We start from the raw sequence: 288,358 nt of genomic DNA, 5'->3' as shown, positions 1-288,358 counted from the left end.
TGATCACCGTCTGTTCCTGTCAGTTCCCAGACTACATTTCCCACAATCTGCCCTGCACATGTTCACTCCACACCAATCACCTGTTGCCACATACAGCTTAGCATACTACCTGGACTATAAATGACTCACACACACACCACCTGTTGGCGAAGTCTTGTTTTCCCTGTGATACAATTCTGAGCGTTCTAATATCCTGTCTGCCTGTCTGTTACCGTTCCTGCCTGTTACCTGTTTACGATCCTGTGCTACCTACCCCTGACCTGTGATTTGTATACCGACCTGTGAGTGATATCTGCCTGTTCTGATCTTTCCCAGTATCCTGACTACGATTCTGCCTGTTCCCTGCTGTTCCTGTTTGCTCCTGTTTGACCCTGCCTGTACGACCACGCTCGCCTTTAATAAAAGCTTTGCATTTGGATCCCTGCCTGAGTCCCGTCGCTTTGTTACAGTAGTAGTGCACCTTCATATCTCCAAAATGTCTTTAGTTTAATCATATTTATAAAAGATACATACGCCATACCGAGTATTTCCAAAAACAGCCGAGTGTCTGGAGGCGTGTCGTTGTGAGCAGAGATAGAGTGACGAGCTGTCACAAGCACACGCAGCTTTTGTGTAGAGATCGGCTGCAAGCTATCAATGGTCAGCTAAACAAGCTGTATTTAAACACAATACACATCGCATTATCCATGGATAACTTTTGAATCACTATAAAGAATATATGAATGATACGTATGAATGATGAATAATGAATTTATTAATTCACCACGTTCGTGTTGTTTACACTATATGCACTCGGGTGCCTATTACCAACAAAACAGACATTTGAAGCAGTTTTACTCACCACCTGCGGCTCTGACTCATGTCATCTTTCCCTCACAACCAGAACACACTTCTTTGGTGGCATTGTTGATTTCGTGAAGTCCTGTGACCTGTACAGCGCTGCCGACGACTTACGTAACCCGACCACGCATTGATAGGCATGCCCTTGCTCTCTCGTTCTGGTCAACGTGTGTGCGCTCGCCCTTCCGGGAGAAGTGCCCGTACAAGGAATTCCGCCCCTGTTTACGTCACTCAGACCGATGCTCGAAAAAAAAAATCCGAAAGCTGTGGTGATTTGGAAGAGAATTTTTGGAACATAAATACTCCGTCATATGTCCAACTCATGTTTTGAAACTTTGGCCATGTTTAGCATGATAATCCAACTCTTTAACAGTGTAAATAAGTCAGAATACATGCATTATACACATGATTTTTGACCAAGTCATCCAAGCTAACAAGTGTCATTTCCAATTAATTGTAAAAATATATGAAATAAACTGTGCTTAAGTAAAATGTATTATTGGCATTTGCCTGTTGTGTCAGAGTGAAATATTAATGTTTCATGCGTTTGTTATGCTGAATCAATAAACCAGATCCAGATTTATGAATGAAGGATTCAGACATTCCTAAAATGAACAGAGCAATACTCCACTCTCTGAGTTCCCATAACAGTGAAGTGTTGCCCTCTACATGATCAAGGTGATGAAGAAGAGAAACCAAATCTCTTCAAACTGATCCAGTGTTAACTAAGACAAACTCTTTCTGTGTTCTTCCACAACTGTATTAGTTTCTTCACAATAATAAGCCTGCAGGACAACAAGAAGAGTCCAGATCAGGCTCATATTCAACATGTAACATTTCTGACAGAATTTGGAAAATATATTCTGCTGACAGAAGAGATTCAATAAGACACAACAAACCTATAATGATCATTAGAGAAATAAAAGAGAAATAGGTGTAGAAATAGAAATAAATCATGAGTGGGAGGAACCAGCGCCAGGCAGTGGGAGGAGCCAAAGGAGATCAAGAGACACAAAACAACAACAAAAGAAAGAAATCATACCACAGTACACCATGCAGTTATCACAAAATGTACGTCTTTGGACATAACATAAGTGATATTATTTGAAAATGTAAAGACTTATGTAAAGAATTGTGTGTGTGAGTGTGTGTGTGTGTGTGTGTGTGTGTGTGTGTGTGTGTGTGTGTGTGTGTGTGTGTGTAACGGTTGAATTATGGTTTAAGTCTGTGGAGTGTCAGATGTTTTTTCTCCACTCTTAAAGGTTGTGAGAGAGTGTGGATGTTTCGTCATTCAAAAAAACTAAACAAAATGCAAACAACGTAAAACGTTTTTTGTTCTTGTTTAATGTACGGAACAAGTCATGAAATGAATGTCAGAGAAGGCTTGTTCATCAGAAACCTGTTCAACCAGTTCAGAAGAGCAGAGATCTCAGAGATTCAGTAAATTCACTTCTCTTCAGCTCATCAAGGTGATTAAACATTTCATCTTTAATGGCTCATAAAAAGATTTATTTAAATAACACTGATTACACTGATGTCTTTATTAAACTGAAACTTAAATGTAAACCTGTATTGCACAATAATAATTACCAAATTGTAAAATTTTCTAAATTTGTTTGCAACATACATTCTATGAAGAGAGAATTTAAGAGAAATATTGTGTGGCATGTAGACCAATCTAAAGAAGAAGGACAAAGAAAAAGAGGAAAATGGTGAGTTAAATCCTGAAACAGAAGAGGAGGAAAAGAGCGTGAGACTAGTTTGATGGAACAGCTTTAATAACGACAGACCAAACTGTGAGCATTTATGATGTTTATGATAAAACACGCTTTCATCTTCTCCTGTCTCTGAACAGGTCCTAAATGCTTCATTCTCTTGAAATAAACTATATATAAAAATAATCATTTATACATTTGAGAGGCATGTTTATTCAAAGCAACTTATATTGAATTCAAATTCTTACCAATTCATGAATCATTTCAACCATTCCTTGAGAATAAAGTTCATGAACTACAATCACATTTTTTTTTTTTTTAGATTTCTAGACTCTTGTGATCCAGACAGTCATACGGCGATGTCATGTCATATGGAAATGAGGTGAGATTCATATACAGCAGATCTGTACCTTCCCTAAAATCAGTTCCTGGAGAAAAACTATCTGATCCTTGTGTGTTTGTGTAGAGCTGGAAGTGACTAGATTAGTTATTAACTAACATGAACAATACAGTTATTGATCTCAGGTAATGTTCATTTCAAATCATGACCTGAGCGTTCATAACAATTTTTCTGTGTGTGTGTGCAGCGTGAGCAGCATATTTAATGAAAGCAGCATATTTCATTTTTTTTATGCAATCACTATAGATCACTTTTTTTTTAAGCTCTTCACACAGTGATCAAACAAGCAGTTTATGCAGTGGATCATTTATTATTGGCACAAAATGCATTGAATGACGACATATTTAAATTTACATAAATTATTTTATCACTTTGACACAAACTCCAGCAAAACTTTATGTTCAATACAGACAAATTTGAACATGTTTACATTCTTTTCAAAATTGTTAAACTCAAATTCAAAACCTAATTTAACACAAAACTGAATAAGAAATTTGCAGTATTTAATATTGAAAAATATTCAGAATCTAAAAAATCAAATACTGTCAAAAAAATTAGATGAAGCTGAACACCTACACAGATATTCATTCATTCAAGTTTCATTATCATCTATACAAAAGAGGACACTTAGGAATAGTTTTTTTTACTGTAAACATGGTTCATGTGACAAACTGAAGTGACTTTTGTACTTTTATAAGAAATTGTCTTTCTTGTTTTGTTAACAAATTTTGGTTGCACTTTATTTCACAGGACTGACATGTACTTACAGTGTACTTACCTCAGAAAGTACTGTAATACAAGTTAACTGCATAGGTTAAGGTGAGGTTTAGGAGTAGGTTCAGGGTTATTGTGATTATTATAATAAATACATTTGCTCCTGTCATTAGTGTTTTCAGCTCATTGTATGAGTGATGAAGTGTGTTTGTTGGTGAAACCTCTAGTGATCTGGAAGAATGATTTGATTCATGAATGAAGTGTTTTGGTAGTTTTAATGCATTTTAAATGTGAAATTAACTGCTGTGAAGCTGAAAGTTGGTCAGAAGAACTGTGTGAAGAGTTGAAAAGGTGACCTACGTATTGAGAAATGTGTCCTAGCAGATGTAAAAATCTGTAATATAGGACGGCAATTTACCTGACTGGAAATCTCTGTGCATTAAACAGTTTTAATGCACACCTTCCAGCCAATCAGAGTTGAGTATTCAGACAGACTGTGGTATAATGTTAGCTAATGGGACCTTATTTTAAAGGTGCCCTTGTCAGGTTGGGTGGGTGGTGGAAGGGAAGGAGCAAGGACTCAATTGCAGGTAGAAGGGCTTTTTATTAACAATAAAAAATAAAACAAAACAAGACAACAAAAACTTAGTGATGGCCGATTTCGAAACACTGCTTCACGAAGCTCCGAAGCTTCATGAATCTTTTTGTTTCGAATCAGTGATTCGGAGCATGTATCAAACTACCAAAGTCACGTGATTTTAGTAAACGAGGCTTCATCACGTCATCACTGTTTCGAAACAGTTCGAAATTTCAATGGTTCACCAACAGAGGGCGATGATAAAGTGAGCCCATGAATCATGCAGATTCACTGAGAACTATTGAACAAGTGTCTAGGGCTTTACCCTATGGTTTTACCTGATCTCCGATCAGTTTTATAAAGTTGTACATGTTTTAATTATACATTAGAATAATTAAAATGAATAATGGTAGTTATTAATCTCTTATTGGCCTGTTTAGCTTGAGCCATGGAACAGAGATACAAGCTTTTAAAATTGATAAAAGAACACAAATTATACAGACGCTCTATATTTAATCTTATTAGATGATTAGTTAATTCCATTTAATTGATTTTATTTTAAATAAAACTTTTGCAATAAATTTGTTAAAGTGTATTTTTAATGCATGTTTGGCCTGAGTTTTGTTGCATTTGCACTGCTCTGACCACTAGGGGTCACCGTGGAGACGGGTGTCAGATTGTTTCGAAGCCTCGAATCATTACGGCACATTTGATTTAGCTGCTTCGGTGTTTCATGAAGCCTCGATCTGCCCATCACTACAAAAACTACCCCGTGGGGGAAAACCGACTTGACTCGACTTGACCAAAGGAAACACACACGGGAACATACGACAGGAAATTACGACATTCAGTGACAACGAACCAGCACAGGACACAAACACAACATGAAAGAACACGGCAGGTGGAAATAACCGTGTGCTACACAACATGACAATACGAGAGACAAAACATGAGACAAGAACGCACGGCAAGTGAAAGAACACTCGACCGTGCGCTCACAAGGGTGAGGACTGGGAGCGCGAGTGTCCGAATCCTGACACGAAACCGAAACCAAACTAGACACGAGTGCCGGGATCCGAACGCCACGCTCCCAACATGAAACAGGGCACGCAGACAAGAGAGCGCACAGCCCCGAGAACCCTCGAGACCATACGCTCACACAAAAACACGACAAGAACGGGAGTGTCAGAGCTCTGTCACAAAACCAAGAAATAAACTAGACCGAATTGACAGAACCCTGACAGCCCTAGAATGCTTTTTCACAAGATGTAATATAAGTCTAAGGTGTCCCCAGAATGTGTCTGTGAAGTTTCAGCTGATATTTTGGGGTGTAATTAAATATGCACCGATTCAGTGCATGTCCTCTTTAAATGCTCGCGCTCTCCGCCCCCGAGCTGGCAAGAGTCGCAACTCCATAATACATTCTACAAATAATAGAATAAGTTCACAAAATTCTCTCAAAATGGATCTTTACAAAGTGTTTGTGATGCTGCATATCGGATCACGCAAGTATGGTAATTATTTTTATAGATGTTTACATTTGATTCTGAATGAGTTTGAAAGTAGGCTATGCTGCTATCAGATTCATTATGAAAACAATGTTAAAGAGAAAAGTGTACATTGCGCAGTCCAATGAGAAGAACTAGTTTGTAAATAAACCTTAAGAAGAGACCACTAAAAAAAAAGGTCTCTCACGAAACTGGTCATGCCCAGGTCTGAGAAGAAAACATTTTTTTTTTTTTTTTATGTTAGTAAATATAGCACATGACAAAAGAGTTGTGGCTGTTGTGTTTTTTCTATTAAACTTTTATCCCATTTTTGAAACTGTAATATTGGTCCCCAAATTCTGCTCCTACAGTAGAATTGTTTTAATGACTGCATATAATCTGATCAATGTTTACTAATGTATTAATTTACTAATGCTCGGACACATTCGGTCTCTCTCGAGCACACATTCGATCTCTCTCGCGAAGTGTCGCTCGCTCTCGGACAACTCGATCTCTCTCGCGCGCACATTTGATCTCTCTCGCGCAGGTTCACTCGATCTCAGGCACACTCGATCTCTCTTGCGTGCACATTCGGTCTCTCTCGAGCACACATTCGATCTCTCTTGCGAAGTGTCGCTCGCTCTCGGACAACTCGATCTCTCTCGTGCGCACATTCGATCTCTCTCGCGCAGGTTCGCTTGCTCTCAGACACACTCAATCTCTCTCACGTGCACATTCGATCTCTCTTGCGCAGGTTCATTCGCTCTCAGACCATAGACTGTAAAAAAATATGGACGTAGCGTCCGTGACGTCACCCATAGATTTCTGAACAGCAGTTTTGACGCATAAATGAGGCCGCGGCCATCTTAGCTGCGCGTCACCGCATGTCACTCCCAGATAACTGAAAATGGGCAAAGAGGCGGGGAGGTGGTTTGAGCTGATGTGATTGGTTGCTGAAACCACGCCCGCCTAGCTCGACGTGACCATGTTAGCAAGCAAAGGAGCTATCTATCTAGATACTATCTAAATTATTAATAAAGATAAGTTTTATCATCAGATAGTTCTAAAGGTTTAGTGTCAATTTACGGTGTTTTTTTAAGATATAGATGCTCCAACACCAGTAGTGTTGGGTGTGCAAATAACAACATGGAACATCAAATGGGACTTCATACCTTTATAATAGAGATCGCGAGATGAATCCAATCTGTGGCACTTGGGTAAAATATAAATGTCCATTGCAAAACAAAAAAAAACATTTCACATTTCTTCTGAATGATCTGCTCTCTGTCATCGTTCTTCAAGAAAGGATGCAATCTGAGCAGCCTTTATGTTGTAAAACTGTATACGATCGTATCTAACAAACAAATGAGCCTGTGTCCAAAGTATATTTTTTTTCAAAATAGTGCAGCAGTTTTAGTTATAATATCCAAGCAGTGCTGTCAGAGTTGTATATCCCCCTGGTATTGTCATTGTAGTAAATCTTGCAATTAAACTTTCAGCCAATGCCACGATCCAACAACGTGTGTTCTGTGTCTCTTCCACATGCACGCACACAGACACACTTCAGTCTCGAATATTATGCAGCAAGCCATATTTTATAATTGTATAAAATAATCGAGAAAAAAAAGCACAAAAACGGCTGAGATGCCAAATTCAGCAGCAGCTGAGGTAACATGACGGCTCACAGACAGCGGCGCAATCTACCTGTCACTCAAGTGACCACGCCCTTAATTATGCAGAACTTTAAGGCTTAATATAATTTAAACGGATAAGTTATAAAAATTCACCCCCCTCAGAGTTGTCATGAAGGGCAAAAATAGCAGTATAGACCAAAACCACAATTTGAACCAACTTGTAAACATGTTTTTTTTCTGCTATAAACTTGGCTAATTTAACATGGGACTCTATGAGATTCTGCTCTCTTTTGGAGCCTGTCCCTAGCGGCCAGTCGATGAATCGCAGTTTAAGTTACTTCCGTATTGGCTTCACGAGAGAAAGGGGGAGGTTGCCGCTTGTCTCAGGTTCACTCGCTCTCAGACACACTCGATCTCTTTCGCGCACACATCCGGTCTCTCTCGCGCAGGTTCACTCGCTCTCAGACACACTCGATCTCTTTCGCGCACACATTCGTATGGGAAGCCAAACACACCAAAAGTGGTACGAGGCAGCGGGGTGTTACAAAGCTCGCGCCGCGCTGACATGTCATCTGCGCGGATCAATGGACCGAGCGCGCGACCGACTCGTCAGCGCAGCGCGGACGTGTTTTCTAGCGCCACCCAATGGGCAGCGCGGCGCGAGCTAATCTCATCCAATAGTATCCAGCTGCAGACCCGCAGCACCAGTTTCAGAACCGCAGTTTCATGATGTCTACAGTATTTAACAACAATACTTTTAAATAAAGCCATTTTTCTGTTCATATGCCTAATATGCATAAGATATCATGATGTACAAAGAGGAGTTTTAATTACCAAGTTAATCGATAATGCAAACTATGTTTTGTTAAGGCATGAACTAATTTGTATAAACTGTGAACAAATACTTTTAACCATATAATTTTGAAAATATATTAATAAATGTGTAACCATATAGAAAAATGTCTCCCTTGACTGTATGTGATATTATTTCCTTATGTGAACTTCTGACAAATAGTATAAAGACACAGAGGCATTTAAGGGCATTTAATGTCAAAATATAAGCCTACATGTATTTAATCATTCCAAATCCTTGAACAAGTGAAGCATGCATTTAAGCCAATGAGACATCAGAAGGTGTATATGGTGAGTGTATGATATTTCTGTCATGATGTGGTGAACGAATTTATATTTATATATTTATATTACTAAGTATTTGTATTACTAAGTGTCTGCTAGGCTATTGAATCATTTACATTTTATCATTAAAGATTTTTTTGCATTTGTCAAAGATATGTATCGTGTTAATATTAAACAAATATTAACAAAACTTATTCATTTTGTTTTCAGGGATGAAAAGACAGGGTTTTCTGCAGAAATGCCATGATATGGGCTTATAATCTTTAAGTGTTTTAAGATGATTATTTGTTTTTTGCTTGTTTTTATTTTATTATGAGCAGATTAAATATGTTTCAATCCTATTATTTTAGAAATGTTTTATATCCTATTTGTTTTCAACACACGCTTTACTTGTTCAATGGTTTAATGGTTATTTTTATTTGACATTAAATAGACTACGTTACATAATGTAAGTATTATGTGTAACAATATGAAGGAAATAATACGATCAAATATACAGTCAAATGTTACACATGTATTAATATGTTTGAATTAATAAAAAATAAATAAATAAATAAATCTTCTCAAACTCTGTCATTGTATTAGCCTATTTAAAACGTGGAGAAAATAATTTAAAAATAAAAACGGCGTAGTTGTAGCCTATTCTCGCAGTAGCCTATACACGACTGTGTTTGTATCCATTCATTGACATAAGCATAGGCCTATAGGCTGTTTTAAAATTTTGCTCTTTGTACATCATGATATCTTATGTATATTAGGCCTATATGAACAGAAAAATGACTTTATTTAAAAGTATTGTTGTTAAATACTGTTGACATCATGAAACTGCGGTTCTGAAACTGGTGCTGCGGGTCTGCAGCTCGCGCCGCGCTGCCCATTGGGTGGGGCTAGAAAACACGTCCGCGCTGCGCTGACGAGTCGGTCGCGCGGCTCGGTCCATTGATCCGCGCAGATGACATGTCAGCGCGGCGCGAGCTTTGTAACACCCCGCTGCCTCGTACCACTTTTGGTGTGTCTGGCTTCCCATAATCGCGCCCGCGATTCTCGACCACGCCCTGCTTTATACAGTCATGTAAAATAAATAAATAAACATGCATTCACTCATCCATAAACATTATTTCCCCATACTAGATCCATAGGAATGACAAGTTCCATGAGTCTACGCCTTTGTTATTGTTTTGTAGTTTAGCGACCCCTAGCAGCGAAAAAACATATGTTGTATGTTGGTGAAATAAGGACGCTACACAAACTGTGTATTAAGATCTGTGTATTGCTCTGATTCAGAACTGACAAGCACACAGTAGAACAACACTGCTGACTTCCTGTTATAAGAGCAATACTCAATTTCCCCACAAGGTGGAGCTGCTGCCTAAGCAACAACAGGACCCCCTGTAACATCTCCCTTCCTGTAGTGAGATATCCAAACAACAAATGGCATTATCAACAAACCTGAACTTAATTATAACTCTACCTGTTAACTCTGCAGCGAACACCCCGACTTGATAACAGGCTATTACAATGGACTGAAAATAAACCCCAATTTACCTAACAGATCTGCTTGAACCCAAATACTGCTATAACAGCTGCTAACAGCATTCTTGTTTTCAAGTGTTCACTTCTCTTGTTTAGTTTGCCCCACTTAAAGGTTCAATCTATCCCGAGGCTTAATTAGCCTGCCACTCCGGGAGTATGTCTGGCCCTGCTCCTCTCGGTGGGGCGTGCAAATGATTTGTGATGAATGGGGTGCCTCTCCATGACTGGTGCCTGTCTCTCCACTGCTGTCCTCACTCGCAGAACCCCCTTCTGTTGCATGTGTGTCCCCGGGATACTCCGGTGAACATTCTAGATGCCCTGATGACAGAGAGGGGACTTTCTCCGCTACTCTAAGATCGACCCTGTTGCGACGGTATGTTGTCCCCTCCACATTAACAACATAGGACCTGGGTCCTGCCTGCTGCAAGCACACCCCTTTTCTCCACCGGCCCGTCCTGTCCCCAGGGAGTGGTTTCATCCTGATAGGCTGGCCGACGTTCAGCTCAGGTAAATCTTTGGCTGATCTGTCATAGTTCAGTTTCGCAATCTGCCGCTTCACACACAGCTTTTCAGGTATCTCAGTGATGACCCGGGGCATCAAGAGCTGGTCCGCCACAGGGAGGTGTGTTCTCAGTCTCCGCGACATCAGCCGCTGTGCAGGACTGCAGTGCAGCCCTTCCGTGGGTGTGTTTCTCCAATGGAGAATAGCTTTCCATGGGTCCTCGCCAGCAAACGCAGCTCTTTTGCACAGGCTTTTTACAATCTTCACTGCTGATTCTGCTTTGCCATTGGCTTTCGGGTGTCTTGGTGATGAGGTCACATGCTCAAAGCACCACTCTTTCGCAAATGCCCTAAAAGCTCCACATGCAAACTGACATCCGCAGTCAGAAATTACCCGGTCTGGTATGCCATGGTGTGCAAACTGAGCCTTGCACCTCAGGATTGTAGTTTCAGCTGAGAGGTCAGGAAGCAGATCGACCTCCCAGAAGTCAGAGTAGTGGTCCACCACGAGCAGGAAATCCTTTCCGGCATGGTTGAACAAGTCCATGCTCACTATCTGCCAGGGACGTGTGGGTAGTGGGTGTGACATCATGGTCTCCTTTTGTTGTTCATGTGCATACTCATTGCACACAGAGCATTGATGCACAAAGTCTTTGATTTCCCCCTGCATGTTGGGCCAGAATAGGGTGTCACGGGCTTGCCTGTAGCAAGCTTCTCCCCCTATGTGGCTGTAGTGAATCCGTCTCAGCATTTCCGGTCGCAACGTTTTAGGAATGATAACACGCTGGCTTCTGAAGAGTATGCCGTTTTGCACACTAATCTCATCTCTGATGGCCCAGTACCCTCTAATCACTATGGGCGTCTCCTCTCTGCAGTCTGGCCATCCTTCAAGCACAACAGTTTTGAGCATCTGAAGGCACTCATCCTTCTCGGTGTGTTGTCGGATTTGTGCGAGACGTTGGCTGGTGACATTCAGATAGTCTGTCTGCTGAATTGCCGCGGTGTCACACTGTTCCTGCTGCAGGCTACAGACCATTTCCCGCCTTTACTGTGTGTCTGTGCTCTGTGGTGGGGTAGCAGCTCTGCTGAGCGTGTCACTGATATACATTTCCGGGCCTGGCTTGTACACCACATTGAGGCAGTAGTTCTGGAGAGTAAGGAGCATGCTCTGGAGGCGCTTTGGTGCACTGAGGAGAGGCTTACTGAAGATGGACACTAACGGGTGGTGATCTGTCTCTGCTGTAACATCACCCCTCCCATACAGGTAGTAATGGAATCGCTGGCAGGAAAACACAATGCTCAGGCACTCTTTCTCTATTTGTGCATAATTTTGCTCTGTTTGTGACAATGCACGGGATGCAAACGCAACTGGCTGTCCTTCCTGCAGCAAGCAGCAGCCCAGGCCTGTCTGGCTGGAGTCGCTCTGTATGGTGACCGGCCTGTTAATGTCATAGTACCTCAAAACAGGTACAGCTGTGATCAGTGCCTTGATCTCCTTCATGGCTGTGTCATGCTTTGGCAGCCAGTGCCACTGTACATCCTTATCTAACAGCCTCCTCAGTGGTTCGCAGACCTCTGACAAGCGTGGCATGAACTTGGATAGGTAGTTCACAAACCCCACAAAACGCTGCACGCCTTTAGTGTCTGTGGGGTTGGGCATGTCCAGAACTGCTCTGACCTTGTCAGGGTCAGCTTTGAGGCCCTCGGCCGAGAGGACGTGGCCATGAAAGCGGACTTCCTTAACTTGAAATTGCAGCTTCTTCAGACTCAGCCTCAATTTCACTTTCCTGCACCTGTCCATCAGTGCAATGAGGTTAGCGTCATGGTCTCGGATGGCTTCCTCCTCAGTGTCGCCACAGCCCACTATTAGGATGTCGTCAGCTATAGGCTCAATTCCTTTCAAGCCCACCAGAAGCTCGTGCTGCTTTCTCTGATACAGCTCTGGTGCTACCGACACGCCAAAAGGGAGTTTCAACCAGCGTTTTCTGCCCCATGGCGTCCAAAATGTAGTCATCAGGCTGCTCTCCTCATCCAGGCGGCACTGTAGAAATGCGTCCCATGCGTCCACCAGCGTGAAGATACGTGCTTTTGGCAGTTTGTACAACACATCATCCAAGGTGGGCATAAGGTAATGGGACCGCTTGAGAGCTCGGTTCAGGGGTCTGGGGTCAATACAGAGCCTAAGTTTCTCTGGCTTCTTTACTATGACTAGGTTACTTATCCAGTCAGTGGGTTGTGTGACTGTGACTAAGTGTCCATCCCTTTCATACTGATCCAACTGTGCTTTAACGGCTGCTTTGAGGGCCACTGGTACGTTCCTGGGAGCACACTGCACAGGGGCCACAGTGCTGTCCAGCTCAAAGTGTAGGTCGCCAGGTAGAGAGTCAATGAGTCCGTTGAAGACATCATGGTACATGCTGATTAAGCTCTCTTTAGTCAGCATGCTCAACTTGCTGTGTTCTACATTATTCAGCTCCTCAGGAATAGTGAAACGAATCAGACCGAGGTCCTCGCATGTGGAACCCGAAAGTAGTGGCCTCTGGCCGGATTTCACAATTTCAAAGTCAAGTTTGTGTCTCTTGCCTCTAATGACGCACTGAGTGCTGAACAGGCCCATTGAGTTCATCCAAGCACTGTTGTAAAGTTTCAGTCTGGTAAAACTAGGCTGAAGAGGTGTCCTAGGTGATAGTCTCATTTTATCCTTGATGCTCATCACGTTGCAGGTTGCTCCAGAGTCGAGCTGGCATCTCTGGGGCCCGTTCTGCAGTGGGAGGTTGACAAACCACTTCTTCCCCTGTGTGTTCACTGCTCCTATGCTCATTGCCATGTATATCTGGCCCAGATTGCCACCACCATCATCATCTTGGTCCTCTTCAGAGGGGGCGTCCATAGTGTGCAACTGGCATGTGTTCTGGCCTCTTTTCATGCATATTTTAGCAAAGTGATTGGGGGTGCCGCACGAGCGGCATGATTTCCCAAATGCGGGGCACTGGTCCCGCCCACGTCTGTGTTGAGTGCCACAGTACCTGCACTCGCCTGTCCCTCTCATGCTCTGTGCAGGTTTGGCGAATGGCTCAAATGGCCTGCTGGTAGGCCGCCGTCGCTGTCCCTCTGCCACATTAAGGCTTTCCCCAGGCCTAGAGTGGTCCAGCACCATAGTTTTCAGCTTATTGTCCATAATCTCTGCAGCACGGCAAATATCAACCGCCATTGCCAATGTGAGGTCTTTTTCTCTAAGCAGACGGCGTCTCGCGCTCTCATCAGTTATTCCAAGAACAAGCCTGTCTCTTATAAGCTGGTCTCTTAGGGTTCCATATTCACATGTTGCCGCTTTTTCTCTCAGTCTCGTAACAAACGCATCAATAGTCTCACCCTCCTCTTGTCTAAGATTTCCAAAAACGTACCTCTCGAAGATGACATTTTTTGTGGGTGTGAAGTAGGCTTCAAGTGCTTCCAGTATGGCTTTTACATCTTTCTGCTGGTCTTGTGTGAGACCCAGGTTGTGCTTGTATATGTGTCGGCACTCACTGCCCATCAGCCTTCTTAGTGTTGCCGCTTGCACGTCCGCATCTTTCTCACATAGTCCAGTCGCCAGCAAGTAATCATCAAACTCTGCTCGAAAACTTGTCCAATTGTTGCTCAAGTCACCGGACATCTTCATTGGCTCAGGCGGTGGAATGGACGATGCCATCTTCCAGTCGCAATGTTAGCTGGTTTGCCGCGAACGGACAGAAAAACGACTTATCTTTCCAGTAAATAAACCAAACGTGTCGCGTCAGCGACTGGCTACATAAGCTCACTTTTGGGTCCTAGCCTATCTGACACCATGTTGTATGTTGGTGAAATAAGGACGCTACACAAACTGTGTATTAAGATCTGTGTATTGCTCTGATTCAGAACTGACAAGCACACAGTAGAACAACACTGCTGACTTCCTGTTATAAGAGCAATACTCAATTTCCCCACAAGGTGGAGCTGCTGCCTAAGCAACAACAGGACCCCCTGTAACAACATACCGTGCCTTTAACAGCCTCTCTAAAGTATGTATAAAAAATAAAATAAAAATAAAACCCTTTTTATTATTATTTATGACCAATATTGCAAAATCATCAATCACATTTAATAAAATAAAAATCATTCTCTTTTTATAAAAGTGTTTCTTTATGGAATTAATTAAATATTCAATGTTAAGATTTACATTTAGGTTTAAGTTTCTATCCACAAGTTTCCTACGCCCCATGAGGCCTTGTGTCAAACGTGGGAGCGTCTTCCGGTTCGAAGTAAACAAGCTGGACGTGACACTCATTCATTCAACAGTTGACAGTGATTCAAGATTTAACGATCCAAACTTGCGAACGTTTGTTTTTTACTTAAAGATTTAAGATTCCGGCATCAATATTTGAACAATGTTTTACAATAAAAAAAATGTTACAGTAATAGTAATGTATTAATTTATGTCAGGAGTGCACATCAATCATGCTAAATCTAACTGATATTTATATTGACATAAAAAGAAAACAGACCTATTCAGTTAGGCCTGCTTCCATTTATTTGCGATCACAAGAATGCAAAAAACAATTCCATTAAGGCTTTTAAATCTAAAGGCTTACACATTTAGAAATATATTGATAACATACCCTATGTTTACGTCACTTTTCTGAGACTTTCTATTGATTTTCCTCTATGCGATGATTGATATCCGAGGATGTTTGCGCGATCTCTCCATCTATCTATCCTGATCCTTTCAGCCAGAGCAACAGTGGGAGCTCATGAGAAGACAACAAGAGTTATGAGTTATACGAGTTAACCGGAGTGTGGATCTGTGAAATATGCATTTGTCAGGAATCAACAGGCACAGGGAAGAGCGAGATAAAACATTAAACCAAATAAATACACGATTATAATCACATAAGAACTGTCTTCATTCCTCAAGCAGTCTCTGATATTTTCCATAAGTGTATTATCGCAGTGGTTAACATACAGTTGTGGCCAGAGTTATTAGACCCCTTCATAAATATGATCAAAGATGACTCAAAAATAAACCTGCATTGTTTATCCTTTTGATCTTTAATTTATAAAATTAGCAAATTTTTCTCCAAAACACGTTGCCCACAATTATTAGCACCCTTTTATTCAATTCTTTTTGCAACCTCCTTTTGCCAAGATAACAGCTCTGAGTCTTCTTCTATAATGCCTGATGAGTTTGGAGAACACCTGAGAAGAGATCAGAGACAATTCCTCCATACAGTATCTCTCCAGATCCTTCAGATTCTAGCTCCATGATGGTGCTTCTCTTCAGTTCACTCCACTCATTTTCTTTAGGGTTCAGGTCAGGGGACTGGGATGGTCATGGCAGAAGCTTCATTTTGTGCTCAGTGACCCATTTTTGTGCTGGTTTTGATGACTTCTAACAGGGACAGTCAGATATATCTGAACAAGTTGTCCAGGACCTCCAGCACAAAAATAGGCCCACAACATTAAAGATCCAGCAGTATATTTAACCGTGGGCATGGGGCACTTTTTATCCATGTGTCCACTAAAACCATCTGGTGGGTTTGCTGCCAAGAAGCTCTTGTTTTAGTTTCATCTGACCACAGAAGCCATTCCCGTTTGAAGTTCCAGTCTTGTCTGACAACTGAATATGAACTGAATATGCTGGAGATTGTTTCTGGATGAGAGCAGAGGATTTTTCTTGAAACCCTCCCGAACAACTTGTGGGGATGTAGGTGCTTTTGATAATTTTTTTTTGGCTTTCTGAGATTCAAGACTCAACTAATCTCTGCAATTCTCCAGCTGTGATCCTTGGAGAGTCTTTGGCCACTCACCGCACATTAGGACGATTTAGACACATGTCCTCTTCCAGGCAGATTTGTAACATCTTTAGTTGATTGGAACTCCTCAATTATTGCCCTGATGGTGAAAATGGGGATTTTCAATGCTTCAGCTATTTTCTTACAGCCACTTTCTATTTTGTGAAGCTCGACAATCATTTGCTACACATCAGAACTATATTCTTTGGTTTTACTCATTGTGATGAATGATTAAGGGAATTTGGCCTTTGTGTTTCCTCATGTTTATACTCCTGTGGAACAGGAAGTCATGGCTGGTCAATTTCATGTTCATGATCACCCCGGTGAGCTAAAAAAATGTAAATATGAATGGGAATATACTTCAGAGATATTTTACTCATAAAAAATTCTAGGGGTGTTAATAATTGTGGGCAACGTGTCTTGGAGAAAAACATTTATTTCTTAATGTTATTTCCCCCCCACTTTAAATTTTTTTCCTTCGATGAAAGGTTAGATTTTTGCTAATTTTATGAATTAAAGATCAAAAGGATAAACAATGCAGATTTATTTTTAGAGTCATCTTTGATCATATTTATGAAGGGGTCTAATAATTCTGGCCACAACTGTAAGTAGCCTTTAGCATCGCATACAGTGGAAACGCGACTGGCTCTGGCATGCACGACACGTTAGGAGTCAATAACATCATAAGGCTTTGGTGCTCGCATCAGTGACGGGAAGTACAGACAGCGGGTTGTTCATGTATTGCAGGGTCAGGATGCTCTAGTCATGCAGCAGCACTTTTGTGGAAGGTCAGTAAAGAGCAATTAAGGGCATGAAAACTGTTTATTGTATTGTGATATTAATGTAGTAAACTGAGATGTTGTCCCTGAGCACCGTAACGACATCTCTCATAAAGATTTGAAACTTTAAAAAGTAAACAATGATCCAAAAAACACTTAGCCTCTTCGCTAATTAGAACACAAAATACCATTGGTATGCTACTTCCGCCGCCTCACCGGAAGTTGTACCCACGTTCTCTTTTACAGTAGCGCCCCGCGGAAACAGGTGGATAGAGTGCCCCAGGGATGACGCGTTTTTGTAGGCAAAACCCGGAAGCAAGTTAGCATTTTAGGACTTCCGGTTCCAACGCCGTAAAGTCTATGGGTTTTTTGAATGGGTTTTTGCTAAATCGCCTGAAATAAGGTCTGTGGTTAACAAAGCCTCTAAATACTTTCACGTTTTGATCTATGACATAAAACACACCAGTTATAACCCACTTGTGATTTTTAAAACTTTTACTCTGTCTTAAAATCGGCGGTTGCTAACAAATTGCTAAAAGGGACTACTTCCTTTGGCGGGGACTTTAGACGTCATCATGACAAACAGGACATTTGGACAGCATTTCTCATGAAAAAGTGGATAAGTATTCATACACAGCGCAGATCATAATCAGTGAGCATGTTTTTAAACAGTTGTTTTCTAAACAGTTGTATCTTGTAAATTTGTATACTATCTTGTAAATTTGTATATTTATCTTGTAAATTTGTATATTATTATTTTATTCTTTTTATTATGTGTCTTGTCTTGTCGCTGTCACTCTGTTGCACTGTGGAGCTTCTGTCACTAAAACAAATTCCTAGTATGTATAAACAACATACCTGGCAATAAAGCTCTTTCTGATTCTGATAAAGCTCTTTCTAAATAAAGTTTGAGGACGCTTGATGGTGACGACATTGATCCGCGACCATGGTGTGCTGTAGTACGTTTATAGCTGTTAGCCTTTTATATCTGACGATTTATTTAGGCTTCAAAATCTATAAATGTTGTGTTAACTTGTAAAGATTATCTTGATAGACAAAACGTGTAAGTGTCATAACCCTTTGTTAAACACAGAGCTTATTTTCTGCGATTTTCTAAAAGTCTATGGGAAAAATGAATAGGCTTTGTCGAGGGAACCCGTGCGCCGCTAACTTCCGGGTTGGCCTACAAAAACGCGTCATCCCTGGGGCACTCTATTGAAGGAGTGCAATATGTCAATTTTCATTTATCAATTATGATTAATCCATGTACTGTAAAACCATGTCTTTTATTGTTTTGAATATCAAGTATAAAATATACAGTTTTACACAAGTTGAAGACACTGTATGGTAACATGTCTGTTAATTTTTTTTTTTTTGGACTCAACAGTAGATCTCTGAAGGCTCTGACAGCAACCTCTGCAGCTGTTCAGATGAACTACACTCAAAATATTTACAAAAGTACAATTACTTATTTTCACATCCTTCAGAAATCAATATTGCCAGATGCTAATGTTGCTGCTTCAAGCCAAGATGCAAGAGGCTAAAGCGGATGGATGGAGACGCCAATGGATTCAGACACACAGATGAACAGATGACACTTCTGAAGTGACCGCTCTTACACCTGGAACAAATAAAACAGAAATGAGCTTCACAAAACTACAGTTCAATATTCTCATAAAATGTTTGTCATTTACCATCGGTATTTCTGGATGTTTCCATCTCAGTACTTTGGTCCTTCATCTCATCCTGAGCTCTTGTTTTAAGTGGATTTTTTCATCAAACAGAAGGAGATTTTCTGAACCGATGACACTTCTGGAGTTGCTGTGACCGGTCTTACACCTAGAACAAAAAACAGAAATGAGTTTTATTGCCAAAATTCATTACAATTCGAACAGGTGAGATGTTCAAAATACATCTTAAATAGTTTCTAGCTCATGGCTCAGTACCTAAAACCATTCGTGGTAAGCAATCCTTTCCAGAGCAGGCCGACGCTCAGGCTTCTGCTGCAGAAGAGAGCAGATCAAATGGCAGCAACCTGTGCAGAAAGATGGAGAGACGTCTGGTTATTACCGTAAACTTTACATCCGCTCTACTGAATCCTTATTCTAAGATCTTCAGGTCAGAAAGCCGACAAATACCTGCATTATCAATACGGCCATCTCCTATAAAGCCTATAAAGTTTAGCATTAGAATTGTACTTGAAGTAATAAACAAATCACCTTCTGTCAAGCCCGGTTTGTACCAGGTGTTCATATTGATCCTGTACAGGTCAAAAGTATCTGGAAAGTATCCGCACAGCATTCTGAACAAGAGGATCCCCAGAGTCCAGACCGTCGCCGGCTTTCCATGAAACTCGCCCTTCATCCTGTACTCGGGAGGGCAGTACATGATTGTGCCTGGAGGAAAGAGTTTGTCCCATGAGTCTCTACCGCAGCATGAGTTCACATGAGTTTGGAGAACTAATACACACCACAGAATCTCGTGTAGGCAGATTCTGTCAGGAGATCGCCGCATCCAAAGTCAATGAGTTTGACTTCGAGGTTCTTCAAGTCTATCAGGAGGTTCTCTAATTTGATGTCCCCATGGTAAACCCCGCGGCGACAGCACGCCTCAGCGGCTAGTGTTGCCCCCCACATGATGAGCCGAGCAAAGTTCTCGTCGATGCTGCCGCCGTTGCTTTCCACCAAGCGAGACACATCCATGCTGTGCGAAAGATGCTCGAGGACCATGACGTAGAAGTCCTGCTGGTCTTGCCAGTCCAGCAGCTTGATGATGTCCTTCACTGGATCTTTATTGGCCAGGATTGTCAGAGCGACTTCTTTGGGAAGGGGCTCGGGATGATCAGGCTGGAAGAAACAAACATTATATGATGTCAGATGGTTTTAAACAGGGATTTAACTTGAGTTTGTCTATTGAAAAATCACTTATACTCACAATACTGATACATTCCGTGTGTTTTGTCTTTTTGACAAATTTCACTGCCACCTGATGGACAAAACAAAAAGCAATTAATGTGTGTAGAGGTCGTATCATAAATTTCAAGTGAGAGTTTAAGTTCTAACAGATCAAGAGCCCTAAAGAGTGAATATATGATACAGGTAGATGGCTTACATTGGATAAAGTGAGATAATTCAGATCAAAAACTATTTGCTAAGTAAAAAAGACGTCAAACCTGATGGCCATCTGCCAAACGAGTGCCTTCATAGACAGCACCAAATCCACCTTGCCCCAGCTTACGGCCAATTGCATATCGGCAGCAGATGTTGTCTATTAAAAGATGAACAGAAGAAGACGATGTTTAGTGGTGCTGATCTGCAGATATTGTGAGATTATTGTTGGGGATTGTGTTAGGAAACTCACCCTCAGGTCTCATGTTCACTTCATTACGGTCCAGCGGTTTCGTCAGAGGAGACGTTTCACTTGCTGGAGCGTCGTGAACATGAGTTTGGAGCTCTTCAAACTCCAGAGGCTCAGCAGCGGGAAGGACTCTGATAACACCGACAGGAGGTTCCTCGAGATCAGTGACCTCTACAGATCTGGAGATGGACTGTAGAGACTTTTGATCTGAAGAGGAGAATATCAGCACAAGAAGTTAGCTAGCAGTCAATTAACTGGTAAAATACTGATTTAATGGGAACAGCGACGCTTTGATATTAAAGTAAATTACTAATTGTTCACCTATTTATTTTTAAAGTGCAAAAAAGTAGAATTTTATTGATTTTACACATAATTATTATAGAGGGTTTGTTTAAAATGATCCTATAGGGGGCAGAAACGTTCCTGTCACTCATTTAGGTGTAAATTATGAACTATATAACTTTATAACATAGCTGTGTCATTTACCGTCGGTACTTCTCCTGGGTGTTTCCGTCTCAGTATCTTGGTCCTTCATTTCGCCCTGATCTGAGCTCTTGTTTTTGGTGGATTTTTTCTTCCCACTGAAAGAGAGCCACTTAAAGAAGTTGCCCACTTTCTTTTTCTTCTTTTTCGGACGCGAGTTGGGAAGCACGGCTCCCTCTCCCTCAGCAACATCAACAGGCCGATGAGGATGTTGTTCCTCCGCCGTGCTGCTGCTGGGGTTTGGGTCGTGAACCTGCTCGCTATCCGCAAAAGATCGTACTCGTGAACTTCTCTGTCCCATGATGAACCACTAAAGGTAACAATCAATCAGACTAGAGCCGCTACAAACCGAGTGAGTGAATAAAGTGTGAAGAGTGTCTGCTTTTACCCGCGCGACATTCTAAACTCACTTTGACGACATCGTGGATAATAGACACAGTCTTTAATTTGAAAAACAACATCAGAGCAATGTGTAAGATAATAGAATTACATCTGAATCTAATGACTGCGCAATAACTTCAAAAAGATGAACAACTGAACTGTGCACGATTACTAATATTTTAAATATTGTACATGTTGGAAATAAACGTATTAAATATATTATCTGTTAAATACATTTTGTTGAAACAACATTTCAAGTGAGCATTTTTAGAAAATCAGTCTACATGTGTTTTATGTTATGTTATATGTTATGTTATGTTATGTTTATGTGGAATCCAACCATTACACATATTACCTATTGGCTTTCACTTGTCAGTATAATTTCTTTGCTCCACATCAGCTACATAAATTCATCAAATAACCGTTCAGAAGCGTCCTGTTGCATTCGACATGTTGTCACTTCTTTTTGAGTCTCTCCATCATTGTCCAACTTTAGATTGAACAGAAAAGGCTGAACAGTTTCTGACATTTTCAGTGAGTCATCCCTTAATCCTATCCAGTACCTAAACTTAAAGGTGCCCTAGAATCAGAATTTGAATTTTCCTCGGCATAGTTGAATAACAAGAGTTCAGTACATGGAAAAGACATACATTGAGTTTCAAACCCCATTGTTTCCTCCTTCTTATGTAAATCTCATTTGTTTAAAAGACTTCCGGAAAACACTCGGATCTCAACATAACACCGACTGTTACATAACAAAGCAAGAACAAAAGTTTTGAACGAAAAATGGCAGATGGAGCAATAATAACTGACATGCGGTACGTACTGAACCATGATGTCTACCATTACATCCCTTCCCTACCAATTATATAAACAAATTTAAACTATCATATGTAAAATGGTGGGTAAATGTGTACTTACTCTTTTTGATTTTGAATTGGGGTGCTGCATGCCCTCCTGCAAATTAAAAAAAAAGTGAAAATTGCAGATGAATGCAAAAGTATAATACCAGTAAAAGTATAAAACTCCTTACTATTTTCACAAGTAAGGTGTACATTTACAAAACTCTTAGTACAAAACTCCAAACTGATCACACTTGTGACACCTAGTCATTCTTTCAAAACCTGATCTCATGCTTTCATTCTAGCTGTACATATTTTTATTTTACATAATCACTGTTTCAAAACACAAGATCATTGTGATATGTAAAGAGAACATTTGGTTTAATCACATAAACACAACAGTATGATCTTCTTTCAGTTTAGTACTTTTAACTTTCAGTTAATTCAATAGCAAACAATGCAAGATACATGTTTCAAATCACCCTTGAATTCAACTTTCACCAATTCAGCTTTGAATCACAGGAATAAATTACATTTTACTATATATTCACATAGAAAACAGTTATTTTAAATTGTAATAATATTTCATAATGTTACTGTTTTTAATGTATTTTGGATCAAATAAATAAAGCCATGGGTGAGCAGAAGAGACTTCTTTAAAAAACATTAAAAATCTTACAGTTCAAAAACTTTTGACTTTACTGATTGCACACGTTCAATTCTGCGTGTCTTGATTGTCTGTTTGTCTTGCGCACATATTGTTTTTCACATGGACAAGATAACAAATAGATTACATTGGTAGAAGCACATGTCACAAATTGTTTAATCTTAAAGGAACACTCCACTTTTTAATATAGGCTCATTTTCCAGCTCCCCTAGAGTTAAACAGTTGAGTTTTACAGTTTTCAAATCCATTCAGCCGATCTCCGGTTCTGGCGGTACCACTTTTAGCATAGCTTAGCATAGTTCATTGAATCTGATTAGACCGTTAGCATCTCGCTCAAAAATGACAAAAGGTTTCAATATTTTTCTATTTAAAACTTAACTCTTCTGTAGTTACATCGTGTACCAAGACTGACGGCAAATGAAAACTTGTGATTTTCTAGGCCGATATGGCTAGTAACTATACTCTCATTCTGGCGTAATAATCAAGGAACTTTGCTGCCGTAACATGGGTGCAGCGGGTGCAATGATATTACGCAGTGCCCGTGAGCCCCTGCTTGCACAGGGAGTGTGCCTTGCAACCATGGAGACATTTGTGAGAGACGCTGCGTAATATCATTGCGCCTGCTGCAGCCATGATACTCCAGCAAAGTTCCTCGATTATTACGCCGGAATGAGAGTATAGTCCCTAGCCATATCAGCCTAGAAAATCGCAACTTTTCATTTTCCATCGGTTTTTGATTTCCCTTTCACACGTGTTTAGTTCAGTTGCTTGTTCTCTTGTATACGGGCCTATGTTTCATTTATTAGTTTGTCGGTTGTTGTCTTTGTTCAACAAAGCTGTCACATTTGTGTTTATCTTCATCGTTTGATTGTTTGTTTCCGAATGCCCTAAGTAAAGATATGCTATTTAGATTAAGATATTTTTTACAAAAACATTTGTAAACCCAGCTGAGCTTCTGTCACGGAATGAGGGGAGGATGCAAATGCAAGTTAAATCTCTTTAATAGAGCTTCACACCGAAGGTATTCAGATACAACATGCACAAAAAACATATAACAGTCAGCAGGAGAGTGGTAACACAGGGACGTCGATGGGCGGTGAAGATCCGTGATGAGTGGTGGCCGAAGAGAAGTGTCCGTGTAGTAATCCGTGAGTGAAGTCCAGAGAGTAATCCAAAGAACACAAAAACCAGGAAGCAACGAATCAAAGTCCAGTCCAGGGAAACACACAACAAGCAACACGGGAAACAACACGCGGACACCACACAATGATCTGACAAACAAGAGACGAAAGACAAGGCATTATATAGGCAGATGGTAATAGCTCACAGCTGCCGCTGATCAACAATCAGCGGCGACGCCCACACAAAACAATCAGGTGACACACCATCACACAGACACCAGAATGAGACAGCGGATTCATGAACCGTGACAGTACCCCCTCTCCTAGGAACGCCTCATGGCGTTCCCAGAACTCCTTACCTGTCGATTGTAATCATCGATAAGGGAGTGATCCAGAATGTCTCTAGCAGGAACCCAACTTCTCTCCTCCGGACCGTAACCTTCCCAGTCCACCAAGTACTGGAATTCGCGTCCCCTCCGCCTCGAGTCCAGAATGCAATTAACCGAATAGGTTGGTTCCCCGTCTACGAGCCGCGGCGGTGGGGGAACCGGAGTAGGCGGATTAAGATGTGAGTGAAAAACAGGCTTAATTTTGGAAACATGGAAGGTGGGATGAATCCTCCTGTACGCCGGAGGCAATTTGAGTCGGACTGCCACTGGGCTAATAATTTTACTGACAGGAAACGGGCCAATGAATTTGGGAGCCAACTTATTGGCGACGGAACGGAGCGGAATGTTCTTGGTAGAAAGCCACACTTTTTGACCCACGACGTATACGGGAGGCTTTGACCGGTGGCGATCAGTCTTAGCCTTGGTGCGCGCCCTCACTTGCAACAGAGTCTCACGTGCTCTGTTCCAAGTGCGGTGGCACCTCTGGACAAAGGCGTGAGCAGAGGGGACCGCGACTTCGGATTCCAGATTGGGAAACACAGGTGGCTGGTAACCTAAACTGCATTCGAACGGAGAGAGGCCCGTAGAAGACACCGGTAACGAATTGTGTGCGTACTCAATCATAGAGAGTTGTTGGCTCCAGGAGGAAGGATTCTTGGACGCCAAACATCGCAACATACGCTCTAAATCTTGGTTGGCTCTCTCGGTCTGTCCATTGGTCTGGGGATGGAACCCAGAGGAAAGACTAGCTGTCGCGCCCAGCAGTCTACAAAACTCCTGCAAAAATTTGGACACAAACTGGGGACCCCTGTCGGACACCACATCTACCGGGAGGCCATGTAACCGAAAGATGTGGTCTACGACAGTAACCGCTGTCTCCTTGGCAGAGGGCAATTTGGTCAAGGGAATGAAATGGGTCGCCTTCGAGAACCGGTCCACTACGGACCGTGTACCCCTGGGAGGGTGGGAGGGCGGTGACAAAATCTAGAGCGATGTGGGACCAGGGTCTCGAAGGGACCGACAGCAGTTGGAGTAACCCATCTGGAGGGCGGTTGGACGTCTTACCAGTGGCACAAACCGAGCAAGCCAAAACAAAACTGCGGATGTCCCTAGCCATAGCAGGCCACCAGAATCGTTGCTTAACCAAAAATCTGGTTCGATTAACCCCTGGATGACAAACCACGTTGGAACAATGACCCCACTTGATGACGCAGGACCTTAACCCCTCCGGCACAAACAAACGGTTCGGTGGGCACACGGGCGGAGGCGTTACCCCTTCTAAGGCCACCAGGACCTTCGATTCGACTTCCCATGTAAGAGAGGAGACTACTAATGTCTCAGGAAGAATACACTCGGGAGTAGACGGGCGCTCGGATGGATCAAAAATACGAGATAAAGAATCGGGCTTGATGTTTTTGGAGCCCGGGCGGTACGATAGAGCAAAATCAAAACGTCCGAAAAAAAATGCCCACCGAGCCTGCCTGGAGTTGAGTCTTTTAGCCGATCGAATATATTCTAGGTTCTTGTGATCAGTTCAAACGATGAAGGGTACCCCAAACCCCTCCAACCAATGACGCCATTCTTCCAACGCTAATTTGACTGCCAACAACTCTCGGTTACCAATGTCATAATTGCGTTCAGCGGGAGACAAATGAGAAAAGTACGCGCAGGGATGCATCTTATCGTCTGAGGGCGCCCGCTGGGATAGAACTGCGCCTACCCCCACCTCTGATGCATCGACCTCCACCACGAACTGACGCAAAGGATCAGGGGCAATGAGAATGGGTGCCGAAACGAAGCGGCCCTTCAGTTTGGCAAATGCAGCCTCAGCTGCATCTGACCACCTGAAGGTCGTTCTGGGGGAGGTCAAGGCGGTCAGAGGTGCGGCTAGTTGGCTGAAATTGCGAATAAAACGCCGGTAAAAATTGGCGAATCCCAGAAACCGCTGTAGGGCCTTACGGGAATCTGGACTTGGCCAATCCACCACAGCCTTAACCTTGTCAGGATCCATGCGAATTCCCTGAGACGAAACAATGTACCCTAGGAAGGAAACAGACTGTGCATGAACTTCGCATTTCTCCGCCTTGACAAAAAGCCCATTCTCTAACAGACGATGGAGCACTCGTCTGACGTGTTGAACATGTTCCTGGAGAGACGACGAAAATATCAATATGTCATCCAGGTAGACATATATGAACTGATCAACCATGTCTCTCAACACGTCATTAACGAGTGCCTGGAAGACCGCAGGCGAGTTGGACAGCCCGAAAGGCATGACCAAGTATTCAAAGTGCCCTCTGGGGGTGTTAAAAGCGGTCTTCCATTCATCCCCCTTCCTAATGCGGACCAAATGATAAGCGTTCCTCAAGTCCAATTTAGTGAAAACGGATGCTCCCTGCAACCTCTCAAAGGCTGAAGACATCAACGGCAAAGGATAAGTATTCTTTACCGTGATGTTGTTCAGCCCTCGGTAATCAATACAAGGTCGCAGAGATCCGTCCTTCTTCCCCACAAAAAAGAACCCCGCCCCCGCTGGAGAAGAGGAAGGGCGGATGAACTTCGCTGCTAGAGAATCAGAAATGTATTTCTCCATGGCCTCCCTCTCGGGAACAGATAGAGAGTATAATTTGCCCTTAGGCGGAGACTTACCCGGAACTAAGTCTATGGCACAGTCATAGGGACGGTGTGGAGGGAGAGAAGCAGCGCGAGACTTACTGAACAACTCCTTCAGATCCAGATACTCCTCGGGCACGTTAGACAAATCCGCTGCCTTCTCCTGTAACACAGAAACAGACACCGTGGGACAAGCAGACAAAAGACAAGACCTGTGACACAAAGTGCTCCATTCAGTGATGGTGTTGAGCTGCCAGTCGATCCGGGGATTGTACTTAGTGAGCCAGGGATGTCCAAGAACTACAGGTGCGTGTGGTGAGTCCATGAGCATGAATTGAATCCTTTCATTGTGGTTACCGGAGGTGATGAGGGTGACGTAATCCGTAGTCTGAGAGATGTTAGGGAGACGTTGACCATTGAGTGCGTTGACTGTAATCAGGTGAGGGAGTGAAGAGATGGGTAGTTCGTGCTGGCGTGCAAAGATGGTATCCATAAAGTTCCCCTCAGCCCCGGAATCAATAAGTGCCTCGCAGGTGACGTTTTGAGTCGCCCATCTCAGTCTTACCGGGAGAAGGGTGGATGGTGAGGACTTCTCAGCGGAGATCCCGTCCGATAGTAGCCTCAAGTTTACTATAAGGCTTGGTCTTTTACAGGGCAAGACCTGAGGAAGTGTCCCGATGCACCGCAGTAAAGGCATAAGCCCAGGGATCTCCACCTTTCTCTCTCCTCCCGGGAAAGCCGAGCTCTCCCTACCTGCATGGGCTCAGGATCTGACGTGGGACCGACCGTATCAGCAACACTGGCCGTACGGCCCTCCGCTCCCAGCGCTCTAGTGCTGGGAGCTTCCAAGGACTTTAGTCTCTGGAGACGGGAATCCACCCGTAAAGCGAGGTCGACTAGCCCGTTGAAGGTTTGAGGAAGATCTAGGGCGTAAATCTTGCGATGGATACGGTAGGCCAGCCCATGCAGGAACACATCCCACTGCGCCTCCTCGTTCCATCGGCACTCTGCCACGAGGGTGCGGAACTGGATGGCGTAGTCCCATAGCTGCCCTGCTTGAGTTCGGTGAGCTGACGAGCGGCCTCCTTGCCCGCAACCGCACGGTCGAACACCCTCTTCATCTCCGTGGAGAGTGCTAGGAACGAGGTGCAGCACGGGTCTTGATTCTCCCACACCGCCGTTCCCCATAAGGCCGCCTTCCCGGTCAGGAGGGTAAGGACGAACGCCACCTTGGATTCCTCATGTTCGAAGGTGCGAGGCTGCAGTGAAAAATGCAAGGAACATTTATTCAAAAAGGCTCTGCAAAACTCAGGCTCACCGGCGTAACTCTGGGGCACAGGAATGCGGGGCTCCGGCAGATCGCGTTGCTCCAGCGACGCGGGGGGAACAGGCAGTGTGGGTGGCGCAGTGGGAGCGCGAAGTAGTTGAAGTTCTCGGGAGAGCTCGGACACCTGTGTTACCAGCGCTTGGACAGCGCGTCCGGTGGAAGTGATGCTCTCCTGCTGCTGGTCCATGCGGGAGATGCTGTGGTTGATGAACTCCGTTAAAGCTGCTGAACTCACTGCATCCATGATGGTCAGATCGTTCTGTCACGGAATGAGGGGAGGATGCAGATGCAAGTTAAATCTCTTTAATAGAGCTTCACACCGAAGGTAGTCAGATACAACATGCACAAAAACATATAACTGTCAGCAGGAGAGTGGTAACACAGGGACGTCGATGGGCGGTGAAGATCCGTGATGAGTGGTGGCCGAAGAGAAGTGTCCGTGTAGTAATCCGTGAGTGAAGTCCAGAGAGTAATCCAAAGAACACGAAAACCAGGAAGCAACGAATCAAAGTCCAGTCCAGGGAAACACACAACAAGCAACACGGGAAACAACACGCGGACACCACACAACGATCTGACAAACAAGAGACGAAAGACAAGGCATTATATAGGCAGATGGTAATAGCTCACAGCTGCCGCTGATCAACAATCAGCGGCGACGCCCACACAAAACAATCAGGTGACACACCCACACCATCACACAGACACCAGAATGAGACAGCGGATTCATGAACCGTGACAGCTTCATGCTTGTACTATGAATTGTGGGACTTACAGCAGACCGGAGAAAGTGTTGAGAGTGGTTGAGAGCATCAAGAGTCTTGGTAAAATAAGAAAATGTATCTTTAAAGAGAAAATTCTTTATAACTATACAATAATTTCACATTTTATTTACAAGTGTAAAAACTCCATAAAAATGCATACATTCACACCACATTTTGCACGTTTTGCAGTTATTTAACTGATTATGTGTGTTACCCAAAAAAATGGATTTTTGTCATTTAAATAAAGCTAATTTTGATGTGAAAAAATATAGGGCCCTATCATACACCTGGCGCAGTGCGACACAACTGTTTTTTGCTAGTTTCAGCCCGACACAGTTTTCATTTTCACGTCCTGGGCCACATTGTTTAAATAGCAAATGCATTTGTGCCCATTTGTGTGCTCATGGGCATGCTTGTCTGAAAATGAGGTGTGTTCAGGCACATTGTTGGCATGTTACTATTTTGAGGCAACTGAAAACAACTGCGCCATTGACCAACTGAAACCTGGTCTAAAGTCAATGGCGCAATATTTGTTTTGTTATTTAAAGAGTGCGTTAGTGATATGTGTCTATATCTGCTTACACACACAGGAAAGCGCAGCAGCACAGAAACATGCCAAATATTAAAGGGGTGATGAACTGAGAAATAAAATTTTCCTTGAGCTTTTGACATATAAGAGGTCATCATACTTTAAGAATATCCTGTAAGTTTTAGAGCTGAAACGTTCCTTATTAGTCCAATAAAAGCTTTAATTGTCACCATACCCAGCAAACAACAGGATTTAAAAAGGGTCAAAGGGCAGCAAACACCACCTCTGCAGAAGAAGATCAACGCCTACTTCATCACTGCCTGTTTAGCCCCGCCCACCGATTCGCACATGACATGCAATAGAATAGGTAGCCTAAGTAACATGGGCCTACATGGTGCTAAACCAGATCGAGCTACCAAGCAATAAACATGCCGTTGATGATTAGAAAATATAGTGCAGTGCCTGGACTCGACAGTAATGCAACAACATGTCAGTAACTGTGTTAATTCTAATGCCTGATCTCATAGGCGCCGATTTCTGTTCCTGCCGGTGGGTGCCCGGCACGCACACACGCACCCCCCCATTTCTGTTAATTTAGCCAATAAAACGTGCTCCATTTCACGTGCAAGTAATCGCACCTGCGCTTCCATGTCATGATTATATTTTCTGTTATATTTGCTTCTTATTTATTAAATCCAGGCAATTGGTTAATTAAACATTGATTGAAATTAAGATATAATTTTTACAAAACGAAATTCACTTTAAAGAAAGGCTTTCGACAAAACAAAACTTAATGAAGTGGTCAAAATCATGTCTGACCCACTCTGTGTCTCCAGATATATTGCGCATCGTATGATGTATCCTCTTATCTTACTCATGCTGTTCACTTTTCATTATCTAATAGATGAAATTAAAAATAACATTATAATAGTCATATTTAAACATAAACATTAAATTAATACCTTTTCTTTAATGGCTACCAACACGTACAGTACAGTGTAATTTCATGCGAGCAAGAGCAGATATAGGATATATTTCCTTCAGTTTCTCAGCGACTGTTTGTATTAGAAAGACAAAAAATACATATATTAAACCCATATATGTCACCTACCTGCCCATACTGTTGCAACAAAGTAATTTGTAGTTAAATGGACCCTGAAAAATGTTGCAACTGTCCCTGTCACGATCACCATCAGTTCCTGTCACTTCCTGGACTACATTCCCCATAATCCTCTCTGCCAATCACCTGCACTCACTCCACCAATCACTACACTAATCACCACACCCAGCTGCCATGCATTACCTGGACTATAAAAGACTCACACACTCATCACCTGATCGCGAAGTCTTGTTGTCACTTGTGTCACATTTCTGAGCGTTTCCTTGTATCCTGTTTGCCTGTCTGTGATTGATTTTGCCTGAAAATGGCGGTCACGACAACATCACATCACGTCTTCACCGATCCCCTAGAACCACGTCCTGTCTTCGCTGATCACCCAGAGTCAAGTCACGTCTCCGCTGATCGCCCAGAGCAACGTCACGCCTTCGCTGATCGCCCAGAGCAACGTCACGCCTTCGCTGATCGCCCAGAGCAACGTCACGCCTTCGCTGATCGCCCAGAGCAACGTCACGCCTTCGCTGATCGCCCAGAGCAACGTCACGCCTTCGCTGATCGCCCAGAGCAACGTCACGCCTTCGCTGATCGCCCAGAGCAACGTCACGCCTTCGCTGATCGCCCAGAGCAACGTCACGCCGCCGCTGATCGCCCAGAGCAACGTCACGCCGCCGCTGATCGCCCAGAGCAACGTCACGCCGCCGCTGATCGCCCAGAGCAACGTCACGCCGCCGCTGATCGCCCAGAGCAACGTCACGCCGCCGCTGATCGCCCAGAGCAACGTCACGCCGCCGCTGATCGCCCAGAGCAACGTCACGCCGCCGCTGATCGCCCAGAGCAACGTCACGCCGCCGCTGATCGCCCAGAGCAACGTCACGCCGCCGCTGATCGCCCAGAGCAACGTCACGCCGCCGCTGATCGCCCAGAGCAACGTCACGTCGCCGCTGATCGCCCAGAGCAACGTCACGTCGCCGCTGATCGCCCAGAGCAACGTCACGTCGCCGCTGATCGCCCAGAGTCACGTCACGTCTCTAGATCAGTCAGGGAGTGGAGAGGGTTACGTTCCAGTGTGGCTGATCCACCGCTGACTTCAGCACGAGCGGCTTGCATTCCAAAGCATTCACCGGCCGTCTCGCTCTCAAGCCCGGTGGCCGCTTCGCTCTCAAGCCCGGTGGCCGCGTCGCTCTCAGGTTCGTCTGTTTCAGCGCTCTCAAGTTCGTCTATTGCAACGCTCTCAAGTTCGTCTATTGCAACGCTCTCAAGTTCGTCTATTGCAACGCTCTCAAGTTCGTCTATTGCAACGCTCTCAAGTTCGCCGGTTGCAGCGCTCTCAAGTTCGCCGGTTGCAACGGATTCAAGCGCCTTGGACGCGATGGACAAGATGGCTGCGTTGCCAGTGCCCACGGGCAAGATGGCCGCTCCAGCCAGTGAGTCCGCTCCAGAGCCCGATCCAGCCAGTGAGTCTGCTCCAGCCAGTGAGTCTGCTCCAGCCAGTGAGTCTGCTCCAGCCAGTGAGTCTGCTCCAGCCAGTGAGTCTGCGCCAGTGCAGCCTGCTCTCCTGGTCAGTCCTGTCTTGGCCCAGAGGGCTGTGCTCACTTTTTATGTTTTGGCTGTCCTGCGTGCGTTGAGGATAAACTCGAGCTCTATGGACTTTGGAGCAGTCTGCCAGCCCGAGCAGCCCGCTGTCGTCCCCGAGCAGCCCGCTGTCGTCCCCGAGCAGCCCGCTGTCGTCCCAGAGCAGCCCGAGCCTGCTGCCGTCACAGAGCGGTTCGCTGCCGATCTAGAACAGCCTGAGCCCATCCCAGAGCTGCTAGCTCTCCCTGACACGGCCACGGAGGCCGTCACCGAGCTGCCCGCTCTCCCTGACACGGCCACGGAGGCCGTCACCGAGCTGCCCGCTCTCCCTGACACGGCCACGGAGGCCGTCACCGAGCTGCCCGCTCTCACTGACACGGCCACGGAGCACCCTTGGTCGGCCCTGCCACCACCGCTCAGGCCATCTGCCCTGCAGGCACCACCCGAGCTCCTTGCCCATGAACCCGCCAATGACTCCGTTGATTTCCCCAAGAACTTTTTGGGGGGGGGCAGTATACCTAGGGGTGGGGAGCTTGTGGGAGGGGACCCTGCTCGGCCACTGCCGTCATCGGCCTTTGAACTAGTCTGGCCATTTATGGACCCTGACCCGCCGTGGTTACTCAAACCACCTGACCTGCCGTGGTTACCCAAGCCGCCTGACCTGCCGTGGTTACCCAAGCCGCCTGACCTGCCGTGGTTACCCAAGCCGCCTGACCTGCCGTGGTTACCCAAGCCGCCTGACCTGCCGTGGTTACCCAAGCCGCCTGACCTGCCGTGGCTACCCAGGCCGCCTTACCTGCCGTGGCCGCTCGAGCCACCTGACCCGCCGTGGCTTTCCGACACTCCGGACTCGCCATGGTTACCAGAGTTCCTGGACCTGCATTGGGGACCCCGTTCCTGTCTGCATGCAGGTCTCCAATGCACCCACCCTCCCTCCCTAGCTGTTCCTTTTACGCCGCGAGGACGCGCCTTCCGGGAGGGGGGCGTTATGTCACGATCACCGTCAGTTCCTGTCACTTCCTGGACTACATTCCCCATAATCCTCTCTGCCAATCACCTGCACTCACTCCACCAATCACTACACTAATCACCACACCCAGCTGCCATGCATTACCTGGACTATAAAAGACTCACACACTCATCACCTGATCGCGAAGTCTTGTTGTCACTTGTGTCACATTTCTGAGCGTTTCCTTGTATCCTGTTTGCCTGTCTGTGATTGATTTTGCCTGATTCCTGTTTTACGACCCATTGCTGCCTGCCTCGATCCTTGCCTGTACCCTGACTACGACTCTGCCTGTTCCTTATTGCTCCTGTTTGTTCCTGTTTGACCCTGCCTGAACGACCACGCTCACTTCTAATAAAACGCTGCAGTTGGATCTTACTCTGAGTCCTGCCTTCGTTACAGTCCCCATATATGGGGACAGTTGCAACAATACCGAGGGCCAGTTGCAACAGTCATTTAGATGTAATAAAACTCATATTTCTGCATCATTTTTCAAATCTTTTTTTTTAGATTATTTTAGACCAGAGTTCATTGAGTTAATTTTTTAAAGTAAAAAATGTAGCGATGTACAGTTATTAATCAATTTATGGATGAAATATGAATATCATAATTCAGAAAGCTTTATGACGTTCATATATCGACCCAACGGGGAATTAAACATATATGGTGAATTAACTACAACGAATTATAATCAATCACATATATGATTAGTTCTGGTTGAATAATTATGTGGAAAACTATCAGTTCGTCCACCGAAACGGACAATTATCCACAGATTATCATGACAGAAATGTTATTCTCGGGCCGGGAGACTAACTTTCTATCATAGCCTTCAAATATAGAGCAAGGATATTAGAATCAGAACGTTAAAGTGACTCGGTTGTTGCTAAAATGAGCAAGTGAACAAAAAGCATGGATAAAATGAGTTTAATATACGAAACGGGTAATACACAGGTTATACGGCTAAATGGACACAAGTAAATACAAATACATACAAAGTAGAGGGAAAGGCAGAAACGAAAGAGATGATCAAAGCAGGTCAAATTGCAACAGTTCACCTTTAAGAGCCAGCAAGGAAACTCAGTATTTAAGATCGTAAAGACGTTATACTTGCATAGGTTAGTCAGGGTGCTTGGAGTTTCGGAGCGCTCGGTTTGATAGTTGCTTCTTCTTCCGGAGGTTGTTTCGGCGAAGTTTCAAACGAAGGTTTAACTGTTGTAATATGACCGGAAAATAAAGAAGAGAGTCCGTCTTGACGGCAGGAACTCGTGCAGAAAACTTGTGCCACCAAAAGACGCGTGTCATGGTGTTTTAAAGACAACAGACCAGAACGCCTTCTTGATAACGTCCTCCAATGCTAGCGTTGCGATTTGGCGGGTTTCCACATTCCTTTGTCCTGTCTCCCGAATAAATTTATGGTATGTTGAATCAGTGCATTTCCTTCATAGTATTATTAAACATTGAACGATGCATTTGGCAGAAATGTAACGTACATGAGTGAATAGCTCGGATTCACAGCTTTACGGAGAGATCAAACTCGACAGGTGTCTCTCGTCATATAAAGAAGATACACTTTACACTCTATTACTATCGTTTAACATGAAAACTAACCTACTACAGTCAATTCTACGATTCTACACTAGTAACACATACATGCAGCGAGCACTACAATGGCAGGTACATTCATATTTGCAGGTATAATATTTGTGTATACAGTCTTTGTATGTGAGTGTGTGTCTGTGGGTGCGTGCGTGTATTTTCTCTTTTTATGACCGTTTGGAATTCGGGCCTGTCTTTCGAAACCCGATCCGTGGCGTTCACATCTCCTTTGAAGTCACAGAGGAGAGGTTTGGGACTTATCGAAATAGTCATAAAAAGAAGGTCTCGTGATCCATTAGTGTCTGCCGGGCCGGAATCGATGTAAGATTTACAAACCAAAGTTCCGTGAATTGAGGCTTAAACACAGTTTATGGTGGGACCTGCTCATCCTTGAGACTGTGCAGACCCTACAAAAACAAGTACACAACCATGTAACACCTTTGTCAAAATCCCACAAACTGATTTATGTAGGCCCAACTGTAGTAACAAGCAGTAACAATTTCATAACAAAACCAAAAGCACACAAACGGATTATTTCATAGCATCAAGTATTCACAATTCCCCATCTGACTCACAATTGTGGCAAATGTAAATGGAACCACCATCAGTGCAGGCTTCATGAGCCCATGCCTTGCACTGGCAACATTGAAGCCACACCTCTCCCGGTCTGGAGTAGCTCTCCAAACAGACAATGCAAAAATCTTCTTCTTTCTCAGAGTCACTGTCCATCTCTGTATGCTTTTTCTCCTTGGTTTTGGTTTGTTGGCTTGTTTCCAGTATGTTTTTTGTCAGTTTTCTCTTAACTTTTGTTGGCTCTCTCTTAACTTTTGCTTTCTCCCTCTCCAAAGCTTCCTTTTCGGGGGTGTCTGTCAAGATGGCTGATTTGCATTTATTCCTACCGTTTCCTTTCGTTATCTTCCATGGTCCTGCTCTGGGGTGAGGTCTAACAGTCTCAGGTGAGAACTCAGCTTGCACTGGAGGAACTGCAGAAGAAGCAGAACTCCCAGCGTGCACTGGAGGAACTTACAAAGGAGCAGATGTCCCAGCTTGCTCTGGAAGAACTGGTGGTGGCGGCCGGTCTGTCACCAAAGATGGTGCAAAGTCACTGTCTTTGAAATTATCACGGTTATAAGGCCAAATTCCAGTGCTGCTAAAGCCATTCTGCACATTGCTTGGTGTTCCAGCCAATGGGAGGGCCAACCTAACAATTCCAGGTGTGTCGTAGTTGGACATCGTCAGGCCTGGGTGACTCGCTCTCAGACACACTCGATCTATCTCGCAAAGTGTCGCTCGCTCTCGGACAACTCGATTTCTCTCGCGCACACACTCGATCTCTCTCGCGCACACATTCGGTCTCTCTCGCGCAGGTTCACTCGCTCTCAGACACACTCGATCTCTCTCGCGCAGTGTCGCTCGCTCTCGCGCGCACATTCGGTCTCTCTCGCGCAGGTTCGCTCGCTCTCAGACACACTCGATCTATCTCGCAAAGTGTCGCTCGCTCTAGGACAACTGGATTTCTCTCGCGCAGGTTCGCGAGAGAGATTGAATGTGCACGCGAGCCTCAAAAGTTGGAGACTGTATAATGCCAGACTCCATCCAGAACTTAAATTCGATGAAAGTCTTGTGCATTGGTAGACAAAGTACTATACTCAGGGGCGTAGCAACCGGGGGGACGTCTCTTGTGCGCGTCTGCTATGAGCTTCAGATTCGTTCATTCATTTAGCTATAGACCTTTTTCACAAAAAACGGAAATACGTCATGGACGTGTAAACGTTTTTCCGCTTCGCGCTACTCTGCAAAATGTATAACGGCAGAGTGTTTTGTCTGAGCCTTTTAAACTTGCCAAAGCTCATCTTTGCAGATGTGGTAAAAATAGTGGACGCAAATTCCTCCACCAAGACCACTAAACTAGACAAAGTCTACAAATTCTTTCATGAAGAATTTATCCACGATTACCAAGGTAGATAAAGCCGCTAGCATTATAGCGATTTAGCGTTAGCATTTAGCAAACTACCGCAAATACCATGTTATGCTGGACATTAGTGTTCTTCATTATGTCTGAAAATGAATTGTATCACAGCGACATACATTTGTAGTTTCTATAATGATAATGCTATAAAAGTATAGCTGTTTGTTTCACAATTAGATACATACATTTAATGGTGCAATGTGTAGCATATTTTTTTACTGGCAGCACAAGTTAAGGCAGCATAAGTGAAGTTTTGTAAAACAGACTATTTTGTTTTCCTTTTGGCATTCATAGTATCAAATGTAATCGAGGAACAGGTTGTAGTGAGAGGTAGATGCTTCAGGTCAATGAGGAAGAACGAGGAGCCTCACAAACTGGAGGTTTGATAGTAAACAGAATGCCAGTTGGCAGAAGTTCTGAAGTTGCTGCTTTGGCCTGGTGTTTAATATTCTTCTTGCTGCGGTTGCAGCCCTTTCATTTTTTTCAGTAAGTTCAGAGTAAGCGATCATGTCAACAGATGTAATGATATAATATAAGTATTGTAATCTAACACATTTGTTATTTCTTATGATTGTGTAGATCTCACTGGGAACAGAAAGGGCAAACTTAACATCCTTTAGATGTAGTTGTGTGGCTGGAAAAGGGTTTTGCAACCATGTAGTTGCACTCTTGTAACAGACTGCACATTTTCCACAGCTCTGCCTGCCTGTTGTTCCACCTCCTCTGGCCTGCACTAGTGAGTTACAGAGATGGCACCGACCAAGAACACAGGTGAGTTTGTGATAAAATTAAGCTACCTTGTTTCTTTTTCTATTTGTGTATCAGCATGACCATCGAACATTTGATTACTTGCAATACAATTTTTTTCTAATAATTGTGTCTGTTGTTATAGTCTAACTTAACTGTTTGTTTACCTTTTAAGGGGATCCATCCTGAAGCTGCCAGTGAGCTTGTTGTGCGAAAGCCAAAAACAGTGGGCAAGAGTGGTCTGAGGTCTACACTGTACAGAGCATATTCAGGTGCCAATTCTCCCTGTATGGTTTTTATGGTTAGTAGTATTCATTTTTTGCTTGACCAATAATTGATTGTTATTATTTATCTATTTCTAAAGGACCACTTCCAGATCCTGACATTATGGCATCAGGAGCCAAACTCCACCAGCTGCACCCCCAGTGTCTCATGGCTCTTGTTTTAGATGGCTCAGAGGAGCTGGAGCTGACACCATCGAAATTTGGGCCTGTGCCACGTGGATCACCAATGTCCTATCATTGTCCACCTGAAAAACCACTGGCTTCATATTGCACCACATGGCTCGAGAATTCCCAACTCTTCCTTTAATGCAGCATAGTTTGTCTAGCCTGCAATTTGTGCCAACAATACATCAGCTAATGCATCTCCAATCTTTGCAAGTGTCAGCTGAAATGTCTTCTGAGTGTGAGAAGGGAACAAGAGAGCAGTCCAAATGTCCTGCATGGGCACAGATTCAACGTTCAAGGCTGACAGCCAGTCGTTTTCAGGGTGCATGTTGCTACAAGAAGGGAAGTGTGGAGCAGGAGTCAGCAGCCAGGGCATTAGCTGCTCAAATGATCAGAGGCTCAGCGAGACAAACAACAGCAATGAAGCGTGGTTTGCTGATGGAGTCTGAGGTGCTGGCAAACTATGCTGAACTTGTGCATGTGAATGTGCTGCCTGTAGGATTCATCATTCATCCTAACTCACCACATCTTGGAGCCAGCCCAGACGGGAGGGTGTATGATCCCTCAGAATCACCCCCATTTGGTCTTGTTGAGGTAAAATGCAGCACAAAGAATGATGTGTCTCAGGTTGCTCACCTCAAGATGCAGGATGGTAATGCCACTTTGAGGCATTCTCACACCTATTACTGGCAGGTTCAGGGCCAATTGGCAGTGTCTGGACTGGAATGGTGCGACTTTGTCACTGACACACTGACAACATTAACTGTAGAGAGAGTATGGCGCGATAATCACTTTATTACAGAAATGAAGGAGAAACTAGATTTGTTTTATTACAACACCTTTATGGATGTGTACATTGAATCAAATTAAATAATTTGTATGTTTATGTATTTTTATGTTAACTTTTTAAAAAGGCCATTGTCTGTAGCACTTAGAGGAGATAAGGTATTTAAATCATATGGATTCAGTTACCTTTTTCTAGTGTTTTTTTTTTTGTATTTGTACCTTTTAAAAACCTGTTCCAGTTGTATTTATTCAACTCAAATTGTAAATAAGTTATGAAAAAATACTTTCAAAAAGCTTCAAAAAAGTAGCTACTCTATGAAATAAAAGGATTCACCATTTTGATCAAAGTTGTTTTAATTACTGATCAGTTTTTACTTTTCAATAACTATTGACAAATTGTAAATATGAAGTACAAAATCCAGAGAACCTATTGACTATTTACATATTTACATAACATTACAACATCATTTGATTAATTTATTCCTCAAGACAAAAAGGTCCCTGATAATTGGACAGGACACAACAGTTGAGCCACATCTGATTGGGTTTTTGCTGTTTCTTCCTTGCTGAATTGTGCTGAATGCTTAAAAGGTGGAATTATCAGCTTTGCTCCAACTTCAGCAAGAAGGTCTTCAATAAGGAAGCCCTTATCTGCCATAACATCGTCCCCTGGCTCCAGTATGGGAAGGATTCCACAAATTTTGGTGATCTCCTTGTCTGAAATGCAGCCAGTGTAAAGAGGTGAGATGAATGTAATCAAACCACAGGGAGCTACTCCGATGAGGCCTTTCAGTGTTGTTCTGTTCTTGTAGTTGGAAAAGTGACTGCAAGGTCAAGGATGAGGCGTTCTCCAGAGCAATTTCTGTGCAATCCAGAATGACCCTGACATTAGGACAGTATTTCTGGAATTTCGGTGGCATACTTAATTTGACCTTTTCCCTTTTGATCCAGATTTTGACTGAGGACAGCACGATAAAAAGATAATTAGCCCAGGTGATGGTAACCCTGCTGACAGTGGCAATGCTCACATTAAACATGTCAGCAATTAGCTGCTCTTTCATGCCCACAGCAACCCGGAAAGAGTACATCAAAAACTCATCAATTAAGGCATGATACGAGGTGGGCTGGGTTCAGGACAGGCTTCATCCCCGATCCTCTTTGCCTTGGTCCAGTACACCAGTCGAGAGGCAGATGGTGCGATAGACTCCCAAAAGATTCTAAATAAACCCTCAGATGGAAATTTAGTGTAGAATCTGATTTGGTCATCTGATGCACAATATCTGCTGAAGAGGGTGGGAGATGGCAGGTCTACTCTCTTCAGTCTGGCTTCCAAATCTTCAATGTAACCCAGGGCCTCATCCAGTGCTCCTGTAAAAACAAATCAATTATATTAGTTAATAAAACTATAAATTGGTTAATACTATTAAAAAATATGCATTTATGATAATATTTTGTATTAATTAAAAAACCTAAATATAGCTTGCTTCACGTTTACACACCTCTGTGGTACATAAAGTATTATGCCCCAACTAAAATTTTCTCAGACACCATGAATACAACTAAAGGATGCTGATGCATCACATTTTAAACCACTTAAAACATACTTGCAATGATGTGTACATTTTTATATTTATAACACAACTGTAATGTTTAGACGTTATTTAAACCTTACCTGCGGGTGGGTGTGTCACATAGTCGTGATCCATTTTAATAGCCTTAGAAGCTGCACTGTTGTCATCCGCCTGGGAGGGGACCAGCTGACGTTTGTTCACCCTTTCAAATACAGACTCCCTTTTGAGTGGTGCTGTAAAATTGTTCCAAGGGAACAGGCTTGGGACAACACCACTTTTAAGGCGACTGATGGTTGTTCCACCGAAGTAATCCTCCTTGGCAAAGTGTCTGCTACAGACGTAAGTGTTGCCTTTCCTCACAGAGAAATTCGGCCCTTCTTCTCTTCTTACAGCACGAATCCACAAATTTCGTGTTGCTTGGTCAGATGGAAATGAGTGAAATGAGAGGTATGGTTGTTTTTGGTTACAACACGAACAACCCGGGACACAACAAAAACTTCTGTTTTTGGACTCTGCCATTTTTGCATTTCCCACTATCTACTACTAAGGTAACAGGAAGTGTCTTTGCACGTTCTCAACTAACTTCCGGTTAAAAATGCGGAAGTGTGAAAAAGGTCTATTAGGCCGTCTGGGAAAAAATGCACCCCAGAAAAAAGCAAAGGACGATTACATCCTTTTTTCAAACACACACTGTAAGTATGTTACAGTATGTCGCGATGACACGAATCACGCGATAAAGTTTTCATGTTATGATTTAAACTACTGTAACGTCAAAAGACAACAGAACCCGTATGGACCTCGTCACGTTGCGCCGGATTCAGTGTGTTAAATGCTCTCCTACTTGTCGCTTTGTATAAAAGCGCCTGCTAAATGAGACGTAACAAATTATTGGTTTCTGCTGTCTTTTGTTGCCTACATGCTGCTCGCGGAATAGAATTATCCTTTCACAATAAATCAAATTGGTTTTGCACCGAATATCTTAAAATACTTTATCAAATTTAAAATATATATTTTTTTATTCTTTATGTATATATTTTACTTTATGTCCTAACTGGTCTGTAGGAAAGGCAGGCTGTGACGTCACTGACAGAGAAAGGGGACAGTTGCTCAACCTCTCCAGAATGTGTACAGGTGAGATTTGTATAAAAAAAGCAGATTGACTATTTTTAAGGCAGTGTTTTCTTAATTGGAACTGCTTGCCAATATTTTAAGGAATTACACATCAATTTAATTCCTTAAAACAAAAGATCAACCATCAATCACCTTTATTTATATAGTGCTTTTAATAATACAGATAGTGTCAAAGCACTGAATGGTATCAAATAGGATAATAGAGTAATTTATAAAGACAAGATTAAACACTGAATTTCCAGTTTATGACATTTTATTATTGAATGCAGAGACGTCATTCAGGTCAGCTAGGTCAGCTCAGTTTAAATAGGATCTGTGTAATCAAATCAACGATAATCGCTAGAAAAAAAAAGATAACATTTTCTATTTTATGTTCAAACTGTTAAATAAAATTAGTTTTATGTATAAAGGCTGTGTGTTCCAATAGTGTTAACTACTGTATTGTAAGCTATTTATGGGTTGCCAAATACATCTAATGAAAAACTATGGAACTGGTAAATGAGTCAATAAATGAGTGATCCCTGCCCCCTATATGCTATTTATATCTGTTGTTTTTAGGATGTTTGTGAGGAAGTGCCAGTCATGTGTGAGGAAGGGAGGGTAAAAGAGGAAGAGAGAGGGAGATGAGGGAAAAAGTGAGGATGCTTGTGAGAACCGAAGAGAAGAGAGAACTGATTTGATGAACAGGGAAGAATCTGCAGACTCTGATCAACATTTCTTGGCAACAAAACCAAACCACCCCGATCCCAAATGTATCATAAAGCAGACACTGTCAGACCGTACCCTTTCATTTCAGACACAGTGGTACAGCAAATTTAAATGGCTCCATTTCGATCCAAATGTTGAAGGTGTTTTGTGTTTTTATTGTAGTAAAGCTTTTAAAACACAAGTATCTTCCCTTGCGAAAAATACAGAACCAGCATTTGTTTCATCTGGTTTCAAGAATTGGAAGAAAGCTCTTGAAAGATTCGGTTCACATGAAAAATCAGATTGTCACAAGACAGCAGTAACAACATATGTATATGAAGACAGATCAGTTAAGGCACAGCTGTGTAGTGTTCAGGCATCACAACAAGAGGAAGCGAGAGCAAATCTGTTAAAAATCATTGGTGCTGTGCAGCTGTTGGCAAGGCAGGGTTTGGCCCTAAGAGGGCATGATGACAGTGAGGGAAATCTTCATCAGGTGCTGAAATACAAGGCAGAAGAAGATCTATGTCTCAGTAAGTGGTTGTCAGGTAGAAAGGACTACACTTCTGCTCAAATTCAGAATGAGCTCCTTAGTTTGTTGAGCAATTCTATCATCAGCGATATCGCAGACAATATAAGATCACTCCCTCAGTTGCAGTTTTCTGTAATGATGGACAGAACGCAAGATGTTTCAGGCAAAGAGCAAGAAGCAATTTGTCTCCGATATGTAGATAATGATTTGATGATTCATGAAGAGTTTATTGGCCTTTATGAGGTATCTGAGTACAGGAGAGAATCTTGCAAAGGTGGTGAAAGATGTGTTGGTTCGTTTAAATTTGCCCATTTCTGGATTACGAGGGCAGGCATATGATGGTGCAGCAAATATGGCTGGCAGGTATTTTGGAGCACAGGCCATCATCAAAAAAGGAACAACCTCTTGCCCCATACATCCAATGTGGTGCCCACTGTGTAAATCTCATTACACAGCATGCTTGTACTGCCTCACGTGTTATCCACAGTGCTTTACAGTGGGTTCATGAGTTAAGTATTTTGTTTGGACAGTCAGGTAAATTTAAATCTTTGTTCAAGGAGGTTGCAAAATCTGTTCAAGGGTCCTTTCAAACTATAAGGCCCCTTTGTCCCACAAGATGGACAGTTCGCTCCAGTGCTATCCATGCTGTGCTGAATCAGTATGAGTCTGTACTGCTTGCTCTCAGTGAAATGGCAGCTGGCAGCACAGACACGGCTAACAGGGCAAATGGACTACATGACAGATTCCAGCAGGGTAATGTAGTTCTTGGTCTTCTGCTTGCCTTAGAGGCTATAGAAGAATTGGAGAATCTCAACACATCTCTCCAAAGTCAACACAGACCATCAATGGTATGCTTTCTGCTGTTGCCTATGTGAAGGATGCTGTTGCAAATAAAAGAAATTCAGAGAGGTTTCAAATTGACACCAAAGCATCAGAAATGTGCCAAACCCTTGATCTCTCTCCAATTGCACTGCCCCGTACTCGTAATCCTCCTAAACGTCTAACTGGTCAGGCTTGTGCACATGTGCATTTATCTCCATCTGAACATTACAAAATGGAGTTTTACAAAGTGCTTGATGTTGTGGATATGCAGTTCAGAGAACGTTTTGAGCAGGAAGGGTTGCTGATGCTAAGGGATCTGGAAAACATCCTCTTAACAGGGGTGTTCGATAATGTGGTACAAATGTACCCAGAACTGGACAAAATATCCCTTAACACACAACTGGCAATGTTCAGATCAAAGCATAATATGCAGTCCAGCAGTGAAGCAGCTAGCATCCTTCAGGGGATGTGTCCAGAAGTCCGAAGTCTTTTTGATCAGGTGGAAACACTTGTCCGACTGCTTCTTGTCACTCCCGTGTCCTCAGCAGAAGCTGAGAGAAGTTTCAGTGGTCTCAGAAGGCTAAAAACATGGCTTCGTAGTACCATGACACAAACAAGGCTGAATAGTGTTGCTGTGTGTCATTTACATAAAGAAAAACTTGATCAATTAGAGAGAAAACAAAATGCTCAACAATTTGTGGCCTGCAAGGAAAGCCGAATAATTCAGTTTGGAAGTTTTGATTAAAAATCTCACTTCAATCTTGAAAATATTAAAAACTATATATATTTTCATAAAATGTATGTTGTATAAAATTACTGTAGATGTAATCTGTATACTCATTTAACACTTGTTTTTGTCCAACTATTAAGAAGAAAAGTTATTGTTCAAATGTAGTGTAACTGAAATATTTTAAATATCATAAAATATCTTTATCTAAATAAAGTATAGATGGTCTCACATTGGTCTCAAAGTCCTGCAGTATTTTTAAATTTTGAGGATGATTTCACAAAAATAGGTTCCTGTAAGCTATCACGGCATGTTCCCAAAAATGCCACTAGGGTGCTGTAAAATGCCAATTGGTATTCTATTTAGAATTTATTATTATGAACATCAGCTTTGGGTCACATCACCATAGAGCTGTCCCCCCCACTTTTAAAATGGCTGCTATGCCCCTGACTATACTGCATGTATTCGCCTCTGGTAGAGGCTTGGTTTTATTGCTCAGAAGGTAAAAAACACCAGACCTGGCTGGACTGGAAATCCAAGGGGAGGATTCCTGGAAAGTCCAGAAGCAAAAATCTAAATGTCCTCCAGCTGAAGTTCTGCACATTCTCCCCCTAGGAAAAAAACATCCACTTTTACAATTATTAAGCAAATGCATTTAGCCAAAGTGACCTACGAATGAGCAAAAATAGCAATTTTTCACAAGTGGACATAGAGTTTTATTTTTAAGTCAGTTATTCTCCTTAGGTTTTTTATCAGATATGGAACAGTTTTATGGCTTCCAAATAAACTCCTAACAGCAAAAATACATGAAAGCCTATGGATATGAACATGCAGGGCTATTTTAAAGCACCTTAATTATACAACTACTGTAAAAAATACTACTGCTAAAAATAATAATTACCCACACTGATAAAAAGGATGTGACCGTCACCAGAGAATTCATCATCAATAGGCTGCAGTTGAACAAACCTTCAGTTACCAAAGGAGATGGATAACAAGCAAATCCCCAACTGTTGCTGAAATCTTCAAGGAATATCCCAGATTTCTTGACATGCCCACCTTTGTAGACATTCTCGACTAAAAGAGCACTTTACACAAACTTATATTTCATAATTGTAATATTAATATATCTTTCTTTCTTTTTTTTTTGCATTGAAGATGGACATTGAATTTTCCAAACTCACGGATGAGTTTCCAGACTTTTTTATCCGGAAATGGGAAGGGAGCATAATTCTAAAGCTCAAGGAAATAGCATCCTCGGAGAAGAAAAATGACATACAACACTTGCTGGAAAAAGCCAACAATCATCAAGATGGTATGATTTTCTGCCTCAATGTCTGTTGCATGTGCACACATTTCTAAGTGAAGTTCCTAAGCGTAATTTAGGGAGGAGAGAGCCCATCTAATCTTCCAATCAACAGCCAGAGTATATAAGCAGCTGCTTACCTCTCTTCAGTCTCAGCTGTTTCAGCATCCCTCCACCTCCCCAAACTCCACCTTCATTTCAGGTACCTTGCCCTATGTAATCACATCCTATATTTATTCACTGGGGGGTGTATCAGAGCTCGAGTTGAAGATGCTTCATCGAGCCCCTCAGTGGACAGCAAGCCAAATTAGCTAACCTAATACCCTAAAGATTATATGGGCAAACGAACTCATTAAACCTAGTTTAAATGAGGAAACAAAATTTGAATTTTAAAGTTCAGTTCATGATGAAATAAATTTTGTTTTAAATTCTTCTTTTGCATGTGACCTGCATCTTCACTTCATCAAGATGAGCTGTGCTACACTATGTTGAAGATCCTCATTCATCTTCTTCCACCCACGGCATCTGGGAGAAGTGTTGCTGGCAGTAAATGCTTTGTGATCTCTGCAGTCTCATACCTGTTGGAGCAAGTGCCGGTATGCTTTTTTTACTGTGTTAGCTTGTGATTAACTACATTGTTTCTCATGCAGCAACATTTTCTGATGCTTTTTATTGTTTCATTTCTGTAGGCCAGTACCAACGTGACCTCCTTGCTCAGTGAATCCATGAAAGGGTCCCTGAAGTCAGCTCAGCCCCAGTTGGTTTCCATCGGTTCTCTACAACATGGAGCCCAGTATGTAATTGTGGCAAAGAATGATTCTTTTGCCCTTCCACTTGACGTTGAAAGCCTGACCTGTGCTGTAGACAGACTTCAAATTCTTCTGGCTGTGCAAATTTTCAGTATCCATGCCAACTGTCCTCTGTTTTTTTCATTTTTTGAGTATATATATGACCTACCTTTGACCCATTCCTCTTGCAAACGTTCAAAGGTCATGGAATTGATTGCAAAATTGCAGTCTCGTACACACAGCACCCCATATTGACAGAAAAACACAGAATTGTTGACATTTTTGCAGATTTATTAAAAAAGAAAAACTGAAATATCACATGGTCCCAAGTATTCAGACCCTTTGCTGTGACCGACGGAAGCCTCTCCTCAGTGCAAGACACATGAAAGCCCGCATGGAGTTTGCCAAGATGGTGAGAAATAAGATTCTCTGGTCTGATGAGACCAAGATAGAACTTTTTGGCCTTAATTCTAAGCGGTATGTGTGGAGAAAACCAGGCACTGCTCATCACCTGTCCAGTACAGTCCCAACAGTGAAGCATGGTGGTTGCAGCATCATGCTGTGGGGGTGTTTCTTCTCCAGAGTGCTCAGGACCTCAGACTGGGCCGAAGGTTTACCTTCCAATAAGACAATGACCCTAAGCACACAGCTGAAATAACGAAGGAGTGGCTTCACAACAACTCCGTGACTGTTCTTGAATGGCCCAGCCAGAGCCCTGACTTAAACCCAATTGAGCATCTCTGGAGAGACCTAAAAATGGCTGTCCACCAACGTTTACCATCCAACCTGACAGAACTGGAGAGGATCTGCAAGGAGGAATGGCAGAGGATCCCCAAATCCAGGTGTGAAAACTTGTTGCATCTTTCCCAAAAAGACTCATGGCTGTATTAGATCAAAAGGGTGCTTTACTGAGCAAAGGGCCTGAATACCATGTGATATTTCAGTTTTCTAATAAATCTGCAAAAATGTCAACAAATCTGTGTTTTTCTGTCAATATGGGGTGCTGTGTGTATATTAATGAGGAAAAAAAATGAACTTAAATGATTTTAGCAAATGGCTGCAATATAACAAAGAGTGAAAAATTTAAGGGGGTCTGAATACTTTCCGTACCCACTGTACCTGTCCAAAGTGTCTTGAAAAAGTTTCTGTTGAAATAAAGCAGTTAATTTGGCATTTAAGGGAGGTACATGCACTCTCCAACAGTCACAACCTAACTTTAATTTGTAGTCAAAATTGTTGCCCCAGAACGTATCATACTGTAATTTCAATTCATTTTTAAAATCATTGTAACATGAATACATGCCCTTCAGTAGAGTCAGGATGCACTGAAAAAAAACATAGATAAAGCAAATCAAATTGATGAAAGCAGAATAAGTAATTTTGAAGATGATGTCCAAATGTCTGAAACAGAACCAGTTCCTCAGAGCAGTTTAAGCCTAACAGATTGAGCTGCTGTTTTTGCTGTCCGCATGTATGCCTCTGCTAACGTAACTTATACTGATGTTCAAAAAAGTATAACCAGCACAAAATAAGTCCTTGATCGTGCCTTAGGTCATTTTCAAGAAAAGACTAATACTTTACTAAAGAACTTGGCAGTTCCGCTAGATAGTACTGAAGTTCAAACTCTTATGAAAGATTTTGAGAGTACTAGAAACATGTTTAGTGACATAGATACACCATTTAAACTAAGTACTTTTCTGACAATTTTTCCTTTGAGAAACCAACAGAAGTGTTTCTTGATCACAGATTAGATTGTGTTAAAAAGAATGAGGGAAAAAAGCCAGGTGTTAGTGCCTGTCACATGTCAGTACATCTCAATAATTAACACAATTAAATTTCTATTTAGCTGTGACAAAATGCTAAATATGTATATGCAGTCTTGTGGTGGACAGGGAAAAATGCATGATTATTGTGATGGTGTTCATTATTCTAAACATCCTCTTTACCGAAACCATTCCAATGCATTACAAATTCAGTTATACCTAACCTCGATGATTTGGAAACAACAAATTCTCTTGGATCAAAAACAAAGATTCATATAATGGGGGCCGTTTACTTTGAATTAAGAAATGTGCCTTCAGAGTACAGTTCTGTACTTTCCAATATTCATTTATGTCTTTTATTTAATTCTGTTGATAAAGACATTTATGGTTTTGACAGAATTCTGGAACCGGTTTTAACAGACTTAAAAGAGATTGAGCAAAAGAGGCCAAAATACATGATAAATATCAATTACTTTATGGTACGCTTTGTTTGTTTACAGCAGACAATCTTGCCTGTCACTCACTCTGTGGCTATGTGGAAAGTTTCTCTGCAAACAGATTTTGTCAGTTTTGTTTAATTGACAAATCAAGTTCTCAGTATATTTTTGATGAGAATAACACAGAGAGACGTACAAAGGAAAACTATGCATACCATGTACAACTCGATGCAAGTGCAACCGGTGTCAAGCATAACTCAAGTCCAAATAGCCTACAGTATTTTCATGTCACTGAGAATATTGGTGTGGACATCATGCATGATGTGCTTTAAGGAGTCGCACCTCTTGAGGTGAAATTGATGCTGCAGCATTTCATTTATGAGGAGAAATGTTTTTCTCTGGAACTATTAAATGAAAGAATAGCAGCGTTTGACTATGGCTATGAAAATAAAAAAAATAAACCTAGTGCAATTATCAGTCTTAGGACATCTGAAAATGCTATTAAGCAGACTGTGTCACAGATTACTACTAGTCTTGCCTTTTCTGTTGGGTGATTTAATTGATCCAAAGAGCCCACACTGGCATCTTTTCCTGTTGTTGCGTGAAATATATGACATCATTTTTGCACCTGTTGTGTCAAAAGGGCTTGCAGCTTATCTTAAACAACTAATAATAGATCACCAGACACAATTCAAGCTGCTTTATCTAATTCCTAAACATCATTATATGACACATTATTCGAGTATTATGACTGTATTTGGACCTCTTTCCAAGTTGTGGTGTATGAGGTTTGAAGGCAAACATCACCCTCTTAAGCGACATGCCCAAGTAGTATGCAACTTTTGAAATATTTCAAAAACGCTGGCTCATAAACATCAGATTCAGCAAATGTACCACTGGAAATTGAGCTCACCACTCAATTTTGAAATGACTGTGCCAAATGCTTTCCCACTTGTGACTGCATCTTTGCTTGACAAATGTAAGACAGACTCTCATTCTGAGACTTTCACTTACCAGTTCAGTTCATGTGGCTAATACTATCAGTTTTTTGTGGACAACATACAGGACAGGATGTGTTCTGACTTTAAAAGCAGATGAGAGGGGAGAACCATTATTTGGTGAAGTTATACACATTATTCCCCAAAGTGAAAGGGAATGTGCACTTATGTTCCTGAGAGTTTTAAGAGTTAAATATTTTGATGAACACCTTTTTTCCTTCAATGTCATCAGAACCAAAGATTTTGACATGGCAAAGCTGCCTGGTGACTTAATAGATTACAGACGTCTAAATATTGTATTATTTTGTGATCAGCAATATGTAACTCCTAAATACAAAATTTTGTTTTAAACATGTTGGTGGTTGAAACTGTTGAACACATTGTGTTTTGACCAGATTTGACGATGAATTGTTTTGTTAACATGATCACCTATAGGTGAATGCATAATCAGTGAGTGTGAAATGGTTATTTCTTTGAATACAGTTTTTAGGTTAATTAAAAGTATTTTTTTCTGTATGAAAATGAAATGTTAGTACACTTGAGAGTAAGTTCAGAAAATGTGGTACTTTATATGTTGGAAACTGTTTCGTACATATTTGACGTTTTATTTGACTGCTTAACAGATATGAGTTATAATATTTGATGAATGGTTTTTATAATGTATTATGTGTTGAAATGCTTATTTCACAAGTTTATAGTCAGTATACTGTAGTAAAAACATTTGAACGCATTAATTCCATCTTAAAAAGAAAAACAAATAAACAGTATGTGAGCAGTGTCTAACATTCAATACTTTGAATGTTGTGATCCTATCGGACTTATGATAGCTACCTGAAATGTAACAAAGCACTGTTTGCCAGAGGAGGACTGGCCCCCCGACTAAGCCTGGTTTCTCCCAAGGTTTTTTTCCTACTCCATTTTAACACCTGTTTGCCACCTGATGTCACCTGTCACAGTTTGGGTTCCTTGCCGCTAGTTAGGACACTTGACATTTGATATTCAGCAGTGCTTTGCATCTGCCTGCATTGACACCATATTCTTTAAAGGATTAGTTCACTTTTAAATAAACGTTTGCTGATAATTTACTCACCCCCATCTCATCCAAGATGTCCATGTCTTTCTTTCTTCAGTCAAAAAGAAATTAAGGTTTTTGATGAAAACATTCCAGGACTTTTCTCCATATAGTGGACTTCAATGGGCACCAAACAGTTCAAGGTCCAAATGCTTCAAAGGGCTTTAAACGATACCAGACGAGGAATAAGAGTCTTATCTAGCAAAATGATCGGTCATTTAAAAAAAATAAAAAAAAGTTTAAGTTTTATAAGCACAAATGCTCGCCTTGCTCTGTTCTGCGATGCGCGTTTGTGACGTCACATAATACGCGATTATGTTGAAAAGGTCACGCTTGACGTAGGCAGAAGTACCGAGTCGGTGTTTACAAGTTGAACGTGCAAATACTAAGTCAAACACCGTTTACAAAAAAAGGTAAAAACAACAATGTCAGACGATTTTGAACTTCGAGGAGAAGATGAAACTTTTCAAACTTTTTTTTTAAATGACTGATTGTTTCGCTAGATAAGACCCTTATTCATCATCTGGTATCGTTTAAAGCCCTTTGAAGCTGCACTGCAACTGTCATTTGGACCTTGAACCGTTTGGTGCCCATTGAAGTCCATTATATGGAAAAAAATCCTGGAATGTTTTCATCAAAAACCTTAATTTCTTTTCGACTGAAGAAAGAAAGACATGGACATCTTGGATGAGATGGGGGTGAGTAAATTATCAGGAAAAGTTTATTTAAAAGTGAACTAATCCTTGAAGAGCTGCTGTGCAGCCAAAATGATATACCAGTTATCACTGTAAAGCTGCTTTGACACAAGCTGCATTGTAAAAAGCGCTATATAAATAAAGGTGACTTGACTTGATAATACATGCTGTAGTGTAAATAATATTTTAAATAGTACAAACACATAATATGTACATATTTATTCAAACTCTTATTCTAATTTGTAATGAAAAATATATTTCTGTAAATCCAAAAAGAACTCACTGTATATTCTGTATTGAATGTGAATGTGATTTTATACACAAATATGGCACCTAAAATGGAGTGTGATGTTTTCCAGATGATGCACTTTCACAGATGTATTACTAGGAGCTAACAACACGGCACATTTTGAATGTCTCCTTTGGCCTTGTCCCAAAAATGACACAGTTCATGTGCACATGACAAGACCATAGGGTGACCCATTTGTCATTGTAGTTTTCAGAACAGTGCTCACAAGTGCCCTTATACTTCTGCTGAACCCCCACTGAAGTGAGCGCCGCTGCAGACTTCTAGCCGACAGTCAAAAGACGCATTACTTCACGAAAGTGTGGACCACGAGAGCTTTGCTTTTCATTTTGGACAGAGCCTTTGTCTGACACCCATTTCAGGTCTTGGAGTCTCTACTAATGAGCTGATGACCAGAATCAAGTGTGTTTGATTAGGGAAACATACTAAATGTGCAATGCTGGAGAAGCTTCAGAAACAAAACACTTTTATGAAACATATTCATCTTCTCTATTAAGCATAGGAGCAGATATTAGTTAAAGGCACAATATGTACGATTTTTATATAAAAATATCCAAAAACCACTTGCACAGTGTTATATATTTCGTTCAGCTGTAGTGTGTACTTACATTATCCTAAATTTTTCGAAGAATTTGTAAATTGAGAGAAATTCACAATTTTAAATAGCGCCCGTCCCTCCCTCGTCACTTGTCGCCTGTCAATGACGCGTTATCCCTGGTTTCTTTGTGCTGCACAGTAACCATGGCAACAGACGCAGACACCTGTGTAACGTCTAGCGACACGCTGTTGTTGTTTCGTTCAAACATTATGGACCATGGTAAGCAAACTATGGGACAAAAAGAGAAATAAAACGAGGATCAATATCGGCGTGGCGTTTCCGAGATTGTGAGAGTTTTGCAACAACTTTGACTTGACAGAGCTCGACGCCGTTGCACGTTATTAGACAAGGTAAGCAAATGTAGGCTATGTTATATAAAATTAGCTCAACACGATGAAATGTTAGAATATCAAGTATTATATTCTAATGTCTAAGTTAGCATTACAGCTTTCAACAAACTCAAATGCAGTTTAGTATGATAGTGTAACGTGAGACTAAGTTAAACAACGCTGCATTGCCTCACAATTTTAATGTGTAAAATAAGCTGTATGATTAGTATTTCAGCTTTGCGAGTAGTTCGGTAGAATGAAATGTCCTCATTCCTTTATATCCTCTATCTCTCATTAGCAATCGCGCCCGCGATTCTCGACCACGCCCTGCTTTATACAGTCATGTAAAATAAATAAATAAATAAACATGCATTCGCTCATCCATAAACATTATTTCCCCATAAACATTACTAGATCCATAGGAATGACAAGTTCCATGAGTCTACGCCTTTGTTATTGTTTTGTAGTTTAGCGACCCCTAGCGGCGAAAAAACATACCGTTCCTTTAACAGCCTCTCTAAAGTATGTAAAAAAATAAAAATAAAAATAAAACCCTTTTTATTATTATTTATGACCAATATTGCAAAATCATCAATCACATTTAATAAAATAAAAATCATTCTCTTTTTATAAAAGTGTTTCTTTATGGAATTAATTAAATATTCAATGTTAAGATTTACATTTAGGTTTAAGTTTCTATAGAGTGCCCCAGGGATGACGCGTTTTTGTAGGCAAAACCCGGAAGCAAGTTAGCATTTTAGGACTTCCGGTTCCAACGCCGTAGTCTATGGGTTTTTTGAATGGGTTTTTGCTAAATCGCCTGAAATAAGGTCTGTGGTTAACAAAGCCTCTAAATACTTTCACGTTTTGATCTATGACATAAAACACACCAGTTATAACCCACTTGTGATTTTTAAAACTTTTACTCTGTCTTAAAATCGGCGGTTGCTAACAAATTGCTAAAAGGGACTACTTCCTTTGGCGGGGACTTTAGACGTCATCATGACAAACAGGACATTTGGACAGCATTTCTCATGAAAAAGTGGATAAGTATTCATACACAGCGCAGATCATAATCAGTGAGCATGATTTTAAATAGAGTTGTTTTCTAAATAAAGTTTGAGGAAGCTTGGTGGTGACGACGTTGATCCGCGACCATGGTGTGCTGTAGTCCGTTTATAGCCTACTGTTAGCCTTTTATATCTGAAAAAAGATTCAAAATCTATAAATGTTATGTTAACTTGTAAAGATTATCTTGATAGACAAAACTTGTAAGTGTCATAACCCTCTGTTAAACACAGAGCTTATTTTCTGCGATTTTCTAAAACAGGGTATCTGCAGATATGAACAAGTTAAATTTAAGACTTTTTAAGACCTTTTTAATACCACCTTACATGAAATTTAAGACCTAACCTACGATGGAAACACACACATTATTTTATATGTGTGTGTATATAATTGTTATTATTAAAGTACCTGCGAAATGTACTGTAAAATGTAATTTATTCCTGTGATCATTTTCAGCATCATTACTCCAGTCTGCAGTGTCACATGATCCTTCAGAACAATTACAATTTGATTTCATACTCAAGAAACATTTATGATTATTATCAATGCTGAAAACAGTTGTGCTGCTTCATATTTTTGTGGAAACGGTGATATTTGTTCGTTTTCTTTGAAAAACAGGAAGTTCAATAAAAGCATTTATTTGAAATTATATTACATGTATTTATCAAATATATTATTTATTAAAATATATTCTGTAACATTTTAAATGTCTTCACTCTTCACTCACTTTATCACTTTAAAGTATGACCGATTAAAGTATTAATTTTTGTATTTTTTAAATCTTACCAGAAATGTTTAAATTGGATTTCCACAATTTTAAGCAGCGAAAACTGCATTTTAACCTTAATATAAATAGTGAATGTTTCTTGAGCAGCTAATCAACATTTCTGAAGAATCATGTGATAGCTACTGAAACTTCTTTGTAAACAACAGAATTAAAAATCATTCTAAATGCAAATTTAAACATCACAAGCAAAGTAGCATTTACAGTTAATCGAAAATGAAAACACACACCTGCTACAGCAAGCATGCTATATAATTAAATCACAGCCGTTGCAAATTATATATTTAATTCCCAACACATTCATAAAAATAAAAAAAAGTTACCGAACACGTTTCAGCGCTGATTCTACTCGCATTTGGTGCGTTGAGCCATTTGAACTCTTTTAGGGACCGTTCATATGTCGCGTCTAAAAACGCATGGAAAACGCGTCGGCGCCGCTTTCTTCTTTCCAAAGCGCTCGGGCGCTGCGGTGGCGTCTGTCGTTACTACGCAACCATGAGACGCGCTCTCCATGACGAGTTTGTTTCAGCAAATGATATATGGATTACCAGCACCGAAAATCACTTTCAGTAGCTTTGCCACGGCAGATTTATTTAAAAATGTGTATCCGTGTACAACTCTGATCAGATATTCCTACATCTTTGCTGAGCTTTGTCCTACAGATGGCGCCGCGCAGCGCTGGACCATTCCGTCGGTGACGTATTAGAAAACATAAAACATACATAAAACATTTTCGCAGTAATTTTACGAACGCACCCACAATAGCCTAGTTTATGTACCTGTTCGTTTTTTTAATAAAAATGACTAAATTAAAAAATTAAGACTTTATAAAGCAGTGATAAGACTTTTTAATACTTTTTAATGGTCTTAATTTTCCCAAAATTGATTTATCACCTTTTAATACTTTTCAAGACCCCGCGGATACCCTGTAAAAGTCTATGGGAAAAATGAATAGGCTTTGTCGAGGGAACCCGTGCGCCGCTAACTTCCGGGTTGGCCTACAAAAACGCGTCATCCCTGGGACGCTCTATTGAAGGAGTGCAATATGTCAATTTTCATTTATCAATTATGATTAATCCATGTACTGTAAAACCATGTCTTTTATTGTTTTGAATATCAAGTATAAAATATACAGTTTTACACAAGTTGAAGGCACTGTATGGTAACATGTCTGTTAATTTTTTTTTTTTTTTGACTCAACAGTAGATCTCTGAAGGCTCTGACAGCAACCTCTGCAGCTGTTCAGATGAACTACAGTCAAAATATTTACAAAAGTACAATTACTTATTTTCACATCCTTCAGAAATCAATATTGCCAGATGCTAATGTTGCTGCTTCAAGCCAAGATGCAAGAGGCTAAAGCGGATGGATGGAGACGCCACTGGATTCAGACACACAGATGAACAGATGACACTTCTGAAATGACCGCTCTTACACCTGGAACAAATAAAACAGAAATGAGCTTCACAAAACTACAGTTCAATATTCTCATTAAAATGTTTGTCATTTACCATCGGTATTTCTGGATGTTTCCATCTCAGTACTTTGGTCCTTCATCTCATCCTGAGCTCTTGTTTTAAGTGGATTTTTTCATCAAACAGAAGGAGATTTTCTGAACCGATGACACTTCTGGAGTGGCTGTGACCGGTCTTACACCTGGAACAAAAAACAGAAATGAGTTTTATTGCCTAAATTCATTACAATTCGAACAGGTGAGATGTTCAAAATACATCTTAAATAGTTTCTAGCTCATGGCTCAGTACCTAAAACCATTCGTGGTAAGCAATCCTTTCCAGAGCAGGCCGACGCTCAGGCTTCTGCTGCAGAAGAGAGCAGATCAAATGGCAGCAACCTGTGCAGAAAGATGGAGAGACGTCTGATTATTACCGTAAACTTTACATCCGCTCTACTGAATCCTTATTCTAAGATCTTCAGGTCAGAAAGCCGACAAATTCCAATACGGCCATCTCCTATGAAGTTTAGCATTAGAATTTAACTTGAAGTAATAAACAAATCACCTTCTGTCAAGCCCGGTTTGTACCAGGTGTTCATATTGATCCTGTACAGGTCAAAAGTATCTGGAAAGTATCCGCACAGCATTCTGAACAAGAGGATCCCCAGAGTCCAGACCGTCGCCGGCTTTCCATGAAACTCGCCCTTCATCCTGTACTCGGGAGGGCAGTACATGATTGTGCCTGGAGGAAAAAGAGTTTGTCCCATGAGTCTCTACCGCAGCATGAGTTCACATGAGTTTGGAGAACTAATACACACCACAGAATCTCGTGTAGGCAGATTCTGTCAGGAGATCGCCGCATCCAAAGTCAATGAGTTTGACTTCGAGGTTCTTCAAGTCTATCAGGAGGTTCTCTAATTTGATGTCCCCATGGTAAACCCCGCGGCGACAGCACGCCTCAGCGGCTAGTGTTGCCCCCCACATGATGAGCCGAGCAAAGTTCTCGTCGATGCTGCCGCCGTTGCTTTCCACCAAGCGAGACACATCCATGCTGTGCGAGAGATGCTCGAGGACCATGACGTAGAAGTCCTGCTGGTCCTGCCAGTCCAGCAGCTTGATGATGTCCTTCACTGGATCTTTATTGGCCAGGATTGTCAGAGCGACTTCTTTGGGAAGGGGCTCGGGATGATCAGGCTGGAAGAAACAAACATTATATGATGTCAGATGGTTTTAAACAGGGATTTAACTTGAGTTTGTCTATTGAAAAATCACTTATACTCACAATACTGATACATTCCGTGTGTTTTGTCTTTTTGACAAATTTCACTGCCACCTGATGGACAAAACAAAAAGCAATTAATGTGTGTAGAGGTCGTATCATAAATTTCAAGTGAGAGTTTAAGTTCTAACAGATCAAGAGCCCTAAAGAGTGAATATATGATACAGGTAGATGGCTTACATTGGATAAAGTGAGATAATTCAGATCAAAAACCATTTGCTAAGTAAAAAAGACGTCAAACCTGATGGCCATCTGCCAAACGAGTGCCTTCATAGACAGCACCAAATCCACCTTGCCCCAGCTTACGGCCAATTGCATATCGGCAGCAGATGTTGTCTATTAAAAGATGAACAGAAGAAGACGATGTTTAGTGGTGCTGATCTGCAGATATTGTGAGATTATTGTTGGGGACTGTGTTAGGAAACTCACCCTCAGGTCTCATGTTCACTTCGTTACGGTCCAGCGGTTTCGTCAGAGGAGACGTTTCACCTGCTGGAGCGTCGTGAACATGAGTTTGGAGCTCTTCAAACTCCAGAGGCTCAGCAGCGGGAAGGACTCGGATAACACCGACAGGAGGTTCCTCGAGATCAGTGACCTCTACAGATCTGGAGATGGACTGTAGAGACTTTTGATCTGAAGAGGAGAATATCAGCACAAGAAGTTAGCTAGCAGTCAATTAACTGGTAAAATACTGATTTAATGGGAACAACGACGCTTTGATATTAAAGTAAATTACTAATTGTTCACCTATTTATTTTTAAAGTGCAAAAAAGTAGAATTTTATTGATTTTACACATAATTATTATAGAGGGTTTGTTTAAAATGATCCTATAGGGGGCAGAAACGTTCCTGTCACTCATTTAGGTGTAAATTATGAACTATATAACTATAACATAGCTGTGTCATTTACCGTCGGTACTTCTCCTGGGTGTTTCCGTCTCAGTATCTTGGTCCTTCATTTCGCCCTGATCTGAGCTCTTGTTTTTGGTGGATTTTTTCTTCCCACTGAAAGAGAGCCACTTAAAGAAGTTGCCCACTTTCTTTTTCTTCTTTTTCGGACGCGAGTTGGGAAGCACGGCTCCCTCTCCCTCAGCAACATCAACAGGCCGATGAGGATGTTGTTCCTCCGCCGTGCTGCTGCTGCTGCTGCTGCTGGGGTTTGGGTCGTGAACCTGCTCGCTATCCGCAAAAGATCGTACTCGTGAACTTCTCTGTCCCATGATGAACCACTAAAGGTATCAATCAATCAGACTAGAGCCGCTACAAACCGAGTGAGTGAATAAAGTGTGAAGAGTGTCTGCTTTTACCCGCGCGACATTCTAAACTCACTTTGACGACATCGTGGATAATAGACACAGTCTTTAATTTGAAAAACAACATCAGAGCAATGTGTAAGATAATAGAATTACATCTGAATCTAATGACTGCGCAATAACTTCAAAAAGATGAACAACTTAACTGTGCACGATTACTAATATTTTAAATATTGTACATGTTGGAAATAAACGTATTAAATATATTATCTGTTAAATACATTTTGTTGAAACAACATTTGAAGTGAGCATTTTTAGAAAATCAGTCTACATGTGTTTTATGTTATGTTATATGTTATGTTATGATATGTTTATGTGGAATCCAACCATTACACATATTACCTATTGGCTTTCACTTGTCAGTATAATTTCTTTGCTCCACATCAGCTACATAAATTCATCAACTAACCGTTCAGAAGCGTCCTGTTGCATTCGACATGTTGTCACTTCTTCTTGAGTCTCTCCATCATTGTCCAACTTTAGATTGATCAGAAAAGGCTGAACAGTTTCTGCCATTTTCAGTGAGTCTGAGGCAGAGCCGTTAAATATGATTAATATATGTTTTTCAATGGCTCTGGTCTGAGGTAATCAGAGCTCCTGAAACTCCGCCCTCTTCTTGAGAGCAGCAGCTCAGTTGCATATAAAGGGACACACACAAAAACAGCATTTTTTGCTCACCCTCAAAAAGTGACAAATTTAACATGCTATAAAATATGATCTGGGGGGTATTTTGAGCTAAAACGTAACATACACACTCTGGGAACACCAGAGACTTATTTTACATCTTGTAAAAGTGGCATTATATGACCCCTTTAATGAACAAGTTTTATTTTCATCATTTTATTTATTTTGTACTTTAATAACACAAGATGCTTTTCAGTTTTATAGCTGATTGTGACCAAATATATTTTGTTTGTTTTTGACCCATGCAAGAGTGTATTATGTTTACTGCTTAGTGCTTACTTACTACACCAAAGGAGGCTGTACTGTACCAACCAGGGGACTAAATGCGGCTAGGTGGAAAAAACTGTAATTTGCACTACTGTCTGTTCAAAATAAATGAAAAGTAATCTAGAATTGTGGATTTATTTTTTTTCCGGTTGCACTTTAGTTTAGGGTCCAATTATCACTATGAAGTAGTTACTTATTAGCATGAATATGACTAGGATATTGGCTGTTTATTAGTACTTATAAAGCACATATTAATGCCTTATTCTGCATGATCATATTCTACATCCCTTAATCCTATCCAGTACCTAAACTTAAAGGTGCCCTAGAATCAGAATTTGAATTTTCCTCGGCATAGTTGAATAACAAGAGTTCAGTACATGGAAAAGACATACATTGAGTTTCAAACCCCATTGTTTCCTCCTTCTTATGTAAATCTCATTTGTTTAAAAGACTTCCGGAAAACACTCGGATCTCAACATAACACCGACTGTTACATAACAAAGCAAGAACAAAAGCGAAAAATGGCAGATGGAGCAATAATAACTGACATGATCCATAATATCATGATATTTTTAGTCATATTTGTAAATTGTCTTTCTAAATGTTTCGTTAGCATGTTGCTAATGTACTGTTAAATGAGGTTAAAGTTATCATCGTTTCTTACTGTATTCACGGAGACGAGAGCCGTCGCTGTTTTCATTTTTAAACACTTGCAGTCTGTATAATTCATAAACACAACTTCATTCTTTATAAATCTCTCCAACAGTGTGTAATGTTAGCTTTAGCCCGTTAGCCACAGAGCATAGCCTCAAACTAACACAGAATCAAACGTAACCATCTAAATAAATACTTTACACACATAATTCGAAGCATGCATGACGAACATCTTGTAAACATCCATTTGAGGGTTATATTAGCTGTGTGAACTGTGTTTATGCGATGTATATATAGTTGAGAGCTCGTGTGGCAGAGGAAGCGCATCTCTTAAAGGGGCCGTGCTGAAAAAATCAGTGCATAGTTAATGATGCCCCAAAATAGGCAGTTAAAAAAATTAATAAAAAAAAAATCTATGGGGTATTTTGAAACTTCACAGACACATTCAGGGGACACCTAGGACTTATATTACATCTTGTAAAAAAAACAATCTAGGGCACCTTTAAAGCTGCAGTCTGCGATTTTTCCTCTTTGTTGCCATCTCTTATTTGAAACCTGCAATTGCAGTCATATGCGGAACAGTTATCTGTACGTGCGTTGTGCCTCGGCACAGCTTGTCAGCGCGGATGAATCTAATGTTTGCTGTCAGTCACTGCACCGGTGTGGATACTGCACTTCAGAATCACAGATTCTACGTCTTGAAAGTATGACCAATATAAGAATTTTCACTGGAAAATATCTTCTGAACAAGTAAGTAACATGTCTGCCACTTTTGTTCTGACCAACTAAGGAAAAAAGCATTAGGCCTACAATAAATCGCACTGCCAACGATGATTAAATCTAACAATCGCTTAGCTCAGATCACGTCAAACCATGCAAATTATTATTACTGTTAAATTGTTCTCAAATTGTTAGCCTAATGTTAACAACATCAGCATTGTGTAGGGCTGGGTAGCGAACTCGATACTTTTTAGGTACCGATCGAACTGCCTCGATACTATCGAGTATCGAAAAGTGTCTTGTCATTCGGTACCAAATTTCGGTACCTCAGAATGGAACCGAGTAGAGGGGCGGAGAAATGCTTTCGCTGTCTCGTTGAGGAGCAAGTAACGTTGCGCTACATTATTATTTATATCTAAATATATAAAACTATACGCGTGAGAGAGACCCTATGTGCGAGAGGGCGAGTGAATCAACGGTTTCGTTTTCAGTTTATCTCCGAATGGACGGGTGAGAAACGGCTGTTTATGTGAGCAGCCGGTTCACTACAGATAATACTGTTAACATAAAACAAAAGTGTCGCACTGCCTGCAGAAACAGCGGAACGCGCAATGTTTTTTAGACTAGTTATGGAACGGTACAACACACAGCAGCTTTAAATCAGCGTTCGTCCCTCAAGTCTATGGAAACACGCGACCGGTTCGTGACAGGCTCGTTCGCCTGCACGAGCACAGGCTCTGCCTCTGGCTCCAGAACGCGAACAATTCTGCTGAAAAAGGGGTATCAGCGTCCTCCTGATACTGCGGATAATCTGCGGGTCGGGCCAAGTAATAAAAAAATAACATTCAAATTAATTGCGGGTGGATGAGAGATGAATCATTAATGTGTCGATTTTAATAAAGACACAGAACTCTTATTTCAACGAACTTGCGTCACTCTTACTTCCGCTTTGATCTTGTTAATAATAATTAATTTTTTGAAGAAGAACAATTGCTGAGTGATTTAAAAAGAGCCTCACATACTGAATTTTTGCATTGAAAACTAAACTTTATTAAAACTATTTGCACTGATTTATTGTGTTGGGTAAATTTAGATAATTTGTGCTTTTTTTATTCCCCGCAGTGGCTCAGGAGATGAGTCTTTGAGTCTGAAAAAAAGTCAACAAAATTAAAATATAAAACCAAATATTTTTTTTTGAGGTTATGTAATCTTGTTTAAACAGATTTTATAAAATTGGTATCGAAAAAGGTATCGTTTAGGTATCGGTATCGAAGTCAAGGTATCGGTATTGTCTCGGTATCGACAATTTTTGAACGATACCCAGCCCTAACATTGTGTGACTGTGTATTTAGTGTATATTAGTGTTACCTGTAGATTTCAATTTCTGTAGCCACTCAACAGTCCAAAGTCTTTTGCTTTTTGACTACAGGTGAATCTCCAGTTGTCACTGATGATTGTCATTTGGACTTTTCTGGATTACAATCCACCATCAAAATGATAAGTTTAATTATTTCAGCTGCTGTGAGAACAGGCTATAAATGATCCGCTACCAGCAGCGTCCTCACGTGATAAAACCGACTAGCCTGGATTCCTTCCTTTCTGTTTACGGACGTGACGTAATGACGCACAGAGGAACTGTTGCATGCTCGAATTTCCCGCGGAAATCCACCATGTCGCTATTATTACAAGCTTACTGTTGTGAATCGAGCTAAGATAATGAGATAGTTTTGAACACTGGCTGGTTATGTACTTGCTCAAAAATTGATTTTGGATCATTTTTAACCAAAAAAAGTTAAGGACTGCAGCTTTAACAATGACCTTACTAACTATTAATAACCAGTAATTAGGGGTTTATTGAGGCAAAAGTTGTAGTTAATAGTTAGTTAATAGTGAGAATTGGACCTTAAAGTATGATTTTTTTTCTACTGTACCGAACTCATATTGAACCATGACCCCAAAACCAATACGATGGATAGCGGTACGTACTGAACCATGACGTCTACCATTACATCCCTTCCCTACCAATTATATAAACAAATTTAAACTATCATATGTAAAATGGTGGGTAAATGTGTACTTACTCTTTTTGATTTTGAATTGGGGTGCTGCATGCCCTCCTGCAAATAAATTGCAGATGAATGCAAAAGTATAATACCAGTAAAAGTATAAAACTCCTTACTATTTTCACAAGTAAGGTGTACATTTACAAAACTCTTAGTACAAAACTCCAAACTGATCACACTTGTGACACCTAGTCATTCTTTCAAAACCTGATCTCATGCTTTCATTCTAGTTGTACATATTTTTATTTTACATAATCACTGTTTCAAAACACAAGATCATTGTGATATGTAAAGAGAACATTTGGTTTAATCAAATAAACACAACAGTATGATCTTCTTTCAGTTTAGCACTTTTAACTTTCAGTTAATTCAATAGCAAACAATGCAAGATACATGTTTCAAATCACCCTTGAATTCAACTTTCACCAATTCAGCTTTGAATCACAGGAATAAATTACATTTCCCTTTCGAAGGGAACTCCACTCTGCGTTGAACAGAACGCATTGGGGGAACCGTCACGTGACCCAGGTGTCGAAAGCACTATACAACAACTCCAATTGCTATTGGCCGGCGACAGCCTATGACGTCATACGGCGCGACCCGGATGTATAAAGGGAGCACCTGGAGAGACAGTCACTATCTTTTTCGTCTTTCGGTCCTGTTCTGTCTGATTGCATCTATAACCCACTCCGGTAGGGTTTTTAATATATGCCTTACAAACGTTCATGAAATGTGTTTATCTGTGTCCCAGGGAAAAATTTGACACTTGATATACATATTTTTCTGGGCGTTTTCTGTCTGGAGAGGAGCACGCATACACAGTACTTGAGGGCACTGCTGTATGTTTGTCTGTTGTTTACGCTGTTCTCGTTTGTCACTCTTCCCGAGGGAAGAGCTGTCTGCATCATTGCCTGTTGGTTCTGGCCTCTGTTTGTGCTGAGGCTTAACGGTGGCTGCAATCATAGGGCTCGCAGATGAGCTCGTTGGGAAGTTTGAGAAAGTTTTATTCTCTCTAACTTCCCCGGGGCGGGCGAGAACGAGTGGATGACGATGACGTTCGTGTTTGACGTCATCGCGTCCGGCGGAGAGCGCTCCTCTGGCGGATGTATGCGAGCTGCTGTGTGTTTGGGACGCGCTTCTCGGCGGGCTGCAGCTGCCGGGAGAGCGCGTTAGAAAGGGGCCGCGTGCGGACGGCTCGACGAGCGGTTCCTTTCTGTCTATTAATACGGCAGCTTCCATACTTTCCATTCCTTCGTTTGATCTCCGTGTTTGAGATCGGGAAGGCATGGAAAAACCCCTAGCCATTCAGTTTTGTATCTGAACCCAGACAGACGGGAGGGGGAGGAAGAGAGAGTGAGACCGGGTGATCGATTGTAAACACTGTTGCATTTGTAATCGATCCCCCAGCTATAGGGTGATTTATATCTACCCTCTCCTCTTCTTCTTCCACCTCCTGTGTGTGTGTGTGTGTGTGTGTGTGTGTATATATGTGTATATGTATGCTTGTGGTCAAGAAAATTAGGGGATGGGCAGACTGAAGTTGATAGCACTTGTCACTTCAGTTAATATGTGAATGTTTAGGTCGGTCTTAATCGGCCGCCTGACATTGTTTGCTTGTGAGCTTCACTTTCTTTCTCTTATCCATGAGATTTGGTGGTGAAGCCCGGGCTTCACTAGGCTTGTGGCCCTGTAAGAAGGCCCGTAGCTTAGCGGCTAGGCTAGAGCTAGGTTAGGTGTGTTATTTACATAACCTTATGTATACTATCCCTTATTAGGGTTTTATAGTTCCTAGTTCTGGCCTCCTCCCGAGGGAGTTGTTAGGCCATATGCCCATTATCCCCTATCTAAAATCTGTGCATGTTCAGGATAACACCTTTGAACAGTCAGGCCGGTGGCCGGCCCATGATGAAGCTTTTTCTGTAGGCCCACCTTCTGGCTTAATAGTGAAAAGGTTCGTGAGGCTTTTGGAACCGGGGATATCATTCTTCTCTTTTGAAAGAACGAGGAAGGAATCTCTGGTCTTCGAGCCGCGGGAAGGTAAGACAAGGTCTGATTTAATCGCTTAAATGTTCGACCTTGTTTTTATTCCTGTGTTATTTCCTGGGTGTGTAACAGTAATAATAATGGGTTTTTTGGGCAAAAAAAAAAAAAAAACTGGAGTGTTGAGACTGACTGAGCGAGCCACAGAATGGCTGCTGTTCAGTTTTCTCTCTGTATATTTTGCCGTTCGACTAATTTCAGTGTAGTTCGAACTGGCACTCATCACTTCAGTTTATGCGTTTGTGGCGGTCCTTTCCTGCCGCCCAGCATGATAGCTGTGATCTTTGGTGTTTTTCTTATTTGAAATTTCGAGGTAGAGATCAGGCTTATTATAGCGCCTGTTCTTTTGAATAGGCCTGTATGTTTTTGGCCAGGCTAGAACTAAGTGTATGTATGGTGTATGTATAATACCCATATGTATTTTAGTTTTTGGCCTTCTCCTGAGGGACTGGCTGAATTTTTTGCCCAGATTATCCCATTGCTTATGTAGGTGCAACGGTGAGTATAACAGCTAGGTTTTTAGACTGCTTTGTTAGAGACCTGATGCTGTTTCTCAGGTGGTAGGCCCTTATCTTTGCGTAGATAAGTTTATGCTATTAATGTTGCTAGGCCCCACTCACTAGAACATTCATGCTGAGGGGAAAAAATATTTTCTTCCGAGCCACTTGATATTTTCAAGTTTGAGTTGACTATGCCAGCGTTTTAGCTCTGTCCTCTAAGGCTTGGAACAGATTTGAGAATCTGTAGCAATGATTTTATTTTTTCTCTCTGTCAAATGGCATGTATTTCAAAGTTTCCTTTGAGTTCTAGACGTTTGCCCTACATTTGGTATGTGAGCTTGATATGCTGCCACAGGTTGGCACCCGCTTATGATAGTAGGCCTTCTAAAAAGCAGCCTCTATGTAAGTGTTTGGTGAATCCTTTCCCCAGTGTTACTGAGTGCATTACCTGTTGGATTTCATACTCAGGGTAGCTAGATCACTTTTTGAGAAAAGTTAGTATCTGTCAGCTCCCTTTCAGTTATCTGTTTATCAGCTATATTGCATATAACGGTGATTGTAGGCTAGACTGTTCAGCCTCCTTCTAGTTAACAATAGTTTTATACTGCTGTGTAATAGATTTCAGTCTGCTCACATACTGTTTTTTGGTTTTACACTGCTTCAGGCCCTGCAGCATGTTGTTTGAGGTAGCAGGCTCAACTAGCCTCCCTTAAGCCATGTTGGTTGTGTATGGTTCCCTTTAGTCAGAACTTAGGGTACTTTGCCTGTTTGGAAAGTGTAGCCTAGCACAGGTAGCAGTTAGCTTCCCATAGTTTATTGGGTTAGAGCTGGTTCCCTGTAGCTTGGTTCCCTGGAAATTCACGAACTGAAGCCACGTGTCATTGAATCGGCAGGCCCCTTCAGGCCTCCTTTTTAGTTTACGTGTTGGCACAGATTGTGTTTTTCTGTGCGGCTCTGGATGAGATGTCAGTAGTGAAACCTTACTGAGGTTTGGTTTAACCTATTGTTGCCTCTGAGTCGATGATTCTAGTTGAGCTAAGAGCCACCTAGCGCTTAGGTTGGATCTTTGTGCTCCTGGAAACGGCCACGAGACTTACGCCATGTGTCCTGAAGGATGCTAAGCCTGCGGGCCGCCTTTATTGGACATACTGGTGTTTGTTTTGGGTGTATTTCTCCCTGAGAACTAGTCATATACACTTTCACTGGCCAGGGGCCCAAGTGGTAGATTCAACCCCCTCTTTTGCGGGTTGTTTACCTGGCTTGGGACCTAAACACTACCACGAGCTGATGCCACATGTTTGTTGAGGTTATAGGCCTTCCAGGCCTTCCTTAATACGTGTTGGCGTACGCTGTACTCCTCTTGTTTAAAGAGTAAAAAGTGTTTTTTTTTTTACTGAGTACACTGCTTGTCGGTTTGTGTTGGGTGGATTATTTAGGAGCACTGTGCAGCTTTCCCACGGCTGCCATGGAAGTTATCTGTCTCTGTACGTTAGACAGGTTCTCAGAAAGGCGTTTTACTAAAACGGGTCGTTTCTGGAGTATACTTCTGTTGTCATGTTGTAAGTCCCTCCCGGGCCCCCATGATTATGTGCTCTTGGCATAGTCTACCTGTTAGGTGAGCTCTGCGCTTCTCCCTTGGGGTTGAATTTGGTAATATTGCTTAGCTCCCTAAGCTGTTTATGATGGTTAGGCCTTCATCAGGCCCCATCTTTAGAATCAGCCCTAGGCTGGTTTGTGCTCCCCTTTTTCAGGGTTTTCAGCGCACAGCCTCCTCAGTGCGTTAATTAAGCACTGGGTAGATCCTAGGTGAGCGGATTATCTCCCCTCGATATGAGGGTTCATAGCATTCAGCTGAGTTCTGCTCTCCAGGATGCCCGTCTCTACGCGTGGGTCTGAGCTGGTTTCTGCCTTTTTGCAGTCACTCTTACCTATTTTCTTCTTCAAGAATGCATTCTAGAGGCTCTGTATTCAGACAGGGTTGGCCTTGACTGAGTCTGTTCCCATATAAGGCCAGCCTCCCAGGTGGCAATGAGGGTGACCCCGTTCCCCTCAAGAGTGGCTGGCCGAGATTCCCTTTGGTTCCTTGGCCACATTCCCTTAAAGGGACCACTTTTTCCTTCGGGAAAGTGGGTCCCAGATGCCTTAGCGATTTCTTTAGGCTCTATTTTTTGAGAGAAAAAGGTAGTAGCCTTTTGGAATTTCAGCTTGGGCTGTTGGCCAAAGGGAATGCTGTCACTGACAGCCTGGTGTGACCCGAGGGGGAGTTGCTGGGCAGTTTGAGAACTGCCTTGAGGTCTTTGCCTCAGCCATATTTTTTGGCAGGCACTCCCCTCCAGCATGGCGGCGTGGGTATATCGTTCCCCAATGCGTTCTGTTCAACGCAGAGTGGAGTTCCCTTCGAAAGGGAACATCTCAGGTTACGTATGTAACCATAGTTCCCTGAGAACAGGGAACGAGACTCTGCGTTCCTTTGCCATGCTTCAGGTTGCCTGCCTTCAGAACAGTCCCTCAAGACGATAAGATAGTGACTGTCTCTCCAGGTGCTCCCTTTATACATCCGGGTCGCGCCGTATGACGTCATAGGCTGTCGCCGGCCAATAGCAATTGGAGTTGTTGGATAGTGCTTTCGACACCTGGGTCACGTGACGGTTCCCCCAATGCGTTCTGTTCAACGCAGAGTCTCGTTCCCTGTTCTCAGGGAACTATGGTTACATACGTAACCTGAGACGTTTACTATATAATCACATAGAAAATAGTTATTTTAAATTGTAATAATATTTCATAATGTTACTGTTTTTACTGTATTTTGGATCAAATAAATAAAGCCATGGGTGAGCAGAAGAGACTTCTTTAATAAAAAGCACATGTCACAAATTGTTTAATCTTAAAGGAACACTCCACTTTTTAATATAGGCTCATTTTCCAACTCCGCTAGAGTTAAACAGTTGAGTTTTACAGTTTTCAAATCCATTCAGCCGATCTCCAAGTCTGGCGGTACCACTTTTAGCATAGCTTAGCATAGTTCATTGAATCTGATTAGACCGTTAGCATCTCGCTCAAAAATGACCAAAGAGTTTCAATATTTTTCTATTTAAAACTTAACTCTTCTGTAGTTACATCGTGTACTAAGACCGACGGAAAATGAAAACTTGTGATTTTCTAGGCCGATATGGCTAGTAACTATACTCTCATTCTGGCGTAATAATCAAGGAACTTTGCTGCCGTACCATGAGTGCAGCAGTGCAATGATATTACGCAGCGCCTGTGACCCCCTGCTTGCACAGGGAGTGTGCCTTGCAACCATGGAGATGTATGTGAGAGACGCTGCGTAATATCATTGCGCCTGCTCTACCCATGGTACTCCAGCAAAGTTCCTTTAATATTACGCCAGAATGAGAGTATAGTTCCTAGCCATATCGGCCTAGAAAATCGCAACTTTTCATTTTCCATCGGTTTTTGATTTCCCTTTCACACGTGTTTAGTTCAGTTGCTTGTTCTCTTGTATATGGGCCTATGTTTCATTTATTAGTTTGTCGGTTGTTGTCTTTGTTCAACAAAGCTGTCACATTTGTGTTTATCTTCATGCTTTGGATTGTTTGTTTCCGAATGCCCTAAGTAAAGATATGCTATTTAGATAAAGATATTTTTTACAAAAACATTTGTAAACCCAGCTGAGCTTCATGCTTGTACTATGAATTGTGGGACTTACAGCAGACCGGAGAAAGCGTTGAGAGTGGTTGAGAGCATCAAAAGTCTTGGTAAAATAAGAAAATGTATCTTTAAAGAGAAAATTCTGTATAACTATACAATAATTTCACATTTTATTTACAAGTGTAAAAACTCCATAAAAATGCATACATTCACACAACATTGTTTTGCAGTTATTTAACTGATTATGTGTGTTACCCAAAAAACTGGATTTTTGTCATTTAAATAAAGCTAATTTTGATGTAAAAAAATATAGGGCCCTATCATACACCTGGCGCAGTGTGACACAACTGTTTTTTGCTAGTTTCAGCCCGACACAGTTTTCATTTTCACGTCCTGGGCCACATTGTTTAAATAACAAATGCATTTGTGCCCATTTGTGTGCTCATGGGCATGCTTGTCTGAAAATGAGGTGTGTTGGCATGTTACTATTTTGAGGCAACTGAAAACAACTGCGCCATTGACCAACTGAAACCTGGTCTAAAGTCTATGGCGCAATATTTGTTTTGTTATTTAAAGAGTGCGTTAGTTATATGTGTCTATATCTGCTTACACACAGGAAAGTGCAGCAGCACAGAAACATGCCAAATATTAAAGGGGTGATGAACTGAGAAATCAAATTTTCCTTGAGCCTTTGACATATAAGAGGTCATCATACTTTAAGAATATCCTGTAAGTTTTAGAGCTGAAACGTTCCTTATTAGTCCAATAAAAGCTTTAATTGTCACCATACCCAGCAAACAACAGGATTTACAAAGGGTCAAAGGGCAGCAAACACCACCTCTGCAGAAGAAGATCAACGCCTACTTCATCACTGCCTGTTTAGCCCCGCCCACCGATTCGCACATGACATGCAATAGAATAGGTAGCCTAAGTAACATAGGCCTACATGGTGCTAAACCAGATCGAGCTACCAAGCAATAAACATGCCGTTGATGATTAGAAAATATAGTGCAGTGCCTGGACTCAACAGTAATGCAACAACATGTCAGTAACTGTTAATTCTAATGCCTGATCTCATAGGCGCTGATTTCTGTTCCTGCCGGTGGGTGCCCGGCACGCACACACGCACCCCCAAATTAGTTGACTAATTACATTTATATTCATTTAATTTATTACACACACACACTGGAGAGAATAAACTATCATAATGTAGGCTATATAGCACTCATGTGCATGCATAAAGCTTACCATAAAGAGACGGCAAAGAATGTGACAAACACAGCAAGGAGACATTTTGTTTATTAATAAACTAATGTTTTCTGAATCCGTGTCGGCTGGAAAGATGAAGCTGACATTACTGACTCTCATCATCTCCGCATGTGGACCCGCCTAGAGAATGCACATTTCACTTGGATTACATAATCAGAGTAGTTTTCTTTTCGTTTTAAATTATTTCGTTTAAAAGTAGACATTTAAAGTTTTCTATAGATATATATTCTCATGTCTATGAGGCAAGCAGCCTATGCACTGTTTCTGTTCATTTAGCCAATAAGACACGCTCCAGTTCACGTGCAAGTGATCGCTCCCGCGCTTCCATGTCATGATTATATTTTCTGCTATATTTGCTTCTAATTTATTAAATCCAGACAATTGGTTGATTAAACATTGATTGAAATTAAGATAGAATTTTTACAAAACGAAATTCACTTTAAAGAAAGGCTTTCGACAAAACAAAACTTAATGAAGTGGTCAAAATCATGTCTGACCCACTACGTGTCTCCAGATATATTGCGCATCGTATGATGTATCCTCTTATCTTACTCATGCTGTTCACTTTTCATTATCTAATAGATGAAATTAAAAATAACATTATAGTCATATTTAAACATAAACATTAAACTAAATACCTTTTCTTTAATGGCTACCAACACGTATAGTACAGTGAAATTTCATGCGAGCAAGAGCGGATATATATAGAGAATACGAACCAACGTCACGCCTCGTTGCATGCCGGGCCTGTCACCTTTGACAGGATCGCCCTCTATTACTCGTACTGAAATAAATACGGATTCTTGCTTACCTTTTGTTTTGTTTCTGCCATTAAGTGGAACGTTAACAATTTTAATGGTATTGTTTGCAGGGAATAGAAGCTATTTTATCGCATCGCATGATCATTTTATTTATTTATTTATTTTTCACTGAAGTTTTGTAGAATTTCGTTAACAATGTTGATCTGTTTACCGTGTCGCACGCTGGACGCTCACCGCTGCTTCAGCCATCATATGAATATCCAAATAAATCTATGTGATCAACACACTGAGAAAAGTCGATTCATTTATTTTTTGGAAACATTTAAATGATGCTTAAACAAGCATATTGAGTAGGCCTACAACTTGTCATTGTAATTCCCCTTTTCCATGATCACGAGATTATGGGTCAAATTCAGCTGACAGACGGACACGAACACACTGTATTTTTATATTTATTTTAACAAATGACAACCACACTAAGCAATTTCCTACCTTTATAAAACTGTTATGAAGAAAATGTATAAAATGCTTGCATTTTAAGTGATACTGAAAGTTTTTGAAAATTTTGGTCTCATCCGTTTTTCTGCATGTGCTTTATTTGTAAATAGAATTTGGTCTCTTTAATATCAAAGTGCATTAAGCGTTTTCTTGAGAGGACATGAGAGGAAACCGTTTAAGATATAAACATGTTGCGTTCATATTTTTGGCTCATCTCCACACAGTATGCATAGAGCTGGACAATAATTCAATATCAATATATATCGCGATATAATTTTTCTCGATAACGGTGATATGATTTTTAAACACATTTCCGGTATTTCGATATATACATTACAACATTTCTCACTTCCTTGAGGCGCAGCCGTTAGAAAGAGCAGAACGCGATTGGCCATTGGCGTGATGACGTGCACCACAGAGACACGCAGCCATCAGCCAGTTCTCAGCATTAATATGGTTTGTTTAAAATAGCAACATGGAAAACAGACAGACAGAGTTCAGATAATGTATGTTTCAGTCGATGGATGCGCAAAACGTTACAACAACGATAATCAAAAAGCGTGGACAAAACAGTCACTCTTTGTAAACTGTTAACAGCTAGTGCCGTATGCTCTAATGTCCAGTCATTTACGCCGTTATCATACGGGTGTTGATAGCGCGCGAGCGCAGGTGAGACCTGAACAGCACACGATGCTATCTGTTTAAACTAAACTCATTTAAGCTTTGCTGATTTAAACCTTCAAGAACAAGACGCGAAAGAGAGAGAACTCGCACGCGCTGTGAGAAGATTTGTGTGCGCTCATGCGACGCGCGCACACGCTTATTTCAGTCAGCGCGCAAATACTGACTTGTCTTTCAAGTCTTGCGCTTCGGCGGACAAATTCATACAAAAAATAAGTCAACATGCCCGTCTTGGCGAGTATCCTAGCAAATATAGTCGGTTATGTCTTAAGTGAACGTATAACAGTCGAGAAAGACATCGCATGTGTAACAGTATATATGTAGCTGGGTGATTCTTAGACTATGGGCACTTTTATGTCCTTTGATCATATTTTAAAAAATACATATATTTTTTGACAAATTCTTTTTTCTTTGTCAAACTATCAACAAAACCACCTTTAAAAAAATTTACTACCTTTCTATTATGATTTTTTCATACTTTCCAACCTCCTTATAGGTGTCAAAATCACTGTTTTCTCCTTGTCCCACACCCAGACTTTTAAACTTCAACAATGAAAATACAGTTTAAAAATATGATTTATCTGGTAACTATTAATGTACCTGAATTAAGCACTAGTAAAATAATTAAAATACATTATAGTATTTAATGTGAGACTACTATCAATATTACTTTTTACACAAAATATAGCTGTCACACAGTATCGGTGTCATTTCCACCACAATGCTGTAATGTCCCTTTAAAAAGTTTGTGTGAAAGATTGTTTAGGTGGTTTCTGTGGAAATGTTCAGTGACATCAGAGCACATGTTGGACATGGAGGAAATTTTAAATTTTCATCAACAACAAATGAAGAAAAATCAAGGTAAATATTGCTAGATCAGTAAATATATTTATTCTACGTCATTTCCAAACATGCTGTACCTTCAAGGGTGTTTTTAAAAAGCTAAACATTTTAAGTTAAATAAGAGTATTTTGCGTACATGAAATGCTAAGTAGTAATTCAAAGTGAATCAGTGAAGCTATCTTCCATTTTTTCACAAAAAACTACAGAAATGTAATTTCCACCACAGTCATTTCCACCACACTGCCCTCTGTGGTGGAAAAGACAGCATGTGGTGGAAATGACATTTATGGTTAAGAAGTACAATTGATATGGATAGTGGGAGTATAGTTGTGTAATACTTTTTATAACAATACACTTTATTGCCAAAAGTATTAGGACACCCCTCCAAATCATTGAATTCAGAAGTTCCAGTCACTTTCACTTTCACAGGTGTGGGTCACTTTTAGGAGCTCAGTGAACTCGAGCGTGGTACCGTGATTGTGCAATAAGCGCATTTGTGAAAATTCCTCACTAGTAAATATTTCACGGTCAACTGTTAGTTGTATCATAACAAAATGAAAGCAATTGGGAACAACAGCAACTCAGCCACGAAGTGGTACAGTAGGCCACGTAAAATAACAGAGTGGGTCAGCGCGTGCTGAGGTGCACAGTGCACAGAAGTCGCCATCTTTCTGCAGACTCAATAGCTACAGACCTCCAAACTTCATGTGTCCTTCAGATGAGCTCAGGAACAGTGTAGAGAGCTTCATGGAATTGGTTTCCATGGCCGAGCAGTTCCATCCAAGTCTTACATTACCAATGCAATGCAAAGAATCGGATGCAGTGGTGTAAAACACGCCGCTGCTGGACTCTAGAGCAGTGGAGACGTGTTCTCTGAAGTGAGGAGTCACAATTCCCTGTCTGGCAATCTGATGGACGAGTCTGGGTTTGGTGGTGGCCAGGAGAATGGTACTTGCCTGACTGCATTGTGCCAAGTGTAAAGTTTGGTGGAGGGGGATTATGGTGGGGGGTTGTTTTTCAGGGGTTGGGCTTGAACCCTTAGTTCCAGTGAAAGGAACTCTTAAAGCTTCAGCATACCAAGACAATTTGGACAATTTCATGCTCCCAACTTTGTGGGAAGTTTGGGTATGACCCCTTCCTGTTCCAACATGACTGCGCACCAGTGCACAAAGTAAGACCATAAAGACATTGATGAGTGAGTTTGGTGTGGAGGAACTTGGCTGGCCTGCAAAGAGTCCCGACCACAACATGATAGAACACCTTTGGAATGAATTAGAGCGGAGACTGTGAGCCAGACCTTCTTGCCAACATCACTGCCTGACCTCACAAATGTGCTTCTAGAAGAATGGTCAAAAATTTCCATAAACACACTCCTAAACCTTGCTGAACAGCTCCATATTAAACCCTACGGATTAAGAATGGGATGTCATTAAAGTTCATAAGCACTTAAGGCAGGCGTCCCAAAACTTTTGGCAATATAGTGTATGTTACAATACTTTTTATATTTATAATTATATTATGATTTTTTATTTCTAAATTATATTACGTTTATATTAATTGATTTCATTTTTTTTCTATTTTTAAGATGCCACCTAAGACAACAAAAGAAAGGTCACAGGCCTATAGGGACAAAATAAAAGCTGACCCTATAAAATATGAAGGAGAGACTTAAAAGAGACAGATCTGTCAAACGCTCTCTCTCACACACATGCAAACATACTCACGCATTCAAGGTGCTCAAAATTTTCCACATTCCACACCTCCATTTAAATGATACAGTTTCAGGTGTTCTTTACAATTACTCTTTACAGAAAATAAGTATTCATTCAAGAGACCAATAAGAACATTTCAGTATCAAACTCTCACAATTATATAGCCTCATAATTATCTCACAATGTTGAAATTTTGATGCATCATTTATTGCTTATATTTTTGCCTTGCCATCATTTGTGTGGGTTATTTACAGTATGCACTGTAACTTTCATCTGTGAGACAAATCTTGTTTTATACATCAAACTCAGCACTACGCTAAAACAGGTGTGGTTATGTTTAGTGATTCTGTGAATTGAGTTTAATGAGTGTGAAGACTTTTAAGTTTTTTCTAATAAATATTTCTACTGTTTCTCTACATTCACATTAACTCATTGTCATTTCCACCACACCCTGTCATTTCCACCACCGCCCGTCATTTCCATCACCACACACATTTTTAAAAACTATTAAAAAAGTTCTCATCACACATTAAAAATGTATCCACAATTTATGAGATCATGCTCTACTTAATATAAAAATTATAGTTATTTATTTTCTAATAAACTCTTACCCAAACCAATATTAAATTTCAGAGTGTGACAGGTGTACAGTTCAGCATTTGGTCCTTAGGGCAGTTGATTTTATCTCATTGGCAAATGTATAATTAATGTACATTGTGGAAAAACTGGTAAAAGTTACAAAAATGATCTTAGATAATTCTTAAGTGGCATAAGTTATTCTATTTTTAAATAATAGCTATATATTGAGATGTGGTGGAAATGACATTTGTTCATTGCAGGTCGGAAAAAATGTAAAATATTAACAATTTCTCTTGTAATCTAAGTTTGTCCTCTTACAGACCTTAAAACTAGAGAAATTATTTAAACTTAAGAGAATGTGTTACATGACTTTTGAACAAGTTTATTTTATTCAACTTCACAAGGCTAAAAGTGCCCCTAGTTGAAGAAACGCCCAGCTACTGGATCGTGCATGTCTTAAATGGAAAAAAATATTCCTGCTGCCTGTTTTTAATGTTAAATCAAACAACAAATAACAAAGAAATCACTCACTGCTCTTGACTGAATAGTTTTTGTAACTTCAATAATGATTGATATTATTTATTTTATACAGTAAAGATAATATGCAGTGTTATTTTATCCATAAGTTTCCTACGCCCCATGAGGCCTTGCGTCAAACGTGGGAGCGTCTTCCGGTTCGAAGTAAACAAGCTGGACGTGACACTCATTCATTCAACAGTTGACAGTCATTCAAGATTTAACGATCCAAACTTGCGAACTTTTGTTTTTGTACTTAAAGATTTAAGATTCCGGTATCAATATTTCAACAATGTTTTACAATAAAAAAAGTTACAGTAATAGTAATGTATTAATTTATGTCAGGAGTGCACATCAATCATGCTAAATCTAACTGATATTTATATTGACATAAAAAGAAAACACAGACCTATTCAGTTGCGCATGCTTCCATTTATTTGCGATCACAAGAACGCAAAAAACAACTCCACTGAGGCTTTTAAATCCAAAGGCTTACACATTTAGAAATATATTGATAACATGCCCTTTGTTTACGTCACTTTTCTGAGCATTTCTATTTATTTTCCTCTAAATTATGCGATGATTGCTATCCGAGGATGTTTGCGGGATCTCTCTATCCTGATCCTGATCCTTTCAGCCAGAGCAACAGAGGGAGCTCATGAGAAGACAACGGGAGTTATGAGTTATACGAGTTAACCGGAGTGTGTGAAAGATATGCATTTGTCAGGAATCAACAGGCATGGAAGAGACAGATAAAACATTAAACCAAATAAATACACGATTATAATAACATACGAATTGTCTTCATTCCTCAAGCAGTCTCTGATATTTTCCATAAACGTGTGTATTTATTATCGCAGTGGTTAACATAAGAAGCCTTTAGCATCGCATATATGACAGTGGAAACGTGACTGACTCTGGCACGCACGACACATTAGGAGTAAAATATCACATCGCTTTGGTGCATCAGTGACGGGTGAAGTACAGACAGCGGGTTGTTCATGTATTGCAGGGTCAGGATGCTCTAGTCATGCAGCAGCACTTTTGTGGAAGGTCAGTAAAGTAAAGAGCAATTAAGGACACGAAAACTGTTTATTGTATTGTGATATTATTAACTAAGAATGTAGTAAACTGAGATGTTGTCCCTGAACACCGTAACGACATCTCTCATAAAGATTTACTTTACAAAGTAAACAATGATCCAAAAAACACTTAGCCTCTTCGCTAATTAGCACACAAAATACCATTGGTATGCTACTTCCGCCGCTTTACCGGAAGTTGTACCCACGTTCTATTTTACAGTAGCGCCCCGCGGAAACAGGTGGATATGTGATTACTCTATCCATTCTGTACCTAAAAACTGCTGTTAGATACCTGAGAACCTGAAAAGCACTGTTTATTTTATTTGAATATTTGCTTTATTGTACTTATTTGTGATGTACTTATTTGCTTGTAGTTTGATTGTTTGTTCTTATTTTCTTTATTTTTATTTGACAGTAGTCTTATTTTTAGGGTCACGGTTTCGGTACGTGCTAATAGCACTGTTTTCTGTTTTTACTGTTCACAATTTTTATCTTGGCTGAAGCACTTTTGTTTTAATCTATATTAAGGATAATAAAATCAGCCTACGTTATTGTTTAATGTTAAAGATATTAATATTACAAAAGTGAGTGAGTCTTATGTTTATTTATGTTTGTATGAAGGCTAAATACAAATAAAAGCTGAACATAAATGTATTTGTACTGTTTTTATTTCTTAAATATTATATAGTTTTATAGGAAGAGATTTCATAGATTTGGCAAATTCATTTTTCAGACGTTGTGGCCGTTCTTGGCAGTTTTTCTGAGGCCATTATATAGTTCATATCGATATCGGAATTATATCGTATCGACCGAAATTAAGAATTATATCGTGATATAAATTTTGGCCATATCGTCCAGCCCTAAGTATGCATTAATAAATATGTACAGAATTGTTTGTTTGTCACATGAAGCGTTTTTCTTGCTAAGCATATTAATGTCCACATCAAGTTTTGCTAATTCACGAGCGCAGTGAGAGTCAGACTTGAAAAGGTAATGTTAATTATTAAACCAAACGAAATCATAACTTTCAGAAACACTTAGCAATGTGATTCTTTTATTGAGTGATAAGCAGTGGGTTTAATCAGTGCCATTATTAAGAGATTTGCCATCCAGCGTCTTCTCGTCATCTCCTCGACCTGCTTCCCTTGGTGTTTTTTCACGTAGAAAAGGCGAAAAAACGTTTTTCACCGTCTTGTTTTCTCTCGGAATGATGATCTGAGTTACTATCACAATTATCGATGTAGCATTAATGACATACAATGGTGACATTTTTCACAACCATGACAGAAAACAAATTACTGCACTAAACTCACTAACGGAAAGGCTGCGCGATCCTGTCAAGATGGCGGATAAACAAAGAACTTACCCAGAACTAAATGCGGCGTGACGTCAGATTCGTATTCTCTATTTATATCCGGATATATATTTTATTATTATTCCGTTTGCCTTCAGCAAATTATAACGCAAAACATTTTAACAAATACACAACGAATAATTCATCCAGCTTCAGATCTTATGTTACAAAAACGTTAAGAAAAACCGTGTTCACTTAAGATCAGAGTTAGAAACAAACTTACGCGCCTTTAATTTTTTAAAATGCAGCAAACTACATTAAAACAGTTAACATGCTCACTCAACAATTATTTAAAATCCAATGAACAATTCGTCTTGCTCCAGAACTAATCGGAGTTATAGACACAATAAATTCACATAAAACTTATTGACAGCTTCTAGGCCAAATAAAAATATATGCACGCTCAGCGTGTTCACTTAGGCTACTATAGAAATACATACAGATACACCATTCTTTTCTTTTTTTTTTCAATTCAGCATTTCAATTCATACATTAATAAATAAAATAAAAAAATAAACATTTTAACATTCTCAATTAACAATTAGCTAAAATCCAACGAATAATTGATATTGCTTCAGATCTTACAAAAGTTACAAAAACGGAGCAACAAGAAATTCACATAAATCACATTTACAACTTCATATTCACATATGTGCGTGTTCACTTATAATACGCCTTTCGGTTTAAAAACAAAACAAAAAACAATCAGCTCTCCATGAGCAAAGTGTAACTTAAAAGCATTTTAACATTCTCATTAATTAAATATTTACACGTAGGCTATTGTTTTTTTTTTTTTCAGTTGTACAGTCTTTTCATCCGTGCCACTGCCACAGCTGCACCTGACCAATTCGTTAAAAAAAAATCATTCAGCAGTTGTAATGTACAGTCCACTGATTAATTCATCTGGCTCCACCAACCTTCCAGCGATGTCCAGTTGCAGAAACCAAACCTGGACGCAGGGAATTCACAATCAACATATTGACAGATACTATATAATATTTTTATTATTATTATCGTTTTTACTTACGATTGGATTTAGTTCTTCAGGAAGAATGTGTTTCTCCTTGCGGCTGTACGCTTGATGAAATCATCTGCTATGACATCCAGATTTTCATTCCTAGACATATTCTTGTGACAGTTTAATACAGCAACATGGTTCAGTCGTCCTTGACCCATTCTGGAACGCAGATATGTCTTTAAGACGTCGAAGTCCTGAAAATGACCTCTCTGAAGTGCAAGACGTGACAGGGACTGTGAGTGCCAGTTTCACAAGTTTGGTGAGTTCTGGTAACATGGTTCTCAAACTGTCTCCCTTATCCCCTTTTAGGAAGTCCACTACCTCTTGAAAGGTATTTAATTGGACACCCCTCTGTTTTGCTGTCTATGCACATATCACGATGGAGTCTGCTTTCATCCAAGTCATGCCCATAGACTGTGAGATGGTCTTACAGTCCCCCTTTCCTGTCATGAAATTCTCAATATCTTGCATGTGCTTAACAACAGTCCATTTGCCTTTCCTCCAGCATCACCTTTGTCACATAGACACAGATCCTCGAGAAACTCCATTATTGCGCTGTAGTTTGAAGCAATAGACTGTAACAAAGCAGCTTTCAGTGTCCAGTGCGTTGGGCACAGTGGCCTCAAAGACTGTGCGTCTTGGCATTGAAATTGCTGAAACCAAGCGATTCTCTTTGGAGAATTTATGATTAGAGTGATCAGTTCACGGATAAGTACCAGGAAGTTTCGGCAAGCTGGAATGTTTTGGGCAACATCCTGTACCATCAGATTAACAAGGTGGGCCATGCAGTGGATGTACAGGGCTCGGGGCTCCATTTCTTGTAGACCTCTTCAGATGCCAGAAACGTTTGCTGCGCTGTCATAACACTGTCCTCTACATTTTTCGATCGGCAGTGAGAATCTCTTTAAAGCATCTTTCAAGAGTTCAACAAGAGCATTTGCAGTTGTGTTAGATGTCTCGTAAAATCCAACGTATAATTCCTCCAACTCCAAATGTTCTGTTACAAAACGGAAACATACTGACACCTGCTCTTTAACTGTAATGTCAGTCGTCTCATCTAAAATCACAGAGAAAAACTCAGCACTTTGTATTTCTTTGATTATCACTCGCAGTACATTATGGGCCATAATTTCCAGCATCTCGTTGAGGATATCATGAGAAAGCCACTTGCTCTCCTTGTGAGCCAACCATGACTTCAGCACTGGCACATCTTGAGCTCGCAGCTTTAAAAGTTGAATCAAACTGGAATCCTCATCTGTGTGCCCTCGAATTGCCAATCCCTGGCACGCAAGAAATTGGAGGGATGATAAACACGCAATAAAGCAATTCTTGCGTCTTCCATCTGCTTTTGTTTTCCTGAATTTAGAGCAGTTGCCACATTAGTACCAGCACTGGCGGCACTAGCAATACTAACCGCAGCTCGGTGTAGATTTGATCTCTCATGACACCTAAATCTTTCCAGTGCTTTTGACCAGCTAGAAAAGCCATCTTTTACAAACGCCTTAAAAGATTCTTGCTCATGTGTGGTAGATGGGAGCGGGGCGTGCATGTCTTTTGCTTTAGAGCAGAGATCACAAAATACCTTGGTTTTGGTAGCATCGTATGCTATCCAGTGGAATGTTTTTTCCAGTGATCTCGATATGTTCTTGACGCGTTCTTTTGACTCCCGGCTTCACAGCTGCTGTTGTTGTTACACAATGTCAACTGGACATATGAAGTAGCAGCATCACTGCTAATTGAAAAAGGGCTAGTGTCAATTGATTTGTTCGTTTTAATTACAAACCTATCCATTTGAAAGCTAAATTCAAAGACGAATTGACCTTCCGTTACAATAACAGTTTAATAACAACGCCCACCACCGCTTTGAAAAGGCGGGCACTCTATCTATATCCATATAAGCATATGGTAGATATTAAGACCTGCGATATCCACCAATCAAAGAGGTCCCCGAATTTAAATATATTTTTTGATTGGTTAAAATTAATGGAGAATATCTCGGGATTTTCCACGGGATCGGCGCCTATGCCTGATCTGATATGTAATGATTCATGTACAGTCAGATGTTCTTTGTTTGTGTGTCAGTAAATCAAAACTGTGACTAAACGTCAACTTGTATTGTTTCTCTTAGTGGGATGAAAATAATCTGTTATTTAACTGTGATTAAATTATATAAAGAAAGCCATCAAAGAAAGCTCACTTTGCAATCGTTGGAGCAGCGCGTGCTGAAGCTGTCAATCAAACAGCGCGAGTTTATCGTGGCTGACGCGCAAAACTCCCGTTTTATTCAACAAATCTCTTAGTTATATCACGTTTGCACTGTTAGTGAAGATGAAAGCATTTGTTAGTGTACAGAAATTGAGTTGCAATGATGAGATCACTGCTTTCATGCGCTCAACAACATGTCTGTGATCGAATACAATGTTCACCTCTGCAACCTTTCAATACACAATCTAAATATAATGCCATAGATCTAAATGTAATGCAACACTTTTCACGATTAGTTAACCTTGAGAGCTTTAATAGTAAAAACGCGCTAAAAGAGAGAATTAAGCTGCATTCACGTCACCTCGTATTTATCGGAATCTTGAAATGACAACACGTGACGTTATATTCGGAGCTGTTCACGTAGTTTTGGTCCTTGGACTGGGAATTATGTGTTTCCATGGCACCACTATCAACGCCCAAGCGGCAACCTCCCCCGTTTCTCGTGAAGCCAATACGGAAGTGACTTAAACTGCAATTTATCGACTGCCCGCTAGGGACAGGCTGCAGAAGTGAGCAGAATCTCATTGACCATCATGTTAAATTAGCCAAGTTTACAGCAGAAAAAAACATGTTTACACTCTGGTTCAAATTGTGGTTTTGGTCTATGCTGCGAATTTTGCCCTTCATGACAACTCTGAGGGGGTGAATTTTTTTATAGCTCATCTGTTTAAATTATATTAAGCCTTAAAGTTCTGCATAATTAAGGGCGTGGTCACTTGAGTGACAGGTATGCCGCTGCTGTCTGTGAGCCGTCATGTTACCTCAGCAGCTCATTTCAGCCGCTGAATTTGGCATCTCAGCCGTATTTGTGTTTTTTTCTGGATTATTTTATACAATATATGGCTTGCTGCATACTCGGGACTGATGTGCGTCTGTGTAGATGTGCTCGCATGCGGAAGATTATAAACAGAACACAAGTTGTTGGATCGGCGTGGCATTGGCTAAAAGTTTTGTTCCTGAGATTTACTACAATGACAATACGAGGAGGATATACAACTCCGACAGCACTGTTTGGATAACTAAAACTGCTGCACTATTTTGAAAAATTATACTTTGGATAAGTGCTCATTAGTTTGAGGGAACATTTGAGAGATATACATCTGATACATATTTATATTTTTCCCAAGTGACACGGCTTGGATACATCTCGCGATCTCTATTTCATTATAAAGGTATGAAATCCCATTTGATTTGTGTTATTTGCACACCCCACACAAATTAATTAGCCTACTGGTGTTAGAGCATCAATAACGTTATCGTAAAAAAAGCACCGTAGATTGACAGTAAACCTTTAGTAATGATATTGTCATCTTTATTAATATTTTTAGATAGTATCTAAGATAGATAGCTAGGGCGGGCGTGGTGTCAGCAACAAGTCGCATGGGCTCCAACTTCATCCCGCCTCTTTGCCCCTTTTCAGTTATCCGTGAGTGACGTGCGGTGATGCGCAGCTAAGATGGCAGCGGCCTCATTTTCACGTCAAAACTGCTGTTCAGAACTCTATGGGTGACGTCACGGACACTACGTCCATATTTTTTTACAGCCTATGTCAACGCCTAATAAATCAATCTACAGCGGCCACGTGGTACATCTGGGAGCTTTCAGAAAACTCCCAGCTTACAAGCTGTAATTACAGGCTCTACTAGGACGTAAACGCTTTTTACAAGCTAGGCTACGAGGTCGCGTGAACGCACCATAATACTTGGCTATTTCAAATGGAAAGATGTTAGCCAATCACAGTAGTGGGCGTTTACACTGAAGTCTCACAGCAGACACGCCCCTTAAAACAGAGCTTTCAAAGCAGAGGGCTAAAATCAGGGTAGGAAAAATGCCTTTTATTTATAAATTATGACAATTTTGGATGTAAAAAGCATACTAACATTATAAGTGCACCCCAGGAAACATTATAAAACAATAAAACAACACAGTTCATGACCTTGATTCATGAAAGTTCATGATTTTTTTTTTTTAAATAAAAGGATTACAATGTAAAAGATTATTATTGTGTGCATAAAGATAATGCTTTGGTGGAATCTAGCTTCTCCCTGTAGATGGTCTGATCGAGCGCTTTAACATCGTGCACGAGCAGATGCGTTTCCAAAATATAGAAGCCTTCCGATTTTTTCCAAGTGGATCCGGACACGCCCTACGTGCACCTATGCCGTGCGCTTTAGACCATGCGCTTTTATTAAAATAGGGCCCATAATGTTAATGTGAGATGTCCATAAAAAAAAGAAAATAATAATCATTTTAAAAATCTGTAATTTTTTTCTCAGAATTGGGAAATAAACGTCTTTTCACAGGGAAAATGCTGTAAAAATTTAAAAATTATTTCAAAATTTTTTTTATTTATAAAACTACTAGATTTTTCTTAAATGAAGGTAAATATCATGAAGTTTAATATATACATAAATATAGCTGAGTGATGATTAAGCATTATTGAACACAGCTGATGATAATAAGCAGAATCAGTGAAGAGAAACAAGAACAGACAAAAGAGAAACATTATCTACATCATACAAAACCACAGCCTGAAATAAACTGAAACACAGCCACATCAACTGAAATAAAAGACATCAAATCTCTCAGGATCTCAGCAGAGGATTAAACAACTCCACAAACACCATTACCAGCTTCACTTATTACTTTAACTTTAATTCTGTCACACAAAAGTTCTTCAGGTCTAGATGTCAATGTTTTAATGAAAATTATATTTGTCACCATTATTGCATTAAGTGTTTACTTTAGTTGGACAGTTTGCATTTAATATTTTAAAATTAGATTTTCTCTAGGTGTTATAACTGTGTTTGTTATGGCAAAACACTCAAGAGAAACTGTGATCAGGTTAGAATGATAAACATAAAATCATCATGTAATGGTTTGCATTACTGATCTCATTTAGACCCTAATAGCTGATGATATTGTTCTGATATTCTGATCTGATGTGATCAATTTCACATTACTGATTATAGTGAACATGCGAGTGTACATCTTAACATTCAGCTGTGATAGTCTGAAGAAAATTTAAAATATTTACACACACACACACAAAAAAAAAACTCTTTAATCTCCAGCATCATGTAAACACTCAGTATGCATTGCAGCATGAATCATTGTTACTGTTGTTGAGATTCATGTGCTGAGTCTTGATGTCTGTGTGTGTCAAAAGTGATTCAGGAGTTGTGGGTCATATTGGTAAATGTTTGGCACCCTGTGCTGCCATGCATTTCACTTTTATTTTATTTTCTTTTTTTGACTGTGTAGGATATATATATATATATATTATAATATTTAATTATTATAATATATAAAAATTGCAACAAATGCTAATAAACCTACAACAACTGATACCAAACCTACTGCCTGAGTCACGTTGAATCTTTCTTCCATCTTCATGTTTTCCTCTTTCAACCTCTCATTTTCCTCTCTCTGCCTCTCCAGAGCTTCCTTGTATATCTTTTTCTCTTTTTCCAACATCAGTCTCTCATTTTCCTCTCTCTGCCTCTCCAGAGCTTCCTTGTATATCTTTTTCTCTTTTTCCAACCTCTGTCTCTCATCTTCCCCTCTCTGCCTCTTCAGAGCTTCCTTGTACATTTCATTTGTATAATATTCTCCTCCGTTCTCCATCACCATTCTTACTATCTTATCCATCAGTTCATTAACCTGTGATGGATTTTTATCTTTGTTATTGAAAACATGATATCTGGATTTACACTGTCTAACAAGCTCTTGAATCTGCCTGTTTTCAGTCAGAAACTCATCTATAGGTTTATCTATCTGATCTCCTCTAGTGAACAGAATGATGGAGTAATCAGCAGCTTTTTCTCCAAAGTTCTTCTGAATCCATTTCACAGTTTTCTTCTCCTCGTCTGTGAATCTCACGTCCAGTCTGATGACCAGCAGAAACACATGAGGACCAGGAACAGACATGTTAACACATTTCTCAATCTCATCCTTCAGTTGATTTTCACTGATTTTTGTATCAAACAGTCCTGGAGTGTCGATCACTGAGATGCTTCCACCTTTCACCTTCTGCTGATGTTTCTGGCATGTCTTAGTCACAGATTCAGAAGAAAAGTTTTCTTCAAACACATTTTCTCTCAGGATGGTGTTTCCTGTTGCACTCTTCCCAGCTCCAGTTTTACCAACCACCATTATCCTGAGATCTGACATGACTGTAGAGGATAAAAAGAAAATTGGTCCTGGTATTAACATGTGTTTCAAATGCATGTCCTGTGACTGCTTGTGTTTGGATTTTGTTGAGACTCTCCCCTCTTATTTCATTACACCCTGTCAGTTTCATTTAATGCCCTCCACTTTAAGTCATGATTCAATTTTGAAAGATATTGATACAAAAATGTATTTTTGACTATACATCTGATATCAAAGATATCTACAATGCAATTTTATCTAGTCATATTTCTATGGATTTATGAAGTATAATTCTTAGTATTTCTATGGATTAGTAATTCTTAATATTTCTATGGATGTACTAAGTTTAATTCTAATTAACTTCCTAGTGAAATTGTAATTCAAGATACCTCTAGCAAGTTAAAAAATATATAATTAGTGATATTACTGCTTTAAAATGGGATGTATATTCAATCATTATTAAAAATATCCAAAATTAATTTTCTTATCTGAAATTAGGATATTATTAGTCAATCAAGCATTTAGCTCGATAAGAATTTTCCTATTGTCACTGTAAAGCTGCTTTAAAACAATATGTATTGTGAAAAGCGATATATATAAATGAAGATGACTTGACTTGTAGAATTAATTATATAGATTTATGACTGGTAAAAACTTTCATTTTTACTGCTGCCTGCCCACGACTGTCCACCCCTCTAAGCCACGCAGGGCCACATCTGCCTTAATGGCCAGAGCCTATTCTGCAGCCTGTCATGCTGTATCCGCTCTCCACACGATGGTGGTCCTTCGAGTGTTCCAAGCCAAACTCCTCCATGCTATGGATGAGTCCAGCCCATACCCTGCTACTTTCAAGTAGCATAATGACCTTTGTCACCCGGAGGGCGAGGTCGGTAGCAGTGCACACCTTTTGCATAAGTCAGGGGTCAGCACTGCCCTCGTGCGGCTCTTTGAGCACCTTGGCCTGGTGGGACCTGGAGGATGGTCATGGCATGCAAAGCTGAAGCGGCCTGACCCACAGTGCTTAGGATCACCACACCAGGTGGAGCTGCTCTGAGGACACAGCTGCATCGCTACAGAGCAGGGGGGTGCTGGCGATCAGCGCATGCAGCCCCCAGCCTTGGGCGCTCGGGACATGATGGAGGGTTCCACCCAGGAAAGCATGGCCATCAGCTCAGGTTCAGACTCAGCAATGTTGGCAACCCAAAAGGAGGCAACACAGCCAAGTCCTCATCTCCCGAGGACTCAAGCCCACCTTGTGATGCAACGATCGAAATTTGATCATCTGCTGGAGCCCTGGCGAGAGGGACCAGCAAACTCAACTAGAAGCACCACAGCTTGCGGTGTTTGTGAGGGGGTTGTGGCCTGAAGAGGCTGTCTCGTCAGGGAAGCCCACATCATCACCCTCAGATCACCCTGGCCACCAGCTAGATTGGAACTAGATTAAGGTGTGGCCGAGGGGACTCTATACCATTTCATGTAGTCAAGTCTCGATCTCAAGACCGAGATGGTCATGTTCTCGCAGTGGGAACATGAACCATCCATGAATTCAGCCTTAGCGTGCTGAAAGCCCAGACATGTGACACAGCGATCATGGCTGTCAGATGGAGTCATATACTGACCGCACCCACAAACACACGGGCGGAATGACATCTTGAAAAAGACGCAAAATCAACCTGTGTATACTCTTTTGCTCAAAGAGAGAGAGAGAGATAAAAAGGTCTTACAACAGTGCTGAAGCACCCAGGGGAGAGAGAGACAGGAACAGCAGGAATATCTAGACAATCTCTGCTGGAATGTTAGTCTGGGTAAACCCAGCCTGATCTGCCGGCGATTTGATTTCGCTCGGCAACTCAGTCTGGAAACCCATGCATTCATTTCTGCTGCGCTGTTACACTTTTGCGGGAACCAATCACAGACTGGCTTATCCACCTTGCTCGCTATTGGCGGGTATAACACGATGACGATAGAGAAGCGACGGCAAGCAGCTTTCAAACTCTATCTGATCTACCCGTCACTTCAATATAACAATGCACAATCACAGTGACGCCGATTGTGTTAAACATTTACCTTATCTGCGAGAAATGTAGCAGAGCGTTGATCCGACAGTCTTTTCATAGGAAGATTACAAATAACGATTAATGACACACAATGATTCTCTGCTGTTATTTTGGTGGTTTGCTTCACGATGTGAGTACAGGACTCTTTTACTTCAATGCCCCTTGATTTTTTTTGGTTGTCATGACAATGACGTAGTTTAGGGCGGCTATATTCCGCGTTCATTTACACTGAACCAGAACAGTATCAGAGTCGCCTTTTAAACTCTCGATGATGCTGAATGACTTCTTTAGTTAGCAAAGAAATTGCTCGAGTGGGTGTAAATACCGATCACTTTCATGTTTTTTTTCTGCAAAAATCGATCGATGCCATTGCTGCTTCTGCAAACCGCGGATCAATGCTACAAACCAATACAAACTAAACCTGCGTCTCAATCAGCTCCCTAGTTCCCTAGGTCATGAATCAGTATATCATGAAAGTGAATGTGGCTGATTCCCTGATCAGTGCCCTGACTACTGAACTAGGGAGCTGATTGAGACACACGGTAAGCCTGTCTGGAGTTTTCTCATTGCTCTGCAAAGTACGTCACCCAGATCGTTGATCTGATTGGTTGAAGGACTATCCAATTGCGTGACTAATGCTCGTTGATCACGCCTCTTGTGCAGTAGGAAATACATAGCAAATTCCCCAGACCAATGTTCAATTTTAAATTGAGCTTGTACTGGTGATAGCCAGACTACTGGAATGTGCCATCACACCAACACAAACTGAAGGCTCGTAGAACACACTCCTGTGAAAGGAAAAGCAACTATGAAGTGTTCGGCTCCGAAGTGAAAGCTTGAATGAGAGTATGTTTGCACTGCTCCTTATACATCCACAGAGTGGGGTGGAGTTCGCAATGCAAATTTCGCAGACCAAGGTACTTGGCGTACTATTGCCTCGTTTTGTTACCACTCAAAGGTGAATGGGTTCTCGGGCAAGACCCCACTCGTCAGTTCCGTTCTGATGCAACTGAAAGGGAACCAAGGTTACATTAGTAACCGAGTATTCTTTTACAAATGTGAACAATCTTTGAAGGATAAACAAAAAATGTTTTGGCCATCACATTAAAAATTAACATTTAAATTGGATAATATTCAGTGTTAATTACTTGAGAGTCCTTGAAAAGTCCTTCATTCTTAAAAGCCTAACAGTGTCAAAGCTAAAGCTATATGATTTATCTTTGGCTGTTTTTCCTCTCTTCTGTCATTATACCTTTGCAGATATTTCAATTTAATGCATTTCAATTGGTCAAAAGGCTTCAATATATGTAAATGTGCTTGTGATATTTGAGAATGGCTGCAGCAGCAGCATGTTTAGGGTCAGGAATTAATGAAAATATGATGGACTGTCACATCGAGGGAGCAAGATTTGATGATGTCATAAGAGTTTGCCATACCTAGGATTTTTGAGAAATAATGCCACTGGTCTTTTTCAGTTGTTAGATCCTTGTAATTGTCCCTTTCGCTGTTGATATTTTGATTTAACTCTTCAACTGTGTTCTTGCAACTATTTAACAGGTCTCTCTGTTCTGTGATGGTGCTGCGCTGCAGCATGATGGCGATTAGCAGAAGAACACATATGAACCCGAGACTCACTGTCGTCAAAACCAAACACCTACTTCCTGCTAACAAACAGGAAGAAAACACACAAATCAATTAAGAACAATTCCATATTGTTACATATAACACCTAAAATCAACCTTTGTAAGTAAGTGATTGGGCTTTTTAAAGAGTGTTCCTTTTGAAAGCACTTATATAATAAAAATCATTGGAAATTAATGTACGGTAAAATATGCAAACAAGAACATGCTGAAAAAAGAAAAAGAAAAAAATCTCTGGTAACTTAATACATTAACACTGAAGCATTGTTCTTAGAGAACAATGACTGAAATTTGATGTAATATTTCTCAGTATGTAATAGTCCTCAAAAATTAACACCATCTCTGCTACAGAATAATCTTTCTGCTTACTAAACTTTTCCTTCAGATTTTCCTTCATCTTGGTGGCTCTGTGATAGAGGTCCAGTAGCAGTGCCACAGGAAGTAGGGGTGTTAAGGGTGCTGCAGCAACCCCTAGCGTGGAGCCAAGAAAAACATTTTAAAAAATAAAAAAAAATGTTTTAACAAAATTAATTAAATAAATAAATATAATTTTATTAATTTGTCAATTCATTAAAATTAATTTGAAACATTAATAACTGAAAAAAAAAATTCAAACTGTAACATGTCTACAGCCAACATCATTGCAATGAAAGGGAGAGCGAGAGAGTCTATTTGTCCCTTGGCAGCAAATAATCACACATTCTAGTTATTTATTAGCATTTTACTTAAGCGGATATAGGGATGTGCCAATTTTCCAATGATAAATAAACTTGTGACAACACCAGTGTTAACGATCACACCCCATGTTTTACAAGATATGACTGTCAATGACGCTCACGATCTGCAGCTCTTATTTTGAGCTTTAGCGTTAGATCTTTCCTCTTGGAACAAAACAAATGCTAATATTGATTCAATATTACTCTTAATGAAAAAAAACCAACAATAAAATAGTACAATTACAAAACGAACAAAGTCTGATAATATGGTATACCCACATTGTTACAAATAAATGAAAGGTCTTGCTTTAAAGGGGTGATGACTTGAGAAACCAAATTTGCCTGGATCTTTTGGCATATAAGAGGTCTTTGTATCATTAAAAATTCCTGCAAGTTTCATAGCTTAAAGCCGGGTGCACACTGTGTGATTTATAGTAGTCCTTAATGACTGTTGCTTGTTAGACTGTACAAACATGATCCTCATGTCACACTGTGGGATCAGTCAGACGAATGAGTTTGAGACTGTGATCCGTGGCTAACAGCTAATGCTAAACTGTTGGAGAGATTTATAAAGAATGAAGTTGTGTTTATGAATTATACAGACTGCAAGTGTTTAAAAAATGAAAATAATGACAGCTCTTGTCTCCGTGAATACAGTAAGAAACGATGGTAACTTTAACCACATTTAACAGTACATTAGCAACATGCTAATGAAACATTTAGAAAGACAATTTACAAATATCACAAAAAATATCATGATATCATGGATCATGTCTCCATCTGCCATTTTTCGCTATTGTCCTTGCTTGCTTACCTAGTCTGATGATTCAGCTGTGCACAGATCCAGACATTAATACTGCCTGCCGTTGTCTAATGCCTTTCATAATGTTGGGAACATGGGCTGGCATATGCAAATATTGGGGGCGTCCACCCCGACTGTTACGTAACAGTCTGTGTTATGTTGAGATTCGCCTGTTCTTCGGAGGTCTTTTAAACAAACAAATGAGATTTATATAAGAAGGAGGAAACTTATATAAGAAGGAGTGGAGTTTGAGACTCACTGTATGTCATTTCCATGTACTGAACTCTGGTTATTCAACTATGCCAAGGTAAATTCAATTTTTAATTCTAGGGCACCTTTAAAACACGCAGCTTTACAATATTAAACATGAAGTTCAAGGTGTTTACAAGCCAAAGCAGTTTGCCATCTCAGTCAGTCCTTAGAAACATTTTAAACAACTTAAAACGTTAGTTGAGAAAGGCATATAGCTCTTCATAACATTGTAATATACATAATTCACTCACTATATTGCTAAAAGTATTAAAAACAACACAGACGTATAAACAACATTAAAAAGATCTCACCTGCTTGAGTTGGATGTTTTTCCCCTGTTGTCTGTTGTTTCTCCTGGCTTAATTTCCCGCATTTATCCTGTTTTTGTTTCTTCTGGCTTGAGAATGTCAGAGGTCTGTCTAATGAATTCATTCCTTGTATATTTATTTCTTCACCAGTTGTTTTCTTTCTTTGTCTGATTTCTGGTTCAAACACAGCATTTGTTGCTCCTTCTTCCATTGCACTGTTCGTTTCAAAAGTTTCCTGCAATACTTCATCTTGTCTCTCTTTCTCTTGCTCTTTTTTTCCATACTTCTTTTCTTTTGTGCACCTATTATTGTAATGTTGGCCATCATTCTGTTCGATAAATTCATCAATCTTCTTTAGAAGTTTTTTGACGTGATTTTGATTTATCTCATTTCTATTGTTGATCTCATGATATTGTTCTCTGAATTTTCTGACTAGGACCTTAATTTTTTCACTGAGTATAAACTCTTTCCATTCTTTACTTGACATTTGTTCTCTTCCAATAAACAGCACCATTGTGAACTTCAAAGCTTGAGCTCCAAAGATCTTCTCAATTTCCTCCGCAATGTTCCTCTCGTTCTCCTCAAAGTTCTCCAGGTTAACGACGAGCAGGAACATGTGAGGACCAGGATCAGAGAGGTCCAGACTCTTCATCATCTGCTTCTGCAGCTCTTCAGTCAGTTGAGTGTTGAAGAATCCAGGAGTGTCAATGATGGAGATGTTTCTGTCTTCTACTCTTTCTCGCTGTATCTCACTCTCTCTGGTTCTGCTCTCTTTAAACGCCTCTCTACCCAGTATTGCATTTCCCATTGAACTCTTTCCAGCTTCAGAGACTCCAAGCAGCACAATCCTCAGATCATGTGCATCACCTGTCAAACACTTCATATCATTAAGTGCAGCCTTTCATTATCATGTTAAGTTCAAATTCAGTTTATTTATATAGCACTTATAAAACAGCCACACGCCTGACCAAATTGCTGTACAAAGGTTTAGAAGGAAGAAGTAAAGGAAAAGATACAATCAACACAACTAAAACACAGTTAAAACAGTGTCTGACAATTTATACAAAACTAAATGAATGTTAAAAAACCCTCAAAACAAAACAAGGTATAAACACTTAAAAACATAAAAACACAGCAAGAACCATTAAAGAAGATTAATTATAAGACACAGAAAACAATTATGTTTTAGTAGAGACTTTAAAGTGGTCAGGGAAGGGGATAATCTGGTCTCTAAAGGCCGATTATTATACAACCGTGGCCCAACCACAAAAAACACTCATTGCCCTCTACGTTTGAGTCTGGAATGTGGGACTAAGAGAAGGTTCTGGTCATTGGATCTCAAACTACTGGAAGGAGTAGCCTATATGGTTGCAACACTACAGATAAATAGTTGTGGGCTATAGATCACTTAGAGATTAATAGACAAACAAGAGTCAATGAAGGGTCATCAAAATTGGAGTGATATGAGCTCTTTTACAGCTATTATGGAGGAATCTTACAGCAGAATTTGAACTAGTTAAATATTTATAATCTAGTTAATATTTATAATTCTAGTTAAATTTATAATCAGAATATAGTCACTTAAATAGTCAGGCATAGCATTAAATTATTCAAACATAAAACAGCATAAAAAATAAATAAAGACATAGGCTACCTCATGTTCCTCCTCGGCTGAATTCAATTCGACCATCAGTTTCACACTTTCGCGTGAAAAAAAAAGCTTAAAAAATTATTGATTGAATAAAATGTGTGTTTTCACAAGTGTGCTGAAATAATTTTCTCTTGCACTGACAGCTGCTGTGATTACAAAGGGAAAGTGCGGTGCTCGTTTTCTGTGTAATTAATTCATAAGAAAAGTTATTGTTTTTCTTAAGATTTTTTGAGTACTTCATATTCCACATTGACAAAATGTATTTTTAAACCTAGTTATTTTATAATGTTTCCTATTTAGTCAAAAACGAAGTAGATTATAGGAAATGGCTGATATTTGCGCAAAAAAATGCTACTTTGCCGCCACCTGCTGGTTAAAGTGGTAATTATTGTCTTTTTTATTTTTAAATAAGTGTTTTCTATCAAATTTTGAATTTCCTACATTTTAAAACATTCGGTTTTACAATGGGGACAATCTCAGAAGGATGAACAAATAATGTTTGTGGTCATCACATCAAAAATAACATTTGAAGTGCTTTGAAATGCCCGAGCTGGCTTACGGACAACCAGGAAGTAACCATGAATATAGCTTTTTTCTAGAGTTTTATGATTTAGGAAAGGTTTGATTTTAGACAACAGATGAAGCTGATAAAAACTAGAGCCTAGTTTGTTGAGCTTTACAAGGCCCAGGGTCCGTACGTGTGAAGATCTAAACACAGATAGTCTACCCAGATCTAAGCTGGTTGCCTGAGAATTATCAGTGGGCCCAAAAACAATCACCTCATTCAAAGTGATCTCATGAGAATATGTGTGTATTTTTAAGTAAATTGTTACTTACGTTTTCATACACACAAAAATGTACAATATTGACGGAAATGTACGTATCCAAGTGTGAATGTGTATGAATTCCCATGTATTAAAGGTGCAAAATGTAATATTTTTGCAGTAAAATATCCAAAAACCACTAGGCCAGTGTTATATATTTTGTTCACTTGAGTACTTACAATATCCCAAATGTTTCCAACTATTTGTAAATCGTGAGAAAAAGCATTTAATATGAAATCGATCTATCTTACTGCAGTGTGTAACAGTGTCTCACAGCAGCCAGCGAGTGAACACACAGAGTAACGTTATAACATAATTTAACACTCTCAAATGTATCTAATATGATAAACAGAGCTGTGTTACCTCATACTCATGACTGGAAAAGCGGAAGCGGCGCCGGCGACTGTGACATAATAAAAATTCCGCTGCTCGTGAGGGGTGTGTTGTGCAATTGCTCCAGCTCATCGTTCAGCTCCACAACACTCGCTCCTGCTCTGCTTCATACTACAGTAATGTTAATAATCTCATCCATGAACATGATTTCTTCCCGAGTCCTATCCTGATTCTTTTGCACCGGCTGTTGAGGTGAAGACCACATGTCCCAAGATTCCGCACTCAAACTTGGCGTCATCAAGCTATGTCTTTGTTTTGAATAGGCCTCTAGCGACCTAGCGGACGAAATTATTACATAGTGCACCTTTAAGTGAAGAAATGGCATTTAAGACATCCAGCCAGGAAGAGTTTAATAGACAAAGATGTTGGTCGGCATGCAGATCCGATAGCGGTGAATCCAAGAGCAAATGAGCAGGATTCCATAAAGTACTGATTAAAATTTTAGCCAAACTGAGGAGAATAGGACTGAGACAATGTTATAGTGAATGAGAAAAGCTAGGAAGAGACATAAAATCAGCTTATGGTCCAAAAGCATAAAATCAGATATACAATATCACTGATTGAGACTGAATGTCTTATTTGATATGGTAAATGTTTCTAATATTCAAATTGTATCCTAGTTTAATCTCCAGTTAATACCATAGTTTCCTGCTACTGCGTATCATGCACAATTTCATGCTATCATTTGGCATGCTCTTTTTATACCAAAACATATCATATCATATATCATATCATATATCATATCATATCATATATCATATCAGGTCATTTAATTTACACTAACCTTCATTTTCTGATGCCATTATGTCTCAGTTTGTTTTTTTGCCGTGACTCTCTGTCTTTGTCTGAACGTCTTTGTCAATATGAACTACAGAAAGAGAAACTACAAGTGTACGTGTGTGGCAGGTCTAGTAGACTTTTTTTTTTTTTAGGGTTGTCCCTGGTAAGAGTCCAGGGTGGCGTAGTCGATATTTTTTAATCTTCAATCCCTCTGTGTCCTGCCACACGTGCATAACTGCTTGTGCGTTCTACTTATTACAGCTCGAGTTTCCAGCACACCTACATGCATGACTATGGCAAGCCATTTTGTTATTTATTTTCAGAATATGAATTCTTGATAACAACAAATGCCCCCCCCCCTGATTGGCCAATCAAAGATCAAGCTGTCATCATTTCTTACTCAGCTCCACGCAACAGAATAATCTATTCTAGTCTGATACATTTTTCTACGAAATTATTACAGTGTTTATTGCAACTACATTTAATCTCTTTCTCATCAAACAGCCTTCAAACATGCATTCTTGCCGTACATTTACGTGTTTAAGGGTAGACTATGAAATAACACTTTGAACAAAGCCAGAGATTAAATTTAAAAAAAAAAATTTTTAATATATATTGCCATCTATCACCGTCATAAATAGACAGAGGTCCGTAAATGCATTCACACAGCAAATGCATAATGCATTGACATTTTATGTTTTAAACAATGCTTTGAATACAGAAATATTAGATAAATTACAAGATTAAACAAAATATTGCCAGTAGGTTGCAGCAAGTCACTGTGTTAATGAGTCATTTTATTCAATTGATTCACTCGAAACGCTGATTCATTCAGTAATAAAAAGGCTGTATGGCTGGTGAATCACTCAACCGAAGGAACGAACCACTACTCTGTGCGCCTATGCTGCGAGTCGCACAATGATCTGTGACTTTGCTTTAGAAGTTTAGCTGTCCGAAAAAAATAATAAAAATAAAACGTTGTTTTGAGTGACATCAATTAATAGCCTACTAATTGGTAATGAAATGAACTCAGTTTATTGATCAAAACAACAGTCAGGACTGCTGCTTTACACTTCACTACAATGTAGCCTACATTCTCTCAAATACGTTCTCTCTGCGCTGTCCAGTTTTGGCTCACAGATTTCAAGAGTTGATCAGCTAAATAAAACAGCGGTGTACCAAATAGCCTACGCAGGTAAAATACTGTAGATAGCCTAGGGGTAGTTGTGACAGCAGATGCAACGTAAATTAATATTAAATATGATAAACCAGTTCCTTGGCACGCAAATTTATGTGTAGGCACAAGAAAGCTCTGTGCCCCATAGGGTTTGTGTCGAGCCATTCATTAATCTGGTTGTTTCATGAGAAATATGCCTAGAATGAAATGTCAGAGTTAAGAATCTGTACAACTATAGCAGGAACTGAGAAAGAACTGATAACAGCAGCTTGATCTTCACTTAAATTCTCTCTGCGATGTCCAGTGCGTTGATCAGCGTCTGCAAAGATTTTGAGAGTTGATCAGCTAAATAAAACAATGGTGTGCCAAATACATAGGCTAGGAGTAGCTGTGAGAGCAGATTCCACGTAATGTCTCAGACACGCCAGGCTCCAACACCCACCAATCACAAAGCACTCCATCTCCGGAGTACTGATCATGCACACCTGCACCTCATCAACTCACCCATCAGCACCACTACTAAAGGCACTCACACACATCCTCACATTGTCCGGTCTCGTTCACATCAAAGGACTTAACTCTATGCTTACTTCAAGGACTCCCTTTGCTACTTACCTGTCTCCATCGTCTCCGAATTACCTCCTGTGTTTCCAGTCCGTGTGTGAGTGTCGTCTGTCTCCATCGTCTCCTCTCAGTTACCAGCATCTTCCCTGCAATTCACAAAAGGACAGTATCATTGCTTATCCACTCATCATCCACCTCTACAACATCCACGTACTCACCTGTACCTCTGCTTGTGTCAAATAAACAACTTTATATATGATCCTCTTTCTCAGCCCCGTCTGTATTGTAACACATAAATGAATATTTAATGCAATAAATTAGTATTTCACAGAAGAAAGCTCTGTCTAGGCTCTCCCCTGATACGGGTTGTGTCAAGCCATTTATTAGTCTGGCTGTTTGATAATAAGATTAAATGTAGTTGCAATAAACTCTGTAATAATTCAGGCTACAAACAAATGTATCAGATAGTGGTGGTCAGAATTATTGGCACCCTTGGTAAATCTGATCAAAGATGACTGTAAAAATAAATCTGCATTGCAGTGCTGCAGTGTAACAAAAGATTGCTGAGCTTCACAAAATAGAAAGTGGATGTAAGAAAATAGCTAAAGCATTGAAAATCCTAATTTCCACTATCAGGGCAATAATTAAGAAGTTCCAATCAACTAAAGATGTTACAAATCTGCCTGGAAGAAGACGTGTGTCTAAATCATCCTACTGCGCTGCGAGGAGGAGAGTTTGAGTGGAAAAAGACTCTCCAAGGATCACAGGTGGAGAATTGCAGAGATTAAAGCAGAAAGCATAAAAAAAAAATAAAAAAAAAACATCAAACAGCACCTACATCCCCACAAGGTTTTCAAGAAAAATCCTCTGCTCTCATCCAGAAACAATCTCAGTTGTCAGACAAGACTGGAACTTCAAACAGGACTGGCTTCTATGGTCAGATGAAACTAAAAAAAGAGCTTTTTGGCAGCAAACCCACCAGATGGGTTTGGTGCACACATGGATAAAAAGTACCCCATGTCCACGGTTAAATCTACTGCTGGATCTTTAATGTTGTAGGCCTATTTTTCTGCTGGAAGTCCTGGACATCTTGTTCAGATACATGGAAAAAAAAAATCAAAACCTGACCGCTTCTGCTAGAAATCCAATAATGGGCTGTGGTTGGATCTTCCATCAGGACAATGATCCAAAACAAACATCAAAACCAACACAAAAATGTGTCACTGGGCACAAAATGAAGCTTCTGCCATGGTCTTCCCAGTCCCCTGACCTGAACCCTAAAGAAAATGAGTGAGGTGAACTGAAGAGAAGAAGCACCAACAAGGAGCTGGAATCTGAAGGATCTGGAGAGATACTGTATGGAGGAATGGCCTCTGATCTCTTGTCAGGTGTTCTCCAAACTCATCAGGCATTATAGGTGAAGACTCAGAGCTGTTATCTTTGCAAAAAGGAGTTGTAAAAACTATTGAACAAAAGCGTGCCAATAATTGTAGCCAATGTGTTTGGATAGAAACATTTATTTTATAATGTGACTTTCCCCCCACTCTCAATTCTTTTTCTTCAATGAAAGGTTAGATTTTTGCTAATTTTATGAATTAAAGATCAAAAGGATAAACAATGCAAATTTATTTTTACAGCCATCTTTGATCATATTTACCAAGGATGTCAATAATTCTGACCACCACTGTAGATTATTCTGTTGCACTGAGCTGAGTAAGAGCTGATGACAGCTTGATCTTTGATTGGCCAATCAGGGGAAAGGGCATTTTATTCCCACCCATGTTATTCAAGCTGTTTATTCATTTTGGTTTTATTGTTTTTCCATTTAGCGGATTAGAACAAATTGTGATAAACAAAAGTAAAAATATGAAAAAAGACTCAAGATTTGTTTATTTATGTTTATGTGATAAATGAACGGTTTATTCGTTTTTCCATTTAGAAGACAAAAACGAGAAATCAAATTATCTGAAGGTACATGGACCATAGGCTAATACATAACTTGATTTTAAAACTGAAACGGGCATTGCAGAACACAAATAAAGAATAAAGGCAGATCAGGCCGAATATGAAGGCAACACTCTTAAATGTTCAGCGTTTGCCACTTATAGAAAACCATTAGAAACACTTAGCATAAAAATATTGTCCTTCCACTTTGTTTACGTTGCTGTTGTTTAGCAGTAGATACTGTTGATGACAAGAAAATGTGTGAGAAAAGGGCATGGGAATTTTGTCTTAATAAAAAAATTACATATTGTGGTATAATTTTGTCAGGCTATAGCCTACAAAGCGTCTTCTAATCCTCAACAATTTCTTGATATAAAATAACATAAATAACCTAACAGCCAGACAAAAAAACTCACAGTAATTTAGATGCTGTTTTGGCCTTTATTCATATAAAACAGAGTAAAAAGCAAAAGGATGGGATCAAGACCACAAGCGGGAACGTTAGGTTACTTACATAACCCCAGTTCTCTGATAACATGAGAGCTAGGTATCTCACTAAGGGAAAGTCATGACAGATCCTGGCTGGAAGCGCCAATTACGCCATGTCTGTCAGTAGACAGACCAATCACAACAGTGATATGGGAGTCCCACCTCCCTAATGTATACCAGTGGTCCCTACTTAATTCATAGCATATGTAAGTGTGTTTGGAATAGTCATAAGTGTGGTGAGATGTCTCACTCATGTTATCTGTAGGGTTGGGTATCGTAATTTTAACGATTCCGATTCCGGTTCTGCTTATCGAATCTAGTTCTTATTGATTCTCGATTCTGATTCCAATATTTTTCTTTATGGAGAGAAAAAAAAGAGCAAATACTTTAAGAATAATGTTTTTACCTTTATTCTTGCCACAATTAGGCTATAACCAGTAGGCTGTAACTGCTTTTGTACCCGAGAGTGAGACGGTGCTATTGCTAAGCTGTATCTGGTGCTTTAGGACTTGCGGCTGGGTTAGAGTTCACAGTTTGTCATTTCAAATGTAGGCGCATTATTTCAAATGTTACATAAGTAACCTAATGTTCTCTTTCATATGTTCACCCAGTATCTCACTAAGGGATATAGACAACTCCCATATTGCAGATATGCTGTCCGAAGCAGGCATGTCAACCAACTCAGTGATGTATGTAACAAACACAACACCCGCAACTATTCTATGAATAGAACAGGAATATATGTGAACAAATATCAAAGAACACCTCAAAAACAAGTGCTTTTTTTTTTTTTACACACTTAGGATGGAATGAGCCAACGATGGCTCAGTGACATCCAGTCTATAAAATTGGACAAATGTCTGAGGAGCTTCGTGAGATATACGAGACCGGTGCAACACGTGGCTGACGCTCATTATCACTCATGTCACTAGCCTCACACTGTTCCCTCACGGCCCTCACCCCGCCCTGCTTGTCACAATGCTAATGTGAAAATATGCGTCCTTCAGATCGACTGACGTAATATTTTGATGACACCTTTAAGGTCAACATATTTAACTTGTATTTTATGAGGTGTTTGTTGAGGTTCCGTAAATCCAGAATGGGATGTAGATCCCCTCTTTTGGGAATGACGAAGTACCGTGAGTAGAAGCTGTGGTGGCTGTCCTCTGGCGGCACAAATCGAATTGCTCTTTATCTCAATAAAGAGGTTATTTCTTCCTCTAAAATCTGAGTGTGACTCCCCTTCTGCTGCTGACATTAACACACTGTTGAAAAGTGGAGGTTATGCAGCAAATGCAGATGATAACCCCGGCTTATTGTGGAGAAAACCCAGGGGTGTATTGCGCATGCGTGCCAGCTTTCTGCGTGAGCAACGAGCAGACTGAAACAGCTCTCCTTATCACTAGTGACGTGGTGGCGTCGGAGCTGGAGACTGCAGCTCTGATCTGGACAATTAGGTTTTTGCCTGTTTTTCTTTTCAAACATTGCTGTGCCCTCGGCCCACTCCATGGATGCACAGGAAATGTGTTTATTATTTTCACACCACACATGTCTTTTTGAAAACAGCCCTCTGTTGAAACCCCGTGGGTGGAGGGAGGGGAAATTCTCTGTGGTGCACTGGTGCCAACTTCACAACTGAACTGGTCACTAGATAACTTTTCCTGTGAACAATTCCCATGTCTGACGCTTTCTCTTGGCAGGACAGGGCTCTTTGATGGAGGATAACAACAGATACTCAGCGAGTGCTGTTGATCATCCTTTTGTGCTGAACATAATGAAGGATTAGGTCACTCTCCATTTCTTCCTTCCCTGGGGGTTTTCTGGCCAGTGTCTTTGCTGCTGCAAAGGAAGGTTTCCCCTCGGCTGAGCTGGTTTAGATTGTGGCTCAGCCTGCTGAGGCTGAGAAGGTCTATGACCTCTGAAGGTTGACTGACCACTCCTCTGGGGGGCTTCAAACCCAGAGCATGGTGGCTGAGAAGTCCTAGCAGAGGGTCTGCGAGGAAGGCAAGTTTGGAGCGCCTCACTTTCCGGTTTTCTCAGATTGCATCGTTGTCGCATAGTAGTGACAGATGCTTCGAAAAGGGCTTTAGGCTCAACCGGAGCATCCAAGAAGTCCACTTTCTCTCTGTCTGACAGCCCAGACAGTCCCAGCCAGCCAGAGAGCTCGCTTGCCCACCACTGCCAGGCCCATGCTGCGACCACAGCTCTGGACCGTGCCCCTGGAAGTTCTCAGGTTGAGATCTGCATCCCAGCATCCATCTACCACCTCCATAAGCTCTGCTTGATAAGCAGTGAGGAGAGAGGTGGCATTAAAGAGCCCTCACTGTCAGTGCAGAAGAACGATAAATCTTCTGAAAAACTGAAGCTGCTAGGTGCTCAGTGCGTCCTGGCAGTGAAGCTGAAGCAGAGGAAAAGGCTGCTCTGCGGTTAGGGCTGAGATGATGTGCCACTGACAGAGACTTCATCCATAAAATCACCCCAGCTGCATGACGCAGGGGGCTGTTTAGTCTCCTCCGCTGTTTAGTCTAGCAGTTGCCATAACCAAAAATAGTATCCAAGCTAGATATATCTAAAATAATTTGCTGTAACACGTTAGTTTTCTTAGTACACCCGAAGCAAATACATTACCACTACAGTAAAACAGACCCACTAGCAAAACAGCTGTGTTCGGTGACGTACCTTCACGGCTCGTCTCAGAACAGTTAAACAACTATTTTGAAGACAGGTCCTGCTGAAGGATAGAGCTTCCAATTTGATCTTCACGTGGAAGAGATCGAGAATGAAGTAGGGACCACTGGCAGCCTATAGTAGGGAGGCGGCAGGGGCGTAAATTTCATCGGACAGTAGGGGGGGACAATAAACATAAAATTTCTCAAGAGCAATTTTTGAAGGGGACACAAATAATACAGCCACAATTTTACTTATAAAGGATATATGCAGGGGTTAAATTGAGCCGGGGCCGTCTGGGGCTGAGCCCCGGGACATAGGCTTATCAGGGCTCGACATTAACGATTAATTTTTTGAAGGAGCAAGAGAAAGAGAGCTTTACTTGTCCTGATTAAAACATCAATAACAAAAAGTTAGGGAATCACCAAAATGCAAGCATGATTCTATTACATTTAGTGTAAGTGGCGATTGATAATGGATAATATAAATATTAATAAATATTTTATTAATGAATGATTCAGCGTTTTGAACGAATCGGTTGAGTCAAAGATTCAGTAATAGCCTATTCCAAAACACCTGCCTCATTCTTGAATGAATCAGCCATTTGAACAAATCGTTTGAATGAATGACTAGGACAGTCACTTGCCGCAACCTACTACCAGTTCAGTTTCATGTTTAAATTTTCCCAACATTTCTTATTTGTATATTCAAAAATATTTAAAGAATATCATAACATTATTTAATGCAGTTGTAATTTTTCAGTGTAAATTATTTAATTTGATTCATAACAGTCCTGCTTTATTTTTCTTATTGAATTTATTGATCAAATGTAAAAAAAAAAAATGAAATAAGATTAGGGGAAAAAATGCCCTTGGGGTAAATATCACAAATATGCAGATATAAATATGCAAAAGCTGACGGAACACTGTTGAGTATATAGCTTCAGAATAAATTATATTTACACCAAAAAAAAATCCAATTTTTTCCAGACAACTTTTTTGGTCGGACAAGTGACCAATTTACTTGTCCAAAGGACAATACCCTGTATTTTGTATTGATATGCTCTCCTTTAGGCCTACAGAAAGATTTTGTTATCAGATGTAGCTTTGCACACTGCCAATATCTAGAATGATTTTGATCTGCATTTTAGTGTTCATAGCAGAGGGCTCTGTCGACTTATTTTTGGTTTGTCAATTGATAAGATTTTGTAGGCTTTGCATACTCGTGCACTCCTCGAAAGCCTGAAATTTAACCACTGGATATATGTAACGTAATGTTACACAGAAGAAAACCTTACTACTATTATTAGTGTAGCATGTAGACTGCCATTATGCTCAATGTTTCTCTTTGGTTCAATAAAAAAAACTTACTAAATTGACCAAAATATTCAAAATCATTTATTTATTGGAATATTTTTGAAATTTTTTACAACCAAGTCACCAAAATATGAATATACTTTGAGCAAAACCCAACACACGACAGTAAATCTTCTAGCCTTATTACAGTATCACACTGTTAATTGTTGTTGGTGTGGGTGACATAGTATCCAACAAGCTATTGTAAACAAGCTACCAAACACGCTAGGTAACATTATAATTGCTAAAATAGCGGACTCACGGGAAAAAAAAAACATGTTATCATCTTGCTTTTTTTGTTATGACTAATTACTCAGCGTCGTCAGCATTAAAGCAAAAATAACCACTTCATCCGATGTTTTTGAATAAAATAGCCTTAACAGCCGACTTACCAGAGCTCCTCTCAACTACCGTCTGTCTTCTCTCCCGCCGGCGCCGCCGGATTTCTACACGCACGAGTGTGACGTGCGCGGTGGACCAAACCACTGTGAGGCAAGGGAGGGGTGACTCAAAATGTTTCTAAACTTAAAACGCCTGTTTGCGTTTGTATTGCTTTACTTCTTACACAATTATTTTAAATATATATAATTTATTTACAATACTTAGAGTGGTATTTAATTATATTTTTTTGGGGGGACAGCACTCAGATAGGGGGGGTCATGTCCCCCCCGTCCCCCCCGCGATTTACGCCCCTGGGAGGCGGGACTAAATTAAATGGATAATTTTTACATGTAATTTATTTTTTACATTAAAATAATGTTGCTTAAGGAAAAATTGCTTGTATCTGCCAATTCTATTCATCAGTGTTCAAATTAAAATGAAAGAAACCACATTTTCCATATTTAATTTATTAAATATTTAATTTTTTCTGTAATTTTGATCAACCAAACATTAAAACGTGCCGTCATCAGTTCTTCCGCAGTTCAGCACAGCAGAATAATAGTCCTCCGCTGCTATTGTTCTATTATAATTTTTATTCATACAACAGTTTACACAGATATCATAATGCTGTTGACTTGAAATATGAATTTGACGTCATGATTTTAAAGTGAACTTGAGTTATAACAAAACCCTGATATAAGACTCAGATATCAACAATTGAATTTGAATGGAGGCCTATGGTGACATTTCAATAGTGAAAATATAATTACAGATATGAAGAATTCTAGTTTTTACTAATGGAAATGTAATTCTTAATATCAAAAATGAGCTTTTTAACTAGTGAAAACTAGTCAATTGTTGATATCAAGAATTAACATTGTTACTAGTGGAAATGTAATTCCTGATATCAAAAGCTGAATTGTTGATGTCAAGAATTCATATCCTGAGAATGAATAAAAGTCAAAATGGCTTGCCATACATAATGCAGATTTTTACTGTTTTATGGCTGTCAGTTAAACTCAACTAACCTGCTGTCACGACCTGCTGGAGTAGATAAACACAATGAAGGCAAACTCAGACTTCACTTGATAATCCACAAAGTATTTAACAAAGGCAGAAGAATGTACACCACACCTATCCACTAATGTTAAACAATACAGGACAAAGACAAGATCGAAACTGGGGGTTATATACAAGGCATAAATGTACACTTTTTATGTTTTATGTACACTTGCATGTGTACATTTATATATACCATTTATATATATTTATATACATTTATGGTCTGTGTAATGCTTTGCAGTTCTATGTTCAATTCGCACCATCAAAATGAACCAAATGAAAAGTTGTCCTCAAACTTTCATTTTCTATTTCTTTAGAATAATTCACAAATGGATAATTGTATTTTGGATCTGGGCATAAGTTCATAAAGTGACAGCAGGCCAATATTCCTGCTGCTGTCTGCCATGATAATAATAAAAAAATTCCAAATCAAAATCAATCCGTTTCTTGAATTAATAAAATTTGTAACTAATTGTAAGCATAATGTGTATTTAATTTTTACATTGAAAACTATCCGGTTCTTTTTTAAATGTGATTACTTTAATTTCTGTAGTATTTCTTACCTGAATATACTGTATACCCAGCTGAAAAAAAAAAAACTTAAAGCCGTATTTCATATCTCTCTATATTGTATTGTATATTTGTGGTGTTGTTTGCGAGCCTCGATCACCCAATGAGACATTCTCTGTTTGGTGACGGCAGCTCCTTTGTTTTTACTAAAACACTCAAACAATTGTTCCAATCTACACTACTGGGATGTACGGTTGACATAGATCTTCAATGCCCTCACAGGACAGAGCCGCAAATCACTCCCAGCCTCCGAGTCAGGGGAAGAAAAAGCCTCCAAGACCACTTGCTGGGAACGAAAAGGTGTTGAAGCAACCTTAGGAACATATCCTGGCCTAGGTTGTGACAAGACTTTAACCAACCCCGGGGCCAAGACCATACAAGAGGGGCTAATAGAAAGAGCCTGCAGATCTCCTAAGAGAGGATAGAGCCATCAGAAAAACCGTCTTGAGGGTCAAAAACTTTTCTGATACCAGCTCCAATGGCTCAAACAAGTCAACCGTTAGTCCCTCTGGGATGACAGAAAGATCCCATGAGGGAATTTGTGCAGGGCGGAAAGGCAGAGGCAGAAAATGACCAGAGGGTGACGTCCAACTGAAACACCCTGAAACATCTGAACATGCTCGGAAGATATAGCTGCCACATAAACCTTAAGATTGGCTGGAGTTGCTCCTGCTTAAAAATGACTATTCCAAATCTCCAGTATCGAACCGACAGGGCAATGAACTGGGTCTAGGTCACGTTGCATGCACCAAGAAGCAAATAACCTCCACTTAAAAGCATACAAGCGTCTTGTGCAGGGAGCGTTATTGATAGTATCTGTAATCTCAGCTGAGAGACCAGAATACATTAACGTGTCCCACTCAGGGGCCTTCCATAAGTGTGGACGAGGGTGACAAATTGTACCTTGAGCCAATAGGTCTGGTCTCAGGGGACCCTCCCACAGAGGGCCGACTAACAGACTGATCAGGTCTGAGAACCAAATCTGAGTGGGCCAGAGGGGGGCCACCAGCAACAGATGTCTCACTTTGTCCATTCGTACCCTAAGCAACACTGGATCCAGCCTCCATCCTCCAGGATCTAAGCCCTGTCTCGAGAGTAGGTCCGCTCCTAGGTTCAAATGACCCAGAATGTGAACCGCTCTGATCAACAGAAACCTAGTCTACGCCCAAAGAAGCACATGCTCCGCCAGCCAGAGAGTCTCTTTGATGATCGGCATTGCCACATAACTGCGATCCGTCATTTTAGAAATAGTAGTGAAGTCCGTGGCTGCGGAATTAGTGATGCACGCTGAAAATGGCTACTTCCAAGACTTGATGGAGGTCTTGGAAGAAGAGAAGAGGCCTACGGGGCTGGGTTGGTGCGCGACCCGTGAGAAATTGATTGTCCAGCTTCAACTGGGCCTAATATTGCGCGGGCTCGCTGTCCCATTCCAACACCAGGTTATCTACAGTGCAAGTGACCACTTATATATAACAGCTCGTTATATGACAGGGATGTGCTCTTCTCCTGACTGCTTATTCAATAAACCCTGATAATTTTCTTTATCATAACTTAGTCTCTGGTTTCCTGCTATTTGCCTCATCTGTAAACCTGAAGTTTTGGGTACCAGACAAAACAAATGTCTTCTGATGGGATCTGGTAGAGAGACTGGATCCAATATTCCTGCCGTGGAGATTCGAACATTTTTGTCAACTGGATATAGACACAATCTAACACTCTTGTACGCACCTTGTCAACCCTGGACCTGAAGAGTGAAGTGAGGGTTAATTCTGAAGCCACTAAAAACAAAATATGCCACAAATTGTTTTTTTTTTTCCTTCAATTTAATACAATATTATCAACCAAACAAAAAACATGGTTTCAACTGTTTAAACTAAACCACTGTGAGTCCATGTGTATAAACTGTACCATTACAGTTATGAATAGTCACTTATTCTGTGACTGTGATGACAGTTCATGTAAACAACCTCCTGGAAACATGGTTGATCTCAAATGATCTTGACTATGGGGAAGTATTTGTGCGCAGAGAAGTCAAATTCAGGAAGGGCCTACAAAGAAGAAACACAAAGATGCAATAAATTTCACAGTATCTCATTTCATCCATATGCATTTTTTTGGAAGGAATTCCAGAACTGAACCCAACCAAGAAGAAATTCCAAACATTGAAAAAATTGTAATCCTTTTTTGGAAAAAGCAAACTATCTACAGTTCTGAAAAAACTCAAAGTAATTATTCAGTGGAAAAATGTTCTATTGAATTGTAAAATTATAATTGTCCCACTGCTGAATATTACAACTGTAATAATTGTTTCAGCAGTGGGACAACAGGAGCTTTCTGGAGGAACGTTTTCATAGTTCCTATAACTAATGGCAGAAGTACCTGCTTTTTGGCATGTTCGCTCTACATGAATTGGGAATGATTTTAGTTCTAGGGATGCCCTAATGAGCACTAATGGCTCTAGGCAGATGAACTTCTGATCATGGTCAAGGCAGGAGTTGAAATATTGGATATAATGTTCAAATTAATGTTTAGTGTAACATTTATTCTGTTATTCTCTTCCAATGGATGTCTCTTTTACTTTAATTACTGAAAACAAGATATTATTTTTTACAAATTGAGAGACAAGTTCAAATGTTTTGTCCCTGGTAACAGAGCTTAAGTTGTACTGAACACAAAATCTCCATATAAACATTTTGTACCTTGGTTTCCTTCTTGTGTCCTCCAGCCAGCAGTTTCATTACAACAATATTGGGCTTGGCCACTTTAAGGATGCGATTAACCTACAACAAGAAGCAACATATCCGTCACTTCCTTATACAATATATTAACAATGTGAGCACTATATGATTTCACAATTTGAAATCTTCATTGTAATCATGTTAAGAATAATCTGATATATTTGTTTTCATCCATCTAAAAGAAAATATTAGCCCTTTTTTTTTTTATATTTAAGTCAATATATTATTTTAAAATAAGCAATACTACCAAGTTATGCAGGCTGAATTTCCTACAAAAATAGCTACACTGTGATATATACACTACCATTCAAAAATTTGAGGTCTGTAAGATTTTTTTTTTTATTAATTTTTATTCAGCAAGAATCCAATAAACTGATCATAAATTACAGTAAAGACTTTTACATTATTGTAAAAAAACATTCTTATAAATTGCATATAAATGCTGTTCTTTTGAATTTTCGAATTCTTAGAAATATCACGATTTACACAAAAAGCAGCACAACTGTTTTCAACGTATAGACTAATAATACACGTTTCTTGAGCAGCAAATCAGCATATTAGAACGATTTCTAAAGGATCATGTGACACTGAAGACTGGAGTAGATACTGAAAATTCAGATTTGCAAAGGAAAGAAAAATACATTTTATGTATTAAAATTGAAAACCAAATACCAATCCCTACAAAGTACATTTCTGTTAATAAGAGTGGTCTGGCTCACAGAGCATTAAAAGGACTGTTTGAAATGTACCTCTGTGTCAGGGCTGGTGACGTTTTCAAGTATGAGTTTAGCCTGCTGGAAATGTTTACTGGCTGCCATGTAGAGATCCGCTGAGCGAGGAGGAGGGTTATACTTCTTCAAATCTGACATTTCCTACATTTACACACACACACATTTTACTGTAATCTTGCACAGGATAATTGCAGTAAACATCATTTTGAAGTGAATAAATGCAGTGCTACCTTAAACTGGATGTAGTGTACTGGTGGTGGTGTGACAACACTGTTGAAAGGGGCGAATCGATGCTCATAGCGAACCTGCTCGCTGTCCAGTTCAAACTGAGGTTTGCGCACCTTTCTGTCCATATCCAACGCTATCATGGTCTGCAGAAATAAAGACAGTCAGTACTATGGTTAACTCTTTTACTCCATGGACTCTTATACGGGTCCGAAAATATGTCATAATTCACGTTATAATGATTACACATCCATTTTAAAAGGCTTCCCTATAGACCCCTTAATCGCCTATGTCACTGTGACGTCACCGCTCTAGCTGGAGACAAAACATGAATAAGAACTAAGAGCGGTCGCGCTAAAAGTTTGAGGTTTTGACTTTAAAATGTCGTCGTCTTGTGTTTTTGGCTGCCAGAATAAAAGGAACAGCACTTTTGGTTCAAAACTAAAGTTTTACCAGACATTCCTTCACAGAAATCAAAAAGATAATCGTGGTTGAATGCAATACGGCATACAGACTGGACGGAGACGAACATAAATAATGCTCGTGTTTGCAGTGCACACTTCATATCAGGTAAAATAATCGATGCATATGTAATGGTGTGTTGGTTTTATCTAGTACAAATCAGCAAGTTTCTGTTTTATAGGTGAAAAGTCGCCAACTTTCAGTGCACTAGCTAGCTTAAATGTTAAACAAACATACAGTGATAGATGTGTGTGCCATCAATGATTGGTCTCTTAAAATAATCCACAATGCTAGCCATAATCATAGTTAGCCCAGCGTTAGGTTACAATAGACAATAAGCCTTGACAAAATTCCCCGAACCACCCGAAAGTAATTCATATGTTGTCTAGGAAATATCCAAAACTTAAGTTAATTTACAAAAATAGCTGTCACGGTCCCGCAGAGTCAGTGACTGTACATATTTGTACAGTTCTAAACCTTCTTCTGCTTCTATGTTTAATAAATCCCTCCTAAAACATGCTAACTTACGCTTGTCAACATTGAGTCCAGCATCTCTTTTTGCCTCCAGCTAAGCCCCGCCCACCAGGAAATGTTGCAATGTTTACAAACTTCTAAGGGGTCTATATGGTATCACCCCATATTTGGTATCAGTTGAAAGCTTAGAATCAATAGAAACTTAACAGAGAATACAATAACTTATGTTTTTATGATAGATAAAGCAGTAAAATTGAGCTTACATATGCATTGGTTCCAGACACAAATTTCTGTGATGATTGCAAATAAAATTTTCTACAAATATGTATTTTTTATATTTTTCACAAAACAGTCAAGTCATATATCACAAGAAAGCTCTCATTCTAAGGAATTTGCTCATGTAGTATAGTGACAATCATAGATCGAATGATCTTTCAATCGCACAGTGATTGACAAAGACAAGCGTCACATTCCAACTCCGATGACTGCTTCAACCAGTCACAAACAGCTACAAATAAACAACATATACCATAATTTTTATCACTTTCAACAGTGTTTATGTAATTTCTAAGTATTTTCTGTAAAATGACACTGGGATATTGCATTTATACCACAGTATATGGGTTTGGCAGAAATTAGGGTAGGCAGAAATTACATTAAAAAAAATGTATATTCTTCCCTTCTGGTGCATTTTGAATAACTCTTGCATACAACTTGATAGAGACAAAATTATTTTTTCCAGTGTTTGCTGAAATCTAGAGGAAACAAACAAAATGCAGGTACTAGAGCACTCAGGGCCTAAGTTATACACTTTCAAAAATTTCAAAAAGTGTCTCTTTTTTGGGGGGTTTATTACAGCACAGACAACTTAAACGGGTTTCCTGTAAAATTACACCAAAATTTTGAAAGCGTCTCTAAAGCCACACCTCCTTCGTTGCGACGGCATTAAATTACCTCTTGTTTCAAAGCACATTGCATAACATTAATAACATTTAAACCACACAGAGCTCTGACTTTTACCACCTGACTGCTATAGATTAATTTCGCCATTGATAGTGTTGATAAATCCGAGTCTGAAGACGTTAACTGCCCTGAGTAAAACATCACGGGTTGCCACCTCTTAATTATGGTAGTTACGACATGCCATGAACGCAGCATAAGCTTGTTGTATTTTCAGTTGTTTTGTTGTTTTCTAACAATAATTTGACCCTTCTGAAACATCTTTTCCACAACCACAGAATGTGTCTTCCGACATGTTTGGTTAAAAAAGAAGCTACTCACTGCATCAGTTAAGGTTAAATAACTTGTTGCCAGCTGAAAATATATTAATCACTGCAGTAATTATCCAATCGAAGGCTCTTACCTATTCGCTTAGTTAAATTCAGGTGGTGACTTTTTTCTGGCCAGGCAGTGTAGTTGAATTTGAATTTGTCTCATATTTAATGATGTTTGCATCATTGATCATTATTTTCCAGTGTATTACTGTGAAGTAAATATTTTACTGTTTGTATCTATTTAGGATCTGTACAGGCACATGTATTCATCAACGTTTCATGAAAATGATATAAAAGTTTTTCAAAATCATATGAAACTAACATTAATACAAAGATTGCATTTTTAAGAACTTGGCACATCTAGATTTTTCCTCCATCATGCGCTCTTATTTGTCTCTGACCCACCAATCAAATACTGATGATCATGATTTATTTCTGTTATTTCCATCTGAATATTTTCTCTCACTCCGAAATATGTTACACTACAAAAGTTGCAAATGCAATGTTGACAGCTTTGTGTATTCTAGTATGTGTATCAGGAGACATTACCTTGTACATGCCAGCACACATGTTCTGGTAAGCTTGGCTCATGGTGATCTCTTTACTCAGAGGACGAGCTGAGGAGACAACAGAAACACAATGAGTGAGTCAGACTCAAACATCACAATCCTACATAGCAACTGTAATTGTTAAATGTCGGCCAGGGAGAACCTTTCTTCTTCTTCTTGCTCTTCTTGCTGCTTCGTACTTTCAGCTGCTCCTCCAGGATTCTCTCCTCAGCCATCTGAGAGCTGTCCGCTCGACTCAACGTGGACATGAGCCACGCATACAGGAACTCCGACAGATACCTGAACATACATGGAGAGAAAGATATATCATTACTTTTTAACCTTAATCTGACTCTCAGAATTTAACAGGCTGTTTTGCTACTGTCCCTTAAAAGGGAAGTCAATGGGGCCCATCAACTGTTTGGTTACCCATATTCTTCAAAATATCTCTTTTTGTGTTCAGCAGAAGAAAAATTAATTCAGGTTTGGAACAACTTGAAGGTGAGTAAATGATGACAGAATTTTCATTTTTGTGTGAACTATCCCTTTAAGACTATTTAATGACCTATGTTAGGCTAACTTCTTCACATATGTAATACTAAATCCAACATTAAAGGTGCCCTAGAATCAAAATTTGAATTTACCTCGGCATAGTTAAATAACAAGAGTTCGGTACATGGAAAAGTCATACATTGAGTTTCAAACCCCATTGCTTCCTCCTTCTTATATAAATCTCATTTGTTTTGGAAAACACACGGATCTCAACATAACACCGACTGTTACGTAACAGTCTGGATCATTAATATGCATGACCCCAATATTTGCATATATGTCAGCCCATGCTAATGTACTGTTAAATGTGGTTAAAGTTACCATCGTTTCTTACTGTATTCACAGAGCCAAGAGCCGTCGCTATTTTCATTTTTAAACACTTGCAGTCTGTATAATTCATAAACACAACTTCATTCTTTATAAATCTCTCCAACAGTATAGCATTAGCCGTTAGCCACGGAGCACAGCCTCAGACTCATTCAGAATCAAAAGTAAACATCAAAATAAATACTTTACTCACATAATTTGAAGCATGCATACAGCATGCATGACGAACATCTTGTAAAGATCCATTTGAGGGTTATATTAGCTGTGTGAACTTTGTAAATGCACTGTAATATAGTCAAGAGCTTGTGTGGCAGGGAGCAGGCGAATTAAAGGGGCGGCGCGCTGCCAAAATCAGTGTATAGTTAATGTTGCCCCAAAATAGGCAGTTAAAAAAATTAATTTAAAAAAATCTGTGGGGTATTTTGAGTTGAAACATCACAGACACATTCAGGAGACACCTTAGACTTATATTACATCTTGTGAAAAAGCATTCTTGGGCACCTTTAAGGTGCTAGAACTTTGGACTTCATTTAGGGAATCTTTCAGGTATGGGAATCTTTCCAATATTAAACTGTGGCTGATACAGATAAGCAGATATTAACTATATAAAATTTTTCACATATATAAAATGTATAATTTTAACATATTATATACAAAACATATTTTTAGCATATTATATTATAATTATTAAACTACTATGCTACTTTAAAGGTTCCTAATTTTGTAACAGAGGTCTCCTACAATAGGTTTATTGCATCCCAGGTCAAAACACATTAATTTTCTCATAATATACATTGCAGCATCACCTCTTTTCTCACAGTATTTGAAACAATTTCATTAAAGGGCTCAGTCTCTCAAAACTCCTCCTTTCTGAGAGCCTGCTCTGCTGTGATTGGTCAGATGGTCCAGTCGTGTTGTGATTGGTCTACCGCTTACAGAATGTCTTCTTCAGCGCTTGATACACTGTGATATGAACTGTGTTGGTTTTACCGCATCAATTCAAGCTCAAATTCCTATCCTTTGGAAGTTTAGGCAATATAGATTTGCTTTCACAGCTCAGAAAATAGGATCTTCTTGACAAAATCTTCCAGGCCTCAGCTACAACTACAGTGTTTGAGGCCGGGGCAAAGTAAATGTTGTTCACGGGCAGCTAATGAAGACCATAAACTAGAATTATGCAAATTTGTTAAGCAAGTATGGCTGGAATTAGACGACTCATTTCAGGCAGTTCAAAATGTATTCTTTCTTTTACAAGACAATAACTTAACATTTATCTGTACTTTGATCTTTGAAACTTTGCAGACCTTTTACATTCACAAACAGTTACATACTCACTAAATGAAATGTGATTTGCATTTTTTTGATATGCTATTAAATTTTAGGCATAATAGATCACTGGTCACTATCCCTTTAAATTAGTGCTAGATGATGATTTAAATTTGAAAATAGGTAGAAATAATTAAACATCAAACATTGGCTGATGGATATCCGATAACAGTCAATATTGAAAAAACATGCTGATAATAACCAATAGTATGTTCTGTTTGTGACTGTGCATTCTGATCAGTTCACAGCATTAAAAGCATGTTGGTTTAGCTGTCGTACCAGTAGATGTAATAATACTCATGCATGCTGTAGAGCTCCAGCTCAAAGCCGCTGAGCAGGTACTGGATCATGATACGCAGGTTGTGATAGAGGATCCAGGTTCCCAGACAGGCTAAATGCTGCCTTTGAGGCTCCAGCTTCATCAGAAGACCGTGAAGAGCAGCGTCCACCTTTTCAGCCTAAAAAACAACAAATACACTTTTAATGATGCTGTACAACTGACATGATGGCAACCATGAAAATGTTGGTTGAGTGGACTTTCAATGGATGGACAAAAATGATTTAAAATACGTTCATTGGTGTTTTGAAGCTGGGTTTGGAATGACATAGTGAACACTTTTGAGTGAACTAACCCTTACATTTATGCATTTAGCCAATGCTTCAAAAGAGGAACCAAATCAATTAATCAAATTCATCAAACCCTTTAAGTTCATTGTAATAACTTATGGATCGTGAGGAATAAGATCAGAGACATTTTTTAAGAAATTTAAGAATTTTTAATTCACGTTGACTTTAACCAAACTAAAAACATCTACGCACCTCATCCTGAAGTGTGGCAAACTCCTCCAGAATGTGACCCAGTTTGTCCCGCTGGCGTGCTCTGTTGTGTCCGTGAATCTGGATAAGGCTGCAGAATGGCTGTGATGCAAAATAACATTGTTCTGATCAGGGGCGTCACTAGGCCCAGCCCCCCTAAAAAAAATATTTGATTAATAAATTTTAATTAAAAACATTTTTCAATCTGCAGGGGCGCCGAGCAGAGCGAACATCAGAGAGCACAAGGTGTGTGTCGTGTGTGCGTGTATTTATTGATAGATTGCTAATGCTATGATATTACATCTGCATCGGTGCAGTTCTTTGTCATAAATGCATTGCAGTTTACATAATGTAATGTTACTGGAGCATTGGGAGCACACGGGACGGCTCGGTTTCACATCCAATACCAATACGTTTCGCTGCGTTCACCTTTAGCCCTTGTGTGATAGTTGTTTTTTATCCCTACAAAAATGAAGTGATTAACACCCATGAAAACATACTTTAGATTCAGAAAACGATCATGATTTATTTTAATTTACTTTTTACAATTACAGACATATTATAATGTATTTTGACATTACATTATGCAGCCATGCACAGAAATGACACATCATTGTCTGAAAGCACTAGATGGCCCAGAGAGAGAATGTGGAGTTATTTTGTTTTGTATTATTAAATATAGTTTTGTATTAAGTAATAATGAATCAGGAGGAGTGTCATGATACATAAATTAGAGTAAGCGTAGAGAAAAGGGATTTTTGATTTTCTTGATTTATACTATTTATACTAGATTTGTACTTGATTTATAGAAGTGGCAAATTGATAATTCATGTTGTTATTTTTAATAAAAAGAAATAAATATAGAACAGATGAATCATATTGCCAATAGACAATTACATTAATACATGGTTTGTCTATATTCTTAATGAATATTAGCTGGTTAGTTAAAATGACATCAATTTTCATGGGGTGACTTTATGAATATCCAACCGTATTGTTGATTATAAAGGCTAAAAAGCTAAAAAACTAAAATAATTTATATTTCATTGTAGATGGATATACAACATTTTTTCTTGTCGTGCGGGAGTAGGTCTGCAAATGAGCAACAGTCAGTCAAATAATATTTTTTTAATCATACCCTTATTGGGGGCTGAGCCCCCCTAAAATCAAAATCCTAGAATCGCCCCTGGTTCTGATCAAAAACACTAGTTCACCTGTTACAATAACATGTCAAACAAAATGAATCACAAACCCGTGTGCAGTGTGTGACAAAGGAGTCGATGTAGTCTTTAGCCTGGTGGTTATTGTTCAAACTGCATCTGTGAAAAAACAAAAGAGCATTAAAACAGTGTGGGAATATAATGTCATCTTAAAAGAGTCATGAAATGAGAATTTAGTAAGATGATAAGGACAGGCAGGGGAAATACTAAAACATAAGACTATCAGAAGACTAAAAATAACATTAGTTAATCTCAGGAGCTGTAATAGAAAAAAAAATAACGCAGTAATTTTTTTCAAAAGAGTTCAATGTATAATACTTATTTCGGTAACACTTTACATTAAGGTTCCTTTTGTAAAGGGTTTATAAAGGTGTTTGTTTTCAAAATGCATTATAAATCATTAATAATGCAGTTATAACTGCATGAATAAAAAGGGTGACTTTAATGCAATACCTGCCAAATAGTGAGCCGTTTTTAACTCACGTGTTATAAATGCTTAATAAATGTATTTATTAACACTTATTTAACTCAAAACCAGATTCCTGGTTTATTTCATGATGCAGCAAAAAATTGACTATCATAATTAGACTGAAGGGTGTTGTATGTGTGGTTTTCTTCTTAATATCTCATGACTGACACTTTTTTTACTATGTTGCTCACCAGAAGTTTCTGTCTTACCCATAAATGGTTCACAGGTTTCCACTTTACATTAAGGTTCACTTTCACAGGTTATTAATGTTTATAACTCATTAATAAATGGTTCACAGGTTTTCACTTTACATTAAGGTTAATTTTCATTGGTTATTAATGCTTATAACTCATGAATAAATAGTTCACAAGTGTCCATCCTACATTAACTAATAATGGAATTATTTTTTTCATTATTAATCTCTCACAAGTTATGGTTATTATCTTATGTTTCATTTTCAAAATAAAGTTGGAATTTCATCTTAAAAAAAAAAAAAAAGAAATCAGTTTTTATACACTGCTGTGGATAGGCATCATGAACTTTTTGGAGAGTATCATGGGCAAGACAGAAACTTCTGGTAAGCAACATAGTAAGAAAAGTGGCAGTCACGAGATATTAATAAGATATTAATAAGAAAAACACATACAACACCCTTCAGTCTAATAGTCTGATTGTCAATTTTTGCTGCATCATGAAATAAACCAGGAACCTGGTTTTGGGTTAAATAAGTGTTAATAAATACATTTATTAAGCATTTATAACATGTTTGTTAAAAACGGCTCACTATTTGGCAGGTATTGCATTAAAGTCGCCTTTATTAGTGATTTATAATGCATTTGTAAATGACTTATTACTCATTAAACAACACCTTTATAAACCCTTTACAAAGGGAACCTTAATGTAAAGTGTTACCCTTATTTCATATGCAAAAATGTTACCCAATCATAGCAGTGGACATTTACATCGAATTCTTAAAGGAGACATGCCCCTTTAAAAGAAGTGTTTAAATCAGAGGGCTAAAATCATGGTGGAAAATGAGGTAAAACTTTGTTTTATAGTGTTACATTTAGTTACTATAGTAATAACTATAAATTATGCATTATCACATGCAAATAATTCTAAACAACATCCCAATCCTTACCTTAGTACATGTACTTAATATACTCAGTACTTAAATGTACACTTAACACTGTATAACTAAAATGGTCTTTTATTTCTAAATTATGACTGATTTTGATGTATAAATCTTTCTAACATTACAAATGCACCTCAGAAAACAAATAAAAATAAAAAAATACAGCAACTTAATGACCCCTTTATAGAGATGTGAAATTTATAAGAAACAAATGAATTAATGTGTAAATAATATAGTGTAAAGAATAATCACTCACTTTGGAGAGAGGACAGGTGGGCTGACAAAATAGCGCAATGCATCTTTAATCATATCCTGCATCAGATGAGTCCCAAACACCTTCTTATTGTCAATCAGAAATGTGGTCTGGATCACAAAGACAGACAGAGAGACAGCAGTCAGGTGAGTGTTCAGATTATCTACATGCCAAGACCAACCATCATATCATTCTGTTGCTATGTGTAACAATTGATCCGAGACCAATTTATATGTGATATATTATGTGTTATTCGTTGATAATTAAGCATTTAAAAATACATTTCTTGACCAGAGAAGTTAATTTTTTTTATTTTTAAGTCATGGCAGCAGCAAGGCTATCTTCATGTTGAGAAAAAAAAGTGAAGTCATACAATTAAAAAAGGATATATAAAACATTTAAAGTCACCATGAAATCAAAATGGACAATTCTTGTTTTTCATGGAAGGCAGCAGTGTCTTCTTTTATAAATTATTTATCCATGCACATCATTATTTTTTAAAAATTCATGCGCCCTCATAATCTTTAATCAAAATAACTTCCCCTCTTGCAGCTCTTATATATCTTCTCTTGACATGTTTTCCTGACACGAGGGCAGGACAACCCGGTTCTACACCTTTCAATAAATAACCATGTGTGAAATCTTGAATGGTCTAAACTGCAACAAGTAAAAACAACTTGATCATATCTAGAAATTCCTAAAAAAACCTACTAGGATTAATTTAATATAACTTATTTCCATGGCATTCATCCCATTCCACTCGCCACTTGTTTATTAATATTTGAGTTTATTACAGGTCTAAGATCAGAGTAAGGTTGTCACGGTTCCAATTGCGGTTCCAATTTTGTTACCAGAGCAAAATCTGTTGAAAAACTTTGCAGTGTGCTTAGCAGCATGAAAAACTAAACCTGTATTCAGATTGGGAATGGGTAATAAACAGAAAACAAGAGAGATCCTCCCTTTATAATCACTAAGGCTGTCAGTCTGAAAAGCGAAAGCTCACTGAATTCTGCACTCTCCCCAAAACTCCCGTTATAATAAATTAATCATACAATGAATCTCTTATTGACATCCAGTTTACACGTTGGTTATAATGAAAAGATTCACAAGCATTAGATGTTGAACAAAAAAAAAAAAACATCAGTCAAGTTAAGCAGATTCTGACATACTGATTAAAACCTGATTGGCCACTGCGATCAACAGATATGATTCTGATTGGCTACGATGCTCAATGCTTGTAATAACACGCTGTAAATAGAAACCTTTTATTCAGAAAGCTCTCAAACAAATACGAACAAAAGTTTTTGAAAGGAGCGTCTATCAGCGGGTACAGAATATGCCCGGTACTCTGTACTACTGATACTGCAGAAATGATGGTACTGTCAACTCTTTATTTTTAGTGCCAACTGGCACCGATAGTTCTGGTATGTTTGACGACCCAAGTCCAGAGGGTGGAATATGACACTCTAAACTATCCATGTTGAGAGCCTCCTTTCCAGCAAAAGCTGTAAAAGTTCTACTTTAGCTAACATATTTATAATCTTTATAGTCAGTCTTTACAGATACAAGTGCTTGAAGGCACTTTTTTTTTTGAGTTTGTCATTTTCTATATATTCCAGATCTATGAGTAAAGCACAAGCTTCATATGTAAAGATCTGTAAAGAGAACCAGAGAAGAGATTTATAATGTCAGATGAAGTTGGTCTTACCTGCAGCAGAGATCTAGACAGCACACATGGAGACTGCTCACTGAATTCACAGAAGAAATCCTGAAACCGCAAACACACTCAGCAGGATTAGTTATATTTCTCTCTAATACTACCATAGAATGCATATGTGTTAATACTGAGAGTAATTTACCAAGATGCTGTGCAGGTTGGTTATGTTGATGACCTCACAGACATTTTTAATGCGCTCAATGAGTTTGCTGAAGTAGTTGACCATCTCTTCTCTCTTAATGATCTTGGCGTAGCGTGGGAAAGTGGGCGGGAGCAAGCGCTGGTTAACCAGAGGCTCGAAACCCATCATGATTGGGTGATCTGGAAAAAGCATGGTGTGTACATTTGTGGAATTACAAATGTCTACAGGGCTATTGCTCTGACAAATAAAATGAAAAATTAAATACATTTAAAATAAACATTACATTTTTTGTTTAACTTTTTCCACATATAAACCGTTACCTCCTTTGGTTGTGTCATTCTGTGACTGTATTCCATACTGTATGGTGGAGTGTATCGCGGGCAGTAAGTCAGCAGCCTGAGTCATCAGCTTCTGCGCTTCGCTGACAGCACTTGTCTTAAATGTCAAATCAACCAATCAAAGATCATAATGAACTGATGAACCTTATTGTGAAGCAATATGCTTGAGTAAATTTAATAGTGTCATACCTCCTTTTTAGTGAAGGAGATGAGCGCGCTAAGCAGCAGGCGAGTGAATTTAACACGACTGAACAGAGCCAAGCACTGCTGATGCTGAAGGCAAAAGAGAAGGATGATAATCAAAATCTTCAGAATTTCTGTACAGTGCTACTGTCTGGCTGATACCACACAACAATTTCATCCAAACCATTCACACATCTCTTTATCTGAAGTCTTCTATTCAGAGAAATGATTATATATCAGTCTTACATCCAGTTCCACTTCAGGATCTCGTTGTTCACCCTGTCGACTGCGTGTACTCTGTAAAAAAAAAAAAAAAGAAAAGAAAAGAAAAAGGAAGAAAAACATATTTAACAAGTCAGGTAAAAACATTTTTAAAAAAATGAGAAGAATCATGCCAAGTTTTGAGATGGAGTCACCATACCTTCACTTTCCTCTGAAGTTCATCCTCAACATCTTTAAGCATTCCTACAGAAATTTTAAATGAAGAAATGAAAATGTAAATATATAGCACCGCTGCATTATTTTAATGATAATTAAGAACATTTACCCTCAATTTTTTTTTACTGTAGTTCAACTAGATGTTTTACGTTTTGTTTGTTGTATACTATCTTTCAAAAGTTTTTTTTTTTTTTTTAAAGAAGTCTCTTTTGCTCACCAAGGCTGCATTTGATCAAAAATACAGTAAAAACAGTAATACTGTGAAATATTATTACAATTTAATATATATAAACTCTTTTCTATTTTGATATATTTAAAAATGTAATTTATTAAAGCTACATTTCCATTACTCAAGTCTTCAGTGTCACATGAGCCATCAGAAATCATTCTGATCAATTTAATGCATTCCTGCTAATGCTAATGATTTTTTTTTTGCATTGCAGTAATATGAATTGGTGAGAAAATATGCTTAATTGTCATGACTATGAAAAATAAATAAACAAAAAGTAAATAATAAATTTAAAGGTGCCCTTGAATGAAAAATGTAATTCACCTTGGCATAATTAAATAACAAGAGTTCAGTACATGGAAATGACATACAGTGAGTCTCAAACTCCATTGTTTCCTCCTCCTTATATAAATCTAATTTGTTTAAAAGACCTCCGAAGAACAGGGAAATCTAAGCCAGTAACATCTGGATCTGCACAGGTGAATCAACAGACTATGTAAGCAAACAGGAACAACAGCGAAAAATGGCAGATGGAGCAATAATAACTGACATGATATCATGATATTTTTAGTGATATTTGTAAATTGTCTTTCTAAATGTTTCGTTAGCATGTTGCTAATGTACTGTTAAATGTGGTTAAAGTTACCATCGTTTCTTACTGTATTCATGGAGACAAGAGCCGTCGCTATTTTCATTATTAAACACTTGCAGTCTGTATAATTCATAAACACAACTATATTCTTTATAAATCTCTCCAACAGTGTAGCATTAGCCGTTAGCCATGGAGCACAGCCTCAAATTCATTCAGAATCAAATGTAAACAATATAACAGTATACAATACTCACATAATCTGCTGCATGCATGACGAACACTTTGTAAAGATCCATTTGAAGGTTACATTAGCTGTGTAAACTTTGTTTATGCACTGTTCAAGGCAAGCGTGAGCTCCGTGGGCGTGGAGCATGAGAATTAAAGGGCCAGTAGCCCTGAATCGGCTCATTTATAATGATGCTCCAAAATAGGCAGTTAAAAAAATTAAAATCTATGGGGTATTTTGAGCTGAAACTTCACGGACACATTCAGGGGACACATTAGACTTATATTACATCTTTTTTAAAAAAGTTCTAGGGCACCTTTAAGATTTTCACTCACCTGTCACTCTCAGATCTGTTACATTATTTGCCATTTTAAAGCCGTAAGTCATGGCCTGAAAATCTTCCTGTGATTGAAACAAAAGAAGAAAAATTAATTCACTGAATAAACCAACAGCAAAAATGGTGACTAATGGCCACACAGTAACTAAATATTTCCAATGGTCTTCCAATTGGTCATTGATATATTACATATCGTCAGTAATCACACCAGACATTGTCATAATTTAAAGTGCCCCATTATGCTTTTCATATATTACCTTTCATTTAGTGTGTATATAGATGTTTGTAAATGTAAAAGATCAAAGTGCACAACAAATGGAGTTATTGTCTCCCAAAAGAAAGAACCACCTGAAATGAGTCATCAGTAATTCCAGTCTTCTTCCTGAAGACGTGAACGTTACTTTAACCCACCCTCAAACAGTTATAGCGGAGACCTGGAAGAGTTTGGTTCTGTGAATCAAACACTAAATGAAGCTTAAATTCAGTATGGTATTTAGTAATGGGCATTTTTTTCCGACACGTGCTGTAAAGCCGTGCACACACTTAACGATTGTAAGGCCGATTATGAATGTAAATTGATACCTATGACTGATCGCGCTCAAACGCGTCCAGTCAGAGCCAGTTGCGTTCAGTCGGCGATTACAGTCGGTGTTCAAATTCCATGTGTGAGTATATAAATCGGCTTCAGTCGCAGGAAACAATCGCTGTATGTTAAGCACAGTCTTGTGCTTAACGTGTGTTTAACGGCTTAAGCGGTAGACCAATCAGACTGGACCATCTGACCAATCAGAGCAGAGTAGGCTCTCAGAAAGGAGGGGTTTAGAGAGACTGGATCCTTAATCTAACTGTTTCAGATGCTGTGACAGAAGAGGTGATGCTGGAATGTATATTATGATCTTTGGCACATGTAAACCTATTGTAGGAGAACTTCAAAGCAAAATGAGAAACCTTTAAAATAGCATAATGGGGGCACTTTAAAAAAAACAACACTATTGGGACGAGAGTCAAATAGAATGTAAATGTGTCTTGCCTCCTCAAACACAGCGGCTTTGTTGACTTTCTCACGGGCGATGTCACAGATCTTGAGGATACCCAGAGCGAAGGCTTTAAGAGCTGGGTCTTGAATAAGATCCGGATTATGAACATATAGACACGTAAACACAGTCTGAGCCAGAGAATGCCCCTCCAGCCATGTGATCTGAGACAGATGAAGACAACAGTGAGTGAATATTCAATACAGCAAATACACTGGATATTCAACAGTCAGTAAGCTCAAATGCAGCTTTTTCTGGTGGAGAGCAGTCAGCAAAACTATGAAGAACACTCAACCAGACAATGCTTTCTTCAGTATACACTACCATCAACATGTTAGATGTCTAACATCATTTTCTATTTAAATATATTAAAATTCATGTATTTATTATATATAATTTATTCCTGAATTTTCAGCATCATTACTCCAGTTTTCAGTGTCACATGATCCTTCAGAAATCATTCTGATACGCTGATTTGATTTAAAGCTGCAGTCTGTAATTTTGCCTCTCTGTCGCCATGTCGCCATCTCTGTTTGAAACCTGCAATTGCAGATGTTTGCGGAATTATCTTTACGTGGGATGTACATCGACGTGGCTCCTCAGCACGGATGAATCAAATGTTTGCTTTCAGTCACCACTTAGGTGTGGATACTGTACTTCGGAATCACAGATTGTAGTCTTGAAGTATGACCAAAATAAGAATTTTCACCGGAAAATGTCATCTGAACAAGAAAGTGACATGTCTGCCACTTTTGTTCTGACCAACTGAGAAAAAAAAACATTACAATAAATAGACAATAAATACATTACAATAAATAGAGTTACCTGTAGATTTCAATTTCTGTACTGTCTAATCTCTAACGTTAATTTGTCATAGCATACAATCTGCCATCAAAATGATAAATTTAATTATTATAGCCTTTTCTCACAGCAGCTGCAAATGATCCACCACCTGCAGCATCCTCACACGATATATCCTACTAGCTGGGACTCATTAAGACGAACGGCTGCATGCTTGAATTTCCCACGGAAACCCACCAGTAGCACTCGAATTATAAAACATTATTACAAGCTTACCGTTGTGAATCGGGTTAAGGTAAGGAGATGGTTGGTTATGTACTTGCTCAAAAATTGATGTTGGATCATTTTTAACCAAAAAGTTACGGACAGCAGCTTTAAAGAAACATTTCTTCTTATTATCATCAATGTTAAAAACATTTGTGCTGCTTAATATTTTTGTGGAAGCATGGTCATTTTTTTTCATGATTCTTTGATGAATAGAAAGTTCAAAAGAACAGCATTTATTTGAAATAGAAATATTTTGTAACATTATAAATGCCTTTACTGTCACTTTTGATTAATTTAATGCATCCTTACTGAATAAAAGTATTAATTTCTTTCCAAAAAAAATGTTGAATGTTTATTTTACTTTAATTATTATTATCATCATTATAATTACAGACACTTTATTATTATCATTATTTTTTTTTTAAAATCAGTTGCTTTTTAACTTTCCAATTGATACACAGCTTCATGAAACGCAATTTCTGTGTTTGGTGACATCATACTGACCAGACAGCAGAAACATGTGTCCATGATCCCGATGAGCTCAGGAATACTCAGATCCTTCACTCGTATGGCTTCATCCTTCAGAAAGAGAGAAAGACAGAAGGAATAAAAAATAGGGGAAAAAAATTTACATAGAGAGAGAAAAAGAGAAGAGTACACTTTCCGTACAGTGAAGTTAATTATACAAAGATGAGCTAAAACATTATGACCTGACTAGTATGCTGTTGGTCCTCCACGTGCTGCCAAAACAGTGAAGACCCGCCGAACTATGGACTCTACAAGAGCCCTGAAGGTGTCCTGTGGTATCTGGCACCAAGATGTTAACAGCAGATCATTCAATTCTTGTAGGTTGTGAGGTGGAGCCGTCATGGATCAAACCTGTTGGTCCAGCACATCCTACAGGTGCTCAATCAGATTGAGATCTGAGAAATTTGGAGGCCAGAGCAACACCTTGAACTCTTCATCATGTTCCTCAAACCATTCCTGAACAATGTGTGCAGTGTGCTTTTTCCTGTGGAAAGAGGCCACTTCCACAAATGAACACCACTGTGTCATGATAAAGGGTTGTACCTGGTCTGCAACAATGTTTAGGTCAGTGACACATGTCAAATTTACATCCACATGAATGGCTGGATCTAGGGTTTGCCAGCAGACCACTGCCCAGGTCATCACACTCCCTAAGCCGGCTTGTCATCGTCCCACAGTGATCTTGGTGCCATCACTTCTCCAGGTTAACAGTGCACAGCCATCCATGTCAAGTAAAAGTAAACGGGACTCATCGGACTAGACAACCTTCTTCCATTATGCTCTGATTGGACTGCTATGAAGCCCCATACACAGCAGAGTGTGATGCACTGTGCTGTTGTGACACGTTTCTCCCATGACCATCATTCAAATTTTGTATGACTTGTGCCACAGTAGACCTTCTGTTGAATCAGACCAGACCGGATAGTCTTCGTTGCCCTCAGGCATCGATGACCCTTGGGCGCCCAACACCCTGTTGCCGGTTTGTGGTTTATCCCTCCTCAGACACACTGTTGGTAAATTCTCACCACTGCTGAACAGGAGCAACACACAGCTTTGCTGTTTCAGAGATACTCTGACCCAGTCGCCTTGCCATAACAATTTGGCTCTTGTCAATGTTGCTCAGATCTTTATTTCTGCCCATTTTTCCTGCATCCAACATGTCGATTACAAGAACTGATTGTTGGCTTAGCGTCTAATCTACCCTTGTTAGGAGATGATTATCGCTTCAGCGGTGACTGGTCATAATGTTTTGGCTCATCAGTGTATATATTTATACATAAACTCACTATATTCAGGTTCATTATTACCAATACATCACTTCATGAGATTAAATAAAATATCAGGATTGAGGATAATGTGAAACCAGCTCTTTAGGGTGCTACCTTAACAGCCTGTTCAAAGTTGAGGATTTTACGGTTGACTTGGTTTCCGATCATCCCAGCATCCATCTTCGGATCCATCATCTCGATGGCTGACATCGCCTCAAACAGACCAAACCTACAGGAACATGAGCATTATTTATACTGAATGAATGCGATAAATGTTGAATTACATGTAAAAAAAAAAATTAATATTCTTACAGTTTGTCATGGAGCAACTCGCCAAGTTTGAGTTCTGCAAACAGAAACACATTTAATCAGCAAATTCAGTTTTTGTACAGCATTTCACTACAATATTTATCTACACGTGACTTCAATAAAACATGGCTGATGGCACCAGAACTGCCCGAAAATCCCGTTCGCTATAACACAAATGTATTCAGGTGGCGCAGTGCTGGAGCTGAATCATGATGCGGTCGAGCTCACATGGAAAAGGAAGCTAATTTTAGAACTCTTAGTGACCATAAATGGCAAAACTGACAACATCAGGAGAATATATTTCTGTAGCCATTGCCTCATTGAGCTTATCCTACATGCAATTAACATCTCACCAGAGCATTTGGGGGGGGGGGGGGGGGGGGGGGAATGCAAGACGCAATATCCTTGTGAATCACAAATCACTGATCAAAAGCATTGGCTGTAATGGGATATAAAGTTTATAGTGATAAAATGACTATAAAAATAACTGCCATTGTAAGGATACATGGACTTTTTTGGCTCGTTACATAATGCATGTCTTTCTCAGGGCTTTGTGGAAAATGGCTATTCTGAGAAAGGACCGTTTTGATCACTGCCAGTGACATCGACTGTAGAGTTCAGCCAATAAAAACTCACAGCTATGTCATGCCCATGATTCTCTTATAATAAGCCATTAATATGAAAAGCAATTGCTGTCTCAGAAAAACATCAAAGCAGAATTAAGTTTTTGGCAGAATATGGGAAGATGTGTGTGGAGTGATGAATCACAATGAATCCAGTGCAGTCTTTGAAAATCTGCTGAGAAATAAAGTTATAAATGCATCTCTACCACAGTGAAGCATGAAGGAAGAGTGTTATTGTGTAGAGAGCCTTTTCAGCTGCTGGTATTGGTGAGCTGCTTCACTGCGAAAAGACATTCATAATGGTTTGCTTCCCACAATTGAAAAGTTGTTATCTAAAGATGGTAATTTTTAAAGGGGTCCTTGATTTATTATGATTTCACTTTTTTACTTTAGTTAGTGTGTAATGTTGCTGTTTGAGCATAAACAACATCTGCGAAGTTACGACGCTCAAAGTTCAATGAAAACGGAGATATTTTCTTCTAAATAATTCTCTGTTTAAGGACTACAATGAGCTTCTTCCTGGGGTAGTGACATCACTAGCCCTAAAATTTACATAAACCCCACCCCCGAGAACATGCAACAAAGGGGGTGTGGCCATGTTGGGCTGCTTTAGAGAAGAGGAAGAGTTGTTGTAGTAGAGTGTTGTTATCATGCCGTCATTTTACTCCGGACTGCTTCACAAACGAGGGTCAATTCAACACAAAATATTAACATGACGGCACATGCTAGTGGATGAGTTGAATCAACTCCACAGCAACTACATACATTTATCCACTAACCATTCAGAAAAGTCCAGTTTCATTCTAAAAGTTGTAACTTCTTCCTGAGTCTCTCCATCAGTGTCGACTCCGGTTTGAACAATGTAAGGCTGAACACCGTTACTGACAATCCTCATTTTGGCTGCGTGAGATTCTCCAGCTTTGTTGTTGTTGAGCTGTTAAAGCTCCGCCCTCTTCTGGAAAGTGGGCTGGGAGCAGCAGCTCATTTGCATTTAAAGGGACACACACAAAAACAGCATGTTTTTGTTCACACCCAAATTGGGGCAAATTTGACAAGCGATAATAAATGATCTGTGAGGTATTTTGAGATTAAATTTCACAGACACATTCTGGGGACACCAGAGACTTATATTACATCTTGTGAAGAGGGGCATTATAGGTCCACTTTAAACAAGACAATGCTTCAGCCCAAATTGCACAGAAAGACAACCAAGAAGTGGCGTGAGAACAAGTAAATCAGGCTCATGGCCTGTCAGAGTCCAGATTTGAAACCTATAGTGAATATTTGGTCTCACATTGAACTCAAACGAACTGGGAGACATTGTTCAACTAATCATGAACTGTTTAAAGCCATTAACATGAGTGGAACAACTTGCAAGTTGTAGAAGGCTATTCCCTGCTATTGTGCAATTCTTGCTAATTTCCCGATCAGTGGTTTGTGATTAAAATGGTTAAGACTAGGGATGGGCATGATTAATCGACGATCGATAATTGATCGTTAAGAATTTTGTCGATCACGTTAATTTGTTATCGATTAATGCATTTTTTGCATTGCGTAGTGTGAGTCTTGAAGCAATTAAATGAATTTCACTGTGTGGCAGCAATTAAACATTTTACACCATTCTCGGTTATCTGTGATCTTCCGTTTTGATTCTGAGGGAGAATCCCCCACCCCTGAATTGCACACCTACAGACTGGAAAGTGAACGGAATAAGGTTCCCCGGGCTGGCCAAGTTAGCGCGCAGGTACCTGTGCATCCCGGCAACGTCAGTCCCCTCAGAGCGGGTGTTTTCCGCGGCTGGACTGACGGTCACCAGGTTGCGGTCGCGTCTGACCCCAGATCATGTCAACATGCTTATATTTCTCAACAAAAATCAGTAGACTGGTGCAGAAGTTGTATGCGAGTTACTAAAGTTAGTTATTTTTCACGAGGCTTTAAGTAGCCTAATTTGTTAAGTTAGCCTAATTGTTAGGAAGGCTAATATCTAGCTCTTTCTTCTGGCTTGGATAGTTTTGAGTTACATTTTGACAAAACCTGTCAGATCTAAGTATTATTATGTTTTTTAAGTTATTGTTTAACATGATTCTTTTTTATTATTATTATTTTGGAACAAATGAGGTCTCTGTTTAGAAACGCCGGCTCGCAGCTGCAGGTTCCACTGCTTTAGAGCACCGCATATGCACGCGCATATATGTTTGGTTTGCCTAACTGAATATAGTTTAACTGTCTGCCACAAGTTGATCTTGTAATAAAGGTCTCAACGAGGAAAAACACGCTGTGTTTTTATATTCATTGCATTTTGTATTCATTGTATTCATTGCATTATAATTACACATGAATTATAAAAGTTAAATAATTAATTGTATTATAAAAATATTAATGATTAATCGATAGTTGATCATTAATTCTTCCGACGATCGACTAAGAAAATTTAATCGAATGCCCATCCCTAGTTAAGACCATTAAAAAGAACACTAAATAATAATTATTTTGCCATTTTTAGCTTGGCCCATTTGTTTTGCCCAGGATTGTACGTGGCTATAGACACACACCTTTACAGGCTCCTTTGAACTCTTGGGTGACGTCCACCCAGTTGGCATTGTTTCTCATCTTCTCTGGGATCCCAAGACCCCAACCTCCCTCCTCCTCCTCTACCGATGACTTCATCACCATAGAGACAGCTATGAACACAAAAATATACATGCATTAGATTAGAGCAATCTTTATTAAGAGATGCCAGGAACATCACGTACAAGCACATATTAATATGACAAATTAGGGAATATAAAATAAACAAAGAGATCAGGGAAAGACAGAATACTAAATTAATAATACACATGATTAAGTAAACAATTTAACAATATCAAGATAGACTTCAGACTGAGCATGAGGGCCACTTCAACAGTTTGCATGATTAAAATGAAGTGTTTTTAAATAACTGGGCTTCAGCACAGTAGATGAGTGAGTTACCAACCTAGGCACATTTTGGGGCAATATGTGTACCACATAATGCTGTCTCAGTAGGCAGTTCACTAGTTTTTAAGTGCAAATCAGGCATGACAGACCATATTCAAACAAACTAGGTTGGTTATTAGCACACTTGTGCAGAAGAAGTCTTTCACAATATGACTGATGGCCACTGACTGCAACCTCCTTTTGTTGTTACTGGTCGACGACGAATCGTCTTTGAATTCAGGTGAGTGTGTTTTAATGGATATAATAGGATATTAATTACACGTTTAATTTAATGAAATTATACAAACACAGAACCATCGATATGTCAAACTACACATGAACAAAAAGCCAATGACATTAGCGGTAATTGCTAACCTGTCTAACCCCTAACATATATCTTAACTGCTAAATATATACTTGACAACATTCGAAGTACATATTCATTAATAAAAAGACCTTCAAATGGTAAATAAATACAATACCTTTAGATTGTCAGTCTTTCTGTGCTGTTGCCAATATTCAGCGCTGCCGCAGCGGACGCCAGGGAATGACATCACACTTTGATTTGCATTCTGGGACATGTAGTTTTGAGCATCAGCGCTGTAAAATATGTAAGAAATAAAGATGTTTGTTATAACGTGTTATAAAATAAATAACTGTATCGAGAAAAAAAAAAGTAACTAATGATAACCAATAAATGATAACCAAAGCACAATTGAAAGATTTTCAATAAAATAATTAACCAATATGTTTTTTAAAGGTGTATACAATTTCTAGATTTTATATTATTATTATTTATAATACATTTATATATTATATTTTATTTTTTAAATAAATGACAAATGGTTTCAGTTTGTCTGTCGACGTTACATTACGTCACGCTATAATACAGCTAAGCTGCTTGTGGACGCTGATCTGTAAGTCATCTGTTCGTCAGACTCTGATGTGACACATGATGTGCAGATCATGGCTTCTGCTCCAGGTCTGTTACTGGACGCGCCCTCACTTCCGAGTGTGTTGGGGGGTTAGAGTAAATAATAATAATACCATCAGGGGGCTTGTGTCTGTGCTGCCATGAGAACGCTGTGAGGAGTTCAGATGGCGCAGGTCTCGCATGCTTTAAAGGTTGGTACACGCATGTATTTTTATTTCTGCTCTAGTGTGTTGCTGATACTGTGCCAGTGACAGAGATCAGCTGCCCTGTTAGCAGATAATGTGCTAACAGCAGAGCTTTCTCTGTAGGACAGGTGGATCTGACATGATCATGAGTGGACTTCATACAGGAGGGGTTTTATCAACTTAATATTTAAAAATGACATTGAATTAATTATTCATTAGCTGATCTGAATCTTACTGTAATCTATATGGCCAACCTCCTCTGATAGCTTAATTTAATTAGAGTGGACTTACACTATTACTGGCCTTGGCTCAAAACCTAATGTGCTCCCTACATGGATAGCTTTTTTTGGGGGGGGGGGGAGCCTATAATGCCCTAAAATGGCTGTCTAAGTAGAAGCTCAGTAGGTTTTCATGTCCAAAAAATGCTGTTTGTGTGGGCAGGTAGACTGTGATACCCCAAAATATTGTTTATGTTGGCAGCTCTCTAGAGTTTGATTTTTAAAATTGTCTATGTGGACAGCAATGCCTAAAAATATGATCTAGTTTGGAAGCTCAGTAGATTTTGATGCCCAGAAATGCTCACAAATAGTCTTTGATAACCTAAATGCTGTTTATATTGGAAGCTCTCCAGGGTTTGATGCCCAAAAATTAAAGGGATAGTTCACCCAAAAATGAAAATTTGATGTTTATCTGCTTACCCACAACGCATCCAAGATGTAGGTGACTTTGTTTCTTCAGTCGAACACAAATGATAATTTTGAACTCCAACCGTTGCCGTACATCAATCATATAATGCATGTCAATGGGAACCCCATAACTCTATAAGAGTCAAAAAAACATGCACAGACAAATCCAAATTATAACCTGCGGCTCGTGACGATACAATGATGTCCTAAGAAGCAAAACGATCGGTTTGTACGAGAAACCGAACAGTATTTATATTATTTTTTACCTCTAATACACCACTACTTGAGCGCAAACACAGCATCTGGTGCGTGAGGTGTGTGCACAACTGGCCTAGTTTAAAGGATTAGTCCACTTTCAAATAAAATTTTCCCGATCATTTACTCACTCCCATGTCATCTAAGATGTTCATGTCTTTTTATATTCAGTCAAAAAGAAATTAAGGTTTTTGATGAAAATATTCCAGGATTATTCTCATTATAGTGGACTTCAGTGGATCCCAAACAGTTGAAGGTCAAAATTGCAGTTTCAGTGCAGCTTAATTTGGATTTGTCTGCATGTTTTTTTGACTCTATAGATTGTGTTCCCATTGACATGCATTATACGACTGACAGACCGCAACGGTTGTCATTAAAAATTATCATTTGTGTTCTACTGAAGAAACAAAGTCATCTACATCTTGGATGCCCTGGGGGTAAGCAGACAAACATCAAATTTTCATTTTTGGGTGAACTATAACTTTAAATCTTTATAGGCAGTAATGTTTTCTAGGTAGGAATCTCAGTAGGCTTTGAAGCACAAACAGTGTTTTCATCTAAGTAGCTTGCTCACTAGGTTTTGAGACACAGCAATTGATATTAAAGGTGCCCTAGAATTAAAAATTGAATTTATCTTGGCATAGTTGAATAACAAGAGTTCAGTACATGGAAAAGACATACAGTGAGTCTCAAACTCCATTGCTTCCTCCTTCTTATATAAATCTCATTTGTTTAAAAGACCTCCGAAGAACAGGCGAATCTCAACATAACACCAACTGTTACGTAACAGTCGGGACCATTAATACGTACGCCCCCAATATTTGCATATGCCAGCCCATGTTCAAGGCATTACACAACTGCAGGATGTCTGGATGTGCACAGCTGAATCATCAGAGTAGGTAAAAAGCAAGAACAACAGCGAAAAATGGCAGATGGAGCAATAATAACTGACATGATCCATGATTACATGATATTTTTAGTGATATTTGTAAATTGTCTTTCTAAATGTTTCATTAGCATGTTGCTAATGTACTGTTAAATGTGGTTAAAATTACCATAGTTTATTACTGTATTCACGGAGACAAGAGAGCCGTCGCTATTTTCATTTTTAAACACTTGCAGTCTGTATAATTCATAAACACAACTTCATTCTTTATAAATCTCTCCAACAGTGTGTAATGTTATCCCGTTAGCCACGGAGCACCATCAAACTCATTCGGAATCAAATGTAAACATCCAAATAAATACCACACTCACATTATCCGAAGCATGCATGCAGTATGCATGATGAACATTGTGTAAAGATCCATTTGAGGGTTATATTAGCTGTGTGAACTTTGTAAATGCACTGTATTATAGTCGAGAGCTCGGGGGGGCAGGGAGCGCGAGATTTAAAGGGGCTGCAGCCTGAATCGGTGCATAGTTAATGATGCCCCAAAATAGGCAGTTAAAAAAGTTAATTAAAAAAAATCTATGGGGTATTTTGAGCTGAAACTTTACAGACACATTCAGGGGACACCTTAGGGGCCGTTCACACAGAACGCGTCTTTGCGTCTAAAAACGAGAGACGCAGCGCTCAGGATTGGTTTTAAAAAAAGCGCAGCATAGAACGCGAGAGTCTCGATACGCGCCTTTGAGACGTGATGCAATAATGACAATAACGGAAATAATAGAAATAGGCAAACTGCAGAATTTACAGATACAAGTTTTGACATGTAAAAAAAGAAAATAAGATAATAATGAGCGCCTCCTCCGCCATGTTGCTATTATTTAAAACGGTTGTCATGCCAACTCGCAACGCTTGCCCCACCTCCAAGTTCTTCTGATTGGTCCACTGTTTTGGAACTGACATTGATGAGCGGCGCTGCGTGTAAAAGTTGAAATTCTTTTAACTTGACACGGCGTCTTAAAAACGCGGCGCTCATGTGTGAGGCGCTGCAAAAGACGCGAGACGCGAGCGTAGCGGTCATGCGCGTCCCGTCAAGTGCGTTTACATAGAAAAACAATGGGAAAGTAGCGCATTGGAATAGAAAAACGCGTTCTGTGTGAACGGCCCCTTATATTACATCTTGTGAAAGAACGTTCTAGGGCACCTTTAAGATTCTTGCTGCTGTTTTTGTTTTCCACCCTTGAATAACTAAGATGTTTATGGTTCAAGACTGTATGAATTAACCTGTGTTGCTGTATAACCTGGGACTGATTTCAATGCATTAATGTGACTTGATACTCTTTATAAATTAAATTAGATTTTCTGTATAAATGCATTTCTACTTTTTTTTTCCCCCCCTCAGCAGTCAGTTTGACGTCTTATTGAATGTGAGAAGAAATGAATAAACCCAAAATGGCAGCAGAAAAAAGGTCAGTTAGTCTTTATTTCAAACTTCTATACATATACACACACATTAGCAGTACTATGATGATATGCAATTTACATAGTTTTTGAGTGCCTGATGCTACCTAAAGAGGTGTGAATCATCTTTACTATGTAGTAAGCTTTGTCAATGTTTACTTTGCCTGTTGTGATATTTTCCTGTATTCCCAGTGCTTCCCGGGTGCTGATGTTGCTGAGTCAGCTGGAAAGACTGAACGAGGAGCCCAGAGTCTCTGATAAGGATGCCATCCGACAAATCACAGGCAAAATCCTTCACCTCATCCAGACCCAAGGTGACCTGACACACGTATACACCAAACAAATGCATTCATACAATGAGTGGGATCAGAACCTTCAAACATGCACAATAAAGTCCTGGTCTTTTTGTGGAAAATCCATCAAATAAAACCGCTTGTCTTAAAGTGCCCCTATTATGCTTTTTCGCATACCTTTAAAACAGTGTGTAATATAGCTGTTTGAGAATGTAAAAGGTCTGCAAAGTTTTAAAGCTCAAAGTTCAGGACAAATAAAGTTATTGTCTCCTAAAAGAAAGAATCGATTCTGAAATGGAATTACTGACGACAAAATGAGTCGTCAGTAATTCCAGGCTCACTTCTGTAACATATCTGCGTAGGTTTGTAACAAAATTGGAGATTTCAAGTCTATGGTCTTCATTGGCTGCCCTCGAATGACATTAACCTCAATACTGTAGTTGTAGCTGAGGTCTGGAAGAGTTTGGTTCGTGTTGTGTATACGTTTCCTGCACTGCAAATCAACTTTGATGCATTTCCAAAGGTTGAGGACTCACACTGGAATTGATACGTTAAAGCCGACGCAACTACCATTCGTATCACTGTGTATCAAGCAGTAAGGAAGATCTGGAGCTGAAATCCAAATGTGATAATGAGTGTTTGGTTTCTGACACGCTGTAACTCTGCATTCACACAGGGCGTCGCGTTAACGCTTGACGGAGGGCATGTCTGAAGCTTGTGTTGACGTGACTGTTATAGTGATAGCCAGTCACATTACTTTCCGGTGTTACATGAACACAGTTGGCTAGCGAATGCTCTAGAATGTTTGTACAAGGCGATCTGAATGTCTGACGCCTGCATTGACGCTTGAAAAGTTGAGAAATCTTCAACTTCTGCCACATGCAATGCGAGTGAAGCGACGTGACGGAACCCACAATTTAGTTCGGCAACACATGACGTCACCCATTCAAAGTAAATGAGAAGCGTTAATGCCTACGGCCCGTGTGAATGCAGCGTAAGCGGTACACCAATCACATCAGACTGGAGCATATGACCAATCAGAGCAGAGCAGGCTCTCGGAAAGGAGGGGTTTAGAGAGACTGAATCCTTCATCAAAACATTTCAGACACTTTGAGAAAAGAGGTGATGCTGCAATGTATGAGAAAATTAATTAAAGGGTTAGTTCACCCAAAAATTAAATTTCTGTCATTAATTACTCACCCTCATGTCGTTCCAAACCCGTAAGACCTTCGTTCATCTTCAGAACACAAATTAAGATATTTTTGATGAAAGCCGAGGGTATCTGATCCACACATAGGCAGCAACGACATTGCACCTTTTGATGTCCAGAGAGGTAGTTAAAAACATGTGACAACTTTAATATTATGAAGCGACGAGAATACTTTTTATGCACAAAAACAAAACAAAAAATAACAACTTTATTCAACAATTTGAGTGTTTTTATGCAGAACCTTTAAATATAGCATAATATGGGCACTCTAATAATCTGTTAGCAAACTGTAATAACTTCATATGCCTTCGAAAAACTACTTCTCCCGTCAACTTCTGTGTGGGCTTTAAGTAAATACTTATGTTAACCAAAAGCCAAATAGCTATTTAGACATTGTTTAGGCTACTGTTGAATGGAGTTCATATAAACTTTTGGCTGCAACATAGTAATCTATTGGCTTTTAACATAAATGTACTAAAAGTTTTGGCAATAATGGCAAATAACTAGATTTGAATAGATTTTTCAGGGTTGTCTTGAATATCCTGATACCTCAAAAATTGTAATATGAAGCAATCAATTTTTACCAACAATCAATTCCGGATGGATAAGACAAAGTCCCTGGTCTTGCGTCATTCAGAAATATATAATATGTCACTTTATAATATATTACTGTATATATCACTTTAATTGCCTCCATTTTGAAGAGTTTGAAACATTATGGGAAACAAAGTGTTCCAAAGTGTTCCATGGTCCATAAAATTAGATGTATTTAAAAATACATTTGTACAATTGTATTTGTATATATTTGTGTATGATAACTAGAGCTGTACACCAGTGAAAGCTGTAGTGAAAACAAGCAATTGACTTTCTGAAATCATTTTTGTGCTGACTTTAAAAGGATTTACTCATCTGCCACAATTACGTAAAGTCTTATTATATTTGGATGCTTTTCTCAGCCAGTACTACTATATGTGATTATTTCTGATGAATCTGGTTAATCACAGCACATAATGTAAAAAATTCAAGTAAAATTCAAGTAAAAAATCAGATTACCAAAAACACATCTTAATACCAGGTGGGAACAGCCTGATCTTGCTGAGATGCTGAGGAGATCAGCTGTGAAATGTGACAGCTCTGGGATATCCAGCGTTCGCTTTTCCCCCTGACCCCCGCTGACCGTAACCAAACACTGCATATGCGTAATATCTCTACTGTCTGCACAGTGACCCCCACACCATGCCATGAGCAACTGAGAGAAAATATAGAAATGTTCCCACGTCTCTGAATGGACACCCCTTGTGCTCGCCCTCCCTCTCTCTCTCTCTTTTTAAGTTCCCCTTCACATTCTTGGCCATATCCTCACATGCTCGTGACCGTCATTGATCTGTTGTGGGCTTTGCATGCGTGTGTTTTGACTGACAGTGGGAGGGGTCTGCGTCAATGTGAAATATGATTACACCGGTGTAGAATTTCCCCAGTATCAGTGTTATGGATGAAGCGCTGGAGTGCGTTCAGGTTATGAGAAGAGGCATAAGAGTGGGTTGGATACGCGTTCGGACTAAAGATGGACTATAGAAACCATGCAAGAAGGAAGACAGGCGGTTTGTGTCGGCCCTCGTGCAGCCCTGGTAAGATCAGATCTTCTTACAACGTCTAAACTTTCCAAACAATGCTTAAGATATGTGATGATCAGTCAGTGAGTAAGTTTCACACTGAACAAAGGAAAAGTGTAGCAGCCCCTATAATAAATCTAATTGTCACCTCTTTTATAATTTTGTTAATTTTAATATATACCATATAGCAAATGGCGAGTGCTTTAAACTGCTGAATGTGGACAATTAAGGTATTATAAAGATTAATAACCATGAATTTCTATAAAGCTGCTTTGAATGTGTGTATTGTAAAAAGTGAAATACAAATAAAATGTACTTTTGACTATTATTGAATTTTATAGTAAGCTATTTATTCAGTTTTAGTACTTTAGTCACAATTTTTCAGTAAAGTTATTAAACCTTTAATAATATAAACACATTTGAACACTTAATCTGTTTTATTAATGCAAATAAATTAACTCCACACTCAACTAAACAAATCTGTAGATTTCTCTAAAATAAATGTATTTCAGCTGTCATTTAATACATCATTATTTGAATAAATATTTAATAGAAATATTTAATTGAATTTCAAAGTAATCATTTAAAGATTTATTTTGTAATCAGTAAAATTCGCTAAAGCAGATTAACAGTAACAAACTGCAAACAAATTGCATTCTACTAAACAAAGATATAACCCTTAAAATAAATAAAATTATTTAATTAATTATCTTATTGTATGTAATAGTAAAAGTTTTTTTTATTTTTTGTTTTAGTTTTTTAGTATTTTAGTATTTTTAGTAATTTAGTAGTAGTAGTTAAAGGTGCAATGTGTAAATTTCAGGAGGATCTATTGACAGAAATGCATTATAATATACATAACTATGTTTTCAGTGGTGTATAAAGACCTTACATAATGAACCGTTATGTATTTATTACCGTAGAATGAGCCATGAGGGTCCCCCTCCATGTCAAGTTTCCATTTTGCGCCATCATGTTTCTACAGTAGCCCCAAATGGACAAACTGCTCTACAGAGCCTGTTTCGTCACTATGTTCACTGGTTTTTTTAGAGCTAGCTTGCATCATCACTTCATTGAATAAGCACTAAGAAGTACACTGTAAAATAAACAAAAAAAATCCCAGTAAAATTTACGGTAAAAAACCAGCAGCTGTGGTTGCCAAATTTTACCGTAAAAAATACAGTAGCAACGTAAAAAAAAAATTCATTTACCAACCCAGTGAAGTACTAATATCTGTTTTGTACCTTTTATAATACACTGACATTCACCAAACACAGTGGTGATAAGAGTCACATGAGGAATCAAAGTTCATCACAAGCAGATTTTCCACAAGCTAAGGTCAACACTAACATATAGAAGGTGCACACAGTGTCATTCACACACACACTAAACACCATCATGGTAACATGCATGAAATTTAAAAATGCAATAAACATTAATTTAACAACATTAGATGTAACATAAAACCCTAATGTACATAACTAATTAGAAAAAAATGAGAAAAACTAAGAAGAAACAGACTTATTTCAACGAAAATATATCAAATGTGAAGTGTCACGCAGGGAATTGTGGGAATGTCAATTTACGTTTTTTCACTGTAAATTTTACAGTGAATTGCTATTTTTCACTTCCTAAAAATGTGAATTTAATGGTATTTTACCGTAAAATTACATTAAATGTACCGTTAGATCTATTACAGTTATTCACCGTATAAAGTACGGAAACTTTCTGTAAACCAATTGACAGTTTTTCACTGCAGCATTTTTACAGTCTTTTACTGTTAAAATCACGGTCATTTTTTACAGTGTACTAGTAGTAGTCTGGTTTATTAGAAGCAGAGACTGTTCTTTGTTAAAAGTAAGAAGAAACCTCATTGCTTGACTGGCTACTCTCTGCTGTCTCAGATAACGACATCTTTGTCCTGTGTCAGCCACCGTAGCTTCTCTATGTGCTTTGAAAGGGAGGGGTGAGCTCAGTGCTGAGCTGTTTGTTGCATTTTGCAACCTCACCGCTAGATGCTGCTAAAATTTACACACTGCACCTTTAATAGTATTTTTTCAGTAAAATTTGACTGGAGTTTCTAAAGCAGATGAAGAAAGCTAAAGTGTACTTTAGGTTGCATAAATGTCAAAATGTAATTAATTTATGTGGCAATTATATGAATTAGGGCTGCACGGTATTTGAAAAAAACAGACACTATTTTGTTTTTCTGCGATATGAAAACAGTTTTACCAGATAAATAGCTCTACTTGGAAAGAACTAATCATTCTAGAATGATTTTGTAGGGGAGTGAATCTGCATAGACAATAATAATCTAATTACAAGCATAGATAAATACAATAGAATATCGTTACAAATACTTTAGCCTATGTTTTTCATGTAAGTCAAATAGTATTCAAGTACAGAAATTGAATAATCAAATGGAAAATAACACTGCATAGTCTTCACTGTATAAATTAAATATAATTCATCTACACATTTAATCTTTGTATTTTGTTGTTTAACATTAATGAAGCAGATAGCAGCGGGTTTATTAGGCTGCTGTCACTTTAAGAGCTAATGCACTGATCCAATATAATGATACGCATCCATTTTCTTTCTCAATTGTTTATGTTAACGTAAACTATAAGTAACTGTGTTTATAAGGACTCTTGCCGAGACTGGCATCATGACACAATTTTGTGTGTATGTGTCCGTTCAAGCTACAAATAGACGAGAAAGAGACCGGAATTGGTTTTTAGCATGATGTCTGCACGGCTCTGTGTGCGCGCACAGGAAACAGTGTGTGAGAATTGAGTTCTCTTTTGCACCGTCTTGTGCTTGAATGGTTTAAAATCACTGACAGAACCAAAAACACGTGCAAATGATAAACTTTCACTCTATGATGGTTAAACACGAGCGTTTCGAACCGTAGTGCCTGGTCCGTATGGATCAGCGCATCCTGTGATGTGACTGTAGCATGACTATCAATGCTAAAGTTCAAAAAAGAATATTTCAATTTGAAATTTCTTAGCTGGTTCTCACCGTTTATTTATTTTTTAGGTGTGTGTTTAGGGGGTGATCTGGTTACTCTGTACTTGGATCCGTTTTGAAATGCGTTCAGGTTTTTCTCTGATCTTTGCTTGTGTCTCTTCGGTTACTCCATGTCCATCAGAGAGTTCAAAGTGATTGAGCTCAAAGTGATTTGAAACCATGCGCGGCCTCAGCCTGACATGTGTACTCTCCAGCCTTCTGCCATGTCATCAGTTTCTGATTTGCGCTGCTCTTTTTATTTATGCGTGTATACATCTAGGCTGGGATATGTAACGGGTTAATTTCCCGTTAATGTTAGATGAAGCGGCTGTGTCTCGTGCGGGTGTCATTTAAGAGGGATCTTGGCATGCATAACTCAAGCACGCTGATATATTTAACGCTGGCCAAAGCTCTTGCTCTTCACGAGGTGTTGACTTTAGAAGTTCCACTGCTGCATGTTCTTGACTGCTTCATTTTTTAATTTTTCAAGTTGTTTTTAATGTGACTGTGCAGTGTTTAGTCTGTCACTAAAGAGGTGTTGAGTTGATAGATGCTGCTTTTGTACTTTCTGCTCTAATAATAGAACCGGTCAACATGCGTCATTATTTTGCCAAACGTTTAGTGTGATTTGCAGTGTGCCGTTTTTAAAATCTTAAATTAAAGATGAAAATTGTGGGGAAGGAATAATTATTAAAAACTCTTGTGTTCTTTTTTCAATTAAGTCAACATTCAATATCACATTTATACACTACCATTCAAAAGTTTACACCAAAATTTGATAAAAATCAGTAATATTGTCAAGTGTTTTAAAACTGCATCATTACTCCAGTCTTCAGTGTCACATGATCCTTCAGAAATCATTCTAATATGCTGATTTGCTGCTCAAGAAACATTTTATATTCATTTCAATGTTAAAAACAGTTGTGCTGCTTAAAACTGACTGATTATTTGATGAATAAAAAGTTCAAAAGATAAATGTCTCTACTGTCACTTTTGGTCAATTTATGAATCCTATCCCTCCCCAAATTTTTGAATGCATACATAAATGCCACATTAATTCTATGAATAGCATAGTTTAAGCAAAACTGTAAGCATAAAATCTAATTTAGTTTGTCGAAACTCCATTTAATCTGAATCAGGCTACTATTCAAAGACAAATAATGCAAAGCTAAGATTCATCTGTTACTGAGACAGATCCACTCTCTCTCTCACACACATACACACACACACATACACACGCCTCTCTTCTGGATGAATGCCATGCCAAAACATCTCTGCCATTCAAGGCCCTTTAACGCTTATGATCTCAAGGCTTCTGCCAAGAAGACATTTCTTGAATGATACATGGCTATTGGATTTTAAATGCGTACAGTGTGATGAATGTGACAATCTAAATGTGTTTCAGAATCATATTTTCAGACAAAAAGAAAAAAAACAATATTTCTGGGGAAAAAAACAAATGTATAATTCTAAACTTGTCATTGGACACTCAAACCTAAACTGAGAACTGGAAACATATTATAAGTCTTGGTGCATTTTAACAAAGACTATAGAATAACACAAGACGTGCCACTCGTGTTGTTTTGAATGGGAGAAAGTGCAACGCGCAATATGGCGGAATAAGTCCCGCCTTCTAAATAAGAGCTTATCGCTGACTGGTAAAGCCATCGCATCACTGCAGCGGCCGTTAGAAGCTCCGGTTCCTGTAGAAACAGTCAGACATGCGCCTCCGAAATGAGGCACAAGATATGCGCATTTAGGATTGTGCACACGCATTAGCTTGATCCAGCCTGAAAAATACTGTTTTTTGACATGATTCGAGACAGTTGTTGTCAGATTTCATTAGTGATTTCAATTTAATCAAAAGCTTGGCGAACAGCTTTAGAGAATTTGATGTTTCCCCATTCAAAGAGATAGGAGCTGCACTTGAATGCCCGAGAGGCGTTTCAAAGATGGCCACCGAGTGAAATGACTTGTCTTAAAGGGACTTTGATTTTAATTGATCTTAAAATGCAACTCCTAGTGGATGTTGGTGGTACAGTAGTTTAGTTGTCTAGCAGGTCACCAGACTAATAGACTAGTCTGTCCTTGAGCAGGGAACTTGTTTAGTTAATAATTAACACAGACATCTTGTGACCACCCCACATCGAGTTTGGGTCACAAAAATATTAAATCATTTGTATATATTTTAGTTTTTATCTACATATGTCTATTTGTATTTGTCTATATATATATATAATATTATTATTATTATTATTTTTTTTTTTTTATTTAATGTATTTTAATGAGTTTGCATGTAAGCAATAAGGTACGAGAGGCTGTGCTGTATAATGAATAAGTCACGGCTGAAGGGTGTTGTTATGAATCCCCTTCAGCCGTGACTTACTCACGATACAGCATTAGCCTCGAGTACCTTATTACTTTTATAAAACGGTTACCACACAATACAAATATTAAAGCCAAAAATATGTATCAATGCAACTTTCATGAAGTAAACTTTCACTAAAGTCTTCCTTCCGCTGGAAAAAATAGTCCCAGACCATGAACAGCAACAGAAGTTACATTATTACACCATTAGATGGCGGCAAAGACTCTCTTTATGAGTGTGTCATTCAGTAGTGAAGACTTTTACATTGAAAAAACTTAATTGTCGTGAACACGGAACAAGACGCAACTGACAAATGCTTTGAGTAGCGCTGTCAGTTATGGGAAAACCCTTTAATTGTTAAAAGGACAAGGTAATACATCAGACATTTAAAGAGATTTTTTTATTAGGACTTGAAGGAAAATGCTAAATCTGAATGCAGGTAATAAACTTGATCTCTTTCTCACAACACTCTTCCACATAGTACAGTAAGCTTCAATGAACAATATCAATCGAGAACAAACAGTTTACGTTGCTAAGAGTGTTTGCTAAAGCTGGGGACACACTTAACGACTAGCTGAAACATTCTAAGACTGAACTCAACAGACTATATGATTTTAAATGCTGACTATAAACACCAACTGAATGCAACTGGCTCTGACTCGGCACGTTTGGGCATGATCAGTCTTTAGTATCAAATTACATTCATAATCGGCCTTACAATCGTTAAGTGTGTCCCCGGCTTAAGAGTGTTGTGTAGTGATACACGGAAGCATTGGGTGAAGCCGTGTTTAAAACACGGCAGCTGCATTTTCTAAATTCTGGGTGGCAGTTGAGAGAGTAGAGTTCCCATGACAACTGCTAAGCATACTCAACACAATAGACTGCTGGAGTAACCACTAACTCTTCTCTCGCTCTCTCTCTCTCTCTCTCTCTCTCTCTCTCTCTCTCTCTCTCATTTATTGTTAAGGTTATTTAAATTCATCAAACTGTTATTTACATGCTTTAATGTCCAACTAATTTGTTTCAATTGATTATTTATTTTATTAATAATTTTAAGAGTTAGTCCACCAAAAAAATGAAAATTCTGTCATTAATTCCTCACCCTCATGTCGTTCCAAACTCGTAAGACCTTCATTCATCTTCAGAATACAAATGAAGATATTTTTAATGAAATCTGAGAGCTTTCTGTCCCTCCGTTGACAGCTACGCAACTACTACTTTCAAGCCCCAGACAGGTAACTTAGTAAAGACATCATTAAAATAATCCATATGACTCCAGTGGTTTAACCTCAGTCATATGAAGTGACTCGAGTGCTTTGTTTGCACAAAAAAACACAACAACAACAAAAATATCAACCGCTTTATTTACAAAGTATTAATCTCAGAAAGTGGTAAATTTTTTGGGCAAACAAAGCACTCGAGTTGCTTTATAAATTTGACATGAGGGTGAGTAATTAATGACAAATTTTTCATTTTTCAGTGAACTGACCCATAAGGAGAACTTTGTCTTAGAGAAGTCCGTTAGTATATCACTTACCTGAATCATTTACGTGAATTGAGTTTAGGGTTTGATGGTGAGGAAATTTTCCCAATGGCTAATCGACGTGCGACGACCACACTGGTTAATACCGGTATCACCGGGATTGGGATGGGGCATTCCCTCTTTTCCACCTTGCTTTTAAATTGGTAATTAAATCGGTCATTTCTAACGGTGCGGAGCAGAGCGAGCGTTTTCACTTAATTCCTATGGAAGTTGAGCTTATATGAATGAACTGAAAAAGGTCCACGCCAGTAGACGCTCCGTTATGGAAGCCTGTGCGCGTTTTACTTTAGCTTTCAAATTAGCGCCAATTCGGGGGCGGCAACTGCTTGAATGGTGGGTTATTATTCTTAATGAAAAACACAACAACTAGAAAATCATAACTAATCCTTTGCAGGTTCTCTATTAGCACTGGGTTTAAATCCAAAATATTGCAAAAATCAAAAAATCTTCCGCCATCATCTTGTCAGTCAGCTTCTCACTGTCGTAATAAATGGACGGACTCCTGCTGCTGGACTGCGCTGTGTCTCTCGTTCGGCTTATGCAGCATTGAGCAGATGTGTTCAGTTTTTAATTGTAGCATCTGTTTTCTAACTGAACGAAATTATTTTTATTATGATAAAATAAATCTAAACGACGGTGGGGGCGTTGCCGCAGTGGACAAGTGATGTAACCCGTGTTGCGGCTGAACACCGTCAACACTATCGCAGCAAACTTACCAGAGTTATTTTATTTTATTTTATTTTGAAGCTTGTTTCCACCTATTGAATTTATTTGGAAGCTTGTTTCCTCCCAAATTAAGAGATAAAAGATAATTGACCCTTCGCAAAGACCCGCCCCCCTTAGTTACTGTTGCTTTGTCCGACAAGCCGTGGCGCTGTCACGCCACACAGAGTGAAAAATACATTGCGGTGTAAAGAGGATACTGACAACACGTCGACAGACAAGACAAAGCAAGTTACTTATGATATTAAAAAAAGTCCCTGCTTTCAAACTGTCATTTTTTTCTTAAGAAATTCAAACAATAAAATCCATTTTGTGGCTCTTTAATGTGTCGTGACAGATCGCTGTAGTGCCTCAGCTCAAGTGGCTTGTAAACCGATCATCTCTTCATACTAGTTAATTTATAGCATCAAATAAACATGAATGAACATGAGAAGTAATGTTGTTTCAAATGCAGAAAGACGTCAGTACACACCATTTTTCAAGTTCAAGTCCACCGAGGTTAATCTTCTAACTTCTGACTGCTTTGTCGGACAAAATGTTTCTGCGGTATGATTGGTTAGATCGCTTGTCAATCAAACTGCCGGCGAAGGGTCAATTGCGACTTATCTCATGATCCTCAGAATTTCAAGATATAAACTCTTGTGAGGTCACAATTAGCCTTTTTATTTTGTATTCAGTGTAAAAGCTTCCTTTTATTATTTTATTTTATTATTTTATTAAGAACAACTGTTGAATCATGTGTTGCATGTTAACCGTATGTTTTGTCATGTTATAGAGAAAACCCGTAAGGAGGTGGTGTCTAAAGGCTCTGGTGGGATGGAGGTCATTCTATCATCTCTCGAGGTACCATCACTCAAAACTGACGACTTTATGCTGCCATGAAATCACATCCGTTTTATCTTAGCTCAAGTTGAAGTGCTTTTCAGCTGCTAATTCACTTGATTCTGTACAGAATACACGGGATTTGCAGACCACTCTGAACATCCTTGGGATTTTGAATGAACTGTTGAATGTGGGTGAGTTTCAGTGTTGTTATTGTTAACTAAACCTTTTAAAAAATGTAAAATAAAATGTAAATCTTGGATGAAAAACATCAACTTAAAAAATGAGAAATGATACCTTGGCAATTAACTGAAGTTAAATTTAAGTTCAGGGACTTAAATTATTTAAACTAAGGGTCGGGACACACCAAGCTGACAATCAGCCGTCGGCAAACATTTGGCGGTCAGTGAGCGTCTGTCAGGCTAGTTTTTGCAGTGTGCTCCACACATCGTTTACAAATAATCCTGGGTATTCATAAGCTGATGTTTCACACTGTACATTCCACTATAGAGTCACTATAGAGTGCCTCAGGAATGACGCATTTTTGTAGGCAAAACCCGGAAGCAAGTTAGCATTTTAGGACTATGGGTTTTTTGAATGGGTTTTTGCTAAATCGCCTGAAATAAGGTCTGTGGTTAACAAAGCCTCTAAATACTTTCACGTTTTGATCTATGACATAAATCACACCAGTTATAACCCACTTGTGATTTTTTTTAAACTTTTACTGTGTCTTAAAATCGGCGGTTGCTAACAAATTGCTAAAAGGGACTACTTCCTTTGGCGGGGACTTTAGACGTCATCATTAAAAACGGGACATTTGGACAGCATTTCTCATGAAAAAGTGGATAAATATTCATAACAGCACAGATCATAATCGGCGAGCATGTTTTTAAATAAAGTTGTTTCTCTAAATAAAGTCTGAGGAAGTTTGGTGGTGACGACGTTGATCCGCGACCATGGTGTGCTGTAGTCCGTTTATAGTTGTTAGCCTTTTATATCTGACGACTTTATTTAGGCTTCAAAATCTATAAATGTGGTGTTAACTTGTAAAGATTATCTTGATAGACAAAACGTGTAAGTGTCATAACCCTTTGTTAAACACAGAGCTTATTTTCTGCGATTTTCCAAAAGTCTATGGGAAAAATGCATAGGCTTTCAATCGAGGGAACCTGTGCGCCGCTAACTTCCGGGTTGGCCTACAGAAACACGTCATTCCTGGGGCACTCTTTCTGTCAGCATTTGACTTTTTTTTTTTTTTTCTCAAATGCTGAATTTACTGTTTATATACAATGCACAGTGTTTTCGTGACTGTCCAAAGCACGGAAATATAAATATTGCTAGCTGTAACATTCTAACACTGCATCGTTTCACACTGTACAAGTTTGGCACCGCAATGCGGGGAGCACGGTTTCAAAACCCCGGATAAAAAGTGGTGCTAACCCCTCTTCTAAATTACAAATGTGAAACATTCCTTTACCCAGGGTTAAAAGCGGTGTTTAGAACGACGATAACCCGGGGTTAAGCGCAGTGTAAAAAGCACTTAGTTATAGCGAAGACTGGAAGAGTTTGGTTTGTGTTGTCGACATGTTGCTGTGAAAGCAAATCCACTTTGCATGCACAAAGGATGAAAACTTGAGCTCGAAATGATACCATAAAACCTACTCCATTGTTACTGTTCGTACAAGTGCTGATAAAGCCTTCAGAGCTGAAATTCAGATATGGTAATGGGTGGTAGACCAATCACAACAGACCAATCAGAGACGAGTAAGCTCTCTGAAAGGAGGGGTTTAGAGAGACAAAAGCCTTTATCGAGCCGTTTCAGACACTGTGAGAAAAGAAGTGATGCTGCAATGTATATTGTGAAAATTAGTGTATTTTGACATTGGATGTGTGTAAGCCTGTTGTAGGAGATCTCCAAAACAAAATTAGAAACCTTTAAAATAGCTTAATAGTGACACTCTTAGACTTCCATAAAAAGTCTAGACACTAGAATCAGCTCAGAGAAGCTGTAGTCAGGAGACTTCAGTCAAAACAGTGTGTTTCTGAAGGACAGAATGGCTGTGTCAGGTCTAGCGTAATGTTTCTCTGACTCTAACTGCTGTACTTGCTGTGGTAGGTGGAGGCCGTAGGACTGGGGTGTTTGTGTCTAAAGGAGGAACAGCGATTCTGCTGCAGCTGCTAGTGAGCTCCGGCAAAGACCCTCCTGCCAATGAGGAACTAATGCTTCTCATTCATTCTCTACTGATCAAAGTCGGCCCGAAAGGTACAAAAGACAGCTTTGCTAATGCTGTAAACTAAAATCAGAATACACAGTATTTGGTACAATCCAAACACCTTCTTGTAAGTCTAGGTTTATTATTTATCTATTTGAATCTGATGAAGTTTGATTAAGATGTCAGAAATTGCAGTGGACAAATGAACAATTTCCAGTGTCACCACTTCCTCTTCAGACAAGAAGTTTGGTGTTAAAGCGCGTCTGAACGGGGCTCTGAATGTGACTGTGAATCTAGTGAAACATAATCTGCAGAACTTCAAGCTGCTGTTGCCATGCCTGCAGGTGCTTCGGGTCTACTCAAGCAACTGTAAGTTCGCTCGCATTACACTATATGTGCTCTATAGTAAATTTACAATAAGAAATACCTTTGAAAAAATATGATTATAAAATATGATATCATTCTGATACATATATGCATCACTACAGTAAGGCATTAGTGAACTTTATCGAGATTTTCTGTCTTTTTTCTGTAGCGGTAAATGCAGTGTCACTGGGAAAGAGTGGCGCTTTGGAGATCATGTTCGAAATTATTGGACCCTTTAGCAAAAAGAGCACCACTCTGCTGAAGTATGTAGTGCGTGTTCTTGTTTACTGGATCTGAGAAGGATATAATGGACATTTTGTCTAATTGTTGCAAGAAAGATATTGATCATTAATTTTACTTTATTTGATTTTTTCCCAACACAGGGTGACCTTGGACACATTGGCATCATTACTGAAGTCCGGTAAAATGCTTCCTTGGATGATTCTCACAAAAAAGAACATGTCAATATTAAACACCAAAAAAAAAAAAAATATATATATATATATATATATATATATATATTGCATAAAGAAAATGAAGCCCATATGACATGATTTGTGTGTGAATTAATTTTCATCATAGTTTTGCACATTTTGTATCACCATGAATAATCTAAAATTTTCATTACTTTAAAAATAAAATTATATAATGGAAATTATAAAATTATATAATTTAAATAATTAAGTATTTATAAATTGTAGTTTTTTGTACTTCCTTGGATGTATGAAGCACACACACACGCGCGCACACACGCCACTTACACAGAGAGATCGGCGATCGCGCTGCACACACAAAGAAACATTCAGGAGCACAGAAACTTGTTGTCAATGCTGCTCCGAAACTTTTATTAGGAAAATAGCTTCACTACTGAATCGTTACATTATATTTCTCAGCAAGAGTACCCCAGGGATGACGTGTTTCTGTAGGCCAACCCGGAAGTTAGCGGTGCACAGGTTCCCTCGATCGAAAGCCTATTCATTTTTCCCATAGACTTGGAAAATCGCAGAAAATAAGCTCTGTGTTTAACAAAGGGTTATGACACTTACACGTTTTGTCTATAAGATAATCTTTACAAGTTAACACAACATTTATAGATTTTGAAGCCTAAATAAAGTCGTCAGATATAAAAAGCTAACAGTAGGCTATAAACGGACTACAGCACACCATGGTCGCGGATCAACGTCGTCACCACCAAGCTTCCTCTAACTTTATTTAGAAAACAACTTTATTTAAAAACATGCTCACTGATTATGATCTGCGCTGTGTATGAATACTTATCCACTTTTTCATGAGAATTGCTGTCCTGTTTGTCATGATGACGTCTAAAGTCCCCGCCAAAGGACACAGTAAAAGTGTTTGAGAGAAAGGACCACAGGTGCTTAGGAGGTTATAGTTCTCGCCTTGGAGCGTCTGTCAGAACGCAGGACAGGAGGCAGGAATCAGTTTGAACAGTTTACTGAACTTTCTTCAGCAGCACAGACATACATTAGACAGCAACGTTGCCACACTTTACAATATGGGTACAAAGTTGGATGCAGCAGTTAGCACTCAGCTTATGTTTATGGAGATGGTAGATTTAAATCATAATCATAAGCATGTTGGTTGAGTGTGTGGCTGCAAATAAACAAAACAGTAATCAATGTTACATAAAGCATAATTATTGATGTTGATTAGCTAAGCATCATGTCTAGCACAATACAACAGCTTGACCAGGCTGAATCATAACTTATAAGTCACAATTTCTTCACTTATTAATTTGTACATAACAAATAATAAGGTATGTGTTTCAATAATCCAAGAGCAACACTTCAATCTCTAACAAACAACGTTCATGAACATTTTACAATGACTTTCATCCTATACTAACGACATGGCATGACTCATCAATTCCATCGAGTGGATGTATTACCCAAATACTATTATGATTATTTCTAGATATTCACATATATAATAAATCTTAAACAAATGATGAAAAATTAGAGACTCACTTTTCTCAAATGGACGCACACAGTTATTAATAATTAACCCCAACACTGCATCGCGACTTCAGGAACAGTTTTCCTGTGGCGCAGCTGTTATTGTCATGTGCAATTACTTCCAGCACATCTACTCATAGCCACTAGATGGCGCTTTTGCGCTACCTTTGTAAGAAAAAGTTTAAAAAACCACAAGTGGGTTATTATAACTGGTGTGTTTTATGTCATAGATCAAAACGTGAAAGTATTTAGAGGCTTTGTTAACCACAGACCTTATTTCAGGCGATTTAGCAAAAACCCATTCAAAAAACCCATAGACTTTACGGCGTTGGAACCGGAAGTCCTAAAATGCTAACTCGCTTCCGGGTTTTGCCTACAAAAACGCGTCATCCCTGGGGCACTAGGGAGTAACATCACTGGTTTTGAAGTAATTAAACTCACAGCTTCACTGTTTGTAGAGAGAGACGCTGAACAGATGCAGGTCACTCACACACGTTTCTCTCTCTCTCTCTCTCTCTCTCTCTCTCTCTCTCTCTCTCTCTCTCTCTCTCTCTCGATCGATAATGAAGTCAAATAAATGCTATAATTCATTCATTCAAATTAATGTAATCTTAAGCACTTATCTCTGTTTCTGATTTAAATCAGCCAGAATGCTAGATCTAGCGAGTCGTAGCTGATGAAAATAACCTCATTTTTACCCTTCCGGTCATTTTTACTGCTCCAGCTTTAACTTGTCAATGTTGACAAATGACCGTGGTATTAGCGGGATAATCCATGGGTAGCTGTGCATTACATGATTTGAATGCACTCCGCATCACGATGGGTGGTTCTTTGACACCACATCGTGCATTAAAATTGTTGAATGTACAGCTAGTAGGGGTGTAACGGTACACGTATTTGTACCGAACCGTGCATTACATTGCAACCAATATTCACCACCAATAACCGCAATAAGCTCTGCGTTTTGTTACTTTCGATAAGAAACAAAGTGTCATCCTTCAAATTCTGTCCACGAAATCATGAAGTTTAAACAGAAAATGCCATTTTGACGTAATTTGATGGGGTGACAGATCACTGTACAGGCGCCTCAGTTCAACCGGCAGCGCGAGCGCGGAGTGCAAGTGAATGTTCATCTATTCCTCCTTAATACTAGTTACAGAATAAACATGAAAGAACATCTGAAGGTATGTTGCAAGATTCAGTACAACTTACTGAAACGGTCATATCTCATGAAATCGCTCATTCATTGTTTCAACGGTGGAAAGCGTCCGTATTCAACAATATGTCATGATGCATTTACCTCAGAAAAGCCATTCAGTGTTCACAGCTTGTTAGTTCGCTAGAGATATTAACTCTTTCGCTTAATATATGCACTGTATTAGCCAATATATTCATTATTTTACTTAATCTTTTAGTGATATCCTGATTAGGCTATTTAATGTATGTTTAAATAAATCTGATGTTAAAATAACAGCCACTGTGTAGAAATGATTATATTTCAACAACGAATTGGAGTAAATACATTTAGAAGTTAATGCAAAAACTGCCTTAGGTGCAGCTTACAGGTTTGCATTCAATTTGTTATTTGAGTGTTGATTATTTTATCTAAAAATAAAAAGCAATTGAATTTAGGCTAATAGTTTGGGCTTCTTTCAAGTTAGGGCTCCCTACATAGTTTATAGCATTAGCAGAGATCATTTTTTTTATCCTAAAGAAACTTTTAGTTTTAATTTAATTTAATATATTTAAAGACAAAAACACAATTTGTTCAGTAAACCTCTGTTTAATAATAAAAAAAAAACAATTTTATGTTTAGTTTTCTCTCCACCTTTTGTACCGAAAACTGTACCGAACCGTGAGTTCAAAACCGAGGTACACACCGAACCATGAGTTTTGTGTACCGTTACACCCCTAACAGCTAGATGTGGATTTTTCCTTGCATATAGTAATGTTGTGATTATTACAATTTAAAATAGCTGTTTTCTGTTTTACTATATTCTTAAATGTTTGATTCATTCATGTGATGTTAAAGCTGAATTTTCAGCATCATTACTCAGTGAAATCATTCTAATATGATGATATGCTCCTCAAGAAACCTTTCTTGATATTATCAATGTTGAAATCTGTTGTGCTGCTTAAATGGTTAGTTCAGCCAAAAATGCTAATCATCCCAAGTTTTACTCACCCTCAAGCCATCCTAGGAGTATATGAAAATCTTCTTTCAGACAAACACAATCTGACATATATTTAAAAATATCCTGGCTTCAAGTTCAAATAAAAAATATTCAAAATACTAGCTTCCGTCAGACGACTTGTGTCAAGTGAGTTATTCTCTGATGCAGGAAGTAGGAGTATCGTAAGCTTAGACATCTCTTGTGGTTCAAAAAAACTCAAGCGCCTCTTCTCTTATATCAAAATATCAAAAGAGCCAGGACATTATTTAATATAACTCCCATTGTGTGTCTCAAAGAAGAAAGTCAAATACACCTAAGATGGCTTGAGTGTGAGTAAAATCATGGGGTCATTTTCATTTTTGGGTGAACTATCCCTTTAAAAGAAAAAGCATTTATTTAAAATAACATTTTTTTTGCAACATTATAAATGTCTTTACAGTAACTTTTTGACCAATTTAATGCCTCATTGATGAATAAAAGTATTCATTACACACAGACACACACACACACACACACACACACTCTGTTTTACACATCTTTGCAGAGCTGTTAATGTTGTCTCTTGTGTGTGTGCTCTTTAGGAATGAATGCCCGTCGGGCGGTGGACAGAGGATATCTTCCCACGCTACTTACAATCTACCAAGATTGGCACCGCAATGACACACGTCACCGCCATGTGGTCATCCGCAAGAGCATTCTGGGATGCATCAAAAACCTCACTAACATTAAGCTTGGCAGGAAGGCCTTCATAGACTCCAATGGGATGAGGATCCTTTATAACGCATCCACTGTATGAAAGTTTTATATAAAGTTTTGTTTTATTGGTAATATTATTGGAATGTGGCAAACCGCTTCAGCACAGTATAAAGATATATTACTGTGATGTGTTCAGGAGTGCCTGCCCGTCCGGACTCTTGATCCGCTGGTCAATACCTCCAGCCTAATTATGAGGAAGTGCTTTCCAAAGAACCGCCTACCACTGCCTACCATTAAAAGTGTCTTTCTCCACCCGCTGCCACACGTACCAGCTGGTGGACCAGTGGCGCAGCTGTACAACCAGCCGCCAGGAGGTAAAACACAGTCACAGGTGCCAGAAGGGGGTGTTTTTATTGATCTTGGTACATGATCATTCTGAATCTCAACTTATGGTCAAAATGAAGTCAAAATGCACCATGTTTTTTTGCTGTTATTATGCGGTAATTTATCAATCATCAATGGACAAAATCAAGTCCTGTCCTTTAAAAAAAAAAAAATTTAAAAATCAGCTTGCAGAAGTAAAATTGGTTGCTTTTTCTTTATCCTCCACTCACTTCAGCATGGAGTGTCAGTGTTGTTTGATGAGAGTAGCATCAGTAGTAAGAGATCCCTGTGTCTTCTGTGTTAGTGGATGATGTAGTTGATGAGAGCGATGAGAATGAAGCTACAGAGGTCGACACAGAAAATGACACCGAAAATGAGGAGGATGAAACCGGTCACAAATCACAGGTAACAATGATCTCATTAAACTTTAACCGATGTGGGTCTTTTAATGGCTGATACCAATATTTAGAGAACATGGTGACTAAGGGAGATTTATAATGTGATTTCTAATATTTATATGGGTGAATCTCAAAACAAATGTCATGTTCCACCTACATACTGTATATATTGCAATTTTTTTCAAACTTGTCACCCCAATTCTCATTATTGTAATTATTAAATAATAGAATTTTCTTTGAACTTTTTTTTTTTCTGATTTTGAGGTGAAAATGACCCAAGCAGTTTTTGTGTGGTTCACAGATACAGTACAAATGCAGTTTAACAATATCAAATGAGATACTATCAGTGTTATTTTAGTATTCTTTATATACTATCATAGTATTTATGAATATTTTGAATTAGCTTTTATTTTTGTTTTTTTTAAGTTTCATGTTAATTCATGTTCATTTCTTTTGAGATTCACCATTATCAAATCACATTATAAATTATTTATTTATCTATACATTAAAATTATTAAATTTATAAATAATAAATTACATTTTGATATCATTTAAATAAAGTGATTTTTAGTGAGTTTATATATATATATATATATATATATATATATATATATATATATATATAATATAATATAATATAATATAATATAATATATATATATATATATATATATATATATATATATATATATATATAATTTATTTATTTATTTTATATATATATATATATATATATATATATATATATATATATATATATATTTTTCTCTTTATCTATATTTTCCCAATTATTTCAGTTAGATTCCAAGGCAACATTTCTCATTTTCATTTAGGTTTAAGTTTTTCATTTAGTATTTATATATTATCATGTTTACATGATCCTATTCCTATTCAATGAATACTTGTCTCTACTCTTTGGCCTAAATGGGGGTTTAGAATATTTGTAAAAGAGCCATCAAAGTTCTGGAAAATTGATGTTCATCAGGTTTGTTATCCACTACAGAATGATGACATAGAGACCGATATCAACAAACTGCGGCCCAGACAGATCAGCATGCGTCCATTTGATGAGCTCAGACTCTACGAGCATTTCTGTCGGGAATTCACCAAGAATTTTGAGGTGAGGACATTTCTGATTAACTGATGAAAGGTCAATAAAAATGCATATAAAACAAAAATGCTTGATAAAAGGTTTTAAGAACTTAAGTTAATTTTGCTCATTCAAGGTAGCCCTGCTTTTTATTTTTCCATAGCACAAACATTCACTTCTTAAAAGGAAACTCATTTCTCTTGGGGCATTTTCAGACCTGTAGATTGTTTGCTTTGTTACAAAACAGGGACTTAATTTGTTACAATGTAGCATTTTCTTCTTGGTGTGGTTCGCTGTCACAAGGCAACATTTTAAAGCGTACCAAAATGTGTCTATACAAGTCACATATGAGTAAAACTGGCCTCTTATTGGTCAGAGATTCTTCTGCGTCAGATGGATTGACAAGTTCACTCTGTGATTCATCTTAAGAAGGCTATAAACACAAAAAGTCCCAGTAATACAAAGTTTCAGTCATCATTCAAGAAATTAACGGTGTTAACGGTATTACTGGTATTCAGCCACAACACCGGTTACATCATTTACCCACTACGGCACCCGTTCCCCACCGTCATTTAGATTTTTTTTTTTTAATAGTAATAATAAAAATCATTTAGTTCAGTTAGAGTACAGACACTACAACTAAAAACCGAAGCCCTGTTTACACTAGTGCGTTTTCGCTTTAATATGGCGTTAAAATGAAAACGTTCCTCGTCTATACTGGCGTTTCCACTGTGTTTCAGAAACAATCTCCTATCACATGACCGTTTATGCACACAGGACATGCACTTACAAATGTAAACAGTTGCGTCTTGCGCATGTAGGCAGCTGCAGTACTATAAAATGCAGAGTTTAACTGCACTATGGCTGCTAAAAATCACCAAAAGTCAGCAAAACATGCAGTTCCGTCTCCATGTTATTGTTTACATGGTTGTCGAGGCTGGTATGTTACAGAGCCATTGAGAGAGACTGCTCTGGGCTGCATTTCCCAAAAGCATTATAAGTTGATTGTATAGCCAACAACGGTTTCTACGATCAATGTAGGCTTACAATGCTTTTGGGAAATGCAGCCCTGGTCTGTTATTGTCGTGTTCTGGTTGCGTAATGTGGGCAGTCACGCCTTCCTTTTCAAAAGTCTTCATTTTGATCCATTTACACTGAAACACAACCCTGGCATTTTCCAACTGAAACGAGTTCTGCAGCATTTTCCAAAGTCTCCTTTTTTGCGGTGGAAAATGCTAGCGTAGTGTAAACAACAGGGGTAACCGTAGCAAGTTATTACGTTTTTAAAACTAAAACGCACTAGTGTAAATGGGGCCTGAATGTGTCAATCACATGACCAAGAGTTGCAGCACAGACCTGCAGCAGGAGTCAAGGTGATGATACACGGGGCAACTTTTTGAGCAATGCTGCTGGCAAAGTTGCCGTCAACGGACAACCTGATGAGACACAGGGCAACGGACAGTTGGCAGCAACTAATCAGAGAGGAGCAAATCTATTGCCAACCCAATACATATTTTATTATAAACAATTGTTAGGCACTTTATTTCAACTTTTTCAAATATTTTCTCCAGTTTTATTCAATATAAATGCCTTTCCGTTCTGATTTGTGGTGGGAAAAGGGAGAAGAGTGAGTTTGGTGGATTCGAACCCCGGTTCGAAGCTATTTTCACGTGCCATACACCCTACCCTATGGCCTACGCCACTGCAGACGGTACATTAGCATTTAGCATTTAACTAAAAATATTCGATGGCTAAATTACAGCCTAGGTACATTTAAATTGGACATCTTTTGGTATTTTAAGCATTAAATGAGGTAAATTCCCTGTTTTAAGGTGACAAATGACAACTTGTTCACGCTCCTGAACAGGCCGCCATCTTGTTTTAATTTTTTCGTAAATCTCCTAGCCGGTCATGTGATTGGCTGCTATCATTCTGATTGGAGGATCTCAAAAAATTTCATTTATCATGAGAGTCAGTGAGGAGCTGACTGACAAAGACGATGGTGGAAGATTTGGTTTTGTAAAGCAAAATGTAAAAGCATCTATTTGGCAATATTTTGGATTTAAACCCAATGCTAATGACAACCTGCAAAGAATTAGTGTTTTTCTAGTTGATGTTTTACATTAAAGGTGCAATTTGTGTTTTTTTTTTTCCGCTAGAGGTCGCTAGAAGCCTATTCAAAACAAAGGCGTAGTTTGATGACGCCAAGTTTTAGAGCGGAAACTTGGGACATGTGGTCTCCATCTCAACAGACGGTGCAAAAGAATAGGGATTGTAGTCTGGAAGAACTCATGTTCGTGGATGCGATTATTAACGTTACTCTAGTATGAAGCAGAGCAGGACCGAGTGTTGCGGGAGCTGAACGAGGAGCTGGAGCAATTGATCAACACACGCCTCACGAGCAGTGGGACTTTTATTATGACACAGACGCTTCCGCTTTTCCGGTCATGAGTTTACGGGAGCTGTCCTTGTCGACAGAACCAGCGGCAGATGGTAAACAGTAATTATGTTCCATAAATAAGTAACACAATCCACCATAAAACGTGCAAGAAGTAAATAAGGAACTGCTTGAAGCAAGCTAGTGGTTTGCTGGACGCTAGACTCTACTTCCGCATTTGTCCACGGCACTGTTGTCATGTGGTTTCTACGTCAGTAAAGGCGGTAAACAAAAGGTAACTGCGTCATTGACGGGCGACTGCACTGCCCCGTGTCACTGTTTAGAATGGGAATTTTCTCATGATTTACAAGTAGTTGAAAACATTCAAGATATTGTTTGTAATCAGCTGGACAAAATACATAACACTAGCCTAGTGGTTTTTGGATATTTTACTGCAAAAATTTTACATATTGTACCTTTAAGAATAATAATGAACCCACCATTCAAGCATTTGCCGCCCCCGAATTGGCTCTAATTCGAAAACAGAAGTAAAATGTGCCTGTGTGGCATTCATAATGGTCCGTGTCCACTGGTGTGGAGCAGAGCGAGCGTTTTCAGTTCATTCCTATGGAAGTTCAACTTCCATAGCTCGCTCCACTCTGCACCCTTATGCGACAGTGCGCGTTTTACTTTCGCTTTCAAATTAGCGATTTTAAAAGCAAAGTGTAAAAGAGGGAAAAACTCCTCCACCTCACCAAAATGTCTTCACCGTCACATCGCTAGTACAATCTAGAACTAACTGATAAAAAATGACATAATTTAATTTATATTTAAAATGTATAATGCAGTTGTTTAGAGTGGGAATCAAGGCTTCATTGGGACAGCATTCCTGCAATGCATGGAGAAAAACAATTGCGATTAAGATGAAGAGGTACTCTTTGTTTTTCAACTCCGGTGACTAATGTGTCCACTCACAGAATCAGAAATGCTGCTTGTTATAGAACATTTCCCATTATGAATTATGATACCACTTGGTCCGTTGGACTGGATTTTTTCTTTCCTCAATCGGGCCGAGAACACCTCGTTCAGGTGATCTCAGAGCCATTGTTTTGGTGTGGATTTGAGCATGATTGCCGTGTTCATGTATGCCCAAGTGAACTGAACTAAGGGAGAAAACGCACCAGGTTTTGAAACAAACGCTCCAAATGAGCCAGCTGTGAAAAGCCCTTTTGAAAATCATCGGGGGTGATCACTGTTTCTTTTTTGTTCTCAGGACAATGATTTTGAAAGCCCAAGATCTGTCATTCCTCTAGTCAACCCAGAGCTTCATCGTTCCATCATCATTCCCACCACGCCAACATCCTCAGGGCCTCAAAACAGACGTTCCCCGCAGGGGGACGCTCTGCCACCCAAGTCAGATGGATCACCTCTGGAGCTGGACAGCATCTCTATATCAAAAAGCCCAGATGGCAAATCGGACTGCGATCTGGTCTATAGTTTGGGTCGTCTGGTTCTAGATGGTGGTGTGAACGGAGGCTCTGTGGATGGGTCTCAGGAGGAGGGTGGGGAACAAGCCGAGCTCGAAGTGCCAGACACAGCGGCACTGCTGCCACTGCATGACCCTGACCTCTACTTAGAGATGGTGAAGAGTACGCGCTCAGTGCCTGGCTACACAGAGGTGGCATACCCAGATTACTTTGGGCATGTGGCACTCAACCTCCGCGAGCCCATTCTAGAGAGGGTTTATGGTGTGCAGAGGTACTACACAAATGTTTTTCCTTTTTGTGCTGTTAAATAAAATACTTGAAAGGCTAAACAAACCCCCAAATTCTTATTTAATTCAGTGAAGATATTCCAAACCTGTTGCTTTTTTTTTTTTGCTTTTTTCTTCTTCTGTGGAGCACAAAGGGAGATGTTCAGCTAAATGTTCACGCTGCTCTTTTCCATACAGCAAAAGGCAGGGATTGTCAAGCTCTAAAAACTCCATAAAGCATAATAAAAGTGTCTTGTGAACTATATTCCAAATCTTCTGAAAGCATATGAAAGTTTTATTTGACGATTAAACTGATATGACGATAACTCACAGAATGTTTTGTGTGGAAAACAGAACATCTCTTTTTGTTCTCCACAGTAGAAAGAAAGTTACGAGGGTGAGTAAATGATGACAGAATTAAAATTTTTGATTGAACCATTCAGCTAAGACATTCTTTTTCAACAGAATGAAGATCTTCCAGGACATTGAGAGGCTCATTCACCCCAGTGACATCCTCGATAAAGTCGTATATGACTTAGACAATCAGAGGTCAGTGTGCAATTTTTACAAAGGGAGTGTCTGAAACAGAAGTAAACTGTCTTGCTATGATGAGTTAAACAAATTCAAGTGTTTTTATTACAATATTCTGAAATACAACATTTTGATCAGTAGCAATATACATTACATAACTCATTTTCTTTTTGTTACTAAATGCTGAACTTAATAATAATACAAATAATAATTTTGACTAAAATAAAGGTAGAAAAAATTTAAAAATATAAAATATTTTAATGTTAGAATTTTTTTTAGTCATGTAAAAAATATTTAAAAATGATTAATAATAATAATAATAATTATTATTATTATTATTAGGGGCCAAGCACCCATTTTTTTGTTAGTGTTCTTCTTATTATTATTCTTCACTTTTTTTTCCAATCTTGAGTCTATGACAACTGCTTGTGGGAAAATGATGAAGTTTGGCACACAGATTTAGAGCACATTCTCATCATTAACCACAGTCATTTCTGAGTCCCTAATTCAATACCTCTAGCGCCACCAACTGTCCAGATTTTCACTTAACGTTTATGATAATAACTTTTGAACCTTAAGTGCTAGAAATCTCTTTTCCTCTGATTCCTTAGCTCAAGAAGATTTGATTTCCGAAAAACTTTTTTGAACTTTTTCCTAGACAGTTTGTACGATTTTCGTACAAAAATGGTCTCACATCATCTTCAGGCCATCCTGGCAAAAGGTTATTAAAAGCTTTTTGATAAAGCATGCCACATTGGATGTGAGGCTATATCTCCGCAATGCTTTTGCCAATAGAGTGCCTCAGGGATGATGCATTTTTGTAGGCAAAACCCGGAAGCAAGTTAGCATTTTAGGACTTCAGGTTCCAACACCGTAAAGTCTATGGGTTTTTTGAATGGGTTTTTGCTAAATCGCCTGAAATAAGGTCTGTGGTTAACAAAGCCTCTAAATACTTTCACGTTTTGATCTATGACATAAAACACACCAGTTATAACCCACTTGTGATTTTTTTTAAACTTTTACTGTGTCTTAAAATCGGCGGTTGCTAACAAATTGCTAAAAGGGACTACTTCCTTTGGCGGGGACTTTAGATGTCATCATGACAAACAGGACATTTGGACAGCATTTCTCATGAAAAAGTGGATAAGTATTCATACACAGCGCAGATCATAATCAGTGAGCATGTTTATAAATAAAGTTGTTTTTTAAATAAAGTTTGAGGAAGTTTGGTGGTGACGACGTTGATCCGCGACCATGGTGTGCTGTAGTCCGTTTATAGCCTACTGTTAGCCTTTTATATCTGATGACTTTATTTAGGCTTCAAAATCTATAAATGTTGTGTTAACTTGTAAAGATTATCTTGATAGACAAAACGTGTAAGTGTCATAACCCTTTGTTAAACACAGAGCTTATTTTCTTAGATTTTCTAAAAGTCTATGGGAAAAATGAATAGGCTTTCGAACCCGTGCGCCGCTAACTTCCGGGTTGGCCTACAAAAACGCGTCATCCCTGGGGCACTCTATTGTGACGAATCTTGGTACATGTCATCACAAGCATGATCTGAAACTACATGCAGCGTTTTGGTACAGTGCCACCTACTGGTCGGGAGACATTAAAAAAAAGTTTTTTTTTTTTGCTTATAACTTCTGAACTGTTTGCCCAAAAATCATAAAAGTAGTCTCGTTAGATTCAGCACTGCAATGGTAGCCGATTTTCTCATGTCAGCCATTTTGCGCGTCGACTATATTGAATTTTAAAGTGAAATGCAAAAATGGGTCATTGGTATTATGCCCTGAAGGTACTCTTAAAGTTTCTAGACAGCACCACCTTCTGGTCAAAACTTATAATGACTTTTCAATGTGAATGGCTTTTGATTAATTTGAATCTTGATAGCTTCTTTGAGTCATACAAAGAACAGTTATGCCATATTCGGTCGAACTTGTTGTCTACCATTTTAAATTTCTTTGAAAATCTACTTTTTCTAACTCCTCCTAGACCTAGATTTTCACCAAAATCGACTCCTATCATCTTCAGAAGCTGCTTCTGAGGCTGTATCTCTGTATTTGTCATTGTCTCCTCACACTGATCTCAAAACATCAATTTGGTAACAGTTACAGCTATTGGTCAAACACCATAAGCAATTAAATCATATTACGTGTGATTGAATTTATCTATGTACATATATTTTCAGTAATTTTGACTAAATCATATTAAAATGTCTTTAATTACTCATTGTTGCACTTGGTCTGATGCTCCCAGCCATGCTCATCTTTTCTTTTTTTTTTTCTTTTTTTTGTGCTTGGCCCTATTATTTGCTGCTAGCAGCTTTATATATTATTTTTTATTATTATTATCATCATTATAAATATTTATTTATTTTAAATTTGAATGTTTTTTAATTATTTTTTATTTTATTTTTGACTAGAATGAACACCCATTATCTATCAAGGAGCTGCATTTTGTGAAATAACACAGATTTTATCATCTGGTGTATATCATATATATTCATACCATATATGTTCCACTTTTCTGTTTCTTGGTAGAAATAGAATGGTTGAAGTTGAAAAAAAAAACTGTTTATAAACTAACACTTTAATCTCTTTAATTCCTTTTTTACTAATTGCTCAGGTTTAGGGGATATCACAGATATGACATGCCTCTGTACTGCATTCAAGATCGACCAGATTTATTGTTTCACACAAACCCAGGCTGTCTTTGTTTCTCTGAGTTATTCAAAATATGTGACTCATCAGTGTTAATTTGTCTTTCCAGTTGTCCAGTTATTGACAATGGGGAGTCTCTCAAATTCAACTCTAAATTTGAGTCTGGAAACCTACGGAAAGCAATACAAGTCAGAAAGTATGTGCAGAATAAGCATTTTTTTGTTGTTGTTTTATAAATGTGCTTTTCATAAAATGAAGAAGCTGTTTCTTATTTATCCATTCTGTGTATTGCCTGTTTCTGTCGGCAGGTTTGAGTATGACTTGATCTTGAACTCTGACATCAATAGCAATCACTATCACCAGTGGTTCTATTTCGAGGTGGGCAATATGCGTCCTGGAGTTCGTTATCGATTCAATATAATCAACTGTGAGAAGTCAAACAGCCAATTTAATTATGGTGGGTCAAATAATCAAGTACACAAACGCAGATGCGAATAGTGATTAGTTACTTTCAAATGTCTGTGCCATTAAACTGGATTATTAAGTAGTGTTGTGAATTGTGCTAGAGCTAGAATGTCACATGTTACGTAGTGTATGTTTGGATGTTGTACAGAATACAGCTACTTAAATGCACTCTGTCAACCCATCTCTACATCTTCAAAGTCAGAGTGTGTTTGTCAGGGTTTTGTCTGATTTTGCCTGCTGGTCTTTCCTGTGGTGTGACAGGTATGCAGGTGCTCATGTACTCTGTACAGGATGCCATCAACGGCAGGCCCCAATGGGTTAGAACAGGATCTGACATCTGCTACTACAAGTAAGTACCGTCCTTTTCTGTTGCATATCATTGTATTATAGCCTGTAAAAGTGCATTGATTTGTGGGTTGTCATGCATTGACCTCTATTCTTATCACCTAGGAATAATTTCTCACGAAGCTCCATTGCAGCCGGAGGGCAAAAGGGAAAATCGTACTTCACCATGACCTTCACTGTGACCTTTCAGCATAAAGATGATGTTTGCTACTTTGCCTATCATTACCCATACACCTATTCGATGCTGAAGGTACTATACAAATGTATTCTCCCTAAATTGATGCAACATCTGATGTACAGTAATACATGAATGTGTCTTATCAAGAAGCACATTAGTTTAAATAACATTCCTAAACTCACATGTACTAAAATTATGTACTTTGCTGGTAATGAAAGTACCACCACAGTTGTACTTTTGACTATGTAGTATGCCAGTTTGGGTGCAAAAAGTTGTGTCTTATATAACAGACTACATATTATATACTGTGATGTGCTGTAACAAACTTTACCTTACTGTTACTAACGCTACATTACTGTTGGCGCTGTGGACTAGTGGTTTAGTGTGCATGCATTCTCTTGATAATATACCAATATTAGCCCAGTAAGCATGCATACTTCGGAAATTTACCAGAAAATGGATACCATCAGGGGACATATGGCATGATATTCTCAATATACCTTGATTTTAACATCATCCTAATATTGCATGCAATATAGTAGGATAGATGCAAAATAGAATTCAATTTGATTTTGTTCCTTATTGTTTAGATGCATCTGCAGAAGTTGAGCGCTTTGCGTACTGCTCAGATTTACTACAGACAGGATGATCTGTGTGAAACGCTGGGAGGAAACAGCTGTCCCCTGCTCACCATCACAGCCATGCCAGAATCCTCCAGCAATGACCATATCAGCCAGTTCAGTATGTAACACACACACACACATAGGTATGTCACTGATAAACATACAGCTATAGCAATCAGTTTGGTGCAGGGGTGCAAAACTTAGTTCCTGGAGGGCCACAGCCCTGCAGAGTTTAGCTTCAACCCCAATTCAACGCATCTAACCCAGCTAACTACTTATCTGAAAACTACAGGTATGTGTGTTAGAATCTTGCATTTTTATGCACTCTTTAGCACTCAACTTTCATGAATGCTCATCAACATTGTCGCATGCTTTCTTATGCAAGCTCACATGCACTCACTCATGAACACACTCGCATGCATCCTCATGCATGCTCACATACACTCTATCTGATGAACACCCTCACATGCGTTCTTATGCAAGCTCACATTCACTCTCGCTGATGAACGCTTTCACATGGATTCTCATGCACGCTCACATGCACTCTCTCTGGTGAATACTCTCACCTGCACTCACTCTCATGAACGCTCTCACATGCGTCCTTATGCGCACTCACACATACTCTCTCTGATGAATGCTTTAATGCACATGCTCGAGTACACTTTCTAATATACTCTCATATGCACTCTTGTATGCATGCTCCACACAATCTCTCACAAACACTGTCATGCACTTTTGCATGCCTGCTGCCATGCATGCACTGTCACATGCACACACTCAAGCACGCTACCAAGCGCTCTGAAATGCACTCACTAAAACTCACGTTCACTTTTTTTTCTCTTTTACATGCATGCTCCCATGCAATTTTGCATGCTCTTTCACATGCTCTCTCATTCATGTGCATCCTAGATCGATTGTCATTTCAACCTCTCATGCACTCTCGCATAAACCCTCCCATGCACACACTTTCACGAACACTCCCACGTGCACTTTCTTATGCATGCATTCTTGAAAGCACTGGCGTACATGCTCTCATGCATTGTTGCATGCGCTTTAACCTGTGTATGCACTCACTCAGGCGCTCTCCCACGTGTTCTCTCATGCACACTGTCCATAATGTGATTGTCATTCCAGCCTCTGTGAATGAGTGTGGCTCACTTAGCTATGCTGTGTTTGTAGGAAGCCGTCCAGTGGTGTTTCTGTCTGCGCGGGTGCATCCTGGAGAGACTAACTCTAGCTGGGTGATGAAGGGCACTCTGGAGTATCTCATGAGCTGCAGTCCTCAAGCCCAAAGTCTACGAGAGAGCTACATCTTCAAAATCATCCCCATGCTCAACCCTGATGGGGTCATCAATGGAAAGTATGTCAACACAACAAAATTACCTCCATGTTCCATTCTGCTTCTGCAAATGAACGGAAGCCGTTGATGACACTGTTTTAAAATCATCATAAGATTACAGCACAAACCAAGGATTTTATTATTATGTTATTAGATTTTTAATACATATATGATATGGGCAGGAAAATGTACTGCATATTAAAAATGATGCAGATATTGTGATATTGTTTGTCATTCTTTACTCTTAAGCCGGGGACACACCTAACGATTAGCTGAAACATTCTAAGACTGAACTGAACACACATACCGATTGTTTCCTACGACTGGAGCCGATTTATATACTTACACATGGAATTTGAACACCGACTGTAATCGCATACTGAACGCAACTGGCTCTGACTGGACGCGTTTGAGCGCAATCAGTCATAAGTATCAATTTACATTCATTAGCGGCCGTTACAATCGTTAAGTGTGTGCGCGGCTTTTATGAAAGTTATCACGCAGTGTTACCAGTGTTAGAAAGGGCGATACTTCTTCATGAACTTTATCTGTAATCACATATCCAATCTTTTTATGCTCACGATGCAGTCATCGCTGTTCTCTGAGCGGGGAGGATCTGAACAGACAGTGGCAGAGCCCCAACGCTGAGCTGCACCCCACCATCTACCACGCCAAGAGTCTCCTGCAGTACCTCAGAGCTACAGGAAGAACTCCACTGGTGAGAGAGCATCGTATGATGAGATAAGAGAACCCTTTTTTAATGACACCAGCTGTGTGTTTATCTGTTAACTGTGTGTGTTTAGGTGTTCTGCGATTATCACGGCCATTCACGGAAGAAGAATGTTTTCATGTACGGCTGTAGTATTAAGGAGACGGTGTGGCAGACCAATGTCAACACCAGCACCTGTGACCTACAGGAGGACCTTGGATACAGGGTAACACATCTGCACAGTTAAATACCAACCATTGTAAATCTTTTTGGCAACTTTGATGCATTATTTAGATATAATCTGGCGTTCGCAACACACAGCTCCTTCTGTCCATTCAGACCATTTATGAAATAAGCTGAAAAATTGGGTTATTCACATGTAATGCCAAAGATTATAGAATAAAAAGACGCGCCACACGTATTGTTTTGAATGGGAGAAAGTGCAACATGCAATAATTCTAAATAAGAGCCAATCGCCAATTGGTAAAGTCATCGCATCCCTGCAGCGGCTGTTAGAAGCTCCGGTTCCTCTAGAAACAGTTAGATGCGTGCCTTCGAAATGAGGCACAAGAGATGCGCGTTTAGGCCTGCCCATCATCATTAGCTTGATCCAGCCTAAAAAATACAGTTTTTTTTTTTTTTGTCATGATTAGAGCATTTAGAAACAAAATTTATGAGACAGTTGTTGTTAGATTTCATTGGTGATTTCAAATATGAAATTTAATCGAAAGCTTGGCAAACAGCTTTGGAGAATTTGATGAGATAGGAGCTGCACTTGGATGCACGAGAGGCATTTCAAAGATGGTCGCCGAGTGAAATGACTTGTCTTAAAGGGACTTTGGTAATGCCCACATTACATATAACTGCCCACATTTACATATTAAAGGAATTGGTCACCCAAAAAATGGAAATGCTTGTGCACAACACAAAAGAAGATATTTGATAGATTTTTCATGTGTTTTTGTATGAATTAAACTGATGCTACCTTTGTGTCATTTTTAGAGCTTAAAAGTTTTGGGCACCATTAACATTCATAATTTGGACAAAAACAACTGAACAATCTTCTTTTCACAGAAGAATGAACTTCATGCGATTATGAAATCCCATGAGGGCAAGTAAATGACAGAATTATTCTTTTAAAGAGGACCTATTGTACCCTTTTACATAGTCTTGATTTTGTTTTTGGGCTCTACTAGTATAGGTTTTCATGCTTGAACGTTCAAAAAAACCACCTTATTTTTCACTTATCTTCGTTGTTGCAGCACCTCTCTTCCCAGTCTGTCAGTAACACTCTGTTTAGTTTGTCTCTGTAAGAAGCCCCTCCTTCCGAAAAATGCAATGTGCTCTGATTGGCCAGCTGGATCAGTGTGTTGTGATTGGTCAACTGCTTTGACTGTGGTATGGAAAGTCACGCCCCTTAGCATAACCGCATTAGATTCAGAGTGGAAAAAAAGTCTCTTGGGCATGGATATTGCGACAACACACTACTAACGCAACTCAACCAGGCCCCGCCCCTTTATTTTGTGTATGCCTTGGGTGGGAATTATTTAAATTGGGAATATTACAACTATTATATTATAATGATATATTGTTTTTATTATAATGATATATATATATTATAACGTTCATTCCCAGAAGAAAACTCAAGGCTACAATAGAGGCATTTCAGGGAGATCAGAAACAGTGAAACTGATATAGAGAATAACTCCTGCTGGAGAGTCTTTGGGGTTTGTAACTTTGCAGGCCCTTTTTCTGCTGAAACAGCAACATTACAAACTAAAGAAAGTTGAACATATACTTTAAAAAAGGCATAATAGTTCCTCTTTAAAGGCAGTATAAACAGTAGTTTTATTCTAAGAGAGTGAAAAATAATCATGTTAAAAATTGAGAATATACAAAAGTTAACTCTTTTATCAGTGTTGATCTTTTCATGTAAATAAGTTGAAGAATGTAAAAGCCACTTCTCATGTTCTCCGTGTGTTTTAGACTCTGCCTAAGCTGCTGTCTCAGATGGCTCCAGCGTTCAGCCTGTCCAGCTGCAGTTTTGTAGTTGAACGCTCCAAAGAGGCCACGGCGCGTGTGGTGGTCTGGAGAGAGATCGGAGTGCAGCGCAGTTACACCATGGAGAGCACCCTGTGTGGCTGTGACCAGGGCAAATACAAGGTGAGGGAGGGCTGGTTATTTTTACACAAACTTTTACCTTAATATAACCTAAAACATCTAAATATAACTGGGATTGCTGGTAGAGAATGAGTTCATAATATCAGATTACCAAAACAACACCAGGTAAAGAACAAGTGTACGTAGGATAAAAATTAGCATTTGGTTCTTGTTATTCAATTATTTCATGATCAGAGAAGTGGCAGGAAACAATTGACCGTATCCAACGGGGTTCTTACGTCATGCATGCCATGAGAAATCATTTTTATGAGTACAGTCCAGGGATCAATGATTGCCCAGGGTCAGTGTCTGAGTTTCTGGCCTGTTTATTGAACTGTCACTTGAATATAAGTTTATTTCAGTTTCTTTTTAAAAAATAAATAAATTACCTTACTCTGATTCACTAATTTTATTTTATTTTATTTTATTTTATTTTATTTTTTATTTTATATTTTATATTTTATTTTATCTTTACTTTACTTTACCTTTACCTTTACCTTTACCTTTAACTTCACTTAACTTAACTTAACTTTAACTTTAACTTTAACTTTAACTTTTACTTTTACTTTTACTTTACTTGGGTGGGTGGGATATATTAGGCAGCAAGTGAACATTTTGTCTTCAAAGTTGATGTTAGAAGCAGGAAAAATGGGCAAGCGTAAGGATCTCAGCGAGTTTGATTGAAAAAAAAAAAATTGTGATGGCTAGACGACTGGGTCAGAGCATCTCCAAAACTGCAGCTCTTGTGGGGTGTTCCCGGTCTGCAGTGGTCAGTATCTATCAAAAGTAGTCCAAGGAAGGAACAGCGGTGAACCAATGACAGGGTCATGGGCGGCCAAGACTCATTGATGCACGTGGAGTGAAGGCTGACCTGTGTGGTCTGATCCAACAGATGAGCTACTGTAGCTCAAATTGCTCAAGAAGTTAATGCTGGTTCTGATAGAAAGGTGTCAGAATACACAGTGCATCAGTTTGTTGTGTATGGAGCTGCATAGCTGCAGACCAGTCAGGGTGACCATGCTGACCCCTGTCCACCGCAGAAAGCACCAACAGTGACACGTGAGCATCAGAACTGGACCACGGAGCAATGGAAGAAGGTGGCCTGGTCTGATCAATCACGTTTTCTTTTACATCACGTGGATGGCTGAGTGCGTGTGCATCGCTTACCTGGGAAACACATGGCACCAGGATGCACTATGGGAAGAAGGCAAGCCGGCGGAGGCAGTGTGATGCTTTGGGCAATGTTCTGCTGGGAAACCTTGGTTCCTGCCATTACTTTGACACGTACCACCTATCTAAGCATTGTTTCAGACCATGTACACCCTTTCATGGAAATGGTATTCCCTGGTGGCTGTGTCCTCTTTCAGCAGGATAATGCCTCCTGCCGCAAAGCAAAAATGGTTCAGGAATGGTTTAAGGAGCCCAACAATGAGTTTGAGGTGTTGACTTGGCCTCCTAATTCCCCAGATCTCAATCCAATTGAGCATCTGTGGGATGTGCTGAACAAACAAGTCCGATCCATGGAGGCTCCACCTCGCAACTTACAGGACTTAAAGGATCTGCTGCTAACATCTTGGTGCAGATACCACAGCACACCTTCAGGTGTCTAGTGGAGTCCATGCCTCGACGGGTCAGGGCTGTTTTGGCAGCAAGTGGTGACCAGCACAATATTAGGAAGGTGGTCTTAATGTTATGCCTGATCGGTGTATACTTCATGCAAGTATGCGAATGCAGCCAAGAGTGCTTTACCAGCACTCGTACTTGTGTTTGGGTATTAGATTCTAGCTATGCAAGATTGGCTTTGTGCATTGTTATATTGCAAAATGAGTAACCAACTTCAAAACGCTGTGATTTGTGTACTTGTGTAAAGTTTTTCTGGCCTTGCTCTTATTGTTCTTGCTGTTATCTAGTAGTCGTCATGGAAATTCATTTCTCACAGGGTGTGGGAATACTAAACAAAGAGACAAGAAACTTTCAAAATAGAACACCCCGTAACCCCATGTGAATACTGTGGAAACAGAAATGACTAACACAGGATCAGTTTTAACAGTAATGTGGTTTGTTTGTGGGGTGCAAATAAATGTTGGTCAGTCTGACATCAAGGTTCTTGGCTTTCTGTGTGGGTGAGATTAAACTATCTAATCACATGACAAGATCTTGGCAGGGCGGTTCTCAGCTGGAATGAACAACAGCTTCGTTTTTGATAAAATTCAGCCTTCTGAGATGCCACGCTTTAACCCATGTTGGCAATTCTCACTGTATTCATTTGGCACTGTAATTCAGAGTTGCTGGGCTTCATAACTCAAGGTTAACTTTTTTTAGCTGTGCATTTACTCTGCCTTTGAAAAGAATGAAATGAGGAATGTTTTCACCAGTTCTTTTGTTCTGGAACAATCCTCTAACCCTTTCTGCAATCCTGCAAGTCAAAACATCTTTATCACTGAACTTCATGAAGTGGAAATGATTATACTCATAACCTGTCCAAAATCAACTTGGTGTCACTAGCACCAGAGAAATGACCGATTATTCTTATATTTTCGGCGTTTTAGAATAACAGTAAAGTCACAAAATCTATTAAATTACACAACTGCAATTATGTAGTTTGTCTAGATTCAGCTCTGCTTACTCTGGACTCTCAATCACTTCATGAGCTTTTTCATTCAAAAGCATGAAAGCATAATGCTATTTTGGTCCGTGTACTTTTGTGTCCATTCATTTTTCTATTTTTAAACCAAAAATGAAATACGGAAGATGTGGTTCTTATTTAAAACTTTTAACTGACAAATTGTTTTGTTTTTTTGTTGAAAATCATAGAAATAATATACAACTTGTTTATTTATATATATATATATATATATATATATATATGTATATGTATATGTATATGTATATGTATGTATATGTATGTATATGTATATGTATGTGTATGTGTATGTATATGTATGTATATGTATATGTATATGTATATGTATATGTATATGTATATGTATATGTATGTATATGTATATGTATATGTATGTATATGTATATGTATATGTATGTATATGTATGTATATGTATATGTATGTATATGTATGTATGTATATGTATATGTATATGTATGTATATGTATGTATATGTATGTATATGTATATGTATATGTATATGTATGTATATGTATGTATATGTATATGTATGTATATGTATGTATATGTATGTATATGTATATATATGTATATATATATATGTATATATATATATGTATATATATATATATGTATATGTATATGTAAAATGTACTCTTAAAAATAAAGGTTTAAAAGTATGTTTCTGTAGCAGTGTCATAGACAAACCATTTTTAGTTTACCAAAGTTATTAAAATAAACTTTTTTTTTTCGTTGTGTGAAGAACTTTTTAATAAAATAAACTTTTTCTACTATAAAGAACCTTTTGTGCAATGAAAAGCTTCCAGAGATGTTAAAGGTTATTCATGGAATCAGAGATAACAATAAAGACACTTTGCTAACACTTTACTATAAGGTTCATTAGTTAACATGAACTATTAATGATACGCACTTATACAGCAATTATTAATCTTTGTTAATATTAATTTCAACATTTACTAATACATTATTAACATCAAGAGTTGTATTTGTTAACATTAGTTAATGCACTGTGAACTAACATGAACAAACTATGAACAGCTGGATTTTTATTAACTATTGTTAATAGAGATGAACAAATACAGTAATAAATGTATTTCCCATGGTTAGTTCATGTTAGTTAATACATCAACTAATGTTAACAAACGAACCTTATTGTAAAGTGTTACTGAAACTTTTTATTTTTACGAGTGGAAATGTTAAATTTAGTGCAGGAGAAACCTTTCTAATTTGAAGAAAACTAGCAAATCTGACATTTAAAAAAATATATATTAATATTTATTGCAGGTGTGCATAAAAAAGTCAAACAAAATTCTTAAAAGATCCTAATGTTTTATTTTGTGTAAAGCATGGATGCTTCTAAATTCTGTCACCAATTTAGTTTCTTGTACACCAAATTTAAAACTAAAAATACAGTCACATGAGTGTTAAACATATATTTTCTTATCCATACTACTGCTTTTTCTAACAATGAATAATCATTTCATCAATTCTTGATGAATAATGTTTAAATGTCAGTAAATATAAAATGACAGGTTTTCATGATGAATGTGAACAGTAGATGGCGCTAGAGCATGTGTGAAGATGCAGTAGTCTCAGGTCTCTGATAGTGACTCACTGTCTTCTGTCTATAGGACACATAATGGCGTCTCTGTGAGTTCAAGTAACATGGCTGAAGCTTCTTTTTGTTTAGTATCTGAATTTACCATTCTCCTGTAGAGAAACTAAAGCAGCAGCACTGTGATCTATAGTTAGTTTTCACTTCACTATAAAAATGTATGCATACCTGTGTTGGAGCCATCATCTAGTGGTTATGTTCTCTAACACACACGTGTCAAACTCCGCTCCTGGAGGGCCACTGTCCTGCAGAGTTTAACTCCAACCAGCCCAAAAACACCTGCCTGGACATTTATAGTAACCCTGAAGACCTTGATTAGCTGGTTCAGGTGTGTCTAATTGGGGCTGGAGCTAAAGTCTGAAGGACAGTGGCCCTCCAGGAACTGAGTTTGACTAACATATGAGCGTTTGAATCTGAAACCGCAAGCTCGCAACCTTTTCTGTCTGCTTATCTTTTACTAAGTACAAATGTTTTTTTGTTTTTTTTTGTTTGTTTGTTTGTTTGTTTTTCTTCCCTTTGTTTTATTTTAATTCCTATTCATTTAATTTTAATTTTTAAGTCAGGTCCACAATGCAGGTTATTGTCCTTTTTAGACTGGAAGAGACCGTCTGACTGACATGTCAAGCAGCCAATCACAGTTCATTTTCTTTAGCAGAAGGTTGAAATAGTTCATAAAACAATTACAGACATGGGGCATGGGGGGAAAGACATTTTAAAAACATTGAAATAGTGTCTCAGCAGTCTCTGTGAACAGTTGTACAGAAGACACTTGAAAATTGTTTAAATATTGTGAGCAGAATTTCTGCCCATGCAAAAGTAATTCAGTAAGTGCTGTTTACTTCAGACAAAATTAAGGAAAAAAAGCTGCTTTGTGAATGTGTAGTTTACTTGCTTCTAAGTGCCTCGAACAAAACCCTTTATCACAAACTTTGGAAAATCCATTGATTCATTTTTCATCAGAACCACTCAACCCAGTGCATTGTAAACACGACTTTGCTTCCAGGATGACTGATAAAAACCACCTGTGTGCCTTTGCTTGAGGAAGTTGTGTACAGCCCATCAATTAGATTAGATTTTGCTAAAATGAGAAAGTATTTTTCAGATTTGTGTGCAGTATGCATTAGAGATCAGATGATTAGTGGGTTTTATTTTTGACCATTTATTTTTTGATAGGTAATTTTTTTTTTTTTATAATATTTTATAAACTTTAATATTAAAGCTAGTTTCTGCCACAGAATAAAAATAAAATAAAAAATGAATTGACTTCAATCTCACAATACAATTTTTTTCTTTCAATGATGTATCAGTTTATATCGCAGTTCTCAGAAAAAAGTCAGAATTTCTAGATGTTAGCTCGCAATTGTGAATTTATAACTAACAATTCTGAGAAGTAAAGTCTCAATTGTGAGATATAAATGCATTTGCAAAAAAAGAGGCCTTTTTTTTATTTTGTTATTCTGTGGGTTGGGGGGGGGACTGAATTCTGAGAAAAAAAGTCAAGATGTAAAGTCACAATTGTGAGAAAAGAGTCTGAATTGTGAGATAAATAATTATAAGTCATAATTACCATTGAAACATGCTGAAAACAAGCTTCTTTGATTCAATTTTAGTTTTAGATTTGTGCATGATAACCCTGGTGACCCAAAAAGATAAAGTTATATATATTATTATATTTTTCAATGAAAAGCTACATTTCTCATTACATTCATTAGAGATTTTTTACCTTGCTGGGTGTTTCATGCCATCTGACATTCAAAATGAAATCAGTGAGGAGATTCTGATCCAATCAGCCAGTCACAAATCATCTCACATACATCTTAATGGAATGTTCTATGTTAATAAAAGTCAAGCTCAATCAACAGCAAATTCTGGCTTGATGTAGATTGCCACAAAAATTTGTTTGAATATTTGTCCTGCCTTTTACTTTATCCTTAAAAAAAAAGCTGTGGGTTACAGTGAGGCACTTACAATAGAAGTGAATTGGCCCAATTCATAAATATTTGAGTACTCTGTGTTTCAATAGTATAGGCACAAGACATAAACAATATGTTTGTTAACATGATTGTGTACCTTTTTTATGTGAAGTTATATCCAATTTTACAACTTTATTGCCATGGCAACATAGCACCTAAATCTTACAACGTCAATAAAATTGATGATGCAAATTTTATAGCTTTAATAATGCACACGATTTAACAGAATAAGTGATTTTATATCATAAGCTTCACATTTCTACATATAAGCTTTCCAGAAATTGGCCCCCACTTCCATTGTAAGTGCCTGACACTCACAAATTCTTTTATTTTTAATATTTATTTTAGAAGAATAGCAAATCTAGTTCACAAAGATTAAATACATTAACATTGACATATTCAATAACATGCTAATATACAGGGCTTGACATGAACTTTTTTGCTCACCAGCCACTGTGGCTAGTGGTTTTCCAAAGTTACTAGCCACTCAGCATTTTCACTGGCCACAATTTTGACATCGATACCATGCACTCACTGTAAACCCTAATTCTCAGAATACTTAATTGTTTTGAGTACGCAAACTTAAATTGAATTAGTTCAGTTAAATTAACTGTTATGTGTATTTAGAACTTTCTCTTTCTTTTGAGTTCACAGAATTGACATATTTCAAGTAAACTGAACCATTTCATTGTTTGGAGTTGTACTCATTTCTTTTAATTTAGACTAACTTAAGTTTAACTGAAACTGGACTGCCATGGCACTCAAAAGGGAGAGTAAATGATAAAATTAAGTGTTATATAATGTTTTTTGTGTGTGCAAGATTGATGGTAAGGGAGTTTTAGTAAGTGATTAATGTTTTGTTATGCTAATTTAGAAGAGTTTCTGTTAATGTGGGTTTTTGGAGAGTTACCATCATGTGACAAGCATGCGGCTTGATATGAGAGCAGGTCAGTTACATGTTTTAAGTTGCTTTACTTATTCAGTAAGTGCTATACCATGTTATTGTTAACATGTTAGCAAATGAGCAAGTTGACATTTTTAGAATTTACTTAGGGTTTACGGTGAAATAAATAACTCATCTGATTTGCAACTCAAAATAAAAAAAGTTAATAAACTAAATATTTTATGTTAATTGCTATCAAAATGTATGAGTTAGCCAACTCTGTACTTCAAGTTAGGATAAATTAACATGCATGAGTACTATGAACTCAAAACTTGATAGTTCTGCTTACTTAAAATTTGTAACATCATAACTCCAAAAATTTGATGTAACTGATTACCTCAAATTTTTTGAGTTAGCCAAATAGAGTCTGCCATATAGATATTTTAATATTATCATCATGTCTGAATATTATTATGCATGAGTATTGGAAGCTTTTCATATATTTCCTTATCGATATGTGTCGAAAAATCTATATTTTTGACAACAGTACATTTCACTTAGTTTAAGTTTTAGTTTCAGATGCCTTTTCAAAAGACTACATTTAAAAATAATTATATATAATATTTAACAAGGAGTGACTGCGTTACACACCACTGCTGAAATCTATATGTATATATATATATATATATATATATATATATATATATATATATATATATATATATATATAAATATATATAAATATAAATTTGAAGTGGATCAAAAAAGGTTAATCAAAGTTGTCCTTAGAGGAAGGTTTTAGGACAACTTTGATGAAAGGTTTTGATCCACTTCAAATGTTGACACACACAGTAGTCAACATTTGAGAAAAACTTTCATCAAAGTTGTCCTAAAACCTTCTTCCTAGGACATCTTTGATTAACTTTTTTGATCCACTTCAAATGTTGACTACTGTGTTTGTGTGTGCATTGTATATATATATATATAGCTTTATTTGTTTAATTCATCATGTCTCACCCGAGTCACCCCTGTTGATAAATGCAACCCAGGTGTCATTTTGCAAACTAATCCTGTACAAATAGTGCTTGTAACAGGTAATCTGTGTGTGTTTGCAGGGTCTACAGATCGGTACAAATGAATTGGAGGAAATGGGCGCTCAGTTTTGTTTGGCTCTGCTCAGGCTAAGACGCTTCACGTCCCCCTTAGAGCTCCACAACCACAACTCCCATCTAGTGGACATGGACAACGACCTGATAGACACACGCAGCATCCCCAACGTCACCAGGTACACGCACACACACTCCAGTACAATGACCATATCCAGCCCAGGGACGTCCTGTTATTGTGCCGCTGCATGAACCAGCACAAACCGTAGAAGACGCAACAGCCGCCATATCGAATTTCAATACAACATTAAGCAGCTCGGAGCCCACAAGTTCAGAACAATAATAGACCTGATGTCCATGATGTCAGAAGCTTCTAGATTCTAGAAGCTTCTTGAGAACGTACTTCGGCCCCTCCTAACTTGTGTATTTCTGTAATGGATAAGAACACACACACACACACACGCGATCTTGCAGCCCTCTTCTAATGGCCGGCACCACTTGAGGAGATGTCGGTCACATGGGGCTCAGCACACTTGAGTGAAGAGAGAAGCACTCTGCTCATTATAGTCATCTAATCACCTGATCAAAACGCCCGCTAATCCACTTTGAGTCTGTCCCCCCTCCCCTCGGCCTGTCTCGCTCGGATCCAGTTTCTTCCCCCTCACACCATTAAAACCATTAAAAACCCACTAAAACCAGCCAAACCACCAGACCACACATTAAACCATTTAACTGCTTAACAAGAGGGCCATAAAACCATCATCACTCTTAGTAAGGTTATTGTGTTAGGAGAGAGAGATACCGAGCGAGAGGGATGCAGAGAAATGCCTCCTCTGCCGCCACATGAGGTTTTCGACCGCTACCCTACAGGAGTCGTTTGTTGGTTTTTTGTATTGACCGGTCATTTATTATAGCTCAAACTTAGGGTTAGAGATTTGAACAACCCCCTAACCTAAAGTATTAAACTGTGGCTCGTAACTCGTCCCGCTCTGTGTGAATGATGCCTCAAATTGTGTGGCTTGTTGAGGAGGGGTGGGAGATCCCATAGACTTACATTGAAGGAGGGTCCTGAGCTATATATAGAGAGCCGAACATCATAAGGACTTGGGGGTGGGCTCTGTTTACTTGGTCCACAATGCACCAACGATCATGGAAATTCTGGAAATATCTCGTAATTTTTCAATTTACATTTCTAAGCTTGTCATGAAAAAAAAAAACTATATGTACAGTTAGGTCCTTATATATTTGCACACAGGCACAATTTTTGTTAATTTAGCTGTTTACCAACATATTCAAGGTACATTTATATTATAAATATGGGCTTAAGTTGTTAGTTCAGCCAAAAATGAAAATTCTGTCATTAATTACTCACCCTCATGTCATTCCACACCCGTAAGACTTTCGTTCATCTTCAGAACACAAATTAAGATATTTTTGATCAAATCCATTGTCTTAGTGAGGGCTCTATTGACAGCAAGATAATTAACACTTTCAATGTCCAGAAAGCTACTAAAGACTAGGGGTGTGACGAGACTGGTATCTCACGAGACGAGATTTTTACACACTATTTTTAAGAAATCCTCAATGGCGAAATACATGACTAGAAAAAATATTCTGCAGGTGTATTTGAAATGTTTTAACTAATCATCTTGTAATGAATGTCATTTCAGTTCTACTTTCTGAGTATGAATTATCATATGCACTAAAACACAACAATACTCAAGTACTATAAAAGGTTTTGTATGGAGTCAAATTAATGCCTTAAAGTTTTGCACAAAAATAAAGTTTTGCAAAACAAAAAAGAATTGAGCAATAAAAAAATGTTTTGCAAACAAAAATAAAGAATTGCAAAATAAAATAAACTAGTGCAAAAATAGTGCAAGTTTCTTGACTCCACCCCCACGTCAAACCAGTGCCATAAAGAGAACCGCACAGAAAAGTGCAGCGCAAAAGAAAACCGGTATCGTGAGCGCACGCTTGACTGAAACGCAGAATAAAATGAGCGTTACAAATGATTTAGTAGGTTTGAGCATGAAAAATATGTGGCAAAGATAAAATAGGATTACAGCTGTCATTGATTTTTGTAATTGATTATATTTTTATTTTTGCACTACTTTATTTTATTTTGCAATTTATTATTTTTGTTTGCAAAACTTATTTTTTCTGCTCAATACTTTATTTTTCCTTTGCAATTCTTTATTTTTGTTTGCAAAACATTTTTTTATTGCTCAATTCTTTTTTTTGTTTTTCAAAACTTTATTTTTGTGCAAAACTTTAAGGCATTCATTTGACTCCATAGTTTTGCCACAAACTCAACGGACTGACTTCTCTTCTGTATGATTTCAGTCTCTTCAGACCTTACTGTACATGATGTATGAGCTTCTACAACTTTTGACCTCCTAACTGAACTCCTTTCCTCAAACTGACCATAGAAATACAAACAGTATAAATAAAAATGTTAACACTTTACAATAAGGTCTCATTTATTAACATGAATGTATTAACCAACATCAACTAACAATGAGCAATATATGTGCTACAGTATTTATTAATCTTTGTTTATGTTAGTTAATAAAAATAGTAATTCATTGTTAGTTAATGCACTGTGAACTATCCTGAACTAATGTTAACAAATGAAACCTTATTGTTTGTGCTTAGTAAGATTAAGAGAAAACTGTTCATTTTTTTGGTAACATTTTGGTAACATAAGTGCAACCATCACACTCTCCCAATGTTCAAAGTGCAAATAAGACCAAATTTTTCTTTGATACAGAGCTAAGAGATGGTTAAAACTACACTGCCCAGCCTTAAATAGCTTTCATATTGAGAGATATTTGCATTCATCAGGAAGCCGCTTTCAAAATGCGGGGTATTGAGATCGCGTTTGAATACGCGCTTATGTTTACTTTCACTTTCACGATCGCGCATAATTCTGTGAATATGGAGCGGCGGCGACCGTTATCCAACTGAATTAAATGCTTTTTATTTAAATACAAAGCAAAACGACAGTGGAAGCGTAATGTAAACGTAGCGGTGGCATATTCTTTCCTAATCATCCTAACACTCTGTCATGGCAACATCACAAAGACCACTTTTCGCCTTTCGCCTCATCACATTTTAGTCTCGCGAGATCTCGTGACACGAGATCTTGTCACCCCTACTAAAAACATATTTAAATCAGTCCATGTGACTACAGTGGTTCAACCTTAATGTTATAAAGCGTCGAGAATACTTTTTGTGCGCCTAAAAAAAACTAAATAATGACTTTATTCAACAATATCTAGTGATGGGCGATTTCAAAACACTTTACGAATCTTTTATTTCGAATCAGTGGTTTAGAGCATGTATCAAACTGCCAAAGTCACGTGATTTCAGTAAACGAGGCTTCGTTACATCATAAGTGTTTCAAACGTTACATCATAAGTGTTTCAAACGTTTCGAAATTTTAATCACATGACTTTACTCGCTCCGAACCACTGATTTGAAACAAAAGATTCATAAAGCTTCGAAGCTTCATGAAGCAGTGTTTTGAAATCGCCCATCACTAGATATTGTGGAATAAAGTCCAAATTTTCTGAAGAGACTTGATCGCTTTATATGATGCACAGATTGAATTTAGGCTTTTATTCACATATAAACATTCATCAACTCACACATCAGTTGTGGTAAACTGAAGCTCAGGCATGTTTGCTTGGCGTGCGAGAACCAATGAGGTTCATTCTCGTGTTACACAGCACGTTTGAGCTTCAGTGAGAACCAATGAGGTTTGTTCTCGCACATCAAGCATGTATGTTTGAGCATATGTTTATGTTTGCTGATCAATATGTATATGTGAATAAAATCCTAAATTCAATCTTTTCATCATATTAAGCAATCAAATCTCTTCAGGAAATTTGGACTAAACCACTCAATTCACATGGATTACTTTTACAATCTTTTTATGACGTTTTTGAAGCGACAAAATGGTAGTTGCATGGACTGTAAATGAAGATCTTCATTTGTGTTTCAAAGATGAACGAAAGTCTTATGTGTTTGGAACGACATGAAGGTGAGTGATGACCTCTTTTTCATTTTTGGGTGAACTAACCCTTTAAGTTGGTGTTAATAGAAATGCGGTTAGCTGTTTGTGACTTATGGGAATAAACTGTTCTGTTGTATCTTGTTTCTGTCAAGATATGATCTCACCTCTCATATACTCATCTTAGCTGACATAATAAATGACAGCCATGTGTCTGTGTGTGTTTCCTGCAGTCACACCACATATGTGTTGGATGAGGATGAGCCAGCGTTCCTGGAGGAAGTGGACTACAGTGCGGAAAGCAATGACGATAACGACCCCGATCTTGACCCCGATCTCCAGGATAACCATGCCCTCCTGGACCCCAGTTCTGACTCAGAGTTCAGCCACCAAGACTCTCTTAACTGAAATCGTACCAGGCTCACTTTAGTGTAAGGCTTTAGCTCAACTCACCGGTCGTTTGCCTGTGTTATATGTCACCTGTGTTCGCCTAAACGCCTACTTCATAGAACTTGTTCACAACACTTGCCTAAATTAGTATAACCAAACCAGAAGATCTGCTTTCTGATAGCAAACATATAATAATGCAGAAGGTCCTTTTGAGATCATGACGCATATAGATGCTTTTCAAGCTATAGCACTCTGAAGTCTCTAAAGTAATGTTACATTAATGTCATTATTAAGTCATCCTCATGTCGTTCCAAACCTGTTTGACTTTTATTCTTCTGTGGAACACAAAAGGAGATGTTATGAAGAATGTTCACACTGCTCCTTCCATACAATGAAAGCATACTGTAACCAGAAAAAGCACTATAAAAGCATTTTCGTGCTTTAGTCCATATCTTCTGAAATTTAATTTGTTTTAAGTTATGTTTTATGTTCCACAAAAAAAAAAGTAATACATATTTTTGGAATATGAGGTTGAGTAAATGACAGAAAGGGTGCTGTCAAATCGATTAATCGCATCTAAAATAAAAGTTAATAAAAGTTATATATATAAAACAAACTTTTATTTTAGATTTGACAGCACTAGACAGAACCCACAAATAAAACATAATCTAAAATGTTTAAATGTAATATTATTTATTATTATTAATGTAAAATTATACTCAAAATTATACTAAAATACACAAACTACATTTTAAATGTCATGTGCTTAACAGAAAATATAAAAGGTCATTACCATTTCATAAATAGCTGTGTTTTCTAAAACACTAGATTCGCATCTCTTTAAGAACAGGTGGTACGGCTATAATCCTGATTGTGAACGACGTATGGTCATCTAACAAACCACAATGTCACCTAACTTCACCACAGGACAGAAGCAACACCTCACAGTACAATAATGCAATCTAATGAATGTAACATCACACTTATTCTCTTGAACACTCACCTGTATGCTTCCTGTGGCGTCCTGATAGGATCACCATGAGGTCGCAGTGCTAGATCTGTAATGTATTTGTGTGGGTGTGTGTTCACGGCACATTTTGTGGCTGCAGTTTCTTTTTAAGTGAGAGAGCTTCTGTATTTTAATTTAGATGTTAATATTTCTTTGTTGCATTTGTATAATTAGTGCATGATTTTTGGAAGTTGCCTTTTTTTAATTTATTTTATTAGTTTTATTTGTTTGTTGGGAGAAAAGAAAGGTAAAATATGATTTTGACAGTGTGTTAGTGTGCTTGTTTGTATTTCTTTGTTTGATGTCAGCAGTTGGCCAAAGTATGTATGTATGGGGTAGAGAAAATAGTTTGGTTGTGTTTGAATGTTTGTCCGTCTTTGAAATTATGGGTAATAAACAACTAAGTTAAGCTGATCCATATACGTTGCATTTGCACTTAACTTGTATGAAATGACTGAATATTTGCCTCCCAAAAAACGTACAAAAGTTTCAAGAAGTTTGGGGTTAGAAAGATTTTTGTTTTAGTTAAAGGTACAGTTTGTAAAATTTTTGCAGTAAAATATCCAAAAACCACTAGGCTAGTGTTATATATTTTGTTCAGCAGATTACTAACAATATCTCTAATGTTTTCAACTACTTGTAAATCATGAGAAAATTCCCATTCTAAACAGTGACACGGGGCAGTGCAGTCGCCTGTCAATGACGCAGTTACCTTTGTTACCGCCTTTACTGACGTAGAAACCACATGACAACAGTGCCGTGGACAAATGCGGAAGTAGTGTCTAGCGTCCAGCAAACTACTAGCTTGCTTCAAGCAGTTCCTTATTTACTTCTTGCACGTTTTATGGTGGATTGTGTTACTTATTTATGGAACATAATTACTGTTTACCATCTGCCGCTGGTTCTGTCGACAAGGACAGCTCCCGTAAACTCATGACCGGAAAAGCGGAAGCGGCGCCGGCGACTGTGTCATAATAAAAGTCCCGCTGCTCGTGAGGCATGTGTTGATCAATCGCTCCAGCTCCTCGTTCAGCTCCCGCAACACTCGCTCCTGCTCTGCTTCATACTACAGTAACGTTAATAATCGCATCCACGAACATGAGTTCTTCCAGACTCCAATCCCTATTCTTTTGCACCGTCCGTTGAGATGGAGACCACATGTCCCAAGTTTCCGCTCTAAAACTTGGCGTCATCAAACTACGCCTTTGTTTTGAATAGGCTTCTAGCGACCTCTAGCGGAAAAAAATATCACAAATTGTACCTTTTAATAGCTGTCTTCAGCATCTACACGTTAAATTGATCAAAAGTGACAGTCAAGACATTTATAATGTTACAAAAGATTTTTATTTAAAATAAATCTTGTTCTTTTGAACCTTCATCAAAGAATAGAACAAAAATTAGTATATTAGAATTATTTCTAGATGATCATGTGACACTCAAGACTGGAGTAACTAATAAGGCTGGAGCTATTTTCATTTGTAATATTACTGTTTTACTGTATTTTTGATATGCAAATAAATGCAACTTTATTTTTTAAAAGAAACTTTTAAAAAACATTTAAAACTTACCGCTCCCAAACTGAACGGTATTGTAAGTACTAAGAATTATTATAGGGATTCAATAGATTACTAGTATAGATTACTGTTTTGATCATGCTTTAAATTAACAAAGTTCAAAAACAGATGCATTAAGGTTTATTGCTGCATCATCAAATCATCTTCACTGAACATAGATTGGATCTGTTTAACATTCGACATGCCAATATAAATAAAACAGAACAAAGATAAATCTGAAATAAACAGTGCTTTTCAGGTAGGTCTAACAGAAATTGACTGCTGTATAAATTAAATATATATATAATGTGTGTGTGTATATATATATATATATATATATATGTGTGTGTGTATATATATATATATATATATAATATATATATATATATATATATATATATATATATATATATACACACACATTATATATATATATTTTATATATATATATTTTATATATATATATATATATATATATATATATATATATATATATATATATATATATATATATATATATATACACACGCAGCAGGAATATTAGGCTGCTGTCACTTTAAGAGCTGCAGGAATCTAATATACTGATACACACGTTTTATTTCTCAACTACATTTAACTTTACATTCAGTTAAGCCATGACCGACTGTAGTAGGATACTCCTGAAGATGGGCATTTTGATATAATTTTGTGTGAATTTGTCCATTCAAGTGCAAGAAGAAGTGAAAAAGAACTCAATTCAGTATTTGTGTGCTGCCTGAGATGCTGCTTTCTGGGCGCGTGATTTGGATGTGTGCGCACACAAAATGTATCACATCTTCTTGGGCTTCAATATTTAAATTGGCAAAGCTTAAAAATACCAAAGGATAAAATTTTGTGATGATGCAGCACTGGCCGTATCGGGACGGTGACTTTTCTGTCGATTGTCCCGAGCATCCCTGCTATATTTTGTACAGGTTTCATTTTGTTTTGTATTTAAGTATTTAATTATATTACCCAGAGAAAACATTGGATTATGCAACAGACATTATACAACATTTCACGCAGTTAAATAATCAAAACCATCAGTATCGGCCTTATACATGCTATAGCCGATATGCTGATGGTTTTAAATTGATCAAAAAACAGTATCTGTGGTATGGTTGGGGACCTAACCAGGATAAACATTAAAACTGGTGATAGACTGATTATATATCAGCCAGGCCATTTAAACAGATGATATTTGGCCATTTCAAGTTAATTGGCCGATAAGCATGCCAAAAATATTGGCCAATGCCCATCTCTGCTAGTCTAATTTCCAAGTTCTTTTAACAGCCTTGCCAAGAGATACTGCACAATTTTTTTTCAGATATTTTTAGTGAATCTTGAGTAAATATTAAGTAAAATGAATGAATTAAATTCACAAATTTTGCTCATTATATTGTCCATTCATGTAGGCTGGTCCACTAGTTAAAATACGCACTGTTTCCAAATATTATCACAATGACTTAAACATTATACATAATAACATGAAATTACGATAACTGTGATGAAATGTGTAGTTCCGGTCCTGGTTGCTCATTTCAACAATCCAGCTTTGTTATATTCCACAAAATAGCTTTGACCTATAGGCTAACCCTTACGCAACAGAGAAACAAGCATCTATTCACCATTATCAGTGAACAGCTCATATTTGTTGCATGTCATTGTTATATGAGAGACTGTCTCATAGAGCAGGGGTTTTCAATCTTTTAGATGCCACGAACCCCCAAATATGATCATCCTCATGAGAGGGAACCCCATCCTAAAATTTAAATTAAGCTGTATATGAAGAGTTCAGATGCAAAGCCTCTAAGTGCCATCTGAAATTTTCTCCTAAAATTAGCATTTTTATCAAGCTTGTATGTTTGTTCAGTTATTTCACTTTAATGGCAATGAAAAGGTACTATTAATTGCCACTAAAGTGAAATTACTGAACCTAAAAATACAAGCTTGATAAAAATGCTCATTTTAGAAGGAAATTTCAGAAGGCACTTAGAGGCTTTTGCATCTGAAGTCTTCATATGTATAAAGACCCAATTTATACACTGAAAATTAATATTATAAATGTGTCAAATATTTGGAAAGTATTTTGTTTCTATTACATTACATTATTTTTTTCCTGCTCATTATAGTAGCTGTAACTTATTCAGTACTTATTATAGTACTGTAATTTATTCATGCATTTATTCATGTATTAATATAACAATTTGTATTGATTTAATAACTTTTATTTTAATTACATTTATTTATTTAAATCTTTTATTTATTTTTACTTTTTTTCCCTACACTTTCTCACAGACCCCTTTGTACTCCCCAAGCCCCAGGTTGAAAACCCCTGTCCCAAAGTACGAATGTAACAATGAACTTGCATAATAAAGTTTTAAATAAAAAAAAGTGTCCTTAAAGCTGCAGGCAGTAAGTTTTGCCTCTTTGTCGCCATCTCTGTTTGAAACCTGCAATTGCAGTTATTTGCGGAATAATCATCTTTACGTGGGTTTTGCATCGTCACGACTCTTCAGCGCAGATTAATCTAATGTTTTGAGGAGAATGTGTGGCTGTTATTCACCGGACCGGTGGATACTGTACTTCAGAAAGATGTATTTTCACCAGAAAATGTCATCTGAACAAGTAAGTAACAAATCTGTAACTTTGTTCTGACCAACTAAGAAAAAGAAGCATTACAATAAATCGCGCTACCAATGGTGATTAAATCTAACGATCGCTTCGTTCATATCACATCAAACCGTGTAAATTATTATTATTGTTATACTTTGTTCTCAAATTGTTAATGTTAACATCAGCATTGTGTGACAATGTGTATTTAGTGTGTATTAGCGTTAGATTTCAATTTCTGTACAGTCTAATCTCTACATTAATTAGTCATACCATACAGTCTGCAATCAAAATGATAAGTTTAATTATTGCAGCTGATAAAAGGCTAGAAATGATCCGCCATCCTCACATGTGATTTAGCCTACTAGCTGGGACTTGTTCTTTATGTAAACGCAATGACGAACAGCTGCATGCTCGAATTTCCTGCAGAAACCTACCAGTACCACTCGAATTATAAAACATTATTACAAGCTTACTTTTGCGAATCGGGCTAAGGTAATGAGAGTTTTGAACACTGGCTGGTTATGTACTTGCTCAAAAATTGATTCGGACTGCAGCTTTAATAGATTTATTGTGTGGTAAGCATTTTATAAAAGCTTGAGATCAAGTTGTATTGTGAATATAGTCACAGGTCAGCACGGCCTCTTCTACCTTAACTAACTAGACTTTAAATAGTGAAAATCCCCTACAATTACATTTATAACAACAACAGAAGTTCATCTGTGCAGAAAAGAGCACTACTGCTAAAAGGATGACTGACCGCTTTACAACTCTAACACATAGTTTTGGGGAAGAATTAATGTAAGTGCTTTAACAAAATTACAGACTTCACATTTATGTTTTTAAACCCTCCTAAATGCCTCGCCCATATGCTTCCTTTGTACGTGCATTACTGCAAAAGCTATTTTAGCTTGTTTGTACAAAATGCTGTCCATAAAGCTTAACTTGTTTTGAACCTGGAACACTGTGGACAAGTGGATGGTCAGACAGGAAAGAATAAAATGAGTGAATGAACAAGTGGGAGCAGGAGACACATGTCTTAAGCAGCGGAAGAATGTTAATCCACAGTCGGCATGCCAAACGAAACCTCCCGTCTTTTCAGCTCCATCACTTCCTCTTTCTTTTCAGCATCCCTTCATTTTCCACAGTGCAGAAACAAAAGACTCAATCCCAGCTGGCCCTCGAAGACAGCTGTATTCACATCAGACCCCTAATTAACCATGGCAATACATTTGACATGCATGTGTCAACACAATCTGATGCTCTCCTGACTATTAATTTAAAAACCATTCATTGGCTTTCATGTAACTCCATTCATTGTGCAGATCTTTATCAATGTTTTTCATGAGAGCTGTTTTTGTCTTTCTTTCTCACTTGTTCATGCTTGCATATAGTTTATATATATATATATATATATATAATATGTATGTATGTATGTATGTGTGTGTATAAGCTATCTGCCAAAAGATACCTTTCTCATTCAAAGAACAATCACACACATGGCTATTTCCATTTGCTCCACTACATGCATAAAATCAGAGCAATACCATGATGATGCATTCCTTTATTTTTAGGACAAGTGAAAACAGCATTAAGCCAACATAACCATTTTTTTCACTATCAGTCAAGTATTTTTCTAGTCTAGTGTAGCACTTAAAAAAAAGAATGCTGCAAATATTGTCTCTGCCATCACTTACGTGTTTAGTCTGTCACAACCAAAATGAATTCTCAGAAAGTAGGGGCAAGGTTTATTCCCCTTCCTAACCAAACACACCTGATTTCACTCATCGGCTTGTTAGTAGAGACTCCAAGATCTGAAACGAATGGGTCAAATAAAGAAGATGTCTAAAATGTGTACTGTTGGTATGCCTCCAGGAACTGGGTTTGGAAGCACTGGGACATGTTTCTCACTTTAGGTGCAAGAGGTTGTAGGTTCAAATCCTGGATGAGCCCCCAATTTATGGGTGAATTCTTATTGGAAGTGAGAATCCCCATGTCCTGCTCAGTCTGAAGGGTAACACCATTGAACAGGAACTCTGGAGGGAGCAGGACTATTGTGTCAAATAAAGTTTACTTTGTGAAGGGACCAATGAAAGACATGCCTTCTTGCAGTGACCTTCAAGGCCATATAACATTGTTTTGAAATTGCTCTGTTACAACCCAAATTATTTCTCTTAAGGTGCTAGGGTAGGGCTATCCTCCACCGGTCCAGGAAGCCCACTGTCGTGAAGAGTTCAGCTCCATCCCTAATCTAACACACCTTGACCAGCTGGACCAAGGTCTTGGGGGTTACCTGAAAATTACAGAAAGGTATGGACTGTGGACAGTCAAGACAGTGGCTCTTAGGGCTTTCTAGAATCCATGTTTGAATGCAAAAATTGTTAACCCTCATCAAGCACACCTGAAACAGCTAATCAAGCTCTTCCGGATTGCTTAAGAATCACATGGAGGTATGCTGAAGCAAGTTGGATATAAACTTTGCAGGACAATGGGTCTCCAGGTGCAGGGTTGAAGACCTCTTCATTAGGCCGATTTATCAGTGGTGCACAAGACATCATTGTATAAGTAGATGGCTTGGTTACATTTTAAAATTTTTGCTAGCCTATTCCAGGGCTGGACAACTCTGGCCCTCGAGATCTACTTTCCTCCAGAGTTTAGCTTCAGAGTTTATAAATGAATGAATGAATGAATGAGGCATTTATAAAGGCCAGTTGAGGGAATTTGGCCAGGACACTGGGGTTACACCCTTACTCTTTACAAGAAGTGCCATGGGATTTTTTTATGACCACAGAGTCATAAAAGTCTCTTCTGAAGGACAGTGCTTGTTACAGTATAGTGTCCCCATCACATACTGGGACCCACACAGAGGACATATACCCCTTTTCCACTGGCACAAACCGGGTGCTAGTTCAGAGCCAGTTTGGAGTTGGTTCAACTGACGAGCCTTCTAAGAACCGGTTTGTCTTTCCATGGGCTAGAGAGCCAGCACAGAGCCAGGTCTTAAGTCACCGTATATGACTCATCTTTCACAGCAACGCTACACAACACACCAAATTTGTTTGAGATGCATCGGCTTCTTGCAGACCGATCGGCACATGACATCAAAGCACCACGAGAGTGATCAAAAAGGAGTTGTATGCTCTACAAACGCTCCTGCAGACCCACGGCACCCCAATGTCATACGCCGATCGGTCCGTGCCACTCCGATGCATCTCGATCAAGCTTTCTATAAACAGTGGCAGACGTTGCGTTACTATTGATGCTCATGGCTTTGTGAACCTACATCGGCATCCAAACATGGTGAATCCAACACGTTTGTGCAGCTCACCATAATTTGTATAGACGGAGATTACAGTCGAGCTGCTATTAGCTCAATTAGCTGCTATTTCAAAAATGGCGGTCACAAGTTTCTTGTTGGTCACAGTAACCCCAGCCCCTGACACAAGCGGTTCTTCCTTCTAGACCAGCAATGTTTTGGTGCTACTTACAAACCGCTTTTCCTGGTTCAGAGCTGGTGCTTTGAGTGTCGAAAGACAAAGAACTGATTTGAAACTAGGCTCTGGCTCTGAACAGCACTCAAACTGCCTTGTTGGAAAAGGAGTAATAGTGAGCACCCTGTTAGCCTCACTAAGGCCTTGTGTCCACCAAAGCGTTTTTAGCCAGCTGAAAACGCTAGGCACTCTCACAGATAGGTGTTTATAGCCGTTAAAACGCCTATCTGTGAGCGCTTGAGAGCGCTTCAGCTGCGCTTCATTTTTTTTTAGTTGAGACGCTTTGTTGCTATGATACGGAATATCCATGGCACTGTTACTTATAACTGATTTTGCAGGTAATTTGTTTCAGACTAAAAATGTCGACACAATGTGGAATACTTGCGATGTATGTTCGAAGACCAGCAATATTAATTTCTCATCCATTTTGTTCCGTTCTCTGCTTGTTGATGTACAGCAAGAATGTTGGGACAGTTGGCCGGTGTTGTATTTGTCCCGCCCCTCCTCCAGTCTGATTGGATCGCTGGCTAAAAAGTGACAGTGATGAGCGCAGCGTTTTACTCAAAGTTGAACATTCTTCATCTTGAGGTGACCAGTAAAAAACGCCAAGCTCTCAGCGCTTGAGCATGAAAAAGACGCTCAGCTCCACGTTAAGCTCCTGCCGTTTAAAAAAAGGCGGCGCTCCAATTGAAAACTATTGGAAAAGTACACTAGCCGCTTGAAAAAACGCTTTGGTGGACACACGGCCTAACACCTCTTTCAGCAGCAACCTAGTTTTCCCTGGAGGCCTCTAATTGTGGTACTAACCAGACTCAACCCTTCTTCAGTGGGCAACCAGTTTAGGGCTGTAGGCTGATATGTCTGTGGCTCAAGCTCTACCTGTAGCTTTCTATAGCCTGAAACACACCAAGCCGACGCCAACGAACTTACTGTATGGCGATGAAAGTAGACTGCGGGGTTGGCTCACGTCGGCAGCATCTGGGTCCAAAGTTGCCCAGACACACCAAACCGACACTCGACACCCGATGGCCAAGTAGCACGTCCGTTCTGCGCCTGTGTAAGAAGAAATGCCTTTCCATACCAGCAGGTGGCAGTAGCTGAAAAGCCAATCAGAATGATCAGATGGCCCAATGCCGATTCAACATGTCGAATCAGCTGAAAATCCCTAACCCAGACGAGGACCAACTTCAGCCGACGATACGGAACACACTGAGAAAACTTAGTCAGCCGACGAACAAAAACTGCCCAACGGTCGGCTTGGTGTGTTCCGGGCTTAATAATCCTAAAGACCTTGATAAGCTTGTTCAGGTGTGTTTGATTGGGGTTGAAGCTAAGCTCTGCAGGAAAGTTCATCTCGAGGATCAGAGTTGCCCACCCCTTACCTATCCAGTTAAACCCACTAGATGGAGCACTACTGCATTGTTCATTCAAAACATGGCATAAAATAGAGAACAATGCAAACAGATATTGGTTACACCAAAACATGTTGGGGGCATTTTTGCATTCCACTATGCTGCTTTTCCATTTTTGCACTATGTAAACATGCCCTAGACCAGAAGTCTTCAACCCTGCTCCTGGAGACCCACTGTCCTAGAGAGTTTAGCTTCAACCCTAATCAAACACACCTGAACCAGTTAATCAAGCTCTTCAGGATCACTTGAAAATCACGTTAGTGTGAAGTCCGGGTGTGCTGAAACACACTGGTTGAAGACCAGTGGTTCCCCAGGTCTGGTCCCCACTGTGTACATTTTGTAAGTCCCCCTTTTCTAACATACCTGATTTAGTTAATCTGTTTACTAGGAGAGAGCTCCATGAAATGAATTGTGTTGTGAATAACAGGGTCCCTACACAGTGTTTACTTATCCTAATTCCCTGACAATGTTATGTTATATATAATATACATAAATAAAGCTAATTTGGTTATATTAGATATAATATACCGGAATTAGGTACCACTGCCTTAGATCATGGGTGCTTGGTTTGGTTTAGGCATTTTAAGGATATATTTCTGTGTGCATAAAGCACATTAGGTTATGGGTTCAAAATTCACAACATCCCCAATTTACCGTTGTACATTGGCCCCAAAAATTAATTTGACACTTAAGCCACTCTTATCTCTTTGGATAAAAAGAAATCAAACTATGTGGTAAATGCAAATTATGTTAGATCTTTTCTCTGAACAAACTATTTAGAGCCACTACAGGTGTTTATAATGGGCTACTCTGTATTCATTATAGCTTCATAAACAGATATATACATAGAAAGATCTGCCCTAACACAAAACCTGCCTCACCAATAATGCGCACACACACTTACTCGCATAAATGCAGATGTCCTCTATGGATGAGTGAATTATTTAGTTGTATATGAAAGAACATTATTGACTGATTTTCTGTGTTCTGAATTATTAATTTGTGAAGATGCTGGTTGGGGGTAGGGTGGGGGGATGTAGTTTATACATGATGCGTGTGTGTGTGTGTGTGTATCTTGTAAAAATAAGGTATGCGTTGGGAAATATATAGAGGTAAAGACGAGAAGATGGGTAGAGGTCAACCACAGGAAGTGAAACCTGGTACCAACCAAGATCTACAGAAAAATGGTGACATTGCATCCTTTACATTTAGAACAATATTGAACATGGACATCGGATACAGGAGGGGATGTGCAGGACAATCTCAGGCTATAAGATCCCATTATTTATTATGTGCTGTTGGTTTTCACCAAAAAAAAAAAAAAAAGTACAGACAGACAGGCTTTTAGTCAATCAGAGGTAGAAACAAGCTCTGTAAAAGCTATGATTTCAATACCAAGATTTACAAACAACACAATGTCAAAATAAAATCACAGCAACATTATCAAACTAGATTTTAACAATATTTTTAAGAAAATAAGTGACCTTACAAAATCATGAATCTGTAATAGTAAAACTCACTTGTCAATAAGCAGCAGGATTTCAGGTATGATTCGGCTCATATGGAGTAGGAAGACGTTTCATTTGAGCAATAGTCTTAGTAAACATCACTAATTAGCTGATGACAGTTAATTCAAGGAGTGCTAATGATGAAACTGCACAGCATCACACATGAAGCCATGCCAGGATACCATCTTGTCCCTGATTATGAACTCGTGATGAACTCTTCAGTTTGAACTCTTCAGTCAACAGGAACTACATGCTTCAACAGATTTGACAAACGACTCTAAATCAGGTGTGTCCAATCCTCCTGGATGACCACTATCTTGCAAAGTTTAGCTCAAATCCTTATTAAATACACCGAAACCAACTACTCAAGGTCACTGAAATTACTACAAATGTCCAGGCAAGTGTGTTTGGGCAGGTTGGAGCTAAACTCTGCAGGACATTGGTCCTCCAGGAACAGGACTGGACACCCCTGCTCTATGTTAACCATCAGCACAGGGTGTTTTCAGGACAAACTAAGCACTTTAGGGTCCCATTTCAATAAGGAGGTTCACTCTGAGTTGACTTACTCTGAGATGGAAAACTCTTGAGTTATTGGTTTCAGAACAACTAAATTGAGTTAGTTCAGTCTACTCTGAGTATGTTGACGTGCACCACGACTATGAAAAGCCACGATCAATGGATCTCCAACATTACGATTCACCATGGCAACAGCACCTGACAAAAACATGTCTGCATACTGTACTTCCAAGTTAATACAAGTTTAATTCTTATCACTGTTAGAATATCAGAGATGAAAACTGTCAGAAGGGTAAGTTCTTGAACTAATATTCATATATAACTGAGGGCAGCTTTCACATCAGAATGAAGAGGGCCAGCCTCAGAGAGTCCACAATATGTGATAATTAGAAGAATTGTTTACTTTAGTTAAGGCAGTCAAGATTGTTGCTTGCCAATTTACTTGAGCTGACAACTTCCCAAAATCAAGCAAAAGTGCAGTAGAACAAGGAGCTTTGGCTTTTGACTTTGGCAAACACCAGTGACAAAGTTCAAATAAACATTCCCTTTGCCTTATAATAAAAAGACACAAATGAAAGTTGTTTTAATGTACTCTGCACACATTAGTATGAAACAATCTCATCCTGAAGTTACAATAGTTAGCCTATAGGGCAGAAAATCCAAATGTCATCCATCAACCTCAAATATGGGTTATCACTTGAAACATATAGAGTGCCTCAGGGATGACGCGTTTTTGTAGGCAAAACCCGGAAGCAAGTTAGCATTTTAGGACTTCCGGTTCCAACGCCGTAAAGTCTATGGGTTTTTTGAATGGGTTTTTGCTAAATTGCCTGAAATAAGGTTTGTGGTTAACAAAGCCTCTAAATACTTTCACGTTTTGATCTATGACATAAAACACACCAGTTATAACCTGCTTGTGATTTTATTTTTTATTTTTTACTTTTACTGTGTCTTCAAATCTGCGGTTGCTAACAAATTGCTAAAAGGGACTACTTCCTTTGGCGGGGACGTTAGACGTCATCATTAAAAACGGGACATTTGGACAGCATTTCTCATGAAAAAGTGGATAAGTATTAATAACAGCACAGATCATAATCAGCAAGCATATTTTTAAATAGAGTTGTTTTCTAAATAAAGTTTGAGGAAGCTTGGTGGTGACGACGTTGATCCGCGACCATGGTGTTTATAGCCTACTGTTAGCTTTTTACATCTGACGACTTTATTTAGGCTTCAAAATCTATAAATGTTGTGTTAACTTGTAAAGATTATCTTGATAGACAAAACGTGTAAGTGTCATAACCCTTTGTTAAAGCGGAACTCAGTAAGATTTGCAAAGCTCCCCCTACAGGTTCCTTCAGTGAATCACACTGTCGTAAATACTCCAAGCGCAGCTCTGGACTACAATGACTACAACGCTCACCAGCGCAGTAGTTTTGCAAATACAGTACAAGAAATCTCGATGGTGGGTAATTTTCGAAATTATCTTATAAAGTCATAATATATACATTATTTTTGAATTACCGTAAAGCATTTTGTCACTCTCGCGTGAACGTGAACATGAGGCGAGATTGTGTCGGGTCGATGCAGCTCAACTTGCAAGTGCTGTATTCTGGCGTAGACGTGCCAGAGGGGGTTAGTGCATGTCTCAAACACACCACTACAAGTCAATTAACCATCGTAAGGACTTAGAAAACTATTTATGAAGGTAAAAAAAAAGTTACTTAGTTCTGCTTTAAACACAGAGCTTATTTTCTGCGATTTTCTAAAAGTCTATGGGAAAAATGCATAGGCTTTCAACCGAGGGAACCTGTGCGCCGCTAACTTATACTATAAAGTAGCAACTTTACATGGCCGCTCACTTAGGGTGACCAGTGGTGGGCAATATGACCATGATATATATATATATATATATATATATATATATATATATATATATATATATATATATATATATATATATATATATATATATAAAACGCACATTATGGCAATATATTATTATATAAAAAACACATTATATGACATATATGATATATATGACAGACACATTTTTAATTAGGCTACTGTCCGTTTAAGACCGAATCCATGGATGTAATATACTGACACATAGGCTATCCTGTTTTCACCCACCTGTTTACATCCACTTAGACCATAACCAACTGTATTTACGTGAGATACTCCACACTATGGACATTTTGACAACTGTGTGTGCATTTGACCATTCAGTCACAAGGAGAACTGATCTGAGAGAACGTGGATCACGTGCAAGGAAAGAGAGAGAGAGCGCACCCGAGCGAGCGAGAGAGTGCTTCTGATTTGTGTCATTCAGTGTGATTCCGCCTATCCCACCTTCTCTAATCGATAACGAATAGTGATTGGATGGTTATTTTGTTCTACGACAAACTGATTGGGCTGTTCTTGCTTGACAGAACACTAGTAGTACTACTACTTGTTCTATGATCACCCAGTTGTGCACCTAAAGTTGTGCCCCTATCGACACTATCAACAGGACACTTTCATTTTAATGCATTGTTCCCTTTTATCTGCGTCATTTAGTATTTCAGGTTTCACGTAGCTCAGTTGGCAGAGTAGCCTATTGCAATATAACAATATGCGATCATGTGATCATGCGATCGTGGGTTCGATCCCAGGGAATGCATGTGCTCATAAAGTGTATATGCACTATAAATCACTAAGGGTAGGTTTAGGGGTGGGTGTAGTTGTTAAAAACTACATTACTTATGTGACAGAATTTTTGGGTAAACTATCCCTTTATGGATCTAGATGGCAGTTTTGAAAACTAACTTATACTAAAGGTACAATTTTTAATATTTTCTTTCCGCTAGAGGTCGCTAGAGGTCTATTTAAAACAAAGGTGTAGCTTGATGATGAGGGTTGAGAGCGGAATCTTGGGACATGTGGTCTTCACCTCAACGGCCGGTGGAAAACAATCGGGATAGGATTCGGGAAGAAATCATGTTCATGGATGCGATTATTAACGTTACTGTAGCATGAAGCAGAGCAGGAGCGAGTGTTGTGGGAGCTGAACGAGACCACTGTAGCGATTGCTCAACACACGCCTCACGAGCACCAGAACTTTTATTAGTCGCTGGTGCCACTTCCGCTTTTCCGGTCATGAGTGTGAGGTAACACAGCTCTGTTTATCATATTAGATACATTTGAGTGTGTTGAAAATGATGTTATAACGTTACTCTGTGCGTTCGTTCAGCAGCTGCTGTTAGACACTGTTACTCACTGCAGTACGATAGATCGATTTTAGAATATCATATTAAATGCTGGATGGCTTGTGTTGTGCTGGCATGCAATAAATTTTAAAACATATTGTATGATGGAGAAAATGCTGTATTACTGTTACTAAAAATAAAGCTGCATCTGATTATGCTACTGTATGTTACCAACTTCACAAAATAGTGTTTTTCTCTGAGGCATGGTAAAGCATGGTACTCACAAAAAAAAATGAAGAAAATTAGATTTAAACAATAAGACTAAATGTGTTGAGCTATATAACAATAATTAGTTTTCTGTCTATAAATATATCAAAACAGTTGTTCCCTTGTCTATTAAAACATGTAAATATTAAAGCGTCTTTGGTGTTTCCATGGTTTATACAAAATAAAACCGGGTAATGCGGGAATAACGCAATTGACCGGCGACTCTTCACACGTCCCGGAGCCTTGGTTAAAATTGCAATTTTGTCATGATTTACAAATTGTTGCAAACATTTGGGATATTGTAAGTACTCAAGTGAACAAAATATATAACACTATTTTACTGCAAAATTCTTACATATTGCACCTTTAAATCTACAGTATAGGTAAAATGGACACGAAGCACACGCTCTGTAGGCTTTGATAGTTAAAAACAGTATTACCAAAACACAGATTTACTACTGTGGTAAAACACATGGACCCAGAGTACCCAAAGCCTGCTGTCAGCGACTGTTTTCTCTCTACACGCTGACACTAAGCAGCTGCTAATGTGGTCAATCTGATGAATAGACAGCACATGCTAATATCCCAAATGATCTTCCCAGAAAAAAAGCCCTGACATCAGAATTAATCTGTGTTTACTCTTTAACAGACCACAAAACCTCACAGTTGTCCACATAATGTATTGGAGTGGCATTTAAAAGTTAATATCTCTTGAGGAATTAAGGTGGGAAAAATCCATTTAGACTGAAGAGGAGGGGCCCTGACATAAAAAAAAAAGTGTCTCTCTTTAAATTTTGAGTCTTACCATACATGGGAAATTACTCTCTGTTAAAAGTTCTGTACAATGGGTTAGTTTATTCAAAAAAGGAACATATTTTTAAACATGGTTGTATGGCTTTTGTCCATAAAATGGGATGTGAAAATTCATTGGACCCCACTGAATGAGAAAACAAACATTTTCATTTATTTTGTTTTCCACAGAAGAAAAAAAGTATGATGAAATTTTTCATTAAACTACCCCTTGAAATGGTTTTCTATCATTTGTGGTCTCTAGGCTTGGATCCCTCCATCACAGTAAATGTATTCAATGTATTGTAGGCCAAAATATTAGTCATATTCACAAAACATTTTATCTTAGTAATCCTAAATGGCAGTAAAAGTTCTTAGCTAAGAGTTTTCTCTTAAAACCTATTCACAAAGCTGCTGAGACCAACTTTTACTAAGGAACAGAGAGAAGTCTTGAAGGGATAGTTCACCCAAAAATGAAAATTTGATGTTTGTCTGCTTACCCCCAGGGCATCCAAGATGTAGGTGACTTTGTTTCTTCAGTAGAACACAAATTATGATTTTCAACTCCAACCGTTGCTGTCTGTCAGTCGTATAATGCATGTCAATGGGAACTTCGTCTATAAGAGGAAAAAAAACATGCACAGACAAATCCAAATTAAACCCTGCGGCTCGTGAGGACACATTGATGTCCTAAGACACCAAACGATCAGTTTGTGCAAGAAACCGAACAGTATTTATATCACTTTTTACCTCTAATACACCACAATGTCCAACTGCCTTGCGCATCCGATTGGTGAGGTCTGAATGGAGTGTGGAAATGGAAATGGTCACTCGTACCTAAAAGTAGGACTGACATGCCCATTATTTTCTTATTAGTAGTTTCTCCTAAATCAGCAAGTTAGGAGCTACTTTTAGCTGTACAATGTTTTGTGAATTCGGCCCCTGATTGTTTAGGCCGCATTTACTGTACATTACATATTTCAAGTGACCCAATTCCGATTTTTTTTCTTCCATGTGAAACAGATCAGATATGACCCACGAACGTGTAAGCGAGAAAAAAAACACATGGATTCCAATATTCTCAGATCGGTTTTAGGCCTCATTAATATGTGGAAATAAATCTGATATGAATCGGATACGTGCATTTGCATCTACCATGTAAGTGGACAGATCATCAATGCGATCCATACGTAATTGGAAAAGCGGCAGAGGCGAATGACGTCAACTTAGGTAGAATTCAACTCAGGTGGATGCCAACCACGACCACATGTCTCTTTTCAATGGCTCAATGGAGAACAAAGTTTTGCTGACCTTTAAAGATGGTGCGGAAAGCAAAAGCTTGTATTATCATTTTGTGTAGTTTTTACTTCCTTTTCGACAAAAGCTTTTCTGGGTCAGTACGTCTACCTTGGGTTGTTTCTCCAAGTGTCACTTTTAAAAGAAGATGTAAGCTGGTCATCAAAAATCGGATATAGCCAACAAATCAGAATTGGGAATCATGACCTGAAGTGTAAATGCAGCCTTAGAAAATTAACAGCACACCTCTTGACATGCTATAGTTTAAAACTGTAATTATTATAAGTCTAAAACGTACTGTATGTATTATAAAACTGCAAGATTTGGTTTGGAAAGATGACATCAGAAGAGTGGATCTCTTCTTGTTTGTTTAGAGCTGCGGTTGTTTGCACACTCGCACACATTTGGTCCTTCGAGAATTCTGCTGCATGCTGTGAAAATCCTGATTGCATTGAGCATCATGGATGTGTTTTTAAAAGCATTTATCCCTCTGGCAATTAGTTAGGTCTTAATGTACAATGTCAAAACAAGCCATCGATCCACTGATTGATCAGTCTTCCCTTTCTTTTTTCCCTCTGCCTACGTTAGTGAATTGGGAATTGGAACAAATTCTTGTATTATTCTGAGCTACTATAGCAACGCTAATGCTACATAAACTTTATGGATTGTGCCTTTTCATCATAAATTGTTTTTAACTTGCTCTGGTTTCCATCATGTTTCTGTATGAGGTAAATTTTGAGGCTGGCAGCCAGTAAGACATAAAAAACATGGCTGTCAATAAAGCATTTTAGTGCCAGTAGGTCAATACGTTCAGTCCATGTTGTCAAAGCACTCTATTGACCAACCTATAAACATGGACCTGCGCATAACTCACTGTCACAGTAACACACTCCACACGCACATGTGATGAGGTAAGACATTACACTTTTATTAAATACAATGGCGGACAACTTGACTGGTCCATATACCTCAGAGAAATCATACAGACAAGGACTTTGCTTGTATTTTTGTAGCTGAGTGTTAAAATGTATAATTCCATAAATGAAATTATCACACACGGCTTGATGCTTTTTGCAGAAATCTTCTTTCCAGGTGTCAGTAGCCATGTATCAAAAAACTATCAAGAAAAGTATACTGGGGGGGGGGGGGGGGGTGTGTTAGGAATGTTGGATTCAAAGTCAACGCGAAACAGCCTTTGCAAATCATTTTACTTCTGTAAACTTTTGAACAGAAAAAGAAAGTTGTTTCCGACTAGGAAAGTTTAAGAAAGTAAAGTAGATCAATTTGGCTGCCATGTTGACTTCAATATTTGTCAGGTGGTTTAAATGTGGACTAGTTTAGCTTATAGACATTCTGAAACATCCGAAGAAGTTCTGTACATGTAGAAGACAGTATTTGATATGCAGTCACAGTTTATTGTTCTGTCGCAGGACGCTTGGAGATTTTTACCACTGAAACTCCCCATCCATATTGATAAACATATTTTTTCATCTGTTTGAATGACCTCATGAAAATAAGAAGTTATTTCCATGACAATTAAGCAGATTTGATCACATTTCCATGTACATACCCATTTCAATATTCATACTTCATGGTAGTTTGTTGTACTGTTTTAAAAGAAATGCTAATTTAAATTAAAAAATTGTTCTTCAGTTAAAAAAAAAAAAAAAAAAAAAAAATGACTGCATTACAAAAATTCAACAGAAAAAAACATATTTTAAAGAGCATTTGAGAAAATGTTTTTAATGATCATGAAAAATGGTCACAATCCAAAATTAGGCTTCATTGTTTTTGTAATCAATGTAACCTTTAATGTAGAGTTTTCTCAATATTCACCCCAAAATAAGTAATCTTTATATAATTTTTTTCATCCCATTCCTCAACCCTCGAACCCAGAGACCACTTCTACATTCACTCTCAACCAAATAGGAAAAAAATATATTAATTTTTACATAAATAAAATAATTTACTGGCAAACACAAAAAGTGCTTCACATTAAGTACAAAATAAATTAGATATAAAATTAAAAGTTACATGTCTGCAAGACTATTCCAAAAAAGTAATTAACTCCAAGCTTATTTTACGCTCACAAAATGAATTTTTTGGAAGATATTTGTTTGACTGATTCACGGCATTAAGTAAAGTCTTCTATGGGAGATTGACAGCGCAATAATCAACGCACACAAAAAGGATGCTTTGATAGGATCTCTATAGTGATAGATATGATCATTTATATATGATAAAAGGAAGAAGAAATGTGGGTTTTAGTGAGGTGACTCATGTTTATCTCTCTTTAACACTATTTTCCTCCCCTCGTCTCGTTCCCTCCATCCTGTCCCCTCCCGTCTCTCCTCTTCTCCCCACTGATAGCGTATATGAGTCTAGAGGGAGTTGCTGCTAATAGGAGACATTTGTCCTGTAATGAAATATATATTACACTATAGCAGTTGTACGACCCGAAGCTTGAGTACTACATTAGTGCTTCAACTCAGTAGTAAAACACAGCGAACGAGAAAGAGAGAAAGAAAGGTCGTAATTCAGCCCGCACCATCATAATCGGCCACTCTGCGTAATTAAGCTCCTTTAAGAAATGCAAGCTGATGGTATTGAGGCATGGCGTCGTCTCAAATGACTCCATCTAGCCCTTCATGGTGCATGGCGTGTGCAGACCTGAAGACTATGGCCGTTGATTTTGGTGGAGGGCACAGGGGCGGAAAACTGACACACCGGTTGTGACATCACAAAGTGGCAAAGGCTTAGCTTATGAATATTAATAAGGTTAAGCACAAATAATTTAACATGATCTTACAAATATGAAGCATCGATCTGGAAATCAGGTCAGCAGTAGAGCATCTGCTCGTTTCCAAGTCAGAACTGAAATGTGAAAAATGACATTGATTAAAAATGTCCAAAAATCATACATTATATATAATTTTACCAACAGATCGCTACTCATACTAACAAAATGTACACCCCTGCTTGACAACTGGATGTATTTACTGCACTGGACATAATCCTGCTGCGTAAAGTGGTAGGACAAAATCGGCCATGGCAAAAGTAGTGGAGACATGTCCCACTATAAATAACAGTGAAACACATTTTAATGGGATACTTTGCATTTCAGATTAGCTCGGCAGCAACAACATCCTGTCAGCGTCCAGAAGCATTTAATTAGAGTCGCTCAACTGTGAAACTACATTGGTAACGTCCAGGTCTATAAACACACATGTATAGATATAGTTGCAGTTTGTCACTGTTGATCACCATGCTAGTTTCACATTCTGTGCTTTGTATCAGATGTATGATGTAACAAATGGGAGCTGAAAGGACCAAATCTGTCTAGTGGGCAGAAAAGTTGCTTATTTCTTTTCTCATTTGTGTTTGGTCATTTTTCGGAGCTGCTATTTCCTCTTTGTTCAGATGGACACCCTTCCTCAAGTCCCCAAAGCATTTATTCACTGAACTGGAATTTGCAGGTGTGAATTTGGTCCTGAAGTTTAGGATGGTCAACCATTGGGGATTTTGTTCTCTGTAAGCAAAACTATTGTCACTTGAGTACGGCTCTTTCCATTCAATCCATTTTTGTTAAGAAATACATAATTCATAGTCACTGTACACAATCTTGTTGCCAGTGTATCTAGAAGTTTACATTGAGAAGGGGGGCAGTCGATGAGGAGAAGGGCAAGGAAGAAGGTGTTAAAGCTGTAGAAGAATGAGATTTTGGGTGTGATAGAGGAGGGAGGCAGTTTCAGGAATCCACTCGCAGTCCTACACGTGGCACATGCTCTCTTATCCCAGGATGTCCAGATATACCGGTGATGCCTTGGCCAGGTTGAGGAGAAGGTTATGGATCTCTTTAATGTTGAGTCGGGTATGCGGTTCTCTCTGCCAGCATCCCAGCATCAAGTCGTACACTTCCTTTGGACAGGTTCGGGGTCGCTGCAGTACACGGCCTTGGGTGATACACTCAATCACCTATAAAAGAGCAAGGAGTGAAAGGTCAAACAAAATAAACGTCCAGAAATGTGTGAGGCAAACTGCTATAAATGTAGAAAAGGATTGTTTATTAAGATAAACTGACATGCAAAGAGTGACACTGTTCGAATATATAGCAGTTTGAAGTTTATATAGTGTAGCTATGTGTTTAAAAACTTCAAATCTTAAATTTGAAGGGATGCAGGCCTTGCTAAATTGCTAGGGTCTTCCGGTTTCTAATTTGTTCTAGGTCAGGGGTGTCCAATTTTAGATTACCTGAAGCAGCTAATCCAGGTCTACTAGACATACTAGAAACTTCCAGTCAGGTGTGTTGAGGCAAGTTGGAGCTAAACTTTGCAGGACTGAGATTGGACACCCCTGTTCTAGGTGGTTGCTAGTGTGTTCTGGGTGGTTTCAAGGGCAGGGGGGCCTACATCCTTAAGAGTTTACTTGTCCCAACACATCTACCTGGAAGTTTCTAGTAATCTTGAAGACCTTGATTAGCTGGTTTAGATGTTTTTATTTGAGGTTGGCGCTAAAGTCTGCTGTACAGTGGCCCCCCAGGAACATGATTGGACACCACTGTTCTAGGATGCTAGGGTATTTTGGGTGGTCTCTAGAATACAGCTTCTCAACCCTGTCGCTGGAGGCACATTTATATGATAATATTGCAATTTATATGAGCTACAAGGGAGCTGAAGGCATCTAGCAGACGGTCTGCTAAGCAAGTCTGTCTGCTTTCTGACCTGGGCCCAGGATAGTCAAGCACTAACACTACAAAGAAGCAGGTCAGGCCTACCCTAAAAACTCAGCCAATTATCTATGAATCCTATGCTATTCTGTGGACACCATTTAGACCAGGGGTCTTGTCCAAACTTGTCCTGGAGGAACCCAAGCACTGCTTTGTATGTCTCCCTCATCTAACACACCTGATTCAACTCATTAGCTCTTTAGTAGAGACTGCAAGACCTGAAATGGATGTCAGATAAGGGAGATGTGCAGTTCTGGGGATCCTCTGAGACAACAAGCCATAAGGAAGAGTTCAATGTGTACTGTTGGTGTGTCTTCAGGAACGGAGTTGGGAAACACTGCCTCCGGGTCTTCAAGTTGGTTGATAATGTGTTCTAGTCACTTGCTATGGTGTTCTCTGTGTTTGATAATGTGTTCAAGAAGGCTGCTAGGGTGGTCTGGGTGATATCTAGGGCAGGGGTAGCCAACCCTGCCCCTGCTCCCTTGCTCTAGGGTCTTCCGGTTGGTGACTAATGTGTTCTAGGTGGCTGCTAGGGTGTTCTTGGCAGTCTTTGAGGTCTTCTGTTTTGTATGCTAATGTGTTCTAAGTGATTGCTGTGGTGTTCTGGGTGGTTTCTGGGGCATTACTAGGTGGTTACTCCTCAGAGCAGTATAAAGAACTGTACAAAACATCCAAAATGTGCACAGCAGCAATACTACATTGATCAAGTAGTAGATTAGTTGGATCAAATTTGTTGGCTCATTTATTTAATGGCCCCCCAAAAAAGGCATTTCACTGCATGGAGATCACATGGATATGTATGTTATGCAACAGTACCTCATTATTTGACAGTTGGTACCAGGGCTGTTTCCCATAGGTAAAGATTTCCCACAGCACCACTCCCAGACTCCAGACATCACTCTCTGTGGTGAACTTCCTATACATGATACTTTCTGGTGGCATCCAGCGGATTGGCAGCATGGTGTGACCTCCAACCTACACATGTGAAACAGTAAGTGCACACTGAGTCATTCGACATATTGAGTCATGTTGCTGATGTAGGTGACGTAAGTTTGAATCTGTCGAATCAATAAAAGTGATAATGGACAAACAATGTAAATAATTACAAAAATAGAATGGCACTGACATTTAGAATATATGTTGAACTGCGGTTTGACTTTAAGATGACCGGGTGTGCTCAAATCGATAAAAAAAGAAGATACATAAAATCAAGCTACTCTAACAAAACTCTCAGAATCGGACAAGCGCTAATGGATAAGATCCATACAGACTTTTAGCGCAAGAGTAGACAGTGGATTGTTTGTTGCAACTGGAGCATTGTTCATTCCAAAAAGCTCTCAGGTAAATGCTGACAGTATTTCCAGTTCAGGACCTCAGATGGTGCCGTAAGTTGCGCCTCTCAGGATTTGGATGCTGTAAGCTTGGGGAGTTGGTCTGGCCTGGAGCTCAACCCCAAAACCAATCATTTCATTTATTAGCTTTCTCTATAATGCGCTGCCTCTGAAATATTAATTATGAGATTGTGGTCCAGTATGTGGATTAGTCTCAGATTAATTGGTTTAACATACTGGACTCATCAAATATTAAGGTCAAAAGCTTTTAGGCTTTTCACTGGTCCCATAGTGGAGCTACAGACTGGAAGGGTCACTTAAAAAGACGTCTACTGCACAAGCACTATTAGAAACCTTTTTCCCCTGCGATCAAACACACACATACACACACGCTTATCCACACAACAACATCCTGCTAAAAAGCTTAGACCAGTTTGCACCAGTTTAAAATCCAAGGTTCTATTAATTGGTTTTAGGTGGGAAATGACTGGCAAAGCTGGTTATTGTTGCAGGTCATACCATGTTTTTGCTCAGACTGTCAAACAGACTGTTAAAATTCATCAGTTTATAAGTATGTACACTACCGCTCAAAAGTTTGGGATCGGTAAGATTTTTAATGTTTTTAAAAGAAGTTTTGTCTGCTCACCAAGGCTTAATTTATTTAATTAAAAATACAGTAAAAACAGTAATATTGTGAAAAATTATTACAATTTAAAAAACTGTTTTCTATTTGAATATATTTAAATAATTATAGTAATTTATTCTTGTGTTGGCAAAGCTGAAGACTGGATTAATGATGCTGAAAATTCAGTGTCACATGATCCTTCAGAAATCATTCCAATATGATTATTAGTCCCTCAAGAAATATTTGTTATTATTATCAATGTTGAAAACAGTTGTGTACTTTTTTTTTCAGGATTCCTTGATGAATAGAAAGTTCAAAAGAACAGCATTTATCTGAAATACAAAGCTTCTGTAGCATTATACACTACCGTTCAAAAGTTTGGGGTCAGTAAGAATTTTTTATTTTTTGAAAAGAAATGAAAGGAATTCATATTGTACACAAATATTTTGTACAATTGTAAACAATAAATGTTTCTTGAGCAGCAAATTGACATATAAGAATGATTTCTGAAGGATCATGTGACACTGAAGACTGGATTAACGATGCTGAAAATTCAGCTTTGCCAACACAAGAATAAATTACATTTTAAAATATTTTCAAATAGAAAACAGTCATTTTAAATTGTAATAATATTTCACAATATTACTGTTTTTACTGTATTTTTAATTAAGTAAATGCAGCCTTGGTGAGCAGACGAAACTTCTTTTAAAAACATTAAAAATCTTACCAATCCCAAACTTTTGAGTGGTGGTGTACATTATGAAGTATGTACAAAAGATATTGTCCACTATCTTTTGTACATTGTATTATTTGGTCATTGTTACTCAGTGGAAATAGTTTTGTGGACTAGCTTTACCAGTTATGATGGGTGACCAACCAAAACCAGCAGTGCCCAAAACTTTAAGCTACTCAACTACCTTTACTGAAGCTGTTGTTTTTCAGCAAAATATATATATATATATATATATATATATATATATATATATATATATATATATATATATATATATATATATATATATATATATATATATATATATAGGGGGAATTTTTGTTCTATTTCTTCCAAATTTTGTTCAATTTTGTTCAAGAAGGTGTTCATTTAGGGTACATTAATAATAATAATAATAATAATAATAATAATAGAACTGAATGATTATTAAGATATTTCACTAAAATGAAATAAATAAATTCAATAAATATAATTGGGGAAATCTGGATATTCAATGAGGAAAAATGTAGGGCACCATCATATTTGATTCATAAAACTGTGCTTCTAAGAGGGTTTGGTGAGATCAGCCAAAACGTTTATGCAGAGGCAGAGCAAGTTCTAACATTTGAATGAAAGATTAAAAAGGCATGTTTTTTTCTTTAGTATAATGTGCAGTGATGAATGGCGCATAATATGACCAAGAATGTGTATTAGGAAAGTAAAGAATGGAATTTTGATTTCATGCTGAATTTAAAAGACAAACAACTAACTCTCTATTAAACAATTAAATGCAGACAAAGGCCATAGGTTGACTTTATGAGGATTCTCAACTAAAGCTTCTGAATGTGGCTTCATAAGAAGTTCTGTGGTTACATAACATGCTTTCACAACTTCACTCCACCCATCAGCCTCTGCCTGACCAGTTGTTTCTATGGAAACTGGTGTTCTATAGGCCTAATCAATGGAGTACACATTTGTGCGCACACACGAATCTACTGACCTGCATTTGAATCTCAATGGAGGCTCATATAATGGAGATGTGTCATGATATTCATCAGTATTCAGAGATAAATGAACTTGAATGAACTTGGCACAGTTGATAGTTATCTAATAGTACATCTCTGCATGTATAAACATCATTCAACCCATTTTCAATCACTGGATAGATGATTCACGCTGAATACATGAATGGAACACAACAGAGGAACAACTTGCTATCAAAGAATAAATTAAGTTGTCTGTCTCTCTTCAAATGCTTTATGTCCCAATGTGTAAGGATTGGTTTCTTGATTTTATATTTCTTTATCTTTTTATTTGTTTTTACTCTTTCTTTTTTTTCTCCCCTAACTTAGGCCCCTCTCCTTCTCGGTATGCCCTCGTGCTGAATATAGAGGTGAATACTAATGAGAGATCTTTAATGACTTTTTCAGTTTCTGTCTGATGGCGCAAGCGCTCTATTCTTTTTCTTTGCTGTTGCCATAGTAACCCCTCTTTCCTGTTCCCACGCCACCTTCCTCCCTGACTCCTAATCTGGGAGAGACTTACTGACGGGAGTGAATCAACACACATACACACACACACACACACACACACACACACACACACACACACACACACACACACACACACACACACACACAGAAATTCTGCTGACATCATACAGGAAGAGAGCCAGTAGGGTCAATGTGTTCGAATAGTTGGTATTCAGTGATCTGTAGACAGTGTGTAGCAAAAAACATGAGAAGCATATTGATTTATACATATACTGGGAAAAGGATTTGAATGCCGCCTTTAAGTGTCCTTGTGAAGTCAGCATTCATTTCCAACAAATGAAACTGAAACAGAATGGGAGGTTATGCATCTTGATCTCAGTTTAACTAATAAATATGAATCTGAATACTGATATAATCTGGCCTAATATGTATGGCCTTGTATGTATGTATATATACAGTCAAAGCAAAATTTATTCAGACACCTTGAACATTTCATTCATTAATACAGTTTATTCAATATAGTTTAAAAAATGGTAATAAAATATGACAAGATCTCAGAGTTAAACTGTGTCAGAAAAAAATAATTATGTCAGATAAAACTTAAGCAAAACATAGTCAGGTCAAAGTGTCTGAATAATGTTTGGTTCAAAATTTTTATCATAATATGATCATTATATAATATGTCACAGTTGACTTTATTTTGCTATTTTCACTTACATAAATGAACTATAGTGTCTCTATAGTGTCCTGCACCCACTAGTAAAAATATCTCAAAAATATATAAAATGTATGTATGTATGAGTGTGTGTGTGTATATATAATATATATATATATATATATATATATATATATATATATATATATATATATATATATAATGTCATTGCATTAGATAACAAAACAGCAATAAAACATTAGATTATTTGTATTTTTTTAAATAAAATATTTAATCATAATATACTAATAACATAATTATATAATATTACTATTAATAATGTAACAAATTAAAATTATATTTATAATTTTATTAAAAAATATTTTTCAATGTACTTCTATAAAACCAAGTAGGCTACTTTTAATTGTAATTTAAGAATCCAAATTTATTTTGGGGACAAAAATACAGACAAACTATGAAGCAATTCTTACCCGGTAGTAATCCGTACTGTAGACATCTCGAGACATTCCAAAGTCTCCAATCTTCACCAGGAGATTCTCCCCGACTAGGCAGTTTCGTGTGGCCAGGTCTCTGTGAACAAAGTGCTGGGATGCCAGATACACCATGCCTGCGGCGATCTGCTGCGCAATATGCAGCATCTGAGACTGAGTGAGCTCTGCCTGCTGCTGCACCTGTCCGTCAGCCATCAGAACTGCATCAGGACCATGAGCCCTGCGGGTGGACAGAGAAAGTAAAAAACCTCAACCATTCATTTTAAAGTCAGAGATAAACTTAAACATTATATAACTGGCCATCAGCACCCTGTTAGATTTTTTGGATTTTAGGGAGAATTTGTTTACCAACTACAAAATATGCTTAAAGAATTAGTTCACTTTCAAATGAAAATTAGCCCAAGCTTTACTCACCCTCAAGCCATCCTAGGTGTATATGATTTTCTTCTTTCTGATGAACACAATCGGAGATATATTAATAAATATCCTGACACATCTGAGTTTTATAATGGCAGTAAGCGGGATCAATGAGTTTGAAGCTGAAGAAAGTGCTTCCATCCACATCCATCCATCATAAACGTACTCCACACGGCTCCGGGTATTAAAAAAGGCCTTGTGCAGCGAAGCGATGCATTTGTGTAAAAAAAATATCCATATTAAACAAGTTATGAAGTAAAATATCTAGCTTCTGCCAGACCACGGCATCGCGTCAGTTATGTTTTTTCCGTAAGTTGAATAGGGAAGGCATAGGACATAGTGTAATTTTTTTGAACTGTAAGAGTTTTACACTTTCATTGTACATGGAAAACGAAAGGTGGTCTGGCGGAAGCTAGATATTTTACTTAATAACTTGTTAAAGGGGTGGTATAATGCCACTTTTACAAGATGTAAAATAAGTCTCTGATGTCCCCAGAGTGTGTATGTGAAGTTTTAGCTCAAAATCCCCCCCAGATCATATTTTATAGCATGATAAATTTATCACTTTTTGAGGTTGAGCGAAAACGCTCCGTTATTGTGTGTGTCCCTTTAAATGCAAATGAGCTGCTGCTCTCAAAAGGAGGCTGAGTTTCAGGAGCTCATGTTAGCACTTAGCTGCTCCTCACAGTACATCACGCTGACTCCTTGAAAATGTCAGAAACTGTTCAGCTTTTTATGTTCAAAACGGAGTCGGACAATGATGGAGAGACTCAAGAAGAAGTGATAACATGTAGAAGGCAACAGGACGCTTCTGAACGGTTAGTTGATGAATTTATGTAGCTGATGTGGAGTTAACTATCTTAAAGTCATTGATTAGCATATTCTGTCATGATAATCTATAAATCGCTGCTGTGGGAATTGTTATAAGATGCTTACAGAGCCAGAGAATATATGCTGCATGTATGTATGTTTATGATGATGGATGCACTTTCCATGCATGCACTGGCATTATAAAGCTCAGATGTGTCAGGATATTTTATAATATAACTCGGGTAATGTTCATCAGAAAAAAGAAAGTCATATACTCCTAGGATGGCTTGAGGGTGAGTAAAGCTTGAGCTAATTTTCATTTGACAGTGAACTAATCCTACTTTATAAAGCAGAAATGAAAGTCCTATGATTTACTTTGTATTAGTGACAGATTTTTAATAATGATAAATTATGTGTAATTATTGGCTTTCAAGGACAAAGCAATTAGAAAAGATGTGACTAAGCACTATTGGATTCCAATATGAACACACACAGACACATTCAGGAAGCATTACCTGAGGAACTTGTTGAGGTCGCCATGCTTCATGTACTCAAACACCATAATAAGCGGATCACTCTCCACACACACTCCGTAGAATGTGACAATATGCTCGTGCTGCAGATTGGTCAGCAACTCGGCTTCACGATGGAAGTCCTTCCTGGCGTTCTCACTGGCCTCTTTCAGTGTCTACAAATACAGAATGTGTACAAATACACTGAGTATACTGACAACCTTTATTCATCACAAAGTTCAGTATGCTAACATCAACACTAAATTAAACAGCCAACCTTAACAGCCACTAAGATCTTCTCCTGGTCCGTGGACAGATTGTAGCATTCGGCCAGGAACACTTTCCCAAACGCTCCTTCTCCAAGTTCCCTCTTCAGTACAATGTTGTGCCGCTTAATGTGCTGAACAACTGTCAAAAGAACAAAACACAATCACACATTTATGTTACATTTTGCCTTTTTGCACCGTCCTTCAACTCTGCAACCTTCAATCCCAAAAGAGTATAATGGGATTGGAGCCAAACATGGTGGACCTGGGTTGTGACCAGGGCTTGACATTAACTTTTTTGCTTACCAGCCACTGTGGCTAGTGGTTTTCCAAAGTTACTAGCCACTCAGCATTTTCACTGGCCTCAATTTTGACATTGATACCATGGGGGATATTGATACTATATAGATATTTTTAATATTATCTCATAATTTGGCAACAGGTATGTTAGGATGCTGTCACTTTAAGACCTGATGCACAGATCCATTATACTGTTACAGATGCATTTTCTTGACTTTGTTTACGTGAATACTCACCAAGATTTTATCGATTTTAGCATCGATACATTGCACTTAGTTTATTATTTCAGAAGCCTTTTTAAAGGACTACAATTGAAAAATGTATATATTATATATAAAATTCAACCTGCGAAAGTAGGAGTGACATCGTTACATGCCACGCATTTGGCGGGTGTTAAAGGATTAGTTCATTTTCAAATTAAAATTTCCTGATAATTTTCCATCCCCATGTCATCCAAGATGTTTATGTCTTTCTTTCTTCAGTCGAAAATAAATTAAGGTTTTTGAGGAAAACTTTCCAGGATTTTTCTCCATAAATAGAATTCAACAGTTACCAGTGGGTTGAAGGTCGAAATTACAGTTTCAGTGCAGCTTTAAAGGGCTCTACACAATCCCAGATGAGGAATAAGGGTCTTATCTAGTGAAAAAATGTCATTTTCTAAAAAAAAAAAAAATTTTTTTTTTAAATTATATACTTTTTAACCACAAATGCTCATCTTGCACTGGCTCTCATCTTGAGTTTGAACTAAATTTTCATATACAATATGCTAGTGCAAGTATATAAGAATTAATTCAAACTTTGACCTGTGGAGGGCTGTGATACACTTAGCAGCGTCTACACTGCCGGAATTCCACAAGAAAAAGAAGAAGAGGAAGAGAGCTAGTGCCAAGATGAGCATTTGTGGTTAAAAACATAATTTTTTATTTTTAGAAAATGACTGATCGTTTCGCTAAATAAGACCCTTATTCCTCATCTGGGATTGTGTAGAGCCCTTTGAAGCTGCACTGAAACTGTAATTTCGACCTTCAACCCACTGGTAACGGTTGAATTCCACTTTATGGAGAAAAATCCTGGAAAGTTTTCAATAATAAATATATTTTACGTGAATCCAGATGGATTTAAGACAGTTCAGAGGACTGGATATTTCATAAAAACAGAACAAGTAATCCAAAATGGATAAACCAGCCAGGCAGAGTTAAGAAAAAATAGCTGTTAGATCCATAGCTTGACGATCAGATGTTCTGTAATGTAAGTCTTAGAGAACAAGAGTTGAAGGATCCAAGAGCCATTTTATTCACAGAAGTTCACGAAGATCGAAGTATTGAGAACAAGTAACTCAAGAAACATTTTTAAAAAGAGATATGACATATCCAAAAATTCAAGCAAACTTGAAATAAACCAAACTCATGAGACTGAATTACAATGTGTAATAAATATTAATAACACAGTAACAATAAAACTAGTATAGTCTATACCTTATCTGAAGCTAATCAACATCAAGGTCAAGTAATCGAAGAAGCTGACTCTTGTTTGGAATCTGGACAGGATGAGTATATAGGATTAGTGTTGTCAGCATTATGGCTACTATACAACTGGGTGGAAGTGGTCTGTTAAATATAGACACCCTGACCAATGTTAGTGCTTCAGTCATGGTAAGTTGAGCAATTTCAGATGAGTGACAAGCCTGATGGGTAGGGACTTAGTAGGTTGTTCTTGTGAGAACCAAGAGAAAAAATATTGTTCAGAGGTTGCTTTTTAAAGCATGGGAGATGTAACTGACTTAATCAAACACTCCTGATTTAACTCATCTTTTTGGAAACTCCACAAATAATAAAAAAAAAAGACTTTGTTCTATTGACATCCCAATTGCTAAGTTTTGTTATTTATTCTTAAATAATGGGTATCCAAGAGCTTCAATTATAAAAAAGAGACACATGCAATTCCGGACATTGGACATAATTTAATAAAAGGTGTACTAGAGATTATTTCAGATTTGGTGGAAAAGAGATGTTTATTTTTTTTTTATCCCAGGCGTCCCTTAAGAGAGTGAGGACAGTGCAGAGATAAGACGAGATTAATCAGCCGTTTAGTGTGCTGGAGGAGAGAGAGATAAAGAGAGAGAGAAGATTCTGAACAGACACTGCACTCTTAGAGATTTATCCTTAATGTGATTAAGAAATGCTTTTGAAGAAAAACTAGCCAGTCAGCCGATTACATTAGCGAGAGCTAGATGATGAGGCTGCATCGATCTACAGTAACTCACTGTACACCATAACCCTATATTAAAAGTAACCAGAGTGGGAAGGAAAGGACACAGAGAACATAAAAAATGAGAGGCAAGTGATGAGGTTTATAAAATAAATATTTAAGATGCTGTGTGTTTGTGTATGCAGATGTGCAGTCAGATAAACCTGTCAAATAAATATATGAGTATGTTCCCCCTAATTAAAAAAAACAAAAAAAAAAACATTGATTTGTCTGAAGAAAATGATGCCTACTGTAGGGCCATTAAGACAATTAAGTACATTTTCCACTCACATTCTAATTAACAGAATGTGAAAACATTAAGTATATTATTTAAATTGTAAATTATGTGTTGCCTTTAATTTTTGCTGTTTTAATTCTACAGTACACTTCCCTTTCAGTATTACATTATTTTTAAATACATAAAATAAAATGGCATAACAGCACAAAAATACTGAGTGTTAATAATGTGGGCCAGAGCAATGATATCTGCTACCTTACATTCAACCCAAATTAAAAAAGTAAAATATCCAGACACAATAAAGGTATAACACTCTATTTCAATGGTCCACTTTAAGCCATTCTACTAAGAAGTAACTTTGCATCTACATGTCAACTATCAGTCATGAGAGTATTAGTAGACTGTCTGCTTAATATCTGCTAACACTTTATTTTGATGCTCAACAGGCATATAATGACTATGTTCAGACTGCAGGTAAATGTGGCCCAAATCCGATTTTTTATTTTTTTTTTCATTTCTCATGACAGTGCAAACGGCACAAACCACATGAAATCTGATCTTTTTAATTCCGATTTGTGCCACTTTGGCTACATTCAGACTGTCCAAATCCGATTGTATCTAAATTCCACACTGTTTAACTGTTCAAATACGATATCTGTTTCCATGCTGCTCTTTAATTTTCCTGAATATCTGCATTGGTTTCTATTGCAATGACATTGTTGGTAGGCATACGCCAAAAACACCAACAACAACAGCAACATGTCTTATTTACAGCATGACAATTTATAGCCACTGCGCTGGACTACTGCGTCTTATGAGGAAGCGGCAGAAACATAGGATGCTGGTTTGAGCGGCTTTATTCCATGCTGTCGTCTCCACTGGTCTTTAAAACATGTCTCAGTTATATTGCGATTTTCTGCTCAACCGGTACTTTGCAACAACACAACCTTATTTCTTTCAGCATGTTTCCTATAACAACGTCTGACATTTTACGTGGCGTGAGAAAGTCACATAAACCACGTGAAATCCGATCAGGCGTGCATTCCCAAAAGCATCGTTAGCCAATTGACATTGCAAGTTCCGGCGTTACTAATATAGTTCAACGATTTGGTGTTTCCCGAAACCATCGTTCAAACGAACATTCACAAACTTGTGTGGTTGGAACGATGTCTCTCAAGCTGTGGTTACAAGCTCACATTAAGTACAATGTAAATCTTTTATTTCAAATATATACAAATGTCATTTACATATTTTAGTTTGTCAAGAGATTTTAAGCACCATTTTGAAAAGTGCGCATGTGCGTACGTGCTCTAATACGTAAGAACAATCTTATGATTGAATCTGGAAATAAAGCAAAATAACTGAGAAAAATGAGAATTAGTCCTCTAATGCCATGTCTGTAATTTATAGCAGAAAATCTAGCATTAATTCATCTCAAATGGATTCATTTAAAGAAGTTATTACTCCACCACTTGTGTGACATCATTCACCAACGTGGCTGAACGGCAGGTTTGCGACAATACGGTTTCAGGAAACCGTCCTGACTAGCTAGTTGATTTGTTCAACGATGCATCGTACTACGGTAGTGAAGCAGTGAGTTACGTCATTGTACAGGAAATGCACCCGAGCGGTCAGACTGAAACAGATTTCTGGAAATGCGATTTGAATAGGATTTCAAACCATACATGAATGTAGCTTGAAACAGATTTGTGAAAATCGCATTGCATGTGTTTTTTTTTCTGCTGTTCACATTTGCTAAATCTGATCGGATTTCAATCATATATGCACATAAATCAGATTTGGACTGACAGTCTGAACGTAGCCTTCCATATGTGGTACTAAATCCAATACAGGTCAGACGTTTTTCAATGTGACCTCAGTCTGAACTAGGGCTGGACGATTAATCGAAAAATAATTGAAACCGAAAATTCAGAACCTCTAACCGACGTAATTTTCCCATGTCGGTTATTTCGTTTTTTTAATCCTGTTAATACTTCCCGCTTAAAAACATTACCGTGTGTGTAGCCACGTGACTCCGCCCCGTCCAGTCAGTGGCATAAAAACAAAACACGGAGGTGAACGACGGTTCAACGCATAGTGATGGCGCGCGAGTGGTGAGCCTTTGCGTCTTCACTAAACTTTGTCAGTTGTATTTGTTTTATGGTTTGGACATTCAAGCGAATTTAGATGATCAGATGTGTATTATTATATCGAGCTACCGTGCTCGCGCAGCTGCAATTTGGCATGAACAGTCATACAAACAGTAGCTGCGCAAAATGCGAAGATCGCGCGCACAGAGGAACAGAAACTAGTTGTCAGCGCTGTCGTGTGATTTATCATTTAAAGTAGCTTAGAAACTCAAAACATATTATAGCATGTATTTTTCTACTTTTGAAGGAACTATTTACAACCCACAGCTTCACAATTAATAGAGAGACGGTATGACTAATTCACACACGCAATCACTCTGGTAGCTACTGTGCTAATTTATCTTTATCTGATTTACAACGAGCAGAAACCTGCAAAAAATGTTACAAACCATAGATAAAATAACTGCTGATAGTGAGCTATGATGTCAGATCACTCTTTCAATCATATTTACAATACAAACCTTATCAGTGAACTATGAGGGCAAAAAAAAAAATCGTTCTTTAATCGTAATTGAGGTAAAATGTTAAATTAATCGAAGTTTTCATTTTAGGCCATAATCGTCCAGCCTTAGTCTGAACAGTCATATAGGAATTCATGCGACTTTTACGTCACTCTAGAGCAACATTCATCACAGTTCTGCACTCATGGGAGTCTATTCATAGTTGCGAGTGAAGGACAGTGATGTGTCAAAACTCATAATTACAGTGACAGCTATATGTAAAAGCAAAACATGAGGGCTCGTATCATAAATGTTTAAAAACTCTCTCTCTCGCTCTCTTTTTTCGCATCCTCCTCTTTGTTTTTTATATTAGCTGTGTTAAATCCACTGGCTTCCATGGGAGATCACACTATAAACACGTAATTGCTTACTTTACTGTGTTTATTTCCGTATGACAGCATGCTGCATGCAGCATGATGTATTTTTATCATTCTTTTGCACATGCGTGTCAGTTCAGGACCATGATCTGTTCACACTGGAATCTGATACTGGCCACATTTAAAACAACAATATGAACAGCTATACAAAAAAAAAAAAAAAAAAAAGGGATTTGAGCAATAAATTGGAATTGAGCACTAAGGCTCCCAGTGTGAATGTAGAAGTAACTTTACAACTACATGTCATCTTATTGTACTAACCTGAATCCTAACCTAACAGTCAACTATAGTCTACTAATATGCTAATGAGAGTTAGTTGACATTTAGTTGCAAAGTTACTTATAGTTAGAATGTCTAAAGTGGACCATTGAACAAATTGTAACCCAATATAGTAATATTGGGGAGAATGCGAAATGGTCTCAGTACCAAAAAAAAAAAAAAAAAATCCTGATAGAATATTCAAATTGTTAATCATTTTGTTGTCATTGGGATAACATTGTTTTATAGACAAGACACAAATGAAGAAACAAAGACAGACAGATAGACTCACAGGTATCCGATTTGAGCAGACTGCTGGTGCTGCGGAAGTACTGCGGGTTCTCTATGACGGGAATCTTGGTCATGCCAATGATGACGGCGTCCGCGTTCATGTCAGAGGACGAGGGCGTGTTAGAGCCGTTGGACACATGATGAAGAGGGCTGGCAGAGTCATCGTCATTACTGATGACTGAGGAAGGACCTGTGTCAAAGACAAAGATTTGCACTCAGAACCACTACATTAAAGGCTGTTTATAAAACATTTCCTTCTTGGCAAGAGCATACTGCTATTAAAATGTCATTTTTATTGGTATCAGGAATTCCTTTTTTGCCACCATAGACTTTTATATTGATCTTTTGCAAGGGAAGTTTAATATTCAGTGCCACAATAAACAATCTCTTGGTCCAATGTTCCAACAAAAATTATAAATAAAAAATGTTTAACTAAAAACATCAGAGCAAGGTCTCTCTGGGACAGCAAGCCGATCTTTGAAAAGATTGGCACAGTTCAAAGTCAAATGTTTTGGCAGAATCAGAAAGGAAAAATGTAATACATGAAATAAAAATCAACAAATGTGGGGGGCTTCCTGTCTGACAGGATATTTGTATGTACAGCAGGGTCCAAAACTCTGAGACTACACTGAAAATGTGGGACAGGTAAAATTCAGAAAAATCATTTAAAACAAGTAAAGATTATGATATAAAATGAATATGAAATGTTTAAAATTCTGCACTATTTCTTGGTAGCTAAGTAAATTGAAGACACTGACATCCTGTGACTCTTTGTACAGACGATCTTGATCAGATGTTCTTGATTTCACAAAAGCACAAGATGCTCTTTGGATCATTCACAAATCATGCTGGAGAACAAGATCATCAGGTTTTATACAAACTTGTGGAGTTCATGCAGCACAAATGCTGCTGTCATCAAAACAAAAGGAAAACATAACTAATTCTAAGACTAATAAATACTACAGAACAGACCCTCAAAATCACAGTGTTCAGCAGTCATGATACTTAATCAGTTTTCTGTTTTAACTGGAATATATAAGAAATGAACAGTGCACACGTAAACATCTTCAAGCGCCAAGAAAACCAAAAAGTTTCAACAGAATTACCATCAAGGGTGTAGTAGTTCTCCATGAGGTTTGCAATGTTTAGCAATACATCTATCATGAACATTTCCCAGGATAAGATACTTTGCAAAAATGCATTTTAGCTGGTAATAGTTTTAAATTTGATGTATTATGCCCTTGTACAAAGTCTTGATTTGGCTTTCATGCTTGAATTTTCACATATTTCACATTATTGCAAGCATCTCTCATCCCAGTCTGTCAGTAAGGCTCTGGGCTGTATTTCCCAAAAGTATTGTGAGCTAAGTTGATCATAGAGACCATCGGTGGCAATAGTTTATGATCTACTTATAAACTTACAATGCTTTTGGGAAAAGCAGCCCTGTTTAGTTCATGTCTCTATGAAGCATCTTGTTCCGAAAAGCACAATGTTCTCTGATTGTTCGAGTGGATTAGTGTGTTGTGATTGGTCAACCGATTTGTGCGTGTTTGGAAAATGTCACGCCCCTTACCATAACCATGAGTTTCTACACTACAAACACAACTCAACCAGGCCTTGTCCCTTTTATTTTGTCTATGCCTTAGGCAGGAATTATTTAAATAATGAATATTGTGACATGTTTGTTCCTCAAACATCAGAGAATATAGAGAATATTGAGAATAACTGGAACTTTGCAGAACTTTTTCATGCTTAAACAGCAACATTACACACTAAAGAAAGTTGAAAATTTGTTACAACCTGTTACTCAAATGAGATCCACCAATAGCAATCCACAATCATCCAACCATCCAATCAAGTCCTGATGGACCAAAACAAGTCCCATCCTACATTTTGTCTTGTTCGAGAAGCTGCTTGACTTGAATATATGCCACAAGAAAGACTATTGCAACTTCTGTCTCAAATCAACTTTAAAGTGTGACACTACAGGTGAATGGGGGTATTTTAACTAATAATATCATCGAAGTACATTAAAACAATTGTTTTGTATTACAAAGTTTTCTAAAATGGTATGTTTGAATATGCTAATTATGAATGATCTAATTAAATATGCTCTAATTTTCATAAATTTCCAGAACAGAAATGGGAACACTGGATAAAGCCAGGTTCAAAATTGTTTCATTTTGTTGGCATATTATAGTTTAAGGTTTTTACAAAGGGGATTTTGCAAAGGGGATCTCCTTTCATCATTCCATAAATCAGAAAATTCTGTCAACAGCTACAAAAAAATCCAAAAAACATTTATATTAACAAATAAAAATAAATATTTTTTAGGAATAAAATGGCATATAAATCAGGTGAATGATTTGTGAAAACGTTTAGAATATATGCATAAATGGAGATTTCAGGCTCAGAGCAAGAAGAAAAATCTCATATTTTGGGAAAACAGCCTTCAAACATATTGTAATTGAAATCTACTAATGCAAATAGAGTGTAATAAAATAAACAATTAAATGTGTTTTGTGGATGTTTTCTTTCCACTATATTCTGAAAGAAGACAAGTCAAAATTGAACATTGCCTGAAAAACCATGGTTTAGCCTGTAGTGTCTAGTCTTAAGATCAGTAGTTTGGCTGTCTTTGTACAAAAACAGGAAATCTACCAATCATAACCCTAGTCCCATCCATAAAACCACTGCACATTGGTTGATAGGAATGTTGTTCCAGGAACAACAGGATGTTGATTTTGGAACATCTACTTTTGTACATGTTAAGTTGCTCAACAGTAACAGTGCACAACAGCAGGACGAATAGAAGAAGAAATCATGCTGGAACAAATTTCTGATAAAACAATCATATCTTAACCCTATGTACAGTGCTCAGAGTACACCCCCTTTGAAAAGTAGCATTTTGAACAATATCTCAACGAACACAAAACACTTTCCAAAATGTTGACAAGACTAAGTTTAATATAACATCTGTTTAACTTATAACATGAAAGAAAGGTTAATAATATAATTTAGATTACACATTTTTCAGTTTTACTCAAATTAGGGTGATGCAAAAATGAGTACACCCCACAACAAAAACTACTACATCTAGTACTTTGTACGGCCTCCATGATTTTAAATGACAGCACCAAGTCTTCTAGGCATGGAATGAACTATTTGTCGACATTTTGCAACATACATCTTTTTCCCTTCTTCAAGAATGAGCTCTTTTAGAGACTGGATGCTGGATGGAGAGTCTCTTCAGAATTCCCCATAGGTATTCGATTGGGTTCAGATCAGGAGCCACTGAATCACTTTCACCCTGTTCTTCTTCAGAAATCCAACAGTGACCTTAGATGTGTGTTTAGGATCCCTGTCATGTTGGAAAAGTGCATGAGGACCAAGGGCATGGAGTGATGGTAGCATCTTCTCTTTCAGTATAGAGCAGTACATCTGTGAATTCATGATGCCATCAATGAAATGCAGCTCCCGACACCAGCAGCACTCATGCAGCCCCACATAAGGACACTGACACCACCATGTTTCACTGTAGGCACCATGCATTTTCTTTGTATTCCTCACCTTTGCAACACCATACAGTTTTGAAGCCATCAGTTCCAAAAACATTTATCTTGGTCTCATCACTCCAGAGTCCCAGTAGTCTTCATCTTTGTCAGTTGGGTCCTGACAAACTCTAGGTGGGCTTTTTTATGCCTGTGCTTTAGAAGAGGCTTCTTTTGTGGATGGCACCCATGCATGCCATTCCTCTGCGGTGTTCGTCGTATTGTGTCACAGGAAATAGTCACACCAGTTTGACGACCTGGATGTCTCTGTGAGATTGTTGCAGTTCCATCTTTTTAAAATTATTGTACCACTTTTGCTACAGTATTCTGACTGATAAGTAAAGCTTTGCTGATCTTCTTGTAGCCTTCACCTTTCCGGTGTAAAGAAATTGTTTTCTTTCTCAGGTCTTGTGACATTTTTTTTCATGTGGTGCCATTGCTGACAGCATGAAATGGGAAGGTGTTTTAACACCCTTTTATAGTCAACTGTCTGCTGGACATCTGTGTAATGAATGATTAGACTCACCTGTGGTTGAATTCTTGTTAAATTAAAACATTTGTAGTCTAAAATTTAGCTTTGCTCCAGAGACTTTCAGTGGGGTGTACTTATTTTTGCATCACCCTAATTTGAGTAAAACTGAAAATGTTGTTCTCTAAGTTATATTATTAACCTTACTTTCATGTTATAAGTTAAACAGATGTTATATAAAACTTAGTCTTGTCAGCATTTTGGAAATTGATTTTGTGTTCATGGAGATATTGTTTAAAATGTTACTTTTCAAAGGGGGTGTACTGATTTACACTGAGCACTGTACATCAGGTGTCAGATGTCAAATTTAATTTGAAGGAAATAAAAATGAGGCTGAGGAAAAGACATACAGTCGCTTCAAATATCTGTATTGTCCTAAAGTGATAGTTCATCAAAGAAGTATCAGTTCTGTCATCATTTACTCACCGTCATGTTGTCAACTTGCTTTCTTCTGTGGAACACAAAAGAATTTGTTTCTGTTTTTGTTTTTTTTCCCATACAGTAAAAATCAATGGGGCTTAATATTGTTTTGGACCTCACAGACTCTCATTGTATGGACAAAAACAGTTAAATAAAACTATTAAAAAAAAAATGAAATAAACTTCAAAATACCTTCATTTGTGTTCGGCAGAAGAAAGAAACAGAAAAAAAAACATTGTGTATGCATCTCCTGAACAAGGTTTGAGTTTGATTGTGTGTCTTGGTGGCCATTTACATGTTGTTCTTTGCATAAACTGTCTATTCCATAAGTAAAAACACAAGAAGTGACCAAGTAGATAACTCCTTAACCCTGACTGATATTGTAACACATATTGTTGAAGCCACTAATTCCAGCCCAAAGCCCAAGCCGGTTGTTCCATGACCAAATAAGAGATCCAGGAACTAGACTTACTTGGGTAAATCACATTAACCCTGACATCATCTTCCTTCTTTACTCTTAGATTGCCAACTACACTTCTACAATAGAGTTATTCATCAGCAAGTAAAAGATGGAGACTCTCAAGACAGAATATTTGGCTGAAACAGCCGGTGACATGTTGAATGATATAGCGGCGATAGAGGTGCATTAGCCTCATTGATATCTGAGAAAATAAAACAGGAAACTGGAGATCGGCCATGTTGCGATGACCCCTCTGATGGCACATGACAGCTTAAAGCATTTACTAGAAAACCCAAGCGTCTTGTTACCAGGAAAAGTGTCTGTGAAAATAATCAACAATTTTTACAGGACGTCAACACCGTTTTTACAGCCATTATGACATCATCTAGAGCTGGAGAAGATACTGATAGCTGTAGTAATGGGGAGAATGATTGACCCATTGCCACGGTGGCAAGTTCTGGTCCTTGAATTTGATTGGCTGAGTGACGTTCCAACAGTGCTTATATACAATCCAACAGCACTGTGACTTTTCACTGTTTTTATGATTTTGCTTTTCTGTGTTTGCAGAGTACTACCGATCAAAAGTTTGGGGTCTGTAAGATTTTTTTAAATGAAATAATAATTGAAAAAATCTCTTCGGCTCATCAAAAATTTTGTAAAATATAAAAAATACAGTAAAATATAAAAAATACAGTAAAACAGTAATACTATGACATGCTATTAAAGTTTAAAATAATACTTTTCTATTTTAATATTTTTAAATGTAATTTATTCCTGTAACAAAGTTGAATTTTCAGCATCATTACTCCAGTCTTCAGTGTCACATGATCCTTCAGAAATCTAATATTCTAAATTGCTCATCAAGAAACATTTCTTATTATTATCACTGTTGTGAAACTGTTATACATTCTCATGATACTTTGCTTTTTATTGTTTAATACTGATCAACTGAATGCACACTTGCTGTATATATTATATATATATATATATATATATATATATATATATATATATATATATATATATATATATAATTATCAACACACAAAGGCTTTACATGTGTTTGATTGATTGCCCTTCGGTTTAAGTACTTGTTTCACTGCAAAAATCATTGCAAATGGAGTTAAGCGACAGGGGTCAGACGGCAGTCTGGTGAGGTTGAAGAGGGCAAAATACTGAGAGAGAGGCAGCAGACGAAAGAGGAGACAATCAGGAGTGACCAAGTGACCAGGGGTCCTGACATTACAGCGCATGAGCCTGAGGCCGGACAAAACTCAGGCCATTGTATTGATTATCTCTGCTGTTCAAGGGGTAATTGAATGTTGAAGGTCTCTTGAGATACATGACACTCAGTGATTTACACTATGCTGTCTTTGAATCGAAACGCACAATTGTCCTATTCAAACATGATAATACATCTAATACAATCACACTGGGTTAAAGCTATCAGCTTTGTATCACTGCTTTGGTTTGTGCATGGGCTTATATGAAATATTCATATTCTTAAAGACGCCATGAAACAGCTTGACAAACACAGTTTGCTTTCCTGAGTCAATCATCTAATTTAAACTTTGATATTTTGTTTTCATATGTTAAACTGTGTGTGAAATTGTGTGTGAAAAATGTGAGTCTTATTAAATAGTGCCCTCTAGTTTGATAAGGAAATTAACTTAGATGCCAAATCTAGTTTATGTACCAACTAAGAGCTTTGACTAAAGTGAATCACTTCATTCTTTTAAGAAGTCTGAAACAGCGATTCATGCTTTTATTTCCTCTAGACTTCTGCAACTCCCTGTTTCTGGGAATCAGCCATTCCTCTTGATTTCAAATCATTAAAAATGCGGCAGCAAGACTTTTAACTGGTGTTCACAAACATGAAGATATTACTCCTGTCTAAGTGTCTCTGCACTGGCTACACTGGCACTTTAAAATCAATTATAGAGTTGTTTTTAAAGTGCTTGCTTTGTTTTTATATATGGCCTAGCACCTTCTTAAATCTTTGACCCTTTTCTTAGAACATCACCCAGTGAAAACTCTTAGGTCAGTTAACCAGAGGTTACTGTTCCTAAATCTAGGCTAAAATCTATATAGGGGAGATTGTGCATTCGCTGTGGCCCCAACTAAACTGTGGAACAGTATAGCAAATTCCTATTAGAACTGCACAAACAGTACATATATTTTTAAATAAAAAGTTAAAGTCTGCATGAAAAGGAAGATTTCTTCCCTATTGTGATGTACTGTATATTCTAGTGAAACAGCTTCTTGAACAATAAAAATTGTCAGGCGGGACTTGATCTTGTCCATCGGGAATTGACTGGATGGTTGTGGTTTGCTATTGCTGTGATCTCATGTGAGTGACAGGTTGACAGGATTATTTTGATGAAAGATTACGAGGGTGTCATGTCGGGAACTAAGATGCAGGGAAACAAAACTAACAAACTAAAAGGCCTTGACAAAACAAATAAAAACTGATCAGGCTACACGTTACAATCCACCCCCCTCCCGGTATAGTGCCTTCTGGCGCCGTAAACACAAATAACACCGAAATGGTGGGAGGAGGTGCTATTATCTACAAGGGGGTGGGAAGGAGGGCCAGGACCCCCAGGCGGAAGCCTCCAGGGAGGGACTGATGGAGGGAGAAACCAAGGAGGATCCGGCGGAGGAAGGAACCACTGAAGGGCCAGCAGAAGAGGCCACGATGGAATCGGCGAATCCACCTCCCCTGAGCCCGCTGGAAGGCTGAATGGTGGAGCCCTCCGTAGTGTTGACCAGGGTGAATCCAGGGGAACTGCAGACTGAGGCAGAGTCAGGTGGGCCAGAGATCGAGATGAAGTAAAGTGAAAAAACAGACGGATGAAGGACAAGGGCAATGTTGCAGGCACTAGGGACCAAGGTGTAACTGGAGAGTTAGAGGACCGAGGCAGAGCCAGTGTCAGTAAAGACAAAGGAGGAGCCAGAGAGAAGGAAGAGCTCAGTGGAGCTGAAAGGATAGAGGGCTGAGGTAGGGTTGTCAAAAGTACCGACTTTGGTTCTAAGTAGGTACTGAAATTTTAAAAACCAGCATTTTCCCCGAGCGCTGTTGAGCAGATTGTTAAACACCTCTGATTGGCCATTGTGTTGACGTGCTCAACAGATATGTCTGTGATTGGCTACAATGATCAACGCTTCAAAAACATTGTAAATAGGAGCGTTTGAAAGCAGGCATTTATCAGCAGATCTCAAATATATCTGCTGATAGAGATCCACTGATAGATGCCTGCTTTCAAACGCTCCTGTGTGTATCTGTGTAAGTGCTCAGTAAGAACGTCAAAGGTGTCTATTTACAACATGCTTTAAGTGTTATTCATTGAAGCCAATCACAGACATATTGCTGGTATCATCACATTTTTAAAATTTCAGTATCGACTTCGGTACTTTTGACAACCCTACTATTGACAGTACATTGTTGCCACCAAAATGTCACTAAAATACGTGGATATGTGAAATATGATCATATAAATGATGAAATATTTACATTATATACAAAAAAATTTTTTTTTCTATTTTTAGCGCACAAAAATGTAAAATACACTAAATGTTCGTACACAGAAATGCAACAAGCACAAGTGAAAATCACTGGCTTGTTTTAAGCTGTTTTAAATGAGGAAATTCAGATACACATTTAGTAGATGGGCCAAAATACTGACAAATACTCTCAGGCTCTCAGCTCTTGCACACATTTGTATGTGTGTGTGTGTGCGTGTGTGTGTGTGTATCCGGTAAGGAAACCCAGCCACTGCACACTCTTAAACTCTTGTTTTTTCTTGCTAGCAGAGAGGAAGTGATCTATCGATCAGAGGAGTTAATGAGAAGAGATGGATAGACGGATGGATGGATGGAATGATGGATGAGGGGTGGGAAGGAAAAAGCGTCAAGAGAGGACAGCGGATGGATTGTTTTCAGGATTGGATTTCGGTTACACAGCAATACTAACTGGGACCGCTGAGCGCTCTCAGAGACACATTCAGGCCTAAACATGAAGAGGAAAATATCATATTCCCAAAAATAACAGAGATTGATCGTTTTGCTCGCTTTTAATGCCTGCTGCTATTTTTAAAGACCAAAAATGCTCTCACCCTCTCGTGTGACAGTAAAACTCCAGCCCCTCTTCCTTCTGAAGACCCCAAGGTCACAGGAAGTTCAAGTAACAATGGAAAACACTCTCTCTTTCTTCCTCATGTGTCTCATTCACATTTTCTCGCTGGTCTGAGATGAAAATCTATCCTAAACCCCCATTAAACTAAATTAAGAAAGTCAAAAATAAACTGTGCTCTCAGATCTGACTTATATTTGACACTGAATGGTGACCAGGGCTGTACTAGTATATTACAGTATGTATAGTATATACTTTATTGCATAGTATATAATTTATTTGGCTATACTATAGTATGCAAAACACAATTATGTAATGATAAACGTTGTCACATGACCTTATCACGAACACAGCAAGTATAAAAAATCTTGGCGGTTATAACTTGTTATACACTGGAAATGGAACAAGTCAGGTGCATTGCATTGTGGGATGCACATTTTTGCAATTGTACACTATCATTCAAAAGTTTGGGGATTTTTAAATGTTTTTGAAATAAGGCTCTTATGCTTATCAAAGCTGCATTCATTCGATAAAAAAATACAGTTAAAACAGTATTATTGTGAAATACTGTAACAACTTAAAATCTGGTGTTTTTCACTGTAAACTCACACAAAACCTCCTGAAGTTTGGATTTTTTCTCTTAAAAAGTTACATTTGGACGTTTTAAACTTTCAAATGAAATTTTGTATAAATGTATCTCTATGAAAGTTATAGCCATTTGTTACAATATTACTCTAGATAAAACTACAATATTACTCTTTAGGGATGAATGTGTATTTTATTTATTGTTAATGTGTGCCCAAAAAAGACCAGGGAGTAAAATGAATACAAAACATGTTATATAACAGAATACTAAAGCAAAAGTGACTTATTAGAGAAATTTATTCTCAATCTGAACATGAATAAAATCAAATTGTGTTGCAAGTAATGAAAACAATTATGAAAATTGTCTTGTGCAACGAAAATAAAAACTTTGCAAAGGTTTTTTTACAAAATACAGACAAAATGAGAGAGAAATATAAGTAGTTCAACTGAAATAATAATGTAAATGATCTTCACAAACTATAAAATAAGTATTTAGATAATATAACAACCAAACAGAGCAGTCCTGTGGCTGTACTCTTCACTGAATGCGTCACATTTGATTGCACCGATTCACTGCATAGAGACACGTTTGAAAACATAAATTGCAATAACCTATCTGATGTGGAACTGTTTCATCCTTATTTTGGTTCATGTTATGTCAAAGTCATGCTTTGTAACATGAGTGTTCTCATTCAAATCTGTTATCTTTGTGTTTGTTTTCATACACGCAGATACACGCGCACGCAAATACTTTAACTTTGCGCTTCCAAAGAATACTTGATAGTATTGTATTTCAAATGACCAAAACCTATGTTAATTGGTTGAGATGATGATGGTTTGACTAGGCATCAACAGTCGTTCCTGTTTGGCTTTACCACATGCATTGCCTTGATGAATCAATGCAGCAGATTTTGATGACGCAACCAGTCTCACTACAGAGCCTCTGAATGTCAGAATGAGATAAATGCGATATCATTGGAAAGCCGAGAATCTCCTTTTTTATGGTACTGCATACAGATTGGATTAACGGTTGAAAAGTTATCAAAAATTTAAGAACTACTTTATATTTTAAATTAAGAACGCCGGCGGCCGTCTCGGTTTTTGTGGGTTAAGAGACACTTATTATTATCAATGTCGAAAAAAAAGAGTTGCTGCTTAATATTTTTGTGGAAACCACAATAATGAAGAATATAAAGCTCAAAAGAAATGCATTTATTTAAAATAGATTTATTTTTAATTCTTCATGTAACTTAGTCTTTACTGACACTTTTGATGAAATTAATGGATCCCTGCTATTAATTTCCCTCAAAACAAATCCTACTGACCTCAAACGTTTGACATATAAAAGTGTCCATATGAGAAATATACATAGTACATAGTAAACAGCAAGAGAAGTATGGCAGTATGCTTTTCCAAACATACCCCATGAGTATTTCTCTTTGAACGAACAAGTCCAATGAAAACACAGATGGTCAGAAATTCAACAGGGTAATCTGAAAGCAAACTTTGCTAAAATCATCAACATCCTTCACTCCAAACATAAAATAACTGGAATGTTACAGCTAAATCCTTCAGCCAAGCTTTTTAAAGTGACGGTACTAATGATTTTCTTTTCTAACCATGTGTCATCACATTGAAGGTTGTTTAAACTGGAGTGCATCACTCAGCATGTTTGACTGTAACTACATAGTCCAAAGGTGAAAAGTTAGATTAGAGACTATGTTCTTTCACTTGTCGAAAGATTTCTCAACTTCTAAATCAACATGAGACCCTTTGGATATTTTCAGGGTAAAGAAAAGAAAATATTTGAAGTAAAAAAGAGCATTTTCACAGGGGTCAGAAGAGGGACTGTGGAAAGAGAAATCATATAGAGAGAACAGATGTTGTGAACAGAAGGGAGGACGGTAACTATCTAAATAAAATTGCCATGCAGGACATTGGGGAGTGGCTAATGGGCTGCCTAGAAGGTTTATACATAATACAACACATTATACAACTGAAACAGGTATACAGGAGATAAGATTAAAAGATAAACTGTCCATAAACACACCTCAAAATCAGCTTCTCTCGCATACTTCATTGTGAAGCAGCATGTCTACAGTTACACCTAGATCCTTATGTTTTCGGAAGAAAATGTGCTTGTCCGTGCAAAGCCCACTGCCACAAGAATGATATGTTGCTTTGCAGATGCTAAGGTCTTTTAAGTAGGCTACTATTTAGCACATTGTTATGTGCTTGCTAAAGGGATCTGGTGGTTAGTAGCAGTGTAGAGGAGCAGCAAACTAAAAGTAGCAAAGCTAACTTGTTCAGTTGCATGAGTAGCTCATCTGCTTTCAAAACGGTAGCGTTTCCAGTAATTAGCTATTTTCCAGTGATTACTGGTAGGTTTGAACAATTAATTGAACTAAAATCACGATTTGGCTTTAGTTCGGTTATCAAATAAATAACTGCACTGCCTGTTCCAGAGCAAAGTGCGGCATTGTGTTCTTTTACACGTGAGCAGCTCATGATTCGGTGTTTCTAGCATTTCAGAGTGGCTTGGTTTGCAGTAAATGCTGCTCCACACGAATGCCATCTGCATCTTTATTTTACAGTGAATTAGTATTATTACAATAGTAATATTTTATTTTGTTTTTTAAATAATAATAATAATAATAATAATAATCAAGCTTTTATTTAGGAAAACTACATACACTCTAAAAAATAATGTTTCAAAACGTGTTTTTTTTTTTTTTTTTTTTTTTTTAAGTTATGACAACTTTGAGTGAATTTACGTTCCACCAGAAAGCTACATTGTGTTAGAGCAGTGTTTCTCAAACTTTTTCTACCATTCCCCACTTTGGAGGTAAGGAAGGGTTCCGAGCCCCACCTGTCCCCAACTTGGCTTTAAGTTTAATTGTTAAAATGTATTAATTTATTTTATTAACATTACATTTTAAAACATAACATCAAATAACAGCATTCAAAACTGAAAAAAGAGAAAATAAAAGTGCAATTATATTATCACTTTGCATTTTATATATTATATATAAATTATAAATTAACGCTTTTATTTTGTTTCTCCTTTTTCATTCAAAATATTCACAAACTTGCTTACCATGTCATCAACTATCTGATATTCTGATTCTCAAATATGTATAAAGCCGCGCACACACTTAACAATTGTAAGGCTGATTATGAATGTAAATTGATACTTATGACTGATCGCGCTCAAATGCATCCAGTCAGAGCCAGTTGCGTTCAGTCGGCGATTACAGTTGGTGTTCAAATTCCATGTGTAAGTATTTGAATCTGCTTTAGTCACAGGAAACAATCGCTGTGTGTTGAGCTCAATCTTACAATGTTTTAGCTAGCAGTTAAATGTGTTCCCGGCTTAAGTAAGAGTGTTTTGTCGTTTAAAAACCTTAATAACTGATCTTTATCTATAACGCGAGATGGGCGCCACCATATTTGTTTGCGCAGCTGTTCAGCTAATGGCTCTGAGCGAGCCCTGTCAGTCGGATTTACAGCACGTGAATTCATCAATTTCTCCCAAAATCCATGTACGTAAGTGATCTGGGATAAAAATAGAGTAAACTTTATAGTTACATATACTATGTATAGTTACTTATACGGCAAATTATATTTGAATTGATTGTTATTGCTGCTTCCACATCAGTATCTATGCTTCCATAGACATTACTAGTACTACTTATGTATATTTAAATGTCTGACACCTAAAATAAACATTATGTTGTTGAAAACACTGCATAGTTGTGACAAATGACAAGTGCTGCTGAGCGCGTCCGTCTCTGGCTCAGTGCCAGCCAAAGCGCACGAAAGCACAGTTTGAATCTGGCAGTTAAGTGACGTCACTGAACGTTATAAATCCCATATTTGGGACCGTAATCTCAGGGGCACAGAAATAAAAATCCCATATGTGGGACTCAAAATGTTAACAGAGATGGGTACAAAAATGACCAAATTTCCTCTCGTTTGTCACGCCCCACCTGTCATGTCTCTATTCCCCACCAATGGGGTGCGCCCCACACTTTGAGAAATGCTGTGTTAGAGGAACTTAATAATTTGTAGCATAAATACAAATTTTTAAGTTGATTAATCAAAAAATTAAGTTGCTCCAACTACCAGAGTTGAGAGAACCAATTAATCTTATTTATTTCAGTTCAAATCAACAGCTATCATAGCAGATGCTAACACAACTTATTTAACATACATTTAATGAACAAGTAAGATAATTCTGGTCACTGGCATTAGCGCAGTCATTGCTTATAGCGTCAATAGTGTTTACCTTCATGTGTCTACTCTTTACAAAAACACTATACAGAAACTCTTTTAAATGTCAATCATAACAGCATTAAACACTAAAAGGTCTTTCCCTTCCCTAAAAAATTTCAACATTTATTCTCCTTATCCTGTCCTATGCAAAGCATGCTGGGAACTACAAATCCACTGCCTAATTTCCAGACACTGCCTAAGTTATCAGGACAATTTCATTAAGTTACTACAACTTTTTTTTTGTTTTTTTTGTTTAAAGGCAATTAACGCAGAAATTTGAGTTTAAATTACAGATTATTATCAGGATATTATCATCATCATAGTCATATTGATATATAGTCAAAATTTTTTGCATAAATTATTCAGAGCTACAAATGAACATTGCTTTTTTAAAAAAACAACTGCATTTGAAATCACAATCACAATTTTTATCAGAAAAACTGATATTAGATTTTTTTTCCTCAAATCATGCAGACCTAATTAGCTGTGTAGCAAAAACAAACACTACATTTAATTCTTTTAATGCCACGTATTGTGTGCGCTCATTTCTGTTTTATCAAGTCAAAATTGATCAGTTTGTTTTTTTGATTGTGTAATATTTAGTGCCAGATCATAAAAAATTGTCTGATTACATTATAAATTATATCATTGATAGTTATACATTTGAAAAGAAGCGTCAGTGTAGTTATATAAGTACTTTTTTAGCTAATACAGATTTAAAGTAGCTTCCCCAATGCTGCTTATAGTAGCCAAAATAGTCCATCCTAAAGCACCTTTCCTCAACAAGACACATTAAGTCTGTAGAACAAACAGTGCGGGACCGACTACATTTTAATACTTTTAGCCTGAATATGAGCAAGTGATTTTCTGCCTTAGCATACGCAACTTATAATGTATGTACTGTAGATGAACTGCCCAGATGTATAACACTGATCTCTTTTCCCTACAACCACCTACTGTGGTGAGGCCGGTTGTGTTAATGCCATGCCCAGGGCCGTCACAAGCATGGGGCGGGGCCCCAGGAAGCAGGGCCAACCTTGGCTGGTGGGGTCCCCTTCAGTCTGTTCACCGTGGGGCCCTCTAAAGCCCTGGCCATGCCTTTACAAAATAGCCACTCACAATGAAGTGAAAAGGGATAAAAAAAAAAAAAAGAAGAAGAAAAAAAGCTGGTTTCAAAAGAGCTTTTCGTTTTTTCCGAGCTGCACCCAGGGAACTTGAACATTCAAAGACACCCAAAGGTCTTTGCAGAACTTTCTGTGTCTAAGCCAATCACTGCTTCTGAGCTGCAATATCATACTTCATTACGCCTCCCATTCTTGACATCTGTGTTTGTGTGTGAGAGACACACACAGAAAGAGAAAAAGAGTAGGAGAGGGGGCAAAAGAGGAAATTCTTCCACCTCCACGTTGGGACATGAGACGGATTGTTTTTTATGCGTGTTGAAGAGCGTTTCTGTCTGACCGACTAAAGCGATGATGACGTCCAGACACAAGAAAGCAGCAGCAGCGTGTTATCTGAAATAATGCATTTTATTAAATGCAGCACCATCTCTTGTTTGTTTTCGTGATATTTTGATAAATCAGACACTTTAAATTTGATTTGCAATCTCTTTTTGCAGAAATAACTGATGAGCATGGGGTTGTTATATCCATAATATATTGTATTAACAAAATCAAAACTCAAGTCAATATATGTATACAACACAGTAAATCAAACAAAAACAAACATAAAGATAAAATCATTTTAGGAATAAAATTAAGACTACATCAAAGCAGCTGTGCAAGTCCAGTTAAAATGAACTACATTTTACACTTACTGTATGTTATGTATGAGTCTGTGATGTCTAAAATTAAACTTTTGTTTGTACCGATAAACAATATGTACACTTTTCGCAAAATACAGTGATAAAACAATTGCGCAAATGCAGTTTTATTTCATTTAAAGTCAACATGAAATGTTATTCGTCTCTATTTTACTTCCATAATGTGATGAATTTCTGCATATCGAATATGATGAATTTCTGCATATCGAATCTGCATATAAGTTGTCATATGAAATGAAAGGATTTTGTGATGGCCAAAAAGGACATTAATTCAGCAGTGGACAAATATTTTTTGTTCACAGTAAGAACATGAAAATGAATTCAGAAAGTAAACAAAAGTGACTGTGATTTCATGCTGACTATAAAAATATCCTCTTTTTCAGAGGTGGTCTGATTTTTTCACTCAGATGAACTGAACATCCTGAGTGTCAGCAGATACTGTTTTAGTAAAAGTGGCCACAAATCTGCACGATTAAAAATATTTTAAAAAGAGTTTTATCTGCATTTTTACCATACATAAATATGAAAGGATGAACAAGACACTGTGTCTCGTACATATCATTTTTTTCTGTACAGACTGTGTCTCGTTTCACACATATGTGTCTGTTTTCAGTACGTGCAAATCTTTATGGTTCAGCTGTCACTTTGCTATCTGGTCATTAAATGTGTGAACAGGGTGAAAAAAGGCCCATCTGGCATGATTCATTTATGAGCGACTCCATTTGGGTGCGATCTGTCCTTCTCTCTTAAAGCATCAAGGGTTCATTTGCCCACTGACACAGATTCTAGCAGCTTACAGTACAAATCCAGTGATGGATTCACCCATTTATTCCACTCAGCAAAAGTACGAACCCAGGTCACACCATTCCCCCACTGCAGACTGGTTTAGTTAGAGAACCATTCTTCTGCAACAACCAATAAGAATCCACCCTGTCTATAATGAGCTATTGTATGATTAGCTAGATGGCTTGGCGAGTTGCAGGTGGGGTCAGCCATAAACCTCTCTCCCAAAATGGTCCATAAATTCTTGGTCCAGTTCAGTCTGGTGTGACCACAGTCATTCTTATCTTGCCACAACCTCGACAGGAACATTGTGAAATAAAACAAAACCTAAAAAGAAACCAAAACACAACAAAACATAAAAAACACAACACAACATTAACATAATGAACATAACACAATACAACATATAAAAAGAAATGAAAATATATAAAACATTGTAACCTGAAATATCTAATAATAAATTAACCAATGAAAAGGGGAAAAAAAAACTATAAATAAATATTTTATAATTTCAGACTTTTTGGAATGCATCATTGTGAGAATCAAACTGCGAAAATGTTATTAGCATCTAGAGGTTAAAGTCAAAAGGTGTGTGGCAGACAAACAAATGAGGGATAGTTAGTCCTTGTGATTTAGTATGGAAGACTGAAGCCATGAGCCAAAATCAAAAGCCATCAAACTTCCAATCAATCAACAATGGAAGTGGTTCTATAACATATGAAAAAATTATTGCTCTTTTCCTCAATTTTATCTATAGTTTTACCAAAATCCAGCCTACATTTCTCAGTGTATATTTAAGAGAGGTCAGCTAGTAAGAGCTGTGCATGTGAACCTAACTCCCCTGGCCTCAAGAGGTGCACTAGTGACTGATATTAGAGGTTGCGGTCTTTATAGTCTTTGTTAGTGCGACTGGCTCCCATACCGGAAATACTGGTTCGAATCCCACTCGGCGTGGGACGATTAGAACCAGAGGGGTTACATTGATGCCATGGCCCGGATGGGAGTGCGTGTAAAGGCAGGAACACACCAAGCCGACAGTCAGCTGTTGGGCAGTTTTTGTTCGTCGGCCAATTAAGTTTTCTCAGTGTGTTCCGCACCGTCGGCTGAAGTTGGTCCTCGCTAGGGATGTGCGAGACTAGCACATTGGGGTTAACATGACAGGGTTAGACTAGTCGACTAGTAGTTTGAAAAAATTTCCATTTAAACTTTCATGAAATTAGTCGTTGCGCACATCCCTAGTCCTTGTCGGCTTTTTTTCGGCCAATTCGACATGTTGAATCAGCGTCAGAGCTCGTCGGTCCGTTGGGCCATCTGATCATTCTGATTGGCTGCTCAGCTACTGCCACCTGCTAGTTCGAAAAGGCATTTCTTCTTTTGCAGGAGCAGAACGGAAGTGCTACGTGGCCGTCGGCTGTCGAGCGTTGGTTTGGTGTGTCATGGCAACTTTGGACACAGACGCTGCCGACGTGAGCCAACCCCGCAGTCTGCTTTCGTCGGCACTAGTTCGTCGGCGTCAGCTTGGTGTGTTCCTGCCTTAACAGAACCAAGCTATTAAGAGCTGTGTGAGTAAACCTCACTCCCTTGGCCTCAAGAGGTTCACCAGAGACTGATGCTAGAGGCTGGTATGGAAGGACACTAAAGTGTGTTAGTGCACCCACCTCCCATGCCGGAAACGACAGTTCGAATCCCGCACAGAGCGATTTGAGTAGAACTGGAGGGATTACATTGGTGCCGTGACCCTGATGGGAGTGAGTATAACGGACGCCAGCTAGTATAAGCTGTGCAGGTAAACCTCACTCCCTTGGCCTCAAGAGGCGCACCAGCGACTGACGCTAGAGACTGTGTCCTTGTTAGCATGCCCGCCTCTAATGCCGGAAACTCCGGTTCGAATCCCGCACAGAGCGGTTTGAGTTAAACTTGAGGGATTACATTAGTGCCGTGACCCAGATGGGAGTGAGTTTTAGGGGGGTGAATGTAACAGGTGCCAGCTAGTAAGAGCTGTGTGAGTAAACCTCACTCCCCTGGCCTCAAGAGGTGCACTAGCAAATGATGCTAGAGGATGCAGTCTTTAGTGTCCTTGTTAGCGTACCCACCTCCCATGCTGGAAACCCTGGTTCGAATCCTGCTCTGAGAGGGTCAATTAGGACCGATTACATTTGGTGCCATGACCCGGATGGGAGTGAGGTTTACGAAGGTAACGGACACCAGCTAGAAAGAGCAGTGCAGATAAACCTCACTTCCTTGATCTCAGGAGGTGCAATAGCGGCTGATACTAGATGCTTGTTTCAACATTTTTTTATTTTTGCTTTTAAATATTTCTATTTAAATTTAATTTATATTTCTTTTAGTTTTAGCAATTTTAGTACTTTAAATTAAACTTCTTTTAATTTAATTTAATTTTTTTTAAGTTTTTAGTTTTCATCTAACATTTATGTTTATTTTATTTCAGCTTTATTTAAATGAACAAAAATGATTTTCAATAGTTTTAGTTAACAATAACAACACTCCTGGGGAGTTTGGAAATACAGTTGGTTGGAGCATACAAACTTGTTTGGGGAAGAGCACATGAATATTGATTATGTCACATGACATTCATGACATTTAAGTGGCCACTAGCCAGAGTACGCTTACCAAGTTGGAAGTGGTATAATTGTCCCTGGGGGGAGTCATAATGGTTAACATTTTATGGAGTAAACACTCAACATTAATAACAAAATGATGTGTCAGTTAAAACCAGAAAACACACTGATCTGATAGTACTAAAAAGTACATCTTTTCTTAGCCATATTTCAGTAAAAAACAATTTTATGCTTTATTGGTGTATTTTTGGTTGTACTAAACCAATAGTCAAGCCTCGTTCAGACTGTCAGTCCAAATCCAATTTTGTGCATATCCAATTGGAATCCAATATGGAACATATTTAACAAGTGTGAAAGGCAAAAAATTACATGAAATGGGATTTTTACAAATCCATTGTGAGCTACATTCATATGTGGTTTGAAAACTTATTCAGATCTTATTTCTGGAAATCCGTTTCAGTCTGACGGCTCTGATCGGATTTTGTGTGGTTTATATCACTTTCTTACGGCATATAAAATGTAAATATGTCAGAATTTGTTATAGGAAAGTCACTGCGGAAACACGGTTGTGTTGTTGCAAAGTGCCGCATATCAACACAGTGTTGACAGCCAATAATTTTTATCAGATTCCAATTGTATGTACAAATAATCGGATTTGGACTGACAGTCTGAACATAGTGATCACTAACCAGTGAGAAGACACTGGAAATACAAGAAATCTCAATAAAAAAGACACTCTTAAGCAAAAAAAGGTTTACTGATACTGATACTGGTACAAATACATAACTGTAATTTTTATGTATGTTTATGAGTTTTGTGCATGTTACGCAAGTGAATGTGTGTTTGATCTCAGCTGACGGTGATTCATGCTCTGTGAGAATGATTCATCATTGGAATAGAGTAACTATGACGCTTGTAACTATGGCAACAGTGCATGTGGTGGGATGGCAGGTCCACCCCCAAGCCAAGCTCTTAATACTCACACCGAGCGCACTCTGAATGACAGACGGAAGTCATTGTTTGGTAATGACAGTTTTCAGATCACTTAATCAGGGCTTATTCTGTTTGTCTTCAACGAAATGAGCCCTTTAACTCTTATCAGAGAAATATACCACTAGCAGTATAATCACATTCAAATGATTTTGTAATGACCTATGAAAGAGTTACTTTAAATGGCATCTCTTTACATTGCAGTGCCCATTACACATATTACATGCAATTAATTATTAAAATGTTTAATTACAAGCAGATCGACAAATTGTACTTTAGTTATATGTTTTAATTAGGTAGTAATTACAATGTAATCACATAGTAATATGAAAGCTAATGAAAACATTTTTTCAACTAAGTCTTAGCACATAGATAAAACATTCTGGGTTCAATATAAGTTATGTTCAGCAACATTTTTGTCATAATGTTGATTATAGAGGGTATGCAAGTGACATCACTGTTATGACTGCGGTTACGCCAAAGACTATAGAATAACACAAGACGTGTCACTCATATTGTTTTAAATGGGAGAAAGTGTAACGTGCAATATGGCGGAATAAGTTCCGCCTTCTAAATAAGAGCCAATCGCCAACTGGTAGAGTCATCGCATCACTTCAGCAGCCGTTAGAATCACCGGTTTCTATAGAAACAGTCAGAGGCGCACCTCCAAAGAGACACACATTTAGGTCTGCGTATGTGCATTAGCTTGATCCAGCCTGAAAAATAGTTTTTTTTTGTCATGATTCAAGTGTTTAGAAACTAAATTTATGAGCCGGTTGTTGTTAGATTTCATTGGTGATTTCAAATATGAAATTTAATCGTAAGGTTGGCGAACAGTTTTGGAGAATTTGATGTTTCCCCATTCAAAGAGATTGCATGATGCCCAGGATGCCCGAGAGGCATTCAAAGATGGCCGCCGAGTGAAATGACTTGTCTTAAAGGGACTTTGGTTACGCCCACTGAGTGGCAATAGACTGAGTGGCAGCATTGGTTTTAAGCTTGAATGCCGCGGAAAAAACATCCAATGCATCCAAAACGGAAAAGAGCTTTGCGATTGACTGTACAAACAGCTTTGACACAAAATCTGAGGTATGATTTTACAGACTGCCGTAAGCAACAGAAAAAAGAAGCAAATGGTAATTCACAAAAACAACTGGACTCCAGGCAGAAAAACATGGATTTGCAGTTATCGTTTTGTGTCAAAATGTTGGATTTTGGGGCAAAATCATACCGTATATATTGTATTGTTATATATTGTGTTGACAACTCATCAATTAAATATTTACCATCGTATATTCTGCATAATTGGATTTAAATAAATGACAAAAAATACAAGTTTTAGGGCTGGACGATATGATGATATATATAACATTGATATAAGTGATCACTCCGATTTAAACCTACCTATATTGTATATATATAAAGCGTTCACAGGCAGATTTGCTTTATGTATTTCCTCTGCGCTGAAATCAGGCACATACAAATGTCATGAATCACGATTCCTGGCTGCATGTCAATATCCATGGATTAGGTTTCTTTGACATGTTATAAGGAGGAATTTTGATTCCAAACTTTAGTGTAATCGTTTGTTTTACTCGCGTTTTCGCAGTTTCCCCTATTACAGTAAATCCAGTCATGCAGCAGGTTCCTTTGCCACTCAGTCCAGCTCAGGGAGTGTGTTTCGGCGGGAAAGTGACATCAATGCGTACCTTGATTACCACAAAATAATTTTGACTCAGCTCTTATTTTCTTTCTTTTTTTTTTTTAAAAAAGACATTTTGACAACTAAAAAGGCTGAAATAAACTGAAGTTAAAGTACTAAAATTACTAAAACTAAAATTGAAAGCTAAATGGAAATATTTTAAAAAAATAAAAATGACAAAACATAAAATTACTAAAACAAAAATGAAAAATAAAAATAAAAGGTCGTTCAAAATATTAATAAATACTATAATAGTATAACATAACTTGACTAATAGTATAAAATAACTATAAATAAATAAATTTTGCAGCCGTTTTGTTTTTTTGTAAAATTGGATATAACTTTACAAAGAAATGTTTAACCAGGTAAATAAATTATTTCAAACTAAAAACATGTTAACATGATGTTCAACCATGTATTGAAAATGCGAGAATTTTAACATTTACGAACATCGTTTACTTCAGTGTAAATGTCTCACTATAATGTTTTCCCTTTTTTTTCTTTCTTTTTTTTTTTTTTTTTTTTTTTTTTACAAAAAAGTAGTAATTTTTGTAGTAATCAACATTTACCTGAATCGGGAATATTCTTTAATTAGCCAGTATGGCTATTGTGGAACTGGTTGGTCAGTTTGGTAGTACACTCTTGTGTCAGTTCCAAAATCATTTCTTTTTTATGGAATTTGAGTAAATATCATGTACAATAAGTGTTCATTTAATTTAAACAGTAGTGTACATCTCATTTTTCATTGTTAAATTGTGTTATTGCATGTATATATTGAAATTATAACAGCCACCCTGCTCTCTAGGCATCTATTATTGGTCAGCCCCTTGAATGCTTGAATGCACTTGAATATTGAACGCTCTCTTCACAATAATGAACCATCAATGTTCTCAGAAACACTGTAATGTGCCCTTGACCTACCGGCTGGACTTTTTACTGTGATACTGCACTTAATAAATCCAACATCCGCAGCAGTTGTGTGCCTCATCTAGATCTGTGACACTGGTTGTGATTTAATGGTTCTTTAAAATAATGTGAGCAAAACACCAGTTAAAATTGCTTATACATTTACAACCTAATTATTATATTTGTTTTACAGTTACAAAACGCACAATAGTGCATTAACCTGAGACTGATCTTGTATTTTGTGTTTCTTACAGGAATGTTCTGCATTCAAAAGAAGTTAAGCTCTATCTATAGCATCTCTGGCATGCTGTCAACTATCACAAAAACTAATGACTAATTTTTTAAGCAAGAAATAAGTGCATTTTACAGTAATGCTCTAACAATGGAAGTCTACGGGGCAAGTGCTACACAGTCAAAAAGCAGAAATACGCAGCTTGATTTTTAAAGGGGACACGTCCATATTTAAGTGCTGGGTCCCCGGTGCATCTACCAACCCAGAAAACGGGAAAAAAAAGGACAACCCAGCAACCCTTTGTTTTGGTAAGCCTTTCTCTGCAAGCATGTGAAAAAACGAGCCATTGAAATTTTACTCCCCTAGTAGCGTACTGTAGGAAGGGGATCTTATTATAATATTGCCATCCCTAAATCTGCATGTTTACACCCATGGCACCTCCATTTTGTTTTCTCAGTCCTAACGGCATGGCAAAAGTTCGAGCAAAGCATGCAAACTGTTCTGATGTTGGCTGCACAGATTTTATTTTATTTTCAATGCAAAAACCTCAGAAACAGTAAGCAAAAACCTGCTTGTGTGCGCTAATCACTTCAAGCTGACAGTACAAAGCAGGATTTGCTTCAAAGTTGTTCCTGAACGAGGGAGTGATACCAACTGAATGAGGCAAAGCTGCAGATAAAGAAAATTTAACTGCAAAGATAAAGTATTTTTAAGTAATGCAATGTGTTTTTTTTTTTCGGTTCAGGCAGCTCCACTTTCCATGTGCTTTCCTTTAGCCTCTGTATGCTCTATTACTTTATGCTAGCACAAACAGAAGTTGTGTTATTGCACAATTATTGCAACGTCCTTTTCCCAAGATAACAGCTCTAAGTCTTCTTCTAAAATGCCTGATGAGTTTGGAGAACACCTGACAAGAGATCAGAGAACATTCCTTCATGCAGAATCTCTCCTTCAGATTCCCAGCTCCATGTTGGTGCTTCTTCTCTTCAGTTCACTCCACTCATTTTCTATCATGTGGGTCTGGGATGGCCATGGCAGAAGCTTCATTTTGTGCTCAGTGACACATTTTTGTGTTGGTTTTGATGTTTGTTTTGGATCATTGTCCAAGATCCAATCACGGCCCATAATAAGATTTCTAGCAGAAGCGGTCAGGTTTTGATTTTTATCTGTTATTTGATAGAATCCATGATACCATGTATCTGAACAAGATGTCCAGGACCTCCAGCAGAAAAATAGGTCCACAACATTAAAGATCCAGCAGTATATTTAACCGTGTGTACTGTTTATCCATGTGTGCACCAAACCCATCTGGTGGGTTTGCTGCCAAAAACCTCTTTTTTTTTTGTTTCATCTGACCATAGAAGCTCGTCCCGTTTGAAGTTCCAGTCTTGTCTGACAACTTAATATGCTGGAGATTGTTTCTGGATGAGTGAGGAGGATTTTTCTTGAAACCCTCCTGAACAACTTGTGGGGATGTAGGTGCTGTTTGATCATTTTTTTAGGCTTTCTGAGACTCAAGACTCAACTAATCTCTGTGATTCTCCAGCTGTGATCCTTGGAGAGTCTTTGGCCACTCAAACTTTCCTCCTCACTGCACATTAGGACAATTTAGACACACGTCCTCATCCAGGCAGATTTGTAACATTTTTAGTTGATTGGAACTTCTTAATTATTGCCCTGATGGTGGAAATGGGGATTTTCAAGGCGTTAGCTTTTTTCTTACAGCCACTTTCTATTTTGTGAAGCCCAACGATCTTTTGCTGCACATCAGAACTATATTCTTTGTTTTTTCTCATTGTAATGAATGATCAAGGGAATTTGGCCTTTGTGTTTCCTCATGTTTATACTCCACTAAGTCATGGCTGGACAAGTTCATGCTCCTATTCACCCTGGTGTGCTAAAAAATGTAAATGTGAAAATTACTTATAAGAATATCTAGGGGTACCAATAATTGTGGCCAACATGAATTGGAGAAAAACATGTATTTCATAATGTGAGTTTCCCCCCACTTTCAATTGTTTGACTTTGATGATAGGTTAGAATTTTGTGAATACATACATACATACACACATGCACACACACACACACACACACACACACACACACACACACACACACACACACACACACACACACACACACACACACACACACACATACTTGTTTTTGTGAAATGTGGGGACATTCCATAGGCGTAATGGTTTTTATACTGTACAAACCATATTTTCTATCCCCCTACACTACCCCTACCCCTAACCCTAACCCTCACAGGAAACTGTGCACACTTTTACTTTGTCACAAAAACTCATTCTGTATGATTTATAAGCCTTTTGAAAAGTGGGGACATGCTGAATGTCCTCATATTTCACCTCTTTTTGTAATACCTATGTCATACCCATGTCATTATACACATTTGTGTCCTGATATTTCACAAAAACAAGTACACACACACACACACACACATATATATATATATATATATATATATATATATATATAATTTTCTAAATTTTATGTTAGATGCGATTAATCACGATTAATCGATTTTACAGCATTAATAAAAATGTGCTTAGCTGTAAATTCATATTTTTTAGTGGTGGATATGCTAATTCAATTTAATGGCAATGTGTAGCTGTTTTACATTTTTGCTAATTGGTGGCTAATTTATAAAATCATACATTTCAATATAATTCACAATGTACAAATTCAAAAAATCACCACCTCATAAAATAGTTGTTTTCTCATGAGATCAGGTTAGACATTCTGTTATAGATTACCAACATAATTTTTATCAGTGACACATTACAATAAGGTCCCGATGGTTAACATTAGTTTATGCATTAACTAATATTAACTAACAATGAACAATACATTTGTTACAGTATGAATCTTTGTTAACATTAGTTTATAAATATGCTAAGTACATTCATTGCTAGTTTATGTTAGCTCATGTCTATTAAATAATATTAAAAGATATAACTTTTGATTTGAAAAATGTATTAGTAAATGTTGAAATTAATGTTAACTAAGATTATTAAATGCTTTAGAAGTATTTTTCCATGATTAGTTAACTGTTGCAGTTAACAAATGGAACCTTATTGTAAAGTGCTACCAATGTAAACATACTCTTTCTAATATCCATGTGAAAGTTACTGGTATAACAGATTTCCATTGTCATGACAGAAGTTGAAATATTGGATGTAACATTTCACTTGTGGCTGTACTTTCAGAACAATGTGTTTTTTACTCTTTTCAGTGCTTTTCCCCATAGACTTCTATTATAAGTGCATTATTTTAATCATGGTTCTTTGAGTCATGTTCAAAGTATTCAAATGTTGTTTTGAACAAGGAACATTCCTATAAAAACCACCCCGTCTGATGGTGGAGAGAGGAGAATTGTGGGATAGTGGCTGAGAGGAGGGTGAGGTGCACCTTTAGATTGTTAACCAAAGGCCACGAGTCCAGGACTGATGATACTTCTGACCTTGACAAGCTTTATTGATTTTTTTGATTCGTCCAAACCAGAGAAAACTGATACCTGCCCTCTGAATCATTGATAAGCACAAGGTTGCTGACTCTCTCCCTCTCTCTCTCTGTCAGGCAGATGGAGCGCTGCATCTCTTCAGACACCCACACTTCCTGAACCTGAGGGCTTCAATTTCACCTCATTCCATTCCCACTCCACTTCCTCTCCTCTCTGAATGGTGCAGGGGTCTGCTTTTCTCTATGCTGCAGTGAGATATGTTTGTGTATTTGTGTGTTTATCTACAGTGAGGTCCGAAAGTTTGAGAACACACTGGAAATCTGGGTTCAAAATCTAGAAACATTTTTTTCACTCAAATCGTTATTCTTACAATATAATTTGTATAAGTACAAAAGCGTATTAAATTAGAAAATAATAGAGTGAAATAGAGAGAAAGTGATTACAATACTCTTAGAACCCAAAAATACAGGCATGAAACTTTCATATAAGTAAGTAATCATGCATTTTGTCCTTGTGGACAACCAAGGAGGCACTTACGCACACACTCAAGACCATTGTGCGAAAATAAGCCCCTTAGGACATCTAACTCAACGCTTCCTCTCAGAAAAACCACAAAAACAATCACACGCTCTCACTCAGAGACCAAATGACTATCAAGCTGTCAGGAGCAAGACAAACGCAAACACACATTCATGTGGGAGAAATAAAAAACATTCAAGCATGAACCTGAAAATCTGTTTTAGAGGATAATTAGTAAATTACGAGTGCCGAGATTATTTGCAAAACCAAACGTCACTGTTACTTCTGCTCAGGGTTAGTGATTTGAACAAATCCCTAAAGGCGCGGTCACATTTATGTATACGATTTGGGACAGTATACCCTGATAGCCGTGGTGTATGCTGGAAAGTAGCGATCGCATGAAGAAAAAAGACGACAGTAAACAACAATGGAGGACATACAGCAGATCTTGTTCTTGCTCCTTAGCATGTGGCTGTTTGTCACAAGAAGACATTAGGCCCTATTTTAATGATCTAAGCGCAAGGTCTGAAGGGCATGGTGCAGGTGCACTTAGGCTGAATCCTCTTTTGATAGTTTAACGATGGAAAAAATGGTCGCCGCACCAGGCACATGGTCCAAAAGGGTTGTACCTAGTCTCTTAATGAATAATTGGTGTGTTTTGGGCATAAAAAAATTAAATAAATAATTGCAATAAACCAATCTCCTATTCCCTTTAAAAGCCAGTTGTGCTTGCACCATAGGGGATTCGCTATTTACATTGCAGAATTTGCAAGCAGAAAGACAGAACACTTCTCAAGAGACGAATCCTGTAATTTTTAAATTGTTTGTGTGCTGCTGCTGTGTAACAAGCAAAGTGTACGCATGTTGTGTATCCATCTATAGGCGCATATTAGTAACACACCCTTTAAATGAAAACATTTAAAAAAATATTGCACCATTGCACCAGGTTTCAGTTGGTCAATGGTGCAGTCGTTTTCAGTTGCCTCAAAATAGCAAAGCGCCAATAACGGACCTGAACGCACCTCGTTTTCAGACCAGCACAGCCATGGGCAAACAGATGGGCATGAGTGCTGGACGTGAAAACGATATCTGCGTCGGGCTGAACTGTGTCGCATTGTGCCGGGTGTATGATAGGGCCCATTGTGTTGCAATGGTATTGTGTTTCCACTGTATATTTAAAAAAATGGCGCCTCTTGTGTTGTCATTGCCCTTGTAGCACGCGCAAGTGACAATTCAACCAGTCAACGTTCTGCAGGTAGTGTAGCTCAGCCCTTTAGGTACTAGACTACTGTGCTACGTACCCCAACAGAAATGTTCCAAAAAAGTTCCATACTGCAAATTTTATCAATCAAAAGGTGAAAGATTTCCCCACGCAGATTTTGCAATGGGTGGATTTACTGCACTGCCCAAAAAAAAGCCTCTTCGTTTTAAAGTGTCTTCTTAGTATGAAACTTTATGTAATTCTTCATGTGTTTTTTTTTACAGACAAAAATAAACTATGCAATTTGATGATAAGAGGTGTGCAATTACTTTTAGTGATCAAACCTACAATTTCTGATGATAAAATCCAATATAAATATTATTTATATTGGATGACCCAAGGCATAGCAATCAGAATATCAAGAATATCATACCAGGGCCAGTAGGTAACCACCTAGCAACCACCCAAAATACACTAACAACCACAAAACAATGAAATAGAAACTACTCAGAGCACCTTAACCACTATATACTGTAGCAACGCTCTGTCAACCACACTAGCATTGCGGCAGCAACATCTGCACTTTTACACTATTTTCTTAAGAAAACGTATCTTCTAACAAACATAAGGAAAATAATCACCCCTCCACAATACAATGCAGACATTTATTCCCTAAAGCCGCGCACACACTTAACGATTGTAACGGCTGATAATGAATGTGAATTGATACTTATGACTGATCGCGCTCAAACGCGTCCAGTCAGAGCCAGTTGCGTTCAGTATGCGATTACAGTCGGTGTTCAGATTTCATGTGTAAGTATATAAATCGGCTCCAGTCGAAGGAAACAATCGGTATGTGTGTTCAGTTCAGTCTTAGAATGTTTCAGCTAATCGTTAGGTGTGTCCCCGGCTTAAGAGGAGTCATGTTTAGGCACAAACCATTGGCAGAGACAAGAATGCAAGAAAACTCTTTAGTATCTAGTGGTCATCTAACAGTCAGCATAGATTATTCAAGCAAACTTTAATATATTAGTGTGCACTTTAAAGAGGACCTATTAAACCATTTTACATAGTCTTGATCTTTGTTTTTGGCCTCTACTAGAATAGGTTTACATGCTTCAATGTTCAAAATTAACATCTTATTTTTCACTTGTTTTACAATGTTGTAGCTCCTCTCTTCCAAGTCTGTCAGTAACACTCTGTTTAGTTCCTGTCTCTATGAAGCCCCTCCTTCTGAAGAGCACAGTGTGCTCTGATTGGTCGGCTGGACCAGTGTGTTGTGATTGGTCAACCGCTTTGAGCGTGTTTGGAACTAATGCAACTCAACCAGGCCTTGTCCCTTTAATTTGCTTTTGCATTGGCCGGGAATTATTTAAATAAAGACTATTGTGACGTGTTTGTTCCTGGAAGAAAAGTCAAGACTACAATGGAGGCGTTTCAGGGAGTTCAGAAACAGTGCGCAATGATATAGAGAATAACTCCCGTTGGAGGTACTTTGTGCTTTGGAACTTTGCAGAACTTTTTTATGTTAAAACAGCAACATTACACACTAAAGAAAATGTAAAAAAAGCATTATAGGTCCTCTTTAATATACTCCATCAGAAACAAATGTTATAATAGGTTAAGCGTGTATTAGTAATTATTAGAGCTCATTAAAGAGTCGAAGCACAGCCTTCCTTGAGCATTCCTCTTTTTCAATTTTCCCAAAAGAAACCCACTTGTTCCGTCCAGAACAATATGTCTTTCCAAAGCTACAGTCCTTAATGAAGGTTTGGCAGAGCCACGCATAGAGCTGAGAGGTGCCTACCTTTTATTCCAAACTTTGAGTTGCGTCCAAACTTCAGAATGACAAGCATCAAGATGAAGCCTGTGAATGTAATTGCTGCAATTCCCACGACCACGTACACCTATGGGCAGAATGAAGAGTCTTCAAAGAGCAGTCAGTGCATTCAAAGCTTCATTGGGTAAAAAAATTTGCTCTCCATGAGGATGAGATTTTGACAATTTTCTCTTATACGAGTTTACTATGTTAAAAACTGATTGGGCATCTTAGGTCACAAACATACATCACAGTTGGCTTAATCTATTTAATTCCAGGTTGTATTGATGCCCTAACACTGTCATTTGATGAAATTTATAAAAGTGTACTTTTTTTTTTTTTTTAATGGTTTAGACTAATTCTGATTGGCTGAAATGTATTTGAAGCTGTTGTAAAATGACTATAAACATACATTACATATTAATGTGGCAAGCTTAAAGGTATAGTTCACCCAATAATGAAAATAATCCAATGATTTACTCACCCTCAAGCCATCCTAGGTGTATATGATTTTCTTCAGACGAACACAATCAGAGATATATTAAAAAATATACTGGCTCTTCTAAACTTTATAATGGGAGTTAAGGGGCATGAGATTTTGGAGCCCAAAAAAATGCATCCATCCATCATAAAAGTAATCCACACGGCTCCAGGAGGTTAATAAAGGCCTTCTGAAGTAAAGCAATGCTTTTTGTTTTTTTTTTGTTTTTTTTACGAAAAATATCCATATTTAAAACTTTATAAACTATAATAACTAGCTTCCGGCAGATGGCCATAAGCAAGTCTACTTCCGGCGGAAGAGTGACCTCTAACCCGACGCAAGACATATTGATGAACAAGCGCAGAAGACAAATTAGAAAGTCTAAAACAAGAGTTTTTCAAAAAAATGTTGGAGAATTTCGATATAAGAGAAGAGGAGCTTGAGTTTGTTGCATAGCCTTATTTGTTTGAACCCAGAGAGGCGTCTAAGCTTACGCTACTCCTACGTCCTATGTAATTCGTCACATCAGAGGTCACTCGTCCACCAGAACTAGACTCGTGTACAGCCATTACTGAAAGCTAGATATTATAGTTTATAAAGTTCTAAATATGGATATTTTTCTTACAAAAACCCAATGTTTTGCTTCAGAAGGCCTTTATTAACTCCCTGAAACCGTATGAATTACTTTCATGACGGATGGATAAAATGTACTTTTTTGGGCTTCAAAATCTCACTATACAATCATAAAGCTTGGAAGAGCCAGGATATTTTTTAATATAACTCTGATTGTGCTGGTCTGAAAGAAGATAGTCATACATACCTAGGATGGCTTGAGGGTGAGTAAATCATGGGATCATTTTCATTTTTGGGTGAACTATCCCTTTAACAGCCTAATGGACTACTTGTTTATTCCAAATATTAATATTAATAAAAGTAGCCATTTATTAAAACTAAGTGTCAATTATCATATTGCTATTTCTGCCATTTAAAACAAAAGTCTAAAAGCCACTTGAGGGTGTGTTACAATGATTTTGTTACAGGGTTTTAGGCACTCCACTTTGCATTGTGAAAATCAATGTAACACACAGACTTGGTTTTTGATTTTGATGCAGTAAAAGGTCAACAGAAATTATGAAGAATAATTAAATTTTGCTCACAGCAACTTTGTCCTCAGGTGGTCCAAGAGGAGTGTCATCTGTTTGGAAGAGAAGAAACACTAAGATATATGTGCATCTTAAATTATAAATCTATCATCTATAATGTGCATGTTTCTGTGTCTTTTGTTCATACCTGTTGTGGGATCTCACACACAAGAAGACAAAGAGAAGAAGAAAATGTAAGAATGATTATGAATTGTCATTTTCTTATATATATATATAATTATATAATTATATAATTATATAATAATTATAAATATATAATTATTGTAATAAAAAAGTAATAACATTATGATTAATACATGTAATATGTAATTAATGCCTAAAAAAAGGAATAGTTCACCCAAAAATGAAAATTGTCAACATTTACTTACCTGAGTTGATCCAAACCTATATGACTTTCTTGTGTGGAACCCATATGGGTTTGAAATGATGTGAGTGTGAATAAATGATGTCAAAATCTACATTTTGGGGTGAACTATGACTTTATTCATTCATAATATTGCATAATTCAATTCTAAGTTCTTAAACAAGACTCACCGTAATACTGCGGATCAGTAACTGATTCTGATGAATAAACATGAAAAAGAAAAAAAAGGCAAGTTCTGAGTCACATTCACTGAAACGGTTTTGATTTGGCTGCATGCTAATTTCAACTCACCATTCCATGGCTCATGCATGAAATGAGCATATACTGCCTTGCTGTCCTCTCCATATGCATTACTGGCCAGCAGTGTGTACTTTCCATTGTTGATGTGTGTGGGACTGTCCAGCTGTAAGCAACCGTGGTATTCACCCTCTGAATAATCGTGGATCATGGTATGGATAAAGCTGCCCTCTTCTACGGGTTTGTCTTCTAATAGCCAGCTCAGTTTGGGCTCTGGGTTGCCCGACACGCTGAAGGGAATGCACCAATGGTGGTCTGACACAGCATCCATCAGCTTGCTGATTACAGGTGGAACTGGCAAGACAAGCATGAACAAACATAAATAACTGAAATACTTAATTATTTATGGTAGCTTTACAGCTTTAGTCTTATTAAAATGTATTATTTGATGATTAAAGAATCAGGTAACACTTTATTTTTCAGCGTCCTCGTAACACATTTACTGTAAACATGAATAAGTTGGCAAAACTCAAAAAATTTGAGACAATCAGTTGAGAAGTTAAGAAATTCAGTTTAAGTAAGCAGAATTTACAGATTTTTATTTCGTACTCATACATTTTAATTGTTCTTAAAGGGGCTATATGTAAGATTTTCATTTTAATAAAGCATAAAAATACCCTAATATGTTTGCAGATATTTATGAAACATGCTAAGTTCACCGACTTGTTTCTCAGAAAAACAATGCTACAGCCAGACATTCTACTTTGAAATGTGTGTTCCGTTTCGGAATGTCTGTCTTTGTTTTGGTCTGTGTGAAACCATGTGCTGCCAGTTTATCCAATAGTTATTCGACATCATAGGTTGACAGTTGGCGGAAAACACCGCGTACTGCAGCCATGGAAACCAGCAAATAAATTGGGTCAGAGAATCGCAGATTCTACCTGACCTAAAAAGCCTCTGCATTCATCTAAAAATCTCTATGAACGACAGCATATTAAAACACAGACAATTGCACTTCCTCTTGTTGCGTGTCCTCAAGCTGGCAACCCGCGTCTTTGAAGGAGCGTGCGATGCAAACAATATTTTAAATTTGGATTGCAGTACCTATTTCGACCACTGGGTGTCATTCCTACATATAGCCCCTTTAACTTGAAATGTTTGACTAAACTAATTCATACAAAAGATTACAAATAAACACTGATAGGTTGGGGGGAGAAAATTCATCACAGTATCTGCAAAAATATTAAGCGACACAATTGTTTTCAACATTAATATATAAAAAAATAAATGTTTCTTAAGCAGCAAATCAGCATTTTAGAATGATTTCTAAAGGATCATGTGACACTGAAGACTGGAGTAATGATGCAGAAAATTTAGTTTTGAACACAGGAATAAATTACATTTTAAAATATATTTAAAAAGAAAACAGTTATTTCAAATTGCAATAATATTTCACAATATTACAGCTTTTTTGTATTTTGTATCAAATAAATGTAGCTACCTGGGTAGTGTGTATAATAAAAAGTATAAATGTAATATCCGGTATAAATGAGTGGTAATTATAGCAGTATCCCAGACTTGTGTAATAATTCTAATAAAACATGTTGGTATTATAGCTGTGTGTTACTCTTGATTACTTACACAGTATGTCCAGATGCACAGATGCCTCAGACTCTCCCACCATGTTATCAGATCTGCAGGTGATTTTGCATCCGTTGTCCAGTGAAGAGACATTCAAGAGCTTGAGCGCTAACATCTGACCTGAGCGTTCTTGCTGGGGGTGTGAGTTACAACAATGTCAATGTCATTTCTATTTAAAGTCTATGCAATCGAACTCCTCCCTATTTACAGTCTTAATACAGATTCCTAGCCTTATTGTGAACAATTCATTGTTGAATGTTATTCCAAAGAAAACTATATTTAATCAAAATGTAATCACTTGCTTTTCCTCTGAAATGACTTTCCTTTTCCATTGGCGTCACTTAGGCAGATGACCAATTGGATAATGTTAACCAATAGCTCGGACATGGCTGTTTTTGTGAATATCCTGTTACGCCACATTAAGAAAATGGTTTGCAAATTGCAGTATACATTAGCCACTCTTCCACCGTCGGGCCTAACATTTATAAGAATGGTAAGGAATAATTTTGGTTATAATATTTCCAGATCTGCTTGGTTCAGCATGATTACAAACCGTTCTCGGCCCAGAATTCTCAGCACAGTTGGCTAACCGATGGTGGAAAAAACATTTTTTGTGTGTATGTGTGTATTGTTTTCGTCCAATTCCATAATTCAAAGCCTAAAAATGTAAAAATCAACAAAAAAATCCCTATTTCATACATTATCATATAAATTATATGGGTTAAATATATGTGTATATCATATATTATATGTGTTAAAATAATTACTCAAAGCAAAACTCTCAGCAAAAATCTAAAGCAAATGTCATAAGAAACGGATTTCATAATGCATAACTTTCATAATGTATCATCAAAATGCCAAATGACTGAACAATACTGGTTTGCAATACAATTTTAAAATGCTGTGGCAAGACCAAACAAACTAGTGAAAATAGTGAATTTAAATGGTGTGGCTACCCACACTCCCACAGTCTCCTTGCAGAATTCACATGAAAAGAAACTGCAACAACCACTGATAATTACAACTGAATCAACTTAGAGATGAAGGTCTGTATTACCTCGTTTGCTGAATTTAATTTGCAGGTGTTCCAGTTGAGACTAGGCGTGGGCGTTCCTGAGGTGTTGCACATCAGCGTCACATTTAACCCTTTCTTCATGGTCACTTTAGTGGGAGTGAGAGTCACAGTGGGGAGAACTAGAAACAAAACACACCACAAAACACAAGGTTTATACACTAATTAACAATAAAGTATTTAAGTAAAAAATGTCATATTGTTAATCAGTATGGTTGTCTTAGTTTTTGATAAAAAAATATCCTTAGAACATATGTGGTTTGAAATCAGATTTTTCAAAATGTGTTTCAGTCTGAATCGGCAGATTGGCAGTAGTTTGCCATTCAGGACATGATACATGTAACGACATACATACGGAACAATATTATCTGTATCTGTGTCTGAATCCACTCACTTCTGCTCAAATTTCCCTCATATAGGGCTACTTAACTGAGATGGTCACTGCAGAACACGAGATCCAGGGGTGAGGCTGGATCCAGATCCAACTCAAATCAAGTCAAGTCAAGTCACCTTTATTTATATAGCACTTTTTACAATGCAGATTGTGTCAAAGCAGCTTTACATTGATAACTGGTACATACATTTTGGCTGCACAGCAGCTCTTAAAGAATATTGTCAATGCAGGCAGATCAGAAGCACTGTTGAATAAATGTCAAGAATACTGTTGAATATCAAATATCAAGTCAAATGTCAAGTGTCAACTCCTCCCACTTTACATATCCCTAAATCTACCCATTTCCACCCCCTGTATCCGGATCCAACTCTTCCCACTTTACATGTCCCCAAATCTACCCGTCTCCACCCCCTGGATCTCGAGTGTTCTGCAGTGTGGGGCTACTGCAATTTTTGAAAACCTTTTACAAATTCTCAAACAAACCCAATATATATTCAGAGTCTATATTATATTTCAGTATATTATATTGCTTTGAATGAGATTCAATTTGATACTGTACTTCAAATCACATATTATTGTCTTGGAAGTATGACCAAAATAAGAATTTTCCCCAGAAAATGTCATCTGAACAAGTAACACGTCTGCTACTTTTGTTCTGACCATCTGAGGAAATGGTGCCAATGGTGATTAATTCTAACAATCGCTTAACTCGGATCATGTCAAACCGTGTAAATTATTATTATTGTTATACTTTGTTCTCAAATTGTTATTGTTAACAACATCAGCATTGCGTGACTGTGTATTTAGTGTGTATTAGCGTTACATGTAGATTTCACTTTCTGTAGCCACTCCGCAGTCCGAACTCTTTTGCTTTTGACTACGGGTGAATCTCCATTTGTCACTGATGATTGTCATTTGGACCTTTCTGGATTACAATCCAACATCAAAATGATAAGTTTAATTATTCCAGCTGCTGTGAGAAAAGGCTATAAATGATCCGCTACCAGCAGCATCCTCACATGCCACATAGCCTACTAGCTGGGACTCGTTCTTTATGTAAACAGATGTGACATAATGACGCAAAGATGAACGACTGCATGCTCGAATTTCCCGCGGAAATCCACCAGTACTGATATTTATTATAAAACATTATTACAAGCTTACCGTTGTGAATCGGGCTAAGGTGAGGAGATAGTTTTGAACACTGGCTGGTTATGTACTTGATTTGAAAATTGATTTTGGATCATTTTTAACCAAAAAACGTTACGGACTGCAGCTTTAAAATTCACATGAATTTAAAAACATTTTTCAAATTCTCTCTTTTTTTTGTCATCTTTATTCAAGTATTGTTAAAATATTTTTACAGGTTTTGTAAGCATTTTGCGTATTTGAACTTTAAGTCAATTGTTTTATTTGTGATAACACAATGAAACATTCCAAATTGTGCGGATATCATTTTTGTCCAAAAAAATTATGAACACATGCTAAAACAAGAGAGAACCAGTAAAATATTAGTGAAGATACAAAAGCTCATATATCTTTTGTATCTTTATGCATTTTTTTGTTTTGCATAGTAAAATTAAGCCTGTAGCTGTAGTTTAACATGAACACTTTTTGAAAACATTTTACCAATTCTCAAAAACAACTTTTGTGATGTATTTAAGTATATTCAGAATCTATTAATATTAGATTACTGTATATTATATTATATTATATTATATTATATTATATTATATTATATTATATTATATTATATTATATTATATTATATTATATTATATTATAATTGTATATACTTTATTTCTTATTTTCTAACAGGCGATTTCAGGGTAGATTTAAAGTGACACCCAAGTGTATAATATTTGATTTTATTTAGCAGATATCACATCACTTTTACTTTTCCATCTGCATCACAGGAATGCCATTCTAACCCGCTAGGCGCACCCACTAAATTCGAGGCCAAAGAGTGCAGACAGCTCTGACTGTCTCTGTCATGAATGGACAGCCAAATCAGATCTCTATCTCCATCTGCTCCCGGGCTGCTGCAGGTTACATCCTTATCATCGCATCCCTGCTATCTCTTTCTGCCTCAGGAAACTGCAGGTCACGCAACTACGATCATTTCAAGACTCATGTACTATTTTTTATGCTTGAAGTTTTTTTTGTAAATATCCACCACACAACACACACCTTCAGCCTGTTCTGACCGGACAAACAGTTTTCCCATAACAGCTCCTAATCTCAAAAGAACAATTCACCCAAAAATTAAAACTCTGTCATCATTTACTCATGCTCATGTCATTCCAAACCTGTGAAACATAAAAGAAGACGTTTTGAAGACGTTTTCAGTGTTTTTTGTACATACAATGTAAGATAGTGGGGTCTAAAATATCACTGGACCACACTGACTTTCAAGACAACCATAAGACATTTTTCAAAATGTCTTCTTTTCTTTTCAGTCATACAGGTTTGGAATGACATAAGAGCAAGTGAATAATTATTGGGATTAAACTGCAACAAGTTTCACTTCCACTAAAATCTATCATGTACATTTGGCACTCGAGGTGTTTCAAAAACAATGGTAAGTTAAAACGATTCAATGGAGCAGCTTATTTTCTTTCATGTCACAAAAAATGGAAAAGAAAGGCAGCACTTGGCCACAGGCCAGCAGACGCTCGCAGCAGAGTCTAAATGTCTCAGTGTTTTTGCATTCTGGGGATCCCCCCGTCTGTCTCTATTTTTCCCTTTTCCTCCCTCTCTCTCTTCCTCCCTCGAGGGCCTTCTGCTGTGGTATTGCTTAAAATAGGCCTGGCTGGAGGCTGATCTTTGGATCAATAATGATCCGCGTCTCAAGCCGCAGCCATAAAACTACAGCCTGGACAAATCACATCTTACCAAACAAACAAACCTAAACTTCAGTCTTGAATATTATATGAGTGAAACCGCAAGTTATCCAGGCCGTAGTGGATTGTCTTAGTTAATTCTTTCTAATCAACTGGCTTCGTCACAGAAACACATCTGGTTGACATTCTATTCTTGAAAGCTTGTAATAAAGACCAGTGTCGGTGTTGTTAAGTAAAACTAAAATGTTATAAATCATTTTCAGTCATTTAAATAATGCTGAAATACAATAGAATATAAAAATTAGAAAAACTTAAATGATATTTAGAAATGTTGCCGTGGCAACTAACTGAAATAAATTAAGTTAAAGTTGAATTATTAACAATAAATTGAAGCTAAATAGAATAAAAACATTATGAAAATGACAAAAGCGCATAACAAAATTACTAATACTTAATATTAATGAATTACTATTAATAAATACTAAAATAGCATGTAAATAATACTAAACTAACACTGGTAAAGACACATTTGAAAGCAGTTTATTATGCAAATTATCCATATATATTATTTATTATTATTATTATTTTTATTTTTTTTCCCCTCAGGTGTACTCATGTACTTTTTTCACCAAAACAGCCACAATCAAATTTTTTCCTCATCGTTTTTTTTTCTTTCTGATCCTTCAATTTCAACAGCATTTTTGCTGCGCTTCCTTTTTATAATTCTATATAAACACACTCTCGCATGTGAAATAGGATACAGCACTGCGCTGTGGGTCAATGCTGATTCCAGTAAAGTTTTTAACTGTCCCATCCTTGCAGTCAATAATACATTATGACAGGTCCACAAAACAATCTATGGTGAAATTAACAGTAACCACTGAAATGATCAGGAGCCTTGTTAAAAACAAAATTCAGTCCCTCGTTCCAAACGTTGGGATCCTTCAGCACCAGAAAGTACGAGGCTTGACCCAACTTTTGCTTATATTACGCATTTATCATTAGTTTAGGAATCACAGTCTAACAATAATCTAACCAGCTTCATATTATCTCACTGTGTCTGTCTTACATCAGAAAGTTGGGTAAGTACAGAATGTTTTTTTGCAATCTTGTTTCAATAAATGGCCTAAAGATTTGAGTTCTAATAGTTGCATTACATTTGCATATAGCTCCTTCTGTATATCTTACTCAGAAAAATTTGATTGATCATGATATGACCCCTGTAAAAGTAAAGTTTAGATTGTGTTATCCATATATTTCTTTATCAACTAATTCTTACCACAGTTAGGCAGTGTGAGCATAGACAGAGCCCTCCTCTTTCCTCCCTCTTCTACACATAGCAGCTCCTCGGCCTCCTCTCCTCTCCACTGCTTCAACCACATGTTTTCACATGAGCACTGCAAAGGATTGCCTGCCAGCAACCTGCAAGAGGTAAATGCATACAAGTGTATTATAACAGTGCCATGAAACATGCAGTATTCAACCCAAATAACTCTACATATAACCTGTTTAAACTACATCATAATCAGTATATGTGACCGTGGACCACAAAACCAGTCATAAATCACAAGGGTGTATTTGTAGCAATAGCCAACAATACATTTTTTTTTCAGAGCTGTATATATATATATATATATATATATATATATATATATATATATATATATATATATATATATCTCAAAAAAAAAATTTTGTGAGTGGATATGCATTGCTAAGGACTTCATTTGGACAACTTTAAAGGCGATTTTCTCAATATTTAGATTTTTTTGCACCCTCAGAATCCAGATTTTCAAATAGTTTTCAAATGGCCACATATTGTCCTATCCTAACAAACCACCATAAATCAATGTAAGCTTATGTATTCAGCTTTCAGATGACGTATAAATCTCAGTTTAAAAAAACTGACCCTTATGAGTGGTTTTGTGGTCCAGGGTCATAGCAAATTTCATAGCATGGATATGGGTAACGTATTATAAGTAATGCGAGTTATGTAATCAGATTACTTTTCCAAGTAACTAGTAAAGTAACGGATCACTTTTAAATTTACAACAAATATCTGAATTACTTTTTCAAATAAGTAACTCAAGTTACTTTATTTTCCCATTCATTGACTGACAGCTCTTCTGTCGCCATGTTGAGGAAATTTGTGAGTAAATGTGACGAGAATACTTTGTGTGAGCAAAAACAAAACAAAAATAACGACTTTATTCAAGAATATCTTCTCTTTTGTGTCATTCTCCTACGTTGTTTACGTTCAGCACTTCCTGGTTCTACGTCAGAACGCCGAACGTTAGCAGAATGACAGAGGAGAGATGAATTTGTTGAATAAAGTCATTATTTTTGTTGTGTTTTTGCGCACAAAAAGTATTCTCGTCACTTCATTACACTATTTTAACTATGTCTTTACTACCTTTCTGGACCTTGAATGACGGCAATTACGTTGCTTTCTATAGGAGATAAAAAACCTTAATAAAAAATATCTTAATTTGTGTTCTGAAGATAAACAAAGGTCTTATGGGACATGTGGGTGATTAAATAATGACAGAAATTTGGGGTGAACTGACCTTTTAAGTACACTAAATGGTAACTATAATATATCTTCCATAAACATTCTGAGACTCACAGGTATGAAATGTTTAAGTGATGAAACGTCCTCCAGGATAGATACGACAGATTGTTCTCTTTGAGATTCCTGTAAAAGGAGGCAATATCAGCTGTGACAAAGAAACATATACTAAATTCCTACAATATCATGTGTTTTAATAGGTCAAATTATTATTTCATATTGCTAAAATGAAACTTTGTAAACAACCAAAACTCCTCCAAAACCAAAAACACTCACAGATATTGTAGTTTCAGGTTGCTCTGAAAGGCCTGCCTCGAAATATACGTGAGCCGTGTGTTTGTTACAGTTCTGTAGGATAAGACAAACACTGATGTCACGAATTTCCATCTCACAGACAGCATAAAAAGACTATAAAAGTGGTTCCACATTTTAGTACTCACAAGTTTCTGAGGCTGCGGTATAAGTTGAGATCTTTTTCATTAATGGATGTGAAACTGATTTGATTTGCAATGTATCTGTAAACAGCAACAAGAACATTGTCATCCAGGGTAATACACACTTGATTAAATGATGCTCTGCTGTGATTTGTTACAGCAACTTAATCTGAAGTCCATCAAAATGTCTTCAATGACATCAGATTCATATTATTTTTTGCAAACATTTGTGCAAAACTGTCAACATTCGCACTGAAGCGAATATAATGTCAATAATAATGTGGTTTGTACTTATGAAATTACTTTGGCACAGTAATTCATGTACAATAAATCAACCCAAATAAATCATAGAATCAGGCACAATTATGCAAGTTAATGACTCTGTAATTCATTGGCTGTCTGTTTTAAAGAGTTGACACAACATGCATCATCTTCAGTGACCCCTGGCATCTTCTGTATGACTTACATGTCTGTGATGTTCTCCATCTCTGCCTCGGACTGCAGCATCGGAAAAGCCACAATACTGCGCTCCGCATCCACGCACGAGATCCGAACGCCCGTGCACGTGCAGGGCTCCGGACAAGCGGTACCGGGCCTCCAGAGCGCGAGCAGCATCAGAACCCAACTGAGCCCCCAGCCCGACATGCCGAAGCCCCTCGACAGCAGGCTCATCCCCGGGTCCTCGCCTCCAGATTTAAGACCCCTGGAATCCGACTCGTGGAGACAGCGCAAAACACACGCGCCCGCGTCTGGAGACACGCAAAACGGATCGTAAGACTCAGTCGACCTTGTCTCGGGCTTCTATCTACGTGAAGTGTTCGTATTCCTCTCCTCCTCTTGCCTCTGTACGACTCGCTCTACCTAGAATGATGCTGGCGTTCAATGACGCGTCCGGGTGAGCGGAGAAGGACAGAAGACGCGCTCTTGAGAAACGCGAGTGCTGAAGTGAGGGAGCGCGAGCGCTGGATGATGCGCAGCGCATCTGAGGGGAGGAGACGACGAGAGGAGGAGAAGAGATCATTAAAGCACTTTATTGATTATTGACAACATCCTTACACCGATTTAATAGTTTAAGTTAAGGCGTGTGGATTATAGGCTACACTGCTGTATAGATAAATCGCATATTTATGTTGTGATTCATTTATCAATGCAAGTCAGGACAGCTGTTTAAAGGAGAAATGTCGCTCAGATTTTGGTAATGACAGCCACTAATTAAAGGATTAGTTCACTTTCAAATTAAAATTTCCAGATAATTTACTCACCCCCATGTCATCCAAGATGTTCATGTCTTTCTTCAGTCAAAAAGAAATTAAGGTTTTTGATGAAAATATTCCAGGATTTTTCTCCCTATAGTGGACTTCAATGGACCACGAACGATTGAAGGTCAAAATTACAGTTTCAGTGCAGCTTCAAAGCGTTCTACACGATCCCATACGAGAAATAAGAATCTTATCTAGAGAAACCATCGCGCATTTTCTAATTTTTTTTTTTTTTTTTAATTTTATACATTTTAACCATAAATGCTCATCTTGAAATAGCTCTCTTCTTCTTCTTCTATATTTGAATTCCGGCAGTGTAGACACTGCTTAGTGTATTACTGCCCTCCACAGGACAAAGTTTGAACTAATTGTTATATACTTGCAATAGCATATTTTATATGACAATTTAGTTCACACTTTGACCTGAGGAGGGCAGTAATACACTTAGCAGTGTCTACACTGCCGGAATTCAAATAGAGAAGAAGAAGAGAGCTCAAGATGAGCATTTCTTGTTAAAACGTATATAATTTTAATTTTTTTTTTTTTTAGAAAATGAGCGATGGTTTCTCTAGATAAGACCCTTATTCCGCATCTTTTTTTTTTTTTTAGAAAATGAGCGATGGTTTCTCTAGATAAGACCCTTATTCCTCATCTGGGATCGTGTAGAACGCTTTGAAGCTGCAATGAAACTAATTTCGACCTTCAACTGTTTGGAGGCCATTGAAGTCCATTATATACAGAAAAATCCGGAATGTTTTCATCAAAAACCTTAATTTCTTTTCGACTGATGAAAGAAGGACATGGACATCTTGCATAACATGGGGGTGAGTAAATTATCAGGAAATTTTAATTTGAAAGTGAACTAATCCTTTAACACAGAACCAGACAGACACATGGCAGCCTTTTTAAATGAATGAATTGTTCTCGTTTCATCCATGCACTGACTCGCAGTTTTCGATTCGTTCCCTTAGGTCGCTCCCAGTTTTCTGATATCCATGGAAAAGTCTAAAGAAAATCAGTGTAAAAATTGTGAAAATAAATCATAAAAATTAAATACATAATTTAATACAACAACAAAAAAATTAATTAAAATAAATAAATTAATAATGTAAATTGATTAAAAAATAAATAATACATCTAAAAATTATAGTGAGCAGGAAAAAACTTAGGCTAATAGCCTAATGTAACATAATAGAAACTAAATATTTTCCAAATATTATTTTATTCATATTTATAAGGCTAGGTTAATATCTGTTTATGATGATGATGATGATAAGAAATTAATGATCTATTTACCTCTATATAGCCTAAATATCTCTCGGGCATCAGCACTTCACTCAGATATTTCAAACAGCGTCACCAGTTTACCTCAGATTTTCATCTTTTTGCGATCGCCATTAACTGCCGGTGAGTGGAAAATCAGGGCTAAAATCTTGTGGACAAGAAAATTTGAACAAAGCACTTTAATATTTATTTCGGTCGAGCGCGACAAACAGATTTTAACGAATCGAATAATGACTCGCTCATAATTACACAAAAGGGCACTCACGAATCGTTTTAATGACCCGATTCAGAACAGCAGCTCGCTCAACCGTCACCCGGTCAAACGTCACTCTAATGACGTCAGGATTGACGCACGACGCGGGAAAATAAATCAAAGGAGAATTAGATGAGCACAGTGGGAGTCTCGTGAAGGGGCAATTTACGTGCACTCAGTTAATGACACTCAAGTATTTTTAGGCCAAGACCATAAACCATAAATATAAAGATGAAGAAGCCAGGACTACTATCTGCTTAAATTTAACAGATGGAGTATGGTATTACTTAAAACAAGAGATACTTCATTATGAAAGCCCTGCCTTGTTGTGGTCTTGAATTGTGCATACATTTCCACATTTTTTTTTTTTTTAGCAGGTACCTTTATGTACACAGCAGAAAAAAGCTGGTTGTCCAATCTGGTTCATTAAATGGTCCATTTGGGATGTGCTTGGAATTACACTCCACTGCTGCCATCTACCGGTGCCCATTGGTATTTGTTTAAGGACTTTTATGAAGTCCATGCTAAAGGCAAGCATCACTCTTATTAAGGATGACGGATTTTCAAACACATTTCCATTTGATATTAGGCCTACCTTTAATTCTCATTCACTGACACATTTTATACTCTGGTTGTTTTCATATTGTTTTGAATGTATACATATTAGTTCAGTATGTTTATGTCTTTCTGCTCATTTTCACAGTGGTGACAAATACATTCCTCCACCAGCATTAGTGCAAACTGTGTTACCACTGACCATCTTGGATGTTTGCCTGATTTTCTAAGCAAAGCATTTCCTAAAAACCTTACTTCAAGAAAGACAAAGCAGTCATTTCAACAGACACTGTTGGGTTTTCATGATTACAATGCTGAAAACCAGCCTGGTTGGCTGGTCTTAGCTGGTTAAATCCCCTCTAAATCACCCAGCTATGACTGGACTGGAAAACCAGTTAAACTTCTTAGCTGTTTGTTTGTTTGTTTTTTCTCTCTTTTTTAACAGGGCGGACAGGAATACTGATATATTCACAATAAAAATGCAAAAATGCATAACCCACATTTGCAGGAATGTGGTCCACATGCTTGAAATTGTCAATGCACATATAAGATGCTAATGTGAATGTGCGCACAGATGATGAGAGTTCTAACATGCATGAGGAGGAAAGATTTTCATGCTAGTTAGTAGACAATTCTAATGCCATGTCAGCAGCTGAGGTGATTTTGGCATAGCAGTGTTATACATTTCTACCAATTATATAGTAGAAATAAAACCAATCAAAATAAAATTGAAAAATACAATAAATTAAATTACACAAAAATTAAAAATTCTAAAATGTTTACTGAAAGGATCTCATTACAAAAGTTGGAAAGACGTCCAGTGTTACAACTGCACTTCGTTATGACTATACTTGATATATTAATACTTCAAATTATGTGGTTTTTGGGGAAAAGTGTGCTATTACTTTTCTAATAAAGAAACATGTTAAAACCTCGCAGAACACAATAGAACCCACATAGCAACACCCTGGCAACCACTTACAACACCTTACATTTTCTCTAGAAAATGTAACAATTAAAATTGTGCTAGAAATTTAAAAAAAAAGAGAAATTAGAATTCTTTATTATTTTTTAATATTCACAGAAGACATTAAAATACAAAAAACACAAAAATTGAACAAAAACAATTATGAAAATAGAATACAATGAATTCTGAAATGCAGTTTTCTTGAGACTGAGAGAACCAAAACAAGTTATTCCACTCAAATCTTGTTGAAGCCACTGACTGAATCAGTACAAACACTGTGAGGTTAGGTTAAAAAGAGAGTCAAGAGATTAAGTAGTGCCTAATTCCTCCTCTCTTTCACTCTTTTCTGCAGCTCGGAGCATTCTCTGTCAGAGAGCGGACTGACACTCAACACGACTCCTCTGCCCGTCTGATCCACCTGCACGCTCATCATACAGCACATATCCACCAGCTCTCTTTGACAATGCAGTATCCCACTGTCCACCTCACCGCGTCTCGCCGGGTCTTTCCGCAGGACTCGGGTCTCCGTTGCCGAGAAGCCAATGAGATTGGCCAGCATGGCGTCAGACAGATCCACGTCCAAGTACCCGGTTCCATCTGATATGGTGGCCTCCAGTTTCCATGCACTGCCACTAATGCGCAACTTTCCCACCAGTGTGACGATGAAAGCTTGTAGGCGAAAAACCTGAATGCTGGCGGGCGGCCAACTGCCTGCCTGTAGTGTGCAAAGGTACGTGGGAGCATGTGCGTTTCGTTTACAACCAGAAGACTCTACGGTGTTTGTAGAGGAACTTGCACCAGATGTATCACAAGCTTCATTTAAGTTTCTGCTTTGGTGAGTGTTGCTACGAGGAGTTCTGGAGCGAAAACTTAGAGGATTAAGTTCTTCCGTTTTGGGCTGGGTTGGTAACTTTGAGTCAGGTTGCTGGATTTCAGAGTGTTCCCGAATACTTGGCAAGACTTCTGAATCTATCGGGCGCATCACACTGTCCAGCTCCTCCAACGGGATGTCATCAAAGTCCTCAGGAATGTAGTCCATCATATCGTCAGCGGCGTTTTGTGGAACATCATCAAAATTGTCTGGAATACTTCTGAAGTCATCATCTGGAATTTCATCCATATTATCCCAGTTGTCTTCCCTGGAAATGGGCATCACTTGAGGATGGGGTTGTGAATGATGGTAAGATGGTCTGGAGGAAGCTTCTGAAGTTAGGCTGTCATAGCCGCTGTCGGCTACCTGATGATCTCCCACAGCCTCTACGCTGGCCAGAAGCTCCCGGTCATCCGGTTCCTCACCTTGTGGATGGTTCTCCTCAGGCAAACCAAGTGTCCCACAAAGCACTCTTCCTTGAGAGTATATCTCCAAAAGCTGTTCCACCTCCCCGCCTAACACCTTCACGTTCTCAGCCTTCAAGAGCAACACCCCTAGACGGACAGTGATCGGCCCAACTAGCTGGAGCTTCGTGCCAGGAGGCAGGTTGGTACTCAGAGCCGGGATGGGCCGGTATTCCATACCCTCCAGACTCTGCACTCCATCCGTGAGCTGCAACATCAACATGCGAGTGGGCTTGGCCTCCCATGGCCTCTGCGTTTCCTGCGTAACAGCCGAGACTTGATCATTGGAGCAGTCGGTGCCTCGAATACGCTGCAGTTGAGTGTAGGCAGGCTGGCTGATGTCTAGTATGGAGTCCATCTGAACACAGTAACAGCTGTCCAGTTGTGTCTTCAGCGCCTCCGAAATTCCTTCAGGGAGAACTGGGTGGGCCAGATCTCGCAGGTCCGTCAGCAGCCATTGCTCCAAGACTCGCTGATTCAGCTGCAACTGAGGCAAGGATTCTCTATCCGCCTCCTCCTTTATCCAGTTCACACAAGCGTCCAGCCAGGCAGGAGGGACTTGGATGTGCCATTCAGAGTGCAGCCATGCCTGGGTAACTTGGACTTCACCCACGGACATCCTCTTAAACCCTAGAGCCTTATCTTTTAAACATGAGAAGAGGCAAATATATAGTAAAGAATTAGGATTTAAATAAAGAGTTAAAGGTGCAATATGTAAGATTTCTTGTCCGCTAGAGGCTTATTCAAAACAATAGTGCGGAAACTTGGGACATGTGGTCTTCACCTCACGGCCAGTGGAAAACAATTGGGATAGGACTCGGGAAGAAATCATGTTCATGGATGCGATTATTAATGTTACTGTAGTATGAAGCAGAACAGGAGCGAGTGTTGTGGGAGCTGGAGCGATTGCACAACACACGCCTCACAAGCAGCAGAACTTTTATTATGTCACAGTCGCTGGCGCCGCTTCCGCTTTTCCGGTCATGAGTATGAGGTAACACAGCTCTGTTTATCATATTAGATACACTTGAGAGTGTTGAAAATTATGTTATAACGTTACTTTGTGTGTTCGCTCGGCGGCTGCTGTGAGACACTGTTGCACACTGCAGTAAGATAGATCAATTTCATATTAAATGCTTCTATCATATTAAATACTGGACGGTTTGTGTTGATAAATGGCATGCAATTAATTTTAAAACATATTGTATGATGGAGAAAATGCTGTATTACTGTTACTAAAAATAAAGCTGCATCTGATTATGCTATGTTAGCTACTTGACAAAATAGTGTTTTTCTCTGAGGCATGGTAAAGCATGGTACTCGCAAAAAAAAAAAAAAAATCAAGAAAATTCGTTTTAAACAATAAGACTAATCGTGTTGAGCTATATAACAATAATTAGTTTTCTCACGACTTACAAATAGTTGGAAACATTTGGGATATTGTAAGTACTCAAGTGAACAAAATATGTAACACTGGCTTGTGGTTTTTGGATATTTTACTGCAAAATTCTTACATATTGCACCTTTGATGCATATCCTCTCTCTCTCTCTCTCTCTCTCTCTCTCTCTCTCTCTCATATATATATATATATATATATATATATATATATTATATCCTGAAAACATTTTTATTTTTTCATTTTTTAAAATAAAACCAAATAACTTGCACTTACTATACTATACCGTATAACACTGCACTGTACTATAGTATATACATCCTTTTTATGATTAGTTAAAGTAGATACCTTACCAGAAAATGAGTAATTCCATCTTTATTCCTGTGCAGACTGCATGGTGCCTAATTTTAGAGAGCGCCACTTTGTTCTAGTGAATGTGTTGCTATCATAACCTACACTACAGGTCGTCTTGTGATTCCCTTACAGCGACTAATTTACTTTTTTGACACTTCATGGAATAACTTACAAAGAAACATCACAATTAAACCTACCTCATGTCAAAACACAACTGTACTTTCTGAAAGACTAGTCGTGCTAATCATGAACGCGGTCATAAAAGATTGTCGTTTCATTTGACCAATGATTGTCCGTGACGCTGCTGCAGTTTCGGTAATGCTGCGGTTTGAGCCAATCAGAGCGCGTTTCCTTTGTGGAGGGAGGTGCTTTCATTGGTCCGCGCTACATCGGCGTTAGAAAGATTTAGTGCGTCATTGTTGTTACGAAGGGGGAGTAAGACAGGAACAGGTCGGTAGGTATATTTCCTGATACAAAAATCATTCTATTATTGTTATTAACACAGTAAACCAATATATTCCAGTGTAAAACATGTTCACAGTTCTAAATTATCGATATAACGTACATTTTTGTGCACACGGTTAAGTTGCATTTTTGCTAGATAGCTAACCTCATCTCTGTTAGCTAAAGGAAGTTAGCATTCCTAATCAGCTATTTCATCTACAGTAATTTCCACAGTTTGAAATAAGCGTTTGCGTTGTGTTTATTTGTTTTATTAATTTTTACCACCAAAGGTAGTAACCATGAGAACTTCTATTGAAAAAATACTTTATGGTAGTTAGCTAGCTCGTTAGCTTCCTGAAACTATTGTTAATTAGCCCGTCATGCAGCTGATTCCGTACAGGAAGATGGCGACTAATCAATTTATTTACAGTAATCCTGTGTCTCAGAGCACTGTAAGTTGCATATCTAGATAACATCGTTAGGAATCATTTGGCGAATAGTTAGTGAGCATCACAAGCGCGTTCGAGCGTTCATATGCCCTTGTAGTGCGCACAATGCTGTCTAGGTAGGCAGCCCAATACATTTTGATACACAACCCAAGTGTTGGTTTGTTTTTAAAACATTCTTGAGTTTCTTTCTAATTTTAGATACGTTATATTGCAGTGTACTGCTTTTCAGTCCATATTTAAGGTTTTTCTTATTCCTGCAGAATAGCTACCAGAACATTTAGTTTCAGTTCTGCTTTGTTTTAATCATTTCTCTTAAATACTGTGTTTTGCACTAATCATGCTCCATGGACAAAAAGAGAAGCGTTCATTCTGATGGGATCCCTATAATGATCATACAAACAATCTTGGGACTAGCATCCTATCAGGTCATAACATTTTCTGTCATGCACTACTTGTATTTCCCCCTAGGCATCCGTTAGGAAAGAGAGAGCTGTTCATCTCCACTTGTTGTAGATAGATAATGGAGCCAGAAAACGACCCGCAGGAAGAGGAGACCTACAGCAACAAAGATAGTAATGGTAAGATACTGTGATGATGTTTTTTGTTTTTTAAAGCAGCATAAAATCAAAATGGAACCAATATATTGAATGTTGTTAGTATGCATTCTTTTTCCAAAGAAAAAAACATGTTAGTCGTCATCCAATTTTTACCATCCACTTCCCAAAATCCTTCTGTTTCTTGTGCAGTAACTTGTTTAACCCTTTAAAGGGTTAGTTCATGAAATTAATGTCATTTATTACTCACGGTCATGTCGTTCCACACCCGTAAGACTTTCGTTCATCTTCGGAACACAAATTAAGATATTGTTGATGAAATCCGATGGCTCAGTGAGGCCTGCATAGACAGCAATGGTATTTCCTCTCTCAAGATCCATAAAAATATATTTAAATCAGTTCATGTGACTACAGTGGTTCTACCTTAATATTAAAAAGTGACAAGAATATTTTTTGTGCGGCAGAAAAACAAAATAATGACTTTTTAACAATATCTAGTGATGGACGATTTCATAACACTGCTTCATGAAGCTTCGGAGCTTAACAAATCGAATCAGTGGTTCAGAGCGCCAAAGTCACATGATTTCAGCAGTTTGGCGGTTTGATACGCGATCTGAATCACTGATTCGACTCAAAAGATTCATAACGCTCTGAATCAGTGTTTTGAAATCGGCCATCACTATATATTGTTAAACAGTCTTTTTTTTCTTTTTTGGTGCACAAAAAATATTCTCGTCGCGGCATTTAATAGACTGAGCCGTAGATCACTGAAAAGCCACGCAATATCGCGTTCATATCGCAGATGAATCGCCTGCGATAATGAACGCGATATTGCGTGGCTTTTCAGTGATCTACGGCTCAGTCTATTAAATGGCGCTCCATTTGAAAGCAGGTGATTGTGATTTAGCGGTAATCAGGGAACCGGCTTTACTGACGAAATGCGCGTGAGAATAGCATGCGATTAATCGTGCAGCCCTAATATTAAGATAGAACCACTGTACTCCCATGAATGATTTAAATATATTTTTAGTACCTTTATGGATCTTGAGAGAGGAAGTACCATTGCTGTGAATGCAGTCCTCACTGAGCCATTGGATTTCATCAACAATATCTTAATTTTTTGTTCTGAAGATGAACAAAGGTCTTACGGGTTTGGAACAACATGAGGGTGAGTAATAAATGACATTATTTTCATTTTTGGGTGAACTAACCCTTTAAATCCAGACACATGAAATAATAGTTAGAAAAATCTAATTTTCTGAAATGGAATAGTTTGTGTCTCCGCAAAACGGATATAAATCCGATCTTCGATTCCCGCGCTATATGCAAATTTAACGGAGTTCACGTCAATGAAAGCAACATGTATGAGCTGCATTTTATTTATCATCAGCTAGTTTCAAGATCAAAGACCGCAATAGGAGAAAGAGCGGCATCAGCACTGGTAAGATCATTTAGTCTTACTACTTTTAATGATGATTATTGTGATTTGAGCTTCTGCGACTTAGTTTCAGTTTCATTTAAAGAGATACCAGAGATACTCGGCTATGCATCAGCAGCGCCGTCATATCTGGTTATAACATATCGCCTATAACACGCTCTCACACATTTATTTTTAACATTTTGGGAGGAGTAAAATGTACATATGTGGTTTCAACAACCAGATGCATTTACAGTTGTGCAGTTTCATCTGAAATGCATCTCAAACCACCTCCTCACAAGAGCACTTTGGAGGGCATTTACACCTGGTCTTCTCACGATCAAATAGCCGTCTGATCAGAGAAAACGCATGAAGTGACCAGGTGTAAATAGGCCCTCAATGGCCTTTTACTTGCTAAAAAAAAGTCTAAACTATCAATCAGATAACAGAAGGTATGTAGTAGATGGTGTACCACAGGTTTTTCAGCAAAATTTTGATCATGTTGATTATTTAGAGGCCTTAGAAATTTGATAGCAAATATCATACAGTAGGCTAAAGAACATGAAATGAAAATTAACCCTATTTTCTAAATGCATGTTATAGACATTATTATGAGCGGTTCATCCATGTATAGATTTAACTTTTAAAACATTGTTTTGACCCTGTAAATTAATCAAAGTGTCTGAACTGGATCTTCAACAAACTTTTCATTGATCACATATGCCAAATTCTCCAGACATTTAGTCCACTTAAACGTGCAAACTTGCGTTCATCTGCCTGCGCCAGAAGTCTTCAACCCTGCTCCTGGAGGCCCACTGTTCTGCAGGGTTTCGCTTCAACCCTAATCAAACACACCTGAATCAGCTAATTCAGGCAGTGGGCCTCCACGAGCAAGGTTGAAGACTGTTGACCTGCACTATTGAGTGCCACAACCACATCTCAACATCCAATCAAAAACCGATATAGATAATGTTACACTCTAATGCAGTGTTTCCCAACCCTGCTCCTGGAGGCACACCAATACTACACATTTTCAAACTCTTTCCAGTCAAACACACCTGATTCAACCCATCAACTCATTAGTAGAGACTCCAAGACCGGGCTGTGTTCCACTCCAATTTTAGGCACACACTCATGAACTTCACTAAGCACTTCCCCTCGGGGGGATTCTCGCTGCCATTTTGAAGTGCGTCCACTTGAACAAGGGAAGTTTATATGGACAGACCCATGTCCCCTCGATTCTGACCGAGGGAGCGAGTCTAATTTGGTTTACACTTCAAGCAGCTCTATATCTCACAATTCAACTTGATTATGATGTCACAGCAGATCGTGCTTAACTGAAGTTTGAGATATATTCATTATTTTTGAATGAATAGTGTATAATATATTAATAATTATGTTTCGATTTAATCACATAATTTTAGTAATCTATTTATTTATTTATTTATTTTATTTTTTTTCAACAGCTCATATACTTATAGGATTTTATATATTTTCTCCAACAGCTTATATGCATTTAGAATGGTGCATAAAACAAATTGGTAAAAGGGGTTTAAATAATAAATCAGCTCCATAGTGAATTCCAAGTGAATACGTGCGTTTCATTTAAACCTTATGCACGAGTTCCGCCAGTAGTGGGCACTCATGCAATGTAAGCAATGACGCATATCCGATTTCATGAGACGGAGGAAAGTTAGTGAGTGAAGGGCATGAAAGTTTGGAGTGGAATGCAGCCCAGAAATATATGGGTCAGATAAGGGAGACATCCAAAATGTGCACTGTTGGTGTGCCTCCAGGAACAGGGTTGGGAAGCACTGCTTTAATGTATGCCACAATACTGAAGAAAAGATCTGTCGCTAAGTTCCGTTTCATTGCAACTTTTACACGATAAACATATGTGTTGCGAATTCCATTTCAGGTAAGCGCTCTGCTGAGGATACTGAGGAGGACAAGCCCCATAAGCGATCACGAAATTCTGATGACATGGTGGAGCTCAGAATTCTGCTACAGAGCAAAGTAAGTCCCTGAGTTTCCCATGACTTCTGAGTTTTGTTTCTCCTGCTGTACCTCAATGCTGATGGACTCTTCTCTCCAGAATGCCGGAGCGGTGATCGGAAAGGGTGGGAAGAATATCAAAGCTCTGCGCACAGATGTGAGTGCTCTTTTGTTTAGTTTGCACATTCTCACTCTTTCTGTGGTAGATGTTTGTAGAACTGGGTTATAGTATGATAATGCTAATGGTATAAAAACCAACAGAACACTTTAAGCTCATCATCCTTGTCCAAGGAAAATGATAGATTTTGTGGAACCAAGGCAGTTTGTGTTACAAAAGCAGTGCTGTGTAATAAATACCCCACATTCTACTGTACTCTTGAGTTAATTGAAGAGTATATATGAATCTTTTGATGCTGGCTAAAATAGTATTTGGCCTAGTACATATTCTCATAATCTGTTCCTCTCCTGTTCTCCATTCTCCTCCAACATTATGAGAATTCACACTGAAAGTGTTTCCAATTAAAAAATGTATTCCTCTTCCACTCCCTCTCCCCTTTTCCTTGTTTTTTTGTTTTTGTTTTTATTTTTCTGTTCATTTTTGGCCAATTCCCATATTCCGGATCGACTCGTACCGCCCACCTGCGTTGCCGCCTGACCTCCTGACTCCCTGGTTGGCCACACCCATAATCGCGCCCTTCCTATTGGGCGGCTTACTTGATTGACATCCGTGTGCTTGATTGCTCTGGGTACTTGGCCCCGCCCCCTGCAGTACAATGCCACTGTGTCAGTCCCAGACAGCAGTGGGCCCGAGCGGTACGTGCCACTCAGATACTCCAACCTCCAAGTCATATCAGCTCTGTTACTGCCAATATCAGAACTGTTTTAACATCCTTAATGTACAAACTACTCCCTTTCTACCATGAAACATGAGTATGATGCTGCCATGACGATCAATATGAATTTAAATGCTGTTGTGCTATGTTCAAATGCCTTTTCTGTCATGTAAGGGAAGCCCTTTTCCACCCTGTTTCCCTCTCCGACGTCAGAAACATTTTGTACTTTTGGGAAATGTACTTCCTCCACAGTTTTCATTTTAAAGGTTTCTTGCTAATACAAGGCTGAATTTAGTTATTTATGGTGAAGGGGCAGTGCAAAATACATTTTCTCCCTTTTGTCTGTTGTATTGTTTTACTGTGGTATCTGACTTTTGAACTTTGCTCCACTGCTCCCCCCACAACCCCCAACCCCCCTGTCTGTTAATCTATCATCTGTCTCTCTTCTCTACTGGATCTGGAACCTGCTTGATTCATGTTCATCTCTGCCATTCTCTGTCTCCGCACTGTCACACCCCTCTATCAGTTTCATACCTTGACCTTCCCTGTATCTTGACATTTCAGCAACGGGAAGGAGCTTCAGTTTGTTTTCTTTGTTTTCCTGTGTTCTCCACTCCCCTTTGACCAAGGGGTGCATGACTCCATGACTCTCTTTGGGGTCTGTTCCCTCTCCTCACATTTAAATGCGCTAACAAAAGCACTGAGCGTTTTCTTCAGGCTGTTCGTGGGTCTAATATCCGCTCTCTTCTCTCTTCTCGTGGAATGCGATACATTACTTTGACAGAATCCTAAGCATCAGTGCCGATATTCCCACTGTAGCTGAGATACTGCTGAAGATCATACCTACTCTAGAAGAGGTGAGTGTTTTTCACAATTCATATATGACATGGGAGTAGGGGTGGGTGATACACATTTATCTTGGTTTATTTTAGTTTAATTTATTTACATAGAAAATGGTTTGCTTCGGAATCACGTAGGCAGATCATTTTAAATATATAATTTATATATTATATAATATGTATATTTTTAAATTTCAGCATTGCAGTTTGACTTTTTAAATAGTTTTATTTATTTTTATTTTAAAAGTAAAAATATGATATTATATATATTCAAAAATTAAATAGATATTCGTATTATTTATTTAATGCTGTCAAAATTAGTGCGTTATTAATTGCGTGATTTTAATGGCATTAATACAGCATCCATTTTTGGCTAGTGTTACATTATATGATCATGCTCTTATTCACGCAAATGCTTTTAAACCATTCAAGCGCCACAAGACAAACGAGAATGTGCTGTCTGTGAATGTCTGTCTTGTGTGACACAAGGTATCAAGTTCTCTTTCGTGCTTGAACAAACAATAACAGAATTATGCCCAAATTTCAGTTTTGTCTAGTATCCTCAAAAGAGCAGTCTTAAATTAACTTAAAGAGTTAAGAGGAAATGAGATGCGTGTCAGTTCTGCTTCATGTACGGCAGCAGCAGTTCTTAAAGTCACAGCAGCCTAATAAACCAGTTGCTGTGATGTCTGAGAAAATTGTAGCTTTAATAAGGATTAATCTATATTTAATTTATAATTTATGCAGTCAAGACTGTAAAGTGTTTGATAACTTTATTAAATTTCTGTATATTTCCTACCTGTTAGACAGGTAAATATGACATTTTACTATAATGGGTTTATGTGAAGATTGTTTTAAGTTCACTTAAATTAAAATTTATTTTTAAGCCTAATGTTGAAATTGATAGCTTTCAATTATACTGTAATGCATTAGTACCAGTATTAGTTTCAGTTAAACTGGCCTTCGTTCATAAAAAGATGCCATTACAGAAATATTTGAAATATACTGCCTTTAAATTGTTTCTACGTTAATTTGGAGAGTAACTGTGAAATTATTAGTATATTAAAATATTAAAAACTCAAATGTTTTAATCACCATTAATTACAGCGATTTAAAAAAAAAAAAAAAATTTTACTAATATATTTATTAATTTTAACGACCAACTTATATTAAAATGTTTGTCACCTACATAAACATTATGTCACCTACCCCTCGATGAGAAGCTGTTACTGTATATTTGAATGGCACATCTGATTCTCGTCTCTTGATTGGTTGGAGCAGTATCAACATCATAAGGGCGTGGACTTTGACTGTGAACTGAGGCTTCTCATCCATCAGAGTCTAGCTGGAAGCATCATTGGCGTGAAGGGTGCCAAGATTAAGGAACTTCGTGAAGTAAGACACTAAAATGAGAATTTTAACCATAAAATATTAATTTTATATCTGTGCTGATCAAAAACCTTCTGTTCTAGAGCACCCAGACCACCATCAAGCTCTTTCAGGAGTGCTGTCCTCAGTCCACTGACCGTGTGGTGCTAGTGGGGGGCAAGGCAGAGCGGGTGGTGCAGTGCATTAGGACCATGCTAGAGCTCATTGTGGAGGTCAGACTGACATATTTCCCAGTGCTGTTTGTCACTGTGGTGTTATACATGTTTCTCATTAACTCTCTCTCTTTCCAGGCTCCCATTAAAGGGCGAGCTCAGCAGTACGACCCTAACTTTTACGACGAGACCTACGACTATGGTGGCTTCAGTAGTACGTATGAAGAGCGGGGCCGTCGGCCCATGGGAGGCTTCTCTTCGCGGGGGCGTAGCAGCGGAGGCGGCTTTGATCGAATGCCCCCCAGTGGAGGTCGTGGTGGCCACCACATGCAGAACAGGAGAGACTATGATGACATGAGCCCACGCAGGGGCCCCCCTCCATCCCAGAGAGGGGGGAGAGGAGGGGGTCGTCCCCCGCGAAACATGCCCATGGGGCCCCCACATCACAGGAGAGGGTGAGCAACTCTGATATATATTTTTATTCCATTGAAATATAAAGACTGGAATACACCACATGCCGTTTGCCTTGATTTTTCCCCTTATTTGCAGTCTGGACAAGTCAACGCTAGTAGCTGAAAGTCAGAGCCAGTCTGCAGATTTTGGGCAGTCGGAGTTGACCGTCACAGAAAATCGTATAGTGTATGATGGCCACAGACTGTCGGAGAATATCACACGTCTTTGATATTTTTAACTGATTTTAGAACACTCATGTATTGAGGCGCATGTTTCTGCATGAGTTTATGTTTGGAGCAACTTTAATTTAGTTCAGTGTTTGAAGAACTTTGACTTGAAAGCCCGTTAGTGTGTAAAATGTGTAGTTGTTTTGTGTATGATGACTAGTTTTTCAAATTAATAGTTGTGTAGTGTATTCCAGCCTTAACATAAATAGGATCTAAAAAACTTTAGACATTTTTTTTTTTTTCCCCAAGAATTTTAATTTTGGTTTATCGTTAAATATTGATTTGTCATTTTGTTGGATAACAGTTCATGAATGCTGTGTTTCTAACTTTACAGTGATGACCAGTACTCCTACAGCTCCCAGCGTGGCCACATGGAAGAAAGGCGGCAGTAAGTCTTCAGTTGAATCAGTGCTGTTCAAGTTTTCCTTTGTTATCAGCTATAATGCTTTCTTGTGTTGTGTAGGATGTTATTAGCAGTTAATCACTGTATGCCATATTTATCAGTTTTCTTTTTTTCTCCAGTGGGGAAAGACGAGGGCGCAGTGATCGTTATGGAGGCAGCATGGTCAGTATTCAGTCTTATTTCTTGAAACGGAACTAAATAATAAAATTGCAATGACTCAAACTACATTTTAAAGACCAGAGTCCATGCCTCTTAGTACCAATGAAATAAAAATGGACCATTCTTTTTTGAAATTACAAATGAATAAATATTGGAGAAGGCATTTCACTTTTATATACATCACAATATGAAAGAAAAGACAGTCACAAGAGGAATCACAATAGCATCCATAACAGCAGCTCAACTGTGTTACCTGATGTTTGAGTAATTAGGGTCCTTGGAAAGAGAAGAGAGGGACACATTGTTTTCTGTAAGTTGCCTTTAAACTTTTGTGTTTGAGATTTTTGATTCTCACTCTTCTGTTCTCTTTCTTTACAGAATGATGGATATGGTAAGTGTTTCTTTAAATACATATTTGCTTTTTTGCATTCGAAAGGTGGCTCATAATGAAATTGTTTTTGTTTGGGTTTTTTTTTCTTGAGGAAAATTTGTTTCACCTTTTTATGTCAACTTTTAGTCTCACCAAAGTCTTTGAAATGTTTTATAAACTATTTGACTAACTACTCTGGCCGAGTATTGCCCACTTAGACAGGAAGATTATCTGACTGTGTGAAGCAACTAACCACAACTTTATTAGCTGCATGTTGTCTAGGGGTTGGTTTATCTAAAATAGTTTTTAAAATATAAGGGGACATGATGATGGGAAAACATTACATGTAAGGGAAAATTATATTTCAATGCTTTTCCTTTATCTCACCAAAAAAATTGCATTCTCATAACTTTGCATTCACTGAAATATAGCTTTTCCTCCCACAACATATTATTTCCATTACAAATGAAAATGTTTTTGAGTGAATACAAAAGCACTGAAACACAACTTTTCCATCCATCTCTTCTTTTTTTTTTTTCTTTAACCATCACCATGTCCTTTTAGGGGCTCTGTAGTTTTAATTATTTACTGAGTGAATTCAAGTAAATTGGGACACTTTTTTTTTTTTACTTTCAAGACTATCAAAAGAGTGGCCCAGTTTACATATCTTTACTGTACACCGGTGGTTTTTGATATTGCGGGGAAGGGGGGTGCCATTTACTATTTTGACAATCAAAATTATAATTTTGTTAATATATGTAAATTCAATATATAATTAAATACCAAAAAATTAAACTGTTTACTGTATATTCACTATCTAAGCTCGCTGTTCGGTTGTTTTAAGAATAAACCACCAGTTTATCTGCCATTTTGCTGCATACAGTTACTGTAGGCTACAACAGATTTAAACATGGATAAATGGTTATCAACAGGGTCGATGAAAAGGACAATTGCAGATGTTTCTTCATCTACAAGTAAGGATAAATCTTCAACGCCTGACATCAAAAAGACAAAAAAAAAAAAGACTACCTAGCTCTAGTGTTCACGTGTTGGAGCGGAGAACAAGCAGCTGAAATGAAGCTTTACATTATTTAACTTATATTAGTTTTACTTTACTTTTTTTTTTTTTTTCACTTTACACATTATTTTACTGGAAAAAGCTTTAGCAGATCAAGCCTGATCTCCGTTTGCAACTTTCTTCTTTTCAGCCCGAAATACAGTGCTTAGTAAATGCTAAATAAAAAACACCAACCTTTGCATTAGAATAGGTTAGTCACAAAGATTTTAGTTTATAAGGTCTAATTGTTATGTGCCAGAGTCTCTTGACGCTCGGCCAGGCCCTGTTCCACAGTTGAAGCTTTAATAATAGGATATTGGCAACACAGATTTAGCAAACGTTCCAGTGCGTTTTTGTGTTTGTGCTCTGGACAGCGTCAAATGGTTCTATTTACAACATACTTTTGCAGTGTTGAGCAGTGTAGCCAATCACAGGTATATCTGTTAATTTCTGGAATGCAATGGCCAATCAGATGTATTTAAGTTAGTTTGAATCCACTCACCGCTTTTGTTCAATCTCATTTTATCAAACAAAGTGTAGACACGATGTATTGTGATTTATTGTGCAGTGTAGACCGCTTCATTGATTAACAGCCATGTACTTGCAGCAAATGTGGAATTCACTCTCAAATTTGCAATGATTGTCAATGTGACCATAGCAGTGGGCAAGACAAAAATCTGATATACATGCATTAAAGGGTTAGTTCACCCAAAAATGAAAATTCTGTCATTAATCACTCACCCTCATGCCGTTCCACACCCGTAAGACCTTTGTTCATCTTCGGAACACAAATTAAGATATTTTTGTGTTTGTGTCCGAAAGCTGACTCATTATTGGCCGACGCTGTACACTGAGCAGCACGACGCATGTGTGAGCTACTGACGCAGGAGCCGACCAATAATGAGACTGCGTTCTGACGTAAAAACACGGAAGTGCTGCACTGCATTCACTACGTCAACAGCGTAGGAGACCGACAGGGAAGAGAAGAAATTGTTGAGTAAAGTCATTATTTTTGTTTTGTTTTTGCACACAAAAAGTATTCTAGTCACTTCATTACATTTTAGGTTTAACCACTGCAGTCACATGGACTATTTTAGTGATGTATTTACTACCTTTATGGACCTTTTTAAAGTAGTAATTAAATTGCTGTCTATGGAGTCGGAGAGCTCTCGGATTTCATCAAAAATATTTTCATTTGTGTTCTGAAGATGAACGAAGGTCTTGCGGGTTTGGAACGACATGAGGGGGAGTAATTAATGACAAAATTTCCATTTTTGGGTGAACTAAGGCTAGAGCACCCAATTTGATTCTGGAACCAGGCCTGGGCTCGGTGTAACCCATTATCTGCATTTTCTGTTCATTGCCAGTTTATTCAGTAAATTATTCAGTAAATACAGTGTTAATATCTGTTTGTAAGTCATCATTAACCAACATGACACCTAGTCGGGTCCGTTAAAATTCTTGCAGTGGGCCGCAGAAACTTAAAGTGTTTGATTGTGTGGGCCGTGAGTTGGAAAAGGTTGGGAACCACTGCTGTTACAGTAAAGATTATTTACTTTTTCTTTTTGTTTCAGACAATAATTCATCTTGGGATTCCTCCTATCAGTCTGGTAAGTACACCATCCTGTTATAATAAGATAGGGACACACCAAACCAACGCCAAAGAACTAGCGCTGATGAAAGCCGACTGTGACGTCGCCTCGGATTGGGGCAAAAAAGTTATACTTGAACACCGCACAGATTACAGCCGACAATCAAATAGAACGTATATTCTGTGCCTGCATGAGGACATGACTCCCCCATACCAGCAGGTGGCAGTAGTCTGTATTCGAAACACTGGAAGATCTAGAACTGTGGGTATACAAAGCAAGCAACGCTTGATTTTACCATTGTTCACACCAGTCTTGCTCATTACAGACTTACTCGTGTAGCTTTGACGTCCTGATTCCACAAAGCCATGTTTTTATTAAAATAATTTACTGTTCAAATTAGATGAAATTACAAGAATAAGTGCCTGTAGTGTGTTCCTCCTTTACTCCGTCATTTGTTTTAGCCAGATTTGTGCTTTTTTTTTCTTTTTTTTCTCGTGTGCTGATTCGCTTAGCTGAACCGCCAATCAAAGTACTCTCTCTCTCCGATGGCTGACCATCGGTTTGGTGTGTCCAAAGCTATATATATATATATATAATAAAAAAAAAAATATATATATATATATATATATATATATATATATATATATATATATATATATATATATATATATATATATATATATATATATAATAAAAAAAAAAATATATATATATATATATAATAATTTGAAAAGAAGAAAAATTCAAATTCAAATAGACTTGAAATTCTCCAGTTGTACATATCCCATTATGATACATTTCCCTCTCTTTATGCTCAGGTGGAAGAAGTAGTTACAGTGAAGGTCCTGTGATCACCACACAAGTGACTATTCCTAAAGATGTGAGTAAATCACTCCTGATGCGATACCATTTACACATGAAACACGTATTTAACTCCTCCTGCTGTGATTCTCAGCTGGCCGGATCGATCATCGGTAAAGGGGGTCAGAGGATCAAGCAGATTCGCCATGAGTCCGGAGCATCAATCAAAATTGACGAGCCCCTACAGGGTTCTGAGGACCGAATCATCACCATCACAGGAACCCAAGACCAGATCCAGAACGCTCAGTACCTGTTACAGAACAGGTATGTTACAGATTGAGTGATCACCTCACAGTGGACTAAAACATTATGATGCTGACTGATCTTCTCTCCCACTCTCTCTGTTCATCAGCGCTCTACACCTCTTGGGACGCCAGAACTAACCAGCCCTTGTTTCTCAGGATATCCATCCAACTGAAGCTCAAGTCCTCGTCACCGCGTGATGGCCTGACACATGACGCGTCCTTGTCTGTCACCTTTATAGGAATCCCTCATAGAATCGTACAAGCCCGAGCCCTCTGGTTGTCCTTGATTGTGGATTTTGTGAGATTGTTCTTTCTTTTGGTTGTTTTTATAAATATTAATTTTATATGGGCCAACTATCACTTCACACAAATCTTGGATGAGCAGATAGTTGCTTCTCAACAGGACGTTGTTGTTTTTTTCCCCCTTTTGGAGTGAATGTTTTATTAGTTAGGAAAATTTTCCACTATTCCAAAAGCTTGATCCGGAATGTACACATTCAACCCCCCCTTCTTTTTTATTATTATTTTTTAAACACCTCTGAGTGTTCTAAAACTGCATTTGATAGAGAATAAAATGTAAATATCCAGTGATACTATGGAAAATGATTACTATGGACATATGAATATATCCTTTACACTCTGTTTCATTCATGTGATGTTTTTCCTCAGCAAAAATACAGATATTTTCATCAGGTACTGAAAGCTTGCAGTACGTTTTTTTTGTATGTCTTTTCTCCTGTCTGTTGCTGGGTTTTTAAAATCTAGTGTTTTAAAAAAAATTACTCTACCTCTGGAATTTTTTGTAGGCCTGCCATCCTAAAAGAAGGCTCATAATCATTGTATGCGTTTTTCTTTTTAAGAAGAAAAGAAAACATAAGTGGATTTGAAGTTTTAGACTATATTTGAGTCGGAGCAGGACAATAATTCTCACTCTCCCTGTCTTTTATTTTTCTTATCTTTATTTTTTTACTCAAATTTTCTCTGAAGTTCTTCAACCAGGCACATTTGTAGAGTTTGTCATTTGTCTGAAATAAAGGAATTGCCATTTTTTTCAGTGTGGTATGATTATTAATTGTGTCAATACACTTAATTCCTTCTATAAAATGAAAATGATCATGTCTAGACAAACATTTAACAAAAATACCTACATGAAGTAAAGTCCTACTTTACAAATGTAGTTCAGTAAGGCCCTAAAAAATGGCTTAAATAGTTCAAATGAATATGCAAAATATTTTAGAATGATGTGGTCCATATTCACCTAATATGTAATTATAGTTATCTTGAACTTTATTAAATTTCCCTCAAGTGAACTACCAGAATATCACCTCAATCATTAGAGGAGGGTTAAAGTGCCATATATGACTCGAAAACAATATTTGAACCTTTTGCAGTAAAACTTTGTCCTGTGTTCTTATTCCTTTGACATTCATGCAAGCAATGCTAGACATGAAGTTAAATGGTTGCCTCAAGAGATTTTTTTTCGCACTTTGGCCGACAGTAATCTTGATGGCTTCACACCTTGTTTGTGATGAAGTTTAGATATTGTTTGACACAGTTGAGTTTTCAATACAGCCTGAACATACTGTACGGTATTTGAACATTTTTATTTGCTTAAAACACAAAACTCTCTGAAATGAAATGAAATGTATTGCATTAGATGCACAAATACCAAACCAAGTGCAAACGAATGACGCTAAAGCTTTTCTGTTCTGAGCGTTATTAAATATGTTTTACCAGTTTATGTAGAAGTCATTTTTCATGGTGTAGTGTAGGTCATATGTCATATTAACATAAAAACCTGTTCCATAAAGTCTGATAGCCAGAAAGTGTCCAAGACTTCATTTGTCTTAATTTTTGAACAACATAATATATTTTTAGGTGTCCATATGCTTTTAGGGGTCCAAACAGCATGCATATTATAAAATTTTGTACAAAAAAAAAAAACTTGTCTGTATACATTGCGCATTTTTGCGCATTTATAATCCGCTTGAAGCCAAAACGGCCAGACAAAATCCGCGTGATGGTTTGACACGAGTTTTAGCTTGAAAACAAGCGGTAAGATTAGCCTGACTAACACGGAAATTAAAAACTACAGCGTGTGTATTTCCAAATTCTAATTGTTATTAGGTGTTATAGGTTTACTTACGAAGAAAAAATTCAGTAAATATGCAGTAGATAAACGACCTAATGTACTTTGTACCAGGAGACATTCACACACAGACCCTCCTGTCCTGCACTCCTCACTTGTGTAGAAATGATCTTTGACTACTAAGTTACCGAATATTCTAGCAGGGCTGGAAACTAAAGCAAGATTGCTTGATTAAATTTTAAAGGACTGTACGATTTTTGACGCTTTTCAGTAAGTACTATTTAACGAGGCACATGACACAAAATGCAAGTTTCTAGAAAAATGTTAGAATTACAATTGTTGAAAAATAGTCATAAAACAAAGATTAAGAAATCTAATGCATTTTTAAGTAATGATTTAATTGCTAATTATTTCATTTTTGAATAACACATAAAGATGGAATAGCATAGTCTACTCCATTTCTGCAGTATACTGTACACATTATGTAACTTTCCAGTATGCATGGGATATTCAGATGGTCTGTGCGTTAACAGATCACATACTCTCTGAGTAGTTACTAATTTTGATTAAGTACCTACTTCACTACCGTTAAAAAAATGTATGTTCTATAAAGTTTGGTTGTATGTAGTATGAATATAATCTGGACATACTACATTTAGGTTGAATTTCAATCGGATGTGAGCATCCCTATATACTCGCTCTGAAGGGCAGAGCCCTTGAAATGGGGACTTTGGATGGAGCAAGGCATTTGCGTGTAATCTAGCCATTTGGAACGCCCCTACAAATGGCGTCCCCCTTCCCAAAGTGCCCTTAAAGGGTTCAAAAATGCCGTTTGGAATTCGGCCTTGGCCCTGTCCCAAATGGCACCCTAAACACTCGCGGTCTTCCTATGAGTCTGCACTTTCGTGACGTAACGCCGCTTTGACTGTCGGGAAGAAGTCTGCTGCAGAGCTCGCTTTTAGTGTGGGCGAGAAGAAGCGTCTCGCTGCAGCCTGCGGTGGACATCCAACCCGGCCGGCCCACATCCAAGTGTGACGTCAGAAGTCAGGCCCATGCCGCCCCGCAGCCGATTCTTAAGATTTTATTGGTCGTTAATCACAGTACTGATTGCCTATGGAGTTATTTTACTGACAAATGTTGAGAGCACATTATTGTGACGCGAGAGCACATCAATGTAATGCGCAAGCGCAAATCTCTCCGCTCGCGTGCGGATTTCCTTTGCTCTCGCACAAAACTGGATGCCCGTTCTCAAATATACAGTACTCTCTTATGAACTGCCTCTCTTCTTGCTCAGATATTGCGTGTGCACTCTCAAACTGTGTCCTGTGCGCTACCAAATCTCTCCGTGCTCTTGCAGAAATTAATTTGCTTGCTTCTGGATTAAACGCTGTCAAAAGTTGTCAACCAATCAGAAGAGACAACTGATCCATGAAAATGCTACATGGAATCTTATTGGCTGAGTGTGAACTGAGCCTGGAATTCTTTCGACAAAAATGGATATTTTCTTTGGAATATATTTTCTTTCTCCTTGTATTTTTATATCAATTTGGTACAATATTATCCTATTCAATTCAATGTGATAAACGAGTAAGGTCAAACATAAATCTAAAAGTATCAAAACATATCAGATTATATTAACTAAAATGTGTAATGTAATGAATTACAAACTACAATTTTTGTCATGTAATTTGTAAACTACAAGTAATCTATCCAGAGCCAGCACTGGCTAAAAGACAATAGTTCAGTTTGAGTCAGTTCAATGTTGATTCAGTTACGTTCAATAACAGCGTCGATGTTGCAGAATTTGTCAGTTATGAAATGCCGCATTGTTGAATCATCTATGAAGCAGCTCTGCAGAAAACTGGTGCTTTAATCATATGCCAGCTCAATTCAGCTCAGTTTTAAGTGTCCCCAACTAAGCAAGTACTGAATTGTGAACATAGCCATAGTCATGCAATGTTTCTTCCCAAACAGAAAACAATGGAGGAGCCACTGTCCCCTCGAGAGTCTGGTCAGTTTGTGGCCGAGCGGAGTCGAGATGTGTTCGTGGATGAAGATGGTGTTAAACGTGTGGCGCAGATGATTTACGAGCTCCGTGACAGTGAAGAATTCACAGCCAGCGGCTGGAAAATGATGAATCCTCTAGCACCTTCACCAGACTCGGATGATGCCATCAACTGGGTATTTGTGACCGACACCATGAACTTCTCCTTCTGGCCTGAGAAGGAGGAAGAACAGTGTGAGGTCACGTGCAGGGGAAACACTTATCGAGGGTACATGTCTCTCTGTGCTGCGGTGACTAGAGCTATGGATGGAGGTGACTGAATATGTATCTCTGAATTTATATCATTTTCATTTTATAAGAACCATTTTGTGTTCTGTGAAAGTTCAACTTTATGATGTCTTCATTTAGGAGTGCCCATTACGAGCCCCACCTACTTTTCTCAGATCAGTGAGGCCGAGCTGGCCAAAGTCCTGCGTTCGGACAACTCTACTCCCATGCCCATGCTGAGAGAGCGTCACCAGGCCCTAACAGAGGCCGGACGAGTGCTCATGGAGCATGGTGGATCCTTCCGGATGTTCATGAGTCATTGTGAGAATGATGCAGAGAGGATGGTGAAGTATATTGTTCAGAATATACCGTCATACAGAGATGAAGCCACATATGAGGTGAATATATTCACATTAAACATTTTTGAAATCAATAGTACAATTTCAGTTTAGTCATTTAAAGCATGGCTTTTGAGAACTTTAGTTCAACTTGCTTAGCTTTCACCAGCATGTTAGATCCCTTGTGAAAAATAAGCACACTTAATTGTGTTGAATGTGCACTTGTAGTGTACTTCAAATTTTATTTATTTATTTTTTTTTTTTAAATATCCTTTCAAGTATAATATTAACTGAAATAAAAGACCACTTAAGTGAACTTAAGTTAACTTTTCATAATGTTATGTTGTGCTATAAAGGGGACTTATTATGCCCCTTTTCAATCTTGAATAGGTTTACATGAAAAAAAAAAATAATTTACACATAATTGATATTGTTGCAGCCCCTCTTTTCCCAGTCTGTCAGAAATGCTCAGTTTAGAAGCACCTCCTTCCAAAAAGCACAGTGTGCTCTGATTGGTCAGTTGGACCAGTGTGTTGTGATTGGTCAGTCGCTTCGAGTGTGTTTTGGGAAAAGTCATAGCCCTTATCATACCCGTGAGTTTCAACTCACAACTAACTAACTCAACCAGGCTTCGCCTCTTTTTGCGTTTGCTCTGGACAGGAATTATTTGAATTAGGAATATTGTGACGTGTTTGTTCCTGGAAGAAAACTCAAGACTACAATGGAGGCGTTTCAGGGAGTTCAGAAACAGTGATGCTGATATAGAGAATAATTCTCTTTTGGAGTGACTTTGTGCTTCGTAACTTGGCAGAACTTTTTTGTGTTCAAACAGCAACATTACACACTAAAGAAAATTGAACATTGAATCATAAGTCCTCTTTAAAGAAGTACACTTATGCGTTAACTAACAAACTATAGCAAATGTAAAGAACTTGATTTTAATTTTAACTGTAGTTTGTTATTCAGTATTACATCTACAGTAAATATATTTTAAATATACTAAATTACAACTTTATCATTACAAATGGGTAATTTAAATAAAGTTTAAATAGAAATATAAATGTCAAGCAAGCACTCTTAAGTTCAACTAATTGTTTAATATAATGTAAACTATATTACAATTTAATTTAAATGTAAATAATATGTAGTTAAGAGTCTAAAAGCATTACATTTAGTTTGTACTTAAGTGCCCCTTATGCCATTTTAAAGGCTTCTCATTTTATTTCCTACAATAGGTTTACATGGACCCAGATCAAACAACACTTTATTTTTTTGGTATATACATTACACATCACCTCATTTCTGAAAACGGTTCATTCGAAAATTCAGTCTCTCTAAACCCCTCCTTTCTGCAAGCCTGCTCTGATCTGATTGGTCAGATGACTCAGTCTGTTGTGATTGATCTACCACTTACAGCACATGTTGGAAATGAAACGGCCATTACCATAACTGAATTTTAGCTCCGGATCTCCCTCACTTGATACACAGTGATACAAACAGTAACGATGGTGTCGGCTTTACCGTATCAATTCCAGCACGAGTTCTCATCCTTTTGAAGGATTTGCAGCACTGAAAACAGCATCTTCTCAGTATGTCGACAACACAAACCAAAGGTTTCCAGGCCTTAGCTACAACTATAGTAATTGATTCCAGGTCAAAGTAGATTTAGTAGTTTGTGGGCAGGTAATGAAAACCATAGATTGGCACTATGCAAATGATATAAACCTACGGGAAGGAAGACTTGAATTACTGACGACTCGTTTCGGCAGTTCAGAATCGATTCTTTCTTTTAGGAGAAAATCACTTTATTTGTCATGCACTTTGATCTTTGACCTTTTACATTCACAAACCGCTTAATTACATGAAGGGTAATATCTGATAAAGCATAATATGGGCACTATAAAGTATATTATTTCTGTAAAAAGTACTTTTTTTAAAAGCTTGCTAAAGTGTACTTCCTTTTCACAAGATATATCACGTCATAATGTGTAATATTTTGTGTATATTGTATTTGTAGGGTAAGAAGATCTCATTTTACAAAAGGGCTCAAATCCTTGTGGCAGACTTTTGGGGCATCATGGAGGCACGAGGGGAGGGCAACATCCCTAACCTTGACTACCTGACAATGTTCGCTGACTACAGGGTGCCACAAGGCCTCGTGTACCTTGGGGCTTTACGCTACTCTGATGCCCTTATGGAGACATTGAAAAACGGTTTGTTGTGCCTTCCAGTTGTCCTATTAATTTAACCTGGAGATTTTTGTTCAATTCAAAACCTTTGTTTGATGTGAAAGACTGCAACATGCACTTGATTATTTTTGTGAATTTCACAAAAATATCTTTGTCACATAATTGATTAATCTTAACATAATAGACAGATACTCTTACCAGTATTATTATAGTGACTATTAGGTCTTTCACAGGTGAATTGTTGAGCTCGGGTGAGAGGCGGGAGGTGGAGATCAGGGGTTGCTCCATCTGGTGTGTGGAGAGAGTCCGGCACCATCTGTGGAAGCTTGTGGAGGAGAGAGATGGAAAGAGCTGTCACATCAACTCTGCTCTTATTGACTTTTACCTGTGGCCCTATGCTAAAAAACACCACAAAGAAATGGCACATATTCCAATACATCACACTCGCTGCATCTACTATTGACAGCATCATCTTTTTTTGCCAAGTTCTTTTTTGTATCATGTTGTATACCTTTAAATAAAGTTATGAAAATGAGGTGATTTGCATTTGGTATAAATACTTTTGTTAAAAGAGAATAGTGGGAAACAGTCATTGTGTGTATATGAGTCATTCCATGAAAATGGTACGATTTGGACTTATACATTTTTAGATTTTTTTTACCAAAATGTATTACTTTTCCGAACACCCCACAACATTAATGACATATTTAACTTCCAGAAAAACATATTTTCCCATCTCAGGCATCAAATCCCTATTATTATTGGTCATTATTTGAAGTTATGGACACTGGGAGCTCTCTGAATATTATTATAAAATGTGTTTGTAATAAAATCAACATTTTCCTATTAATCAGATGTCCCTCACACTAATTCAGTAATTGCAAATATAAAAGTTACATAAAACCTCATACTTTTGCTATACTAAAGCCTGAAATAGGCTCTTTTTGCGACAACAACCTAATTTTTTTTATGGCAAAATGTGTGGACATTTTTCTCATTTTATTATTCATATCCCAAGTACACTTTCATAGAAAATATCTATGGAAAAAATGCTTTCGATCGAGGGAACCCGTGCGCTGCTAACTTCCGGGTTGGCCTACAAAAACACGTCATCCCTGAGGTACTCTGTTGCTGTGAACTCATGTGATTGACAGGTTGCCCCGCCCTCCCGCCAGTAAACACGTCATCAGAGAAGAGATGAGATGTCCTGCAAGAGGGAGGGGAAGTTATTTTGATTAAAGGGCACATGAGTTTAAAAAAAAAGGGGAAAGATGTGCACAGATAAATAGGCCCAATTCATACTAATACTTTAATATTTCATTAAAAAAAAAATAAGAATCGTCATATTGTCATGTTTCTGTGTCTGGGATCTGTTTTGACTTTTTGTGTCATTTAAAGGATTAGTTCACTTTCAAATTAAAATTTCCTGATAATTTACTCACCCCCATGTCATCCAAGATGTCCATGTCCTTCTCTCTTCAGTCGAAAAGAAATTAAGGTTTTTGATGAAAACATTAAAGGATTTTTCTCCATATAATGGACTTCAATGTTAAAATTAAAATCCTCCACATTGAATTAAATTTATTTTCCTACCGTTTCAGAGAGAAATGAAGTCGCACGTTGATCTGCCAGTCATGGGTCTTTCATGCAGAGAATTCTCCTCATCTTTGCATAATGATGCATTTAAAAGTTAATGACCAAACACATCGTTATAAAAGTTCACAATGCTGTTGCAGATGAAATATAATGTGGATAACATTTAATAAACATCTTTTTGTCAGGTTAGACACTGCTTATTAATCATTCAAGCCCCTTTATCTTAACCGTCGTACCTCTCACGTCCGTCATGTTTGTAGTTTTTAAACACTTTTTATTCGTATTTGTAGTTCTAATCGAATCCTCGTCCACAGCGCAATGTGTTATGGGCAATATTAGCCGTTAGAAGTGTGCACGGATCTGCACTTCAAATTCTAACCAGAAAAAGTACACCATCCGGGTATCTTTGGAATACTCATTTCAACATACTACAATTTGGGACATACTAATTCTTTTTTCGAATACTATTTAGGACGCATAGTATGCGAATTGGGATGCAGCATTTTTCTCTATTTGAATTCCGGCAATGTAGACACTGCTAAGTGTATTACTGCCCTCCTCAGGTCAAAGTTTGAACTAATTGTTATATACTTGCACTAGCATATTTTATATGACAATTTAGTTCAAACTTTGACCTGTGGAGGGCAGTAATACACTTAGCAGTGTCTACACTGCCGGGATTCAAATAGAGAAGAAGAGAGCTCAAGATGAGCATTTATG

At 38.2% G+C, this 288,358-nt stretch overlaps 9 protein-coding genes across 30 annotated transcripts in view; 4 read left to right on the top strand and 5 right to left on the bottom strand.

Annotated features, from left to right (window-relative positions):
• LOC137026645 (uncharacterized) overlaps positions 1–400 on the top strand; it is a 5,504-nt gene extending 5,104 nt beyond the window's left edge. For all 4 annotated transcript variants that reach the window (XM_067394049.1, XM_067394052.1, XM_067394050.1 and 1 more), the window contains exon 4: positions 1–400. This exon is cut by the window's left edge and continues 2,882 nt beyond it. In XM_067394049.1, the coding sequence (XP_067250150.1) occupies positions 1–101 (101 nt within the window). In that variant the 3' untranslated portion in view covers positions 102–400.
• A 55,823-nt stretch (positions 401–56,223) lies between these two features.
• Positions 56,224–58,412, bottom strand: LOC137026485 (serine/threonine-protein kinase pim-1-like). The gene is made up of 7 exons (XM_067393839.1): positions 58,103–58,412; positions 57,622–57,825; positions 57,434–57,528; positions 57,196–57,246; positions 56,732–57,107; positions 56,458–56,655; positions 56,224–56,312 (listed from the first exon to the last, which is right to left on the bottom strand). Exons 1-7 carry the CDS (start codon positions 58,410–58,412, stop codon positions 56,224–56,226), a joined length of 1,323 nt encoding a protein of 440 aa, XP_067249940.1.
• Positions 58,413–84,143: 25,731 nt separating this feature from the next.
• Positions 84,144–95,369, bottom strand: LOC137027331 (GTPase IMAP family member 9-like). Of its 4 annotated transcripts, none has more exons than XM_067395422.1 (4): positions 91,042–91,166; positions 89,881–89,982; positions 89,308–89,535; positions 84,144–85,837 (listed from the first exon to the last, which is right to left on the bottom strand). In XM_067395422.1, the coding sequence occupies exons 2-4, from the start codon at positions 89,906–89,908 to the stop codon at positions 84,954–84,956; spliced, it is 1,140 nt and encodes a 379-aa protein (XP_067251523.1). In that variant the 5' UTR covers positions 89,909–89,982; positions 91,042–91,166; the 3' UTR covers positions 84,144–84,953. The 4 variants fall into 4 exon arrangements, 3 of the variants coding, with proteins under 3 accessions (XP_067251523.1, XP_067251524.1, XP_067251526.1); XM_067395423.1 differs by having other exon boundaries at positions 89,308–89,532; XM_067395425.1 differs by having other exon boundaries at positions 89,886–89,982; positions 91,042–91,076.
• An 11,809-nt stretch (positions 95,370–107,178) lies between these two features.
• Positions 107,179–130,686, bottom strand: naa35 (N-alpha-acetyltransferase 35, NatC auxiliary subunit). Of its 2 annotated transcripts, XM_067395420.1 has the most exons (23): positions 130,466–130,686; positions 129,581–129,709; positions 126,409–126,442; positions 126,211–126,325; positions 124,805–124,879; positions 123,229–123,396; positions 122,197–122,263; positions 120,798–120,841; positions 120,623–120,673; positions 120,383–120,466; positions 120,176–120,290; positions 119,856–120,034; positions 119,705–119,764; positions 118,000–118,106; positions 116,172–116,238; positions 114,923–115,021; positions 114,383–114,561; positions 112,062–112,198; positions 111,900–111,967; positions 109,146–109,286; positions 108,934–109,056; positions 108,146–108,226; positions 107,179–107,494 (listed from the first exon to the last, which is right to left on the bottom strand). In XM_067395420.1, the coding sequence occupies exons 2-23, from the start codon at positions 129,699–129,701 to the stop codon at positions 107,435–107,437; spliced, it is 2,175 nt and encodes a 724-aa protein (XP_067251521.1). In that variant the 5' UTR covers positions 129,702–129,709; positions 130,466–130,686; the 3' UTR covers positions 107,179–107,434. The 2 variants fall into 2 exon arrangements, with proteins under 2 accessions (XP_067251521.1, XP_067251522.1); XM_067395421.1 differs by lacking the exons at positions 129,581–129,709; positions 130,466–130,686 and adding an exon at positions 127,808–129,566 and having other exon boundaries at positions 107,181–107,494.
• Positions 130,128–182,633, top strand: agtpbp1 (ATP/GTP binding carboxypeptidase 1). 5 transcript variants are annotated; one of them, XM_067395416.1, is made up of 27 exons: positions 130,164–130,224; positions 130,921–131,108; positions 134,335–134,401; positions 134,586–134,707; positions 145,931–145,998; positions 146,108–146,171; positions 148,094–148,240; positions 148,428–148,559; positions 148,726–148,819; positions 148,940–148,977; positions 153,288–153,496; positions 153,599–153,776; positions 154,091–154,191; positions 155,188–155,304; positions 158,925–159,409; positions 159,870–159,953; positions 162,708–162,794; positions 162,907–163,055; positions 163,325–163,412; positions 163,514–163,658; positions 164,177–164,327; positions 165,389–165,569; positions 166,137–166,266; positions 166,352–166,483; positions 168,244–168,420; positions 176,649–176,818; positions 180,891–182,633. In XM_067395416.1, exons 3-27 carry the CDS (start codon positions 134,370–134,372, stop codon positions 181,063–181,065), a joined length of 3,456 nt encoding a protein of 1,151 aa, XP_067251517.1. In that variant the 5' UTR covers positions 130,164–130,224; positions 130,921–131,108; positions 134,335–134,369; the 3' UTR covers positions 181,066–182,633. The 5 variants fall into 5 exon arrangements, with proteins under 5 accessions (XP_067251516.1, XP_067251519.1, XP_067251517.1 ...); XM_067395415.1 differs by lacking the exon at positions 130,921–131,108 and having other exon boundaries at positions 130,128–130,224; XM_067395418.1 differs by lacking the exon at positions 130,921–131,108 and having other exon boundaries at positions 130,158–130,224; positions 134,338–134,401.
• Positions 182,634–200,390: 17,757 nt separating this feature from the next.
• Positions 200,391–259,259, bottom strand: ntrk2a (neurotrophic tyrosine kinase, receptor, type 2a). Of its 2 annotated transcripts, XM_067395413.1 has the most exons (18): positions 258,778–259,259; positions 258,318–258,392; positions 258,154–258,225; positions 257,935–258,003; positions 256,588–256,730; positions 252,057–252,193; positions 251,000–251,132; positions 249,413–249,712; positions 249,292–249,318; positions 248,885–248,896; positions 248,752–248,789; positions 247,102–247,201; positions 217,126–217,314; positions 210,775–210,905; positions 210,501–210,673; positions 208,738–208,978; positions 204,247–204,405; positions 200,391–202,679 (listed from the first exon to the last, which is right to left on the bottom strand). In XM_067395413.1, exons 1-18 carry the CDS (start codon positions 258,981–258,983, stop codon positions 202,494–202,496), a joined length of 2,391 nt encoding a protein of 796 aa, XP_067251514.1. In that variant the 5' UTR covers positions 258,984–259,259; the 3' UTR covers positions 200,391–202,493. The 2 variants fall into 2 exon arrangements, with proteins under 2 accessions (XP_067251514.1, XP_067251515.1); XM_067395414.1 differs by lacking the exon at positions 248,885–248,896.
• Positions 259,260–262,827: 3,568 nt separating this feature from the next.
• On the bottom strand, positions 262,828–265,976 carry rmi1 (RMI1, RecQ mediated genome instability 1, homolog (S. cerevisiae)). Of its 2 annotated transcripts, none has more exons than XM_067394048.1 (2): positions 265,913–265,976; positions 262,828–264,606 (listed from the first exon to the last, which is right to left on the bottom strand). In XM_067394048.1, the coding sequence occupies exon 2, from the start codon at positions 264,581–264,583 to the stop codon at positions 262,949–262,951; it is 1,635 nt and encodes a 544-aa protein (XP_067250149.1). In that variant the 5' UTR covers positions 264,584–264,606; positions 265,913–265,976; the 3' UTR covers positions 262,828–262,948. The 2 variants fall into 2 exon arrangements, with proteins under 2 accessions (XP_067250149.1, XP_067250148.1); XM_067394047.1 differs by having other exon boundaries at positions 265,715–265,954.
• Positions 265,977–266,121: 145 nt separating this feature from the next.
• hnrnpk (heterogeneous nuclear ribonucleoprotein K) lies at positions 266,122–280,194 on the top strand. 6 transcript variants are annotated; one of them, XM_067395406.1, is made up of 19 exons: positions 266,122–266,169; positions 267,077–267,186; positions 268,553–268,603; positions 270,498–270,595; positions 270,675–270,731; positions 271,344–271,387; positions 272,192–272,264; positions 273,528–273,641; positions 273,719–273,847; positions 273,926–274,242; positions 274,337–274,426; positions 274,802–274,855; positions 274,990–275,032; positions 275,408–275,420; positions 276,332–276,373; positions 278,031–278,066; positions 278,867–278,928; positions 279,004–279,173; positions 279,262–280,194. In XM_067395406.1, the coding sequence occupies exons 2-19, from the start codon at positions 267,129–267,131 to the stop codon at positions 279,290–279,292; spliced, it is 1,482 nt and encodes a 493-aa protein (XP_067251507.1). In that variant the 5' UTR covers positions 266,122–266,169; positions 267,077–267,128; the 3' UTR covers positions 279,293–280,194. The 6 variants fall into 6 exon arrangements, with proteins under 6 accessions (XP_067251507.1, XP_067251512.1, XP_067251509.1 ...); XM_067395407.1 differs by having other exon boundaries at positions 266,141–266,165; XM_067395411.1 differs by lacking the exon at positions 274,337–274,426.
• A 518-nt stretch (positions 280,195–280,712) lies between these two features.
• qng1 (Q-nucleotide N-glycosylase 1) lies at positions 280,713–286,754 on the top strand. 4 transcript variants are annotated; one of them, XM_067394046.1, is made up of 5 exons: positions 280,713–280,743; positions 283,218–283,560; positions 283,657–283,913; positions 285,871–286,066; positions 286,276–286,754. In XM_067394046.1, exons 2-5 carry the CDS (start codon positions 283,224–283,226, stop codon positions 286,503–286,505), a joined length of 1,020 nt encoding a protein of 339 aa, XP_067250147.1. In that variant the 5' UTR covers positions 280,713–280,743; positions 283,218–283,223; the 3' UTR covers positions 286,506–286,754. The 4 variants fall into 4 exon arrangements, with proteins under 4 accessions (XP_067250147.1, XP_067250145.1, XP_067250144.1 ...); XM_067394044.1 differs by having other exon boundaries at positions 280,722–280,738; XM_067394043.1 differs by lacking the exon at positions 280,713–280,743 and adding an exon at positions 281,147–281,209.
• Positions 286,755–288,358: the final 1,604 nt, after the last annotated feature.

The sequence above is a fragment of the Chanodichthys erythropterus genome, chromosome 9 (assembly GCF_024489055.1).
Source record: "Chanodichthys erythropterus isolate Z2021 chromosome 9, ASM2448905v1, whole genome shotgun sequence".
Lineage (NCBI taxonomy): Eukaryota > Metazoa > Chordata > Actinopteri > Cypriniformes > Xenocyprididae > Chanodichthys > Chanodichthys erythropterus.
The sequence above is the reverse complement of the archived record's forward strand: the minus strand, read 5'-3'. Positions and strand labels throughout refer to the sequence as shown.

Coding starts and splice junctions, on each gene's coding strand:
- naa35 (XM_067395420.1), bottom strand. CDS start 129,701: ATGGTGATGAAGTCATCGGTAGAGGAGGAGGAGGGAGGTTGGGGTCTT. Junction 112,199..114,382: donor GAGTATTATTACATCTACTG/GTACGACAGCTA, acceptor ATGTATGTTCAG/GTATCTGTCGGAGTTCCTGT. Junction 109,287..111,899: donor TGTGTGCTGGCATGTACAAG/GTAATGTCTCCT, acceptor TTATTTCTGCAG/ACCATGATAGCGTTGGATAT.
- rmi1 (XM_067394048.1), bottom strand. CDS start 264,583: ATGTCCGTGGGTGAAGTCCAAGTTACCCAGGCATGGCTGCACTCTGAA.
- agtpbp1 (XM_067395415.1), top strand. CDS start 134,370: ATGAATAAACCCAAAATGGCAGCAGAAAAAAG. Junction 148,241..148,427: donor GATCAAAGTCGGCCCGAAAG/GTACAAAAGACA, acceptor CTTCCTCTTCAG/ACAAGAAGTTTGGTGTTAAA. Junction 159,954..162,707: donor TATGACTTAGACAATCAGAG/GTCAGTGTGCAA, acceptor TTGTCTTTCCAG/TTGTCCAGTTATTGACAATG.
- LOC137026485 (XM_067393839.1), bottom strand. CDS start 58,412: ATGGGACAGAGAAGTTCACGAGTACGATCTTTTGCGGATAGCGAGCAG. Junction 57,826..58,102: donor ACCCAGGAGAAGTACCGACG/GTAAATGACACA, acceptor TCTCCTCTTCAG/ATCAAAAGTCTCTACAGTCC. Junction 56,656..56,731: donor TGCCTACACGAGATTCTGTG/GTGTGTATTAGT, acceptor TTTTTCCTCCAG/GCACAATCATGTACTGCCCT.
- qng1 (XM_067394046.1), top strand. CDS start 283,224: ATGGAGGAGCCACTGTCCCCTCGAGAGTCTGGTCAGTTTGTGGCCGAG. Junction 283,561..283,656: donor GACTAGAGCTATGGATGGAG/GTGACTGAATAT, acceptor GTCTTCATTTAG/GAGTGCCCATTACGAGCCCC. Junction 283,914..285,870: donor GAGATGAAGCCACATATGAG/GTGAATATATTC, acceptor TTGTATTTGTAG/GGTAAGAAGATCTCATTTTA.
- ntrk2a (XM_067395413.1), bottom strand. CDS start 258,983: ATGAGCCTGCTGTCGAGGGGCTTCGGCATGTCGGGCTGGGGGCTCAGT. Junction 256,731..257,934: donor CACTTAAACATTTCATACCT/GTGAGTCTCAGA, acceptor TACCTCTTGCAG/GTTGCTGGCAGGCAATCCTT. Junction 202,680..204,246: donor ACCAACTGTCAAATAATGAG/GTACTGTTGCAT, acceptor GCTCTTTTATAG/GTGATTGAGTGTATCACCCA.
- LOC137027331 (XM_067395422.1), bottom strand. CDS start 89,908: ATGAAGGAAAATCTGAAGGAAAAGTTTA. Junction 89,536..89,880: donor AAATCTGAAGGAAAAGTTTA/GTAAGCAGAAAG, acceptor CCTGTTTGTTAG/CAGGAAGTAGGTGTTTGGTT. Junction 85,838..89,307: donor TTATTTCTCAAAAATCCTAG/GTATGGCAAACT, acceptor TATCCTCTACAG/TCATGTCAGATCTCAGGATA.
- hnrnpk (XM_067395406.1), top strand. CDS start 267,129: ATGGAGCCAGAAAACGACCCGCAGGAAGAGGAGACCTACAGCAACAAA. Junction 274,427..274,801: donor GTCACAGAAAATCGTATAGT/GTATGATGGCCA, acceptor CTAACTTTACAG/TGATGACCAGTACTCCTACA. Junction 279,174..279,261: donor CAGTACCTGTTACAGAACAG/GTATGTTACAGA, acceptor TCTGTTCATCAG/CGCTCTACACCTCTTGGGAC.